This window comes from Myripristis murdjan, chromosome 4, assembly GCF_902150065.1.
Source record: "Myripristis murdjan chromosome 4, fMyrMur1.1, whole genome shotgun sequence".
NCBI lineage: Eukaryota > Metazoa > Chordata > Actinopteri > Holocentriformes > Holocentridae > Myripristis > Myripristis murdjan.
In genome coordinates, this window is record NC_043983.1 from 26,231,703 (window position 1) to 26,487,058 (window position 255,356).

Sequence of the window (255,356 nt, forward strand, 5' to 3'; positions counted from 1 at the left end):
CTCAGGGAGCAAGCATGCACTCAGGCATGGCTTGTGACACTGGTAGATGGAAGTGTGTGTGTGTGTGTGTGTGTGTGTGTGTGTGTGTGTGTGTGTGTGTGTGTGTGTGTGTGTGTGTGTGTGTGTGTATGTGTGTGCGAAAGTGTGTTGTATCTGTCCCCTCGTGGCCGCAGTGCAGCTTAGATGAACATGTGTGAAATGTGCAGACTGCCCCCATGATGGGAGATTTAGATCTCCCTGTGCAGCAGACCCCTGCTCCTGCTCCCCGCCTCTCCGACACCCCCCGTACCCCCTGACACCCCCCTCACCCAGCAGGAGCAGCGAGGAGGCCAGCCAGAACAATGCCAAGGCAATGGCTTAATTCGCCAGGCCAGATTTACAGCCCCTCCTGCCCAGCACCTGCTCACATTGTTTCCCAGGATTTGGCTTGAAAACTTTCCAGAACTGGTGACGAAAACTGGAATGCAGGCATCCATCCCGCCCCTGCACAGACACCCCCTATAGTTAAGGTTTTACTCTTTTTTTTATGTTTGGGAAATCTCTTGGGCTTAGATGAAGAAATCAACCAAGGAGAGTCTGACACTGTGAATACCCTCCTTGCGAGTGGGGCTTGGTGGGTTTACGGTCATGCTGTTGTGTGAACGCTGCGCAGTGGAGCTTAACCTGCCAACGTCTGCCGCGTGTGTCTGCGTGACTTGCAGCGCCAGTGATGTTTATGCTGTGCACAAGGTCGCTCAACTGCAAAACATTCTTTGCATCAGCTACCGCGGTAACAGCGAAGGTGAAGTGAGAGCGCAGCCGGTGTGAGTGCGTGTTGACTTGCGGAAGGCAGCGGCACATTCCTGAGCGGGCCTGCGAGAAAACGAGAGGCTCCACAGTGGAGAGGGGGCCTGCAAAACAGAATTTGCAGAGAGGTTTTGAGGAGGCGACGAGAGGAAAGCAGAGGCCCCTTTTGTCACCGTGGCCTTGATGGTGCCTCAGGGGCCATATGGACGCCTGCCTCGGTGCCCTGTCAGATCAGCCCCTTCTTTTCCCTCTCTCCTCTCCACCCCCTCTGCTTCGTGACAGGAGCGTCCACGTGAATGAGTCATGGAGAGAGTGAAGTCGACCGTGTGCTGTTTAATCTGTCAGACACCGTCCCATCTCACTTCTGTTGAGGGGGCCCAACACGAACACTCTCCCCCTCCACTACAGCCTCTCTCCACTTCTCTGGCAATCTCTTCTCCTCTGTAATTTAAATTCTCTCTCATCCACAAACTCAACGTCTTCACCCTGTCATCCCCCATCTCACCAGCTTTCAACCACTTCTGTTACTTATGTTTGATCAGTTTACTAAATCTTTGCCTCGTTGCCTGATGCATCTCGACCACAACTTGGCAACAGGCAGCTGCCCCCCTGTATTATGCAGTGGCCCTCCCTCCCTCTCTCACCTCAGCCTCTTTTCTGGCAGGATACCCACTGTCAGGGGTGACCTGAGATAGACCCGGCACTGAGCTGTCCTTATTTTGTCCCCATGAAGGAGCATGGCTAATGGGGAGTGCACAGAACCGGAGGGCTACTTCCTGCTGTATTGTAGTGATCTCCATTGGTAAATTTAAGATGACTACCACTGAATTTCAATGATCTTGTCTTGGGAATGAATGTTGTCTCAGGTGAGAACAGTGGGATTCAGTGCTTTGTAATTTTAATAAGGCTGCTGTTGGAATGCTAAGTGAAATGACATGAAACGACGGCTTTGGAAACACTGCATTTGAGTCTTGTTGTTGTTGCTATGCTTTTTTGCAGATATACAGGACATGAGGCTAATAAGGTCTAAAGTTGCCACGTTATTTAGTGACACCAAGAAGTAGAAGCAGCTTAACTGCTGCTTTGAGCTACAGTACCTCTCCTTTCTATTGTCACCATGTCTCCAGGGCTGTTTACCTCATGTACTGCTAAATACACCAGAAATTAGTCTTTTTATCATTTTATATTTGTATTCTGTGAATTTAGCAATATCTGACAATCTACAAGGACTAATGAAAGAGGTATCCCAACTTCAAAATACTCAACCAACAGGCTAAACCTTGATCTGATATGGATTATTATTTGGGATTTTGATCCTTATGCGCTAATGCAGGGATGTTTCAGAGAGTGCTCCTACAGTGCAGATCCATAGCGTTAATCAATAGCAGACAGCCATGGGACAATTAATATTTCATATGACAGATGAGCCATGATAAAAATCTTTATTTATACAGTAATTCTCGATGCTAAACACAGTTACAGAACAAAACAGATGAAAATAATCTTGAAATTAAGGAACCATGAAATGATTTCCTGCCCAGTTCAGACCCTTGAGGTATTCCAAAATGTATTTCATTACTTGGATCCTCGGGGAGTGGTGGTGAACAGGGGCGAATGGATGGCATTACACAGTAACGAGATCTCTGATGTGGTGATCAGAAAAATCCATTGGTGGTGCTGAGCCATTAGCCCAAGGACTATCTAAATGTCAATGGCAAAACCAAGTCCTCATATTATTAATTAGAGCGGCTTGTCTATGTTTGGTAAACTATTTTTATTAACACTTTACATATTTCACAAATAGCTAATGAAGATGAAAATTCTTCAAAGATTTACAATTATGACTGGTGAAAGACCAGACTAAACCATGGCACTGTGAAAATACAGGCTGGCATGTATTTGTGTTAAATCACAAAGTTTTGTTATATAGTTCAAGGAATCATATTTGACAAAAAATAACTGGTACTGTGTGAGATGTCAGAATTCTTTCATGTTGTCAGTCGCCGGCAGCAGGCCCATGCTCTTCAGAATGGACGTCTCCAGCTCCTGGTACTCCTGATATTCCTTCTGTTCCTCTTCGTTAAAATAGTCCAGGCTTTTCATCGGCTCCTGGGGACAAAACCAACAGCGGGGCGGGAGTCACACAGGGCCAGATAAAAAGAATTTTTTAGTCCTCATCACCAATCTGGCACTTCCAGATCATTGAAGCAGGGATGACATGGTAAGATCTGGATCACACAAAGTTAGAAATCCAAATTTTATGACTCTTTTAGGGCTATGTATGTTTCAGCCATTCACCAATGAATTTCGGTACCTTGACATCTCATCAGCCAACCACTAATGCAGACTACTAACTTTAAGTCAAGTGCTGATTTAAAGGATTTACATCATTAGTGAATTGTAAAATTGACTTATTTGAAGTAAAATGTCACAGAAGTGCTTAAACCCATTGAGACGCAGAGGCCGCAGAACAAGCTTGACTGCCTGAAAGGAATACGCCATATGTTTCATAATTCAGTGGATCAACAGCCAGTCTAAGCAAGTTTTACCAGACCAATTCTCCACTGAAGTGTGAAAACCGCGATCTTTAAGTTCTTTAAGTTCTTTACGTTTTTTAAGTTATCATTTGCTGGAAACGTATTGCTTGCTGAATAAAAGAACAAAGTTTCCTTCATTTTCAGAGAACATAATAGAGACCACATTTGGGCTCATCTTCACCACAGGTGCATTCTCTCTCAAGGACACTACACATTCACAGGATCTACATTTTCCTTGCAACAGGAATACATCTGCTTGAGAGCAAAATGTACAAATTAAACAATTGGATAACTTTTGCCATATAATTTCTTCTTACCCGGAGGAAATGTTTTTTTTTTTTTCAACATTCATGACAGTGCAGTTTCCCTTGCAATATGTCTCAGGGGCAATCAATTTGTGGACAAAGTGGTTTTCCTAAAGACAGTTTCCTGTAAAAATCACTTTTGATTTTCCCTTTAATGACAGCATAGCAGCACACACAAACACACACAAAGGCGTGCCCACACATTGACATGTACAAGAAAACAGTAATAATACAGTACCATTTATTTAAATTGTAGAGGTCCCTTGTCCTGGTCAAGTTTTTAAACTTACATTTAACTGGGGCATACATATCAGCTGACAAATAAAGGCTGGATATAAAATGTACCTCAAAAGATAGTCTGCAGTTTTAATTAAGAAAATGTGACATTTTCTGGTTCTTTGACTATTTCACCATAAGAGCATATGTGAGACAATTAAGTCATGTTGCCTGTTTGCAGAAACAATTACTATGTATGACTAAATGAAAAAATTAAAAAAAACAAAAAACAAATAACAGGTAAAAAATGTGAGGTTACTGCACCATAAAAGGCTGGTTGTGTCCCCAAGGTCTTGGCTCCTCTGAGATTAATCTAAGAATCTATGATCATCTAAGATTAAAGATAATAACGTGGAAGGTTACTCTCAGTTTGTTAAGAAGAGAATAACTCTTCATCAAAGTTATGAAAATGGTTGAGTAAATTCAGTGTTTCCTTGGCAACCAGGCTCATTATGAGAAACAAAAGAGCAAACAAATATTATTACATACAAAAAAAGGTTGTGTTGTACACTAAAAGAAACACATTAATTCACCAAACACTTGTGAAGAGCCACACATTATGTACAGAAATCTATTTCCACTCACTTTACACTTCAGTTCCCTTGTTTTGCCTGCTTCATTCTCCGGGAATTGTAGCACACCAACCTTCAGTGTAATTATAAAAGGCAGTGTAACAGTATATTTCTCAGCAGTTACCCTCCTCTGATAATACTAAAACATGAAAGTATAGGCGGATGAAGAGCTGGAGAGGTTTCAGAGCTTCCACTAAGAGATGTAGCTCCAGCAGTCGGCTCAAAGCCAACAAGCTGACAGACTGCCAGGCACTGGCTGTCAATAACCACACTCTACCCAGGATGCCCAGGATCAAATAACCATCTGAATGAATTAAACATGAGAGGGAGAGAGAGAGAGAGAAAGAGAGAGAGGGAGAGAGATGCCTTTTTCCAGCTTTTATGGTCTCATCTTTGCAGAACTAGTGTCATCAGTTTTAACTGGGTCGATAAAAACCATTTGCGAATCTCACTGTACCATTCAGAGGAGTGCTCGCCTTTACTAGGCTCTTAAAGTGGGGTTCGGGGCTCAGGATGTAGGGTCTCACTCGAGGGCACATAACAGCAGTTTCTGTTGTTGGAGAGGGCAGCTTATCTTGTCTAGATTTCCCTGTCCTGCCAGGGGATTTGAACCTGCAATCCCCAATTATAAACCCACCTTTCTGACTCTGCAGTTAGATAATATATGCTGACTAGAATCAGAATTCATGTCTCACCGATTTCTTCTTCAGTTCCATGGCCTCAGTGTCTTTCTTCTCTTCAGCCCATACATCTCTCCTCTTCGTAAAATACACCAGCCTGTCCACCTCAGTCTCCAAGTATATCCTTACCCTTAGTTTCTGCACACAGAGAAAGGACAAAGGTATTGGTTCGCAGTCTCAAGGTAAGATATATGCATAATTAAATAAGGTCAAGACTGACAACACAACAAAGTTTCTTTGATGACCTTGAGGAAGTGTGGATACCAGGGGACTAGCATGCCAGTATTAACTGCAAGAAAAAAAGTACTCAATATTGCAAAGGAGCTCCCATAGTGTAATTTATTTAGACAGCCAAACCAGTGATCCTTTGAGCGCACTTCACTACATCAGACTTGAACCACAGAGACAGTTTAAATAAAGAGCCCATCTACGTGTCTTACCAAATCACAAGATTGCTAATATCAGACAATGAATATATATACACATTAAATGCGATAAATGCAATGACTGAGCATTCAATATTGGGTAGTGTCGAGATGTATGATAAACACACCATCATTTTGCTTGGACTGGATGGACTAGAACTGTTTTAATCAAAACAGGAGTGGAGTACAAGCAGAAAGAGACTCTAACGCAAAACTTTAAGTGCTGCAAATGTGCTTGAGTGCTGGAGTAGTTTTTTAGCAGTAATAGTAGTTTTAGTAGTTCTAGTTTTAGTAGTATTAGTAGTTTTTACCCACAAATTATGACTATACCCTCCTCCTCAAGCTTAAGTGTATGTCAGTATGTTATTTCTTCTTTATGACAAAATATACAGAAAAAAAAAAAACATTATCTTCTTACTAAAGGTGATTTATGCATGGCATGGTTGGACTGCTTACTAGGGATGTATCCAAATCCAAATACTGTATTCAACCCATTGTTATTATTCGGATTTGAGGAGAAAAAAAAAAGTCAGCGTGCCGAGTCCTTATAGCCTCCAACTTTACATGGGCAGAAAGAGAGAGAGAGAGAGAGAGAGAGAGAGAGAGAGAGAGAGAGAGAGAGAGAGAGAGAGAGAGAGAGAGAGAGAGAGAGAGAGAGAGAGAAATCCAGCTGCCACATCAGACTTTTGTCTGGCAAGCCCCTGTATCTGATGCCTCCTCCTCCTCAATGTGAGAGTTTCCCTGAGTGACAGCAGGGAAAGGTGGCTCAAAGTTTGCTGGTGTGTGTATGTGTGTGTGTTTGTGTGTGTGACAGAGAGAGCCTGGCTATAACAAATTATGTTTTTAAAAAATGACAACCACTGACTGTTCAGGCACCCCTTCTCAGCTGCAGGGGTGGTGGTTGGGTTCAGGCAATTCATAAAACTTAGTTTAGTTAAAAAAAAAAGAGAATATGAGAGAGCGAGAGAGCGAGAGAGAGAGAGAGAGAGAGAGAGAGAGAGAGAGAGAGAGAGAGAGAGAGAGAGAGAGAGAGAGAGAGATAAAAAGTACTATATGAAGATGTGGAAATATATTTCATAAATAATTATATGCCAATATAAAATAAATATGAGGCTTTGAAACCACAACAATTGCACTGCTAGTGAATATTAGGTAAGAAAATACAACATTTGCCTGATTTAATGTGACTTCAGGTATAAACCACGCTCACTTCTGCCATCTGAATCCATATACAGAGACAGATAATTTTGTAGGTTGAAAAAATAGATACAGATAATGACGTTTCTGCTTACCTCATCAGAGGAGGGGCGGTAGAGCATCCGTGGGATTTCAAGAATGTGGAGCATTCCTTTGTCATCAGACACAGCCAAGAAGTGTTGTTTGGCTGTACGCATAAAATAAATAAATAAATAAAAGCAGTAAAAGAGTCTTACATTTCTGACATCAAACAAAAAAGGTCACATTTGCAGACTATGTCTGACCACCAGAAGAAGAATGGATAGAAATATACTTCCTCGTAGAAGTTTGCATAGTTAATATGGCTTCAGAGGAATTTTGATTCACTAGTACATCTTTCATCTTCAACTGACTGAGAAGGCAAGGATGAGTAATTTGAATGGAAGCAAAAAGTGCAAAACACAAAGACCACATTCATGTTTTAACATGATTCAATGATTTCACATGGCAGACTCCATGTGAAAGAGTAACTGATTGAGTGAGAAAGGAAGGGATTTGGTGGACCGTAGGAATCACAGGTCAGGGACAGCCCTACAAGCCTGGATAGTGAAGAATGGAGAAGGTACAGGTAAACAAGATGTATGGTGAAGATTTGCACTGGCACAATACAGCTTGAGTGTGGACTAAGTGAGCTGATTTAAGTGTCTATATGCTACACAATAACATGTCAGCATCATGTGATCATTTCATATCTGATGATTTGTATATGGGGCACAACAGCTGGGATGTTAAACACAAACAACACCTTTTGTTATTTGGATGAACTCACAGGAGAAAATCCAAGGTTTGATGCAGGTTATCTTGGTGGAGGTGATGTTGTGGATCTGTGAGGGATCGTGGGTCTTTTCCAGCAGGTCCCAAACTTCGATGTTTCCATTCGCCTTCCCAATGAAGAACACAGCTGGTCGGGATGGGGACCAACATCCCGCAGTGCACACCTGCGTGGAGGGTGGCGACTGAAAGATGGTACCATCCTGGATGTTTCAGGTCATAGGAGGCCAAGACATTTAAGAGGGAGTCAGTGTTGTGTGTTACCAGTTTCATCTTACTGTAAGCATTTCATGTTGTTCATCGCAACCAAATAAAACTGTGTGAAAGGCGTACAGTATATTAAGCTTTGTCTTGTGTATTTACAAGTTAGCAAGCCTTTTTACTCAGAGCTATATTTGAAGCAATGGGTGTTGTTACCATGACACCCTCCTTCCAGATGGCAAAGTTCCAGCCTCCCACTGTCAATATAACGTCTTTGAAGAAGGGTGATCGCTGCACCGTATTCACCCACCAGTCATGGACATTAAAACAATGGAGAGGCTTGGCACCTGAGTGACAAGAGACAGAAAGACAGAGGAAGAGTAAAGTGTTGTGTGATGTGTTTGATAGAAAGGTCATGTGAATAAGTCCCAGCCCAGAGGACGTCAACTGCACAAAGAAATCACTATGTTTACAGAAAACCGGTAAAATAAGTCAGAAAGAAAGGGAAAGAGAGACAGAAACAGAGAGAGAGAGAGAGAGAGAGAGACAGAGAGAGAGAGAGACAGAGAGAGAGGGAGACAGAGAGACAGAGGAATACTGTATGTATGTGTCTGTGCTTGTAAGCTTGTTGGTGCCGTGTCTATTTGCCAAGCTCCCCACTGTAATAACTTTGGCGTTGGCCAAATAAGTTTTCGGTTTATGGGGAGTATATACAGTGATTTAATTTCCTCTTAATGCTAATAGCTGGTTTTACTTCGTTATTCAGCAACTGAGAACTAAAGGGGCAATGTATAAGGGTAAGCAACTTCGACTAGCTTGCCAAACCAAGCTCACATAATGATGGTTATAAAATCAATTAAACTGAAAACTAAAAATAGAATTTAATAATTGTTGTGATAAATGTGTCAGTGGCAGCGCTAATTTGTCTCTAGGCTGTAGCATTTTCTACGGGCAACCTCAAACAATAAACAATCTACCTCTGTCTCTAATTGTACAGATGATATTCAACATTACAGGTATTGTCGGAGTCTCTTCAGACAATGTCCTAGGGTGAGGAAATTATCCAAGAAAAAAAAAAAAAGGATCATACAGACAAAAAGAACCCTTCTCTCATGGTTGAGTTTTAAGTTCATAAAGGTATCCATCCATCATGAAAAAAATAATGTTGGTCATCCTTGCTGGCAGAATTGGGATTGCCTGGAAAATTTACATTGACCCAAATTACTGTCCATGAGCCAGGCAACACTGATAATGGTGCACCAGAGAACTCACTGTGCAGCCGTCCAGAATCATTGTCCTTCTCCAATCTCCAGTCAGTGTAAACAATCTCCCCATCCTGTTAACAGTAAAAACATGGCAAACAGAAATTATGGAAAATGGTACAAAGGAAACATGCAATAAACCTGTACACCCTGGGTATTCCTCAGTCTTAAATAGACATGGTGATGCAGGTGTGTTGGTCTTGACTAGCTGCTTGCTCCATATGCTTCATATGTTCAAGAGAAAGACATTTCAGCTACGAAACTGTCAGCGTGGAGTATAGCACCATGCAAAAAAAAAAAAAAAAAAAAAACACCTTTAAATGATATTTCACTTTGGTACAACATGTATAGTTTTCAATTGAAATTCCAGTGTAAACCACAAAGCATTCAAATATGGTTTGAAACATGTCAGCAACCCAGTCCCAGTAATCAGCAATGGTACAACTTGCCAACTACACTTTTCTCTGCGGTGTCCTGAAAGTCATAATTGGACATACATACCACCTAAAGACTGACAGAAATATATATATTTTTTGTGGGTTCTGGCCTGATATTTTCCAAGATGTAATTTTGTCTGTTTTCAATTATCATTAACAGCAAGTCGAGAAACAGCTACATTGCTGATGGTGAAAAAGTTCTGCATGGGGTAGGTCATGAAGCTGGTGACTAACCTCTGACATCACTAACTAAAATGACACTAGGACGTGTGTGAACCTCAGTTACCTCGGTCCCTACAAAGAACTTGGTGTTGACATCGTCCAGAGATTTAAGTGTTTTGGCTGAGGGCACCTGGAGCTTGCTGTAGTCTGGGGTGACCTCTGCTCTATCCTCATGCAGGTGGGCTGCATCTGTCAGGGGACACATTGAGGGAGTGGGGGGGTGAGGAGAGGGCACAAGGTTAACACAATTTAACTTTTTCCACATTTAAAGGTGTGGTACATGACACCTTTTCAGTTGGTTGACACAGTTAGTCCTCACCAGCTGTGAGAACTGACAAATGAACCAAAAAATGTGTAGGATCAAAAAAAAAAAAAAAAGAAAAAAAGTGAACGATCTGGGGCTTGCACACGCTTGCTTTGAAAATCTGTTCAAACACCAGCAGTTATGTGACATTTACCCTAAACCACCTTCGGTATTTTTTAAATGGTTGAAAACAGTTGATCCTTTGCCTTCACAAATGACTATTTTGTGTGCTGCTTGTCAGATTTCATAATTAGACTAGACACTGTGTATCTTACCTGTAATGAGTGTTAAGACTCCTGAAGTGACTCAATCAGTCAATCAATATAAAGTGTATTTCATAAAAAGTAAAACACAAACCACTTCATCTCAAAAAAGTACCAAAATTCAAAATGAAAGGTACAAAAAGGAGTTTGGAAAACACTAATCAGTAAAGTAAGATACAAAGGAACTTTGAAAATATCTGAAGAAAATTAATGAAATGAGAAAAAAGCAGGAGCTGCAGTTGGCCCTGTAATCTGAGCATGAGCTGGGAGACAAGAGGAGAAGAGAGGAGGGGATGAAGGAGAGGAGGGGAAGTGTAGGGCAGAGGTGAATGAGTTGGCAAGATGGGAACACAGGAGAGTAAGGAAAAAGAGGGTGAGGGGTGTGGAGGGGAGGAGGACAGTGAGGGAGAGGAGTGGGAGGAGCAGGGTTGGTGGTGAGGGAAGTGGCCTTTCCCATCACAAAAGGCCAACTGTCTGTCAGGGACAGTACAGGACAATCTGTTCACACCCCCTTATCAGTGGGCTGTTCCCAACTACGTCCCACCCCGGCTCTGTTAGATTAGCTATTGAAGGTCAGCGTCACACACCTTCTATAGCCACTTTCCCCTGGACAAGATGAGTGTACAGATATGTGGCATTCAGAGAGAAGAAAGACTGACCATTTAGCACAGCAAAAGATGTGGATGTTGTCCCACTTTTTACATCCACCACTGCTGCTCAGCTGTTGCTCAATCCCCAAAAGGGGCTGCTTGGAAAATCTTGGTTTGGAAAATCTTGCGGTACCGTTGAAGGGTGGGGGACTGCTACAAAGGGTACTTCTGTAACTGTGATTGAATCCAGCGGTCTAAATCTAAAATGGAGCAAGGTACAAAAAGCTGAGTATGGAGTATGGTGGTGGAGGCAGACTTAGGGGGAGCAGTGTCAATCAATATGAGTAAAACATCTTAAATAGCACCAAAGTATTAATCACAAAGGGATTCATTAAAACCTAATAACAGACTGGCCTTAGGCTGCTGAAAAATGCAGCAGATTTATTGCCTTGGTAAGTGAGCGTATTAATTTGAGAACCGCCAGCAGCCAAAGATGTGTTTATGGAGGCAGACCTTCAGCCAAACAAAGACAGGTCTCTTCTTGACCAGCCGAGACACACAGGAACATCTTCTGGCCCTCAAGGAGCCCAAGCATCATATTGCAAAGAGCTGACAGTCAACAAGGCTAATGCTGTGCGACTATGAGGGCCTTGTCTGGGAGGTATCGCTTAATAAAGTGCTATGAAACTGGAGGAGAGAGGAGTGGGGCAGGAGGAGAGAAAGGGAGCCATGCCCCGCTGATCACTGTGCTCACCGATCCAAAGCAGTATCCAAGAATCCAATACCAAGGAGTACACACAAGATAAAAAAAAAAATACACATAATTCTGCATAATTCTGCACCCACACACATGCACACACTCACCCACACACACAAACGTGCACACATACACTTTCAAGAAGAATCAGAAAGGAGACACTGGTGTTTGAAATGCCGATTATGAGGAGTCTCGAGTCTCTTTGCTCACATCTCTGTTATCTCACTCCAGAGCGTTTTAACATAGAAGGACTGCAGAAGTATTCTGGCTTCTTCGCTGACCTGCATTCACAAACAATCAGCTTCCAACCTGTGTTGCTTTGGGGAGTAAAAGGGTATAGGGGAAGGATGTAGTGGTAGTGCAAAATAAAGACAGGGATAGGACTTTATACAATAAATAAAAATCTATGTGGAAAAAAACATCTGAATTCAGTTAATAAACCATGAAATGGTTTTATTCATGAAATAGTTCTTATTATAATGAAAATGATACATTACACTAAGTACTTCATAAATGATGTATATTAAATATACAATATACAATAAATGAAAATATACAATAATACACTGTCTGTCTTGAAATCATCACTGAAGAAGGGAATCGGGAGGGTGTAAAGAGTTTAGGGTTTGAAATGTAGAGGATGACCGGGACATAAATAAACAGTTAACAGAACGAGAGAGACATGTAACAGCCTAAAGGAATCAAGAGGGAGGGGGAGCAGTCAGAGACAGACAAACAAAAGCAGCCACAAGTAAAAAAAAAAAAAAAAAAAAAAAAAAAAAAAACGCACCTGTATTGCTACCTGTATGGCTGTCACAGATGTAGTCTTGCAGGCTAAACTTCAAAGGGCTGTATTCCCCATTGACATCAATCATTGGCAGGGAAACCTGACGCATGATGGAGAAGAACCATTTAACATCTAAAGAACTGATGAGAAACATTATTACTCAAGAAAATCACTGTCTGCCCTCTATCACTTGACTACAGTCAATCACTTGACTAACAAATGTAAAGAGGCGTAAAAACTGTAAGATGATCAGCAGCATTCACTGAGTCCCATTTGTCTGAAACAAAGTCTATGGATGTCTGCGGGTCTCGCTGGCTGTCAGATCTTGGCATATGCTCTAACAACTTGGCCATAACAACTAAATATGTTTCAAAGTCAAAAATACAGTACATACATACAGATGTACAAGAAAGAGATTAAATTAAGCTGCAAAACTGCATTCTTCCATTCCAAAAAAATTACACGTAACCAATAACATTGTTTAATTGCTCATTTTCAAATGCTCAGTACAGAAAAACATTACTTTTCTTTCTGAAATGTTTTTCTGGACATAGAAAGCTTGAGCTTATTCTCTCCACTTTACAATTCTCTCTTATTCTCTCCACATGAACAGGTGCAAGTGTTCATTTTGATAGATTTTTCAATGTCAAGTTTAACTTCACCATGGCAGTAGAAAGTGTTCTGCCATAGGTGGTGCATTCTGGTAGCACTGGTGGAGTTTACTATTGCTCAAATCTTTTTTTGTGATCAGTTTTATGGGTAATTAAACATGGTTATATGGGAGTTACAAATTAATAGATCAAAATTAAAGAACATAAATAAAGTTACCAATGTCCATAAATTAATCAGCAAAAAGAAAAATATTACTATCACTCAGCTCATGAACACAATGTTCATCCCATTTGCCGTCTACCACATATCATCCTAATATGACTCCAGCTTAGTTTTTCACCTAATTCATGGAGCACTTCTCTTGATAAAGTTATAAAGTTCTACAGTTCAAATCACATATTTCTTATTGTCCCCTCCATCCATCCTGCACCACCTTGAGCAGTGGTTTCCAGGAACGGTCCAAGTGACTGAAGGTGTCAGGGACACCGTAGGATTTCACGGGCTGCTTCTGATCCACATTCTGCTTCAGCTTTGTTGCAGGCTGGTTCACGGAAACCCGGATGTCCCAGAACATGACAGAGCTGCAGAGAGAGAGAGAGAGAGAGAGAGAGAGAGAGAGAGAGAGAGAGAGAGAGAGAGAGAGAGAGAGAGAGAGAGAGAGAGAGAGGAGGAGAGGAGAGAGAGAGGAGAGAGAGAGAGAGAGAGAGAGAGAGAGAGAGAGAGAGAGAGAGAGAGAGAGAGAGAGAGAGAGAGAGAGAGAGAGAGAGAGAGAGAAAGGAAGGGAGAAAGACTGTTAGAGATTCCAAAACAACACAGACTTTGACTTTCATTGTTCATTAATGACACATCTCATAACAGGGGAATCAATAATTAACAATCTTAAAGCTCCCACAACCTCATAGACCAGTAAACAGCAACAAAACAGAGCATAATATCTGCAGTGATAATGGCCCACATAAGTACAACTGATATTTAAATACAAACACTCAGACCCTCTCCCTGAGGATACAGCATTCCACAGGCCCCAAAACATTCAGAAATGTGACAGAGGGGAAGAGGGAGAGAAAGAGAGGACCTGGGGAGGGGACAGTAAAAGAGGGAAAGACAGATACAGGTGAACAGACAGAGGCAGAGGCAAAGACACAGTGACAAACCATAATACTCTGATTAGTAAAGGGACACATATAAACTAATAGGTATACTTGCACTTACTAAGTCAAAATGACCCATATATCAGCTCACATTAGCTATGAAATGTCAGTACTTTATTGTTCAATGGTTTTATTTATTTATTTTTTATAAACCCTACCAGTCAGGGGAGCAGGTGATGGCCTGAACACATGTTTTGTTTTTGTTCTCCACCGGTGTGCCCGTTTTGGTCACCTAAATAGAGAGTTACAAAATCAACACATGTTCACGTGACGTTTAGCACTGCCAAGAGAAGATAGTGGTGAACAAAGCCTCTGTGTAGATATATCGGAGCTTATGGGTTTCCCCTGGGGCAATTTGATGATTGCCTTGTTTTACTTAATCTGATGGCTGTCAGTGGTTTTCACAGCCACTTGATTTATTATTACAGTTGACTGTGTAGAGACAGGGGTCAAGCATCATTGGGAAACTCAGAGATATAATACCTTTATTGTTTTATCAAGCATACCGAGACATTTTAAAAACATCTGGTCGCATGCTGGTTGCCTGTTTTGGCGTGTAAGAAGTTATTAGTCTGCATGAGACCACAGTTCACTTACAGATATCTTTTAGCCTGTTAGCATTGCACAGTTACAACTGCACTTCTTTGGAAGTGATTATGGACCAAATTCTGTATAGTAAAACACCAATAAAAACTCAAAGCAAATGTTTAGTCTCATGTAAAATCTAAAAATATATGTTAGGCCACTATTATGACACAACAAAGGGACCCTACTATGATATGTCGATAGTGCTCAAGACTTGTTTTGTTGTTTGGATGTATTCTCAGTGATAGCAACATGTGTTTGTCTATCACAATGGTGGCAAAAACACCACTAAGCTGAAAAATATTACTATCATGATGATAGCAGTCATATTGTTTGTTTATAGCATATTAATTCAACATAGACCTCATTCTGTATATAATAAGCAGCTGTTAGGGAACATGTGCAGTCAGTGTCAGTGCTGTCCCAGTGGCCATTATGAATAGTGGTAATATTCATAGATGTCAGAGATGCCACTAATGCCTGAGCCCTAAAAATAAAACTCTTCTGGAGGCCATGACACACAGGGAATCATTTAAGCTGATGTAGTTGTGGAGTCAATTTTCCCCAAAGTCAGAAACAACTGTATTTTTTCATTGCAGTTTAGTCCTCTGATGCCCGCTGTTGTTCATATCGTCTCAATTTGTCTCAGGCTGTGCATTCCTGCTAAATGTTGTATGACCTATCGCTAAAGCCTTGAATAGTTGCCCATGCAGTCTCACCTTCACAACCTCCTCTCTTCTCTGACTACTCTACTATGCCTTGTGCTGCCTCACCTCCGGTTAGACCTAACTGTTTACTGTGAAGTGGCTTTTAAGCCTGAGTGGATTACAAACTCTGGAGTCATTATTCCAAAATTAGATGGAGAAATCATTAGGGTGATAAGGGATGTGACCCTTTTAGCTTAAGTGTTTTCCTATCAGTGTGTAACTTGGGTGTGAAGGCTTAAAAGCATCTGCTATGTGTTGAGTTACCCCTGGTATGTTGGACATTCTAGACAAGTGTTTACATAAGATATGTTTAAAAAATGAGCTCATGAAAACCTTAAAGAAAATTATGGTGGGAGTACTACTAAGTAGTCACACAAATACACCAATCCATTATCTTTTTATAAAGTAGATAGGCAAAGCTGAAAAACAAATGATAAACACTGTGGCAAGTCTGAGCTCTTATCATATGTGCTCCTCAAAGAAAAATATGTTGAGAGTGCCAGAGGTGCTAACATGCTAGGAATAACTCAGTCAGTGAGCAAACAGAATTCTGCCTATTTGGCCTCTCCACAGAGCTCAGGATTGAGGTTGTTAGCCCCTTCTAGCCCCTCTGCACCTCACTCTTCAACTCCTTTGTACCTCGAAGGTTTGCGGCAGCCATTGGACATCAGTAATTTGTGCTTTGTGGCCGCTGTCTACTGCAGAAACAGCACAGTAGCGCACCAGGGGGGTCTCATTCTCTCTGTTCTCCTCAAAGTCCTGATGGGAGGTCAGACACAAAGAGTACAGTACAGAAGGGTACAGCATGTATAGCAAACTCTGACAGTTAAATCCACATGGAAAGGCTTCCAGACAATGATAACCATTTATCCTGAAACAGTACAGCAGCTTTTTCACATATAGCAAGTAAAAATAAATATTTATATTACAACTAAAAACACCCAATGACTGGCTGCCAGACCATTAGTTTAACCTTGAAATTGGAACAGAACATATCACAAATTATTTCTTCAACAACCACATGACTGGTCCTGCCATTGCCACATGATGTGAAAAACCAAAGAGCAAAGTAGTGGTAGTAGCTTTACTATGCAATTATAGCACAACTACGGGATTACCTGCAGTTAGGGAAAAAAGCAAATCAACATTTTCAAAACTGTGTCCTGTCTCTGAAAGCCTACAGAGCTGCATGTGATAACAGTTTGCACTGCTTTTCATTAAAACTGCGATCACTGGCTTAAAATGTCTGCCTCACCATGCTGAGAGTGCTGCACGCTAGCTGTGGCTCTACATACATATTGTACTTGCTGGGATGTGCAGTGCACCTGCTCCTTGATTTATCATGTAAAGCGGTGGGAACAGAACACAAATCTACATGTGAGGACTTCAATTCCTCATTTATCTGATAAGCTAGCAACAGGTGCTGGCAGAGCGCACCTTTCACAGCACTCAACACTGAAATAATGGCTTTTAGCAGATACAACAACCACTGTTTGCACTGTAAACACGCAGAGAGCAGTTATCTGATTTTTCCTGTGTTATATGTGTGGGACAACCTATGGCAGGAGATGGTGGGCTTGTGCAACAGCTGGAGTGTGTAGGCTGATGCTGTTGACTCTGGAAAATGAAGGGTAAACAAGGCCAGAGAGAATGGAAACAAGGGGGGAGGGGGGCAGGGGGTAGAGCGGGGATGGGGACAGCTGTTCTGCTGTAGAGGTAATAAAGACACACAAAGCAAACGAGGGCTGCATGATGGGGGCATACAACAGGAGGATGTCAGCCAGGGTCAGGCTTTGTGGGACACAACTGTTTTTGTTACGGGGTGCCTGGATGTCTCAACGTGGGCTAAGAAGCGCTTCATCTACCACCTAACAAAGCAGATATTCCATGGAAAGATTAGTTTATTAGAGTATCAGGAAATTACAGTGACTGTTTACATGTAATACACCTGGCACCACATAGGTGGACTGTTGCACTTTGAAGTTTCAGTTAGATTGATTGAGGCATTTGTAAGAGGTCGACTGACACAAATTAGCTATAAAAATATATTAGTAGGCTGCTTATATACTCACTGGCTTGCAAATAGGGTCACGTAATGATACTCTGCAAAGTAGGAGAGAATTACTTGTGGCATTAGTAGGTTTGTGGAACCAGTTGTGACAGCTGTGGCTGGCTTGAAACGGACCATCAGGCCACTGCATTCCCATGTAATGAAAGGCTGAGGATGAGGAGAGTGAACAGCGAGCCAAGGAGCCAACATATTATCATCCATCCCTGTCATACAGTACCTTTGGAGAGTACGGTCTGTCCTTACAGTACATACGCAACATCCAGACCTCTTTAATAAACTGAGCAACCATGTTTGAAAGCAACGTTACATCATCACCGGTCAAAGAATTATAGTAACTGATTCCATATACAATACACCAACAATGATATGTCATGCACTGTTGTATCAACACTGTGCATGCCAAGCCATTTCAACAAAGGAGAGGATATTGGGTACTTACAAATGCATCACTGTTAGAGGTTTCCTTTCTAACACGGGGCATTGATCCTTGTAAATACTTGACGTGAGTGGAAATGTCCCATAACACGACCTGAGAAAACCACAACACAAAGTTAATTACATCAACATCTGAGTCTGGCACCAAACACGCTTCCTGCCACAGAAAGTACCCAGATCTATCTGTCCTAATATTGATAAAAGAAGAATGAGAACATCATCAAAAGAAGGGAGCTGCTGATAATATGAATAGGATGAGAAGAAGGCTTACTCGGTAAATGCTAGTTATTTTTCTTATCGGGCTCCCTTGAAATAAAAGCAAAGAGAAAGGAACGGAAACAGATTACAGAGAAAGTAGTATGGTATATCAGTGCTGAGAACTAGAGAGCACTGTAACACTGAGAAGCAGACATGCAGGCAGAAATACAGACAGAGTCAAAGTCAGCACCTGGCCATTCATGCAACCGCCAATGATAATATTTGGATCGGTGGGGCAGAACTCAAAGGCAAAAACGTCGTCTGGGCACTCCAGCAGCAACTGCAAACAACAGAGAAAACCCACATACCCGGGGCAGAGATATAACATTTCAAAGTGGAAACTTTTAAGTACTGGGTGCTTGCCATCCCAAGTATTTATTTATTCTAGCCTTTCCATACAGAGTTCAGCTTTTAATCCGCAAAACCAAGCACACACAGCATGATTCCATTTCACCAGGCATAAGGGGAAAAAGACTTGGGAGGACTGCATTACAGAGTGACCATTTTTCAAAGTCATGCTGAAATCTGCTGGAGTTGGTACAAAAACTGCAAAATACCTGTATAATGTCTCTCATTTCCTTTACTCAGTATCAACCACAATATTTATCATTGTCTCAGTAGACAGTGAAACTCAACCATGATACATGCACCATTGAGAGTGTGCGTCATGCACAACTCACATTACTTTTTGAGTGATCTAGCATTCCATTTTTACTGATTGAGTACCTCATTCAAATCAATAGAGCATCTCCAATTTTGCCAAAGCAAATAATGGTCTTGAATGACAGAACAAAGTAAATCCTTCAATCCTTTCTTATGAAAGCTTGTCTCAAAATGATCTGACGTGAGACAAGAGACAAAATTGCTTGTACGCTGTCAGTGAGGATTTAGAGAGAGAATGTGTGAAAGAGAGAGGGTGGTGGTTGTGAGGGGGGGCTTTTCTAAATTCATCTTCACAGAACTGGCATAAGCACTTTGATCTGTATTGATAAAAATCACTTGTGAGTTTCACTGTATACCATTCAGACGAGTGCTCACATGTGATAGTATACTAGAATTTTACCTGGGGTGTGCAGGCATCATGGAAACACCAGAAAAGAATCAGAGGGGGGTTGAGGAGGAACTTAGTGGACTGGTTGAACCGTTGCTCCAAGGACACATTCTCTGTCATGGCCACTGCTATCACACCTAATACATGCAATACAACAGAGCACAATGTTACAACAGCACAGAAGCAGCAAAACAGATCTCAGATGTAGCATGTCTGGAAAGCCCCTTTGACTCTTTTGAGTGGGAAACTGGTGGATCAGCTTTGATCCCTAGTCTGAATAAGCTGCGCTGATCACACGTTTTGGTGCTGGTATTTACATACTGGCTCGTACTGAAAGCCAACTCTATAAGGGTGATGAAAGCTTGGCAACTTTTTCAAGTAATGCAGATAGAAAATAATGCTTTCACAGTGGATGGGGATTTGAAATTTTGATACATGTAACAGAGGGATTACAAGGAGCGTAAGTATAACAACAAATACCTGTGATAATTATTGCAACATCATTTCAAGACTAAATCTTACCATAGACACTTTAAGCCATGACTAAGTTTAGATTAATATTTTTGCATTTGCACTCCACTCCACACATGTTGGTGAGCAGTAAACCACCAACCCATCTGCCCCAGGTATCTTTAGTAGAAAATACAATGCAAGAGCTCTCACTTTTAACAGATACGTGGTGATGTGATCCAGATAATAACATTTTTCAGAGATATTGGAGAGAAAACATCTATTGTACGTAAAATATGATCTCAAATTATTGGGTGTGTTAATTTCAGAATGTTTTTTAAGTAATGTTTTTGGTGTGAGACAAAGCTGCTACAAGTACAGACTGAGATTTTGCACCTTACCACTGATGGTGGGGTGCCAGTTGATGGAGCTGATTGTCTTATCTTTACTGTATTGCATGTCTGTGAAGGCCTGATACACCATCAGATTGTTGGCCCTCTCCCCAGTGTCAAACTCCTCAGCTCCTATACCCAGGGCCGTCCAGTTGTCTAAGAACACATCCATTATCTCATTCTGCTGGAGAGATTGCAATACCCTGCAATAAAATAACAGAAATTATTATTATACATTTTTTAATGTGTAACTTTTAGAACCATTTTTTTTTCTAAAGGTATGCTGACTTTCACCCCAGCTACTGTGCAAAGTTGTCCAATGTACATTACATTCTCCTTTCTTATCTCTAACCTAAACATAAAGGAATACAACAAAAAAGATATAGGACAGTGGGGGAGTGAGATTACAAAGTAAATATCATTGAAACCTCTGTTTTTTTGTTTGTTTGTTTGTTGTAATGCCCATAGTCTGTGCAGACAAGACACTTACACCATAACAACAGAAGCTATAGTGGGCGGGAAGGTGACTCATGTGGGTCAGTGTCCTTAAGTTCCTTGTGAATATCTTGATACAGCTCAAGCTTTAATAATAGATGAGTGAGAGTCCCTTCAGGCTGCTGCAGTAATGTATGAGTTTGGGTTGGCTTTCAGTCACCCCAAACATTAAAATATTCCCCCTAGGAAGGAGAGACGAGACTCCATCAATCACTGAAATGCTCCATTTTACCTGGGGGTCACAGAGTTGATGAAATTCTTCAGACTCCCTGACTGGACGAGGCTCTCTTTTTCTTCTTCACTAAACCCTCTTGGCTCATACTGCGTGCACATATTTTTTTGATTCTTCCTGTAAAATGGATGGAAAGCGCTCAGCATGAAGCATTAATGAGGGCGAATTAACTATGAAACATATGAAAAACAAAACAAAACAAAAAAAAAACATTAAACATTACAAAAAAAACAATATTATCATATGGTGAGCATGACTGTGTGAACACATTGCTACAGTATATGGCTATATGAATTGCATCTCTTAATTAGTACAAATGTATATAGACATGCACTGCAAAAAATGTCACTCCTAAGAGGGAAATTAGCTTAAAATCGTATTTTTTACAAACCCTTAAAGACCACTGGGTGGAACCCAGTTAATGCACTGGAACAAGTGAAATTATATCACCAGCTTTGGGTCAATTGGGTTTTAGAGAATGTGACAATAAAGCACATGTTAGTATACACAGGGATTTTTCCTTGTAGGTCTAAGAACAGACACCTCTCATGAGTCCTCATTTACAAGCATACCACTGTGTTTGAGCACTGGAGCTCTGGAGTTTGGGAATGGCCTGTATCCCGCAGTCCCTCTCCATCTGCTTGATGCTGAATCTGCTGTCTGAGTAAGAAGCACACTCCACGTCTCCATCCTTAGCATCTGCTGTATTCCAGTCGGAGAAACAGACCAGTGTCCCGAACTTCCTCCGCACCCTGGAGAGCTTGTATTTCAGCTTATGGGGAATGGAGAGAGAGAACAAAGTGGTAAAATGGTGGGAGGTGTGATGAATGGGGAAAAACTTAATTCATAAAGGACAGTGATTTACCTTATCTGTGAAATATTTTTTTAATATGTTCCAGTACCTTTTCTCTAGACTCTTTGACAGATTCCTCCTCTATATCCTGCTCACTGCCAAGAGATATCCATAGTTTTGGTTCTGGGGTCTTATAGACTTCACACTCACCAGATGTCTCAGTCTCAGAGCGCAGTGGGGGCTGAACATGGGAACAATGATCAGAACAGGAGAAGGAAATACAGTTGAGTGGAAACTGACTCAGACGTGATGATGAAGTTTTTGTGGTAATGGAAATCAGCAATATTGCTGACTAGCAAATGGGACAACTAGCAAATGGGAGAAAATTAATAGAGGTTAAAAAAAAAATTGTGTTATAAGGAGGAATTGCACACCGAAGGAATAAGGTCTGCCATAATTACTGGCAAAACTGTCCATCTGATTTGCCTGCATGAACTTTATTTCTACAAGGCCTTTTTTAGTATACATGATATTGTCAAGCCTCCAAAGGGCTACGTCTGCTTAAAGGGACATTATGCATGTTCAAAGAAGCATAGAGCTTCTAAACCCTGCACTGTCAAGAGCTGTACGACATGGCTTTACTTAAATCAGACTTTTTCACCTCATCTAATAGCCTCTTGAGCCGTCAAAATGCACAGTCAAACTAAATAATCATCTATTATTGTAAGTGATAAAATGCACCAACTTCCCTAAAAAGCTAAAAACCAAAGAAAAAATTATATTAAAAAAGTCACTCCTCAAGAAGTTTTGACCTCTCAGCATGACTGATGACAGATTTGAACTCACAAGAGCTGGTTATTAGGAACAATAGCGTAAAGTAAGTAAATAGTAAGTAGTAAGTAAAACTATCTTACATTGAGGATCTTCTCCTTGGCCTCTGGTGTCAGAACCAGGTAGAAGCCTTGGCCGTAGGTGAAATCCCTGTCAAAAACCAGTAAGATCTCTTCTTCTGGGTAATCCTATCAGCAGGAAAAACATCATAGGGTTAGATACAAATTAAAAAATGTTTTTTTTTTTTTTTTTAAATGTCTACCATTCACCTATTACATTTTTTAAAAATGTCAGCTTCATTATAATTCAATTTCTTTCTATATCAAAAATTATTGATAATTGTATGACATAATATCTTTAGATACATAGTGTATTGGATGCAGGGGACAACGAGGAGGCTTGGCACTTTGCGTTGTTGCAAGTAAGATGGTGGATGAAGGATTGAGGTTTGGATCAACAGCACGCAGATGTTATAGAGTTCAGAAATACTAGGGAAGACAAACAACCACCCACACATCTTGCAAGCCAGTATGCCTTGTCATAATCTCAAGATGGGCCGTAGCCAAGGCCGGGAGAAGTTTTCCCAGGATTCAGTGCAAAATATGACGTTTGGTTCTTAGTTGGGACTTATGAAAATACCTGCACGAGAATTGTTGAGCTTGTATACGTTCCTCTTGGTGCTTTGAAGACTACTATCAAAGTGTACAAGAAGCAGGTGGCTAAATTCATTAAAAAATATATAGAGTGGTCAGTGCCTATAGATCTAGATCAGAGTTAGAGGGTAATGAGATCCAACTGGATATGCTGTCTCTTACACCTTAAAATGGGGTCTGTGCATCATCAGAATGGCTAGGGGTTATTGTCTGAATGATGTGTGTGACAACAGATCAGCCTCACCAACACGATCTGCTTCACAGTGCTGAAATCTGAAACTGCAGCCCTTCTTTTCATGTCCTGTACGATGTCGTCTTTTCTCAGAAGCTTGTAGGGACTCTCCCCTGTGACATCCTCATCAGCGCGGCAACCAAATAGCTCCTGGGTGGCCGACGTCAGGACCAAGGGGAAGATATCATCAGGGTGACCTTGGTGGGATAGAAAGTATTCTTCTCTTTTTTGTTTACAGACTATTTAATTATATGGAGATAAACCAGACAGATCACAAGAACATACATGGTACACATCCCAGCCATGTAGGCCATAACGATGCCCAAGCTGATTTCTGGTTTTATTTGTTTTTAAGTTGAGCAGGCAATCCAACTTGTATTTTCACTTAATGTAAAAAGGAGCAAAGCCAAAAGGTACAGATAAATGGTGCAGGGTTCACATTAGAGAAACAGAGACATGGATGACAGACAAAAGGGACTACACCAAAGAAAGCAGAAAGGATGATACACTTACAAAAATACAAAGTCACAAAGTCACCCAACCACCGGACTGTGCTGTGAGTCCCTGTTTTTCTGATCAAACACACGCAAGGTCTCTGATCCTTCAACTGCCCCTCCCAGCAGGGTGGACCACCCTCCAATGTCTGAATTACAATCCTTATGAATAGCCTACTAGTTGCATCATCCAAATGCTTTAGGGGGAACCCAAAACAATTTTGCTACTCCATTGGCATGTGAGCTAAACCCAAGACATAAACTGCTCAGTATGGTCATCTGTCCAGTACTGGTACAATGTAAAACCACAGCACTGTACCACCACAACAAAGGTGCTCTTTTAATAAACAATCTATGAAGAATCCCTCATATCTAAGCACAGGCTCTGTCCAGTGCACACTTCAGTAAACAGGGCTTTGCATAATGATAGTTTTGATCGTACTTGCGGTCTCTCTCTTCAAAGTCTTTCCTCAAGGTTGCTGAGGGGACGCTGGGAATGCTCAAGTACAGCTTAAGTAACCACTTCCCAGCTGGGTGTGTCAACCTTTTCTACTCAGACCACTGAGGCCCCATGCCAAATCATTGTAGTGGAAACTCACACCATTCATTTCGTAGAGTAATGTGTCAACTATGGCACTTGTTTTCATGGGAAATATTTGCTTGAGAGATGAACAGAGGATGAAAAGAAATGCACCATGACCTTTTGGAATGCAGTCCAGACAGTATATTGCACTTCACTGAAGACATATGTTAGATTTGGTGGGCCTGTTTCTTCTTGCGTGCACTACTCAGGATATTTCCTGACCACACAATGCAGACATTTTATAGTTCCATCTATGTTACGGCAGAAAATATACAGTTTCAACTTTACTTAAGTCTGTTGTTACAAGTTAGCAGAGAACTCAGCAGCTGCTAAAAGTGATGAAATGGCTGAAATGGCCTGATGTCATAGGATTGTTGTCATTGTGTCACCTCGCCACCAAATGTTAAGTGTTAAGTTTAATTTAAGATCAAAAGTTAATGAAAACTGTGACGCCTGGAGATTTTAACATCCACCTCTGTTGCCTGTCCAGTGGTATTGCATCTGAATCTGTGAATCTTACTGATTCTTTTAATTTTGTTCAGTGTATTAGAGGACCTAGTCATTTACAGGGACAAGTCCTTGACTTAATATTGTTATTTGCACCCAGATTACTTTTGCATGCAAAGAGATGTGTGTATTTTAACATAAGGGTAATGAATTTACCTTGCTTCTTCTCCCAGCTAAATGCGACTGCCCACTCTTACATTTTTAATTTTGCCAGTGAATTCTCCAAGGACTTTTTGACTTTGTGAAGTTACAACTCTACTTCAGTGCCTCAGCTCAACACAGAAGAGCTTGTTAATCCTTTTGACGGCACTTGCTCGAGTACTGTTAACACTAATCCTTCTTTTAAGAAAAAAAACATATCATGCATATATCTGCTGCCATGGCTTGATAAAATCAGTCTTAGGAACAAGTGTAGGAAGAACTTTTGATATCTAAATATCAGAAAGTGAATGAGTGGGTTTTTTCTCTGTCTCTATTACAAAGAGCTGTAGAAACTCAAGGGTGATTTTCAGGGTTATTTATTCAGTTTGTTGTCCCCCTTTCATAGTCAATATAATGTAGCCTCTCCTGAGATGTGTGGAGAATTTTTAATGCTCTCCTTCCAAAAATGAGGATAGAGATTTCCCCAACTTACAGAGTGGTGTCACTAGTTGCAATTTTGCTGTGATGATTTGTTTTGAAGACATTTCCTCCCTGGTCCTGTGAGAAGCAGCGTCTCAGAAATCCTACCTAGTATTTTATTTAATATCAATAGCTCTCTGGCCATTTTTTTCTGTATTTTAAAATGGTTATGCCTCTTCTTAAGAGTTATTGACCAATTGTGCCCCGCTAACCACCACCCCATCTCCAAACAGTCCATGTTATCTAAGGTTCAAGAAATAGTTGGTTCAACCCTAATGATGCTCTTTATTGGTCAAACTAATATCTTTTAGAAATTGCAATTTGGTTTAAAGGACTTCATGGTGCGGGTGCTGCTCTCCACAGAGGGACCATTGACCTTGCAGAAACCGAATAACAATGAACTGAACAAATGCAATGTCCAATTTTAATTCCTTTGGATTTCAATGTGGCCTTCGATGCTGCAGGGAATACAATTTAATTAGAAACTGGACTTGGTCTGAGCAAAGTAGCTCTATGTTGGCTCTCCTGCTTTTCTGAAAGAATATTTTCACAATAGGAAACTCATCCTCAGTGGACCTACCTCTGCTCTGCAGACTTTAATCTTAGGTTTGGATATAATTTATACAAGGTTAAAAAATGTTCATTGTTATCCCAGAGAAAAAACGTATAATTACAATTACAATTCACATATACAATTCACCCACTATAAAACACGTCATTAGTCAAACCGCTCTTGTATGCATCCCTTTGACATACACTGTATGTCAAGGGGATTCAGAACCTTTTACAGCTAAATCACATTTATGGCAAATCCAACCCAGATAAACTGTTTCACTGTGAATTAGGTATTAATTTTTGAGCTTTGACAAGCAGTTTAAGAGATTTGTACAATCTTGTTTCTTTCGGTTTAGATAGATCTCCAAAATATGCAGTTTTTTTTCATCCTTTCACGCATTGGAGAAAAAAGTCATCCATGTTTTTATCTCTTCTCACTTGAAAAAATTGTACTTTCTATATTCCTGCCTTAATCAGAAATCCTGTCTTGCTTCCAGCTGAAACACATCTTTGAAAAATACAGTGTTGAGGATTCCAACAGGACCGACCAGATCGGCGTCAGATCATATCACCTAAATTTTAGCATCTCTACGTCAGAGGTCAGTGGGGGTAACTTTGCACTGATCTGTCTGAAACTCACATTTATATACACTTTCTGCATAATTTTTGATTTGTTTGTTGTGGCAGGTGTTTATATCAGTTGGCAGTCACAAAAAAGTAATATTGGAGATTGTCCAGGACTGCATTATGCTTGGACTGTTCTTTTTGGCCGTATAAACTCTTTGTATGTTGTGCGTATTTGTGTTTGTTCAGTTCACTTGAACAGAGTCTCAGCGCTCTGTAAATATGCTTGTGAAACAAAGATATTCTGATTCTAAAAACCCATCCATTAACACCATTACCACCAGCTTGCACAAGAGACAATGACCTAATCTGTGGTGAAAAGATACTCTGTTGGTTTGACCTGTATTTGACCAAAAGCATGTTTTCAGGGCTGGTGCGCTGAATATAAAGGAAACCTTGACAATGAGGACCCATGAATGAGTAATGGTACAGCTTACCTCCTGTCATGTGCATGTCTAAAGGCTATGCAACAGTACACCTAAGCTCACATCAGAAGAATGCATATAGTTTCCCCGTCCTCAAAGACAGCTCAGATGATTGGGCTATACCACGCTCATTACATCACCACTTCAGAGTATTACAGTGCTTATGATTTTGGATTCCTTTGGCTTCTTAAGCCAATCTGAATGAATGGTATGTAGCCCTCTTTATGAGGACCCAGCCCTATCAAAGAAATGGAGGTAATCAAATATACATGGAGCCATCAAGTTAAATTTTAGACTTTTTTATAATACCAGCTAGAATGAAAAATAAAACATATTTTGTAGTGGAAATCGATGCAAAAATGAAAACAACTACACACCTATGTTAACATAAAGAAAAAAAATCCCTAAACAGTTTCATTTAACTGTATTCAGCCACTTTTAAGACTTCCAGTTGCTTGAATCCAAATATATTAAGGCATGTTGATCTAGCTTCAGGACTTCAGGACAATGTTCTAACTTCACAAAGTACATTATAATCTTATCACTGTTTTCATTTCCAACCGAGGTCCTCCGTAAAACTGCTGCTTGTTACATGATGTGCAAAAATATCTTATTTGTAAGCAATGGATTTTCTAAAAATTAATACATGATATTACAAAAAAATATTGCTTGCTGTTTGTTTATGTTGTCAGTTGTTCACCTTACAGTGGTAAGAGGGTTCAGCCTGAGTGATTTCACATGGTTCCTATGTGTTACTAGCCCATTGCAGGCCTATTCAGAAAGCAATAATTCAGGTTCCTGCAGGTTTATTTAATTTCACAAGCATCAGCAGAAAAGTGGTATCAGTGGACAAGACCTCTACAGCAGTGGTCAAGAGTTTGGTGAATTTATTGTAGCCTATACAGTTTTATGTCATGGCAGGTCATGGGCCAAGGTGCATCCAATGTAGCTCTCAATTCTCAACATAATAGGCTCAAGACTTAACCTTCTGCCATGCTTCTCTCACTCCCCCCATCTTTTCTGACTGTCATTATTCCTATCATCTCTGCTCTACATGTAATCAAAGAATTCACATCATAATTACCGTAAGAGTAATCATCCTGATTTCTTCTTATGTAACTACTGCAATATTAGTGTTGAGAGAAAAAATTATGCCTACATTGTTAATGTGATTTGGCCTGTGTCTGATAAAATGACTGACTGTGGCCAGTATGGAACTTCCTGTGAATGACGATCAGATAAGAAGACTGAGACGTGCTGCAGGATGTTTTTTCCCCCTGCATCATCATTTAGAAAATAAACTATATGCACAAACATGACTCATACATTTTATTTTGCAGGATCTCATCACTTACCAGGGCCTGGAACACTTTCCGAATGTACGGGTGTGACACTCTTTTTGTCTAAGTGGGAATAAACAGTCATTTTCAGCATTTAAATAACAATGTCTCTTCATCTGAATCTTTAAAAGATAAAAATCCATGCAATAGCATATGTTAAACCTGTATTAGCATTCAAACACTCACCTTTACCTTTCCTCTTGCTGCCTGCACTGCTGACAGTGCTCTTGGGTGTCTTGGAGGACATCCCTGCTCCTTGTTGGCTTGACTGATACTGAGAGGCAGAAAAGGTGACTTAATTCAAATTTTGCAGACCAAGCACACTTTCCAATAGAAACAGCCCACTAAACATTTCAGGGTTATTTATCCACCCATTTCTATCCCTAGACCAAAACGTCTACAGACTTGATGTAAGGCTAAAACCACACACACACACACAAGTTTGTAGCAGTGCAGTGGCCCTTGCAGTGTACCATGAAAAACTATCACCAATGCATGTGGCTCCATCTTGTGGCATCTAACGTTAAGTGCCTATGATTGAACAGCAGTCCTTTTCCAGTACTACTGTTTACAAGGATGTGTAATGGAAAAGAAGACCATCATTTAGTGTATGTACTTATATTTCTTTTCTTTTGTTTGACGATGTTTGGTAGATAAATGGTGTTGGCCCTTTGTATAACGCCGTTATTATACATCGCTTCTACTATGCTAACCGTCATTTGCTGGTGTCATTAGACAATTTGATTCGCTAACGTTAACCTCGTAATAAACATACTTTACTAGCCGTTAACTTAGCATAGCGGAATTATAATTATATTTATAGCTACATCTTGTTTACGGGTTTTAGCCTATGGAGGTGATGCACCAGTCAGTTTCATCTAGGTTAAACTGCAGCTATTCTCATTTAAAAAGGACGACCTGGACAATGTGGAGTGTCTCAGTGGGTTCATTTCTGCTGCCAGCATTTCTGGAAATGCTGGCACTTTCTGTTATACTTTACAAAATTAGACGAAAAAGTCACTTTACCCGTGTTTTAACCGGTGATAGCTGAAGCTCCTGTCCTCTTGCGGCCTACTGTTTTCTCTCACCTCCGCTCAGTGAGACAAGTTTGGTTGCTATGGGTGACGGGGGGGCCGACATAATATTTGACCGACAGATTCAATAGCCAATCACGTCCCAGCGATGGAGTGACGTACCCCTCCGCAGAAAGTTACCTGTCCTGTTCACATACTGTTCTTTAAGACTTGAACGTGATGAAGGCACCCGCGTCAGGAGTTGCAGTGAAGCCTGAATTTAAAAAAACAAACCGAACTGTATGAGTAAATCCTGTATATCCAGCACTGCTGAATTTTAATCAAGAAGACGGCAGACATTTTTGGACCCAGCGAGGTGCAGCGCAGGTGTCAGCTGCACGCAATTACTCAAATTGATTAACCTGGTGTGCACATAGTGAGGTGAGTGTTTTGTCTTTGATTCCATTGATGGTTACTGTTGTGCTAATCGACTTGGGGAGCATTATCTAGATTTAACGCAATGGTCGACAATCATCCGGTTTCGAAATGCGAGATGCTGCTTATTATTCAGCAGTGCTCAGGTAGGAACACCTGACCTAGGCGGTTTTTTTTTGTTTTTTTTTTTAAATAAATAATTCCACCTCATTTTTAACGTGTTTACCAAAATAGATGGCACTGTTGGCAAAACAATGGAAGTGTAACTTTGAATAGTCTAGTTAGTGTAAGCAATGGATTATGCAGTAGCAGACATTACCTATTAAAGCTTCATGCTGCCTATCTTGTGACCAACGCCACAGTTTAATTCCATTGTTTTGTTTCCTGTCATGTGGTTAATCAAAGAAACAAAATGCGTAGATAGAACAACCAGACAACATTTGTGTCCTCGCAGCTTAATGTGTGGCAATAAACTGTAAGTCAGTCATGCAAGCTTGGTAGCTGATAAATATACAAAGGTAACCCCATTAGGGTTGGGCTGTTTTGAGCAAGTCGTTCAGGTGGATGAAATATTTTGATTTAACATGTTCAGTCCAGAAAGTCCTTTTGTACCAGAGTGCTCACACACACACACTTTCACACATTACAAACTAGTTTATAGTGTTTTGGTCCTCACATCCCACTTCAGCCTCATTGGCTTTATGCCATTTGCCAAAAGCCCATCACCACTGCTGTGTTTGTATATCACCACTTTTAGATATGGAGGAGTCCAGCGACTTGTATTCAGTGTATGAGGCAAACAGCCACCCTTCTTGGGGAGAGCATGAACAGCGGCACCAGGACGACCTGGACAAGGTGGAGTGCCTCAGGAGGAAAATCAAATATTATTTCATGAACCCCTGTGAGAAGTACCATGCTCGTGGCCGTATACCATGGAAACTCATGCTGCAGATCATCAAAATTGCCATTATAACTATCCAGGTAGTACACTCAGACATGTCATAGTAGTGTTTCTTTACTACCTTTATCTTTATTAAAAATGTCTCTCCTGTCATAGTTGGTGTCTTTCGGGCTGAGCAACCAGATGGTTGTCACCTTCAAGGAAGAAAACCTGATGACGTTTAAGCACCTTTTCCTGAAAGATTATGTTGATGGGGGTATGGACACGTATGCTCTGTACAGACAGGCAGACGTCTATGATCACATCAACTACATAATAGAACAGGTAACTTAATGGAAGCATTTTGTCTCTCTCTCTCTCTCTCTCTCTTTTTTTTTTTTTACTGCAAGGGACACCATGATTTTATTTCCTATAATTAAGTGGTGTCACAAGATGTTTTGGTGGTGTGATAAGGCAGCTTTTCCTTTTGATTTTGTGTTACTGTAAATCATTGATGAAGGTTTATTACTCATGTGCTCATAGGGTCCAAATAGCTTATAAAGCGTCTGTGTCATGAGACTTTGTTCTTGACATTGCAGTTTTGTGGATGACACCTGTGTAAGGATAGTAGTAAATGACAATTCCTTTAAACAATGTAAACGGTTTTAAACTTTTCTTTTCAGAGGGAACTTGCTAAGTTGCTGCATAGAATATGTTCTAAAATACCACCAAACTGCCTGTGTTTTGAACTGGTGTGATGGTGGTGATTTCAACTGTTCATTTCAACTGTTCATTTGTAGTATGGACATCTACGTAACATCACAGTGGGCAATCATGCATATGAGAAAAATGGCATCACTTACACCCCCATGTCATTGTGTCAAGAATACTACAGGAATGGTACCATTTATCCCGGAAATGAGACCCTTGAAATTGATGCCCAAGTGGAAACTGGTATGCAAAATGTTCTCAATAATATCTCTAAAATATACACTAAAATACTTAATTTTGCAAGACTTTTTACTTCTTTATTAATGTATTTAGTTATTTTTATTTGCCCGTTTCCAACAGACTGCCTTGAGATTGATCCCATGTACACCCAGTCATGGCAAGATATAGATAATTTTGAATTACATTTTAAAAGGTTAGTAAAGGTAGTCTTAAGGCTGGATCATGTTTGCTGTGGTACGTAAAAATTCCTGTCAACCCTGTCAAACTTCCACATTTCTGCTATGATTCCAGGTTGCTGCTTGTGAAGATCATGTTCACTCTCAAGGCTATAAATTTGCAGACAGTGAGACATCGGGAGCAGCCAGACTGCTACGACTTCACTGTCATAGTATGTCACCTGACTTTGTCTTTACAGCTGAGTACAGACTAGAAGATCTCATTATACTTTATGTTTCTCCAGCAGTGACGTGACACGGATCTGAGTGCTTATTGCTGGCTTGACAGGGACAGTGGTAACCAGTTGACACGGCCCCAAGTGGACTGTAAAAATTAAATGAGTCAGCTGTGTAAATGCTGTTTATCCCAGCACGTTGAGCTTGTCCAGTCAATCAAATTATGAAGTTGATCTGAGCACACAGTTATGAACAATGTGATCTAAGTGCTTTTACATTTAACAACCAGTGTGTTGCTGTGGAATTTGAAGAGCTTAATATTTCATTTTAGGGCTTGGCTAGTTGAATGCAACCTTTCTTCACATTGTCTGCCCCCACGTTTGAAAACTATTCTCTGATGTAACAGATCACTTTCAACAATGAAGTCCACAGTGGTAGGATCAAGGTTGACCTGGAAAACGATGTTGAGATCAATGAATGCAGAGATTGGAAAGTAACTGGAGCATGTAAGTCAAATGAGCTACTTTTAGACTAGGGAAGCTGTCAGTCTTGCACCACAGGTTTTGCAAGATTGGTGTTTATATGAGCTGCTGTCTCATTGTTGCATTGCATGGCCATTAAGTAATTACATTCCATCAAAATTTTGAAGATGTGCTTTTTCTAATGTGTATCATCTTTATTTCTCTGTGCCTTCAGCTCCCAAAAACATACACTTGACTCTGCTGTTTGACTGCCTCATCATAATAACATGCATCATCTCCCTCGCCCTGTGCACTCGCTCAGTGCTCACTGGGATACAGCTGCAGTTTGTAAGTTAACTTAATGACAGCTAAGTACCAAATGACAATGAAATAGCACTGCAACTAAAGCGGTATTTACATGCCTCCCCCTCTCCCTCCCCCTCCCCCACATAGGAGTACACACTCTACTGCAGGGATCACACTAGTAAAGAGGTTCCATGGTCGGACAAGTTGGAGTTTGTGAGCGGCTGGTATATCCTGATTATTGTCAGTGACACTCTGACCATCATTGGTTCAGTTCTCAAAATAGAGATCCAGACCAAGGTGATGTATTTATCACCTTGTAGATTATAAATTTATCCAGAATATTAGCTATAGTTCAAATTGCTGTGTGTATGTTCCTTCAGTCAGATATTTCAAACATACGATTTCATACTCTTTCTTTTAGGCCCTCACAAGCTATGATGTGTGCAGCATTTTCCTTGGCACGGGCACTATGTTCGTCTGGATTGGTGTCATCCGCTACATGGGATACTTCAAGAAATACAATGTAAGGCCGAGTCATGTCCATTTTTGTTTCAAATGACAAACTTGCATGCATGCCAGAAGTATTATTTGGTAAAACAAACTTGAACACAGTTCTCACTCATGATCCATGGAGCGTGTGAATAATTTTACCTTGATGTAAAATCTAAGTGTTACTTATTATAGTTATTTATTATCAAACAGAATGACTAGACTTCTAAATCACATCTGATTTATTGTATAGTACTGTGGAGGAGTAGATGCAGTCTTGTGTGTGGTCTCTAAATACTTCAGTTTGATCCTCAGCTTAGCCTGTGCTTAAATCATGTTTTCTTTGGGTATGCATGCTCAAGTCTCTTGCCATATTTTCTGTGGATTTTCCAGATTCTCATCTTGACACTGAGGGCAGCTTTCCCAAATGTTATCCGTTTCATCTGTTGTGCTGGAATCATATACCTGAGCTACTGTTTCTGTGGCTGGATTGTCCTTGGCCCATATCATGAAAAGGCAAGGAGCATTTACAAAATACAAAGAAACTTAGGCTGGATTTTCTCAGTGCCAAACATGTTTTAGACTCTAATCCAGTTGTTCAGTCCACTGTTCAGTTTTCACACATATTAAGCAGTATAAACAGTTCTGTTTTTGGTTCCAGTGTAGACCTGGCCTTACGTCATTATCAATAATAGCCTGGTGCAACCCTGATCTAACAAAGATGTGATCAAAATTATCTCGCCCCAAAAATTAAGGAGTACTGGGAGAATCTCAGAAGAAACAATCTCCATTGGAAAAAGTATTAGAAAGCCTGATATTTTAAAAGAGCACATGGTGTCTACGCCACTGATCTAACTTTTCTGCTCTTTTTTTTGTTTGTTTTTTTGTTTTAGTTCCGAACACTGAATACGGTGTCAGAGTGTCTGTTCTCACTCATCAACGGAGACGACATGTTCCCCACCTTCAAGAACATGGAGAAGAAAAGCAGGCTTGTGTGGATTTTCAGTAGGATCTACCTCTACACCTTCGTGTCACTCTTCATCTACATGATCCTCAGCCTCTTCATCACCCTCATTACAAACACCTATGACACCATCAAGGTTTTTGATCAAAATATTTCCCTCTGCAACTTCACTGCACAGCAGTTGTGACAGTGCAGACTAATGATATGCTCTGATTTGTCATTCAGCAACAGCAGCAGAGTGGAACCCCAACGTCAGAGCTGCAGAGATTCATATCGATGTGTCAAGATCTGCCAAACTCTGGGGTTTACAGGCTCCAGGAGAGCCGCAGCTGCTTCTTTGACTGTTTCTCATTTAGGTGAGATGAAATGCAGCCTACTGCAGTGGAAAGCAAGAGGCCAATGCAATTCCTCTGGTCATTGCTTTGATGTTTGGTTCCCTTATTCCTTGCTTTTGATATTAAGGCTTTGATATGTGGCTATTTTTCAGTCATTTTGCATACCTCCAGCATGCATAAAATAACCTGAGGATGCAAATGGAGTGAATGCTGTGTGGCGTAGGATGGTATTTAATCACCTCAGCTAGACACATTTCTAATGGAACCGAGACTAAGACTTTTTTTCCTTTTCAGATGGAAGAAGCTTCGAGAGACACTCACTTCAGAAGAATAGCATTATGAGACAGCTGCATAATGGATTCATAGCCTAAGCTCATCACTCTCGTTCCTAGTCCCCGGAGCCTCAGCCCTGCTGGTTAATTCTGTTTTACCAGGTTGTTGCTTTCACTAACCTTTTCGTCCAAACCTCCACCTGTCTTTGTTTAGGGAAAGCTGTAGTTATTAATATTGAAAATGTGTTTGAGGCATTGCATTCCGTGATTAAACTTGAAGTATTTTTACCCTTAAGTACCAAGCGATTTAAAAACTTGCTCAGTTGTTAAAGTTCTTGGATGTGCCATTTCACATCCTTTGCCTTGGAAACAGGAAAAAACAGAACCCCAGTAGACTTGTAGCCTGAATTACTCAGCATAGAGTAATATAAATCTTCTGAGAAAGTCTGAAGTTCTGCTATGAGAAGAACTTAGACAGGTAGTTCTGGTCTGAATGATGCACTGATGCTTTGTAAGTAACATTTATGATGATAAAAGACGCAAAAGATTTGATACTGAAACTTCATTGTTTACAAAACCACACCACTTGAATTCTAGGATGTAAATCCCATTATGCACTTTGTAAATTTCTGGTTAAATAAATGGAGTTGGAATTAAAAAATGCTGCTCTTTTGATTAAATGAGGTTTTATTTCCCCTCCAGTCAGGAGAAGTAGTAAATATAAAACCAACCATAAAACATTTCATTTTTTTCCCCCTCATGTCAGTTAGTCCCCTGTAAAACCTTGTCACAAAGATTAAAAGTCCCTTCATCAGCTCACTGCATTTATACATATAGGTTTGTTACAAACATATAATTAACAATGTAAAACAGGCATTCTTAAAAAAAAAAAAAAAAAGTCCAATATACAGAAGTAGAAAATGGCTACACCAATCACACCTGGTAAATTGGTGAGCTAGGGCCATTTTTCCTCATTTGGCCTTCTGTGATGGAGACATGGTGGGAGAGAGGGCTGAGCTGAATTAAAAAATGCAACACTTTTAGGAGTTTAAAATGATGGACTGAACAGACATTTCAATGCTACCTACTAAAGAACCACTCTCTCGTAACAAGCACATGCATGCTTAGATGTGAGTGAAGTCTCTTTTCACACATCACAAAGTTGAAAGCTATTTAGTTTGGCTTATACTCTTGGAATAGAGTATGCTTTGTGTCCAACCCTGTTAACCAAAATCCACAGCCTGGATGAGGAGCTTGATGCAAGCTTGCAGAGTAGACACCCAATGTCTCTGTTAGAAGCAGCAAGGAGGGGTGCCACAGGGAGACAAGTGGTTACGACGAAGAGGAGCCAAAAAAGAGATGAGTCTGCAAAACCCCAAAATTTCTTAAGATTGTATAAATGTCTTAAATGACAAGTATCATATCAAGTAATTCCATGGATCCTTCTAGCCTCCCCTGCAATCATGGCAGTTTTTTGATGGGGATGTGGCGTCACGTTATCACTTTGATCCCCCCAAAAAGGCAGGAAATACAAAATAATGATATGAAATATGATTTTCATATTTAATATGATGAAATATGAAAATCAAAATGGTCATGAGAACCTTATGAAAGCCCTTGTGATTCGGGTAACAAATGGATATCCTGAGACTATGAGAGAAATCCCACGGTGGTGTCAGTCTGGTTTGGACTGAGTGCAGCCAGGGGGCAGCTGGACTCTCTGTTCCTCCATCCTGTTGGCCTGGGAGCGCAGAATGAGGCTGAAGAAGTCCTCGTCTGGAACAGTAGGCCCCTTTGTTGGAGGAGATGGGGCAGCACACCTCTGGTCATTCAGCCTGGAGCCCTTAAACAAAATGGAGATAGACAGTACAGCTACATTAAGTCAGAGATACACTCATCGACAACAAAACATGTTGCAGTACAAGACAGCAATCACACACAAAACAAAACAACTTTTAGATGCATTTACACTGTTAAACTATTCATGATGATCAACATATTCAATTTACTTGTGTCTGTGAACATTCTGCCTTGTCTACTTCAGTTAGTGATTTCCTGTATTTCCAAGAATGACTTTCAACAACCCCCTAAGGACAAGCATGAACAGATGGGAACTAGGCAACAGCTGTGGGTTACACATGTAGGTGAAAAGAGCAATATCAGAACCAGAGGATTTTCTGTCAAAATACACACATTGTCCTGCTTCTTCAAAATTACAAATGCACTCAGAGATGCTACATTTGCACAGGTAGGCAGAGAAGATCAGGTACCAACTGATGACATCACTTGTTGACTTACTGTCTGCTGTAATGTGTTGTACAGCTCATATGTGCTGCGTATTCCTCTGTATCTGGTTTAACACTGATGATTGCATATAGCTGAAATGCATTCTTCACACTGCCTATGCATTAAAAAGACTAACTCCCTATGTTAAAGCTGGTCTTGTTTCGTCTTTTGATGACGCTAGATCTGTGCTACTTATGACAAACATTGTCCTTGACTTTTAACAGATTTAAAAAGAAACAACAAAATAAAAGATATGAAAGACCTGACCTGAACCTCAACAAACCTGCCAGAACTGTTTAAATTATCACTTTGAAATTTAAATACCACTGATTACAAAATGCTCGTCTGCCGTTTTGTGGCTGCATTACATTATGGGCTACTAAGGCTGCCCACACTGGGGAAACTGGTATCTCTGTCTCAAAAATGAATTTCACCCCATGTAATTGTTAGACATTGGTGCAAAACACTGAATCCATTAAGAAACCCAAGTTTGGTGTTTCTGAGGGCTGACTCTGACAGTTGATGTTTTTCCAGCAGTAATAAGGAGCACACACTTTTTTTGTCAATGTGTAGTGAAAGGTCCTTATAGATTGGTGCTGGACAACAAGCAAGATACCAGAGTCATTTTTCTTCGTTCTTACCTGGCATTTGACAAGCATGTCGAAGAAGACATCATCCCCCTCAGGGTGCTCAGCATTGGCCTCGAGATGGCTGTACAGGGAGGGTGTGCTTGCTGGATCTGTGCTGGAGATGGGGGCTGGGAGGAGATGACAGGCTCAGGTCAGGAAGAAAATAGTGACATAGTGAGAGACCAACAGTCGGCAGTACCTCCTATTTAATCACCTTTTGAGGGGGCCTGTTCTGTGCTGGAGGTGGAGGGTGTGTGAGGCGGGTCTGAGATGCTGAGTCGCAAGCCAGGAAAATGGCTGAGGCTGGCTCGCTGGTCGTTGAGCCGACGGGCCTGGGAGCTGGCCAGCAGCTCCAGGAAATGACCAGGATCCTGCAAGGGTGTCTCGCACTCCAAAATAGCTATAAGCAGAGACAACTATAATCAGTGGGCTATTTCTTCAAATTTTTATGTTTGACAGACATACAGGAGCATTTAAAAAAACTAGGATATCATGGAAAAGTTTGTTTTTTCCATAATTTAGCTCTAAAAGTGAGACTTTTGTATATTCTAGATTTATTACACATAAAGGTTGAGGATTTGCTTTTTGGCAAAAAGCAAAAATCCAGTATCTCCAATTATTAGAATATAGAATATAGACCAATCAAAAAGGATTTATAATACAAAAATGTCGACCTTCTGAAAAGTATGTTCCTTTACGCACTCAATACTCTGAACTCTGGCACCTCAGTTCGGACTGTGACAAACTAACGGTACCTGTACTTATCTATACTGTATGTAAAGTTTGTTATAAACAAACTGAGGTATTTCACTTCCTTTTAAACTGAAATCTAATACAAATACAGATGATTTGTGTACACATTTAAGGGCTCTATGTCAGGGCTATCTTTTATGAAAACAGCCAACTATTCCGCAACCAAAATAAATAATAAACCGGAGCAGCGACAACCTTGCTGAATTGCTTGTTTAACCTCAGATCTTTTAAAAGTTCCTTGAGGGAGGGAGATTGAACTATTACAGTCCAGACAAGCTGAAGGCCGCTCTCAAAGCAGCCTGGGCTTCCAAAACACCTCAGCAGAGGCACAGGCTGATAACCTCCATGCCATGCCGCACTGATGCAGTCATTCATGCAAGAGGAGCCTGGACCAAGTATTGAGTGCATAAATGAACATCCTTTTTTATTTATTTATTTATTTTTTTATTGGTTTTATGTAATATTCTGATGTTTTGAGATACTGGATTTTTGATTTTCATGAACTGTAAGCATCATCACAATTAAAACAGAAATTTGAATTAAAATTAAAACATGAACTTTTCTATGATATTCAAATTTTTTGAGATATACCTTTACATGGATAATTTGACAGAGGTTATGTGATTCAAGGGTTTTGTAGGTATGGAGAGCCTGCTATGAAGAAGTAAGTTCTAGTTTATTTATAATCATTAATCACTGTTTAGTCTCACAGGACTTCACAGGCCTATGGTTTATGGAAAACACAACCTAAACTAAACCCTCATGGTAATGGGAAAAAGAAAATTATCAGAGAGTCCCAAACCCTTATGACCTGCCAATAAAAACTGACTGCCTGACTTTCTTTGTGTGATGATTCAACATATATGACATATATCATGATAATGACATCTTATAAAACATTGTGATCGTGATCATGATAATGATAAAATGTTGTGGATAAAGGAGCACAGAAAGAGCTGCTGGTAATGGTACAGCATGCTTCTGCTGCTATGGTTCTAGTCTGATATTGGACATGATGAACCCTGCCTTTTACTCCTGAAACAAGTCCTTGTTCTTTCTTGTCCCTCATCACATACATGTACATAACATACTGAACACATATACTACTCCTTTTGTTTCAGAGGTTTTACAGTTACCCTCCTAAATAGCCATTTTGCAGCTCCTTTTCTAACATTTTTTTTTGAGGGGGAGGCTTATCCACAACATGATCACAAGAACTCTTGCGCCCAAAGCGAGAATAATGCCCGCATTTAATGATGCGTTAACAAGAGAGACACAACCCCACATTAGCCCGTTCAACAACCTCACAAGTCATTTAATAATGCTGTGCAAATTTATGGCATGTTTGCATAATTACGTTGTCGTTATATGAAATACTGAAATAATAAGTAGTGTATATGAAGGAAAGAAGAGTAAAGTGAGAAAAGGTGACGAGGCAAAGACAGGAAAACATGGTCTGGAGGAGATTAATAATAAAATGAGTATGATTATGGAAAAACTTGAGTAATCCTTCACACCACAAGTGACACAAATGATGAGGTATACAGCAAAATTGCCAGTGTTAATTTAATTACGGAACTGTTAAAAATTAAGACTGCTAGTGTCCACTTAATAATTATTAACACTTGAAAATTTGCTGTGAAAATACAGTTATTTAGGCAAGCACATGCTGAATTCACACCATTTGGGAATAGTGGAAACACTGGGCTGGATTTGAAAACTTGAAATGCTATATTTCATAACTTGCTGACAGTTATTGTCAGATGTAAGGATTTATCTTACACGTGTTTCACTATTAGCCGATGCAGTGCAATTTTGGTGGACATTCACAGGCAAAATTAATTGTATCATGATTTCTCCCTTGAGGGGCAGATTTTCAGAGTGAGAGACAGCTCATTTACTAACTCAGACTTTTCCACTTGCAATTACACCTTGAAGGGTAGTGAGAATGTTTCTTCCAAGTCAGGAAATTGTTTTTGCAATTACTGGCATGGTGTGAATGCAGGGGAAAACCAGGAAGGGAGGGCACAACTCACATTTCCTCTCAGCTACAGGTGGGGTAGAAGAGGGAGAGGATTGGTCAGGGAGATTGCTCGGGCTGTCCAATAGGGAGCACCTTTGGTCGTCCATTCTGTTGCCTTGGAAACGAGAGAGGAGGTCGAAAAAGCCATCCTCTCCCAGTGTGTCACGTGATCCTGACTACAGCGTAAAAACAAACACTTCAGTATTAGAGACTAATAATTATAATAGAATAATAATTATGTGTCGTGTCAGCTGGCCTTTTGGAATGTACAGTCATTTTCAAGCAGAAAAATAAACATCTTGGTTCCAATAATTCACACATTACCTCTAACGTTATACTGAAAATGATCCTGAAAGTTGGTTAAATGCACCTTAGCTGACACCGCTGGGTCTGGCTCAGGGGTCGAGGGCTCTTTGCTGCTCTCCTGCTGGCCTTTAGGGGGCGATTTGCTTTTCTGCTTCTTGCTTTTCAGACGGTGGAATAAGAAGAGCTTGGTGGAAGCCTTGATTGTGTTATCTTTGGAAGACCTGCTGAATACATCCTCCTCCCAGTCCTGTGTGTGTACAGATTCATTTTAGAGGAACAAGACTGATACACTCAGGTTATGACAGAAGTCTAAGCCTTTATGCATGTTTATGCTGTACCATAGCTTGAGTAAAAACTGTGGCAATGGAGTGCAGAATGTATGATGTTTTTTAACACATTGCCTCAAGTGGCTGCAATAACTGCCTTACCTCACCTCCAATGAAATATTGTGCCAACATCATCTAATTCACTAATGGATGTAATCTGTTTAGAAACTTTTTTTTTATGTTTTAGCATTCCCTATCTCAAAGTATCACAATAATATTTCAAGAATACATAATTCTCAACTCTCTCACTTCAACAGCTGCTGCTTCATATAAAAACAAAACAAGACAAAAGTTAAAAATCTCATCACAATCACAAGAGTTAAAACAATGCAACTAACCAGAAATGAGTTTAGGGCCTGCCTCAATAGTATTTAGGCAGACAGGTACTGAGTTATTCTCAGCTGTTTAACACAAAAAAAGGGCTACCATTCAACAAGCCAAGTGGCTATTGTAACCGAAATGCGAGCAATGAACAAGGCCTATTTTATTTTTGCCTGAAGAGAACAAATGGAGAAGGACAATTCAGAGTTTGTAATGTTGGCGAGGTGGTGGCATACGCAGGATAATACACTCCAAGATAAAAACATTTCTACTTTGTGAACTAATTTCATACATACTGAGTGTGGCTGTGTATGTCCAGTTGTATTTTTATCTGGCCTCGGCCTCAGCAGCTCCAAGTCTTCTGCGCTGCCTCTCCTCGCAGACGATTTGACACCTGAAGCAAAAGCACAAAATCCAACAGTGGGGCTGAATTCACAGCGATAGCCACAAATGAGGACACTGGGGTCTAGAGTTGGTCTTTTCTCTCTCTACAACTGAAAATTCTCAGAGCCAAAATTATAGCAGCTGCAAGCAGGGGGGCAGGGGATGCAGCTGTCCCAGCAGTGCTCCTTTATTGCGAGGACAATGAGTTACTTTCATGACACTTTGTGTAGGCTGTGTACAGTTAGAAACCTTTATTAAAAAGGAGATATTGTCTTCATAGTTTAATAGTCAATCAAAAGTGGATCTGACTGTGAAAGTGAGGGAGATGAGACACACTGCCACAAGGTAACAGCAGTCTGAAGTGGCTGAACTGCAAAAGGAGGGAACGCTGGTGAAATTGCATTTGTTAATGGAGCTTCACATCTTAACAGCCAAAAGTAGTCTGTTTAATAAATGTTAAATGAGCCTTCATTATGGCTTGTTTGGCTGCCCCTTAAAAGTCACTTGTGCCTCAGCTGAGGCATTCATCTGCCATTTGCACATGTTCACATATAATTTTACAAACATTTTGATTTCTTGATGAAAAAGTTGTGCATTTTTGGAGATTTATGTTTCATACTATTGTAAACTACCACATGAACTTTTGGATATCATTAACGACATGGCATTTTAATGAAACGTGAGACGTGCAGGCTACTGTAGCCTATATGTTATAACCATACTTTTTATCTTTCATTCATAATCCAAACATTTCAGTCTCCTGGATGAGTTCCATCCCTGTTAATAAAGTCGACATTGGAATTCAGTTTGGCTGCTATGGATAAAAATTCTAGACACTGAGAACCTTGGAAAGTGAAAAGACTGTCAAGTAACACACACACCCCCACACACACCCCCATGCACACAAAAACATACAAAGAAGCTAAATGAAAACAGACACATGTATTTTTATCCAAACCAATCTCATAACTGGTACAAAAGTCCAACTTGTGCAGCTCAAAAGAGAGTGCAATGCAAAAATGTCTTCCTTTCAGTCCACCCACTCCAATTCTCAGCACAGCTTCACAAAATATGGTGCTAATAGTTCAGCTCAATATGTACAACACTGTGAAAACATACATGAATACAACAATGGCAAGCAAATTCAGCTACATGTTATAATGAAAATACTTGCTAAAAATCCTCTGTTCAGGGTTTTTTTTTTTATTTCTGCAAATACAGCCCTGTTCAAAACACTAAAACCCTGCATTTGGGTAGCTCTTCAGGATGTGGCCAGCCAGGCAAAACTCCATATCTACTTTTAACATAATAATGGGGGAATTATGGTCACTGGAATTGAATGATAGTGTCCTTTTATCTATAGTTCAGATGGACTCAACTCATGCAAATCTATTGTAAACCTGCAGGAAATGGGCTTTAAAAAAAACATTTTTTTTTTTTCCTGGGGGAGGGCACTGACAAAAACTACATCACTGCATGTCCCATGGTGTATGTAATTGCACTGTGCTGAGGAGAGCAGATTTACCTGGGAGGATGCGGTAACCCTGGTGGCCTGCTGACAGAACGCAGCTGTTACTGTTGGTGTTGCATTGGCTGTTGAACTGGATGTTGGAGTTGGACTTGAGACCAACGACCAGCCGCAGGTCTGACAAGTTCATCCTGGCCGTCATCTCGCCGCTTTTGTCTTTAGTCTGGGCCGGATGCAAAAACACAGTCCATATAAAGGAAAACTCAATTAGGGTATATCACTCCAGTACAAAGAAATGTGACAGAAGTACAGAAAATGCTACTTTGTCAGCACTATTGGTAAGTGAGCCTTTACAATACACTGAAAGGCACTCAACCTCTCTGTGTGTAAATTATAAGAGTTCAACACGCATAATTCCATGTGATAGGAAATGTAATGTTTATATTATGAAATCACTGCTTTAATTAAGAATGCTGAATTTCGTTGTATGGCTTTAGCCCTTATGGCTTAAGTGTAGAGTTAAATCAGAGTAGACACAATTGCGTTCTCTGTACTAAATTAAAAATTTGATGTTTCTGACCACAGGTTATCCAGAAGCGATACTTAAAATTCAAGTATATTACAGAACACAACTTCACAGGAATCCAGGAATAGTTGGTCTTTTAAAATTAGCTGCCCTGAGGAGCCCATGTTGATGAATGTAACAGTGGATCGGGTTTTTTACCCTGACTACAAAGTAAAACTTTTTAACATTGTTCGTTTTATTCCCCTCTCCTTACTGTTCTGGGTTTTCTTTTTCCCCCCCATCATTATGCATAGTAAAATAAATTTAAATCAGTGACTACATGTTCTCTAAAAAAAAAAAAAAAAAATCTAAATCTTCAAAAACTGTGAAAACACTGCCAGTTCCCTGCTGTTACCAAGGTGACCACCAGATGGCAGTGTGACCAGATGGCTGATGCTGATTGTATTCTCCAAGGAGAGGAGGTAAACAGTAAACAATTACCTCTATGGCGATTTCCAGATGTTTCTCAGCAAAGTGCATAGCTTGCTCATGATTCCCCAGGGCAGTGTGGGCATTTCCTAGACTCCAGCATGCTCTGCCCTCACCAACCCTACAGCAAGACATGGAGGGAAAAAAGGCTGAGCACACTCCAGTTTGAATTATGCAAGAATGGGCAGGGCACACATTGTGGTGCACGGCCCACATATAAACAGTCAGCAGAGTTTGAATAAAATGCTCTGTATACATGAACTGGGATTTACTGCCACTGCTCCAAGTTGAATTCCAGAAGGAAGACGCCACTTTAATGTCATTTCCGTGCCACCCACACTCAAAATGCATGCATCCAGTGGGCTTCAGGAAGTAGTAAAAGCTTGTGACAAACGGCATTTATGGCAGATACCGGTCTTTGAGGTCCTGAGCGATGACCAGATGTTTGAGGTGGTAATCAATGGCTCTCTCATAGTCCTGCAGCAGCGTGTAGGTGTTCCCCAGACTGTAACAGGCCTGGGCTTCCACTGCCCTGTCCTTAAGCAGCCTGGCCAGCTGCAGAGTCCTCCTGGGGGCAAAACACAAAGAAAGGGAGAGGCGAGGCAGGTCAAAGAATGTCTAGAGTGGGTGCAGAAGAATGATAGTTATCTGGTCTTATGCTCTCTCCCTGTTGTTGCCTTTTTCTTAAGGTTTCTGTGTCTATAAAGTTCTGCAGTTTGGGGATTTAAAAGTTTTTGAATTTCATCTACTAATGCTCCAGGATTATAAAGACACCGTACCTCTATTTGGTTGTTGTATTATTCTAAATATAATGTAATTAACTGGATTGTGTTCAGTGCATGCTGTTTGTCTCATTTGTATCTATATCTTACTCTCTGCTGCTGGGATGACCCAATTTTATAATAGGGATCATTAAAGTTTCATCTAATATAGTGCATTTTAATTGATGGTTCATGGTTGTTTAATCATAAGTATATCATGATTGTAATATTGTTGCCCTGGCAAATTACTTCAGCTTATTACCACAGTCAGGGTAAAAAAAAAAGTGAATGGTTGTTGTTGACACATGATAGAATGAAAAACCAGAGGAACAACTTAATCCTATTTCAGTCATGTGAGAGGCCTTGCTCCTCAGGTTTACTCACTTGTAATGACCAGCTGCCAAGTCAAACTGGCCGAGGAATATGTGAGCATTGCCAAGGTTACAGTGGGCCCTCCTCTCAGCAGACTTATCCCCAAACTCTTTAGCGATGAGCAGGCGCTGCCAACCAGGACAAACAGGAGGGTGCACATTACAGGTCAAGATTAACACACAACATTTTGAGATGATCAAGATGGGGTACATAGCCTTTACAGACACAACAAAAGAGAGAAAATCTATTTGGATACAAAGCCATGGCCAAAAGACAAAAAAAAAAAAAAAAAACAAAACTAGAGAGTAAAATAGGTTAGTTATATTTGTGTTCATCTGTATGACCCAAAACTACCGCTGTATGAAAGCCCTTGAAAAATGAAGGGCTGAAAAGCTATTCGAAGCTGGCATTGTGTAATACACACTACAGGCATACTTGTGATTTTAAGTAGTAATGTGCTACAATACCTTTTCATGAGCAGCTACAGCACTTTGAAAGTCACCCAGTAGATAGTATGTGTTTCCAAGGTTACCATAGGTCCGGCCCTGGGCTGCCCGATCACCCAACTCCTTCACAAGGCCCAAGTTTGCCCTTTTTAACAAAAATAAATAGAAATATATTAATGTGCACATATAGTACATTATTTCACATTTTATTTACAAATGAACAAAACAAATAGTTGACATTTCTACACAACTAAGAGATTTGGTTTGTTTCCAGAGTGCTTTTTGAAGCCCTCGAGCCGAGCCCACACCAAACAACCAAAAGGTTCAGGGACCATCCTGTAACTTTTGTTTATATATATCAATGGAAAGAACATTTTCACACATCTAAGGCACAGTCAATACACCCCCCGACCGCCAGTCAAGGCTGAGCATAATGAAGGTTTTAGGATGAACCAGCTTTTTACTGAAAACCATTATTTCTTTGTTTCAAAATGTTACCTTCGGGCTGGATGAAGGAGGACACAAGACAGTTTGTGCATTCTCATTAAAAATTACTTTTTCATGGACTGAATTTCCAGAAGTTGAGGCTTCAAAGGTGTTTTTTAAAGAATATAAACATAGCAATTTTGCTAAAATGGCCGTCACACAATATCATGGCAACTCTGAGTACATAACGTTAAACTGACAATACATTACAGGCCTTTATCTGGAGAGATTTACAACACACAGGCAAGAAACAGTTCAGTGTCTTGCTCAAGGACACTTCAATAGGATACATACAGTAGAAATTAGCCTTTTCAGTTAAGGGATAGTTCAGAATTTTTTACATGAGGTTGTATGAGTTATAGTCCAATAGTGATTTGGTTGCGTGAATATAACCTTGAGCAGCCAGTCCTCTCGTGCCTAGGAAGGACAACAGCAGCAACTGCAAACAGGGTCAACAAACAAAAAACCTTTTAAACCACAACAAACACACAAAAAACTATTTCAGTTTCCACAACAACAGCATTTTTTTCTGCTTTACTCCCAGACAAATCCTTATGTCGGAACTATTTTTTATTGAAGAATGCTAGTATTATTACGCACTGAGGCCTGCGGTTGGCCTCTGCGGTAACATGACATGCAAACTGGCTCTAGTGTGTAGTAATACTACAACAACTTCAACAAATAAAGTAGTCTCAACATGAGAAGCGAATTGAACTTTATGTTATTATGTTATTAAAATTATTATATTGTGACTACAGAAACCATGTTTGTTGTGGTTTGTTGTGTTTATTATTGGAAAACTCGCTGCTTGAGATTACGTCCATGAAAAGATAGCACTATTTGTCCTGTGCCAACCTGTGCCATTTCCAGTGGCCATCATAATGGAGTCATCACCCTTTAACCAAACGAGCTATATGTTACGTTTAGAAATGTGGAAACAGTGCATCCAACTCACTCATAATATTGTGTAGCTTTCTTCAGGGCTATCCTGGCTTCCTCAGAGAACTCTCCTGGCTCTGCACCAACCCAGCAGATGCTCTTGCCCTTGGCATGGTAAACGTTCCCGTAATTATACAGCGCTCGAGCCTGCCCAACCTATAGCACGCACACCAGATTTTCACAGAAGGAAACCAGAGTGACCAGCATTGTAATTATGCACTTAAAATACACTGAAGATAGACCCTCCTCTTTGCATGTGGGCTGGCAAACTATTCTAGATGTTGGCAAGCTGATGCTCCACAGACATGGTGCGCACCAAAAACTATTCTGTGGCTGCAGAGGATGTTATGTGGTATGATCTAAAACAACTGCGCATCCATTTATTCTAATTTAGGTGTAAAAGCATCTAATTAAAAGCAAATACGCCTTTTAATCACTGACTGATCATTTAAACATAAAAAAAAAAAGTTTAATTAAATTGTGCCTTCTGTGGCATTACAGACAGAATGTTTTTTTTTTAACATTTTTTTTTTTAAATTTCAGATTGCTTTTTATGTCACAGTGAGATTCCAGACAACTTAAGAGCTTACTCGTGTTCTTTCTGAATGTCTAAGAACAGCCAAAACAGTAGGAGCATATGTGCAATTCTAGTCTGTGACCCATCAACAAAAAGTGAACTGGAAACTAAAACTCAAGACCATAGAAATGTTTAAGCTTCTGAAAAAGCCTCATATTAATCCGCAAGAATTCAGTGGCCTTCCCTTTTTCCTAATTCATGCAACAACTCACCTTATCATACATGGCTCTGGTGATTTCCAAGTGTCTTTGGCAGCAAACCACCGCTTCATCAAACCGACCTAAAAGCTTCAGTGTATTCCCAAGGTTACCGCTGGCTTTGGCTTCTCCGAGTTCATCTCCAATGGTTCTGAGGGAGAACAGCAGCAAACCAATAATGCATCTGAGGTAACGCCGCTGGTTTATGTTCGGGCATCATTTACAGGGATTCTACTTTGATGAAGCCCACAGCTACAAACTGTTGTGGGAAAACTCATGACGAGAAAATGGCAGTTTGGCATTTACTCAGTCTGCATGTTGGGAGCCGAATAACTCAAAATTTGAAGTGAAAACACTTTTCAGCTGAGAGTCAGCAAAAACTACAGCCTGCTTCATGGATAATACTCAGGGAAGTCATGAGGGAACTAGGGGAAACAGCCTGAAACCTATTTAGTGACAGTCACTTGACAGCACCATGACAACTACATAACAATGCAGCATGCATGTATGACAGAAATCACCTAAAATGAGATATCTGGGCTTCCAGATTTGGTGGGTTGGTAACTTCTGGCGATTTAACTATTTATGATTTTGACGTCGTGTCACTGTTTACCTGGTAAGTGTGAGGTCATGTTGATGGTACTCCAGGGCTTTCTCATACGCTTGCAGGTGGAAGTAGGCATTGCCCAGCTGGCTGTAGATGGCACTGAGAATTTGCAGATCTTCAGTTCCAACCTGGATGGCAGACTCAAAGAACGACACACCGGCGCGGTAGTCACCAACTTTGCACAGCCGCTCACCTTCCAGAGCCAGCTCCAGACATGACGCCTCCATCCTGCAGGAAAATAGGATCTGCATGAGCCCTGGAGAAAAGGAACTCCGTGTCCCAAAGACATGAAATTTATGTGTATCTTGGCAAAGAAGGGAAAATCCCTGTTTGTATTCAATCATGTCAAATTAGTTAAGAATTCGAGTGATAATAAGGGTCTTTCAAGCCAAAAAAACAAAAAACAAAAATAAACACTAAAATGCAGTCAAATATTATGATGTGGTTGTCACAAAACTGGCAAATAAAGGCAGAAAAATAAAAATAAAACTGTACAAACAATGAATGGACATTTATAGTGTTAAAAACACTGAATTAAATGAAACTAGGCTAATTTACAACGAAACGATAATTTTTCCAGGCTAGATATTTTAACATCAGGAGAAATTTGCATTTGCCACACTGAAGCTAAAGTCACATATAAAGGACCAATTCTATCAAACACTTTTACAACACAACCATATATTCCAGGATCAACAGTGCATAAAGCAGGAAAACAGGGTGACAGAATAAAATCAGTAATTTCAATACCAAGTACAATAGGGCCATGCACTGTGTGACTGAATCCACTGAATCCTAAGGCAATCTGCTTGTCAGCTAGATCATGTAAAAAATAAATAAATAAATAAATAAATCACTACAGGAGGGCATCTGCTCTAAAATTTCACTGTGAAAAGGATTTTAGCATGTTGGGAGAAGCCAAAAATTTGAAACAGAGACAGCAGGAAGAGAGATGTTCAAACCCAATGAAATAAGTAAGAAGACCTTCAAATCCAAAATGGAAAAACTCCAAAAACTCCAAAAATACCTTGGAATGAAAATGTGTACCTTAAGTTTAACCATGAACATAAAGTAAACTCAGACGTGTTTGTGGTAGAGACTAGTATCTTACAACTCCCACACCCTTCCCAAGAAATTTGTAACCACCCCCTTTTTTCCTTCTTCCAAACCTCACAAAAAAAAAATAAAAAAATAAAAAAAACAGAGCTCAGTGCCCTCAACACAGCTCACAAGTCAAAACAAAACCGACAACAACAGGCTCTTATCTGCTGAGTGAGGGAATCTATGGGATTACATCATAAGATTGTAAAACTAATCCAGCCGTGCCTCGGTCTCGGTTGGCTCCTTTCAAGGCACACAGTTCACATGTCTACAATGTTGGCACAGACGCTAAGCTGAATATCACCAGCAACATCGTGAGTGCGTGCAAGTTGTATGGGAATAGAGGTTTGTAGATGAAGTGTCAAGCAAAGCTAAAATTACTGGAGCACATTATGATGCATTTAAAACACACACAAAAACACAGCTGAAGCCAAGGCTTTGTGATAAGAGTTGCATGTTGCATGACATGACAAAGTATAGGAGGGTTTACATTATCTTGTAGCTGCACAAATACTGCCTAGAAATTAAACTGACAAGAATGATAATATGAAAAATGTGCTATAGGATTAATCAAAAAGCAGTATTCACAGCAGTATTCTACTGCTGTGTGGAAACTCTGCCCAATGACAGTGTAAGAGAAACCTTTCAGTGTATTCAAATCAAGATGAGTTTACATTTATTGATGCTGAAAAGACTGACTACATTCAGCTCAATTCATATCACAATCACAATAATTAAAAAAAAAAGAAGAAAACTGATTTTTAGGCAATAAACCACTAGTTAGTTTAATTCAGCATCTTTTAGTTTACAAGCTACTATCCCACAAGCAGGTGGCAAAGATATTACAAAAGGTAAATTTCTACTAGACATCAGGGACCTCCAGTAGTAATATTCAGGAGGTGGATATTTTTTTTAAATCAAAGCATCTCAAGTTTCTGTGTCAGAGTTTGCTTTCTTTAGCTCCATGTAATTCAAAATACTGAAATATGTGCCCTCTGTGTGTTGAAGCTATTCGCAGGACATGTTTTCCATGAAGATACAGGCCTACCATGCATTGTGAAGAGCACTGTAGTGGATCTGCACTGCACGCACTGGTATTAAGCCATTTAAAGACTTAATGAAATAAAGAAGAAAGACTGTTTCCTTTGTTTACATGCTGTCCTACATCCAAATGAGGACAGCTTGTTCACTCTTAATGCTGAAGTGACCATAAGTTAGGCAGAGATACACATACCTTCTGCGTCTTCCCATTCTGATGCACCATAGACAGTTTGACAAGATGGACATCTTAATCTTTCTGATCAGTCTCCGGAGCAAACGCAGCCTTTTCAGTAAAACACTCATCAGCTTCTCTACTCTGGCGTGCATACACATAACGCATGCAGCCACGGTGCCCCAGCTGCCTTAAAAACAAACAAAACAAAACAAAAACGACAAGCTTCCCCTGCATATGCTGCAGCAAAACAAAGGGTATGAACTGCTCTGTTCTCTCAACCAACCTCAGCAGTGTGGACCCGGGCACTGAGATCTTTTATTTAAGGCAAGTACAGCTTAACACCAGGTCGTTTCCAAGCAGAAATTGTTGATGAGAGAGTGGTCAGCTGGATTTAGCTCACGGTCGCATTTCTTATTACTGCAGCCCTCGGTAACCTGCATGTCTAAGCCACCTGATGTTGTGTGTCACTTCCAATTAGGCTAGAGAGTCAACAGTGATTACAGCCATTTTAAGTGGCTCAAGGGAATCCTAAGGCTATTTGAAACAACAATCCGTGAAATCATCATTCAGCAGCCGCCAGCATTAGTGGGTGGGCAGTGGGCACACTTTCATTGACCCCGAAAAATTATGCTCACTGTGTGAAATCAACTCTTCAACGAGATGTGCCAAATGAGTGAACCCTGTCTTGGTTTCCAATAATTATAATGATTTGGTGGGTCAAGTGCCACACGGATGCATTAGAAAAGGAAAGACAGAAATAAATCCACACCGGAGTACAATCCTTTCTCCAGAGCTTCAAGTCACTCAGCTGTGGCCAAGCTAGAGAAATCCACTTGTCTGAATTAACTAAGATGTCTGGCCCAAGGTGCCCTCCGAGGGAGGGAACAATATGTTGCAGCCAGTTACTGGGCTCACTACGAGCTATATGGGCCAGGTGGCATCAAAGCTGCCACTTCACTTGAACAGATGCCAACTTAAATGTTATCTGATCGGGTCAAAAGTTGAGAGGAAATTGCTCACATTCCAAGACCATATGGAGTTAGGTTTCAGGCAAGTTAACGACAGCTAATGAAGCCTTATTAAGACTGCTGATCAGACAGCTTCTCTCACTTGTGTAACAGGGATACAAAGAAAGCGGAGAAAAACAGCAAAGTTCAGTGCAAAGAGTCACCTCTACTGCAGTTATCCTAGAGCTCGTAGGGTGGTGGTGCCTTGCTCATGAACCATGGCAGTGAAAGTGACCACCAAAACATCATCCAGTTGTTAACTCTCAGCTGTAAGACATGTAACTGCTGGATCTACAAAATTCTGCTTATCAGACTGTGATGTTAATACAACTGAGCCTGTTACTATACTCAACAAAGACTGAGTGAATGCACAATTCATACTGGGGAAAAGCCCCTCCCAGTATGATGCTAAACTGAGTTCATCTGGCTTGCACAAGATTTCTGAGGGGTGATGAAATATATAAAATCTGTTTTCCAGCAAATAAATCAACACAAATTGCAAGGTTCGATTCAACCAAGATTTCAGTTAATTTCCTATCAAATAAGACAAAGACTCCCCTGGACCACAAGGAATTATAAAATTTTTCCTTAAAAAAAGTTGTGGGATACTGCAGATGATGGTGATTTGTCATACAACCACAAAACAAATATGTACATATATATATATATATATATATATATATATATATATATATATATATATATATATACACACACACACATATATATATATATATATATATATATATATACACACATATCAGATATGCCTTCTCGAGTTATCGATATCAGAGAAGAAAACAATCCTTTTTTGGTTGAGGTTTATTGCCGAAACAGGCTAAAATGTGAAAACACAGCCCGACAATCTGTTGAATATCCTTGTCATCATCAATGTTTCAGCAGTGCCATGAAATATTGATGACCAGGACAGTCCAGCCTCCAGACCTCCCACATTCATGCACCAGTCATCTGCCAGCCAATTAGGTATCACCTTACTGCCACAATAAAGTTCACATGGAGAACGCTACAAGTACTTATCCTTAGATAAGCATGCACACAATTTCATGTATATAAAAGCACGTATGGAAATATTTGCATAAATACCTTTCCATTGATATTTAAATGGCAACGATAATGTAATAATTTAGTGATACATGAACATTTGTTATTACCCGAGGGACCTCATTCTCTTTAGTATAACATTAAATTACACACAAGAAATAATATTTTAAAATAGGGTTAGGCGACAAAAGGAAATATCATGATAAATTTGACCAAATACCTCAATATGGATATTGTTATGATATTGTAGGGATGACTGTTGGTGTTTTGATAAGATATTCAAACACAAGAGATTTTTGATAAACAATCATTAGTAATGTGGATATGATGATCAAGCAGGTACAGCAGCAAGAACAGAATAATAAGTCCAGGAAATACCATCTCTTTACAGTGTTGCAGCCTTTAAAACCAGGACAAGACAACACTTCAAATCATGATATTACAAAATGTAAGCACCTAGGCGATATCTAGTCTCATATCAAGATATTGATGTGGTATCGGTGCATTATATTGCCCAGCCATACTTTACAGAAATAAAAAGTAGCTGCTACAAGTCATTTGGCATTAAGGAAAAACATATTGCTGTTGGAGTGAAAAAACAGCAGTTCATTTTTGGTTTGTTTTTCCCTCTTGAAAGCTGAAATGGTCCTTTGAGCTGAAAAGCTTTTATGTGCTCAGGCTCTGGGACTGATGACCAGCGCTGTATAGACTTTCAGGTGGACACTGGCAACACACACAGCCTACCTGTGGCGGACGTGCAGTGCATGTTCCCTGTCCCTGTCACAGTGCAGAGGAATGCTGCCATACATGACAGTGTGTAGTCAACCCAGCAGTCCTAATGAGACCTGAAGCCAAAGGACATGATGGATCCCTGCTAACTGCAAGGCTCAAAGGAATATGAGCTATATACATTTAAAAAAAAAAAAAAAAAAAAAAAAAGGTGGAGAGTAAGGAAATGCTAAATTCCGCTATGCAAGGTCTGCATCAGAGAACGAGAAAATCCAGCCTCCACACACACACACACACACAGATCTATCTATTGTTGCCCCTCCTCCTTATCTCGAAACTGGAGCTGGAAAGGCAAGGGCTCACTCTCGTGTTAACAACAGCAACACCTGTGACATTAACCAAAACAAACATTATCAAGTAACTCTGAGGGCATGGTGGATGCACACCAGTGCTTTATTTATTTATTTTTATTATTTACAAATTGCCAGTTCCCATATCTGGTGTATCTCCATTACACTCCTTAAAGCTGCAATATGCAACTTTCCTCACATTAGAATAACAATAAATAGAACATATTATACATGTTCATGCGTGTGTCTGTGACCCTGCCTAAATCCCCCAGTTGAGGCTTCCCTGTGATGTGTGACACATTCTGGGGGTGTAAACCTTTTATTGTTGGTGTATGACGTATTATCGTGGCCAGCAGCCAGCTGGATTGTGGCAATCAAGATGAGGCAAACAGCCACAACATCGGGGATCCACAGAAATAACAACAGTGGAGAGCAATAATAAGAAAAGAAAGAGGAGTGAAGCTAAACAAAGATCAGACGAGATCCATTCAAAAACACAGCATTTCTTTTCTAAGCTGGCACCATCTGAGGCAGACAAAAGGGCTGAGAGGCAGCGCAGTGCAGCCTCACACACTGCAGGACAGGCAGGCTAGTCAGCTGTGATATTTTCTACATAGCAAGCAAAGAGTGTTTGACTCTCCTACAAGCTGCATCAGAAAGCTCATCATGATAAATGACAAATATTAGCGCTAATCAGGAGTGCAGGACTTGAAATACACTTCAGTGCCTCAAATAAAAAAGCTGCATTTTAGCTTTTTTTTATATACTAATCTGTAAGGTAGGCTCTGTATATTACTATAAAATTGATCATAACTGCCTGCAAAAATGGGATAAATGACTAAACTTCATGGGTGTTACTCTGAAGATGATGGCCTACACAGTGCAATGAAATCACATTTTGGTTTCATCTCCTGTAACTGTGCAATACTGTGCAATATCTTGCCCAGAAACAGTGAATGACAAATTCAACAGAAACTGGGAGGATGTGACCATGAAAAGCCTTTACAGCACAGAAAGGGCATCAATATTGCCCTCTTCAGTTGCGTGCCATTCCCTGCTTGAATTAAAATTCACTGTCTCGTCTGTTAGCTCTGTTTTAAGTGTTGCTTGAGTTAAACTGTGAGGCGCTGGGGAGAAATGGTGAGGGATCGTTTTCCATTTGCAATGAAACAAATGCATTTAGATCTCTATGAGCCTACATCAAGGCCCTGCATTTGCATGGCAATGAGAAGCCTTTTCCCATGAAGAAGAGAGCTGGACAGGAACCAGGGGGCTGGGTTTGATATCCTGAAAGGTCCAGTGAACTGGGAAGGCTAAGGTTAGCAACTGGACAAACACACACTTGGTATGACCAGGGGACTCTTCTCAATGCTAACCACTGCACCCACAGGTGATGTGATTTTGACAGCAAGAGTCTCTGTTGTGTACCACAAGAGCATGAAATCCAGGGGGGAAAAAAAGCTGAAACATGACATGTTTTCACAAAAAGCAAGGCAGGCAACTCCAACAAAAATCAATACAAACTCCGGACTGTGACTTATCGCAAGTCTGTGGTATCATTTTCAAAGTTTTTTCGTGTGCTTCCAGTTTTTCAGTATGATGACACAATGTGCAGAAGTGACATATTATGAGAAAACTAAGCTGTCTTTCCTGGAAATGAGTCACAGTCTACATGTTAATACATGCTCCGTTTGACTGAAAATAAGACACTGGTCTAGGGAGGCTCTTCAGTTTGTTGATGTACTTCTTGCATGACAAAGTCAACATTTGCCTGATAGTACAATGTGAGAGTTAATAAAGCGGATATGTTTCCGTCTGGAAAAAAAAGAACAGTCTATCGAGGAATGGAAAGGGGGTACAACGGGACAGACATAAAAACTTTGGAAATAAAACTAACAAACTTACCTAAAAGTGAAGTAACCTCCGCGAATACACCATTGATGAAACTTCAACTGTGTAACTTATACTCAGCGACTCGGAGTGGTAAAAATGTCCCTTCCTATCCAGTTGTTTGAAATGTTACACAGCTGACCACCTGAGGGGAAACTTTGTTGCGTGTTGGGGAAGCAGAGGTTGGAGAAGCCACTCCTCATGTCGAAAATCTGCCTCCAATTAGGAATCCGTGGCTGCTGCCTTCACGTGTTGTCGGAAATAATGCCACTACGACTCAGAGCGCCCATGACTGACTCAACAACGTGGGAAAGAAACCGAGATGTGACGTTTAGGGAGTGACAGAAGGTAAACCGAGGTAATGCAACTTTTGGCACGTGATTCAAACACCAATTACACGTCTCATGTACAGTTTCTTCTCTTTATACCTGGATCCGCTTGTACCGCTTGTTTTCTAAAATGAAACAGACGACACCACATTAAACTGGTTGTAAACTTGTGTCTGATCAATATTTTATGAGAAAAATCACTTGAATGTGTGACAATTTTTTTTTTTTTTTGTTAGCTACTCCCAGACTAACCTGCTGAAAACTACGAGGAGCACCTGAAAGGACAAAGTGGTTTTTCCGAAAATTGTCAAGCCAGCCAGAGTGAACGAATTAGACTCCATGCTAAAAAAAAAAAAAAAAAAAAAAAAAAAAAAAAAAAAGTACCGTAAATAAAAAACGTTATTTACGAATATGTTATAACACTTTCTGAGTAATACAAAAACAAAATGAAAATAAATAATTTATAATGTTTCTAAAGAGCGGTGGTAGAAATTGGCCCACATAAAAACATTTTTCAAATGTATTTTTTCCACTGCATATATTCACATCAAATTTCCCAATGGAAGGTGCTGTACATGTATTATTAAAGCATCAGCATTGTCTGATTTTGTCTGATTTTTAATATTCATTTTTCCGTTGTAGTTTAAGTATCCCCTCTATAGGTCTGAATGTGAATTACACCCATGTTGTATAGAGTGATCCTCCCAGCTCTCACAGATGGTGATGACCAAAAAACTAAATTAAGATGGTGATGACCAAAAAACTACATTAAGAATATATACAATTAAAACTATTGAGTGTCACACATATTCTAAGCTACCAAAGGGGATATCAATGGCATCTTTTAGTGATTTAGTGACTTTTCTGTAAGGCCACTGTGTTTTTAGTTTTTGGATAAGTCTCTCAGTCCTGCTAACCAAGTGAAAGAATAACAACAAACATATTCAACCAGGTTTTCCATTCAAAGGATGACTTTTTTTTTTTTTCGTGCTAATAAATGTAAAGACTGGTTGATATTCTGAAGCCGCCAGCCACTGTGGCCGTTTTTCCTGGATTGTGGCCCAGCATTGATCAGAGCACTCACAGATGGGCTGGCTGGGCGAAGAGGCTATTTCTGAGAATGTGTTAAGGTATGCCATCAGGCCCAAGGGCTTGTTCAATCTGATTGTGTGCAGCTTATCAAACACCTCCAAGACATGGATCTCGGAGAGTGTACATTCTGCCTGTGTGCCTTTGCTCCATAGCCCAGAGGTAACTAAACTAAATTTAAACCGTGTTCATATCAGCCACTATTTGCTCTTGCCGAGGTCTACTACTCGCCCATAGCCCTAGATCTGGAAGACAAAGACAGAGGCGAGCAGAAAGAGGCAGAGAGATGAGCAAAAACTCCAACATGCATTAGTGTTTAGATAATGTAAGAGAACACTGCAACAAAACATTCGGCTCCCAAACAAAAGCTTTATTGTTCCATGTCACTTAAGAGATTGCAGTGGCAGCAGTAGTGGTGCTGTAGTAGTGTCATAATAGCAGCCATGAGCAAAACAAGTAGATGAATTAGTGTCAAATGTCTGAGAAAAAAAAAATACATGGGGAGTGCTAGGTTTGGCTAAATTTAAGCGTTCAAGTAGTTGAAGGGGAATTCAAACCAAGCTCTGCTCCAGTTGTTCAAACATTTCAGACCATTTTCAAACACATATTATGCCCAGGTTTAAGCTTTACTGCTGCAGTGGGAGCCCTATTATTGCAGTCGCTGGGAGATGGCATTCCTCTTATTAACAAAAATTATTAAAGGTCTGCATCTCTGGTATGAGGTGTGAGAGAACAGTAATTCAGCTGCACACCTTCCTCACTGAATGAATCAAACCTTAATGAATGAGCTGCTGAATAGCACCAGTTAAACAGTGGTGTACCGGGCTGGGCCGGGACACGAGCGGAAAGGGGAGGAGCCGCTGGGGAAATCAGAGAGGAAGATGGGTTGGTGCACAGGTGTGGCCTCCTGCAATGCCTGCCGTTTCTTGCGGTCTGGCTTCTGGTAGCGGAAGTTAAAGGGTGGACGTAGCGCCACAAGGCCAGCTATCTCCTCAGAGGACGAATCAAACCCAGGTGGTGGTGGCTGTTGCTGGTTAAGTACGCCCATGCCCTCCTCAGACTCACTGGAGGATGAGGTGAGAGGATGAGAGGGATTAACGAAGACAGAGGGGTCAAATGGGGCAGGATCAAAGGCTGTGGGGACAGCAGGTGGTGGGACCTCAGGTTGAACAGCAGGGGGCTGTGCGGGATCATTTCCTGGGTCAGGGATCACAGGTGGGAAGGTTGGGATTACAGGGTCTATCAGGTCGTGACCCTGAGGCTGTACTGGTCTGAGGATGTCGACATTCTGGAGAGGGAAAGACAAAATTACAGCAAAATGATACTTTACAAACACATTTCACTGGACGCCAACAGACGGCCAGTCACACTATATTAAATTACACAATGCAGCTCTGGGGAGACGGGAGAACACAATATAATTATAGTAGTGAATGTAATATGGCACAGGAAGCATGCAGTGTTAAATTGCACATAAACACTTGCACAAAACACATACAAACACAACCTGAGATGTGACAAAACGATCATATGGCCGGTGGCATTAATACATAAAATGAAATGGTATTTAAAAGGTCGCTTGATTGAAAACTGAGAAAAAAAAAATCACAAATAACAAAGCATTCATCAAATCAAGGTCAGGCAATAGGCTATCATATGGTGTAATGTTCTCACAGTGCAAATTCAATGACATTTTTCACTTACTTTGTTACAAATTTTCTTGCAGACTACATTCTTTTCTCTAACTCATATTTTTGAACGTTGTTTTCTTCAGTTCTTCTTTTCCATAGTTTTTTAACCATCTCACTGCTGTCATTATGCAGCAGCCACAATGTACAATGTACAATGAGTATTGCATTAAATGCACTGTACTGCATTGTTCACAGTTCACAGATTATGGCAGAAAAGGAAGGGAACATGTTCTGTGTAATAAATGTAATCATTTTGCGAGCCAAATGTCACACACACAACTGCGAGGATCCCCACAAGTCTCCTGTATTTCTTGTGTTTGTCACGGAAAGTGAACAGTACATAAGATTAATTCAAATGGCAATGAAAAAAAAAAACTGTGAAATCTGTAGGAATGCACAATTCTTTTCATCATTAATTGAACAGAATATTTATTCATTCATTCATTCATTTATTCATTTATTCCTTCATTTGTTTTCTTTCATTTTCTGCCTTCATGTTCAGTTTAGATGCATTGATTATTTTGTATATTGCCAGATACTGCTTGCATTTAAATATGGTTTACTCAAATTGGGGGCACAAAGAGGCAAGGCATTCTGTATGATTTTTGCTCTACCTGTAGCTTGAACATCTCACAGGACACCTGAACATCAGGATGGTAGTCCATGTCTCCATGCACAGATCCTGCACAGAAACCTGCAGTCTGAGAGAGAAAAAGATGAAAAAGTCAACTGAGCCCCATGAGGACACTGGGTCAGTACAGAAATCTAGACTTGGTATGGTGTGTGAGCCCTTTTTTTTTTTTTTTTTTAGAGAGGATAGCCCTGCAAGTTAAATATTAAAAGTATGAAATTCACACAAATGCAGTATTTTTATGTCTAATGTGATTTGTATAGTGTGTTGTCGTGTTGAGTTTGTGCTGGCTGTCTGGAGTCATGTCGTGTACCTCTGTGTCAGATTCAAGTGTCAGCCGTTGGCAGGTGCCTCTTTCTGTCAGTCCCTCGGGACACTCTTGGACTGTGTACTCCACAAAGCTGGCCTTCACTGGCACAACCTGAAAATACATGCATACACACAGAAATTGCACAAATACACAGACACACACTCATTCAGGCAAAGACAGAGAAATGGTATGTTGTTGTGCTGTAATGCCATTTAATGGCTATCATCTGGGTTTTTGAACTGGTATGAGATCCAAAATGGTGTTGCCTCAGGCGCAGTATCATATGCAAAGAGTAGCAATATAATGAGGCTGGGTCCTCGGGCGAGTGATTAAATTTCTCATTTGGTTCCCAAACAAATGCCTGGCCTGACAGTAAGGTCTAAAATGCTGCTAGTGATCGCTTGCAACCCCGCTAGACTGTCTTCTCATTATGGTTATTGTGAGGCAGTGTAATATGTAATGATCTGGCACACCGAACCACAAAGGTGTACTGTGCAGTGCAATCATGTATACCTCAAGAGTTTGCTCAAATGTATTTTCCAAACAAACATTCAGCACATTAAAATATAATGAAATTAGACCTGGAGCTTTGTTTTCCCTCTCTAAGTTAATGACCTCATATCTGCTGGTACCTGTGCTGAGGCTCTGGTGATCTTCTTCACTCCCAGTCCTGCCCCCAGCGTGGACTGTCTCCTGTAGGAGTCCAGTGTGATTCGAGCAGCATTCACGGCCACTTGGCTGTCTGCGGGCAGCAGCAGCGGACAGGTCGGACAGGTCTGCTGCAGCTTTTCTGGGGGATCTGCAGGGAGACACCAGAGTTTGGGGCATGACAATAAAAATGATTAAATAACTGTAATCTGTAATGATCAATTATCTGTAATGATTATGACTATCAACAGACCATTTTCAGATTATACTAGATTAGATACTAGATAGATTTACAGATAGCAAACACTGCAGACAGGCAAAATGCTAAGAAGTCCAGTGGCAGATAAAAATATATATTTGGCAATATGTATATGTGCATTTCTGTACTGGAGTGATGCATGCAAATGTATGTCATTTAATTAATTATTTTATAGGACCTATCTGCCAACGCTATTTTTCTTTGTTTTTTCCTCTCTTTCATAAATGTACATGCCTTACTTGCATCATGAGAAGATGAAAACTTGGTTATTAAAAAGAAAGGTCACGTGCAATACATAATGTGTCTCCATAATGTAATACAGTTTGGTAGGGTACTACTGTTATAATAGTGTGCATGAAACAAACAGCTTCTGGGGCACAGCAGTGCACACTCTGCATACAAGTGTTAATCTGTGTAACTGTGCATAATTAATAACATGAATGTTACCTGGGACTAGAGTGCAGTCGTAGCTGTACAGGTAGGTGTAACCCTCTGTTGTGTGGAGAATTGTGGTGTTGCAGTTGCCAGAGATTTGCTGGAAGTAACAAAATCATGAGTAAAATGGTGTGAAAAATAGAACAAAACCCTGACTGAAACAGCCATTTTACATAGATTTCACACATTTCTTTTGTGAGTACTCAATTTTATGTACTGGTAAAATGGTCATTGTGCCTCATTAAAGTTATCAGTTATGTTCATATGCACACAGTACATCATGGGTACATGGGTAAAAATTATATCTAAGTTAAAGTGTTGTTTGGGCTGTACAGTTTAGATGCATCTTCATATTGTGATCAAAATGACACTTTTAAGTGTTATTTAACAAAATATTTGCAATACCACTGTGGGTAATACATTTGTGCTGTAAAACATTTATGATATGCATTTACTTGCTTTGCTATCACAAACAATATTCAAGCTGTCAAATCTGAGCTTCTTATATTCATAATAAGATCTTATTGTTAAAGCATATGGCATTAACATATCAGCTTGTAAAGTAAATTAATCCAATCAGTGTGGGTGTGTGTGTGTGTGTGTGTGTGTGTGTGTGTGTGTGTGTGTGTGTGTATGCGTGTGTGTGTGTGTGTGAATGCTCCCTACTGTTTCCATGAATGGTCTGATGTCACAGCGTTTCCATGGTTTGGGGCTGCCTATTGGACACTTGGTCTCCAGCACATCTAGATCCAGGTAATACACGTTGCCTGCTGGGCCCTGACACACACATGACACACACACACACACACACACACACACAGTGAGAGGCCAAGGGGAGGAGATAGGTACAGATTTTCTAAAAGGGACAGTTCCTCATTTCAGGAATTAAAATTCTGAATTAATGGCAACACCATTGGAAATACCAGTGCAAATCCAAAAAAAAAAAAAAAAAAAAAAAAAGCAGACCCATTATCTGTTTTGTTTAGGCACATCTCTCGGAAACTTTTCAGAGTGTGCTCTGTATTATATCCAAAAAAATAATTTGTACAATATTGATTTCAGTGGTAGCATTGCCAACAAATGTTGACACTTTCTGCAGGTGTAATGGCAGCATTTTCAGTTTATGACAAGGTGAATTGAGCCTCTCACAGCTCTGAACTACCCCTCTGAAATGAGACGTGGGCTAGCATGGCCTTAAGGAGCTGACAGCAAGATGATGATAGAATCTGTTGTGTAACTTTTGTCCCTGTGGTCCTTAACTTAAATGACCGGAGCTTTAACAGTCACTCCGTTCTCGAAGGTGGATTTTGATTGGGCATATAGAGGGATAGCTTCTCCCTTCATGGCAGAAATGTATTACAATCTTCTGGCTAGATAGGAGATACTGATGGTAGTTACGTGCAATGCAAGTTAAACATATTATTGTTCGCTTTTGGCCATTTTTGGTTGCACGTACACAAAAAACACTGTAGTTTTCCATTTGTTATATCTTTGGTTTAGTCAAGTTGTTCCTAAAGTGGGGGTTGGGGACTAGCAGGGTTCCTCGAGAGGGTTTCAGGGGCCCTAAGCATATGAGACAAAATTTAATTTCATCATTATTTTCTTTCCGTAGAGTGAAACATGGCACAGTGTGAGGATGTAAGAGATGACTGCATGCTCTGATGCAACAGCAGAACAACAAAATTGTACAAAAGTCAACCCTATTGACATGAAAATGTTTAGATGTTTTAGCCTAGGCTGGTTTAGGGATCTTTATAGGGGTGTGTTGGGATATATATAACAAAAAGAGCGAGAAGAGAAAATAACCTTTACACCCCACATCCCTTGTGACACATGAGCAAATCTCACACTGACAGTATATTACGACAACCTTAGGCAGCTTATCCGAACAACCATTTGTCTCTGTACTGACCTGAGCATGCAGGTGGACATTTGCAATGCGGTTAAGGGCAAACTTATAGCCATCGGCCCGATCCTCATTGATGTAGGTGACAGCCAGACGAGAGAGCTTCTCCACGGCTTTGTCATTACAGGGAATAGGAGCAAGTTCAATGGGTGCCAACAATAACCCCTCGCCGTACACAGGCACAGTCTGAATGGATAGCAGGGATAATAGCAGTAATAACGTCCAGATGGATTTGTCCATGGTGGCAGAGGTTCAGACACGAGCTGAGATGTAACAGGCTTTAAGTGAAGTTTGTTCTCTTCTGTTTGCATTCAGTCCAGGCAGCGACTTTTGGAATCAAAACAGGACAGAGCTGTTGAAATGAAGCCAAGGACAAAGTTTATTTGATGGCAAAAGGCCTGCTCAGGGTATTTTTGAATGGATGTTTCAGTGATTCATTAACTGTACCTTTAGAAAATTGCTTGATTGAAAACCATAATTAATTAGATTTTTTTGGTATTGCTTTCTTTCATTTCTATGAATCCTGAGATCTGTTTACTCAACTCAGTTTCATATAGACAATTATTCTCAACACAAAAGGAATCCTGCTCAAAAGGTGTGTGTGTGTGTGTGTGTGTGTGTGTGTGTGTGTGTGTGTGTGTGTGTGTGTGTGTGTGTGTGTGTGTGTGTGTGGGTGGGAGGTTGTGTGGGTGGGAGGGTATGTGGGTGGGTGGGTGTGTGTACGTGTATGTGTGTTATGGGATAGAGGTGACAGTGGTAAAGAGTGAGATTTATTTTCTGCACTAGACAAAAAATCACCGCCTGTAGCAGAGTGAATAGGGGACAACAGGGTGGCTTTTCTGCTTCCCAGTAGGCAATTTGAGTGGGAATGAGGCAGGCCTTGCTATCCCCTCTTGTTAGCAAAATGACCAAAATGCATCCCTCTTGTTAACCTGCCACCTGAGGTTTGTGCAAGTTAGAATCTATAGCCCCGACCATGGCTCTGAAAATTCGGCAGCCTAACTGTGCTGTGTATTGATAAATCCATGGTGCTCGACATGGTGCTGATGTAGCAGAGGGATTTTCTCTGAGCCGTGCCCTTCTGTCAGTTTCGTCTTGGATCGATAATATTCCCTAAATAAAAGTATTGGGCCATCTAAACATTATACCCACAGGAGCTTTTATGACATTCCCATTCTAAATCCATAGGCATTAATATGGAGTTGGTCTCCACTTTGCAGCTAGAACAGCTTCCACTCCTCTGGGAAGGGTTTCTACAAGATTTTGAAGTGTGTCTGTGGGATTTTTTTTCCCATTCATGCAGAAGAACACTTGTGAGGTCACACACTGGTGTTGGACAAGAGGGCCTGGCTCGCAGTCTCCATTCTAGTTCATCCCAAAGGTGTTGGATGGGGTTGAGGTCAGGGCTCTGTGTGGGCCAGTCAAGTTCTTCCACACCAAACTCACACAACCATGCCTTTATGGAGCTTGCTTTGTGCACTGGGGCACAGTCATGCTGGAACAGAAAAGGACCTTCCCCAAACTGTTCCCACAAAGTTGGGAGCAGAGAATTGTCCAAAATATCTTGGTAAGCTGAAGCTTTAGGATTTCCTTTCACTGGAACTAAGGGGCCGAGGCCAACCCCAGAAAAACAAGCCCGTAGGGTTATCCCTCCTCCACCAAACTTTACAGCTGGCACAATGCAGTCAGGCAGGGAGTGTTCTCCTGGCATTCGCCAAACCCAAACTCATCCATCAGGCAGCCAAATGCTGACCAGAAGTGCGATTCGTCACTCCACAGAACACGTTTCCACTGCTCCAGAGTCCAGCGACGGCGTGCTTTACATCGCTCCATCCGACGTTTGCATATGGCTGCTCGGCCATGGAAGCCCATGCCATGAAGCTCTGGGCGCTCAGTTTTTGTGCTGATGTTAATGCCAGAGGAGGTTTGGAGCTCCGCAGTTATTCAGTCAGCAGAGCGTCGGCCACTTTTATGCATTATGCACCACAGCACTCGATGAACCTGTTCTGTAACTTTATGTGGTCTATCAGTTGGTGGCTGAGTTGCTGTGGCTCCCAAAAACTTCCACTTTTCAATAATACCACTTACAGTTGATCTTGGAATTTCTATAGGAGGGATTAAATGCCACAAACTGACTTGCTGCAGCAGTGGCATCCTATTACATTACTATTACAGTACCACACTCGAATTCAGTGAGCTCTACAAAATGACTCATTCTTTCACAAATGTTTGTAAAGGCAGACTGCATGGCTAGATGCTTGATTTTATACACCTGTGTCAATAGGACTGAATTAAACACCTGAATTCGATGATTAAGAGGTGTGTACTTTTGTCCATGTAGTGTACCATAAATACTCAATTCTATAATAAAATGTAGCCTATATACTCTGTAGAGTGTCACCTTCATGATCAAGGCTCCAAAGGATCATTGAGAAACACTGCTGCCTGTAGTAATCCTATAATTGTCCTCTAATATTTCTATGATCATTCTGTAGTGTCAGTGCTGCTGAAAATACAGCCCAGACCAAGCCACTTAAATAGTTTAGAGGAGACATAGTTTTACAGACAGATTTGAGCATTACTGAAACCAGTTTATGCAGCAATGTTAAGATCAAGAGGTAATGTGACATCTTGAGTGATGATTGGCGTGGTCTTCAGTCTTGTCAGGTTTCAGCTTGGCTAATGTTAGTAAGCTCTGTTTTGACTTCATTAACTTTTTTTTTTTTTTTTGCTGGATTGGAAATGGATTCATAGCCACTGGATGAAGACATAATCTGTAAATTGTTTCATGCTAATTTTTTGTTATGACACTGACGTTTACTGTCATAGCTGCTGGTTAGCTAGCCTTTTTTTTCTGTAATGCAACATCTGATAGCATTTCTCTGGTTGAGTGCCCCACTGGTCTATTCCACCCAACTCATTTATCCTCTATATGACTGAGGTTTGATTATTACATTATTTATAAAAATCCATGACCCCGACCATGGCTATAAAATCTCAGCATGTTGTTATTTGTAATTGCACATTTTTCTTTCCCTTCTGCCCTTCTGTACCCACACCATATACTTTGTACCCCCCCCCCCACCCCAACACACACACACACACACACACACACACACACACACACACACACACACACACACATATACATAAGATAGAGAGCCATATTTTCCTAAACTCCACCATCATTTACAAATATTTCCCATGAGTAACTATTTTTGTAGAGTGAAGTGAGTACGAGAAAAAAAAAAATCTTAATTCCTTTGCAAATTACTTTCTTTATTTCTGTTTGGTGACTGTTGTTGCTAGAGTACTCTACATGAGCTTTGGCAGAAAATACATAACATACCAGTAACGCCCATTTGAACTGAACTGAGAGATGCTATAATCCTAAGTGACTAATACTATGGAGATTGAGTAACTCATTCATACATGTGACAGGAGCTGTAACTTGGCTGCAGCTGCTTCCTTTAACCACATCATGACAATGTAGAGCAATCAGTCATCTGTCATTTGGTGGACATTCGGCGTTGCTGTGCTAATTACATTTCAACCAAACCTCTGAATTACACTGTAGATCATTCTTTGGCTGTAATTTGAGTATCTCACCACTAGGTGTCAATGTGTGTCTTGCCTGGTGGCAGAGTTTTACTGGAGGGATATCTGGTAATGCTGTGGTGTCCGTCTACTGCTCCGCCAGGCAGAACTGGGTTAATTATTTACTGGAATCCAATTAATTAATTTTAGCATTTCACTGCTGTTGTGTTGGAAGCCTCTAACTCTGATATCTGGCTTCTCTGTCATTATTTTACTGAAAACTCGCCTGGCCCTTCATCTCACTGAATACATTTCACAATGCCAGGGCCCATGAATATTATTCCAATTAGTTTAGACCAGTGTGTCGTTTAGAAAAATTCACAAGAATTGCAGATAAAAAAGGAGGTACAGGTTTTTTTTTTTTTTCATTTAACAGCCGTAGTGGGTTTAGCATTTGATATGGGTGGGGTTCACATTGTTGGAGCAAACAGGCTGGTTCTATTGTTCATGACATGATCAATCAGTCACCACGTCTGGGCAAAACAGGAGCTGAACGCATAGCTGGACACTGCCACGCACACACACACACACACACACACACACACACACACACACAGTTTCTACAATGTGAAATGGAATATGTGAACATTTTGGGAATCTTGTCTGTGGACACTGGAAGGAAATAAAAAGAAAAAGTGATTGTAAAACACAAGAGATCTTTCCTTGTAAGAACACAGTTTGACTTTTGAATAATTTGAGCAATCAAATGTAAGAAATAATGAAAGCTTCAATCATTTGGTTCTGTATGGAACATGTATGATTGCCTTTAAAGGCATTGAGGTCATTAACAACCAAGAAGCATCAATACCACAAAGCACCAAAAAGTTTCCCTCTATGATTAAGAGCCAAATAACAACAACTTTGGCAACTGTTGAGATCCTTTTGTTGTTAGTGTGTATTGCATTTTGTGGTGTTTTGGTTGGAAAGAAACAAGCGCACCTTGAATAGGTCAAATATCTGAAGTCATATAGTGGGAGTTTCTTTGTACTGATCTGTCCAAGGAGAATAATAAAATCCTTTTCAAATAGTCATTGAACCAAGGTCTGCTCCCAAAAAAACCAACAGAGACTGGAGGAGAGAGAGAGAGACACTCAGCAGAACAAATTCCACTAATATCAGAGGGAAAAAGATCTTCCTCAATGTGAAGTAAGTGTGTGTGTGTGTGTGTGTGTGTGTGTGTGTGTGTGTGTGTGTGTGTGTGTGTGTGTGTGCATGCATGTAAGTGTGGGCGGGGTGCGTTTGCAAGCGTTCGAGTGCATGTGCACCAGTGCGTGTGCGTGTTTGAACGTGCAAGTGTGCGCAATTGGGCGTGCAGAGCCATGCATGCATGTGTCAGTATTACCGGCAGCCAGTTGTGTTGCAGCAGAAAGCAGAAAGAGTCTGTGGGGGAGAGATAAGAACGGCAAGGCTGCTCCGAGGACTCGCTCTACCAGCACAACGCCAGACCCAAGTTAGACAGACCTCTTTTGATGTGAGCACAGAGTAATCTCCCCTTCTGCTTGCTATGGAAGATGCTGTGCCACAGCGATGCTCGGGTGATAGAAGGAGCTGGTGCCACTGGGGCTGCTGCTGTTCATTTCATTCGACGTTCTGAGGCACTAACACTAACACAGGCCAGGGAGTAGGGCTGCATGATATTGGAAAAAATTGACATCACAATATCTTTTTTTTTTCCGATACATATTTCGATATGAAAAAATTCAGGAGATTTCACCAGATACATGCAATGTGTCATTCATGTGCAGATATACAGTTAACAATCATAATTTCAGTCATTTGGGTGCCTTAAAATTCTCCTCTAACAAAACAAGCCTCCTCTTCTACCACACTTCAGTTCAGCCCCCTGTCACCCCTCTGAAAGTCAAGTTGACTCATCCACTTCTTGTTTCATGTATGTGATTCTGACGTCTTGAGTATGTTCACTGGCAGGTGACAAGCAGCCTCTGCATGTACAGCGATGAGTTAGCTATGTGCTCCGGTGAAGGATCAAGCGCACTTGATCAGTTTATCAAACAACCAAAACAGGCAGCACACATTTTCAGTTTGTAGTTGGCGATCAGTGGGCCTCCTTCAGTTGTTCAATAAACTGATCTCAAGGTCACCTTGTCACCACAGTGAACTGATCACTTTGCATGCAGTCTCTCTATCCAAGAATCCTTAAATTGGAGAAAATTACTCATGGAAAATGAAAACCTTACAAGTTTTCCTTTTGTATCAAGCAGCAAAAAAGTTGTGGCATGACCTGTTAGAGTAAATTTGCCTCACTTGGCATCGTGTGCAATGTGACTACTGCACAAGCATATATTGCAATGCCAATGCTGAAACAATATTATATCGTGCAGCCCTACCAGGGAAAGGATTGGATAAAATAGAAGAGAGCATTGCAAGGCTTATAGTGGCTTATATATTGGATGTGTGCATTTTTGGGGAACTGCCCATTGGTGTAAAAACCCATTATTCTTAAAACCCAACAGTTTGAAAAATTTCCCATTGAATCGAAAGCCCATTCGTCTGACTGCCCATTATCCCTAGAACAAACACCCATTATTCCGAAACTCTAGTCGTCCACAGGTTAAGTTTCCACAGGTTAAGGGGTGGATGCATTTCTCGACAGGGATGCAAAACTCAGCATAACACCTGCAGTCACTGAACTCCAACCACTCCAGAGTGTGTGTTTTCAGAGCAATAGGCCTTCAGAGCAACGGGCATTTGTTTTCAGGATAACGGGCCGTCAGACTAATGGGCCTTCGGTCCAATGGGACATTTTTCATACTATTTGGGTTTCAGAATAATTGGCTGTCGGACCAGTGGAATGGCACCCATTTTTGTCCTTAGATCCAACAAAAGGCACGAACACCTGACATTTTCAACCTGTGGAAGTCTGCGTAGTTTCCATAGACCAGTGTTTCTTTGAAGGGGGCTTGGTCCTTTTCCACTGCACGACAAAAAACAAGAACTAGCCCAAATGGGAACAATCAGGAGCAGACACTATAAGAGTAAAAGGCAACTGCAGCAATATATTTTTTATACCTTCTTGATGCTTTAAATTTCCTCAAGCTCCTGTTAAATCTTATCCTCTGATCAAGTGATTATGAGAGCTTGGACCTTGTCATGTTTTTTTGCCAATTGGCTTCTTCAAATATTTGACAGCTCTCCCTGTCTGTCGCTTCAGTGACGCACTAGTGTGGAACGAGTCAGTGATACACAGTGTAGTAGACCTGCCCCAAGGGTCCTGTTGGTTTCTGTGAGCCCTACATGTCGAGCAAGGACCAAAAAAAAAAAAAAAAAAAAGCTCCTGTTTTTTTTTTTTTTTTTTTTTTTTTTAATGTTGTGGTTTGGTGCTGTTGCAGTAGGGAAGGGCCTATAGTTTCTTTAGAGACTCACAAGAAATGTGCCCTGGCTTGATCGTGATGTAAGCTATTAGATAAATACAATAAAAAAGGTTTAGGACCGTTGCAGTGCAAAAGGGTCCAAAGGGGGAAAGGCTGCCCTTTGTAGAGGACCTGCCACTGTTCCTGAAAGAACATCATCAGTTGTTGCTTCAATGGAGAGTTTTAATGTGACACAGTGTTAATGCTATTTTGGAGAAATTCATTGGTTTCGGTGGAGTTTTAGTGTGAGATGGTGCTGCAGAGGAGTTCATTAGTATTGTTTTCAATGGAGAATTTTTATGTGACATGGTGTAACTGCTGCTTCGGAGACCTTTCCACCCTTCCAAAAAAACATTTCTTGGGGAAATACTGGCACAAGTTTCCACAGGTCTGACATGGCAGACCAGTGGGGAGGAAAATAATTGATTTCCTTAGTGCACTGCACATTTTAGACTAACAAGGGCAATGCCATTTCCCCTTGCTCCTTTTCTAATCACCTTCTGCTTATGGGGGTTTTTGTGTCACGGTCAGATTTTGAACACCGTGTCTTTTATCATTACTCTTTTCATCTCTCACCTACAGGTATTTCTTTGTGTGAATGACTAGCACTAAATTAAAGGATGACAGGGAGCTTTTTTTTTACCTCTTGTACATCATCCTCGCCCTCTCTCTTTCTCTCTTGCTCCCTGTGTCTCTCTCCATCAAATACACACCATGTTTTCCTTTTTACCTAGTCTTTCTCCCCTTTTCTCTCTCTCTTTTCACTGTTTATTAGTTGTCTTCTTTTTCAAGATGCAGCTAAGAGTTTCTTCTTATCTTATTGGTCACAGTCTGCTTGGAGAAGAGAGAAGAGGGATAGAGAGAAGGGTGGGAGAAAGATAGTAACCTCATTTAATTGGTTTCAAACTCGTTTTTTTTTCCCCCCTGGAAAATCTGTTTCCTTCACTGTTTTGGCCCAAATGTGGACACTGATGCTAAACCCATTAATTTTCACTGCGACTGGTCATGACCAAGAACAAAGCCCCAACCTCAGCCCGTGTTAGCAAAGCTTTCATTGTTGATTGGCATTCACTGCAGCAGTGGCCGCAAATACTTGCTATTTTATTGCATAAAGTTGGCTGACTTTCGATGGGTAATTTCCCTGTCATGTATTTGGCTTCTCTTATTACACCCCCAGAAAATGAGTGACAGCAGGCCACCCACAGTGAAGCATTAGTTGTAATATGAGGTATTCCATAGTCCCCACACCCCTGAAACTATGTCTGCATTCTGTTAACATGAAGGTAAGAGAAATATTATTCATCTTTTTTTTGCACAGTTCATTTGCATAACACTTTGCTGAGAATTGCATCTCCAAATGCAATATCTTACTCACCAAAAATAATTCTTCAAGGATGAACTGCAGCTTAATATTATTCTAAAGCTAACTAAATGGCTTCAACTATGGTATAATGTGATTTATTATTTTATGATACAGCCACTGCCAGCTACTATAGCTTACTGCCATAAATGAGGCATGATCATTCCCTTCATATGCATCACCTTAAAGCTGGATGAGGCAAGAATTTTGTACAAAAATGCACCTGTCATATCAGCCTGAATCATGAAGTGGGGCTCCAACAAGGGTTAGTGTCCTATGCCAAAAGTGGTAGATTTAACCTATTTTCCCAGTTGGATGGAATTCACACCTTTAAAAAGTAAGCATACTGTTGGTAAAAAAAAAAAAAAAAAAGAGTATTGTATATCCCTGAAATGACCTAAATGACACCTCCATCACACCTTGTGAATCTCTCCCTTATCTTGCTCAATGGTTTGCCCAATCAAAGGTGGCCTGTAGCATGGCTGCATGCGGTAATGAAATCCTTCAGCCTTCTTAATCTACCCCCCAATGCATAGTGTTGCTATGAAAAGCATTAATCCTATTCTGTTCACAGATTGAAGGTTTGACTTGATGTGACTTAATGGTGCAGCTGGAGGAAAGGGCATGGAGTCACCAAAATAAATAGGGTTCTTCCTCTATGTGCCATTAAAATGCACAGCAAATTTGAAAAGATTTGACTAAATGGTATTCAAGTAATTGTGTTCACTAGTTGGGATCTGCATTGGCGGTTGATGTGCTGGCAGTGGGTGTGAATCTATATTCTCCCTGACCTGTGTTGGAGATATAATCAAAAACAGTTATTGCTCAAATTTGTGCAGTTGAGCTTTAAGTTATTGTGATTTCTGATAAGCATGGCCTGGGAAAGTTTATGCCACTGAAGACAGAATTTTGCAAAACAGAGGCATGAGATTAACAGCCATCAAACGAGGCCATTAGCAAAGTCCATCACCCTGAATTCCAGAGAGAAAATACTCATATCATATGGTATCATAGAAGCCCAGAACTGGGATGATGATGCATACTATGAGAGATTGGCTCAGTCACTGAATGTGATTGAAGTGCCATGTGTGGAACCCCAAACTGCCTCTCATGATGCGTTGCCCACTCCTCGTTTTACCTCTTGGGTCCTCTCTAGGATGCATCTATTCAGTTGGACATGAATGGTAGATCAACCAGCCATACTTCCAGTCATACTTCAAGCGTGTGTATGTGTGTGGAATATATTTTGATTCTTGCGTAATATGTGTGAATATGGGTGTGTGACTGTGGGGTATTTGTATATTTCTTTGGGTGCGCGGACATGTTTTGCCTCTGTGTGTGTGTGTATGTGCATGTCCGCGTGTATCCGTGTGCTCCTCTCTGTGTGTGTTTGCGCATGTTTGTGTGTGTGAGGAAAGAGAAGGGTTAGGAAGAAGTCATAGAGTCAATCCATGACCTTGTCTAACCGACTGGGTATCAAACTCACGACAACTAAAACTTTTCCAGCCCTAAAGCCTATTTATACACCCATACAGGCCTCTTTGATGTCGGCACTTAAAAGCACCACTAACTCACCCTGGAGGAAGAGCCTGGCACAGCCAGGATGCTCTGGATCTCTCACGGTGTGTGTGTGTGTGTGTGTGTGTGTGTGTGTGTGTGTGTGTGTGTGTGCGCACGAGTGTGTATGCATGTGTGCATGTATGAATGTGTGGACCAGAGTGTTTTTGTGTGTGTGTGCTCACCATTTCGGTTTATGATGACTAACCATTTTTTAAATTTCAGATTTAGATTTAACATGACTTTACTCTTTTATATCCATCACATAAGGGAACATAACACATGAACAGTGTTTTCAAACAGGGACCAGGGGGGTTGGCGTCCTGGTGGCTCAATTTTGTTTCTGTCTACTGTCATTACAGTATAAATAACAAAAAAATAAAAATAAATAAAATAAAATATTTTAAAGAGTTACTAAACCCCAGACCACAATCTGTGTGAAGCATGACCTCTAATGGTGAAAACTAGTGTGCCTGGTCTTTGGTGGCAGGTGATTTCACCACCCAGATAGTACAACAAGTGGTGGCATCACTTGCCACCAAAGACCAGACATTCTACTTTTCACCACTAGAGATCAGGTTTCATACATATTTTGGTTTGGGGGTTTAGTCACACTTGAAAAAAAAAAAAAAATCATTAAACAGGGAATTATTATTATTTATTAATTATTATTTGATGTTGTAGTTTTTCTTATTCCACAGCTAACTAACCACTAACACCACTTGTTTTTAAGCTCCACTGTAACTGCAGCTGACAATTTTACCAACAGAAAAACGAAATTATACCCTAAAACAACAAAATAGCACCAGGAACATAATATAAATCGACAGCCCTTTTTAAAAAAATATTGTTTACTGCATTTTCCCTTTATGTTAGTTCTATTCAAATGAAATTAAAATTAAGCTTTTAACTGTTTTTGTGGTTTTTGTTTACGCTTACCCAACACAAGCCTAGCCTACTTTGTTTTATTCAGACTGCCTATACTCCATGGTCTAGGGATGTCCTTGGCAGCATGCCATTTCAATTATCTTACATTTTCACTTTTTCCAGAGTAATCTTTTAATCTTACCAAGACCGACCTCAGTTGTTCCCAACCCAGTCTTTGAAAATCACTTAACATTTTTCTCTCTTTTATGTCAATCAAGCGTCTACACTTTTTTCTGCTCTGCATTTCCATCCTGCTCTCCTGTGCCTGTAGTACAGCTGTACCAGCGGCTGCCTCACGCTGCAGAGTAATTATCAGTGACATTTTCATATAAATGTCTGTCTGTTTTGCAACTCTCTATCACAGATTTATATAACACAGTAGTGAGCTTTTACATATTCTGTTCTGAACACCCAGTATCTGGTTGGTCTTGTACTGGAAAAATCCAGTACACATGAAATAATGATTTTAAATTTTCAGTTTGGAATAAGTAAAAGAGGAATCTCTTTTTGTTCGCAGTTCGTGTTATGTTTGCATTCGAACTCATTTGAACAAGCAGCATGTTAATATAAACCCATTTGAACGATGTAAAGAAGCTGGACAAATGGCATTTTCCATGCAATGGTGTACAGAATGAATGTGAGGAGCAAATTATTTGGATATCTGTTGATTTTTTTATGATAAAACTGGTCACTGTTACAATGATTTACACACATTCTGATTTAAAAAGGAAGTTATGACCTTGTACATTGTTTTGTGTGTGTTTTTCTGAGGAACTACAGGTGATGACAACAGCGAGAAATTACAGTGCAGATTTTTCATACAAAAATGATAAGAATCCCATATGTTTAATATGCTGGTGTTTGTTAGCATCAGCGCTCTCAGACTACATCATATGGTTTGTTTTTCTGATTGAATGAGTTACTTAATGATGGACAGATGGCTGATCCAATCACCTGCTACATATTTTTCTGCCTCTTTTCCAAATGGTTTGAAGCCAACAATGCCCAGACTGTGTTTTTTGCCGCGAACAACAGAAAGTAAATCAGAGTATGGCTGTTCCAAGCTACATGTCAAGGTGACGTCACAATTCAAACTTCTTTGAGTGCATATTTCTTGTGTGTACGTAGAAAGTTTCTGACTTTATGAGTTTACAAGGAGCGTCTAAATGCACCATGAGCATGAGCAGCAATGGCCACGGTGCCTGAGCAGACAAGGAAAGGAGCACCACCCACAGAAATTCAAAGACGTCACAGCACACACACTGTGTGACTGACAAATGAAGCTCAAAGCTCAGGTTCTAGCAGGAAAACAATCCTTTTCACTTTTCTCTCTCTCTCTCTGCATTCTATGTATTTTGCCCCCAATTACTATCACCTACGGGTGTGAATCTTGGGCTTAACAGAAATTCAGCTGGATTCACAGTGCATGTTGTGATATGATGTACCAACAGTTTTTTGGCTTTGGAATGGTTCAAATAGAGTTTGTAAACCTGCACTTTTATGCCCTACAAATTTTACATCCATTAAATAAACAGGTGCAGTGGTGTAAGACCTATCTTTTATCTTACTATTATAATTGGAGAGTGGCATGCTCTGTTTGTTTGAATTTGACATTGTTACATTAATGCTGCAACCATCTTAAAATGAAAGCCTCGGGCTGCACCAGCAGAGTACAACACTGAAAATGAAAATGAGAGGCTGCACAAGGTAGGTTTGGACGGTGTCATTAGCGTTCCTGACCTTCATCCTCTTCTATTTGGTTTGGAAGACAGCCCATCCAGCTATCCCCATCTCATAGGGAGGTGTAGAACCAGTATGCAATCCACTGCAAAACAGATGCTTTTCACCTGTGGGCTATTTCAGAGAGTGAATTTATGATATTTAGAAGTTGAAGGTAATACCTCATGTGAACCACTTCTAGCATTTAATCCGGGATCAAGCAGTTCCACTGACGCAATGGCAGTGTTAAAAGTTAAAGAGGCTGATTCACATTTTACTCAGCCAGTCCTCATGAGCTGGTTGTTCCTCTGCAAGTCCCACCGTGCCACAACAGAACATGCATGTGATCGTGGAGTAACTTTTGTTTTTATTGACTGTTGGTGATCAATAGAGAATGTAATGGGAGAATATGTTTTTGGTTTCAGTTCTCTTGAAGATATCACGGGCAGGTGGTTGCCTTAGTCAAAGCTGTAAATTTATATCAACTTAAAAAAAAAAAGTCAGAATTATTTCTGAGTCATCGCACAGGAGCAGGAGGGTGAGGGGGTGTACGTCTGTGGCGGTTCTGTGTGTGTGTGTATGTGTGTGTGTGTGTGTTTGTGTAGCGGGAGATGGGATGGTGATATATAGTGGTGAAAGTTGATTGCAGTTCTTGCTGGTATTTATCATCTGATTATGAGCTGGAAGTCTTGAAATAATCCTGGCTTTTTAGCTTGGCTCTCTTCGTGGAATACCCACCTGTAGCGTCTGCGGTGCTCCAGGCTGTTCTTTAATTGCATTTGGTGGTGGTTTACATTAAACCCACCTAAAAACAGTAAAACAAATTCGTGTCTCTTCCTTTCCACATGTGCAACTTAAGTTCGCCTGCTTTTAAAGGGGATGGGCAGGGGTGGCAGGAAGAGGATCAAGGGGAAGGCCTGGCCTGAAAAGCAGAGTGTTGGTGAGTCAAGGCAAACAACAAAAAAATTGCCATTCACATTATTTTGTTTGATCACAACATTAGGTTTTTTTGTTTTTAAGAATCATGATGCAAAGCGTTTCAAATAGCCCAGCTCATATCAGGTCAATCGGCAGAATTTATAATCTATTCGTTTGATGCACTGAATGAGTCATTGCGAGTCTTCTGTCAGCCAGTAAACACTCTTTGTTGTCTTTTTGAACTTTCTGTCAGCTACTGATCTTTCTTGGTGGGTGGCATTTAAACTTGCCTGCCTTGTGTGTGTCCTTTTGATCAATTTTTGCGCCCCCTCGCCCCTCCACCGCTCCACCACCACCACCGTCAAGGCTCTCTGAATGGCTCCCGGGGGAGAATGCTGGGAGTCGCATTAATTTATAGAGTTTTAATGCCTAGAAATAATGACCTGCGATGGGGTCACTGCCAAAACTTGTGTCTTATATTGCGATGAACATCTGTCACTGATATTGTGCTGCAGTATATGTCTGTGTATCACCTTTTCTGTCTTCCCTGATTCAGTCATTTAATCATTCACTTCAGTCATTGAAGCAACCTCTGTGAAGTGCTGTGCAACAACAAAACAGCAATAACCACTTTGCGTGAAAGATAAAAAAAAAAAAAAAAAAAAAAAATTAAAATGAAAACTAATTTTAAGCTTTACACATTTTTTTTTGGTTACACTGTAATCTATACTGAGAGAAGCACGTAAAATGATTGAGAAATAACAGTCATAGAAGCAGCTTTACTTCATTCAAATTACGTCTTCTTCTTCTTCTTCTTCTTCTTCTACTGGTTTGATGCTTCTAGTTTGATGTTTGAATAAAAACAGTTGGATACAGCAAAATAAAAATTCAGGTCCCAGCACCACTCCCACCCAGTCTGCCTCTTTGTCTGTCTGCCTGTCACTCTGTCTCTCTGTGTCTGCCTGTCTGTTGCTCTGTTTGCTTGGCCGCCTCTGACCGACTATCTGCCTGATTGCCTCTCTCTCTCTCTCTCTCTCTCTCTCTCTCTCTCTCTCTCTCTCTCACTCACTCAGCCCATCAGATCAGTGTTGCTCTCAGCCAGGGAGAGGGGAGGTGTGAAAAGCTCATGCAGAGAGAGCAACCCAAGAAATGCCAGCCAAAGAATGACTGAAATAGGAAGAGTGTGTCAATGTGTATGTGTGTGTGCATGTGTGTGTCTCATTGTCTGTGTACATATGTGTGCGTGTTTGTGTGTGTGTGTGCGCGAGTGTGTGTTACACCCCAGTCCCCACTCTACAGCCTTCTGTCTGTCTGATTCTCTTCACTTGAATGGGAAAGAAGCTCAGCTTGACAGTATTATAATGAATGGCATGAAACATGAAATATCAAAACCCTGTTGTTTTAGTCAAAATGGAACTGCTATAAATATGCTGGCATATTCACGCATATGTATGCATTAAAATGCATAAAGGCATATGCCACACACACACACACAGACACGCACACATCCCTATGTCCATATATAGAGCACATTTATGTTCAGATGTAACAGCTACAGTGGCTGTTGAGGAGCTAAACATGAAATCCATTTTAAGATGCGCTTGCACACCTGCCATAAGTGGTTGTCCGGAGTCAAAAAGCACAAATGGCATGATGAACATGATGATGTAATTAGTATGTATTTCAACACTTAAATCATATATGTTTCAACACTGTGTAACCGAGGTGTAGGAGAGGAAATGGAGAGCTGATATCAGGCGTTAATGGATACGAAACACACACAGAGTTCACTGGGCCCTGAGAGGAACTGTTCAGCCACTTTATCATCCCTGAAAAGAAACGTGGTCTGTGGTATTAAGAGGGAATTCGTAACAGTGGCAGACGGAGATGGGTCACGGGCTGGTCAGGGGGGAGGGAGAGGCAGGGGCGACCGATGGGGTAAACAAGGTTCCTGAAATCCTAATTAACCCTCCCATCTAACATGTGTCTGTCCCAGCGGGAGGGATGAGCTTCTGGACTGGGCGACACACAGCCAATGCCCAGCCAAACTCCTAGAAATCAGCATTTTGAATACACTACACATTAACTGCCGGACCTAAATCTGAAGGTGAGAATATGAATTAAGACGTCCTATTGGATTTTAGGTTTAGCACTCCACTGAGAATCATTTTTGTTGAAGTGCAACCTTCTCTTCCAGCACATGAATTGAGATGTGATTGCACCAAACGAAACACACAGGCAAACTAGGAGGCTTTCAGTGTTTCTCCACTCATCAATCAAGTAGCCTATATTACATCCTCAGAATAATTCAGTGTTAATGAAGTGTGCTGCTTGGGAAGAGTCCATAAAAGACATTATATGGGCTCACTTTGTGAAAATGAACGTGCGTGTTTGTGAGTGCAGGACACTACTGTGCCTTGAAAAGAATAATCCCAGACATACAGTAGATTATCTGGATCTTATCTTTTTTTTCCTTTGTAAATATGTTGAAATTTAATTTTGCCACAGGTTTTCAAAGTTAATGCATAAAAATGGTTTTCACTGCAGGCTGGTTGATCCTTTGTTCTTAGGCCCTATCTGAAACGGCATTAAGATCTTCATTTAATCAATCAATTAATTAATTTTTACTTTTTAACATTACAAAACATTAACATACATGGTAACCTTATGTCTCTGTTACCAAGTTTTGTGATTAAAAAAAAAAATAAGATGAAAGTAGCAGAAAAAAATATATTTTTTTATTTGTTTGTAAGGTTTTTGTTGTACTTTGGTTGTATCTCAAAAAACAAAACAACAACAACAACAAAAACTCTTCTTGGAAGTTTTTGTTTTGTTTTTTTAAATCTGTGTGAGCTACATTCTTACAGTTACAATGTTTTATGAGTCAAATGAACTACACTTAGTTTAGTTTTGGATAACATTAAGACTGCATTACAATGTTTATTTTAATTTCACATTTTCTCTTGCAGCGGTGGTAATTTCCTTGCTGCAGTGGTGCACCGCTGCTACATAAATTCAGAGGAAAGCCTGAACACACACATTCCTACGTTCCTTCAACATAAAAAAGAAGAAAAATCTCCCTGTCCTTATGCATAATCTAATCTGAGCACATGTTCAGTCAGTAATATCTAAAATGTTGTATGAAATAAAATCACATTGAGAGAATATAGGGCCCTGGGAACACAGATATGCCCCCGAAGGAGTGCTGCATGTGTGCTGAAATCGAAAATATCCTACCAAAGTGAGATATTACTTTAATTTCCACCTAAAATCCACTTAAATAGCATCAAAGGAAAGACGACATTATGCAGTGATCATTTTTCTGCCAATTCTAACACTAACTGAGCATTACCATGTCTACATTCAGTAATGTATTCAAACCTGAGACAGTTTTGTAATGGCAGTGCCGTTACATCATCATTATACACTGGGGTGTCTTAAGCCCCTTATCCAAATTTCCACATTGACTACAGTGGCATGACACTGCGAACCTTGAACACTCTGCCTCCATCTAAAATTTGGCTTTGTGAAAGTCAGCAGAACCTGGTAATGCTAATCATGTTATAGCACCAAATACCAGAGCAGCAACAGACACTAAGCTAGAATTGGCTTACAGGAGGTAAATGACTTTATTTTATCAGTTTAACATACACTGGATTGCCAGATATATTGAAGCACATGCTTGATTGGAGGGAGGCATAATGGCCTCCACATGGCATGCCATCAAAGTGCTATATCAGGTGAAAATATTGGATTGCTATTTAATTCTCAGCATAGGAAAGAGCTCCAGCCATTGTCTTTTTTTTTTTTTTTTTTTTTGCATGTATAATTTTTCCTTGTATTATATTATTGAACTCGGTAGGTACCTCCCACTGTGGGTCCCTGCATAGCCAGTCCCCATGCTTTCACATCTGGCTAGCGCTTTGATGTGGCAGGTGTGCACACACACACACTGCTGCCACCGTGTTGGTGAATACGAAAGGGAGAGAGAGAAAGACAGAGAGAGAGAGAGGGAGAGAGAGAGGGGAAGGCCTGCAAGTTAAAAGAATATACACATTGTCGTTTTGGTGGTGAGGGACTGTTTTTGATACAGCATAATCAGATTTACATCTTAGGTTACAGAGGCTTTGATGAACAAAAGAATAAGCCCTATCTAACACCCACATGGTTGTCACGACTAAGTCACCAGGGATGGGAGATGACTTGGCTTGGTCTCACCACTCGTGTGTAAAAGACTTGATTTAATACGAATTCTCTTCCCAGTGGTACACCACAACTGTGTTTTATTTATTTATTTTTTTTAAAACTTGGGTTTCAGGCACACACACACACACACACACACACACACACACACACACACATTCACGAGTGTGACCTACAAAAGTGACTTGAAATGATGTGCAAGGGAGCAGAAGCCACAGGAAAATGTGTCAAAGGATACAAAGAGGGAAAAATGAAAAACACTGTCTCGTGTTACAGTTGTCTGGTGTCACTTTTCTGTGCACACTCACACATATCAGGAGGCTGCAAAGGTAGTACGTCTTTGTGTGTTTTTTGGGGGGATTGCAAGCCAAAATGTCTGACAACTGACTGGGCGAGACAACTGTTTTCCTCCTCTGGGGACCCACAAATGTGATCCTGACAAAATTGATCTTGCAAGCTAATATGTAGGTTTATCTAACAGCATGAATCTTGTTTTAATCCCTGTTTTATCTTACATTGCAGGGACTTGGAGTGGAGGGTTTGGCACAATAACAGGAGATAAACTTTTGATATCAACTTCTATGGAATAATTTGGAGGCCTGTTTTAATCCCCCTGTGACCCACCTTTAGGTCTTTAACACCCACTGGCTTAGAAAAGAGCTACTTCTAAAGATGTAAGGGATATAGGGTATCTTGCCCTCAACACACACACACACACACACACACACACACACACACACACAGAAACATCTATCCTAGTTTAAAAATAACAGCATTCTAATTAGTTTTCTTTTCTGCGTGTATTTGTGTGTGTGCATGTGTGTGTGTGTGTGTGTGTATGTGTGAGGGAGAGGGAGAGAGAGAGAGAGAGAGAGAGAGAGAGGGCAGGATGGGGCTGCAGCGACAGAGTAATTAAGAGAAAAAAGTCTTTGATCTTAATGAGGCTTTTCAACAGTCGTCAGGGAGTGAGGGGATGTGTGTTTGTGTGTGTGAGACTGCGCGTGTGTGCATATGTAGGCTATATGTGCGCGCGCGCGTGAGTGTGTGTCTTTAATAAAAAAATAAAAAATGAAAAAGCCTCACTCAAATGAAAAAAATAAACTTTGATTCTATGCAAAACGGCTAGAAAGTTTTCTGTGCCTTCTCTGGTGACTCTCTGCTCCTCGGTGGCCTCTAACACCGTCTTGCCCCTGCCAGCCAAGCCACTCAAACCTCTTTCTGTGGAAGTAACTACCAGGGAGGGAGATTAACACAATCTGAAATTGTATTGGCAAAACACTAAAACACTGCATTTTCATTTTAGCAAAAGATCATTACCTGAAGTGTATGATTCTTCGACTCTGTTAAAGTGGTGTAATTTTGTCCATGAAATAATTTTATGTAAATAGATGCCTGTTTTGCTGTGCTTCCGTCATGTGAAATCCCTGTATTTCAAACTGCTAGCTTTTCAGCAGCAAAGCAATACTAGGTTAGCTGTCATCTGCAAATATAAGCACATATGGACTCTTAACAATAAACTGAATGACATTATAACTTGCATCGTGTGTGTCCTGTTGGCAAGACTCACTAACTGAGATTTACGTGTGTGTTTCACCCGTGGGGAGTCACCCTGTTTGGGCGGTGTGGAAAAAAAAATGTAGCCAGGCAAGCAAGCAAGCAAGCATGCCACACACACACACACACACACACACACACACACAAATACAATAATATGCAATTATTTTCAAGTACCGTGAGTCAATTTGATAGTGCACTTGTCTATAGGGATTCCATGTCTGATGACTGACTGACCTGAATTTGGCTCTTGATGGCCATGACTTGCGTTAATGAAAGAATCTTCTGCTGCACAGGAGAAGATGCATTTAGATCATTAGATCATTAAAAAAAAAGAGTTAAATGCTATTCAGTTGAATGCAATTCTTTAAATTCTGTAGTTAAAGACAATACAACAAAATGAACTGGCTGCGCATAACACACTCTATGAGTTCAAATCGCAAAAGCCAATACTGCCTATGCTATACCTTACTAGAGTGATTCAGTGATTTATATAATCTGGAAAAAACATTATGAAAGTAAGAGATATTTTCTTCTTTTTTCTTTTTTTTTTCTTTTTTTTTTTTTTAGAATAAACAGAAGGACCACGTAGTTAAAATGACAAAAAGACAAAAAAGACAAACACAAAACTGTCACCTGCGGAAACTCAGACTTCAGCAAGAGAAAATCCAAGAAAAAAAAGTCACAGTCCCGCCCCCACCGTTTGATTGACAGGTGATCTGTGTGAAATGCAAGGCAGAAACACCACAACAGTGGCCACTTAAAGCCTTTGATGTCAGCAAAATAGAATAATTTTAAAAATGGAGCTTGCAAATTAGCACTTGATGCTTCTTGCTGGCCTTTCAGGAGTCATCTATTGTATTAATTATGTGCTATCATTCAATTTGTAGGAGTAGATGTTGTTACTTTGAAATGGTGGGTTTATCTCATCTTGCCAAAAGAAAACCCTCTTTCATTAGTTTCCTCTCAACTTTATGACTAATTGATTGGTCGATAATTTGAATGCTGAACAGCAGCAGCTGGAGTCCACTCCACTGAGCACTGAGAGCAATATAGCCGAACAAAACAAAAATGGCCTGCAATTGCTCAAGAGGGGGTGCTCCACTGAGAACGTTATTACAGACTCGGTGTTGTCAGCTAAATCAAAGTGGTTTCCAAGCTTTGATAAAAGAGTCTGTTGCCGACCAGGGTGGGAGTTTGACGCTGGGTTACGGAGATGAGAAGGGTCCGATGATGAGCTAAGATGCCTCTGTTTTCTGCCCTTGTTGCTGATGTTTGAAGCCAAATCATGGCTGAGCCAATGCTATCAAACAGAATAGAATCAGATTGTAGGGCAGAATAAAATTAAAACTGCCTTTAGAGCAGGTTTTCTTTTTTTTCTTTTTTTTGAAACCAGAGCTGAGATGATGAACTATGACTGCTCTGTCTTATGTTTTGTGTTTTGTGTCTCTGTTGTTTGAAGCCTGATGATTAGTGATGTGATGCTATCAAACAGAATAGTGTAAGAATGCCATCAAAAAGAATTAAATATGACTGTAGTGTAGCACAGAACGTAGCAGAACTAAAAGAATGATATAGAAACAAAGGACTACTGTGGAAGAGAGGAATCACCTATAACAGAATGCAATAGTACCATTGGCCTTCCCTTAAGCTGCTATGTCTCGCTTTATTATCAATCAATATATCCTCGCCAAGTCAATTTTGATACCTTGGGAGAATTACACACCATGGATGATCTGGTTGGCAGCCTCTATCTTACACCAGTTGTGACGGTAGAGCTGGTAATCCTCAAAATTAAGACCAGTATTTCCCAATAAACCACTGCCGCTTGACACAAAGAGGATTTTGATACCTCCTTTGATACTTCCTTTGATACTTGGAAGACTTGGTGTCACTTGTCACTCCTATGCTATCTCTTTTCCTTTATTGAAGATGTAATATTATAAAATAGAATATGAAAATATTATGGGTATTTTTTTCATCAGCTATTAAGGTGCCATTGAGAACAGACTCACTTGTGCTGGAAGAACTGCGCCCTCTTCATGTTTTGTTTTATAATATCTCTTTGTGCCGTAAAGCAATACAAATGACTTCTCACACACAATGTAAAGTGCATCGATCTTCTTACTGATGCTCTAAAATTAACATTTAAATGGCTACATACAGCTCGCCTGTAAGTACCACTCAATATCAGGTTAGCACTCAGGACCTTTAAAAGGGTAAATTTGTTGTCCACCCCTGTCAAAATGCCTTTGAGCAAGAAAATTAAGCCCAGGAGTGTTTCTCCTGGCTTAGCCTGCATTCTGACATATTAACAGCTATATTTATGTGCCTCAGGGGGATATGCTAAGTAAGGGTAATTCCTAATTACCTTGCATGTAATAAGGCTGTCTGATGCTCAAAAAAAGTTTTCCATGAACGGAATAATTTTCACCAAGCAAGAACTACTTAAACCCATTAAAATATTTTGTGAAATGGTTGGATGTCATTGGGCTAATGAACAAGTGTTTCCCACTTCTTGAAAACTTGACCTTTTTGAAAACACAGCCTTTTTTTCTTTTTCTGGGACACAGATGATAGGTGTTTCAGTCTAAATGGAGCATTTGGTCCAGACAGCCTCTGACAACCTCAGACAGTTTTCCCATTACTGAGATGGCATTTAGCATTTAGTCATTTTAACATTCAGTTCCACTCTCGGCTGCTGACTCAGAACACAGTCTGTACTGTGCTGCACCAGCTCAGCCCCAAACAGGCTGCAGAGTGGGACTTCACATGATCTGAAAATGCTAGCATAACAGTAAAACTTCACTAATAGACTATTAGGACTAAAAGAGCACTATGAGAAATGATGAAGACAGAATGACAGAAAGAGATTTCTGCTCAGTTGGTTTCTTCATTTGATGGTTCATTTGTTGTTACTTCAGTGTTTCTTTGGTTTGTTGCTCCTTTTAAGATGCTACTAAACTCTTTCCCTCAGCTTCACACACACACACACACACACACACACACACACACACACACACACACAGCCTTGTATTCATAAAAAAAAAATTCCATTACATTCCTTCCAAAATCTTGATTTCACACTGTGAGCAACACGATCAGCAAGTCACCAGAAGGCCATTCATTTCCTACAGAGCGAGAGTGACCAGGGAAACTCGGATGCAAGAACGGTCAACAAGCTTATCAGCTGAAAAGAAAAAAAAGAAAAAAAAAAACTGGCCATGCTTTAACTTTATTACAAACAAAGGTTGTTGTTGGGAAACTCTGCAAGGCAAAACAAACAAATCAAAACAAAGAGCTGCTAAAATCAAATCAACAATGAAATTGAACAACCGCATAAACATCTAACCAAACATGTTTGAAAAATGGTTTCAGGCATCGCTTGGGTCTTTTATAGTTTGTTTCTCTGTTTCTCTTTATCATTATTATTATTTTTTTTAATAATTAGCATTTAGTAGCTAGATAAACGAACTAATTAAAATGATGTAATGTAAATGTAATGATGCAACGAAGGTAAAAAATACACAGTTTTTCTTTTCAAAGCATATTCATTCATTGCACCATTCATTATGGTGGTGACTTCTCAGGTTTCTGATGATGTGAATTCAGGTTCAACCTTAGCATTACATATATAACCCACATTTGCCAGCTTAAGATGCCTCAGTTTTCAAATAAGAAATGCCAAAATGCCCTTACTTTGAAGGTTTTATTCAATACAAATGCATTTGGCCCTTAGGTGAATAGGAGGAATGCAGATGCACACACACCCACTGATGCTCACAAATGAAAACCACAAAAAGCCAAACAAATGTGCATTACCCTTCCAAATAAAAAATGTACACCAGTGGTTTCCAGCTATGTGCCATTTAAAGCTATGCACATAACGGATTTCATTCCAAACTAACACTGCAGCAGCTGATTTCACTGATTGGTTCCTGCTCTCAAGTGGAAGGTGTGTTACAGTAATCAGTGAAATCTCCTGGCATGAACAAACTATCCTCACCATCGTTCTGAGCTGTTTCTATCTCCTCACTTTAACATGTCTTGCTCAGGAAAGAGCTATTCCCCATCCCCTGTTGCTGCAACGCCTCCTCCCCCTCTGGTGTAATTATTTGGAAAATCCTGTGGTGCAAAACACAAGATGGTGGGACTTTTAAAATGACTGCAATGTTACCTGTACTGTACACCCCGCTGTTACACAATACAGTATCAGGAGATTATCCCCAGGCGTACAGTGAGTCCTTATCTTTACGTTGCAGTAAGGATTATTTTGCTTGATCTCTTGCAGGCACTGGTGGGAAAGAAGCCATAGTGATGTAATGAAAGCAGTGCCCGTCAAATTAAAAAGGATAAACCGGACACCCCCTGGTTCTGTATATTATGGTAATCTCTTCAAGTATACCTAAGATGGCTGTAGTAGTATTTGCAGTACATGTTTTCATGGTATTGAGCTTCATTTCTTCTGTGTACAGAGCATGCGGCTCAGTCTCTAAGTCAGCACAACTAGCACTGGATCCGTCAGACTAATAATCCTGCAGCCATGGCAATAGGAAGCCATTTTATAAACCAGCTAAATGACCATTCAGGAATGTGGAATTGAATTTGAATTCAAAGCATTCTGAACTAGTTCTAACCAATATGCATAACCTGCACAAGAGAGTTAATGAACAGCATTTGTAAAGTTTTGTGTGCCTCGGCATGTTTGTGTGTGTGTGTGTGTGTGTGTGTGTGTGTGTTTGTGTGTTTGTGTATGTCTGCATTGCACATAGGGATGCCCGACTCCCAATAGATGTCATTATTTTCCACTTGCGGGCTCTCATCTCAGCATGAGTGCAGAGGTATTTTTATTATTCTGTCTGTGGTTGGTTGTGTATGTGTATGTGCATGTGTGTGTCTGTGTATGTGCATGAACACATGGTTAGTTGGGTGGCATAGCATGTGCGGCAGTATGACTTGTGTGTTTATGTGTGTGTGTGTGCACACTGCTTCACAAAACTCGTGTCTCTCAAACAGTTGATTTTTCTCGACACTTCCTTGTGCTTTCTGGTGGCTGCAAAGTGGAGAAAATCTCATTACCACCTAAAATTTCTCCAACAAGGAAGCTACGGTGCATCAAGTGTCACAGTGTTGAGGTTCAAGTCACAGGCACAAATACAATCTTTCATCTCGTTCAGGAGCAAGCTTTTGAATTAGCTCAATCTGTGGCGAGGCTGTCTTATCAGGCTGGCAGGCGCAGGACTCATCGGTCGGAGAGTGGGATGGGATTCACCCTGAGACGAAAGTGATGACACGATCAATTATACAAGCAAATTCTGTGGAAAGCTTACAGAAAGTGGCAAAGAGTGGTGCTTTTTATGAATAACGGCAGCCAAGCATCAGCGTGTTGCTGAGCTGCAGTCAGCACCATGGACAGCACCCCGCGCACTGCAGCACACTCTCTGCTGCTGCCAGTTCAGCTCCCTTTGCCTCACCTCCCTTGAATAATGCGGTGCCCTATTTTCCACTTTTCATGGCTTTGCTTTCAAAAATACTACAGCTCAGGATAATAATTCTGCTGTTCATAGTATTTTGCAAACAAATGAATATTATTTACTGAATGAATTTGAAGGTTAAGTCCCTTTCAGGCTGAACACTTACAGTCCATGGCCTTGACTGGCAGAAAATAGAAGCTCATCGGACTCGATAAATATTCATTCATTGAACATCCTTTCCTTTGCCGGCTGATTTTAACACTTCACATCACATACAGCTGCAGATTTCAAATCTCAGTTGTAAATACGTGTATACCAGATGATTAGGCAAGGATAGGGTATCACCACTTGAATCAAGTAGAACAGGCCTTCCTATTCAAATCAACGTACCGGGACTGTGTAAGCGGTGGCCATTTTTATGTATACCATTGCCATGGTAACAGGCTAGCTTCCATATAAATTGGTTTATACGGGCTCTCTTAGGTGAGAGGCTTTGCAGCGGAGACCAAAACAGTGGAAATATTTCTTACACTTCTGTCGCAGTTTGTAGCACTTATACTAACTAAAAGGTGATTTGATTTTGCCAGCCAGCTCTGTTTGTTAGTTTGCAGACGCCAACTGGAGGAGCCAAAAGGAGAAGCACAGTCTTTGCTAATGTTATGCCAACCTCACCCGTCCTTAATGTCATATTTCAGTTGAGTATTGAGTTGAGTTTCTCTTGTAACATACCAGGACACACAGATTCAAATGTTCACGGTTGTTTTAGTAATTCCTGCATTCAGGCTACAACATATCTGCACAGTTCTTACCTAAGTGTGACACATCACTGTGAAAAAGAATAATAATGGCCATTTTATTCTGCACCAGCCAAATGACCACGGCAAAATGCAATAACTATTCCACTCCATTCAAATTCTGTGGGTATCACACATTTAACAATTCAGCTGAGTTTATCCTGCTGACTTCTCATACATCTCTGCTTTCTAAAGCAGATCTCTAAACTCATGGGAAGTTGCAACACAAGTTAAAGCAGCAATGAAGGCTCAACCTCACTGCACTGCAAACTCAGCTCTCATTGGCTGTTGGTGGTCTCCCTCTTACATATGTGATCCCCAAACACTGCAGGATTTATTCAGGAGTCAGTTCGGGTGGTTAAAGTTAAATCTGTAAACCCCACATGCTACAAGATAATCTATACATGGGTCATGAGCGTCAAACTCCATTTGCCAGAAGGGGCAAATCTGGTGTAAACCGGCCTGATAATCCTCCGGTGCGTCCCTAGACTTAGCTAGTCTACCTGTTCCCCCAGGTGAATCTCTGTTTTACCTTCTGTATCTGAAGCCTTTTGAAGACAAGGGAGCTTGAGAATTTATGCTAACAAGCCCCAAATTCCCCATCATACATACTGTGCTCACATCAAAAAAAAAAAAAAAAAAAAAAAAAAAAAAAAAATCTGTTTCTCTACTTTAAATCATTCACTTCAATTCAACCCAGTTCTCTTCAGTTCAGATCAGTTTATTTCTCCTCTCAAGGTATTTAATCTTTGTGGGAAGGTATGTGCGGAGCTTGTTCTGTTAATCCATCTGTTAAGCCCATCTGTAAGAATGAGTTTTCAGTGCGTCATATAGCTTTCCACATATCTATTTATTCTCCTCTGCAGAAACATAGACTGAGTTGAGTTGTACTGACTTGCACAATTCTTGTTTCAATTGTCTCAGGGCTCAAAAAGCCTTATTTCACCCGCCCATCTTCATATACATGATTCATCAGGAAAAAAAATAAAAATAAAAATGAGTCACCAGGAAAAAGAAACACATGGGGAAACTCCCTCTCTCTTTCTTCACCCCCTTACTTCACTCTCACACACTTTCTCTCCTTAACCCACTTCTCTCTCTCTTTGTGAAGACTGTGACCAATAAAGTAAGGAGTAACTCCCTGCAGCACTGAGCGAGGGAGAAACAGAAAGAGAGAGAGAGAGAGAGTGGGGTTGAGGGCAAAGAGATGGAGAGATGGTCGAAATAGAGTGGAGAACTGCTTACAAAGTGAGACAAAAGAGAGGGAGTGTGCGAGGCGGAAAGAGAGAGAGGGATAATGAGGATAGACAGAGCAGAATATTTCACAGCTAGAATATTTCACACTTCACATAATATTTCATTCTTACCGTCAGATTCCAGGGTTTGAGATTCAACCCAAGGCGGACAGATTGACAGACTATTTTTCATCAACCATGCTTTCCTCCCCAGCTCCTGCAACTGTAAACCTCTGACTAAATGACTGCTATAAATCCTCCACAAATCCACATATATTTCTGTCATATTTCTGGTGACAGCTGATTATTTCTGCAGTGGTTAATGTGTGTATTCACAACTGGAGTGTATTCATCTAAGTAATGTAATCAATTCAGTTAGAAATAGGAGCAGTATTGCTTGGCTGAGGGGAGTCATGTCTATATGGGTGTGTGTGTGTGTATGTGTGTGTGTGTGTGTATGTATGACTGTACATCAGTGTGTGTGCTGATTAGTGTTGGCTATTGTTTCAATTTCATTTATACTGATTCTGCTTACTGAATACGAGTCTTATTGATTCTTGGTTGCGATTCCAATATTTTACAGAGAGAAAAAAAGCACAGATATTTCAAGAACAAAAAATAGAGTGCCTCTATTCTTGGCAGATTTAAGCTATAATCAGTAAACTATCAACTGTGACAGGAGAGTTTATTTTTTCCCTTCAGTCATACGAATAAATATTACTCTTCTAAGCAATGATCAACAAACACAATTGCCAAAAATCAAGTTTATAGCCAAAAAAAAAAAAAAAAAAAAAAAAAAAAAATGTTTGAGAACAGGAATCTATAGAGGAGATGGCTAAAACGCCAGTGGCAAATGATAATACCCTCTTCACTGAAATAATTAATAGAAATGTGAGGTGATTATCATGATGAACTGGACCGCCTGCATGACCTTTAGCCTTTAGTCTCCCCTTGAGGTCAGAATGCCCCCTGAGTCCTCATTAGACTGTGGTGGAACAGCAGAATCAGGAAATAACCTTGTATCCATATAATAAGTGGTCTACTTCTCTAAGTGCATCTCAGTATTTCATCCATTACTCACCACTATCTAGGGGAGAAGTGGAAAGGCTCTCCAATGCAGCATGTTGACCTTGTGACACTATAACTCCCCACTAAAAAGGCTTAGTTTTTTTTTCAAAGATAGTAACTCCACCAGGCAGCTGGAACACTTGTAAGTACGGTGTTTAAATGTGCTTTAAACATTAATCACTGTCAAACTAATTATTCTACCTCTGGTTTGTTAGTGTAAACAAATGAGAGCCACGGTTGAGACAATTACTGGCCCCTATCTCTTGTCAGTGGTGTTGTTAATGCTGGTGTTTCTCCAAATTAAAGGGGGCTTGTTATGCTCATTTTCATTTCTATATTTTTATTCTGGGACACCACTAGATTAGCTTTGCACGATTCACAGTTCTAAAAAAATCCTTATTTACGTTGTACTATCCCTGTATGCAGCTGCTCAGTTCGTATTCTGTCTGAAACAAGACGTTTTAGCTCCTGTCGCCTCCTGAAAGCCCACTTTCTTCTTATTGGCCAACATGAGGAAGCCTGCCGAGGTACCTGTGGCCAATTTTTTTTTTTCCTAGGTGGGCAACGGAATTTTTCACATTTTGGGTGGTCATTTTGCCTTGTTGGTTATGGTTAGGGTTCAGGATAGGCTTCGGCATAAGTTGGTTTTGGCTAAAATTAGGGGAAGGCGGCATAGAGAAAGAGCGTCAAGAAAATTAAAATCTGAATCCAGGAGTGCTTATTTGTGCCCTAGAACTTAACCACTGTGAAACAATCAGAAAATATTGTGTATTTCTCTGATTCACTGCTTTGTTCTCACTACTGCTGCTCCCTCCCTTCAATCACTCTCTAGCTTGCTCGACCACCACTGCTCTCTCTCTCTCTCTCTCTCTCTCTCTCTCTCTCTCTATTAGCTTTACTGGGGGAGGTGGGCTAATGAAATACTTAGTGGAGCATTTCTGCTTTTACTGCTGTGTAAAAACTAACCCCAATTAATCCTAATCTAATTATCCTAATATTCTTTGTTTTGGGTCTTTTGATGGAAGTTGTTTTCAGCCCAAGTTCACCGCATAATTACGATCCAACTGTACGTAGAAAACAGCAAATCAAGGCCATCAAAAGATGTCCATAAGTCCACCAACTTGTCAGAGGGGTGACTCTTGCGGCGGCTTTAGGGGAGGTCATTTTCTGTGGCAGTAGGTTTATTATCTGTATATCTGGCTACAGTAGAACTATGGCTGATTAGCCTATCTACATATCTGTATGAACTGCAATTGCTTTGCAATTGGTGCCATTTTTTCAAATTTTGGTGAAACTAGTGGAAACTACATAAGACAAAGACGATTTTGGTGTTTCAACAATGCATAGATGGAGTCGATACGCTCATCTGTTTTTACCGAGACTTATTGCTGAGATGCTTTATCCCATCTGAACAGGCCAAATGCATTACAGAAGTCCGGCAATAATTATTACTTTGCAGACATTGTCCTGAAAACCTGTCCCATCTGAATAGGGCAGTAGATTTACATGCATCATTGCCTTTGGCTTGACCTATTGATTAAATGGCATGTAAACCTATGATGTACTTGTCTGATGTAAAGCTGTCAGAGCACTGACAGAACTCATGTGACAAGGGACCCAGGAATGGAAACCAGAATATTTATCTCAATTTAAATAAATAAATATTAAATAAATAAATAAATAAAATTCTGTGGTAAAACAGTCCAGCAGGTTTCTTGTGTAATCCGACCTCTTGACACAAACTGTAAAATGCAGCGTGGAGCCCAGTAGAGGCTGTCGGTCTTTTCAGTGATGGTCCTGTTTGTTTACAGTAATTACACTAATGCAAATGCATTAATGTGGTAAAATCCTACCTAATGGAGTGGAGTGCTGACACTGACCCTACAACGCTCTGTCAGTCTGTTCTGTGTCAGATCTTTAATTTGTGATAAAGTCTTGGAAAAAGCAGCCAGGACATGGTCACTGGGTTATTATAAGTCAGTTTGGGTGTCACACTTTTTTGGGAAACTTGTGCTCACTATGTTTTTTAAAGGGATGGTAAACTGAAATAGGTCATTTTTAATTCAGTTTTTTTTTTTTTTATTTTAGTCATCATTGTGTGTAGGAAGCATCATCACACCGCAAGAATCTGAAATGCTTTCTATGAAGACGTGGGCTTATCAGTTGATTTCTCAAGTCAAACCAGCGGCTTTGCTGGGACCTCAGTTTTTATGTTCCTGTTTGACCGATTCTTCAACAGCACCTGTTATCCTCCACTGAGTGATGCTGCATTCAGTTCAAAGTCGGAGGTCAGCATTTCCTTCATGGGAGCTGCCATTGTTGTGTGATGACAGACACCTGCTTCCCTATGATGTCAGGGTGGAGGGATTCGCCCCGAGTTTAATCGCAGGAACTCCGACTTTGAGTGGATTTCCATTGTTCTTCTTCTCGTAGGATGTCGGAACATCTTGACTTCTGGCTTGTCTGGGAGGCAGCATAACAGTAACTGATAGCTTGTTAGCATGGCACACAGATTTTGTCTTGTTCATGCACAAAATCCACTATTTAAGCAAGGATTATCTGATCAAGCTACCGTTATATCAGAAGAGGCGAGGGCAAGCAAAGTGCCTCAATTTAAAATGGAGCTTTAGCTTTAGCTGGCAATAGTGTCAAATTTCTATTTTTTTCCACATCAACTCTGCTGCTACAAACCTCCAAGCTGTGAATTTTCAACAAGTGACCTCTGCAGCAGTGTTGGCTATAAAAACATTTGCTAACATATTGTTGCTGTGCTATAAGACCCGTAGCTATTTCAGCTCCAACAAGCAGGATATTTTCACTTTGCTGGACAGTCGGATGAACCAGAGTCCAGATTGTAGCATTACCCTATGAGGGCCCATCGAGCCCTGCTAGAATGTATTATTGTAGAAGACACAGCCCCTAAAACTTTATTTTATTACAATTATTTACCTGTAAGAACTCCCAAAACCTGATAAAGAACTCCAAAATAATAGAAAATGGGTTTACCCTCGCTTTAAGCTAGACGTGAAGTGGTTGTTTTGCATCTGGCTTCTTTTCAGGCAGAAAGGAGCGCTCTCTGAAGTTGAGAAAAATGTAAGCTTTTTGAGGAGTGCACATAACAATGATCACCTTTTATATGAGCTGACTAATTACTGTCAAAGAAGAGCTGGGATTTCACACTCTGCAGGCAGCTGACAGGATCTTCTGTCTCTGAATGGCAGCTCAGCCAGGCTCTTCTTTGTCACGGTCAAACAAAACACACATCAGTGGAAACAAATGTTACAGTACACGCAACATATATGCATGTATTTGATGTTTCTCTATGTAACTGATGATTATTTTACAGTTTAAACAAAATGGCATGCCATCGCCAGCGGAATAAAGCATTTGAGCTTTGTCACTAAGACAAAGCATGTGGCAAGTTTCATGAGGATGCAATATTATATTGATTTCTTTGGACAACGATGTGATATTTGTTGATATCACAAAGTCTGCCATGATACGATTTCGATTTGATTCACTTCATGGCCCTCCAATGAGATGCATCCATTTCACACAATTATAGTTACACTGCTATTAACTCACAAAAAGCCACTAAAATATGATTCGAACATTTTTTATTTTGTGCTCTTCCAGATATTTTAAATGAAAAACAATTTACTCTTTTTAATTAAAATAAAAAATAGACTGTTGAAAAATGTATTATTGTTTTTAATAGGAAGATTAAAAACAGACCCTCTGTTCTTCACTATAAAGTCCTACATTTTTCATGTTTAAATGCAAATGTTCACAATTCACATCTATGCTTTATCACCTTGAATTTACAATACAACAAAATACGGGTATTTTATCTTGTAATGACATTGTTTGCAGATGGCATGTGTTTTTGTCTGTTGATCCATCTTTTTTTCTGAAATCAGAAATGTTTCCAAACTGCTGATTTATTCCTGAGAGGAGAGTAAATTTCCTCATTTTCTTCTTGGCTGCTGCATGACCCGCCTGGCGCTCACACGGTTTGATGGAAGGACGCGCGCTTGGATGGAAACGATCACACAGACGTGGCATGGGATTTTCAAAATAAAGATGTAACATTATCTTGAAAACGACATGGGCCGATGTTTTCACATTGCATCGATGATATTTGGTCATAGGTCATTTAATTGAATTGATTACACCCCCCCCCCCAGTGAGGATTAAAAAAAAATGTGGATCACTGTGTAGAGCATGTGTATTACAAGGGCTAAGCTACAGCACAGGTCCTTTTTTGCCCTCTCTGCCCCGACGTTCCTGTCTTTCTCCACTGTGACTGTCTGATAAAGCAGAAATGAAAGAGATTTCTCCACCAAATGTTTGTGAGGTAGTGCTTTTTCACACCATTTGTGCAGTCAGACACCAGCAAAGATTGCTCATGTTAGAATGTCAACTGAACTGTCCAGCGTCATAGAAACGATGTGTGAATTTTGTGAGAATTTTCTCTTTGCGGCTGTTTTTTTTGGAGACCCATGCAGACTGACCTGATCTAGTTAGGGCTGGCGCTGTGCATTGGTCATTCTTCTTTTCACTGACAGCCGCGGTTGCTCCAATCTTGCTCCACTGTGTGGCTCGGGAGACTTGTGCTTTCTCAGCACCTAATTTGTATAATATTTGGCATGTCACCATGGCTGTGGAATATAGGGTAACATTACAATGTGTAATTTGCAGGGCTCCAGAAGACTTGAGCATTAGGGGACCCACAATGCAAGAATCTGTGTCTCCACATCACTGGGCTGGGCTGGTTAGCATGGAGATTGGGTGCTGGAGGTTAAACGAGGAGAAGGCTTCCCTTTAGGGAGAGAACCACGCGTCTGCTCTGGCTGCTACCCATGTGAAATATTCACAAGGCCAGGGACTGTACTGGGACTGTGCTGCATAACGTGAAGACACAGACAGGGCATATAAAGAGACTTTGTTCAAACGAGGAAGAGGATAAAAAAAAAGGGGGGAGGAGGGTGGTAGAGTGTTTTTTTTTTTTTTTTTTCGAGACTGTTAACACGACTGTTACTGAAAAAGAAGCCAAACGATCCGAGGTCGCACAGAGGAATCTGTGAAAACTTGCTGAATGCCAGATGGTAGCAAAGAATCATCCAGTGGATTCCAGCACTGGTTGAACATGAACACCGTTAAGCATGTAATTAATTAATAATTTAGAACAAATTATAATTTGAAAGTAACCTTCTGAACCCCGCTGAGTGAGTCACTGTGAGCTCAGCACTTAAATTAACTCTAATATGATGCAATAGTCCTGCAACTGAAACACACTGAGAGAAAAATGTGCCGCATACCCTGCAAAAGTATGCATCTGTTGTGTTTTTTTTCCCGCTGTATTTTCTGAATTATATGGTGTGCACTTCAGTTTTATAGTATGTCTATAGGAAATCAGGGGCAGACACTGACTTATTTATGACATTGCAGCACAAAAACTGTCCCTCGAGTGGCTACAGTGTTGCTCACTTCAGTAAAACTGTGGTCTGTGTCTGGAAACAACCCAGAGAGCAGAACTGCTCCACAGTAAGATTACTCACATGCTGTTTCTTCACTGAGTTGGGAATAAAGATGGAGAGTCAAAGAGACATAAAGACAGAGGACAAGCAGGAGAGGAGAGGGGATGAAATGCAACAAAGGTTTCAGTGCACATTATTTCAGCTTCATCTCAAGATGAATCCAAGTCATATAACCCAAATATATATAAGCCAGGTTTTACATTTGTGTGTGTGTGTGTGTGTGTGTGTGTGTGTGTGTGTGTGTGTTACTCTTGACTTCTCTCTCACAAACTTCCAACAACACAAAAAAAAAAACATCTAACTGCTTTTAATATCTATTTTATCCTATGAAGGAAGTCTAGATACCTCCAGGGAAAAGCCTTTGACTTGAGAAGAAGTTTTCTGTGGTACGAGAAGAGATAGGGAGCAAATGAGGCAGGCTGATTGCTATTCTGAAACACAGCGTTGTGTGGAGAGGGAAAGCAGGCCAGCGCCGAGAGAAATCTATACGCTGACAAAAGGGAAAAGAGTGGAGGGTCAATAGAAGGTACAGAGAGAAATAAACCTACTGTCGAGATAGATGGAGAGATAGATAGATAGAAAGAGAGAGAGAGAGAGAGAAAGAGAGAGAGAGAGAGAGAGAGAGAGAGAGAGAGAGAGACATAGAGAGATGGATTATAGCTTCTTAGTGAATAGTTGACAGTAGTGCTATTAACATCAGCAGCTCTATTATTGGTGTCATTGGATTTGTGTTCTGCTCTCTTGGCCTCTCTTTCATACTCATGGACTCCCTCCTTTTATCTGACCCTCTCTCTCTCTCTCTCTCTCTCTCTCTCTCTCTCTCTCTCTCTCTCTCTCTCTCTCTCTCACACACACACACACACACATTGTCACAGTCCACAGTCCTCAGTGTTGCTGTGAAGCCCTGAGCCATGCCGTCTTTTCAAAGATGATTTAAAAAGAGATTAAAAGAGAGGGCCAGATTTCTCCACAGTCCCCCGTTGCCATGGCAATACAAAATTGAGTCCCCCCCACCCCCCTTTCTCTCTTTCTCTTTCTCTCTCTCTCTCTCTCTCCCTCTCTGCCTCTCCCTTTTTTTTTTTTTTTTTTGAGTCAAATCAACATGTAGGTGTGGTCCTGAGTACAGAGGGAGCCTAACTGCAGGGCGTGTGTGTGTGTGTGTGTGTGTGTGTGTGTGTGTGTGACATGCCTGTTATCTTGGCTTACTACTCTGCCAGCCCCTTGCCGTTGTTGTTGCTTTTGTGTGGTGACAGTGAGCAAGCCTGAATAAATCAAACCAGTGTGATCTCATGTCAGGGGCTTCCTCCACACACCACCGCCGCTGTACATCTGGAAACCCTGTATCTCCAAAACATCAGGAAAAAAAACAAAACAAAACAAAAAAAAAAACAGTTTAGGAATTCATTAAAATTTTGCAGTGTGGATGTGAAAGTGATCCTGCACATTAATGGGAGCTTATTTCTTAAACTGTGTCCCCTTCTTTGGTGCGAAGAGCTCCATGCTGTGATGTTTCTGCACTTCCTAAAGATCACTTGTCAGTCAGCGTGTCCAGCACCGCGGCGTCTTTGTCTTTGGATTTTCTGTTGATGAAGTTTGAGTTTCTGTGGGTGCCGCTTCAGGCAAAGACTCTTCATAACGATTGAATTGTGATAAAACAAAAAGCTAAAATTGGAAATGCAGGGATTTTCTCTGAGTGAAATGAGTAATGATGCTGGCACACAAAACTAAAATTTAGACATGAAACAGGATTTTAGAAAACAAAGGCAAAGACCACTGAGAAGAGAGTGAAGGGGAAATATTCTGCCTTCCACTTAAGCAGTGCATCCCAGGAAATATTTAAAGAAAGAAAGAAGGAAAGACGGAAACTTCTAGCAGAGACTTTCAAATCAAATGTTAAATCAAACTATTTAAACTGATGCGTATTGATTAGTTGTGTTTGTATACATGTGAGATATAGAGTAACAGAGAGATTTCAACATGCACCCATTTAGAAATTAAATGACAAAATTCTTCCCCTATACGAAATCAATAAGCAAAACAATGCTGCATCACTGTTCGTGCAGTGGATCTTAAACTAAATGCTCAACATTGACTTTGCAATTGATTAAATATCAGTTTGCTGACATTTAATCCTCCAGCGCATCGCACAGTGTCCAATATTTGGACAGTATCACTGTGTGCTTTTCCCTTTTGTTGCAGTCTTGGGTTTCATCCAGAATCTGTTTGGGATATACTTTCGAAAATATTCCAGAAGCAGGCCCAAGCCGTAAAACAAGATTAGACTGAACTACTTCCTACAAACACCACGAGACGGAGGGCGTCGTAGGAAAGCAACACAACCACTGATCCCTCTAGAAGAATCCTCGGCTAAATATAGACTTCAGAGGCTTCAGGGAAGAAAAGAACAATAGGATGCAGGAAACAGAGGGGGAGAGGAAGGTAAGGGGCGATAAGCTGGAGGAAGGAGAGAGGAGTAAATGTTGGAGAAGGAAAAAGGCCTGGAAACAGGGAAGAGAGGAAGGGAGAAGTGTGAAAATGCAGACGGAGCAGAGACACCCGGGTGATCAGAAGGTGATATTTTGACCTCTGACTCTGGACTCACACTTCAAGTTTTAGTTACAGTGCCAATTAAACACCCTGAACTTTGTAGATGCATATTTCGAAAGCCACGCTTATCTCGTCGTGACAAACACGTTTGTCTTTACTGATGATTTACTAGCATTGCAAAAGGGAAACCAAGGTTTAATTATGAAGTAGTATCTTAATTTGGGATGGACCTGCTACAGCTCCAGTGAAGCTTGAAAGCGAGCAGATAATTAGCATGGCATTGACCTGGGATACAGAGTTGTTTCCTCAGTCTTACCATGGAATCGACTTAAGGAACGACTTAAGGGGAAAATAAATAGCTGGGCATCAAAGTAACGTTTGACCCAAATTTCCCAAATGAAGGTGCTCAGAGCAAAGTCCTGGAAAACATGTTGGTTTCATCTGGATTTGTGAAACTGCATGAGCCTTGATGAATCTGGTCAAAACACAACCCTGTAATTTAGGTACAAAACAGAGAAAAGAAGCGCCGCTTGGTCCTCAGCTGTACAGGAGCTCTCTCGATGGATTATTAGATTCATGTAATGACTATTTCCTTCTATTAAATGTTTATTTCAGCTGTAAAAGGCAGGTCTCTTCCAATAAATGTAAAGCTTTGTAGGATGGGTGGGATTTTGTTGAAAGTTTGACCTGGAACAGCTTTCACCAAACCACCCACCTGAGACCCAGTGCCTAGTCCAACACCCACTGGAGTGATTGACTGTTTGGTAATGGATTTGGTAATTGATTGATTGATAAAGCAGATTGGGTGCATCATCCTGCCTCAAAGAGTTGTTAATCTTAAGATTATTTTGTCAGAGTTTTAATGCTCTATCTTAACAAATCTTTTTTTCCCCCCTTAATAAATAACTGCTCTACTTCTCTTAAAACAAGGTTGAAAATTATGCCAGTGTGATGAGATAATAACACTTGTTTCTAATACAGTTTGACTTGTTTCAGGATTTTTCTTGTAAAAAGTGTGTTTTAAAAATACGCAGATTAAGGCAGATCACACTAATACTACGTAAAAAAATCTGGAAACCAGCTGATTAATATTGGAAACACATGGAATTATGTCACCCTATTGTCAGATTTTTTTTTTCACTTATTTTATGAAAATCTTTGTCTCTTTGTGACGTGATTCTTGGGATTGTCACTGACCTTTAAAAAGCCCAGACCCTAATAGGCAACCAACCTCATCTCTTTTGTGTTTTGTCTCTTTTGCGCTGGCTTGGGGCTGTCATCATATCCCGGTGACGTGACGTGTGTGATTTAAGTGACATGTCGCTGCCTGGGTCACGTCTTCGCCGCTTGCAGTCCAAAAAGTCAGGAATGCCATAAACATCATCTTTTCACACAAGGTGCTGACTGCCTGCTGGGGTCAGGCCAGTGCTGTGCCACTCTGAGCAGAAATTTACAGCTCTGTTGTTGTTGTCTGTGGAATTTCCTTTCAACCTCCATAAAGAAATCTGCCGCTTGTAAACACACGGCGGCTTCACCAGCGCTCCCCTGCCTCCTCCACCATGGTTCAGCCTCCATATACAACAAGATACAACATGTTCACAAGGAAAGGTTTATGTCCTCGTGTGCATCTGTCATAAACAGTAGCTGTGCTCCCGTGTAGCAAGCACATATACTTCCAAATGTACTCAGAAGTGTGTGATTCCATTGCACTATCTACTTGAAATGACTTGAATTGCACCGATTCAACCTAACAGAGGCACTGTGCAGTCATTACAGGTGCAATTTTCATATTTAAACCTTCAAACTCATCATAAGCCTAAAGTATATCTGAAAACTTTGCAGCATGCAGTCTAGCTCTCCTTACAAATTATGCCGATTGACCTTAAGGGCCCAGTAGAGCCAAAAGGTCAAAATTCAAACCTGAAATAGGAAAAAGGTCCACACTCAAACATGATATCTGGTCTGATTTTGACAGAACTTGAAGGGATGATTTAAACTTGGAAGTATGATGCATCTTGTTACTGAATCATTCATAGCTGACAACTTGTTTACTTTTCTTGGGTAGAAGTTTATGTCTTGCAGATGAATCACAGCGTGGCTCATCTCAGAACAATCTCATGCGGTATCATTTATTTATTTATTTATTTATTTATTTTTACATAGGCCTACTCCTACTGCCTAGTTGTGGGTTTACAATGGCTGCATTTAAGAAAGTGACTTTAGGTTCAGATGCATTGCTCTTTGAGTAAAAAATGATTAAATGTAGCTCACAGAAATTGATTAATCTACAGATCATTGCAGTCTGGTTCGGGAAAGGTTTGCTAATTTGTTTCATTATTGAAACTGTTAAAGTTTGGGGGTTTTTAGTTGATTAGAGCTTGTATTCATAATCATATTGACAGCGAAGGGGAAAAAAAACAGCGTATTTTGATATATGGTGCCTATCAACTTTTTAGTGTGAAAATATGTTTAAAATACAAGGCACCTCACACCATTCCGTAAAAAGTAAAGATTTTAAAGACACTTTCACACCTGCCTTATTTGATGTGGCTGGCTTTGTTTCAGGAAGTTGAGAACATCACAAGCCGTCCTGTTCCAGATCAATCTTGGATTGATTTGTTTCCAGTGAGAAAGCAGGAAAATAGCCAGAAAATTGCACATATCCTGAAGTTAATTGCTTGATTTTTTGACATTTTCCTTTACTCTGGCTTTTTTTTTTTTTTTCAACCATTTGGTTTTTAATGTGTTGAAAATAACCAGTTAAATTTGTTGTGCCAGATGCATTGCACACTTGCATTAGTTAATCCTCAGTTACTTTAAACCAATTACCAAAATACCTTTGTGAAATTTTTTGTAGCATAAGCAAAAACAAGATCCTCTTGTTTGGACTCAGAGTTTGCAAATAAACATCTCATGATGACATTCCCAATAAAGTGTGTTTCTTATCAGTAAGCTATGGGAAGCTTCACAGAACCAATGACAATCACAGTTTCACTTTTGATTTAGCCCAGTAAAAACAGGGAAGCAACAATACATGGACTTGACTACAGACAACCTTGCATCTCATTTCGTGACAGAGCTCCTGAATGCAAGAGAAGACATGCAAAAATGGATTTTTTTCCGTTAATGACATTACCATGCTCAAAAAACCAAAACTAAAAAAAAAAAAACAGAGAGCCATCCTAAACATATTAGCAGTTGCTTTGAGCAACTGGCTCGCCCAGATTTTGCCTGCGCTAGTAAATGTGTAACCGAGGCTGCTCTCAGTGCACAAGCGAGCTCAGTGCAGATCTGTGAAAATCTCCCCGGTGCTGTGTCATATTTATTTAAGCAGCCTACTAGATAGAGATAGCTGCTGCTGACTGCTGCTTAATAATAGATAACCGTTCATTCCTAAAAAAAATCTCCTCGCTGTTCACCGTTTCCTGCAGACAGCTCAGGGAGAGAAAGAGAGAGAGAAAGAAGAAGATGAAGAGAGAGAAAGAGAGAGAGAGAGGGAGAGAGAGAGAGAGAGAGAGAGAGAGAGAGAGAGAGAGAGAGAGAGAGAGAGAGAGAGAGAGATACACGTCATCTCCAGGAATGTGGTCCGGAGAGCAAAATGCCTTACACCACTACAGCACCGTAGGAAGAGAGGGAGTCAATTATTTATCCAGACCAGATCCAGTGATGAGGTGGTGTGAGGATGACTCACTTTGTGTGACACACAAACAAACCAAGGTGTACACACGCGCACACACACACCACACACACACATACACACAATCTCCTGCTAGTCTCTTTTTTTTCTTCCCTTTCTGTTTGCTCTCTTTCTCTCTCTCTCTTTTGAAGCTGAGGATGAAGTCATGCTACCACGCCCGGTTGCTCTGCACCCTGCTAGCACGCCTGGCCAGGTTTTGGCATGTTAACTGCTGAAAGCCATTAACCCTTGATGCACAGGCTTTGGGGCTGCAGGCACGGTATCATCCATAAGAGATGACTTCCATTTGGCTGTTTTTCTTCTCTAAGGGCAACGAGATACAGGCAACGCCTTGAGCTCATGGAGGCGGGTGATTCTGCCTTCAGTAGAGATGGGGATTGACAACTGGGGCGCTGCAGCTATATAAGGAGAGGGAGTGTAGAAGTTTGAAGTTTTGAAGTACATGGATTCAATGTTTTCTCAGCGAATCTGCTCTTATTCCCTCATATCATGTCGGAGCTGGCTGGCTGTCGGGAGTTTTGACTTGCATTTTGAAATCAGACTTTCAGGGGAATAAACGGAGAATGTGCTTATTACCTCCCAGAAGCAGGCCACACGTCATTGTAATCAAATCCCATTCCCTGTCAGATAGCTAGTGTTAACGGGTTTATGTCAATTATACTCCTAACAAGTATTCATAGCACTCATTAGGCATTTGCAGTAGTTCTTTTGTTGGTAATCTGTTTCATATGGATAGATGGGATTTGCACTATTCTAAATAATACAGTGCAGCAGACTCCACAGGCTGAGAGGTAATGGGTTTCTTTCATTAGTGAATTTAGCTTAAATGGGATTCAATTTACCCCGCCCTTTGGGGTTTTTTTGCTAATGAGTTTGTGCTTTTGTCAACTTTTGTCAACTCAGCTATGTTGAAATGCTCTGAACGCTCAAATTGTCAAATTCTTACGCATAAGTAGTCTTTTGGTCCAAACTTTGCCTCTTATCAATGATGACGCGTTCGCAAAAAACTTATTTAAGAGAAAACAAAAAAGCAAAACTTACATCCGCTCATAAAAATGACTAATTTAATCTGGTATGACAATAAATGTTATTATTAACCTTAACCATACCATCACCTTTTCCTAACCTTAACCTTCACCTTTTCCTGAACCTAACCACGCCACGGTGATTATAACTGATATGTTTTGTGTGTTACAAAAATGTTTGAGGTCATAACCTGTGTTATCACTTTTGAGAATACATTTGCTCCCCTTAATTTACTGAATAATTTTATGTATATTAGGTACATCAAGCTAATAATATGAATATGAGCACTACATATGCAGCCATCCACAAGTTTATTCTGCTTATTCTGTATATTTATACCCAAGCTGATCCTCCGTACCCAATGATCGCCCAAGCTGATCAGTTTGATTGATTTGTCTTCTTTATTGACAAACAGTGCATCGTAATAGTAAGATTCAGAAAGTAACAGCTACAAACTCTCACACACTCACGATGTACAAACATTTTTACTGTACATTGAACAGCACACACACATTATATTACACGCCCACCCGCACATGCTCACACACTATATTACAGTATTATCATACATTACAGTGGGATGCTCTGACCATGTGAGCAATAACACCTTTTGACAGAATTGTAGGTAAACGGAGAAGGGCAGAGACTATAGCTGATCATTGCGCTGAAATTTCTTTCCTTTTTTTTTTCCAACAGAATCCTTACAGTACATACATACTGAACAGTGCGGCAAGCAAGATTCAAGAAAAAAAAAGAGCAAAAATTTAAATAAAAACCAGATATAACCTGTTCTATGTGTCCAGAGAGCGTGCGTAGGCTGTATTATTTCAGCTTGACAAAACAGAATGAGGAACTGCTTGCCCTAAGTCTTGGTGAAAGTTGCTGTGTATCAAACAGTCTGAGAGGCTGTTTTCATTTAGCACACAACTCAGTCAGTGATGGGAGGGTTTCTGCCATGCTGATAGCAGCTCAGCCTTTTGGAGTTGAGCAATCGCAGGTCAGTTTGCTGATAGCGCTCGTCTGTCTTCTTCACCCCCGGCTAAAAGTCCCACAGTCCACCTGACATTTATTTACCAAACGCTTAGAGCTAAGCATATTGGATAAAACAAAAGATCAGATCCACAGTCCGAATGAATAAGATTTGGACTGAGTGTACATTTACCTTTTTAGCTTCGGGACAAAAGTATTGTGTTCACCTCAAAACCTAGAACAAAACACTGTAGGATTTTTTTTTTTTTTTTTTTTTTTTTTTTTCCAGTGGGTCTTGGCAATATATCTGTAAGCCATATGCAAGTTGAAAATGTTTGGGAGAATAGTGTAGCTGAGAATAGAATGGACTACTTGACCCTGTTGCCTTTAAACCACCTTGTGTGAGTCAAATGAGAGTGGAAATGCAGACTAGAGAGACAGAGAGTTGTAGAGGGAGGTTGTGGGTATTAGGGGAAGCAATACAGAGGAGGGCTGAGTAGACTGGGAGAGAGAGGGAGAGAGAGAGAGAGAGAGAGAGAGAGAGAGAGAGAGTAATCTTTCCACTCCCAGCCTCATTTTTATTCCATCTAGCTTTGCTTCACTCTCCCATTTTCCCTTTCTCTTTCTCTCCTCTTGTGCTGTTATCCCTCCCTCCTCCTCTTGCCCCTTCTATTACCTATTCCCTTTCACTTTTCCCTCTTCATAACTCTCTACTCTTCTCCTCTCCTCTCATCTCGTACTTATCCGGTCTCACCTATCTATTACACCAGAGCGACAGTAGTGGAGTAAAACAGCCCTGCCAGACCGGCTTCAGGAAATAACAAGCAATCTAAGGAAAAATCCACCCTAAAACATTATAACACTGTTAAGAAAGCAGCTATCAGCGATGTACCTTGCACTTATAGGCTCATTTTGTGGTTTGGTGGTACATTTTTCTTATTCTCACAGTTTAACTGGCCAAAAGTAAACAATGTGGATTCATGTCAGGAAATTTGCAGCACAGTTATAATGGGCTCTGATAGCAGAAAATGTCTCAGCCTTCTAGAGAAGATCAACGGTTAACATCAGGTTTTGGTTTCAGTCCTGCAGAGTCAAAGACCAAAGACGTCTTTTAGAACACACCAATTTGCAGAAATATCAGTTTCTCCACAGACAGTAGCAGCAATAGAGCAGAGTGCATTGCAGCTGCAGACAGACATGTCTAAAGTAAAAGGCATGGCTGCAGCAGATGATATCCAAACAAGGCAAATTACCAAATTACATGTCCACCTTTAACTGAAAGCAATAAGTTCACACCTCTTCTCTGCCACTTGTCAAAAATCATTTTGGTAAATCTAGGAAATCACGAACTGAAGTAGAAGCAGATGAGGCAGGACATTTCACAAAATAACGCCAGGGATGCACTGAACATCACAGATCGGTAATTGGATTGGATTTCTCCATTTGGGGCTTTTGTGAAGGATAATCCACCCAAAAACAAGGAACAAAAGAAACCTTGTCTCTTTAAAAGTCACTTTGTCAGGAATTGATAGATATGGCAGACTTTGCTGCAGACATCAATTCATGATGTGGCATTTTAGAGCGGATTTTCAATAATTTGGTTTGAAGATGTCAGGATCATAAAACAAATACAGCAAAATCACACAAACTAAGGTGCAGCAACGGAGATTCACCAGCGATACAGTTTTTCAATGATCTTAGAAAGCAAATCTTTGAGAAAATTAACCTAAAAAAAAGCCTGATACCCCAAACACTCTCCACTGCCTACAAATTTAGTGTTGGGCTTTTTACCCCCAAATTATCATTTCAACTTAAGGTGTAACCAAATTTTTACCATGGATATCATCAGACTCTGCACTATGTCTGCCTACTGTTTCTCTCTTTTGTCTAGTTTTAGAGACTTGGTCATATGGACAAATATAGAACTGTCAAATATAAATGTGTTGTTGTTGTTTTTTTCTAGGGTGGATTTACCTTTTAATAAGCACTTCTAAGAGCTAACAGAGCGATTTGGAAAATTAAAAAATAAAAAACAAAAACACAAAGACTCTCTCCACAAACTCTTCAAGCACTTCATTATGGATTAATCTCTTAATACAGTGCATGATTTACCTCTAAAAGATCTTTTTTTTTTTTTTTTTCATGTGTCAGCGTGGACATTTCTGCACAAAAACTCACATCCACTTTGTTCCTGAGATATCCACTCTATTGGTGTATAATTGTGCTCAAACCAACACAAGTCGTAATATAAACACAAGACGAGTTGTAGTTAATGTTGCCTCTCAAAGACATCATTTATCCCTTCATCATCTTTTCACAAACACTGAAACAGTAACATCTGAAAGACTGGATATATGTGAAAGCTCATACTTAAACTTATTACCAGTAAAATGCCAGAAGAAAAAATGAGCCATACTTAGCTACACCGCATAGTTAGCTACAGATATTACATTATGTATTATGACACCTGTCTGCGCTGATAGATTTTTTATCCCTCTTGCATGTCATTTTAAAGATGGCGTGTAATATGAGCTTTTAGGCACACAAGTTGTCTCACTCTTTATTAAACCCCCAAGCCAACGCTGAAACAATTTCTCCAGAGGCATCTATTTACGAAGAATTATGCCTCCGAACCACTGACAAGGTCCCAGATGATCTCAATACTTCCTGATAAAATGTTCAATAATATTGTTGCCAGGCAACAAACGCAATTCTGGTCGCACTGGCAGAGCAGAGTTTTGGAGAAAAGTGAAAACCAAATAACTGGAGGTTTCAAATAGTTCCAGACCTCTGAATGTCACAACTTTCATAAATAGAGGGCTTTGGGCGCCCCACTTGTGGAAAGCAGCGGTGCGAGACAAACACAAACACAGCAGTTCTTTAGGACGCTTTAGAGTCATGCAGCGGTGAGACTTAAAAAACAAACAACTTAACATTGTCACTTCTGATACTGTGGGCATGATTCACAGCAGATGAGAAATAAAATCACTATCATAATGTCCAGCCAACCTCGCAAACTCTGATCCTTGGGGTGTGGGTGTACAAAACACGCATGACCAGAGGTTTGGACTGAAGGGAGTTTCAACCTGGCATTGTTTCCCAGTTGGTAATCTGCTCAACACTGAGATGAAAGAGACTTCCCACTGATTTTCAACCAGTGTGCCCTGGAGTGAGCTCAGGTGGGCCTTCTTGATATTTGGCTCCAGACTAAAACACCACACTAAAGTCATGGACATAATGCATCAGCTAGCAATTTCATTCTTGATCCCCAGCACTTTGTACTTTCCTTGTGAGATAACGCTATATTTTATTTGACATTTCTGGGAAATTAATCAGTGCTCCTGTGTTCCTTGCAACTCTGTGTTGTGTAAGTGAGGTCCAGCACTGAAAAGGTTGGTGTGCACATTTGTGAATGTGAATAGCTCACTGTCATTTCATTTGGACGCCGAAAAAAAAAAAAAAATACTATTAATCACTGATGTCAGTTGGGAATTGTGACTGTCACACCAGTCTCTGGAAAATGATGACAGATTTGGGGCCACTGCTGCAGAAATTGAATTGATAGAAAGGGCACTTCCTGGCATAGTGTGATGATCACCATCTGGATGGCAGACACACAATTTCGATGGTGTTGCCACAGAAATGAGATTTGTTTCATGTGTGGACAGTGCATGAGCATAGCACATTGGATTTTTGCTTTTCCTGTGCACTGTGTTAATGCTTGATTGGGAACCCGACATTTTGTGGCAGTCGGCTGAGGTTTTAGAGCCAAACCTTTTCTATCATTTGAGATTCTCTGGCCACTACAGTATGTTCACAACAGGGGTGTCTCAGCAACTGTAATTACCCAATACCTCTTGTGCAGTCTTTCCATCCCTTCAGCCATAATTACAAGCGTGCTAGCTGTACCGTTTCATGTGCCATGCACAGAGCTTGGCAGGTGACTGTGCTCCTGTCACTTTGCTATGGAGCTGTATGATACATTTCATTTCATTTTGTTGCTGCTCTCTGATCTGTAATTGATTGTATTGAGAAAGCAATCCTGCTGATTGTAAAACATCATGACTTCTGTTATCGATTCCCTCCGACTGAAGGACAGAGGATGTAAGCAGGCCAGGCTCTGCTGGTTCTCTGCATGGAAGAGTTAATCTTTTCATGGCTTCATGAAAAGTGCAAAAAAATTAAATTAAAAAACTTTTTTTTCTTTTTTTTCTTTCTTTCTTTCTTTTTTTTTTTTTTTTTACTGCAGTCCACAATACGTCAAAGTTTGTTCGAATGATGAGTCATCCAGCGGAAGATAATCATAAGAAACACAGAACTCACAAATACTCCAATGACAATTAATCGTTCTGTGCTGTTGGCAAAAATGGAAGCAAATGCACAAATGGGAAGTAAACATCCCATATCCTACTATATACAGGCTCTTCAATATGAAGACAAAGATTCAAAGTCCCGTTCATCTGTTGGCTTAGAGTGCCTCGGGTAGGCTCATCGCCTGGATTCAGAAAGTAGCTTTTTTTTTTTTTTTTTTTTTTTTTTTTTTTTTACCAACCCACACAAAAGCAATTGACAGGCTCATCAAGACATTCAGGTGAGTTCAAGGCCAACTTGGGGTCTTGACTTCTACATCGACAACCGCTCCATTAGAGACCGCTTGTCATTCTTTTGATTACGTTTGTGCCCATGTAGCTTGTCGTTCAGACACAAATTTCTCTTCACAGTAGTATGTGTAGGTGCTTTATCCCTTATATAAAAACCAGGACATTTCATTCAAGAATCAAATCACTAAGTCGGTAAAAGCAGGTGCTGTATTGTCCTGTAAGGAGATACAGTGGTTAGAAAGACAGCATTGCACCTGCACCTGTCTTATGAGCATATGTCTGTGATTGTCTGATTTAAAGTGTGTGCCATTTGCAAAACTGGTCTGTGTATCTGAATGAACAAAATGGTCCCTCGTAGTTCAGACTCTATATTGGACTTATTTATGCTTTCGATTCATGTCACAACTCACCTCTGCCATCCTTTTGCAGCGACCACTTTGCATCCCTCCCAGTGAGCATTTAGTTTGATTCATTTGGGGAAGCAAAATGGTGTGAGTGAATTCAGTTCAGTGAGGGACCCTTTGGGGCTGCTGTGGCCCAACAATCTCATTACAGAGGGATTAGAGCGCTTTCTCAAAATAAGTACAGTGGTTGAAATCCTGCTTGCCTACACTTTAAATTGCCCCACAGTCAATTTAAATTGTTACGCGTGTTGAAAAGATTTTGGAAGGTGACCGGTGTCAGAGTGGCCAGTCTACTCTTTCAAGGACTGTACAGTGGTCAGCATATTTCATATCAGTCCCCTCTATGGTTACACAGATTCAGTAGGAGACTGGTCATCAATGTGGTGTCGCATTGACTGGACACTGGTCAGGATTTTCTTCTGGTGTCCGGCCAGGGACACTCCGATCCTCTGTAGGTCTCTGGGGAAAAAAAAACAGACATATAAATTTGAACTCTCAGGTGATGACACAACGTAATGAAACTGCATTGCCATCACTCCCAACTAACTCTATTCAAGAACTGAATTTTTTTTATCTGAATTTAAATACAGTATGTGTCTGTATCCAACATATATACACATTGATTATATGACTTCCTATTTACATAACATCAATAAAGGAATTATTAAAGCTCTGACCTGTGGCATTTTAACACCAGAAAATCATTACCACAATAATATTGGCAGCTTCAAGCTTCTTTTACATAATGTATCACTGGGGTCGGATTTTACAGGAAATTCACTAAATTGCTTCAGAGCACAAAATGGAAAGAGGGTGCTTAGGGTGCTTCCAGTGGGAAAATACCCTTCCAACATGTTTACCCTCTTCAGTGATGTAAACAAACATCAAGGAGAGGGAGGAGGGGCAAATGGAAACATCAGTTTTGTTAAATGAATCATGATTGAGTCTTGTTTTGATCAATACTAGCACCACCAGTACCACTGGTGTGAGATAGTCAGCCATCTAAACCATCATCCCGTATGTTTATAGTAAATACACCAGGGCATCACAGTCAGTTTGATTATAGTAACATGTAACTGCTTTAACCATGAAGCAGGGGTGGGTGTAAGGAAGGCAGGAAGTTTGTTCAGAAAGACAGACACACAGAGCAACAGACCGTCAAAAAGCCAGCCTGCCAGTCGTCCCGCCAGACAGATGCCTTCTGGGCTGTGAGGCAGAGACAGACACAAAGACGGGGAGTCAGACAGGTAGACTTACTCTGCAGTGAGCTGGGTGACAAGGGGCAGAGAAGTGAACCCTGATCCCAGGAAGGAGTCTCGGTACTGAGTCATCTTGAGCGCAGCCAGCCAGTCCTCCACGGAGCTCACTCTGCTCAGGTCGGGAGCCCCGCGGTCTAACAAGGGATGATGATGGGAGGGACTGTCGAGAGTACGTGGGTAGGGATCAGAGAAGGGTGAGAGGAAAGCATTATGTCGCTGAAAAGGAAAAGGGATAATACCGTGTAGGTGTATGTGCTTTGTGCATGTAAACGAGCGAGACTTATGTAACTCCCCTCACCCAGGAGCCATATTGTTGGTGCCAGCCTTGAGAGATGCAGGGTTGCGTATCATCTTGTCCAGCATGCTGACTATATCGGGGAACTTTGGCCGGGCGTTCCTGTCTTTCTGCCAGCAGTCCAGCATCAGCTGGTGTAACACAACTGGGCAGTCCATGGGAGCTGGCAGCCTGAAGTCCTGCTCTATGGCATTTATCACCTGGGAGACAGAGATAAAGAGCAAGGAAGGAGGGAGAATGAGCGGCAGAGACAGACAGCCAGGGTTACAAACGGACAATACAGTGACATATTTTTGATTCAGAATACTTTAATACCTCCAGGGAGAGTAAAAATGACGCGCTGAAAACAGCACACAATATGTTATAAGAAATAAGAGAGCAGAAAAAAGAAAAAAAAAAAAGAAAGGAAATACACCAGCCAACTTCACACACTGGCAGCTCCAAATGACAGCAAGACGCAACCGTTTGAAAACGTCAACAAACAGAAATCATGTTAACGTGTCACATTGGCGGCAGTAAACTGCGCGCAGCATGCTCATGTTTACCAACTCGGCCGCTCTGTGATGCCTTATACCAAAGGATGCAGAAGAGACGAGAGAGGCAAAAGATCAAGCGCGCAGCGTTCCCTGGACAGAGCACTCAGTCATTACTGTTTAGGAGACAGTTTTTAATGTGTTTTCATGTGTCCCTTTCTGTGGTTGGAAAAGTGTCCATACCCAACACCAGAATTTCATTTATGCAAATAAGATGGGAAACTGTTTAAATCTGATAAAAAATTGGTGTACTCTTTTTTTTTTTTTTTTTTACACAAAAACTTAGCTTAGTGTAGCTCTAAAGATCTTTATTTCAAACCACAAGGTGTGAATAATGATGAGCCGAGGATGAGCTGAGAAGATTCAAATTTCATCTGAGAACTGCATCCTTTCATGACATAGTGGGCAATTATACATCGAGATATTCATCGCTGAGCCGCAGTGAAGTCTTCAGTATTACCTTTGGCTATGCACTTCTGATGTCAAGGTGGGTAATTTCACACTGTTTTCACTCAAAGCAGCGTTTGATTTCATTATGTCAGTGCAGGTATTGAGAATGGTAAAGACGGTTTTAAAGTTCCCGTTCGGTGAAAAGTTTCTACTTTCAACACATCCTCAGTTCTTTGTTTTAGACTTTATACTGCAGAGAGGTTGTGCTAAATATGTCAGCATACTTTTGACTATAGACTTTAATTATCCTGAACAGTTTTGCACATCATAGAATCCAACAGTCCTTTGACTGAACGAGTAACAAGCTGCCTTGCTGCCGTACCAAAATAACAAGAATACTGAAAATCCTGTAGGTACTTTAATTACTTTTGCTCACCATGCAACAGATGAGTGCGTAGACATTTTTTAATGACCTCTCCTATTAAGGATGGTTATAATTCTTGAAGCTCACATTAATGCTCACATGGCTCTGCAGGCTAAGATGTACCATATTTATTGCATCTTAAGTTAATATCGATCTTTCTGCCTTTGTCATGTTGTGCTCACTTTTTGCTATTTTTTTTTTCCTGTGACACTCCTCTGCACAGCCTCTGCAAGAGGAGGCATGCCATGAAATATCTTGAAACAACACTTCAACATGTTTTTTCAGTGATTCACATAAATTTAAAGTTGAGAGACTACGCTCCTGTACCTGTAAGCATTAGCTACTGTAAAAGTGAGCCAAGGGAACGTGGTGCTTCTAGTAAGTGCAGCGCCAGGGATTTGCCGGCTCGCCAGGTGAACTCTACTTGACCCCGGCACACTTCGCAGGCTTTGTGCCGCATAAATTCTCTCTAAGCACTGTCAATCAAAATAGCAGCAAGTGTAGTGAAACATCACACGTCTCTTTCATGATTAATTCATGTTGAACACAGCACCTGTGGTGGCTCCTCTGACAATTCACTGCTCCATGCTCTTTCAAAGTGCATGTGTGTTGAAAGTCTGCATATGCTGATGCTGATGCACATATGTGTGCGTGCGTGTGTGAGTGTGTGTGTCCCTTCCCTTCATTCACGTCTGCATGCATGTGTGAGGTTTAGTGGTCCATAGTTGTGTGTGTGTGTGTGTGTGTGTGTGTGTGTATGTGCACGTGTGAGCTTGAGTGTGAGGTTCATGCATAGTTAATGCCCCAGCAGACCCTCGTTAGCTATAGTAGGTTCCACACACACTTTCTCCATCATTATATGCCGACTGTGCCATTATAACACAGTCCCTATCATTATACTGGCTCTCCGTCATTACTGATATATACTGCTGGGTGCTGCTGGGTGCATTGCTCTGTATTGCTGCATTGCTCAGCGGTGGGGAGATAGGACACGGTGAGGTGTAAAAAAAAAAAAAAAAAAAAAAAAAATAGGCCAGGAAGAGGAGGGAAAGAGACGAAAAGAATAGAGAGGTTGTTTGAGTTGATTTATGCCATGGGCTGGATGAGTACTTGATTCAAAACTATTGTGATTAGTATCCTGCAAGAAAACACGGGCGCCCCAACACTGAGCTAGCTGAGCCATTTTTGTGTTGATATGTGCCATATTTAACCTTTTTTGGCAAACCTGCAATGTTGACGCCGTGACTCAAGTTGAATAACGTTAGCTGAATCAGCTGGCAGCGTCTGTCGCTTGGCTGACTGGCCTGTATGAAAATAGTGTGGGCAGAATTTTTTTTTTTTTTTCATTATTATTTTCAGAGGAAGTTTTTCCCTAAATTAAGTATCTTGTGGAGGGTGGCTGCCTTTTGCGGAGAGCATTAAAAGCCCTTTAACACACACCTCGCTGTAGATTACCCCTCACTTATACCATGGTATGGGTGAACGCTTGTTTCTGATTGGCTGGAGGTTGTGCATTAAAACTGTGCGATGCTCACGTAGCCAAGTTAAATTACCACTGGAAATTCATATTACTAGCCATAAAATTTCAAAACCAACCTACGCAACCACAGCAACAAAGTGGACCTGCGTATCTGTCGTTACTGCAATGCACAGTAGGCTGGCTGTATATGGCCTGTGGAAACTATGGGGCGATGGGATGGGGTTGGGTGAGCTGTGAGAGGGGGAAAAAAAAAGGAGGAGAGGAAGGTAAAAGAGAGAGAGAAGAATGTGGAAAAAAGGAGAAAGGTTGTTAAGTTGATGTAGATTGCAGACAGTGAAAATGTCCTGTGCATGCAAAATAGGAGAACAGCGTTTTGCTTTTTTTTTTTTTTTATTAGTCGTGGTGAAAATGTGTGCATGCGTAGTATTGTCAGGAATCTCTAATTTACACTGCGGTCGATTAACACCTCATCAATGGGGCAAGTCAATCCAATACAGGGTCCCCACCCCTCCCCCTCCACTTCCCCAGCAGCCTTTGTCCCAAGTCAGTGAGAGCAGAGGCGAGGTAATCATGACTGAAAGGAGCAGAGCTGTGGCCTGAAAGGAGTTCAGCCACTGCAGCAGACCCCGGCGTTCAGCGTTTCCTGACAAAATGCTCATTAAGCTAATTTACCAGGTGATGAACACAAGCCACTGAGCAGAGTTTTGGCTAATACTCCTTAGCAACAAAATCTATTTCCAAGTAGTAAACTCTGACACACTGGAGGCTTTTATAATTACCAGACTCCTCAGTGTCAGAGCTTTTGGATATATGGTTTTAAAGAGGTAGACTTGGGATTTGGAGCCTCGCCGCTTTGAAGCAGGATTTAGTGGCAAAACTAACTCTAATCTGTGTATCACATTGCCTCTCTGAATAGAAAAACAGAAATAGAAATGTCTTCAATCCAATCTTCTGGTTCCTCTTTAGATTTAAACAGGAAAATTGAATACTAAAGCTCAAAAAATGGCTTAAAGAGGTGTTTTTTGAGTTACATTGAACACAAAAACAGTGCAGAATTATCCACGTTTTTTTGAAAACCATTTTTCAAGACATCAATCAAATTTCACAGGGATGAATATGATCTCAAGCCTCTCCTAATTTCAGCTGGCATGCTGTTGATGCCAACACAAAGACAAAAAAAACAAAACAAAAAAAACACTATAAATAAAATCGTTGCTAAATATTTAAAAACACTTTAAAACCATTGATCAGAATGTGAAGGTAATTGGACGAAAGTGGTACAGAGAAAATAAAATCCCCAAAGAAGAAAACAAAATCAAATGCCTTTTTGGTCTGATATTTTTTTCCTCTTCATTTTTCCAGCAAACATACAGCCAAGAACATCTAAACATTTCTGACACTTAAATTCATTTGCTGATGTGTTTTCTTAGACATGCAGAAACCCTGCTGTGAGAGAGAGCAAAGGAAGCAAACCCTCCCACCCACCCACACACACACACACACACGCACACACTCACATACGTACACACACACACATGCACACATACTGCATAAAAAAAATCTGGGTTTAAGCACACAAACTTCCACATGCACAGACATCAAAGAGGCAGACAGACAGACAAAAAGACAGACAGACACACACACACATACACACACACACACACACACACACACAAGGTGACGTACATCTTGGTTACTCATGTCCCAGTAAGGCCTCTCTCCGTATGACATCACCTCCCAGGTGACGATCCCGTAACTCCAGACATCTGAAGCCGACGTGAACTTCCTGTAGGCGATCGCCTCGGGAGCCGTCCACCGCACGGGGATCTTACCCCCCTGAGAGAGAGAGACAGAGAGACAGAGAGAGAGAGAGAGAACAAAGGAAGACGGATAAGAGATCGAAATGGATTAAAAAGTTGAAAGAAAGAAAGATTTATTACTTTGTACTTGATAGCCTGTCCCACACACGGTTATCATGCCGCACTAAACAGAGGCCATAGGGGGGCCATATATCTGCCACAGTACGTCATAAACATAAAGGTGAGGACTGAATAATAATGTGATGTTCATTACAGTATGGAGATGAGGAATGTGTGTGTCGTGCCTGCACATGTGTACTCTTGGCAGCATACGCTCAGTGTATGCTCAAATATCCTGTGTACACACGCTGTTATTTAATGGATCAGTTTGTTTTGTATCAGTGCGCGTTGAATGTTTGAGCACGTTGTTTATCGAAATCACCACAGCAACCGGAGTGCAGTTTGCCCTTGCGGCTGACTGACATTTTGATGGGTATGATTTTTTATTTTTCTAGGCCACTGAACGCAGCATCGGTGTGTGCTGCTGCTCTTCCCACATTTATGTCTTACATTCATGTGTGCCTGTTCGGGCCGGGTGGTGTATCAGTGTTGTGATATGAAGACCATGACCTCATTAAGACTAAAGCTTGACACACGTCCCCGAGCCCGGCGGGACCCGACAGGTTCAGTTCAGTTTGGGCTTAATCTCTGACCTAATTGCTTGGATCAGGTGGGCCTCAGGCTGAACGTCACACACACACAATGCCTATATTCATTCATTTATCAGCTTAGTGAACGAATGAGCAGTACAGTTTGCTTGATATAAGGTGAGTTACTGAGATAGCACACAGGCGTCGGCTTGACGTAGGCTGTAGATCAGGGGTCATCAGCTGCTTTTGTCCAAGGGCCATAATTTTTCTAAGCAGGGGGGGTCCGACTTTCAAATAACCAAATTTAAATTTATTTAGGCGTAATTAGCCTACTACTGTTATTGTTATGAGTCACTGCTATTGTACATGTAAAAAAATAAAATAAAATGTTAAATGAGAACATGTGGGGAAAAAGCGCTCAATGAGAGCTGTGAGTTTGTCCCCATGCTTGCATCAAGAATTTTTATTTTTTTTAAAAATTTATTCAGAAAAGAAGGGAATTTGTTTCAACTTCACCTGCCCTTGACAGCTGCTGTTCAGCGCACAGCCAGTGAAGTGCGTGCAGCTTTGTGAGTGAGGTAGGCCTGACTCCGGCATCAGCATGTGTAGGCTAATTAATAATAAGCTGACAGGTGGATTGAAAACAAATTTGGGGTTGGTAAATCATTTCTAATAAATTTATTGCCATCCCAGTTGTTTTTGGTGTTGCGTCAAAATAGGAAGAAAATAAAAGACTTTTTTTCTCCTCTTTTCAATTTTCTGAATGTATTAATATTTTGTGGGCCTGATGGGAAGCTTTGTTGGGTTGGATGCATCCTGTGGGTCACCAGTTGACAATCACTGCTGCCGATCAACAATCACAATCAGCTGCAAGTGGGAAAAAAAGCATTTTGCCTTCATAGGTCAGATGTAGTCATTCCATCACAATTTTCCTATGGCAGCCCGAGTTTAAATGCACGGTATCCAGGCTACCAGACCAATGTAAAATGATTGTTTGACTATCTTGTGAATGGTGTCCATCTGTGAAGAGCAGTCCAAGCAGTCAGTCAGTCCAAACAAGCCAGCTTGTTTTTCACATTTCCTTTCTTTGCAATCATTTTCTCTTTATGTTTGACCCGGTGCAGCACTCCCATTTTTTTTTTTTTACTCTTGGCATCCAGGCCACACTGGGATGATGCAGGGACTGTATCAGAAACAGATACACTACATGGGTCCACCAATGAGAGTACTGAATAGAGTCGACATCAGTGCAATCTAACCATAACATCGGGTAGATACAATGACGATCTGTGTGTATCAACATAATAATCCTCTTGGTTTGGAGCATCTTTTGGCCCGTCCAGGGTTTCTACACCCATTTGCCATTTAAATTCTTAAGACTTGTTTTTAACATTCGCTTTGGGTGATCCAATCACAAGTGGACAGCTCTGAGCACAGCTGTGGATGGATTCAATGTGTCTTGGAGATTCACTGTCATTCGATCACTTAGGCGAGGGGGAGGTGGAGATGGTCAAGGACGCATTTGTCCACATTGTATTCGCAGTGTGGACGTAATGTGTCCCAGTGTGTCTCATTGCAAGATCGCCTGGTCGCTGTGTGGAAGGCGGGAGCGTTTTTGACTGCTGGCATGAAATTCAACTGAATTAAATTTGTTTTTGTGGTGAGATAGCAGCGTCCTCGTCAGGTAATCCAAAGAGGAGACTGTTTCGTTACTGGGCCGGGGGGATAAAGAATATGACGGGTGGGGAATTTTGTGAACGTAATGACGGCATGTGATACTGATGGAGTTGGATTACACATGCAGAGGAATCAAAGAAAGAAAAGAAAGGCAAGAATTAACACTGACAGGTCTGAGGTTGATCACAGATTTGATCACCGACAATGTCAGGTGTGAACAGTGATCTGTCTCGACTGTCTTTTTGTCGAGACAAGCCTGAACAGGGTGTATATGTTGTCTGGGACTTTGGAAACTGTAATATTGTGATATGGCATAAGTGCTGTCTTTCCCTGGTTTTAAAGCCTGCATTATCGGAAAGCAACGCAATTTTGTGACGTTAGGAGCCTGTTGTAGCTGTTATTATTTGCCTCCAACTGCTTGGTCATCATATCCTGTTTACTAATGACTGTTTATCGAAAATCCCTTGTGTGTAAGTATGTTATAACAGCAGCAACAGCCAATATAAATGTTGAGCTATTCAGTCAAAGATGTAGTTATTTAGTTCCCATGGCCCAGCCCTAATGTGCATGTGGCTTTGTATTAGTGTAGTGTAGTGTATAACAGTGTATTAGTGTTAGTGTATGTGTGTGTGTGGGTGTGTGTGTCCTTACCAATGAGCTGGTATACGTAGGGTCAGAGGTGTCTTCCTCCAGATATCGTGACAAGCCGAAGTCAGACACCTTGCACACCAAGTTACTGTTGACCAAGATGTTTCGAGCTGCCAGGTCTCGGTGGACATAACTCATCTCTGCCAGGTACCTAACATCGACAGGATTTATTCTGTGAGCCTGTGTGTGTGTGTCTGTCTGTGTCTGTGTGTGTGTGTGTGTTATCTCAGCCAGCTATACCTACGTTAAAAAGGAAATGGGATTTAGTGTGCGAGTTTGTTTGTGTGTTATCTCTGCCAGCTACCTTTGATAAAACACGAATGGGATTTAGTGTGTATGCATGTGTATATAAGTGTGTGTGTGTTATCTCTGCTAGCTACCTGCAATAACAGGAATGGGATTTAGGGTGTGTGTGTGTATGTGTGTGCAGTGTTTCAGGCTGCCAAGTCATTGTGGAAGTAACTCAATCTACAATAAATACCTCGGATTACAGAACTATGGGTTTTAGTTTTGTGTGTGTGTGTGTGTGTGTGTGTGTGTGTGTGTGTGTGTGTGTGCATAGGCAACATATCTTGAGCTGCCAAGTCTGATTGAGTATAGAGCATTACACATAAGATGAATATCTGAAATCACCACAATATTTCAAACACTACGGGAGGGAATGAGTATAGAAATCGTTATATAGAAATCTCACTGAAAGATCTTGCAGAGATTCTCGTTTATCTTGTTGATTATGTGAATTTCAGCAGGAATGTGTGTGTGTGTGTGTGTGTGTGTGTGTGTGTGTGTGCATACCTCATTCCGGATGCAATGCCCCTCAGCATACCAACAAGTTGGATGACAGGGAACTGCCCATCATTTTGCTGCAAAACCATGAAATGTGAAAGAATTACTTTTCGTTTCTCCTTTTCAGTGTTGCACAGATATTATGGCATTATGAGTCAGACCATGAACATGAATACACATTCATCACATTTCTTTAAACTCATCATGCTGCACATTGTTGTGCAGTTAACGTTTTTTTTATACCTGCTCTGTGCAATTTCAGAACTTATTAACAATCATTTTTTTTGGCATTTCTGCTTTATTTGATAGAGACAGTGGAGAGAGATGGCACAGACGGGAGAGAGAGAGAGAGAGAGAGAGAGAGAGGGAGGGAGGGGATGCCTCTCCTATTAACAATATTGAAACCAAATAGCCCTTTTCTCCTCTTCTCCAATATTTGTTGCTAAAATCCATGCCAGACTCAGGCGCCTCCGACTCCTTCCCCTACTGTTTGAAAAAAGTGCTCTCCTCCTCTCATTACTGAAAATTCACAACAGAGATGTGTCATACTCTGATAACCACACCCATCCCAGGTGAGCAAACAATTCATCCCCCTCAACTGACTTTATATTGTGTGAAGGTGCCTCCTTGTCTTCTGACGGCCATCACATCAAACGTACCCATCAAATTGTTTCACATGGCATGGCTGGACGGCTGGATGAATCTGATGGGTGCGTTTATCGTGACGACTGTCGAAAGCCAAGGAGGCACCTATACACAGTCACACAGCACAAAGTCAGTGGAGAGGGATGAAGAGAGAGGGCGGGACTTAAATGTGCTCTCTCTCTGTGAAGAAATCCACGGGGTGAGTGAACGCAACAAGTGAGGAAAGTGGTGGCGCGAAGCCACGTTCTGGGAACATAAAAGATGACACGATAAAAAAAAAAAAAAAAGAGAGACAGAGCATGCCACGATTTGATTGGATTAGCTTAGCTAATAGCCTGCAGACACAGAGCTCAGTGAAGTTTGTCCTAGGCTGGCGTCTGTGCTGCCATGATGTGTCTTTTGAGGGGAAAGGGAGAAGTGGCTTCACAAAGAGGTAACAGGCAAACAAACTTGTTGCTGCTCTTGATACTGCTCATCTAGTGGTCATGAAAAATGAACAAAGAGCTGTGTGAACGGCTTAAATCATGCCATTGCTTGAATATGAGCGCTGGCAACAGTCAGTGCAGCTCTTCATTTCCTGAAGTGAACATCAGACATCAACGGAGCCGATATACTCTGAGGAGAGCAGCGTGGTTATGAAACATGTTGACTTTACTGCAAAGCTTCACTGTTTTACTCTGAGACTGCTGGACCAGACTGACTGTCTCTTATAAATATCAGTATCATCCCCACTGACAAGGCTACAGTCTAAGGTGTGTGTGTCTGTGTGAGTGTGTGTGCGTGTCTTATAATTCGCAGTGCGCATCCAACCATGCCTTTGATGCCTCTCTAGCCTAATCCTCTGCAGGCGAAACCTTCTTCTAGGTACACACAAACACACACACACATAGACACGCACACATACACGCTGATCCTCCGGGTCTTGTGCCTGCAAGATGGTCACGCTAGGACAGCAACACCAGTGGGATCGATCACTCTGTTTGTGTATCTCTGTGTATGTGTGTGTGCGTGTGTGTGTGTGTGTGTGCGTGCATGCGTATGAGTCAGCGGAGGATTTCTGAGTCAAAAGGGGTCACGCTGTGAGAACTGAACATCAAAGAGTTTCTCTTTCTGTTTTTAGAGCCGGGTAGAAAGGAGGGCAGGATCAAAGAGACAGATAGACTGACAGTCAGACAGACAGGTTGGCAGGACAAGGAGACAAGAGCACAGGAAGGGAGAGGAGAGGAGAAAACAGAGAAGGAGCAGGTTTGTGTTTCTTGCTTTGTCTTTGTTAGTATCTTCTTCTCAGCCTCGCCATTCTTCCCTGCCTGTCTCTTTCTCTCTGTGTGTATTTATGCCAGTTTATGTGTTTGAACTGTGCCTACATCTGTGTTCATAAGCGTAGGCGTGTACGCACTGTCTTTCATGTGCTCGCGTGTGAGTACATCTCCTGCTCGTATAGTACATGTGTTCCTTTGTCCGTATATGTAAGTGCAAACTAGGATTAGACCGATACATAAAAAAAAAAAAAAAAATCAGACATTGGTTAGCACTGTGCACCAGCAGTATGATGTAGATGTGTCAGTCAGTATAAAACCTGCCTCAGGAGATGTTAACTCACCCAAAACCATTTAATTAGTTTTAGTGGAGAGTTTTATTGTCTCATAATAGTCCAAACGATGTTTCAGAGGCTTTTCCACCCAACCATGTACAAAGTTCTGGGGGAAACACCTTAATACCTGCAATTTCTGGCATTAAAACAGAGATACTAGGCCAGGCATTAAATGTCAGCTATCAGCAGCTTCATCATGCCTTCCAGTGCTTGTCAGAAACATTCGTGAGTTGATAGCACATGAGCAAGTTGTGACATCTCAGGATTGCAAAAATGGCTGCTGCAGAAGTTCTGCTCTTCTTTGTGCTTTTCAAGATTTGATCTTTGCGGTTGTATAAAACCCAGTGAAGAAAAAAAAAAAAAAACACCCAGCTAACCCTGTCCATGCCTGGTGCTTTCATGTTGGTATGATTGCCCAATTTCCAATCAGAGCACTTGAACACCAATCAGTCCCATGTCAGATCACTCCACAGACATTTTTGTTGGTATCAAACTTCATGTCTCTTGCGTCTACCCCACAATTCTTTATTTAAATGAACACAAAACAAACACAAAAGTCTCTTCAACCTGTAGTTGACAGGCTATTCTTTATCAATTTTTTTATATCAGTTCTTTTGGACAAAGCACAAATTGGCATGGAGCTGGTGAAGTGCATCAGCAGGCTGCTACAACAATCTGCATGTGTGTCAGTTTGTGTGTGTGTGTGTGTGTTTGTGTGTGCATGCAGTGTGTGGTATTCCTTATTTATTGTTATTTACCCTGAGAAATGAGTCAAGCGCTCCGTTCTCCATGAACTCTGTGATGATCATGGTGGGCCGGCTCTTGGTGACCACGCCCTCCAGCCTGATGATGTTGGGTTGGTCAAACTGGCCCATGATTGACGCCTCGGACAGGAAGTCCCTCCTCTGTCTCTCTGAGTAGCCCACCTTCAGGGTCTTGATGGCCACAGCGATCTCCTTTTTCCCCATGGGCTTCAGGCGGCCCTTGTACACCTCCCCAAACTCACCTGAGAAAACAGATCGATAACATCTTTGTCACATTAACTATTTATATTATATTAACAGGTTTGCTGTGACTGAAAGCAAACAACAGATACAAGATAAACCCTGAAAGATCTTCAGAGTATGTGCCTCAGCATGATAAAGTTGTGTATTACTTTAGAGGGTTCAATAAATTACTGCATTTTAATCAAATTTCTACTGTTAAAATAGGTCAATAAACATGAAATAAAATAAATGTATAAATAATCATATATTGCATGAGAGGTGAAAATAAATTACTGCATTTTAATCAGATTTTCTGCTGTCAAATGGGTCAATAAACATAAAATATAAAACACATGCAGCATAACTAGTGTGTTACATAAGAGGGGTCAATAAATTATTGCACCTTAATCAGTTTTTCTGCTGTCAAATGGGTCAATAAATATAAAATATAAAACATATACAGCATGACTAGTGTATTACATAGGAAGGGTCAATAAATTAATGTATTTTAATCAGATTTTCTGCTGTGAAGTTATGTTTGTGCCATTTGGCCCTCAGTTCTTTACAAAACATTTATAATCTTTCAATCGAGCGAGAAAGAGCACGTTGCTCTGCGCAGCAGATAACTTGGAGAGCTGTTTCACTGGCAGACGAGTGTTAAACACATAAACACACTCTCACTCCCGGGAGCTGCCCTTTGCTACCGCAGTCTCATACTGACGGCCACAGAGCAGCTCCACTGGAGCAGTTTGGGGTCGAGGGTCTTGCTCAAGGGCACTTTGATGGGAGTTTCAGCGGGCTGAAAGAGGAACAAAAATTGAATTCCCTCAGCAGTGCCTGTCAGCGGTGAAGAAAAGGCTGCCTAGCAGTCGTGGCACAGAAGATAACGTTGACACTGCCGTTTTTGCTCAGTTACTCGGCTTTGCACATCACACCGTGGCTGTCGTCTCATGGTTTAAAAGGAAGACAACCAGGTGCAAAGGTGGTGGAAAAGAGTCCTGAAACAGAAGGCTCGTGGGCTCAGTCCCTGCTCACGCTTTCATTTGTTTGGAAATTCAAGATTGTAACTCTAGACCAGCGCCCTATAACCTTTATTTACCGAGCGCTTAGTGAGGCCGTGATCAGATGGGACATGTTTTTCTCTGGCCCAAAAATCAAAGTGCAGCTGTGAGCATCACTAATCACAGAGGCAGCAAAGAGAGTTACACCATCCTTTCTGCTCTGCAACTGCCTAATTAGCCTTACCTAGCTAAACTATCTATTCAGCAATAAAAATAACAATGCATAAAAAAGATAGTGGCTGCTCTGCTTGTGTTTGAAGAGAAAAAAGGAAAAAAAAAATGGAGGACGTAACGAAAATTAACAGCACTCATCAAAAACTGCAAGAAGATACTTCTTTCCAGGTGCTCCTCGATTTTTTTGTCATCTGACTTTGATATAAAGCACAACTTGGCTAAAGCAGAGACATGCTCAATGTAGAGAACCCTAAACACACGCACAACGTCCAAAATGTGAGACACATACTTTTGCAGGAGACGCTCGCCTGCTGCGATCAAACCACCAAAACTACTGAAATAAAAATGTGCAAGCCCATTCACATAAAAGCATCCTTTGTGATCACAGCCTTACTCTGTTTTGATGTGTAAACTATGATAAATAAATTCCTCAGGTGTAAATTTCTGCTCTCCTGATATGTGTGGATGAGAACAATTCGGGAGACACTAATTTTGGTTGGTGCCATGCTGACAGAAATTGTGTTTTGTTACCTCGTCACGAAAACATCCTCTTTTTTTGACTGCATTCAATGCACAGAACATGAGTTTCCTTCCACTGTTGGAGACGCAAATGTCTTTTGTCAAAATAAACGTCCCCCGATGGTGCTTGGGGACATGCAAAATTGAATGTCACTTCAAAATAAAAGTTCTCGTCCCGGAGATGAAAATCGGTTTGTGAATAATGGATGAGTGACGGGAATTGGATGACAGGCTGTGTCGTCCTTTCTCACTCTGATCTCTGCTCCACATCTCACTGCTCATTAAAAACTATCTACTGTCACTGCTGAAAACCAAGGGAGAGGGAGGGAGAGAGAGAGAGAGAGAGAGAGACAGAGACAGGGAAAAAGAAAAGGATAGACATAGGGAGTTGGTGAGAGGAGAAAGGCGGGATGGAGAGGGTGGAGGGCAGATGAAGGAATGAAAAGAAAGGGGAGGCGGAACTGAGAAGGGAAAGATAATAAGGAGGAGGAGGATGATAGTGGTGGAAGGAGGGCTGGATGGATGGATGAAGGGGAGAGGGGTGAAAAAAAGGGATGAAAATAGTGGTTTTCTTAAGGAAGGGGGGCAAGATCTGATGACACGTCACTTCCTTACTCAAGGAGAGAGAGATAGAATCACAGTGCACGGCGAAAAATATCCGTCGCACCAAACTCTTCAGTCTAATATTCCATCTTAAAGTTTCTTAAAGGGACTAACAAGCCACATTTTCTCATTGTTTTTTTGTTTTTTTTGTCATCACCGAGTTTAACACCACAAAAACTGTGAGAATCTGAAGTCCTTTCTATGCAGAGAGACGCCTATCCGCAGGTTTCTCCTGAGTCTAACAATCGGTTTTGCTGGGGATTAAAAATGCAAGAGTGGACGCAATCCAATCAGCATACTGTTTTTATTCTTGTGTGTTATTCTCCATTTGACTGGCAGACTTGAGCTGTACCTGCTGTTCCCGGCTAGGCTCACTGAGCGGCGGTGAGGCACAGCAGCTCACCAGCCGGCAGGCCAATTTTGTGTTATTCCTGGATATAAAACCACCATTTTACTGAGGATTACTTTACCAATTTACATCAAAAGAGGCGAGGGCTAGTATTTTGCTTTCAACTGTATTCAGTGGTTTCATCAGGGCGGCTGTGTGTTTCCTCCACCCAGGCGTTTCACCTTTTGATGCAGGACATTTTCAGGCCCTTCCCGTTGGGGCTGCGAGTTGAACACGTCCCTACTTTAGCCGCATCGCACTAAACGTTGGCAGCGCCTGGAGCAACATGCATTTTCCCAGTGAGCAAAAGATAAGTTGAACTATATCCCTGCATTACATTACCCGGCTTCCCCTCAGGGATCAATAAAGTATTTCTAATTCGGATGCTCCCGTCTAGGCGATCAACAAGAGTGATTGTCTATTTTACTCTTGTCCGTTTTGATTTTCAGGAACACTTTTCCTGTTATCTAGGTATATTACGTGTTCATAGCAAGCTCTGTGTTTGAAGGCAACACTTACAAGTGGGCTTTGCATTTGAGCAGAAAAATCAAATCAAATGTTTGAAAAACAAAAACATTTTGTGTGATCACATCCGAAAGTTTGATTTTATTACAGTTATCAAATTTTAGGACCTCTCAGATCTTGATGGATTATGAAGATAGGAGTCAAAAGTCAGTTAAATAAGACAATGTGTATTTTTAACTGGGTTAACCAAGTAAGTGAAAACTTCTGTCACTAGGGAGAGATTATTTAACTTTTTTCCTGTGTTAGTCAACTTGTTTCAGGAATTTTCTCAAGTCAAGTGACAAAGTCTTGACACGGTGGAGAAGCACATTTTCTGTCACAGTCCGTCACGTGTGGAAAATGTGTGGCATCTTACCTCTTTCCACTGCTACATGCTTACACTTGTTTTAATGAAAAACAGGACAGGACTCAGTGACTTGTTAAGGTGGACATATTTTTCACAGTGCGATTAAGAGCTGGAGTTGGGCAAAGAGGGAAAGCGAGGGATGTAATCACAGAGGGAGAAGAGGAAGAGGAAGAAGAAGCAGAGAGAGCAAGTGAGAGAGAATGAGTGAGGTGCGATGTTTTTCATTATCTCCTTGGGGTGCTTTTTTTTTTCTTTTATCTCTCCTCCACAATCTGTTGTTTTGTTTTTTCCCCCCTTGGTTCTTTGTTTTAGCGTTTCTCTATACGCAAACAAACTCTAAAACTCTGGAGGGGCAGAATCAGAGGGAGAGGCAAAGGTAGACGGAGGGAGGGAAGAATCAAAGAGAGAGTGGAAGAGGAAATCACACTGAGAAAGAGAAAGGTATAGAATCAGAGAGAGAGAGGGAGAGAGAGAGAAAGGAGGACTGGGGATAAATTCTCACTCTCTTTTGCAGCAGAATGGGAGAGATCCCACCATTTAAAGGCTCAGGATCCGGTATCTCATATCACCCAGGCTCATATTTTCCCCTCCCTCCCCCGTTGCTCCCCCTTCCCCTCATCCCTCCTCTGTCACCTCTGGCCGAGGTGAGAAACCTTCCCCCCGAGGAAAATAACGAGAGAAACGGAGGGATTACAGAAAGCCTCTCAGAGTGGCTCAACAGACTAAAGCCCAAACCACATACTAACAGCGGTGAAGGTTTGAATCTGGTTCGTGACCTTTTCTCCCACAGAGCTCCATATCCATTTGGATTTGATTAGTTTTGGACCCAAAAAAGGAAAAAAAAAAAAAAAAAAAAAAAAAAAAACCCACAAAGAAGTATATATGTTAAAAAATATCCATACACATGCACACTGGAAAAAAAACAAAAAAACTCCATCTTAACAAGGCATTTAGTCTCACATTAAGACTAAAAAATGAAAAATGAAATAATCCAACTTGTTTCCAGTGCAGTTCCACTTGCTTCAGGATTTTTTTTCCTGGAATAAGTGTAAATATGTTAAAACAAGGTAGAATAAGGCAGCTCAGCCCACTAGGATCAAGAAAATTACACATGATTTAACACAATTCTGGGATTTTCTCATCCCAGTAGCAGATTTTTACATTTGTGTTAAGGAAAATGAGATTTAACATTAATGTTGAGACTTGATGGCTTGCTAAGATGGAGGTTTTTTGGCAGTGCATATCTGTACTGAGCTGATAAAACGCTGCTGTTTCTAATGTGGCTGAGAACCGAAGACAAATGCAGCATAACAGGCACCAGTAGATCATTAGAAACATCACAGCACTGCACAAGGAATGCAGCTGTTGCACATGAGATAGAGCAATTATGTCTCATGAAAAATAAACGGTGAACAAGCAAATAAATATACACATTAGCTTCCATGTGTCTGTGATTGATTGGACAAAACATTTTCACAGGCCACTGCATAGTTTCATTACACAGGGATCAGTGGTAACACGAGGCATTTTATCTTAGCTGCTGAAAAGTTGCATTATGGAGATAAAAGTTTTTTTTTCATCAGTCATCTGAAATGTAAAAATTCTGCCCCCGAAAAAATTTCAGAGGAGGCTCTCGAGACTCCATTTTATGTCCAACTTTCTCCATTTCCCAAACATCACACAGCATTTTTACAGCGAGCGCGCAGATAGCCAAAGAGAATGCATGAAGTCAGTTTTAATTTATTCCTGTGAAAGTTTTCGCCATGAATAAAACATTCCCTCGACTTCAAAGAAAAAAAATAAAGCAAAATAATAAATTGGCTTTGCGTGTTTCCAAATCTGTTTCATTGACACAAAAGTCTGGCGCAGATTCAGTTACTGTGGAGTACCTTCTGTTTTCAGTGACGTGTCAGTCTCAATAAAGACCCCACAATTCACTTTTCCAACTTAATAGTTGCAGTCAATATAGAGTAGGTATGATTTAAGAACTGTGGGTAGTGTAAAATTGAAAAGACTCCTATATCACAGGTATAGTTTTTATTATTATTGCTAAAACCCCTGCAGCTCTTGCTAGAATAGAACTGATGCACATAAATATTTCTTGAAAAAATTAAATTTTTAAGGTGAGTTCATGGATGATTTCACCTTTAACAGTTTGCAGAAGAAAAAAAGACAGAGAGGAAGAGGAAGCTTAGAGCCAAGACTGAAGATGGAGAAAGTCAAAACCCCTACCTGCTCCAATCACCTCCTCTATTTTGACACAGGAAGGGTCGATTTCCTTGGCAAACTCGCGCACGGCCTCATTGGGGTCCTCATAGGTGAAGGGGTCGATGTAGATCTTGACCCCCGGTGAACTGTGACCCTCGGACAGGCTTGGAAAGGTCACAGTGGGGGCGGGGCTACTGAACATGTCCGGTCTCAGCGTCACCTCTGAAAAGAACGTGAGAAAGAGAGGAAGTGACAGAATGAATACCCACCTTGGGAAGTTATTTAGTCACATTTTCAGCCTTAGGGTGCTTTCACGTAATATTTTTGAGGAGCCCATAGTGTACCATAGTCTATTTAAAATGACACACTGCATCCAACAGGGTTCACTTTATATATGCTGTAACTGCAAATGGATATTTTGATATTAACATTGTGCAGGGTAGATGGCAGCAGCACATCTAATGTCCAGGTCACACTGTCTACCTGAACAGTGAGTGTGCACTTTCATTTCGGCGCCCATATTAACAGATAGGAGCGGCCTGCATGAGCGGTGCGGTGCGGCTCAGGTGCGGCTCGAGCCTCGCTGAGGTGGCATGTCAGCTAGAGTTTCAGCCTGGAGCCTATTTTCTCTGCGTGAGGCGCACGGTTCTCAGCAAAAATAGCCGCTGACACATTTCACTAATATCCATATCTGTAGAATATGTCACAGACATGAAAGAATCTAATTTTCACAAACTATTTTTGCAACTGCATGGAGAACGTGGAGGCTACGCCTGTGTAGGTTTCAGGGATGCTGAACACGCCTGTCTTGGTCCTGTGTTGCTACAACCTTCTGTTGGCCGTTATCAAAAGCAAACTCAATGTAGAAAGACAGGGCTGTCAGTGGCAGTGCTGCAGCAGCAGCACAGCTGTCTGCGTGGACGCTGCACGTGTGCAAGCTGCAGCAATTAAGCGACACAGCCGTCATGCACAGGTAAAGGTAACCAGTCTGGCACGGGCACAAGACTGCCGAAAATATCCTGCAGGAACGAATAGCCTAAAGCCAAATAAGTTTGAAATGTCATTTCAGTCTGCTCACACCCAAAACATACTGGATGTGGTGTGTTTTTTTCATATTTGTCTATATTTTGTTTATTTTCAATCTAGCACCTAGATCTAAGCTTTTTGATGTGCATGCTTTCTGTTCATTTGTAAGTTTTAATCTTACAAAAGCAAAATTGAGCTCTGTTGTCACTGATTCTGCTTCAGTGGACTGTACAGAGCTGGTAAGAGATTCATAGAAATTCAAGCCTCCAATGTGGCATGCACTTATATGCTATGTGGCAAATAAATAAACACCACTGGAGAAGTGATGCAGTGTACATAGGAAAGATGGGGAACTTGTTGACAGCAACGCAACACTAAAGCAGCTATCAAGCTTAAAAGCATCCTGCATTAAACCCTGAAATGCACTGTCGTAATGATGTAATTCCCTTTCTTTGGTTTGGGCTTTACTGAAATGTATTCACACCACAGCTGGGCTGCACCACCGTTTGATTTAAAGCAAGAAGTGAGACTCCTGGTTTTTGGCAAACATTTCTGGAAGTTTTAGTGTGAATTAGAGTCCAGTTGGAATATTCACATCTGTCAAAATACACAGAACCCTGAAAAACAGACAGACAGAAAGTCCAGACCAAACACTGAAGGTGTGAAGGCTGCCTCCAAGTTGTTGTTTTTCTTCAAGTAAGTGGAAAAACACAAAAGTGCATCATCCCACTAGTTTTGAATGCACTTGTTTCACAAATTCTTGTGAACATGTATAAATATGTAGAAAAAAATACAGCCGGTCAGCCCATTGTATCAAGAAAATGACACAACAAATTAATTAGAAATGCAAATAAGTGGGATTATCTCTTATCTTTTTCACTCGTTTTAAGAAAAACTAACTTTAAAAACTGACTATGAGACCAAATAACTTGTTGAGAATGAGATTTTTTTTTGCTGTGTATGAACAGGCCCTGTCTCTCTTTTTTATTTTTATTTTTTCATTTTTTTGGAAGGTAGGTCTGATTGATGGATGCTGTGAGAGCAGCAGCAGTGTCAGTAGTGTTCATACCTCCTCCATTGTTGTACTGCTGCAGTTTATCACCGTACACACTTTCCTTCAGCTGCCTTCTCCTGTGCACAGATAGAGATTATGAGAGGACAGGGAGGCAAATAAACAGACAGAGATAGTCCAAAAGATAGGCACATAAAAAACAAGTCAGTCAGTATTTTTCACTTTAGCTCCATTCGTACGTTTGAAAATCTTTGAAATGTCACAAAGACTAAAATGCAAATTAGTTGCATTCCTGTCAGATTGGACAGAATCAAATAAAAAGGCTTCCTGAACATAAAAAAAAGCTTTTCTTTTCAAGAATTCATTAGCATTGGGCCGGTTGTTATTGTTGCTTAGTGTCAGCTAATGTTTCATGCTTTCATCTGAGGATGAAACAAAATAAATTCACTGGGTGATGTTTTAATTTGCCAACCAGTGTTCATACAAGTCCAATAGGCACCTCACACTGCACACGGAGAGACAGCAGCTTTGACATTTCTGGGAGGTCGCAGATGACATTTCAGAATATCCAGATCCATTTTTCAACTGTTGTGAAATCAAACTGAACTATTTGTTGGGCCAATCATCATTATTTAATTGAAAAAAATGTGCTTGTATCGCTGGTATTTTCTCTTTGCGGAAAAAAAAAACAAACTATTTTTGCTTCAGGCGCTTGAACTTTTATATTGAAGACACTGAATTTTTCAATTTTTTCAGCTTCTCCAAAGTGAAACATTGAAAAGAGTCTTGCAAAAAATACATAAATGGAAACCAAGCTCATGTATTCATTTGCATGCGTAAAGAGCAGCTCTGAGGCAAATATACTCACATGAAATTTGCAGCTGAAAGTATTGAGTTTCTATCCAGAGCAAATTACAATGATCAGTGCCTTGCTCAAGGACAGGATATTATGGTTACAGAAGGTCTCTCTAACCAGTAAGGTACTCATGACATGCATGCATACAGTTGAAGTGTGTGTGTGTGTGTGTGTGTGTGTTACCTGGTGCAGATGATGGCGATGGCCACCAATGAAACGATACACACTCCACCCACTAAAGAGCCTGCTATCAGGGAAAGCTGCTGTCCCAGTTCAGACTTATACTCATCTGGAGAAAATACACACACACACACACACACACAAATTTGATTTCATTTTCAAGACTCTCTCACACATACACAAACATTCAATTAAGCAATTCTGCATGGAAAGTTTTATACCTGACAGCTTTTCTCTCACTCTCACAGAAATAGAGAGCAGTATCATTTACAGGACTATCTCCCACACGCGTGCAAGTAACTACACACACATGCATGCACGCACACACACACACACACACACACACACAAACAAATGAACTCGCACAAAGTAGGGCAGAATTTAATCACTTGCCTGCCAGAGTTTCTCCCTCACTCACTCTCTCATGTTCCCTCCTTCTCTCAGTTTTCCACTCTCTCCTTTCCTCTCTTTCCGCTCAACCATCAACACAAACAAAACCCCAAACCCACCCGACTCCTCCCACACACCCTCTTACCGTCAGTGAGGGTTTGGAAGAGCATGTCTTTGCTGTAGGCTCCATAGCCGGCCACGGTGCGGGCCCTGACCTGGACCACGTAGCCCGTCCCAGGCCTCAGCCCCTCCAGAACCACACTGGGGGTCTCACTCTGCACCATCGAACTGTTCAACACCGACGACTGGGACTAGAGAGAGAGAGAGAGAGAGAGAGAGAGGTTTCAACACTACCCCAAGATAGACCATAATTCTTCCTCAACCACAGACAGCAGAGACAGAGACTAAATTGACTCGGTTTGGGCCTTGGGCTGCAAAAGATTCATTCCGAGTTTCAATCCGAAATGAGATCTTTTAAAAATGTGACACCTACTCATGGGCGTGTAATAAACGCCGGTGTGGAAGTAAAACAAGGTAACAATAAACATGTCACTCCCCTCCGAATGATAGAGCCACTCTCTGTGCCAATCAATCATAGATATATAAACCATTTCTCCGGTAATTGTTACATCCCCCGTGGACCTACTAGTGTAGTTTTAAAAATGCTGGAGAGATGCAGGAGGATGCATCACTTTCCTAAATATCATAAAAATCTAATAGCAGATGTCCAGGTGTGTGATGCATGCATGACCAGATGAATGAAAGAACAAAGCATCGCCCTCTATACGCCAGTCAGTGCATTTTCATCGCCTTGATTTCATAAATCATGTATGAATTTGTAACCTTTAAAGCAACAGTTCATGAAGAATACAAATAAAGATATTGTCACACTAACCCCTCGAGCAGTCTGTCCAGACAGTGTGATTTGGTGTCTGCTCTCGGCCCAGTGCACTGGGCTGGATGGGCATTAGTTTGTGGAGCTCAGCCCATTAAAAGTTTACATGTGAAAAACTCGACAGAAACAGCTCTTCCCCAAAAACAGTGACATGGATATGCACCATATTCCACAGCAGGCAAACTGTATCTATCCACCCCAAATTCATACTCATTAGGGAGGGGAAGATTGCTGGCGGACTGGAGAAGTTTGCCAAATCACACAGAAACAATCTGGGCGAATAGACTGAATGAGGGGTAAGTGAGAACGTATCTCTCTTTTTCATTATTATTCTTATTTTAATAACTATTCCTGATGATTTCAGCTTTACAGAACTGAATCAGTTAGCAGCTTTAACAATCCCTATTGAATAAGGATACCGCCTTGCGCGCTCAGTATGGCTGCTTTCTCCACTGTTTTTATCACTTCCTTTTTTCAACCCTGGATCTCCCTTTCCATGTCACACCTCTCCTCCCCCGTCGCTCCCTCCAACCCTCTCCTCCATCACTTTCTTCCAATCTCTCCGCTCTAAATCCCCTAACCTCTTTCATATCCCTCTATCTGTCCTTACTTCCTAACCCCCATACCTTCCATCCCTCCTTTCCTCCGTCCTCTCTGTCCTCTCCATCCTCTCCATCCTACAGATAATTAGGTGTTAATGTAGTGAATTAGATATGGTCCAGAGAGACAGGTTTACCTTACAAACTCGCCGTATTTGGCATTCTCTCTTCCCCATCACCTCCTGTGGTGAATTAGGTACGATGAGGAGAGACGGGCCTATCTTATAAACCCAAGGCGGCCACCTTTTACCTCGCTATCCCTCCTCCTCCTTCTTTTCCCTGCCTCCTCTCCTCCCTCTCTTTCAGATAACGCAGTTTTAATGTGGCGAAACAGATAGATCCAGAGAGAAAGATATATATGGGGTGGTCGCATCGGATGAAAGGAGGGGGGAGGGAATCGCAGTGGAAGGATGGAGGAGGTGAGAGGGTTGAGGACAGAGGGAGAAAGAGAGGTTAGGCGGGAAAGACAGAGACAGAACAAAGGCAGGGATGGACGACAGGAGAGACAAATGGAGGGGGAAAAGAGGAAGGACTCTACTAGCACAAAAAGAGTGAATGAGCCAGAGAGCATTGAGACTGAGTTATTAGTATGACTATTAGTAGAAGTAAAAGAAGCAGGAGGAGTAGAGCTAACAGTAGTAACAGCATTAACAACAATAGCAGTGGTAACAGCGATAATTGAAATAGTAATTCATTGTAGTGATCATAGCAGTAGGTGCAGTAATAATAGCGGCAGCAGCTGTTGAAGTGGTATCTGGATCAGTGGCAGTTGTGGCATTAATATTATTATCAGTGAATAGGCTTGGAGTGATGTATTACAGCCCAGCATTATTGTTACAATCCTTTTTTTTTTTTTTTTTTTTGGCTGGTTCTGAAATTAATTTACATGACCTTGTTGTCATGTCACTTAATGCAACTGTTAGATTAGCATCAGAGTAAAACTAGCCTGACCTTTTGTTTGCAAAACCGTAAATAATGTTGAGATTTAACCTGTTTTAGATCTAAATTTGTATGATTATTATTAATTATGATTCTTATGAAAAATGCATACTGGTATTTATATTGGCCATTGTGGGTGGTAATATATCAGATACTAGTATTAGCCTCAAAATGCATCCCTAATAATAATTATGATTATTACCATTAAATTTGTTATTGTTATTGTTATTGTTATTGTTATTGTTATTGTTAGTGGTAGCAATAGTAGTAGTGTGACTTTATTAATAGCATTAGTATAATAAGTACATACTGGATGTGAATGTACTGAACACATGAAATAAAATCACCAGTAGTGCTATTATTGTAAAAGAACTCGCAATAATATAAACTATAAACTTGTTATGACAGTTTGGTATGGCAATCGCCTAATTAAAAAAAAAAAAGCTGTACGTCTATTGCTCTTTATCATGCTCATTTCTCTGTTACTATAGCTTCACATTTTTAACATCACTGGAGTCTCTAGTTTCATTCCGCGTACTGTTGATACCAACAAAGCCACGCTCGGCTGATCCCACCACGACATTTCTCGCTGGACGGCTGCCAGACTGAGGCTGACCGAGTTTAAAGAGTTAAAGCTGGGACAGAGACGAGGGAGACGGTTATATCTGGGAAGTGTAGGGCGGGGTAGAGGGAGGTGGGGAGTGGTTTGGAGGTGTGGAAGGGGGCTCTGCGCTCGCCCTAGCGAAGGGGTTAGGGGGCAGCCCATCTGGGAAGGTCTGGTAGCGAGAGATAAGTAGGGGGGAAAATCCTGTCTCTCTCTGCCATATCTAATTCACTACATTAAAACCTCATTATCTATAGAATGGAGAGGAGGAGAGGAGGGAGGGAGGGCGGGATGGATGGACAAGTAGATGGATGGAGGGAGGGAGGAAACGAAGGAGGAGAGATGAGAAAGGTCCAAAAGGAGGTAGCTCCCTGGTAAGGAAAACCTGTCCGCTCTCTTCAGGCTTATCAAACCGCTCCCCGAGGACTCCTTCACTCCAAGCTACGAGCTAAAATTAGTCGTTTTTTTTGCGGTTGGCTCGCCTACAGTGTAAATGAGTTTTGCCGTCCTAAGATGTGTACGAAGTAAAAGAACAGACTGTCAGCTTTTGATTCCTCGTCTTAATTGGCTTACATGTTAAATAATGTTAAAGCAAAGGCACCAGCAAATAAGGCCAACTTTAACTCGCTGCCCTGATTCTGGCTGTGTGAGGGTTTTATCTGTGAATTTGTCAGGAGACTCAGTCACTGCTTCCCTCAGCTAGTGCAGCACTCCTCATTCTCTCCTAGTCTACACACCATAATTGCTCTCAAAAAAAAAAAAAAAAAAAAAAAAAAATCTCTATCCTTCATTCTTATTCTTTTTCTTTCCCAAACACTCATTTCCATTCTTTCTTGTATGATCATTATTCTACAGCTACAGAAATATTGCAAAGGAACCATGGCCCTAATCCATGGAACACCACAAGACTCACTGTGAAATCAAACAGTAAAAATAAAAATAAGTGGTTGGAAAACCTTGAAGGAAATGTTGAATTAATGAATGCTGAGTTATGAAACTGAACTGCTGCTTGCCTTTTTTTTTTTTTTTTCTTTTTTGGCAATGCAGCATTACAAGACGTGCAAGTATTCTTCACTAAGGCCTGATTATGCATCACTTCAGGGTGGGGTGCCATTGAAATTTTATTTCTGTGTGCTATTTTACCATCCAAATTGAAATTCGCATGGGCAATGTAGCACAACACAATGGATTTCAACCAGTGTATTTACAATGTCAATTCTCATTTGCAGCTGAACATTTTTGCTGGTAAATTTCAAAATGAGTCAGTCAAACTGATTATTTCCATTATTTCCGTTGTTGCAGTCTATACTATCACATATCTAAAACTCAAGGAACAATTACTTACTGAATATCTGGCCCGGGAGAAACTACAAACCCCAACATGCACTGCAACATCCTGTGCTATCGATACCACAAAACACCTGTGTGCCCCCCCACCGCCCCTCCCCCTTCCCCCCTCCCCATCCCCTCTCCTCCTGACGAGCTCATCAGCAGCCCAGATCGCCTCCATTAAGGCAGTAATTACCTAGTTTGTTTGTTTGCACGCCAGGCAAAAGCACCGTCAAAACAAAAAACTGGAGAACAGGTGCTTTCAAGACGGTGAGAGGTGGGTTTGCGTAATCACAAGTCAACCTGCCTGTATTCTGAACTTGTGAGATACTTTTAGTCTTATCTCTAGTTGGACTTGAGTGCCAGTGATGTGCATGTATGAAGACATGCAGGCATATCACTGGAGATTTCTCTTCAGCAAAATATCAGTAATGTGGATATTTTTGATTCCATGTTACAAAACTATTAGTCATTTAAAAGGCTTCAGGGTTGGCTTGCAGATGCAATACGTTATGCCAAAAAAAGAGAAATAATGCAGTGGGGTCATTTCATGTCATTTTCCACTCTGTAATCAGTTTGGTTTTAAATAAACTTGTTTTGTTTCATAGAAAGAAACCTTTAGGGAGGAAATATGGGCATGAATCATTATTTTTACACGGATGTATTTTGATCGAATGAATGACCATTTTGGGTCAAAGGCATTCAGTGAATATAGGCTCTGTTTGGCCCTTGAACTGGCTGTAATTTTTTTAACACGGCCTCTTTAGTGCCTGAGTTTGAGACCTCTGCAGTATAGATGATGAGTAAAAAGTGTCTCTGGTGAAACAGGGGGATTTTATGTACTGTGTCTTTATGTCACATTTTATGTAACTGATATATGTGGAGGACATTTCAGTGTCATGAGGTTTGTAATGACATGATGACACAGATTTGTCTTTGTAAGCGTTGTATATCTAGATGCAATAAAGATTGTCTTTACTAAGAAATTTGCCAAAGCAAATATCAACGTTAGCCTCATGAAGAAGTAAAAAGTTTTATTTTTTTAAGTACTGTATCATGACTAACAAAATTTTAAAAAATCAGACATATTTTGATCACTTGCTGACACCTCTACCATTTTACTGTGTGTATTGCTGTGTGAATAGGCACACAAGTATTTTAATGTAGTCGGCTCAAAGATGCTGGAGAGTGGTGACTGCTGCTTCTCATACACTCGACATGCTGATTAATTAAGGAGGACTGGGGGCAGAGACCCGCTCGGATAATGCTTAGATTTGTTTTTCCTCTAATGCATTTGCATTCTCAAAATCAGCTCCACTGCTTGTGCGAGATGTTTGTTGAGGGGGTCAGTGCATTTATAATCTTCTCAAATATTACAGCACTTCCTGGTGAGTCAGAATTGACCATTGGACTATAATGGATTTTCCATAAGGGCTATAATAATAATAGCACTTGATTCTTTTTGTTGTTGTTTTTTTTTTTTTGCAACATTTGATATCTTCTGTCAGTTCCAACAGGCATTAACTTTTAATAAGACATTTATGCAACATGTACATTAACAGCTGGCCACAGTGGGTTAATGGCAAGCTTTACCACATTTGATCAACTATAAAATAAAAGGTTTAACAATTTGTCTACAAAGGCTGGGAATGTTTCTTTCAACATGTAATGAAATACACTGAGAGGCCCCCTTCCAATAAACTGTAGAGACCTCATTTCGTAAACTGTAGTGGAAAATGATAGAAGCAAAACTTGGTGAGGCTTGGGTTCAAGGTTCAAAGCTCAGGTTTATTGGGTTTCAGTGACCTCTGTGTTCTTTAGAGAGAGGAGTCTGTATAGTCTCCTAAAAAGACCTTTACCTTTCTTATCATGCCACATACATGCACAGTAGATAACTTTAAGAGCCTATAAATTGTAATCAACGTGGTTATAAAAAAAAATCTCATCCTCCCATACTCTATGTTGGAGTGCAAAGCTACTAGTGGCAGTTTTATATCTAATAATTAATGCTGGTGTTGGCATTTATACTAGTATTTGTATATATAGTGCCTACTACACCACCACTGTTACGAACAGTAGCAAAAACATCAACAAAAAATATACACATACATACACACACACACCCCTGTGCTGCATGATAAAATCTGAGTCTTATATAGTCCTACTATATGAAACTATGATTTTGTTGTGCAAAGTGGAATCTGCGAAACGTGAAGCCTCTGGTGTCATGGTCTCTTGGCCTGCGGCTGACTGTTCTCATCAAAGAGAATAGATAAGAAAAAGAGTCGACAGGAGTCATGAGCTTTGGAAGTTTGTAGTTCTGTTTGCACTTCAGAGTTTCTTTCTGAGAGTTATGGAAGCATCAACTCACTGATATGGTGGAAAGAAGAAATGGGCTGAAGAAATGTGCGCCGAGACTAGCAATATTTGTCAAAAACTAAATTTATCAGTTTTGTAAACTAGATAAGAACAAGCCAGGCAATCGGAAAGTGGGCTGTAAATGAGAAGGCATGTTCGTCTTCGCTGGTGTGTGCCTAACACAATCCTCTTGTAGGTGCCTTTGCTATGCTTTTTTGTTTATGATCCATCTGCAATGCAAGCCTCTCTGCAGCTGTTGTCAGCCTCAGAAATGATGAGAATATTCCTTTGTGTAACTTTTGGGTAATAGATATATTTTTTAGCTTAATAGAAGTGATTTGACCTTTGTAAGAAAACAGAATGCAACTTACATTTTCAGGTGTATTGTTTTTTTGTTTTTTGTTTTTTCATTGGGCAAATACGCAGTAAAAGCAAGATAAGCAGCCATGGTTTTTCCTCTCTTTCAGTTTTTTGTATTTTTGTTGGTAGAGAGACAGCCTTTGATAGAAGAAGCAATCAGGTCCTGCAGGTTTCACCTCCTGAATCAAGGTAGAGGGAGGATTGGCTCCCTGAGGCAGGCAGCATGGAGTCTGATCCTCTTTATGCAGCCTGGTTTGATCATACAGCTCAGGCAGTGGAGTGTTTGGTGCCTCGGTCTACTGGACCAGACAGGTTAGGACCTTGTCCACTACAGCTGCAGGCTTGATTGCCTCCGCCAACCAAGGATCTCCTCAGCCTCTTGGAGCAGACTGGCAGGAGCTTTGATTTCAACAGCGTCCATTGTCAGGTCAATTGGTGCCTAAGTCTCCTTGTCTTTGTGTGATTCGGCTGCCATCTGTCAAACCGCACCGTAATTGGTCCACAGGGTGGGAAGCAGTCAATCACAAATCTAGAAATATCTGATGAAAGAGTGCTGAAGCACTCCTCAGCTAGTACTTCTTTCTTCAAGTCCAGGAAGTACAGCACCAGTTTAGAATCAACTCAAACTGTTGGTTTCCATTTACAAGAACTGAGTGGCCCGTCCAGCAGGGAGCAATCAGGCACAAACTCAGAGACACTGGATAAGGGGATAGAGGATAATTCCCACCATGAAATTATGTATAAGGAGGTATTTTTTTTGACAAATTTTGCTCCATATAGACTCAATACTTCAACGTGCACATTACAGCATGATGGAGCAAACACCAATTTCCATCAAGCAGTTGCAGGAGTTGCAGGAGTTCATTGTCTCTTAATTGTCTATTAATTGTCAGTGTCTATTAATTGATTTGTCATTGCCGTTCTTAGCTTGAGAACCACAATGGCAATAAGTCCTTTGCGTTTCACTGTTTTTTTTTATCCTCTACAAGTTTTTAAGTGTTCCTGAAGATGTTTTTCTTACACAGGCTTTTGTCAAATAAATCTATCATGTAACTACGTACTTCCTTGTCGAACAGATACATCTATTTCAAGTACTACTTCAACCTTCAGTGTGTGGGCCACGATACCAAAATGTTCTTAGTCATAAGAGATGGTTGTGGGTCTATTTCTGTGGGAGCAAAGATTCGATCCTCCATATCCAAAAAAACTTTTCAAGCTGAGGAGCAACAGCCCACAGGTCCACAGGTACAGCTGAAGCCTACATCCACTGTAGACCGAGAAGATGGAAAAACAACGACTTACAGTCAGACTCAACAACCAATTCAGTGATATTCAGTGTAAAAGTACTGCTTTTCCCCAAGGACCTTTGCAAATGTGCAAACAGCACATGAGTACCCATCGCCATCAAGAGCATTGAACTGAATAAGTAATTGAATCTGAGCTGTTAAAAACAAGACAAGGTTCATCAAGAAAACAACTGAGACTGCTGATATGGAGTTTAATCATGGCTATGGTTATATGCAAATGAAACAGCAATAAAACCTGTAATTTCATCTTGTGTTTTATTAGCCTGGAGTTGAAACCTTTAATCAGTAAAGGTACAAATAGATCTGGGGCAGTAACAGTCTTTCGGCTAATTTATCTAAGAAGAAAAGAAAACTAAATTTGCTTTCTCTGAAAGTCCTCCCTCTACCGTAACTGTTTTTTTTTTTTTTTAATTCTCACAAGCTGCTGTTTTGTCAAGCTGTTAAAGTGAAGATTGGCCCACAATGAGAATTTTGCATCTGTATCTGAATTCTGCTCTGTTATCTGGTCTGAAACCTGAGTTTTATGACCTCTCCTCACAGTCTCCAGCAGGCGATGCGAAGTGCAGTTGCTATGACAGTGTGCAGAGAAAGCTTTGTGACTATAAAACCAAAATAATTTTTTATAAAGTCCAATATAGCAAAGATGTGGCTCATTTTAAATGACGGTTGGTTGCTGATTTGCAAGAGCAATACACAAACAGTTGATCTAATTAGCTCTTCTGAAGCCCATAGAGCCCAGTTCCTCAACGGTTTTCCATAATGGGGAATCTCACAATAATTAATCAGTCTAACTTCATTAAACTCAATATAACAATATACCTTTACAATTTTGTTGATCAGATGTGGTCTTATAGTTTGACATGAACACACAGGAGGTAGCCATTGATGTGTAAATATGTAACTGTGTAAATGTTTACATTTCCATAGGATTTCTATTAAAAAGCAAATGTCTATAGGAATACCAGGAATATCACTGTAAACACTTTTACTGTGCATGCTTTATTTATTCATCATGGCTCTACGATCAGTACTGACTTATCAGTACGAATGTCACAAGAACTGATACTTCACTATCAACTCGAAGCCAATAGTCCAAAAATGCAATCGTACCCAACTTGAAATATTTATTTAGATTTAGCCTTTACCGGGCCAACTTATTGTTTATTTAAATATTTGAAGGCTACATGCCACTGGTCTTTTTTATACTGTAAAATAGCTGTTTGTCTAATTGTGCATAAGCCTATATTCTGTGCAATCTAAAAAGCTGTTATTTAAGCACAGCTGAATTACTGTTTGTTTTAAATTCTTGAAGGCCTGAATACTTGAAAGCTCAACAGATTTTAATAAAGGAGTGTATGTTGAAGTAAATGGGATTGTTTCTTTTCTTTTCTTTGATGTATTGAAATGGGTATCAAGAATTGTGGACATTCACTGTTACAAGTATCGACTACTGAAATCCTGGTATCGTGACAACCCCACTCATCAGGTGCATAATATTGTACAGATGACATATTATATGAACGCAGCCCATTTGCAGACAGCAGAGCTGAATTTGAGAATGAAAAATGCATTAGAGGAAAAACAAATCTAAGTGCTATCCTGACAGGTCTGTGCCTGCAGCCATCCTTAATTAATTAGTATGTCAGGTCTATGAGGAGCAGCAGTCACCACACTCCAGCCTCTTTGAACCAACCAGCCATGATGTTTTTCTCCAGACAGCACTATGGATCTTAACAGGAAGTAACAGAAACAACAACAGAACAAAAGAAATATCACAAAAAATGTCTGAAAGCAGCTGGTAATTCCTAATTCCTGGTGGTGTGGTGTAACTGTTTTGTGTTTTGAGTTTCGTGAGTGGTGGGCGTGCCCGGCTTTTATTTGTTATGAGCCAAAATCGTTGAAAAGAAGCGAGCTAGCTGGCTCTTCAAAATAATTGACTTGATAATGGATGACTTTGATTTAGCTGATATTGATTCCCCCCGACAGTGACCATAACAACAAAAAGCCCATGTACACACACACACATACACAAACACACACACACACACACACACACACACACACACATATACATCATCCCAGCTTACCTTGTCATAGTACCGTATCTCGTAGTCTAGGATAATGCCGTTGGGCTGTTCGGGCGGTGGCCATGACAACGAGAAACTGCGGCTTGTTGAGCTCACTTGGTGCATTATGGGAATCACTGAAGGAGCTGTTAAAATACACACACATACATGTACACACACACATACACACACACAATCAATCAGGCATTTAAAAGGCTTTTTTAGCATGCGTAACCACCATAAATGTAGAAGAAATACGGTGCATAATGTGAAGACATATTGCAGGGACTCTTTAAAGTTCACACCCACAGGAGAAGTGCATTTTCCTACCCAAAAACCCAGGCTCGTGAAAACAAATTATTACCCTTGTCATAAATGGGGAAACACCAGTTAGCTCTGCAATGCATTTTGACCCATAATTTAAGAAACCTGGAGCTATTGGTTACAATACATTTCATGCTTTTACCTCTGGGATCTTTTTATGAGATGATTTTCATTGCATTTCTGCTTCAGTGGATAGTGAACAGTGGAGAAAGAAAGGAATGAAGACAAAGAAATTCATACTCCAGATCACAATGAGAAGTGTCAAGCTGAGATAAGTTACATTAGGATCGGGCTTTTTTAAAGAGAAAATTAGTGCTTTTCTTAAAACACCGTTAATTTTTGTTTATATTAATGACTTTATCATAATCAAGTTGTAATCCATTACAGTATATTATAAGTGGATGGTACATATCTTACACAGCTGAGTCATCGGGACACCATGGGACTGCTATAATCCCTGCTAAAGGCTGTAATAAGCATTGTGGCTAATGAGCCAAATGCCTCCCCCGTTTTTCTTCATTTGGTAACATGATGCAGCTGTCACCTGAAGAAGCTCACAGCTCTTTTGATTCTTGCGACATGAATTGATATTTTACATGCCTCTCTGTATGCTGAGTAAGTTTCATAACCTGAGGTCCCATGAAATACACTCAAAACCCGTTGCATAATTTAAAACACCCACTGCAGCCAACCCGAAAATAAATCTGTTTTTCCTAACTACTGAGAGATTTCGGGAATAAGGGGTTTGCATCCGGCAGCAGTCGTGAACGTGCTCGGAAAGCGGCGGGCTGACAATGAATCATGTTTTGATTAGGAATGAGCCTGGTTGCCGTAGATGAGGTAAATGATGTGTTTGCCATCAGAGCGAAGCGGCTTTTAAATCTAAATTGGGGTAGCAGTGGAAGTATCACTTGTGTCTGTCTCTATAAAGTATTGATGGAGCAGTAACTCAGCTCACTTTATAGTCTGTAAGAATTACACTGTCAGAGACTGAGAGAGGGGGACAGAGAGAGAGAGAGAGAGAGAGAGAGAGAGAGAGCAGAGGGCCAAGTGAGGGGATAAAGGGGAGAAGAAAAGAATAGAGAGAGAGAGAAACAGAGAGAGAGTGAGAGAGAGAGAGAGAGAGAGAGAGAGAGAGAGAGAGAGAGAGAGAGAGAGAGAGAGAGAGGGAGATGACAAGCTTATAACATGTTTTATGAATTAAAAGGGCTGTAGCTCAATTTCCTTTATCCCCCCAGCCATCCCTCCCTCGCTTAATCCACTGTGCCCCAGGGTATGCTTACACACACACACACACACACACACACACACACACACACACACACACACACACACACACGCGCGTGCATCGTCTGTGCTCCCCACTCACCAGCCTGATTGGTTGTAATGTTGATTGACAGTTGCTGGGCGGGGTAAGGGCTCTTGTTGGAAACCCCGTTCACTGCCTGCAGAACGTGAAGGGTAATAGTCAATAATTCCATCTTACAGACAATACCACGGATGGTTATCGCAATCATCCACAACAATGAAATGTTTTGCTCCTCAGAGTGTCGATGTACATGAGAGGCCAACGGGAGGTAATGCAACTTTCAAATCTCATCGTCTTCCTCACAAAAAAAAAAAAAAAAAAAAATGAAGAAAGAAATTTACAGCTTCAGAGAACATTTTAAGGCCACCTTATGAGCTGTCACATGCTGTCTGTCATTCCATCACGAGCTCAGTTAATCATTTTGAGAGTGGAAAAATGTCCCCAGTCTAAGATGCCAAATCATGAACAAAGACGTGGTAATTAAACAGCGAGGCTAGCTCGACGGGGCGCACCATACTCCCATTCCAGATTGGGTTGTTTTTTTCTTCATCTGTCCCTTTTCATTTCGTTTTTCATTTGTGGCGTATAATGATGTTTGCATCTCACAGTCAAAATACCCTTATCCTCACAAATGTGTTTCTGAGTAATACCAAGAATTCAGCTCCTTGTTTAGTAACTTTCTTCAGCAATTTTCTTCAGTAACTTCAGATACTCAAAGTGGAGGAAGGAATCCCTTAACCCCTTCAACCTTTTCCCTTGAATTTACCATTAGACAGCTTCAAAATTAGAGGAAAAAAAAAAACATTTTGTTACATACTGTGCAATATTATCAAATGCATATTCTGTATCTGCTGGTTGCAATGCTTCACTGAAGATACAACACACTAATACTGAGTGAAATAATCAAAGCCAAGATGCTTTTGTTTTATGGTTGCACCACTTCATCAAATAGAAAATATCTAGCTGTCTTGTGCATAATTTTATACACATTTCCCTGTAATTCAGCATGAAATATTTGGTATCTTTGGATATCACCTTTAATAAAATAAAGTTCTGTGGGTTTGACCAAAGCTCAGCCATGCAGCAGTGACAAACTCACCCATGGGCGCGGCAGAGTTGAAGAGTTTTTACTGAAAAGACGTAGGGCCATGTTATTTATATCGAGCTAAGCTTAGAGGAGAGCTTGTTCCCAAGTATTGCAACAGATTAATTTATGAGGAGTGTCAGTGGTGTAAAGGATAAAGGGATGAGCTAGTGACCAGAAGAGAGAGGTTTTGAATTCCTGGTCTGGCCGGACGGGAAAGTGAAAAAGTAACACTATCCTACCGCTCAACAATTACCACCGAGATGGGCCTGAGTGAGGCACTCAATCGTGATGGTGAAGAGGGCAGCACATCTGACTATGGATCAGATAACTCGAGGATGGACTCCTTGCTGGGTCAGCTATTACAGGCCGCAGGATGGCCGAGTGGTTTGAGAGAGCTAAAACTGCACTTTCTGGGATAAAAACCTCTATTTTGCCAAGCACCTGGCCAGCTGAAGTGCCCTTGAGCATCAGACTGAATCCCTACCAGCTCCAGATTTCTGACCTCCTTGTGGTTGCAATGATCAATGTACCACCATCATTATTAGGCTAACTGTTTAGTGGTCAGCACTGTGGTTGTACAGGGCAGCTGGCAGAAAAAAAGAGAAAAAAAGTTTAAAAAAAAAAAAAAAAAAATCTTGTGGCATCTCTTGGAGGCAACATGCGCCTAACCTCAAAAAAAAAAAAAAAAAAAAAAAAAAAAGTAAGCAGCACAATTGCCTTGTATTGCAGCTTAAACCACATTTGACAGTACAAACTTATTGCTACAATTTGTTTTGAAGTGCGTAATGCAACAGTTAATTCCACTGGGGAGCAACTTTGTAACACAACTGGTAATGTTTCCATGTAAGGTATGAGGCGAAGAAGTTATTTTTAAAAGTAAATTTCCTCAACACTGTGAAACGGTGCTGACAAACAACACAGTTCCCTGTTTGAATAAAGATAAAAAAAAAAAAAAAAAGGCTCCCGTGTTCCCATGGCTAACCTGTATTTCAAAGGTGTACGGCGTGTGGGCCCACAGCTTGCTGATCTTCACCCTCGTCACCTTTAACCCCTGTCGGCCTGGAGCAAACACCACGCTGTCGTCGCAGGGCTGACACGCCCGGCGCTCGCTGCTGTGACAACGCCGGCACAGGACGTTGTAGGCCAGGTCGTCACGGTGGCCGGTGTCGCGTGGCGGGTGCCACTCCAGCACCACTGAGGTCTGATTGACAACCGAGACCACATTACGAGGAGCTGAAGGGACGCCTAAAGAGAAAGAGAGATGGAGATGGACAGAAAGAGACGTGAAGTCGAGAGAGGATGGACACTGAAAAACACCTGTTTTACTTCAAAATGTCTTCTGTCACACAGAACCGTCACCACAGTGCCGCGAGCATTGAGACGCAAATTCAGGTCAGTCAGTCCAGGTGAAGCCATCAGACTTCACTTGAGTTACAGCACTTGAGAAAATCCCTTCCTATAAGTCATGCTGGTTGTTCAGTGAGCAGCGTCTGGTGAAAAACTGAAGTAAAATTTGCATCATTTTGAAAATTACATTTGAACTATAAATCTAGCTGTGCCTTTTTATTCTCATAATCCTCTTATATTCAGATAAAATTGACATTGTACATCAGGATTTGCACGCATGGACTGCCACCTGTCCTCTGGCTTACATGTAGGTGAATCTTTTCATAATAAACACAAAACAGACAACACACACTCATTTTATGACTCAGCACGTAGTTGTATAAGTAGTCCTGTATGTATCTCCCACGCCGTAATGTCATGTTGCTGCGGTTTTTGAATCAAACAGCCAAGCAGCTTACTTTTTGGATTGTCTGTGTTATTAGTATCCATTGTGGACCACAGCTGACATAATTGGTTTAATTAAATCTATCTTGTGCAATCGTATGAGGTCAAATGTACATGAATCGCTTTCATCGTGCATTCATCAAGTTCAATTTTGAACTTGATGAAGGCAGCCGATGAAGTTCTGCAGCCAGAGAGATGAGATCATGTTTAAGTAAACTTTATCCTTATATCCTTATCCTTAAACATGTGTAATGTGACAGAACACCATACAGAATCAGTTTTTGTTTGTTTGTTTTAGTCTTAAATGAAAGATAGAAGTAAAAATCCTTCAATTTTACTATCAAGCTTTAAAAAAAAAAGAAAAAAAAAATTCGTCCTGTTTTGTTTTTTTATTTGAAATCACTCAACTTAAAGAGAGCTCAGCAGAATGTTTTTAAATTGTGCGATGACGTGTGGTTGGTGAAAGGTTGCCGTTTCAGTAGGCAGGGCTTATTATTTGTTCGGCTGCACTTTTGAGAAACGCTGTACCTGCAGAAATGAGGGTTGCTGTGACGCTCAGCTTCTTGGACACACACACGGGGAAACTGCAGCTGCGTAAGGCGGATGATGTGGGGCCATCGCAGTCACGAATCAGTGCAACTCAAACAATTAACACTATTACAGCTCCACAGGGTCTAAATACTTGTAATACTACTGCAATTCTCAACATGATATTCTTTCTTCTCTCTGCTTTATTTGCCAGCATTATGCTCTCCTCCCTGTTCCAGTTTGATTTTCTCTTACTCTCCATTCTGTCCAGTACCTCAGACAAGAAATGACTATTTATGTGGTCTATATGCTTCATGCCATTACAAATTTCACATGTTAATTACAAACTGCTGCAGATATTCAGAGCTAACTAAATAAATCACTGTGTAACCTCATTTTTTAAAAATTATTATTTATAGTTTCATGTGAATTGGACAATACAGGGGTCTTTGCTTATTAATTTATAGGTTTAGCCATAAGAAATTTTAGTACTTGGTTAAAATTAACAGTATAGACAAAATTGCCATAGCAGTTTGGTTGGTCTTCCCTGACCTTCTTGTAATTGATCATGTTATGTCAATCTTTTGTTGGTGCTAGCTTCAATTAGCCTGAAAATGATTCCTGCACTTCACCGTAGGTAGGAGTGTCCTTTCTTGATAAATACTTCTTAATCTTCATTTTCATTTAAGAATATCTTTGCTCCTACTGTAAGTTTTCTCTCTAGAGCTTTATTAAAAGTATTTCTCAGAACTTTGATAAATACGGACCCAGATGTCTGGGCAATCAGAATAATAATCTAGTATTTAAATTTCATCAGAGATCAAACAGCAGTAATGCTGTTTGTGTCCCTTGGGAAACACTTGGCGTTCAAAGCTGCACCACGCGAGATTTGTATGTAAAAATACACGTCTTATCAGCTGAAATCACAAAGTGGGCTGTGACAGAGAAGAACGTCCCATCTCCCTCTACCTGAGAAGCTGTCAATTTGCACTGTTTGCCTAAATTAAATTCTGGTGTTGGGTTTGCACACTGGCAGGCAATCTTCTTCAAATACGATGCAATAAATTGAAATTTAAGAGTAAAACGTTTTTACAAAGTGTCTCCTAAACAGCAGCGAGTGAGCAATCTGTCCAGAGAAAGCTGGACTCCCCAACGATGGCTGAACTTGCTCACAGTTTCCACCTCAGCAGACATACAGGAGAAGAAATTTAGGTCAGAGAAGTGCATGTTTTATAATATCTGGGTCTTTAAAGTTTTTCAGAATTCAAGCAGGTACCTCACGCTGCCTTTTGGGGCTGCCAACATGCAAAGCCAGTGGTTTTCAGACTTTGGATTTGGGTTTCAGCCAACTCTGTCTTTAATATTGGAAAGAAGGTGTGTTATCAGCTCACCAGACAGAGAAAAACTATCTGTCTGTTTGTCTGCTTGCCTTCCTTGCTGTCAGTCAGCTCTGCCTCTTTCTGTCAACTCGTCGCCTTCAGTCTGCCGAGAAACACCGGGTTTCCAAGTGTCTTAATGCGACAAGAGCTTTCACAAGGTCAAATGTAGTGGGTGCCCTTGTCCTTGACTGTTGACACACTTTCACAAACACACACACACACACACTGTCCAATTGTTATGCTGAGAAAAGAGCTATGGAGGCAAAACTGAAATCCAATCTTGGCCAATGTAAAATCACAATATAAGAACAAAAATTATGTGATGGCCTTGTGAATAAGAAAACACACACACACACACACACACACACACACATTGCAGTGTTGACAGGATAAATGTCAGTAGGTGGTGGAAAATCTAAGCATCAACATACATTCATAGTGACAGGGACCAAGCAGAAACTATGAATTCATCTAAATACAGGAATGTTCACTTAATCGCATGCGCGCACACACACACACACACACACACACACACACACACACACGCGTTCACAGAAAACATGCAAACACTTCACATGCATGATGAGAAAAATCCCATTTTTAGTAATTGTGCCTTTTCACTGCCATGACTACCAGTGCAGAAACATTGAGTGAGACAGTCAGCGCTGCACAGCCAGACTCTGTTTTCACTGCTTTATAACTTAATACTGTTTCACTGACTAGCACAGTATCATGATGACCCCCCCCTCCCTCCTCACACACACGCACACAGCACACACATATCCTTCACACAGATGCAACCCAAGAGGCATGCTGAGGGAATGATTTTCTGTCAGGCAGGCATCCACACAGCGCGTGTTCAATCTTCCATTTCACTGATCTTAGGTTAGAGTTTATACAAAATATAAATAAACTGAAAACACTTCATATACTGAAGTTCTATCCCACAGTTTCACAGAGTTTTTCCACCATTGTATTTCACTGCTGTCATATAGAAAGCTCAAATTTTTTTCAAGATTTTTTTTTTCTTTTTTCTTTTCTATGTCCTTGGATTGAAAGTCACACAGGTCTTTGCAGTACTGTGTATTCTGGTTAGGTTTCATAACTCTGCATCCCATGACACCCCTTTACTGGGAAGTTGAGTTTTCATCCATCAGCATCAATTTAGATCATTTCGAGAGCGTGGTGCTGTAGTGGAGGAGAGTCAGATGGTTTTGTGTGCTACTTCTGGTGCCAAAATGTTCCATCAACACTGCAGAGAAATCATTTTTTAACTCCTGCATCGGAGACTTTCTCATTAATGCACGGCAATAAATTAGCTGAATTGTCACCATTGCAACAGTTGCGTGACGGATTTATCATTTGGTCCACACTGAGATGTTTTCCCTTCCCAACCTAGTGCACTGGTATGTTAGGAGTTAAAAGCAACACAGTAAAGAAAAAAAAAAAAGAAATTTGTCAAGAGGGCTTAAAAAGTGTAGTATCATTGGTCACTGTCACAACGCATTTGATAGTGTTTAGAGAAAACCCTACAGTCCTTGAGTTACCTTCTTTGTATTTCCTTGGAAGAGCCTCGCAAGCTCCATTCATGAATATAAAACAGGGTAGTCTTGACCCACCTATGAATGAACCAGAGTTTATTTAGCCCAAAAAACCCCTTGCTGTTTAATCCAGGTCACCAAGATGCACACACATACACACACACACACACCCACACACACACACACCCACACACGCACACACACACACACACACACACACACACACACACGCACGCACACACACACGCACGCGCACACAGGTTCTCTGAGACTTGCTAAAAGAGACAGTCCAAAGTGATTCATGTCTCAACCTACTTACACCATCTCTCTGTGGAGCTGAGAGACAGCGTTTTTCAAACTCTGTGCCTCGTCTTGCATAGAGATATAGTGTCTTCTAAACAAGAAACATGCATTCCTTTCACTGGCAAGTTTCCCTGAATGTGGCATTGCTGTTGCTTTCTGCTCCTCAGCACAGCAATTTCACTGCATAATCAACCACAATGAGGATATAACTGACACACTGATATATTAGTTTGACTTTATATTGGCTTTCTAATTAAATATTGAATATCTGGCAATATTATCCAGCCGTATGATGGAGTTGATGCTGTGTGTTTGATTACCTATTTGTTTTCTAACTGGTCAGTACTATCTGGGAATCTACAGACAGCCCTTGGCCTGAATCAACTGTAATGCGACGTTTTGATCAGATTCCACCCAAACATGCATGCATATGTTATTGTCAGAGCCCTGGAAGCCAATACTGACACCTGTCGGCCTGGCTCCCTGACATGTAAGATATGAAAGATACCCAACACCAAAAAGTAAGCAAAAATGATTCATTCTTCCTCAGTGTCACTCTGCAGTCCTTTGTCATTCATTACAGTTTTCCATCTTGAGAAAACAGCACCAATACTACCATTTTTCTGCCAAAGTTGGTATGATATAGATAGATAGATAGATAGATAGATAGATAGATAGATAGATAGATACTATAATATACATCAGACTGGCTGGTAATATATCTTATCGAGGGTTTCAGTGGAGAGTTTTAGTGTATGATGACCTGAATGCTGTTTCAGTGGCTTTTCCACCCAGCCAGGAATTCTGTGGAGAAACTCAATCGTGGTCATTTTCGAGAATATTGTGGAATAAAAATAGTCACATTTAAGCATCCTGAATGTCGGCTCAAAATAATGGCTATCTGCGACAATCTCCCTGCCTTCTTAAAACCCACATCAGTCGCACCCTAGGTATAATCACTCTACCTACTACCTGCAGTCACCCTTGGCTGCACTACTGAAAGATTTATTGAATGTGTGTTTGTGTGTGTATGAGGGGGAGAGAGAGAGAGAGCGAGCGACCAACTCACTGGTGCAGACGTCCTCTGGTTTGTCCATGTCGCCACGGTAATAGCCATTACGACAACCGCAGAGGATGGCGGCCTCGATGGTGGACCGGCTGTTGAGCGGGCACTGCTGGCATAATCCTGCCCCCTGCAAGGACTTGAAGGTGCCCTGAGGACAAGCTGCAGAGACAGAGGGAGAAAAACAACCATAATAACAATACCAGAGAACGAATTGCAAAAGATAAGCTGTAAATTTCATACCCCACTTCCAACCTTATGGCTCCGTCTTTGCTGTTACTGCGCTGCTCCTCCTCGCTTGTGTAACCTTGTTTCTGTGTCTTTTCTTAGTCTTGACTGTGAAGCACTTGGTAAACTCTATTCTGGAAAAGTGCTACACTAATAAGGTTATTATTAGTACGATGAAGTTTACTGTCTGAGCGCAGAGGGGGATTTGCTGAGAATAGCAGCACATTATCTTATTCGGAAGTGAAAACACTGCTGTGTGATGAAGCTCATTTGGGTTGGGTGCAAAAACTCAAAGTCTCCCATTCATTATCCATGGAGCATCTCTTGCTTTTAAATCCTAACATGACAGATTAAAGCCTCAATTCTCTGGTTTCTGGATCTGGGTCAGAGTTTTTCCTGCTAACAAATATTAACTGGATTATCTTAGGCCACAGGAATAATAAATATGAATTCTACTGAAACTTGAATGATGTTTCCCTGTCGTCAACATTTATTTATCCTGGGAACAATCATGCTGAGCGAACACGTTTGTTTTTCAACTCTGCTCGGCTCACATTCATGTTCAGGTATATTCAGACATTCACACATTCAAGTATAGTCACGTCTCTACATGAAAGACAGGACTGGCTGAAACATAAATCCACAGCCTGAAACCACTGGCTTTGCATGTTGGCAGCCCAATGAAACTATATGTCCACATATAGTCCCATGTTCATGTTCACATAGAAGATACAGAGCTTTATCCAACATTTAGTTCCAGTGGAGCAACCTGGTTGGACAAGAGGCAGTCCAGGAGTGTTGATATACAGTATAACAGCACTATAATAATAACAACCATTAATTGCATTGACGACCAGGATCTACAATGTACAACAACTTATAACAACTTGTGAATGGTGGTCAGAGGATGATCTGCAGGAGGAAAGAAGGATACTGGCGGATGCTTCCCTCATTTTTTGCCCCCACTGTTGACTGGTGGTTGTGGTTGTGGTGTTGGTTACGACTGTGGTTAAGATGAGATGTTTCAAGGGCAGTTTTCAGGGTAATAAAGCACCATGAGCAGATATTATGGTGGAAACCTCCAGGCAAGCTGGCTTGCAGTCAGAAAACTTTTTATGTTCAATTTAGTTGTTTTGTTTTGTTTTTTCTGATGGAACTATTTGTGTTGGCAGAGCTGAAAAAATGATTAAATAAGTAAAGCAGAAGTCTTATTATGGTTATTTTATGAGTGGAATTGTTTATAGAACTATTGTATAAAAGCAATATCACAATTAAGGTCATGCTGTTATACTGAATATCAGCACGGCTGTGATTATCTTTTGCCTACAGCCGAATCACAGCCATGCTGATAAACAGCCCTCCCTGTCGTGTGATATTGCTTAAGTGGGCGCTGTCTCAAACACAAAGAAGCTCTCTATTTAGATGGCATTTCTAGGTAGTAAGAAGTTCTTAGCCTTTATAGATGTGTCTCATTCAGCTTGGACATCAGTTTAAGGTACCTATTTTAAAGGTACCTATTTTTAAAGGAAGCATACAGCAGTTTCTGAGGAGGACAAAGGAAATTACACAACCTGGGAATATCAACTAAGAAGTAGAATAACAAAGTCTCTTCAACACCCATTTAGACTGTCATGGTTCTGCTTTTTTGGACTTCTGCTGAACTTCTCGGTCACTTGTGTTTCCCCTGAGGGCTGCGCTACAAAGCAAGTTCAACAGAGCCAGGCTTTCTTTGTGTGAGCTGGCTCGACAAAACCTGAAGCCCCAAGTCGAGATAACTGGCATCACAACGGTGGTTATCAACCGGCTTTGTGAAGACTGGCTTTCTTCTCTGAGCTCCGAGCACGTTCACATTAAAAGGGGCGTTTGGGGCGTCATTTGACTCTTCTTCTCTTCCTGAGTGAAGGAGGCACTCACAAACTATTGGTATGGAGTGCTATGAGGAGTACAAAGAATTATTAGTAGAAAAAGCAATACCGTGGCTGCAAATAAGGCCTCGTGCAAGGTATCATGCAAATTCCTAAGTTATCTTCCAGATTATCTCTATTAATTCAACATTACACTCAAGAATTGCATTCAGGGCTCACACTATCCTATAATGAAGGATACGCGTCAATATCAAGTGAAATAAATGTAACTGATATAATATTAGGCCTATGTCTGATAGACTTTGATGTTTAGCAGGTTATGTTTGCGGCATACGTTACCATGGTGACAAAGCCGGGTCAAAAGAGAGTCACCTTCGTGACATGGCAAACTCTGACTTTAGCCTCAACACACCTCGCTAACCCCTTAATCTCGCTTTGCAGTGCAGCTCTCAGGTGTGTCCAGTTTTCCAGTCAGTTCAGTTTGTTTTTAAGTCTTACTTTCAGTTCAGTTCTTTGTCAGTTCCTTTGTCAATTATGTTCCCTGTCTTTTGCTCTTTGGGTTTCAAGCCTGCCAGTAACCCGAGTCTGGCAATAAAAAGTTTTTTTTTTTTTTTTTTTTTAACTTCAGTTCCTGCCAGTTTGCTCTTGTGTTTGGGTCCACCTGCCTGAATCACAAGTGACATAGACGGATGGCAGGTGGAAATCATTGCTAGACTGAATTTTCCCTGGTACAAACTTATGGTCGTGAAAAATAACACACATCTGACATTTTCAATGCATTTTATGTGAAAACTGTTAATACTTGATCACATTAATTCATTGCAATCCACTCAGTTCTTTTGTTGAATTTACTTTTACCAATCAGATGTGTTTTGACAGTGATATTGGTGTTTCTACTTAATCTACGCGAGGCACACACAGGGGGAATGAAGGCAATGTGGTGCTGTAGAGGGGGATTTAAAAATGACTACCATGCAGGACCATGTGTGTTGGAGACAGCATGGAGACGATATGAATCAATTGTGCTAGATTCTCTTCAAAATATGACACCAGTTCCATTTGTTTACACAGGAATATAAGAAATTATATCCTCTTCTGCAATGGTAGTTGCTCTTTACCAGCAGTTTCCATTCAGTGACCCTTAACTGAAAAACGTGAGATTGCAACAGCCGTTTGCATCGTGTTACAAATTTTCAGCTGTGCATTCTTCTACGCAAGTGCTTGCATTGCCCTCTGCGTTGGCGTAAGCATTCATTGCATAGATAGATATACCAGGCCTTACATTTAGGTCACTATCTCTAAGGAAGCTCGCATTACATTATGTTACAGAGCCCATGGACAGTGGTGACTCTGCTGCTAATGTTTTCTTGGCAAGTAAATCCATGTGACCACTTGGACAAAAAAATTAACATTTGTAAATTGGAAACTTCCTCACAAATGAGACACACCTCTAGTCATTTACTGCCGGCCACTGAGCAGCTCCACTGATGCGGCCCGATGTGAAATGCCTTGCTCAATGGCATCTTGATGGTAGTTTTTATAGAAGCGAGAGCATTCGTTATTCAGTTTACCCACATTTTCCCAGCTGGTGCCAGGGATTCAACCAAAGCTCCAATCTGTGCCGAAGCACCGCCGCTCACCAAAGCAGTACACTTTTCTACAAATGTATTTATTCTCTTGAAGGCACTTTTCCACCCTCAAATTCACTGAGTGACTGGCAGCAAGGCTTGGCAGTAAACATGAGTTTTCCGTCTAGTTTCAGGCTGTAAAAGTTGAGGCGGTCACGTTTGTGAACGGTGGAGTAAAACTGCCTGTTCTTTGAGTTACACATACTTATAAAGAGCCACTGTGAAAATACTTCCAATACATACGCAGCATTGCCAAATAAAATCTGAATTCTAGACAGTGAGGATAAAAGAGGCAGTTTAGGGGAAGAGAGGGATGAGAGAAGAGAACGAAGACAGAACCGAAGGCTCTACCAAAAGGCTGAGTAGGACAAAATGGAGTCCTTTGATGTTACTTTTTATTCAGTCCTGTTTTGTTATTTCTCAGCACTGCTTTGTTGTCCCTTGTACTTCTTTATTGTTAAGCAGCTTCAATGAATGTTCACTTTATCTGTGAGTCGCTGTGGATAAGAGCAGTGGCAAAATGCCTAAAATGTAAATGTAATGTAGATTTATGGTGTTGTAAGGTAGAGGAGGGGGGGTGATTGCATAAGTAGGCTTTTAAGGAGGCGCCACCATACAAAAGTGAGTCAACGTTAACATGAACTAAATGAAAGAAGCGAACAAGACAAAGCGCCAACAGCATAAGAGCCTTACTATGTCGCTTCATCAAATGTTTAATGCAGGGTCAGGATGATTATGTATGAGAAAGAAAAAGAGAGGTAGAAAACAAGAAAGAGAGAAAGAACGACAGAGGGGAGGGTAGAGATGAAGGGCAGGAAAAAACACTGTGAAACTATCTCTTCTTCCCTCACATTAACGTTGTGCCTCTGCAATCTATTTGGTTCGCTCTCCTTAACTCTCACTTTGTTATTTCTTATCTTTCGCCGCTGCTTTTCTTCTAATGTGGTTTAAAATGGAGGTCTCTGTTCTTTGTGCTCATGTTTTTAATGTGCATTACATTTTAGATAAGCCATAGGCACAAAAGAAGAAAGAAAAAAAAAACTTTTAACTCACTGTCCCCATTCTGGTGCTTTTGATCTCGGATAAGAGCCGCACCAGCCAATTTTGCACGTTGGCGGCCCCAAATGGCAGCGAGCGGTAACTGAGCACCTCATTACCCAGAAACTGTACGTCATTTATGTGTAACCGTGCACACCACTGACCTGAGCCCCCTCTTGGTGTGAGGTGGCTCTGAGTCCCGCTTTCTCTTCTCTGTACGAGACACTTGCGTATTTCACTCAAGTTTCAATTCATCGCTTGCTGCATGCAAACAGGTTTTTCCATGCCAGTGTGCACGGTTCTGCACCCAGAACTGTGTCAGTCTGAACAAATAGGGGGAATCTCCACTGTCCCAATTAGGAGTATATGGGACGCTCCTCTCCGTTGCAGCAGTGCTTTGTGATTTAGGCTCCTAAGACGGGTGTGTGTTTTCACATAAAAAAAAAAAAAAAAAAAAAAATCGTACCTCGTGCAGCTTTGAAGCTGCCTCGACACCGGACACATGACTTCAAAGGTAATACTCTTGATGCTTTCTCACGGATTTAAATTACATTCGGCTACTACTTTGCCGGTGTTTCCCCCCCCTCTTCTCCCTGTTTGTCAGCCTCTTTCTCTCTCTGTCCCCTCTTTCTGTCTCAGTCTGTGTCACTCTCTTCCTCTCTCTCTATCGCTCTCTATATCCCTGACAATATAATTCCAGACAGGCACCTCTCTTTGATGTCGTGCCTCTTCAAAAGTGTCATGGCTTGACAGTGTGTGTGTGTGTGTGTGTGTGTGTATGTGTGAGAGTGAACGAGCGAGAGAGAGAGAGAGGGTGTGTGTGTGTGTGTGTGTGTGAGCATGAGTGGGTTTGCGAAGGTTCATGCGCTCGTGTGAGACTGTGTCCTGAATAGGCCGATAGACATCTGGCTTGTCAAGGTCATTTATTCAACAACCTTGCTCGTACACATGGGGCGTGTCACCATGGCAACAAGTCTTGCTCTCTCTCTCTGTCTCTCTATTAGTCATTTCTCTATACCCCTCTCTATAGTTTCCTATCCACACCTCTCTCTCTCTCTCTCTCTCTCTCTCTCTCTCTCTCTCTCTCTTTCTCTTGCTCTGCTTCAAATCTCCTCTCCTGTCAGCTGTCAAAGTATTTCAACACGCCGTCCCTCACAAATAATACAGTCACCCCTTTGGGCTAATCAGGAACAATAACAATCCATTAGAGAGTATGTAGCAGGGATAGAGCAATATTTGGCCTTTTATTAAAAAAAGATCAGGCGCTGTCATCTCCCTCTCATGTGACTGACATAATCCACTTTGTTTGATTACACATTTCCTCTAAAGCTGAGAAATATTGGAAACACTGATTATGGAAAACCCCGAAACGATTCTGATATGATTCCTCAATTTGATTCCACACAGGTATACGTGTCAAAGTCTCCCTTTTCTACCATCCTGCTGCCATTTTTGGTCATTTCCCCCATTAATCTCCTGTTCTCCAATCCAATGGGTGTTCCTGTGTGAAATTTATGTTTCCGGAGAAGCCTGAGAGACAGCCTAATCTCCTTAACACATTGGGCTTAAGTTTTCTCGCGCTAATATGGCAGCCCACGCCGAACGTTGTCCTCAGTAATGACTCAGCATTAACTGGTGGGTCCGCACTGAAAATAGATGCGACAGGTTGTACATTCGAGATGCTGGATATTTTTATTTGTATTTATTTTTAACATTTTTTATGCGCTTGTTGGTATTAGGTGGCTACCACTGACGCATGGTAAAAATTTCAGTCACACACACACAATCACTCTTTTTGTACTTGATAGGAAGTGTATGTCTTGTGGTGTAACTTGAGATGTTGAATTTTTTTTTTTATTATTATTATTTCTGGTTTTGGACATTTTGTAATAGGCACATGTTTTTCTTTAAAAGCTCATTAAAACCATGTTAATGACACATTATTGGAAATTTTAAAATATTTCCTTTCATTTTTATTTTATCACAGCTTAATGCTGACAGGTATGCATCAGTGCATCAGTACTGCAGCACGCAGCGGTAGTTTTGATGCTTTTGTGTGTGCATTACACCTCTGTGAAGTTTTGAAAAAAAATTCCAGAGGAAACACTGAATCCTGATAATCATTTGGAATGAAAATGGCAAATTCAGAGACCAAATATTAGTTATCTGAAGCTTCAGAATAAAAAACCCCACTAGTATCATTATCAGTGTTCAAAATCTCATATCAGTCATATAATAGTATGAAGTATACGTGGCAGAGCTGTATTTCATTCTGCTTAGGCTGTGTAACTTGTTTGGCATTGATGGGTTGAACAAAAATGAAAATGCCTTCGAGGAAAAACAAGAAATTCAAATGGCATAAAATCCTATACGGATATTGAATAAATCAGTGAAAAAGTGGGAGAAAATTATGTGAGAGACAGAGTAAGTGATAGAGACAGGAAAACAGAAAAACGGAGAGAGAGAGAGAGAGAGAGAGAGATTGAGAGAGAGAGAGAGAGAGAGAGAGAGAACCAGATTATTTTTGATTCCCTCTCTGCCTTTTGCCAGCTGTGCAGAGCTGCGCAGCTACCACAAGGATGATAATTGTCTAAACTTGGCTTATAGGCTTACTGATCAATTATTAAAAAAAAAAAAAACCTTGCATGGCAGAAATGTCTGTGTGTGTGTGTGTGTGTGTGTGTGTGTGAGAGAGAGAGAGAGAGAGAGAGAGAGAGAGTGTTTATATGTGAGTGTGTGTGGTGGTGAAAGGGTGAAGCAATTTGAAAATTTCAAGAGAGGAGTAGGGGTTCACAGCAGGGGTAGTTTTCTGTTTGTGTTGTGTGTGTGTGTGTGTGTGTGTGTGTGTGTGTGAGCGAGTGAGAGAGAGAGAGAGAGAGAGAGAGAGAGAGAGAGAGAGAGAATTTGCAATAGCAGTGCTAACAGCCATGGCCTGGTATTTTTGAAGTGAGGGTCTACTTGATATTTGTTTACCCATGTGCACGCACACACACACACACACACACACACACACACACACACACACACACATACATACATGCACGCACACACAACACTTTGATGTTAAGCCAGTTTTGCCTGATGGTTTGTACAATATGCACAGCTTGTTTGGTGCAAAATAAACACCTTCTCTGTAGTCTGACACACACACACATGCACGCACACACACACACACACACTCATGCATGCACGCACACACACAGCCATCTGCTCTAATAGTCCAGTTTCCTGCCAAGTTGTTATCAGCTGATTGGCAGATGAGAGCACCAAAGACGTGCCAGCTTAGCAAAGACAGACAGGACAGACAGGCCCGCTCTCACAGAACTTTTGAGCGCCGGAGCAGCGAAAGTTCAAGAGGCAGTCGTATATGGAGGAGCTATCTATAGTACCAGTCAAGTCACGACGTCTCAGTCTGTGCTTGGTCTCTTCCAGTCTGCTCCATCCGTCATTTGCAATCCAAGAAAGTCCCAACTAGCAGCACCTCTCACTGCTTATTCGTCTCACAAAACATCTTCTGCTTACTAATGACACAGCGGAGGAGTCAGTCCTACCTAAGCTAGCTGTCTCTCTCTCTCTCTGTGTTTGTGTGTGTGTGTGTGTGTGTGAGTGAGTGAGAGAGAGAACGAGAGAGAGAGAGGGAGAGGGAGAGTGCATGTGGGTGGATGTGAATAAGTGAAGATGCATGTGTACAAACGGGTAAAAGTATGCATGTGTGTGCATGAATGCGAATCCTGCCATCCCACCAGCGACAGAGACAAAACAGAGTCAAATATTTGTCGGTTTATTCTCGATGCCACCAAAGACAACCTCGATATGCGGTTTGTCCAATTCAAGGCAGAGGGCTGGGGAATTAATCTTTAAATTTCACTGCAATTCCCCCTGCAGTCTCAGTCAACAGTAATCCAAGGGCTGGGCGATGTGGACAAAATCACACATCACAACATCTTTGACTGATACTGGCATTGTGGCAAAACTGTAAGAATAACCAAGATATTTAAACACAACAGATTTTTAATCAACAATCACATGACCAAGCACATATAGGCAAATAACAGAACGGCTAGAGACTAATTAGTTCATAAAATTACATCTCATTACCATAATCCAGCCTTTAAAACCAGAAAAAGACTGAAAATGAATCAGACCACCACAATCCCAGATGATACAGTATCTAATCTCATATCACAATATCGATAACATCAACATTTCACTCACCCCTAATTAATACTGTCAGGCTTCATCACTGTGTCTCATTTAATGTAAATCATATGTAGCTTGCCTTCTATCCACAGCTATCTATGTTATGACAAAATATGTTTTATTCTGTGCAGAAAAGAGACAATAGTTATGTTTCCATTAAAAAAAAAAGTGCAAACAAATAATTAAATGCTGCAGAAAATTAAGTTTTTCCATAACATCTGTTTAAGCATTTACCCATAGCCAATTGGATGGGTGAAAAAAGATGATATATTCTACTCATCATCTGACCATTGCATCTGGCCAAGAGGCATTTTTGCATTTGTACTTTGAAATGTTTATAAATCATTGCATCGTGTTTCTGTTTCCCATCTATTATCACCATTCTGTTCTGTATGTGGCAAAGCAGTGTCTTAATTTCTTCATCTGTTCTCCTGCACCTGTTGACCCCACCGTCATCCGCCATACCAGCCGACTCTGTCTGAGGTCATGTGATTAAATACCATGCGCATGTCGTCTTTTCATTCAGCAAATGGATTTCAAGCCCAGATGACCGCATTTCATTCTATCAAAAGTTTTTTTTTCCAGCTCGAGGGCTTAATGTACAAACTTTTAGCCACATTTTTAGAATTTTATTTGACATTTTCTGTTTCCATCGAGCACTTCTTACACAGCCAAATGCATATACAAAAGGGTTAATTGGAAGCCAGTTAGTCTATTATATATATAGACATACATATATATGTTGGCAGGGTGGTAGAAAAGGGAGCTATATGTGTGTATCTGTCTCAGAGCAGACAGAAAATATTCATCAGTCTCCTCCATTCTCTTTATCTACTTCATCTCTCTCAGACTGTTTTTTTTTACCTTTCTGTCCTTGGTCTGTCCTCCTCTTGCCTTTCTTCCCCGTCCATCTCCCTAGAGACCCTTCCTTCTCTCCTTCCTTCTTCCTTCCTTCCTTTCTCTCTCTCTTTCTTTCTTTCTGTCTTTCTTTCTTGCAGCTTTCTCTCTCTGATAGCTCATAACTAATCTGGCTGGAACACGCTAAACTAATTAACATGGGCTGAAGCGAACTCACTTATCATTTAACCACATGAACATATATCACACGCACACATGCAAATACATGTTCACACACACACCACACACACATAATGGATGAGATTCTCCAGGGACACCAAGAAATGATTGGGCACTGAGAGGAAATGGGGAAGGAGGGCAGCGAAAAAGGAGAGAAAAAGAGGGAGAGATATATGGAACACTGGAGGAAGACGAGTTATTTCTGTGCCACGTTCACCCCACCGCTTCTGCTAATATTAACACACAGAATATGGTTGGGCTTCACCCTTGGGCGAAAATACATCTAAAAATGTACACATACATATAATTACCTAGCCAGGACAACCAGAAATGAGGCACTTAACTCTGGTGAAACTTCATTACAGTGTTATAAGTCTTTTTTTTTTTTTTTTTTTTCTTAATTCAATCCAGTTTCAGTCATTGGCTTAAAGCAGACACTCAAGGAAATGTGTCTAAGGGCTCTTTTCCACAGTGCCGAGCCTTTTGGCACTTCTTCGGCACTTTAAAAACAGGATCTTTGGATTTTCCATCGGGCAGGTTCTAGTTCCAGTGTCAGCTGATTTTCTGGTGGCTGCTCGACATGCTGGACTAACAGGAACCAAAAGGAACCAGCAGGATCCTGAGAGCGGGACTACGGCTGTTTATCGCTGTCTGGTTACACACTTGTGTGTCACTGAGGCAACTGACAGTGAGTAGCTGTAATGTTAAAATTCATACTGAAGGAGAAGCAATTGCCAAATGTAGAAAAACATTACGAGGTGCAAGCTCTCATTGACATTTGGTCAGGGGATGAGATTCAATGGGAGTTTGAGGGAATGAAATGAAACAAGAAAGCGATATTTCTGTATTGAGCATGTCAAAAATAAAGCTGCATACATTTTAAAAACACATGCAGTGTGTTTTTAAGTGCCTTTTTTGTCATCACTACAACTGTTGCTGCTGAAGTTGATTAACAACCAAATGAGCCTTCTCTAGCACCAGTTCCTGTTTGCTGGTTCTTGTTCAGGAACAGCAGCAACAGGAGCCAGTGACTGCATCTGGCAAAATATGAAACACTAATTGTAAATATGAAACAGTGATTACACTGTATGCTTGCTGGTGCTTTTTGTTTTCGTTTTGCTAAATTTGTATTTGTATTGATTTCTTTGTTCTTAGATATTCATATGGCTTGTTACTGCTTGTTTTCTTGTCGCATTCCAGCTGACATTTTGCCTGCTAATAGCATGGCTTCTATCGCTGTTTCCTGCTGGGATATTGATTTGTTGTCATGTTGGCTGGTTAGCTTTTGTTGGTCAAATTCAAACAAATTGACAACATGTCACCATCACAAATGCACAGCAGCACTACACAGGATCTGTACTTTCTTGTTTTGGTTTTCTTTGTTGCTGACATTACAATAACACAGCATCATTCACGCATGGGCTTACCTCGGCACACGTTCCCATTATCTGGTTCATAACCCGCCTTGCAGCTACAGCTGCCAATGGGCACCATCCACTCTCCGTCTCCGTTACAGTAGAGCTTTATTGGCACGTCCACTTCCTCAGCATTTGAGATGCAACTTCCTCTGGCGATAACTAATGATGTAGACTCTGCCCCGGTCAGCGTCTGCAAAGAATCAAGATCAAAAACAATCGTGTTTCCTTTGAAAAGCCTTCAAATGGAATTCATACGCTGAGATCTTGCATAGCAAGTCTGTCCCAAAGCTGGAGAAAAGAGAGAAAATACACTTGATGAATTAAAAAAAAAATACTGGAGCTGCTACATTGTCAGTGAATGGCATCTGACAAAGGGAATATGTAGAGAGTCTCTGGGTCAAGTGTTAACTATCAAATAAAGTTCATTTGGATATAAAACCTCTGTGAAATCAATAATTTGTTGTAGTAAACAATCATTTTAATTGTCCTCTATAGTCACTAGTCTGTTTTGTCTAGGCATGACCCTGAGCCCTAGCTCTCTTGGATTTAAGTTTTGCGAGCCACTTGATATAAAATTGATTTTGATTTGTGCCTCTTGGTGGCACTTTTCATTCAAATGTCATTTTTCATGTAGTACTACACACAACAACACAGTATTAAAAATACACATTTTACAAATATCATGCAACTGACACCAAGAACTAACCTGTATCTACCTTCTACATGACTCCTCATCTATTCAATGAATATGCGACAGCTCTTAAAAAACAGTAGCAGTTATTATGGATATTATGGATATGGATAGGATCATGTATGTAAAATGTTAACTGTGAGATTTTTGTAAATGTAGAGTTACTAAAGGCAAGGCAAATCTGTACCTTCCTACTTGAACTTGAACACACTCAACAGTGAGGTGATGAATGTACAGTACACCTTTCTCAAGGTACATGTGATACAAAAGTACATCTCTTGGTTAATTTGAGTGGAAAATGGCAACCACAGGCAATCACTGACCCCCTTTTTGCCTGGCAAAAAGGGGTTAACACACACACACATTGTGTGTGTTGTCTTGTGTGTGTGCACTGAAGACACACTTTGATGGCAGGTACAAATGTAGTCCAGTTAAATCATATCCAGACAAAATCCAGATATGAGGTGCATATTAAGGCCAGGCATGAAGGAGTTTTCAGGCCTATTTATAGCCCATACCTCTGGGAAAAAGGCAAAGTTCTGCACCACGCTGGGGCATTTCTTGTAGAAAACTCTAACAGCCAGAAGGGACATGCAGGCACCCAAGTCCTGGAAAGCCAGATGGAACCCTCTGCCTCGGGACAGCGGCCCAAAACTGCGAACCTCTGTGTTCACCTTCATTAGCCTCCCCCCAAAATCAACCTGGGAGAAACTCTCATCTGCTGCAATGGTGTCCACCTGATAGAAAGAGAGAGAGAGAGAGAGAGAGAGAGAGAGAGGAAAACTGGGTAAGAAAAAATAACACTTAAGAAAGACCACACTGACTGCTAGCCTCCACTGTCCTTGTTCTGTATAAAATATATAGTCCCAATCCTCAGTGCTGATCGGCCAAGTTTAAAGCCACTGTAAAACGCTGGATAAACACACACCTGTGACCACAGTACAGTTCATTTACATATTAATGTGCTAACTTACAATCATAACAGTACTGCAACTATATTGCTTAGTGGGAGAACTGCATTTTACGATTAGAGCATGGTGATGTTGTGAGTCGGTGAACAGAAAACACAGACATTTTTCTGTTGAACAGGACACATGTGTGACCACTTTGCAAAATTCTGACTTATATTTATTTTCTTGTTATAATATTTAACAAGACCATATTTAATAAAATATGCACACATTTGAATAACTAAAAAGAGTAACTAAATAATTGATCGTTTGCGGAGTCATTTGTAGAATGTGGGTCTTATTTTGATTAATTATTTACAAAATACTATGTCTGTGGTAAAAATATCTTGATTTTGGGGGATTTTCTTTCATGTACGACGTATACCCCGTAAAACAAGTAGGACTGATTTTTTTTATTTCTTTTTTCCAAAGTAGGATGTCAAATTTTCTGTCTATATCTACAAGTTGAGTCGATAAAAGAGGGGTTTTCATGCCTCACTGGAAACATTTGGCTAAAAAGTCATCTTTTCAGCCCTCATCCCATCAGAAAGGGAGCATTGTTAGCTCAGCTCTCAACCCTTCTCTCTCTGCCATCACCCTTTTCTCTCTATCCCTCTCTCTGTCTGGTCCAGTTATCCATCTGTCTGTCTCTGTCTTTACGTTCAGAAGAGGGGCTGCTGGCCCAGATTCTGCTCCTTTAGGCCCATCTGACACCATTTCACCTGCCTGACTGCTCCATCGGTTTTCCTGTCCCTCTGTCTATCTCTCCATCTGTGTTGGTCCAAATGCGTGGCTATTTTTACATATTTGTTTTTCTTCATGATATTCCCACGTTACATATGCATATATATGGTATATATGCAGTGTATTGATGTTTGTTACAACTGTTTTTCATACTGCACAGTTCCCATTTTTGTAGCTGTAATTACTGCTAGTCCACTACTGCTATTGTACATGTACTGCAAATTTTAAGTCATTATTTGTGTACTTTGTGCATGTACTTTCATCTGTGCATTTCTGTATGTACTTATACATTTCGCCCATTTGCTTCTTTTATACTGACATTCATTTTTCCCTTCTGTGTGTTAGATTGCTGGTTGCTGCTATAACTTTCCAATTTCTCCACCTTTATTATCAAGACTTTATTTAATCTTCATCTTTGCTGTGTATCTGTCTGCCAACTTATCTGTCCATTCTGCTGTCTACCCTTCTGTTTGTCTGCACCTTTATTTATCCATCTGTCCCATTTTTCAGAAAGGGCTGTCATCCAGTCTAAATGGGCATTCACTCTACAAGAGTCCCTCTCAGGGGTTTCTCTTTTTCTTGCCTGGGTTTTATATATTTAATCATTATTTGTGCAGGCCAATAGCTCTCCAAGATGACACCAGCTGTGGTTGCAAGGAGATTTGAGGCTAAACTGCAAAAACTCTATTCACAGCCTCTGTCGAGTACTACAGAGGCTACAGAGGATTTTTTGGTTCTTTGTTTCACAGAGGCTTTTCAATGTATGTATACAATAAGGTCTATGGTTAACACAAGCCAAAGAGAATTTGATGTTTTGTTCCATGGCATAAACTACACACATTAACCTCTCAAACACAAGTTTCAAAGCTGTTATGTGCAAACAAGTTGCTGTGCTGTTCACATCATCACATCAAAAAGGTTAACTCTGCAGAACTTGAATGGAAAAGGAGAAGTCATGGAACTGTTTGCTATGGCCGTTTGGCTATATCAGAATAAAATGGCGATTGTGGCTAGTTGACCCGTGTGACAACACATGTTAGTTAGGCAAGAAAGGGTATCACACTAGCTTGAGAACTGAGAGGACATGTTGTGCTGTGGCTGCTTGCAGTAATCAATGTTAATAATTACCACCAACTGGTCCAACAATCCTGAATTCCCCTCCTGCAGCAATGCAACACAGAGGACGTACAAGACATCCCTCCATCCTCCAATGCTTGTTTGGTCGCTGCTGCCAAACCTCTCACCTCACCCAGTCAGCAACTTGCTCCAAGTCAATTTATAAGGGGGTTAGCCCAGGAGCATATCTATGTTCCCAGGGTCCTAAGTTCCTAAGGTCCTATGTTCACAGGGTTCTTTGTTCCCAGGGTCCTAAGTTCCCAAGGTCCTAAGTTCCCAGGGTCCTAGGTTCCAAGGGTCCTATGTTCCCAGGGTCCTTTGTTCCCAGGGTCCTAAGTTCCCCAACTCAATATTCTGTTAACGCACATCAACCCTAACCCCGACCCTAAACCCCTGAATAAAAAACTGAGGAACATCTAATTTAGGTTCCCATTATGTGCTGCACAGAGCTGGTGAACATAGGACCCTGGGAACAGAGGACCCACTGTCATGCTCCCATTATGTGCCATACAAATCTGGAGAACATATGACCTTAGAAGCACTGGACCCTGGGAGCATAGTCCATAGTTAGCCCAGTACAAGAGCCACAGTTCTTTGTAATGGCAATGACACATAAAAATGTCACCATCCTGCTGTGTTGATTGAATGGGAAAATCTGCTCTATTCCAATTGAGGTTCTGTGTTTAACTCACACTCTTGCTCTTCCTGTGCTCTGCTCCTTAAATGTATTGTGTTCATTCACACTTCTATCAACATTTTCCACAGAGTGTTTATGAATTTTTAGTTGTTGTTGTTTTTTTTTTTTTTTTTCTAGTTTCTAGCAGAGACAGCAAGATATTTGAACAAAAGCTACCATGAGGGAGGATGGTGGTGGGATGATGTTTGTTCACTTGTTGTTTTCTCCCAGCATTTACTTTCTGCCTTCCTCCTCTCCCTTCTGTGTGTGGCTCCCTAAAAGTGTATTGGTTTGTGGAGATTGTTGTGATTAAGAAAATGTGTAAGTATCATAAGCCTTTGTAAGTGACAGAGCTAATTTTCTTCAAAAACCCCTTTGGGAAAATTCCACTCTAAATCTCCTGAGGCAACCCAAAGTCAAAGTAACTTCCGGGGTGCCCAACAAAAACACACCATTCTCTGGGTTCCCATTCATTACCTTGAGAAAGGGGGCATTGGCCCAGTACTCCACCCCTTTGACACCCTCTGACACGGCCCTGTCGGTCTCCAGGTAGTACAGGTTGAACGTCTCCTTGCAGGATCCCAGGACGCTGGGGATGGAGGCGCAGTCCCGCACGGTGAAGCGGATCTCCACGTAGACGCGCTGCGCCGCCCGCCTGTCGATGTAGGTGGTGAGGAGCCAGTTGTTCTGGCTAGGCTCAAACACGTTGCACACTTGGTATGTCCGGATGGTGTTGAGGTTCTCATCGTAGCCGCTCACCTCCTCCCACTGGGGGAGATGTGGGTCGAGAAGAAAGGAGGAAGAATAGAGGAAGAGAGGAGGTGAAGCTAAAATGATTAATGGGTTTACCGAGTCCTGACACAAATTAAACTTTCTCTCTCCCTCCCTCTCATTCTGTCTCTCTCTCTCTCTCTTCCTTCCTCTGTGCTCCCCTCCCTCACTTGCTCCATTTCTCCGCTCTACCTTGTTCTGTGCTGCACAGGGACGACCATTCATCACAATTAGAGCCCCTCGCCTCAGACACACACACTCACACACACACACACACACACACACACACACACAGACAGTAGTCCATCTTTTATTAGGGCAACCTTTTCAAATTCCACATATTCTAAGAACATGAGTAGCGAAACCACATTACCCATATTCTATTCCATTCTATTCTATTCTATTCTATTCTATTCTATTCTATTCTATTCTAATGTGTATTGGTGTATTGTGTTCTGCTACTCCCCTGATCTATTGGACTCTCATTGTATTCTGCATCAATAGCGGTTAATTGGTGTCACCTTGCCGCTGTAATTAAGAATTTGACAGACTCGTTAATGGAGCACTGTAAAGTGTACTCAAACTGCCTTCCCCAAGGGTGCACACACATACGCACAACAGCACACACACACGCACGCACGCACGCACGCACGTACGCACACATACACACACACACACACACACACACACGCACACACACCTTTGCACATTGTTCTTACCCCATTGGCAGGGAATGATATCCAGCCAAGCTCAGCTGTCGCTGTCCTTGTATCCATCACTGTCTCTGTCAGAAAGAGAGAGAGAGAGAGGGAGAGGTGAAAGGCGTGAGCAGCAGGAAGAGGACAGGTAGGAGTTTAATTCATGGTCCGCTCATAAGTCAGCTTTTAATACAGCAAAGCGATGCATGTCAGTCATATTAAAAATCCCACATTACATCCATTCCTCAATATTCCCCTCACACCCTTTCCATTAACCCTCTCTTTAATAAATTAGACAAGCGACCACGACTGGAAAAAAGGTTTGCAGATGTGGAACTACAAGGCAACTGCAGTATAAAAACCAAGAATGCTCACTGGCACAACAACAACAAAGGGAACTGTGGTAGCTATGCTGAACTGAGACGCTGATTAAGATACAACCTCTGTGTGAGATGCTGACAAAGAACGTCACAAAGCTAAGCGCGCCATCTGAGATAGCAACAAAGGTGGGCCAGAGCTTAAGCAGTTATGTGACAATTCAAAAACAGAGCTACGTGACGGGCCCAGATAGCAAGCTTATACTGCAAAATATGTCTCTTAAAATCACAGATCCTTTTGTGTTAATGGTGAAATATTGTAAGCAGCCCTGAGGACTATTTTCAGCATCTTGCCCTTATGGATGGATTAGATGTTAATTTTGTCTGTGTATGTTGCTGCCTCTCAATTTAGGTGGTGCAGAAGGAAACGATCAAAAATTAAGGATGGGAAGCTTTTCATACAAGACAGATATTTTTTTTTTCCATATTATAAAAATAACACGATGCAGATAGTATACTGTAGTTGACACTTCACTCAGGCAACCATCTTCACTACAAATGCTTCAAAATAACCCCTTGTTAGTGCATGTCCTTTAGCACCTTTTGTCCTGTAACTATGGAGCAGGAATGTGTGTGCCTCACGCTTTTCCCTAGAAGAGAAAGCTGACTTTTAAAGCGATTTCTGATTGCCACTGACACCTGAATTAGGTATTTTAATTAATGCAGGCTTAAAATATATCATTTTCATGAATTGTCTCAAGTGACAATTCTCATCTAAGCCTGTTTTTTTTTTTTTTTTTTTTTTTTTTGGTTATTTCTGTTGCTTTGAAACCACAATCATGATATAAAGACTACACAAATCCAATCAGCCGTCAGGGCCCTAGACGTCCACTCATCACTTCGGCTAGTGTAGCTAAACTGTTTGCGAAGCTAATTCATGGTGATCTTAGCGATATCCTCTGTTTGTGAGGATGACATGACAAGCTGTTGGAGGAGCGAAAATCATTATAAGCCAGGACATGAGCAGGAATCTACTTGTTTTGAGTGTTGAGGTGAGCAGCCAAAACAGTAGGTCTATCTGATTTGTCTGTGCAAATTTCATGGCACTCAAAGGTGTATATAGTCATTTATATAGTGATAAAAAAAGAACTCTTTACAAATAGTACTCTTTAAACACTTAATATTCGAGACCATTGAAATATTTGAAACAACCTTAATGAGTGCAGGTTTATCCTCACATCATCTAGCTCTTGAGTTTTGGTATATTCCTATTTTCTCATTGGACTTCACTCCCAAAACTTTCCTACTTTATAGCTGTCGGAGGAAATACACTTCCTCTACACCTTTGTCAGGCAGGACAAAGATTGTTTTAGACTTTTTTTTTAGGGCAATTTAAATTGGTCAGTTTTATCCTAAACAGTCAGCGGAACTGGAAAATTCAATCTGATCTGAAGCACACTGTTTGGTAAACAATAGGCCACTGGAAAAAAAAAATGCTTCAAAATTGCTTCACATTGCCAAAAAAATTTTGCTTTCCACTATTTTGAACCCCTATGTGTTTAATCTGTGTGAGAGGATGCCTCTACCAGAATAATATACCTTTAACATGCTACTTGTGGCTGCACTGGGCAAAGCGAACTGTGGCACACTGCAGCGAGCGGGCAGACAGGTACGGCCGAACAGACACAAGTGAGCTGGCACTCTGACTACACAGACCCTAACGCTGAGCCCTTTGTAATAAAACATGGTGAGAAGATTCAGCGACATCACACCGTGAGGCGGCCGCAGGCAAACAACCCCCCTTGATACTTGACATGCTCTCATCCTCCTGCACTCTTTCATTCTGTCGCCCTGTCTCTCATTATCTGCTCTCCTCCTCCTCACATCCCCCACCTTCATCCTGTCGTCGCTCTACCTCCCTGTCTTTTATCCTCTCCACCTTGGGTGCTTCTTTTTGTCAGCGAGTGAGCCTAATTACAGCAGAACCCAGTTTTTCAGACCTCCCTTGGGAATGAAGGTCGTTTGGGAAAATGAAATGCTTGTCACGCGAAAATGTGGTAGGCTATCAAAATCTTGGACCAAAGCTCATTCAAACTGTGACAATAGTCACTATCTAATTTGCAGCTTGAATGCTTTCGCATGTTGTCAACAAAGATTTCAAAACCCGATGCATAATAGAATATAGACCTAGTTTATTTTTTACCTTGCATGTTTTGAGAGCTCGTAAATCTTTGAAGTATGCATATTTTAAAAAAAATAGCCCACCAATATTTAGCAATGAGGGACTATATTATTGCACCTATCATATCTTGCTCAAAGCTTGAGCATTATGACCAAATGCTGAGTAAATAATTTGAATGTAAACAGTGCCATTTGGTGTCCAGTCTGTTGAGGAGGGAGACCCACATTCACCCAAACATCATCAGTGGGCATTACTTGTGATTAAAAAATGGAATCTAATAGGAATAAAACCAGCCATGTAGTTGCTGGTATATGGTGGGCTTATTAGAGTGGATCTACTCATCAGTCTAATTAGCAGCACGCAGCACACACTTCTCTGTGCATAATAGGGTACACTCACCGATCAGCCTAATTACCTTTGACATATTGGAGACTGTGATCACAGTGTGCCCACCTCCTCCTCAGAGGTGCACCTCCTCAATGAAACAGTACACGGCTGAACAAAACTAAAACCATTTTATGGCATAGGAAACAGCAGGTAAATCCATTCCATCTTGTTGCAGTCAAAGAGGCTGTTATAGCCTTTTTTGTGGTACCCAAGACAGAAATAAAGGTATTTCCATCACAGATGCTGATTTAGTAGCAACTTTACAATTTCTATGCCTCCCTCTCTCACCCTCACTCTCTCTCTCTCTCCTTCTCTCGGGTGTGTGTGTGTGTGCGAGTGTGTAATATATGTACATGTGGTCAAATGATAAGTGAGGTCGGCTCATCCTATGCTAATTAGCCTAGCGTGTTCTAACCAGATTAGTCTATTGCTCACAGACTGCAAATTAATCCTGACCTCTATGTGTGTGCGTGTGGGTGTACTGTATGTGTGTATGTGTGTGCTCCTCTGAAAGAAAGAAAGCCAAGAGGAATGGAAGACACCAAAAATTACCCCCACATACACACACACACACTCACACACACAACAAAGACACAAATACACCCACTAAACACACGCTAAAAGCCCTCCTGGAGGGAGGGACGTCATACCCCCTGCAGAGACAGTTGTTGACCAATCAGGCACTGAAGTGGAATGACACAACATCACGGAAGGCCAACACAGTTAACAACACACACAACAAGACACAGATGCGTACACACACACACACACACACACACACAAACAAACCAGCACTGTCAGGACTCACGCAGAGTAGCCTTTCCTTAAATCCAATGTCACATGCCCACTTTAGTAAAACACCCCAACTTTTTACTTATTTAGACAATTATGATGCAAGGCCAGCTGCTCTGAAAATCTCTACAACATTACTCCTCTCTTTCATCAAACACTGGAAAGCCTTTACAAATGCACACAATACTGCTGTAACCCTTACGTGAGCACCTACAGAGAAAGCTGGCTTGAATATAAGAGAGAAGGGTTATGTGAGAGCCGGTATGACATTGGCGTTATCAAGTTTTACTTCCACCAGAAAGACCTCTCGAAAGCTCAGCAGTATACTGTGATGTCCCAGAATCACCCCTGTCTGCACACTTTCAGTTCCCCTCAGCTACACTTAGACTTACCCACGGCCCGAAACATCTCGGCTCGCCCAATAATTTCCTCATTCAACATCAATCTGAACTACTGCCTAATGGGCCCACCCTGTTGTCTTGAAACAGTCTGCTCAGCAGTCCCAAAAACACATTGGATCAGCAAAAAATACTGTAGACTTAACTATGCAACCACAATAGACTTACTTCAGGAGTTGTGGATGTTTTGGACAATCTCAATTCTGCTACTATAGCAGTGCCATCATATGATAAATTAAGACCCCTATCTTGGTTATGAGAATGGGTTTTCACACTGCAGGCCCCAGTACATATCCCTGTTTTACAGCCTGGTGTAAGCCACTAACTCACTGTTACTGGTGCTGGTAACTTAACTCACTGTAGTGGATGCAGGGTGTACAACAGCTTTCCAGCCTCTCTGTTCATCCTCAGTGCATCTAAGCTTCTTACTCTGATAAACATCATCCCTTGGCACAGTGAGTTTTAAGTCAACTGAGAGTTGGATCACAGCACATGTCAGGATGGTGCTAACTACCTCTGGAAGGATTGTACGTTGTAAGGGATAATCTGCAGCCAGCTGGTCATTGTCATAAAATACATCCCGACAGGGTGATCTTGTATCGCCCTGATGGAGCTGGCCGACTATTATCCCACATGGTTAGTTATGAAATAAAGGAATATGCACGATATTAATTTTGAATCAATTTAATTAGCCTTCAACACTACAATAAAATGAACAGTCCATAGATTTGATCCGTGTCCATAGCAACTACATGTGGATGGCTGGACGCATTAAAATTTCAGCTGTTAGCCTATTACACGGCACATTTACTCAGTGTCACTATATTGTGATGTACTCTACGATAATAGAGTGTCTTTTTTGTTTATGTGCTGTTCATATGTTATGTTCCCATGTGATTTAATTTGATATATCCGTGTTGTAAAGACCTTTTGGCTCCAGTAGGTGTCACTGTTAGCAAGCTTGCTTAACTGCTTAGCGTTAATAGATTGGACTTTCCGTGCAGTGTTACATTACAGGGGCGGGCAAACCCTCCTCTAACATCCAATCCAACCCTTCCCAACACATGCTACACAATAAAATGGATAAGATTTAGGTTAAAGAAGGCGGGGCTGCGTGTCGATCGGCAGAGTTTGACATCCAACGCATCCTGTATCCAGATCACTTGAGGTGATATAGCCTTATTCATAGCAACAATTATTTGTCTGAAATATTGGACTGCAGAGAGTTTTCACTAATCAGTCAGGTTGTAATAAGGCAAATTTGATGCAGGTGTTTTTTCTCCTTCCATGCAAAGAATCAATATCTATTTACTTTCATTTGCGTCTAACCAGGGGCTTTGGCACTCAGTGTCAGTTTTTGTGAAAGGCCAATTTGGCAGCCTAACAGAATATGTTAGGCTAACCTGTGCTGGTTGAGAAGTTCAGGTGATAGCAGCAAATAAGAACTTGCTCCAATGATTAATCTTATCCAAGATGATTTCATAACCGACAATTATATTCCCTTACACTTTCATATTTCATCCTGTCTGCCTGCCCAGCTTGAGAAACTACTTTGACAGATCTTACTACTGCTTCTTCTTGGCAATACATTTGCCTTGTTCCCATTTTATACTTGTAATAGCGGTGCTGCTGATCAATACAGGTTTGTTTGAACAAAGACCACCTATGTTGCCCTATAAAATACCGCTATGTCAAAATACCAGTCGAGGTTTCTTTAGGGCATCGGACTTGTCTTTTCCTGTTACAGTAATGGCTGCCAAATTACGAGTTGCACTGTTGTGTCAGTGTCAGGTGGCGTCAACTAGACCGCTGAACTCCACCATTATGCCAAAGAGACATAATTCAAGAAACTCAAACCCCCAGGCACAAAGATATATTTGAATAGACTTATCAACCATTGAAAAACAATAGCTGTCGGCACAATATCCACGTAAGCCATATCATCACGGTAATGCATAATGCTGTTACAGGCAAGAATGGACTTGAAGTCTCCTGCATATTTGGAATAGCCTTCTATTAGCATTGAAGCAATTAATCCAATGATAAGCATCCAAATTAGGTTTAGGCATAATTACAGCAGAGAGATAATACAGCTTGGGTTCTGCCTGATACAACATAAATAAACTGTTATGGGATAATTCAAAGGAACTTTATTTTTGAATAACAGGCTGATGTTTCACATCACATCCAAGACTGGTTGTTTTTGTATCTTTTTAATTGAAGTTACTGCCTGTAGAACTTTGAAAAAATCTTGTCCCTTTGTGGTAATAATTTACAACACCCTCCCACCTTCATCGACCCCTCTGCAGACAGCAGAGAGAAGACATGTATACAGAAGAGGTGATGCAAAATTAATATTGGAATGAAGCTGTGCAAGGAGGTGAGTTTTTTTTTTTTTCTCCTACGGCAGAGGATATGTTTATCAAGAGCCAGATTGAGGTGAGTAAGTCTGTCAGTCATAATGAGTGCTGCTTGCCTGGTGTTAGGCAAGCTACTGCTTTGCTTATTGCATAAGCAAATGTATTTGTTGGGAATTTATAAAGTTTGCAATGTTTGTCCCTCCAACGCCAGAGCGAGGTGCTGCTGTTAACGGGGACACATGCGTTCAAAACCATGCATGGCGCAATTGCTAACTATACTCAAAGATACTGAACAGCTAAAGCAAGATGATTAATTTTGCCACTAATGGTAAGAAAATGGAATAGACTTCCCAGTCTCCTAAGTGGGCGTGGTCCTCCCCATCCTCCCTCCTCTTGCCTAGCAAAAGCTAGGAGCACCAGCAGCCAGCTCGTACAAATTCACATTTCTCCTGATTTGTTTCTTTTAAAAATGGTCAGCGACCATGGGCCATAATAATCAACAGACTCGGGACCTGCTGCTTGTCTCCTGAGGTGTCAGGGGTGCCAGGGTTGAACCACGTGACCCAAATACAGGATATGAAGTTGAGGAATCTTGTTTCTCCATGGCAGCCTCACTTCAGTCCTCCATTTAATGATGTGGCAGTGAGATCTGTGCTGCATGTGGAAATGCTAAGACACATAACTCTTTTGACCAGCGTCAATGTGATATTTTAACACTTAACAGTTAGCATTAAGTTGTCAGGCATCTTGTGAATCTTCTCCTTCAAGGTCCGACCCCCAAAACTTGCGACATCCCTGTAAAGCTTAGGTTGTTTCCTTGAAGGCACATCTGGAAATTTCATGATAGCCTGCAGTTTGGAAGATGCAGCTCTAAATAATGTCCGCTACTGAGGAAATAAATGCACTGGCTGGGTCCCAGAGGATCCTGGTGAATCAGTTCCATTATACAAGACTGATTATTCAAGACTGTAATAACCTCAACTTCAGCAATAAATAATGCTGCACACCCAGTTAGGTGTTGTGGGCCTGGAGAGCAACTGTTTTTGTGCATGTATATGTTCATTTATAATATAATATCTGCTACAATTGATTTTTTTTCCATGAGCACGGAACGATTGATTTTTAGTGGTTTATCGGCACTCCTAACGGATTTGTTTACAGTTCTGCTACAATAGTGCAGGGATCCTATAGCTGTACTTTTCTAAACCTGGAGTACTGCTAAACTTTTTCTGTAAATGACTTTAGTTTGTAACAAAATTTGTTTAAATTCATATTTTGTGTGAAATATTTAATATCTCAGGGAAGCAGCCGTGCAATAAGCAGGGTAATGTACAGCAAGCTGGTCATTATTGCAAAATAACCCTGACAGGAGAATCAAGACCCCGATGCAAAGTGGCTAATTATTCTGCGATAATCACCAGCTTGCTTTAGATTATCCCTTACACAGAATCTGAATGTGTTAACAACATCAGCTGCCCTGCAACAATGAGCTTTTACTCACACAGTCATTTTTCACACTTCCATCACACCTACCCAACATGCCACAAACAACAGCTGACATGAAACATCTACTGGGTTACCTAACGGGCAACGCGACGTGATGGAGTGACGGCAGACAGGCAGCGCCGACGGAGCCGTGTGGACACAGATGTAAAGACACGGATCCACAGGGGAGCGCACGCAAGACGTTTCCAGGCCAAGTGTGTCCACAAACCCATGTGGTCTCATAGCAACGGCAGCATCTTTATGATCAAACGGTAAAAATGTTATAGAAATGAGGAAGTGTAAGCAATGCCTTGAGGTATCAGGTTGTTTTTTCCTGGTTGTTGATTTGTTGTTGTTGTTGTTGTTGTTGTTGTGAATGGAAGCAGGGAGAGGCACAGGGCTGGCGTGCTCAAAAGAACAACCGAGCTGTCACACATGAGCACTTATCTGTGCCACCATTTCTTATTGAATTAGCATCCTACGCACACACAAACAGACAAACACACATGTATACACACACCCACACCATCCCACACAGCCTGGCACATACACACACACACACACACACACACACACAGTTCATTGTTACCAAACAGTCAGTACTCCCTCTGTTTTCTCTGTCTTTCTCTCCTCTGTCATCTCTGTCCTCACACTTTGTGGTCTCTGTTTCTTTCTGGGGTTTTTTTTGTTTTTTCAATCTCTCTCTCTCTCTCTCTCTCTCTCTCAATCATTTTTTGATTTCATCTCTCGTCTCATTCCCCCTCTTGGATCCTGCATTACAGTTGTTGTTTTTTTTTTTTTCTCGACTGCACTGCTTCCACACTACAGCTGGGCCTTTCACTGTTACTAAACACCACAAACCATAACGCCATCTACCAAAAGACTGGCCCATATAAACTCTATTCCCCTGTTTTAAAACATGTAGCAGATTTGTTGAACTTTTCACAAAAAAAAAAAAAAAAAAAAAAAAATACTCTACACACACACACACACACACACACACACACATCCCTTCATTTCACGGCAGCACCATGTGCTCATTTAGAAAGCACAGACAGTCGATATCATTAACTCAAGGCATCCCAGTTATCACACGTTTCCTGCAGGTGGAAACAAAATTGTTCACACACCTGTCAGAATCTCAGGGTGGATCTGCTGGCTTTCCTCGAAGGTCTGTGGAGATCGTCTACATGTACATCAACTCAACCAGCCAGCAGAACCGGAGGAGCCACAATATGCTGTCTGGTTCGCAACTTGTTCACTAACAACCCAACAAGTATACAGGAGCCAGTTGTTGGGGATCAGCTAGTAATTAAATTCCAAAATGTCATCAAATTACAGTTACTAATCAAAAATGTTGGTGATTACAAAGGGATTCCTTTCAAATATATTATTTTTGTTAAAAAGCTTATATGTAGATAGGGGTGTGCAATATATATAATCTATGAAAATATCTTAATTGCTGTTTTAATGATGTGCGAAATGACAAACTTGAGGAAAAACCAAACCATGCCTTGAGAGCTCACACACATTCACTGCATATGATCAAGCCAGGTAGGACAGACCACTGCCCATGTGCCTTGAGAACACATGCAGTCTTCTTGCATCACAACAAGCAAAACCAAGAAGAAGAAAACGAAGACGAAGAAAACGAAGACGTAAGACGAAAACGAAGAGAAGACGTTGTTAGATTGTCATTGTTAGGCGTGGATCTTCCTGGTGGTTTGGCTTCGAAAAGACAGACGTTGCAACAAAAAAAAAAAAAAAAAAAAAAAAAAAAGACGCCGATCCGCAGACCGTGTCGGAAAGCGTTGGCCTTTAAAGACAGCTCCACAACTAACTTGTTCCACTGTCTGCGAATGAACCACCGCACAGAATATGAAGAATATGAAACGTTTAAGGAGTCAGCAGTCGACCAGCTGAGGTAACGGAGAAACAAAAACACACTCGGCAAAGTTTGGTAGAGTCATTCAGCAAAAGAGCGAGAACGGCAACAGATGGCAAGAAATAACAAACGCTGTCATCAGTACAATGCAGAGGTGCCAGTTCTGGTGCCAGTTCCTGCCTAGCCGGAAATATTTCAGTCATACAGTTCTGCCTAAATTGTATGATTCATGTTGCCAAACTCTGGAGTAGGCTATATCCTGTAGAGGGTTTCATATTTTGCCACAACGGATTTGATAATATCATCCAGAGCATCTGATATACTATTAACATGAATGAGCTAGTACAAGACTTTAATAAACACATTTTTGACCGTGTTGGAAAGTCTACGATCAAAACCTTTTACAGCCGCGTTCGCCTCCTCCAGGCCGTGGAGGAGGTGCATGGATATTACAGCTGAGGCCTCCAGGGGTGGATATGGTGAGGTTTTTTTTTCTTTTGTTTTCCCTGCTGTCTGTGATATTGATGAGAGTCTCTGGCCTGACCTGGCCCAGAACGCTGACGCAGAATAAATCCGATTTCTTTCTTTATGCACACATGTTTTTTGTGTGTTTTCATGAGTTCACAGTAATATCGGTGAGTAATTATTTTTTGGCGTTCTCTACGGTCTTTGTCAGTTGCATTTTTCACTGTAGCAGTACATTTACATTTCAGTTTGTTGTACTACAGCAAAAAAAATGAAAATGTATACATGTATTGTGGCTTTATACTGCGTTCACCATGTAAAGAAGTTCGGGGGGAAGCGCCCTCACCTGTATGAGATCAATTCAATATTCCGTGGTGTGTGTGTGTGTATGTGTATGTGTGTGTTATGGATTTAGAAGGAGGATTACATGGTTTTGAGTGGACAGTTTGGTTTTGACATGGAAGTCTCAAGTTTGTGAAGTTTTGCATTTGCGTCTTTACAGTTTTGGGAAATAATTTCACAATTTCAAGGAATGTCTCTTAGCAATCAAGAAAAACTGCGAGAACTGTGACCTAGAAAATTTGAGGTGTCAGCAATTCACTTGATGAAACAGGACAGGCTTGTCACTGCTGGAACAAATAACACATCAGTGTTTCCTGCAGAAACCTTGTATCTCTCACAGGTCACCTTTTTCAGGAGCTGATATGATAATGAAATGTCCACTTTCCAATGTTTCCTGTGCATTTTTGACAAATTATAATACACGATCCATCATTTGTCTTGATCCCAGCTCATGACGCATGGGACTGTGGGAAGACAATTCCAGCTCTTATTTGCAAACAAACAAACAAACAAACGAACAAACAGAGAGAAAGACAAATGTAAACAGAGAAATATTAGTGCAGAATGGCTTTAATATTGGGTTTCTTTTGAATATAATAGGTCGGTCAGTTGTTGTCACTGCAATATATTGTGCCGCACGGATTCCACTATAAAAATGATTAAGAGTTTGTAATTTTACAGAAAAGGGCAGACTCGGTCTTTTAAAAAGCAGACAAAATATATTGTATTTTATGAAACAGGGTATGGTTGTCACTATAAAATCGGGTAATTTATTGTACTTTACCAGAAAAAGGGTATCTTGTCACAGGGGAGGGTTGTGACTATAAATACAACTACAACATATTGACTTTTGGGACAATAAGATGGGCAACTCACTGTAAAAAAAAAAATTATAATAAAATGAAATAAAATAGTATTTTCTTTTCAACGACAGGAAAAGCACAGTAATAAAAAAAAAAAAAGGCATGTCGCTTTATTATTTTTAGAATGCAGCCCTGACGAAGCCTGTCTCTCTCTCTCTCTCTCTGGATGAAAACTAACATGAAAGTGCCATCTCCTCTCACCACAAAAAAGACATCCGCACACATGTGCTCACACACACACACACACACACACACACACACACACACACACACACACACAGAGAGAGAGAGAGAGAGACACACACGCACACACACACACGAGCGCTGTGTGAAGCAGCCAGTCTGTCACTCTGGCAGAGCGCTTTGTGACAAACACGGGGAAACGGCCTCTAACTGACATGTTTTCTTGAAAGGAGGGAGAGAAGCGCAGACACCGCGTTCTAGACATCGTCACATGTTTGATCACTTGTTAGCTTAAAATGCTCAAAGAAATAATAGAGGGGTAATTCGGGGGGCAAAATTAGCAGGGACAAGGGGGGAAAGCGTACCTTTTGTGGGCACAAATAAAAGAATAGATGGCTACTGTAGAATTTATGGCGAATTGGATGGAAAACAATTTGTCCTCCCTCGTTAAATATAAATCAATCACAGATCGAGGCTGAACCCAGTGGGAGATAACATGCAGGGGATGAGGGAGAATGGCATCCACCTTGTTAGCAATGCCATGCCGTCGAATCCCTTTGTTCACCTCACATTCTGGGGAAAACAGGGAAGGGGGGACTTGTTTTCTGATGTTAACCATGAACAAAGTGCCTTCCATGTGCAGGAAGACGTTAGCAGGGTGTGACTTGATATGTGCCGATGTTACATCGACATACATGCATACTGAAAGCTATGTTCGGCTTGTACCGCTTTGAGCGTGTGTCTGGAGGCTGTGACTGTATGAAGTCGAGGTGAGAGACACAACAGGTGGAGGGCCAATCACGGTGAAGAAGAACGGGGCTTCTTTGGCAACGCTCAAGATTGTTGTTTGATTTAAACATGCAACTCTTTCAACTTCCTCTTCTTTAACAGGTGAAATGGAAATGAGACATTTTACTATAACAGTGATAGCTGTGCTATGCAGATAAAAAAAAAAAGTAGGCTATTGAAACACTGGCAGAATTTGGTATTTTTCTTTATTTCAGCTAAACTGGTCCTCATAAAAAAAAAAGCCTTCAAAGGCATCAAGAGCGCAATATAATAACAGAATATTGTGACAGCACAGTAATTATTAGAAGCAGAGTATCAGGTAATAAACACTACAATAAATGAGGGTTTGAATTTGTTAAGGAGCAGTTGTATCTTTCAATAGAAACAGAAACAGAATAGAATGCCTTTATTATCATTGCACTGCTGTACAATGGGATTTGTGTGTCTCCTGAGCGGTACATACAATAAAACACACATAAGCAGCATTCATTAAACACACACACACACATGCATTGCAAAAGCCTAAAAACACCATAAATAAATAATAAGAGAGCAGAGCTGCTGTGTATGTGTGCACCGCCATCTTGACTCCAGGAGATGATCATAACTTAAATGTAATTTTGTGATGTTTAGCTGAAAATTAGATGGCAAGAAGCTTAATCTCTGCTACTAAAGGGCTTGTAGTCTGCTTGTAATGCAATTTAAGTGTCACCAGACTTTTTTTTTTTTTTTTTTTTGCTGTTGTTTGTTGGACATGGTTTAACATAGTGATACCTCTGGTAAACTGTCAGTGAGCCGCTGATTTTAACTGTCACAATAGTCCTACTTTTCACTGCAAAGTCACAAAAGTACTTAGCAAAATTCAGCGGGGCTTTAAGAGTATCAAGAGATTTCTTATGTTTTCACTGTGCATGTCTCTAAGCTGCCAGTCAGAAGTGAAAGATGAGTGAGACATAAAATCAGAAGAGGCAGAACTCGACTTTAAACTGCGCACTACACATTAGAGCATTACAGCCCCAAGCTCAGCATTTAAGCCCCAAGCTGCAACATCAAAGCTCTAATCCCCAACATTGTGCCAAATCAATCTTTGAATAAATATACTTCCATTTTTGATTTGTTTTGCGTTTGGACATGTAAATTGACAATGATTTGCCAACCCAGAGGAGTCTATCTGAGTCAGACAGGAAGTCAAAATCACTTCAGATGAGACTCACGATCAGAAAAATGCCTGATGAGATGGAGTTCAATAACCGTGTAAAACTCAGAAATAAAATAACATGAGACAGAGTGTCTCAGTATGTTCAAACTATCTCAGTGACAAGCCTGTCCTGTTCATAAATAATACACCTGCAGGGGCTTTACAGCTTCTTAGCTACATAAAAATGACTTCAGAAAGAAATGTTCTCACCAACAAATAAGTCCCAAAAATGGAGTTTCTGAATAATCCACCATTACCACAGACAGCAGCAGGATGACAGATCGAGCTGAGCCTCCAAGTGAAATGATGGGAATTTTACTCACTGTGAACTGAGTTTCTTAAAGCTGCACTGAGCCATTTCTGACCAACAGAGGGTGTTGAGAGCTCAAACTCCATTTCTAAACTCACAGAAACCGAGCACAAGTATCCCCGACTGCAGACCGGGGCTGTTCTCAATGTGGGCGGAGTCAAACGTTTGACTCCACCCACCCCGAACACCTCTCTTCACCTTTCCACTAACCTCTTTGTTTCATATGGTAGGCCATAACATTATCATGTAGCAGAAACTTGTGGTGTTCAGAACAGAGGTGATAAGATATGATAAGATATTCCTTTATTAGTCCCATGGTGGGGAAATTTTAACATGTCACTCGTCAACAAAATGTCAAACCCTGTCGCTGTTAATGCTTACCGCACAAAGTTCATATAAGTTAGCTTATGTGAACAATGTGAATTCACAAAACTAAGTTTCCGTAATTGCATCGTGTGAGTTATGGCAATGGTAGCTATACTACTGTTATTACATCTAATATTAGATGTGGACATGTATCTAATTACTGTGCTTATTATTCATATTTTGCATAATGCAGCTGAATTTACCTTGAAGTATTTCAGCTATCTTCACTTTCAATTTGAAAATGTGATGAAGCTACAGACTTTCAGCTGCAAGACAAGCTGCTTTGAATGAACTTTTTCTGTGGCTGCAGTGCTGACTGCAGCTCCAGAGGCACATGTGCAGCTGAACTGAACTTTGGAGTTATTTGCAGAACGTGCAGTTTCAGAGACACTTTGAATGAAGCTGAAGAGGTGGAATTGAATACATTGAATTAATTGAATACACTGGAATTTGACAACAAAGAGAGAAAAGAGGTGGAAAACAGCACAGGGTGAATCGCTACATGCCGTGTTTAAAATACCCTTGAAGTCCTCCTCCAGTCATTTATTAAGCCCCTAAAAAATAATCTCTATTCATCAATACAGCATATTTTCCATGAAAAAAACAACAACAAAAAAAAACAATCCATTGTTCCTTAGAACGGTTGAAATGTAAATATGTGCAGATCTATGAAAATGCATATAGGGATTGGTTGTTGGATTTGTGACGCACTAAATCTAGACATTTTTGGGGACATAAACATGAGAAAAACACTAGTAAATGTTAGAGATGGCTGCATAAGAGTACAATCACATGTAATTAATGCATTTTTAGAATGAAAGGGACAGAGCTCTCGCACATATTATGTTTTTTTTTTTTTATAATATATTTGTTTATTCTGTGTAGATGTTGAGTCTTGGCTCTGGTGATGTTTTCCTGTGATGATGCTATTAAGCATTATTTTGCCAGTGGACTTTCTCATGCTTGGCATAATAAAGGTTGTCTAATCATCTAATTTGTATTCTATTAACAGAGACCATTAGTCACAGATCTGTTTATCACATGCCACCATGTCTCTCTTCTTCTCATCTCCCCGGAGAAAGTTAGAGAAAAGACAGAAAGAGAGCGAAACAGAGAAGAGAGCAATATCTGTTGACCACATGCCACCACGGTCCCCGTCTCCCCTGACAGTCTCAATCTATCCGTTTGTCAATCTGTTGACAGATGTTCTGCTGAAACCAGCCTGGAAGCCATCCGCTCACTCAGCAGGAAGCCGTATGCTAACTTTGAATGCAGCATGGCTAATAGACACATGCTAGCTCAGTGTGCAGCCTGGTCATGTCAGCATGGAGCCGTATGCTCGCAGACACACTGCAGTTCACAGTGTGAGGGTGGCGTGGAGCGGCCACTGGCACCATCCCAAAAAGGAGCCTTACACTATTGCAGGGTGTACGGCACCGTGCTGTGGGAAGGGACTCAGATGCATGTATGAGATATAGTACTTCATGAAATAATCTTGCATATTTTTTTTATAGAAATAAATATCCCTTCTGCTAATTTGTGTCACCAACAAGGCAGTCGTGATTCGGCTGGGGTCCAGAGACTTGTCGAATAGTGGCTACCCTATTAATATCTAATAGCATTTTGGCCTGAAATGTCCATCCCTACCAGTGATTTCTGGTAAGTGCAGAGCAGAAACACCATAGCAATGAGCAGTCAGCACCATTGGTGAAGGCCAAGTATTAAATTTTTACAAAGGAGCACACAGATTATTCCTTTATAAGAATAATAATCTGTAACATGTGAATGCAGTGGGCTATGGGCTGTCATGTTTACATCTTACATCCACATATAGTGGGCATATAGGCATTGTGGAGTCAATAGGCTTCGATGAGTGGAGAATAAGGGATGGAAAAGATCTTTTTTTGGCCCAGGTGTTGCCTGTAAGGTAAAGTTACGTCCCAGGCTGTGCTTATGGCTAGGGTTAAAGTTAGGGTTAAGGTTAGGAAGTGCTGTCTTACATGCAGCTTTCAAGGCATAAAAATACCCTGAACATATGGGACTTGAAAACCAGACTGGCTGTCCTAATCCCCACCCTATAACATAACTGTAGCTATTAACAAATTTCTTGATTGTACCTTATGGAACAACTCCAAATAAATAGGATATGTTGTGTTCAAAATGGTGCAATGGCTTTTCTTTCATTGCTGCATCAACTGCTTTCATTTGGTCTATTTTGCATACCCAGACTTATCAAAGTGAATGTTAAATTTCACTGTAAAACTGATGCAGAGATCTGTTGTAGCATCAAATACAAGCAAAGAATATACTTGAACAACTCTACAGAATTGGTTTTTTTTCTCATTTTAGAAGCCCATCGGACTTGTGTCACAGAGGTGAACGTATCAGATTCAGACGGGGGGTGTAAATCCAGGCTGGGTGGCAGCATCAAGACAGAGTTCATCAAAATGTCACCTGTGTCGTGAGCTGCCCAAGCTATTTTCTGAGTCGGCTATGGCGCTTATGTAAATCCAGCACGCAAGCTAAGGTAAACCAAGCATGGCTAAACTATGTCAGCTATGTGTGAGATAAGTTTGGCCTGGGAACGGAGTTTTAGGTTTGGTAACCCCTCTGCTCTGAGACGTGGAAACCTGAGGAGAGACAGTTGTGGAGGGGGAGGGAGAAAGGAAAGGAGATGAAAAGAGCGATGGAGGATAGGGAACAGAGACGAGAAGAGAATATAGAAAATATTCAGGTTGAATGTTGGGACACGTTTTACCTTCAAGTAAAGTTTCCTCAAAGACACAGAAAAGACAGAGAGTGAACTTTATGTGCACATTTGTTAGTATATTCCTTGACAAATAGCAGCCACCCTCTTTATCTTGTTTTTTCCGTCTCTTGGTTTCGCTTGCTCCATTTTCGCCTCAATCACACTCTCTCCCTCTGAACATCAGCAACGCTCTCCGTGTCACTTTGATGGGCGTAGCACTCATCATCTGTGCCTTGAAGATCATGTGTGTGTGTATGTGTGCATGTGCATCTGTGTGTGTGTGTGTGTGTGTGTGTAAGTTTGCCTCAGTGCGTGTGAGGGTCATGGAAGTCAAGTGACGGTGATGGTGCCTAGTCAGCCGCATTGCTCCACTTCAGTGCTTTCAGACACACACACACACACATACATACACACAGACACACACACAGTTTGACATCCTGTCACAGTGATGTGCCCGTTCTCCTCATGGATCTACCCTCAGGACTGCAACACAACAGCTGCATCCCGCTCTACTTTCCCTCTCTGATCCTCTGCCTCTGCCCTTCCTGCTTCTCTCTCTCTCTCAGCTCTCTTTTTCTCTCTGTGTGCACAGCAGTGGCATGGAGCCCTGTTTTTCAACTTTTTCAATATATGTTGGCTACTGGAGAAATTCATGTTTTTTACTGTTTGCCATTGCATTGCCAGGTCTCTGCAATATAAGATAGGCTGCCTGAACCACTGTCGGGGAAAAAGAATATATGAAGAGTTCATTTGTAAAAACAGATAAAAGCCATCCTAAAAATGAATACACCTTTTTCACTGATATTGCTTGGAGTACACACACACACATATATATATATACACACACACAAAGCATGATTTAGGATAAACATTATGCCAGGCTAAATAAATATATAAAAAATTGAAATAAATATAAAGTAAATTTTAATAAAATTCAAAAAAGTTTGAAAAGGTTTAATAAATTCAAATGGAGATATCTGTTTTTGCAAATGAACTCTTCATAAATATATTTTTTTTTTTTAAAAAAAAAGGTGATATTTCATTGAAAATAAACAGAAACAAACAGAACATAAAGCATAAAAGTATATAGTGTTGCTTGGGTTGAATCTTTAATACTTACACGTGTGATGGCCCTGTGATCAACCAATCAGTTTGTGTAGCCACTCCCATAGATTTGACCATAGGCGGAGTTTGCGGGGGGGCAGGGGGGGCATTGCCCCCCCTAGCGTCTGAAATGTGTCACTACATTGAGTCAAAAATAGGTCCAATATTTTTTTTTTCCTGTATACATATCTATAAACATTTAAGCAATGCAATAAAATAAGATTATTTTCAGAAATAAATATGAATTACATTATGTTTGGTATTGTAATAAATAAAATAATATTAAAAAAATGTTTGCCCCCCCCAGCGCAAATTTCAAACTCCGCCTATGGATTTGACGCAAAGTTGAAATTCTTGGGCAGACACATGACACTTATGTAGAAACAATTTTTCCTGCTAAATATGCATCAAATGGTGTCAGTTTGGAATTTCCCTTTGTGGGATTAATAAAGTGTAACTTACTTACTTAACTTTGCATGCAGACACGCTATGTTAATCAAAATGTACAATGCACTGTGGCATATAAGGATAGGGACCAGCATATAACATAAAAGCCAAACTCATGTCTGGCAACCAACTGGTCATTGTCTGTTCACATGGATACTGAATGAAAAACAAAAACAAATTTAAGATAGATAAAAATAAATAAATGATACAGTGCTATAGTCACTTGGGTATGGTCTATATGTCCAAAGAAGAATGGACAGTGTATCCTATATGCCAAAACAAAGAGAAAGTTATTCTATGTGAATCGCAGCAGCCTAGGACAGATGAAGCTGAAACCAATTCCCGTCTTTTATCAATCGAATGTGGCCTGTGCCGTATCTTCATGCAAGCATAGTGGAAAACTCATAGCTCTCATTTAATTAGGTTTTTGTTTTCTTTTGTTTGCCTGACAAACAATTAAAAAGGCTTTTCTTCTTGCAAGCATTTTCAAACAATCAGGAATAATAACCAATAACTGAATAATAGCGTAAAAAAACAGTTAAGTTTGATCAATATTTCCTGCCAATCAGGACTGCAATTAGGATTCTGTAATTGCAGATTTTTTGTACAGATCACTCCTCAGTGAACTGCCTCCTTGGTGAAGGCCGGCACTCTGAGAGTATTTTCTTGTTAAGTATCTAGTTATTATTATGGATTTCCCATGTTTCTTAGGAGTCTTCACACTGATATAGGCTACTAAAATAGCTTTCATTTGATAGGAATGTGAAAATACTCAACAATAATAGGCTAATTAGGCCTACATAAATATCCATTTTGTTATTTGAAAGTCCTGGCCCCACAGTGTCTGCTTAGAAAAATTCTAGCCCTTGGACAAAAGCAGCTGGTGACCCCGAGTGTACATACACAGAGAAATGGATGTTTAGGGATTTAAGGCCAGTACCCAAATGAAAAATTCATTTTCTCTGAGACAAGAAATGTGCTTCTGCACTTAAAGCTGAAATCCTTTCCACACTTTTTCACTTCTTGGCGATGAACTACAGCAAAGCCGGGGGACCATCTAGTCTCGAGCAAAGTCTAAATGTCATTGACCAGCCAGGTAATGTAAACGTAAATGCCATTTTTACTGAAGTGTTGAAATTTGAAAGTAAAATAGCGTGAGGTGATATAAATATGTTGATGAGACAGTAGGTTCACAGTAACAACTGCAATAGTGCATTTTTCACTCAAGTTGTATAAAGCTTATTTTCTATAGTTTAAAAAAAATGCACTTTGGCTTCAAATGTTCAAGGAGATCAGAGGTTTAAACCATAGTTAACATATGCTTGCTTGTAATCTTGTGAATTTGAAACTTGGCTTGCAACCTATAGCATATTGTATACCATCTCCCACTGTCTCCTATCTTTTTTCTCTTTCCTTCCCCTACAGTGCTATCTAATAAAGTGGAATACCTTACAGTTATAATCTTTTAAAAGCTATTATTGCTTTTTTAATATACAGATACAACAGACCCACAGCTAATTTGGTGCACGGATATATAGCTGAAGATACCAGGTTCTACTATTCATGCCCAGAGGAGGGATACTCTCTATACCTGTGTACACTCACTTCTTCACAGCTATTTAATTCAAATTCCACAGCAGTAAGAAATTACCAGTCTGCTTTACAAAGCTTTAACAGCCAATCAAATACTGAGCGCTTGTTAAAACGACTCCTAGTGGGAGGGACCTGACACTTACTGACTACGAGGTCCATATATCACACTCTGCAGGCCTGACCATTTCACCAGCTCAATTCTCTCTCTCTCTCTTTATGTCTCATTTTTCAGCTTTTCTCTTTCTCCTCTCCCTTCCCTCGCTTTCTCCATCTTCCTCGCTATCTCTCAGGAGCTTTGCAATAATAACTACTGTCATGCAGAGTCAAAGTAAAGCTGTCCCTGCTGCTTCCCTGTCTGCCTCAGCTCCTACGCTCTGTCCTGGTTTCCTTTTGCCCTGTCCTGTTGGAAACTAGCAGTGAGAGCGAGAGAGCAGCAGCAGCATGTCAGAAAACCAGAACTGTGGGTTATGGTGATACATTCACAGTTCAAGCTTGTGACATTTTGCCAGACGAGAAGTGTGCTTTGATTCTCGCGGTGCACGTGTCAGACCTGAGCGATATTCATTCTTCTTGCAGCAGTCAGTTTCTTTTTGTTGTTGAGCTGAACCACTGAACCCCCCCGACTGCCAGAGCAGAGCAGCTTAGTGTTTGACAGTACAAGCCTCTGATTCTAAAAGGCAGGTATGGATGTAACTGAGTGAGTATGAAGCCAAGCATCACTGGAAAAGAGCAAGTGTGCCAGGTCAGTGTAGCGTGAGTTGATAAAGGTTGAAATGACGGAGGAACAGAAGAATAAGCGATTTCACAGGGCAGTGCAGGTGGAGTACTACAAGAGTGCACTGATGTTCTTATATATGATGCTCTTACAAGCCATATATATGTGTGTGTGTGTGTGTGTGTGTGTGTATGTGTATGTGTATATGTATATATAGATAGATATAGATATATAGATACAGATATGTAGATACATACACACACACATACCCACGCATATATTCATGTTTGTTTCATGTTTGTCATGTTTCACGTTTGTTGTCCAAAAACAAAAACATCACAACACTTGGTCCTTGTAAGTATCTGCACGTCAAAAGAAAATGCTTGCTGGACTTGTGTGTCCCTCATCATTCATGCCTGGATGGGCACTGATGTCTCTGACATTTAAGGTCTGTCTCATTGACAAAAATGTTATTTAGGTAGATTTTTTTGCTGGTAGGAAGAACAGAACATATCCTAATTAGGCTCCTTGATTTGACAAAATCTTTAGGAAACATCAAGTGGTTCTTACACAGCATAATATATCTCCTAAGACCAAACGATGACCTGAAAACTGTTAACTTGTCCAGCACAGCTGCTACTCAACATCAGGCAGCCACCTGTAAGGTAAATAACATTAAGTTAGGTTACAAGAGGTCTGATTACAGTGGCAACTGGGGTGTGGAGTTCTATGTTAGTCATGTGCCTTTATGGGGTTGTTTTATGTATTATGACTCCCATCAGACTTCTAGATAAAATCTACCCACAAGCACTGTGATTCATCAGAAAATCTGAAAAACAGCATTTGACATGACAGCAGGGAAAGCCCTCAACCAATCCCCAACCAAACCCTTATCATGTGGGTGTATCCTGCCCAGAACTGCAGTGGGATTCTTAATGATGTAAATCTAAATTTATGTATGTCCTTCATTTATGAGCGTCCTTTTGGACAAAACAGGTTCCTAATGCATGCCTAAATAGACACTATAGGTGACAGGAAGCCTCTCTGCAAATGAAACAGACCCTTAGCCTCTCTGAAACTAAAACAACACATTAAAATCAGTACTGCTGAAATACTTTCAGGCCCAGACCACCTTTACAAGGTTAGCGGAAAACTCTGATGTGCGTTGTCGCACGCATTATGTCCCCTTCCTTTCTTTTCCTCCAGGAGTGACACAGCCCGTAATATCTAGCCCGGCTATCTGTGAGGCCATATGCCCACAGCAGGAGCCCTGAAGAGGCTGGCAGAGGGCCCGCTCTAAACCAGCAAATAAATAATGGGCCATTATGTTCAATCATATGCTGAGCTATAAAGGTCTAAAGCCCAGAGTAGCACCCCAGAGTAGTGCAGTATAGAACAGAACAGAATAGAATAGAATAGAAAAGAACAGAAGGGTTGAATTATAGTGCCAACTAGCAAAATATTGGCTGTCAAACTAACTGACTAGTAAATTAACTGCTTATTTAGCTGCCTGGCAGAGTTGGTTCACTTTGCCTTAAAAAAAAAGCAGCCAGAATAACAACATAAAGGTGACCCATGTTTATCTGCAAACCTCGAGATGAAGGAGATGAAATTTAATCAAAACATGAAACATGCTTCCACACTCAATCCGGAGCAATTTTCTGATCGTTTTCTTCTCTCACCATGCCAGGTAGAGAAGCCAGTTAACAGGCCTGAGGTCCAGATAAATGAGGGTCTGTTTTATCGGCTTGGTCTACCAAAAGAACTGACAGAATGAGATTATTTTGCTTTTGCCTGAAACAAAAGGGTAATTGATGCTATCGCTAGCCTTGCATGTTGAAAAAGTGAATCAATACAGAAGACAGAACAACTCAAGGAGCATGGCATTGGCTTCTGTCTAACACAGTGGCGTATTGATGTGACTCTTTGAGCTGCAAATTAGCTGAACTGACAGAATAATGGACGCAGGAGAAAGGAAAAGGGGAATTTGAGGTGAAAACAAAAGATTCTTTCTTTCCTTTTATGCCCACCAGTGCTCTGTTCTCTAAATGCTATCAATTATGGTTTCATATCAGGGAAATATAATCTATTTTGTCTGGTTTGTTATGCAAATAACCTGAGGAGGTTGGGTGGCGAAATGTTTTATAAAGCTCAAGCATCCTGTTTCTTGCTGCAGCTTAAATCAATTTAAAGCTTTATTCAACATGACGGTAATGGCAGCGGTGGAGTAGAAATAATGATCGCAGGTAATGGGGGTGGTTTAGATAATTATTTACTTTTGCCGGTTTCTCAATGAGCAGTTTGTGTGAGTTAGAAACGTAAAATCTTTTCCAAAGCAGGACTTCTACATGTGTCCTGTTAAAGCTCTTTCAGAGGTCATGAAACTGGTGTAGATTTGTTAACTCATCCATGTGAAGTTCAAGGTTTTACACTGTAGACAACAGCACTGATTTAAATTTCTATTTCTTCGCTACATTTTAGGATCAAATCCGAGCTTAAAGGATTTCTGTTTTCTATATAAAAAAGGTGGACCAGCTTGGATTTGTACCTTTGTAGCCTCCACACTGCACCACTTATGGCAAACTGCTGTCTTAATGCATTTCTAGACTCCCTTAGTTGCTCATTTGTAATGATTCCTACAATCCTGTTTGAGGTGTCTACAAATCCCAAAAGAAATCTTAACAAGCTCAGATTTTCAATTTGCAGCTCAGGTGCGAAGCTTCATAGTTATGGTTACAGAACTTCCTTTTAATAATTAGATTTTGCTCAGTAAACAACACACATGATTTTCTAAAGCGCCGTAAACCGTGACAGTGAAGTTTGATAGCCCCTGGGTATAGAGGAGTGAAGTGTCTCATGTCAGATTGACTGATGTGAAATTGCCTCTTGATGCCCATGATAGCGTCGAGGGAAAAACAGCATCAAAACCCATGAGACAAAGTCCCTCAGCAAAAAGTAAATATTCTTGCAAGTTTCAAGTACCTTACGCGGAAAACCAAATATATTCTGAAACAATTTCACTGCTGTGTGGTAATAAATATTTAATACTGAGGGGAGGCCCTGAGGAAAAATAGACTGGGAAACACTGGAGTAGCAGCCTCAGGACTGGTGGGAAGGATCTTTTTCCAAGCTCCTGCTTTTCTCCAGTTCAACTATCTGTCTGTCACATTGATAACCTGTCATCGCATGAATATAGAAACCACATCTTTAATACATGAGCTGACAGAGCACGACACAGGGTGTGTGCACTGTATGTATGTGTGTGTGTGTAAGTGGGTGTGGTGGTGTTAGGTGTGAGTATGTGTAATGTGTCATCTGCATATCTCTTTGCAGAAAGTGAGATAGGTTTCCCCGAGGAGATTGTTGGCTCATCATTTGTTACACACACATGCACGCACACACATACACACACACAAACACATATACAAAATCGCAAATCACAGCTCGTCATGTCAACATCAGCATCTAAAACAGGCAGCATGGATCTGCGATTTAACCTTCAGCATTCTAGCAACATGACAGATGGGGCATTGTGTGTACGGGTGGAGCCTCCAAGGAAAATAACCAAAATAGTTTGTGGATAGAAAATATTGTGTTTTTTTTTTTTTTTTTTTTTTTTTTTTTTACCTACAGCTCTGTCCACTACCAAACACAGGATTTCCAACTCCCACTACTATGTCTTGCATGGAAAAGTAAAAAAAAAAAAAAAAAAAATTAACTTGACCCTGCCACTGATAACAGACACAAATCAGCAATTTCAGTGACAGAGCCTGATCCTGACTGGGACTGTCCAGCCCTCACAAGCCTTGTGAGTGGGATATGTAACATCTCAACCCGACAATATCCGCTAGGTCAGGATTTGCACTGACTTTTAAAATAACAGGGTCAAATGCGAGATTGTACTGTGCTGCATTTTGCACTATCTGAGTAGGTGTAACTCAGGGGACTTAAAGGTCATGGTACATTCCCAGCAGTTTGAGGAAATGCAGATGGTAGCTGAAGCTAGAACCAGAATGATGGCACCCCTCAACTTTTCCATAATGTTTTTGTCCCATTTGTCTCAAATCTGGACATGCTGCCTGAATTCATTGCCTCAAAAAGTTTCTGATGTGCACCATCCACTTGGCCAAGACAAAAGATTTTAACTGAGCAACCTACTCGTTCCATCTACGCCAACTCCTGAAGCAGTATGTGGCCAGGAAGTGGAACCAAAGCAGACAGAAAAATAAGAGGAAGAGAAAAAGATGTACAGACAGACGCTGTGATAAAGAGACAGAGACTGAGACAGGGAAGGTAGAGAGAAAAAAGAGAAGTGCAAAAGTGTGTACAAGCGGTTGTGTCAGCAGTGGGTCTATTTTACAGTGATGGACTCAGATCATGAAACAGCTTATATGCCAGTTCATTAGGCAGCTACTTAGCATGAAAAGGCCACCGTGACCACAAAACAACCAAACAACCCACCTCACTCTCACTCTCTCTCCTCTCTCTCTCTGTATCTCTGACTATCTTTCTCTCTGTCTTTACCTCTCACCTCCTACCTCTCTATCTCTCACACCACACCCACACACAGCATACCACTCTATCAAAATAGTTTTGACCCCTAACACGTTTACATGTCCCGTAATGAGCTTGACTCACTGCGGCGCCTGTCATTACGTGCACCATTGAAACACAGCGGTAGGCTAATCTATTGCTCCAATATGGGGCAGGAGGAGAGGCAGCAGGAGGTGCAGCAGAAGGAGAGATAGGAGATGCAGCAGGAAGAACAGCAGCGGGGAGTGACAGGGGATGAAGCCAGAGGGGGAAGTGGTGAGGATATGGCGAGAGGAGCAGCAGGGCGAAGCTTGATGCACAAAGTCAACAGGAACATCAGAGCGGCAGGAGAAGCAGCATGAGGAGCTGCAGGTAATTCTTGAGGGGCTGCCGGAGGAGCAGTAGATGATGCTTAATAAGGAGCGTTAAGAGGAGCAGTAGGCGGTGCTTGAGGAGCAGCAAGAGCAGCAGTAGGTAATTCTTGAGGAGGAACAGCAGAAGAAGCAGCTGATGAAGCATAAGGAGAAACAGCTCTAGGGGCAATGGATGAAGCTTGAGGTGTGGTAGAAAAAAGCTTTATGCGATTCTTAAGGAGGAGCAGCGGATGATGCTTAAGGAGAAGCAATGAGAGGACCAGTAGGTGGAGCTTGAGGAGCAGCAAGAAGAGCAGAAGTTGATTCTTGAGGAGGAGGATTGATTTTTGAGGAGCAGCTGAAGAATCAGTAGATGAGACCTGAGGAGGAGCATGCTTGAGGAGTGGCAGGAGAAGCAAAAAGGGATTAAGGAGGAGCAGCAGAAGAAGCAGGAGATGAAGTCTGAAGAGGAGCAGTAGATGACTGAGGAGCAGCAGTGGAAGGAGATATAGGTGATGCTTTAAGAAGAGCAGGTGGTGATTCTTGAGGAGCATCAGGATGCTGGAGGAGCAGTACATGATGTTTGAGGAGGAGGAGGAGGAGTGATGTTTGAGAAGAAGCGGGAGCAGAGATAAGTTATGCTTGAGGAAGAGCAGTGGATGATGCCTGAGGAGGCTTATTGATGTTTGAGTAGTAGCGGCTGGAGGATCAAGAAGAAGGAGTGGCACAAGAAGTTGTAGGTTATTGGATAAGCAGCGCTGGGAGCAGCGGGGGATGCGGCAGGAGGAACAGCAGGGACGGTCAGGCATGCTGGAGGAGGAATTGGTAAAAGCAGCAGGGGGAGCGGCAGGAGCTGCAGCAGCATGGGCGATAAGGGACGCGGCAGGTAGGAGGAGCAGCGGAGGACGCCCTCACCCCGAGTGGGAGTGGCAGGTGAAGCGGCAGGAGGAGCGGTACTAAGTGATGCTTGAGGAGGAGCAGCAGTAGGGAGGCGGCAGGGGAATGACAGGGCACCTGTGAGCTATAATTATGACTCACTTTGAGCTCCTTGGGTGAATGACAGCCTGCATGTTAATCGAGCTACAACTCCACACTTAGGACAGGAGCGCCACAAAGGAGCTATGATCAATTTTGAAGCATAGAACTACAGTTCCCTCGTATTACAGAAATATTATAGTGATACCACAGGAGAGTAAAAATCATATTATAAAGCAGGACAAGATCCCTATAAAGTCACTGTTTATAATAAATAAAAATCCGCCTCTGTAGTAATAACGTAAGAGATTAAAAAAACACTGACATAAAGCTACATGTAGCCTACGTTCACTCTTTTTGATCTTTTTGAAACTGTAAGTATCAGTAAGAGGATAATAGTTGTGTTGCTATCAGTAGATTTTAGTGTCCTATCATAAATGCGATTCTACATGAAGCAAAAACCAATGTTTTAGTGAGCCGGTAATTACATTTTTCAATGAGAATCTCAGTGGAAACAGACCGAGCCCCGATGACCGCCATTTCTATTTATGGGGGTCTATATCCTGTGCTGCTGTGTTTGGGTCCAAATCAAACAGAAATCGGGTTACCAGCCCACATACGTGCAAGAGAGAGAGAGAGAGAGAAAGAGAGAGAGAGAGAGAGAGAGAGAGAGAGAGAGAGAGAGACTAAATCGCATTTAAGTGCGCTAAAAAGCACACAAAAGCAAAAAGCTTTAAAGTTACTTAAATTCTCTGTAATATTTCATAATTTCTAGGTATGCCAGTGTCCGACCTGCTTTAAGACTACACATTGGCATTCCAGCACAGTCCAAAATCCCCTTACTGTGACTAAGGTATATCCTAATAAAGCTTTATGTTAAAGACAAATCATTACTTGCGGGAAAAAAAAACCTATAGTAATCCTGTAATAAAAATTAAAAGCATGCCAAAGCAATGCCACAGCAAAACTAAAAGTCGCTACTACATTATCAAAGAAACATTGATGAATACCAAAGGCAGCCCACATAACCTCCATGAACTCTCTCCTGAGTGCCACAGAGACACTGTAAGTCGCTGTAGGCATATTTTTTTAGTTGACAGCACACTCCTGTAGGACAGAATTTATCTTATCCACGCATCGTCCTGTTTTCCCCATCCTCCTACTTTGAGCTGACACAGTTGCTGTGGCCCTGCACACATTCATTCATGCATTCACTGCATCAGCTGCACGTTGAAAAAATGCTTCCTTTGCCCACTTACCTTCCACTGCATACACCGTAGTAATCACACACAGAAGCACCGCAAGCCAAGTGGCCGGCATGGCCAAATTTACTCCCCGCCTCTCCTCTCCCATTATCCAGCTAAGGAAAAAAAATCCCACAGAAACACGCTGTATTCCACTGGTTAAAAGTCACATCTCAATCCTCAGAAAAAAACTGCACCGGTCGACTCAGTGGGGACTGAGGCGTAAGGCGGAGAGACTGCTGTGGGATATGAGAGAGAGAGAGAGAGAGAGAGAGAGAGAGAGAGAGAGAGAGAGAGAGAGACCCAAACCGTGTTGTCTCCGCTCATCCTCTCCTCTCTCACACCTTTTTGTCCAATCAGGAGAGAGTATGGCGGATCCTAAACCAATCACCCATTCCTTTCCACCTGACCCAAACAGAATGCCCAATGGTCAGGTCTCACCCGCCCCGCATGGCGGCTACATGTGGAGAAAGCGACACCCAGCGGCGTAAAGGTAGCACAGCAATTAAGGTAATACCAGGTCAATAATAAAGTGATACTGATCCCGCTGGGGAAATTGTGTTTTTTGCGCTTGTGTCAGCCGAAGTGTGGGTTAGATCAGCTCCCTGAGGATGGTGGGGGTTTGGTGTCTTGTTCATGGACACCTCTGCAGGATGCCACGCTTCAAACTGTGGTCCATCTAACAGGTGAAATAGATGGGAAATCAATGACCAAGTGGCATAAATCAAAGTAATCTGAAGTTAGGTAGTCTGATGCCTGATTCACAAGCTGTGGCACATCTCCAATTTTTCCTGTTGGGGAAAATCACAAACAAGATTTTATGTCTGCAGGTGAAGCAACAGGTAGTAGGATGAGCCTTTTGCTCAGGTCAGGTAAGATGTGATGAAGCTTCATGAGGATCAGATCCCAACCATTTCTGGATTTTGGGGTTTAAACCAATATCAATATATTTAGATATATTAAAAAATATATCTAAATATATCAAAGCATCTACATTTGTAGAAAGGAATCATTACATTTGGTAATCAGGGCCACAGCCATATCCTGCTCTGGCAGTTTTTATCTGTACATTGTTAATCCGGGTTAAATAAATAAAGAAATAGTCCAATAAGAATATGATCAAATATTTGCAGTACAGGTATGTACTGGAGGCTTGCCGTTGTAGAACAAACTTCTTAACACAATCCGCCCATCTGCTCAGCCGTGATATGCCAACTCTCTGCTGTACAAAGTAGGCCTATTGTAAACAATGGAGTTTGCTGGACAAACTGCTTAATCATTGGGCTTCTTTTTAAATAAGATCAAGTGCTTATTAGTGCAATATGAACTTCCCTTTTTGGCATATTGCTCAACATATATGTCAGTACTGATGAAACTGCTATGAGCCAGTACTGATCAGTAAAAGTGGCCAGCAGATATGTCAGCCGGACTCTAATGGAGTTTAAATTATTCAGTAGCCCAACTGAATTTGCTAACTATGACCGCTTCAGAGGTCTAAGCTTGACTTTTCTGACCTAAGCAAACACTTAAAATGCCTGTTAAAGATTAATACGTATTTGTTTTTGTCAGTGACCCATACAGTTCAATCAGTAATGTACCCAAAAACCAGACACCAAAGAATTTAGCACCTTTATATTTAAAATCAAGATAGCCTCACAGCTTAGTGCTCTGGTGTGTGACTTTGGGAAGCAGCTGAAACATGTTAGCCCATATTGATTTTGGCCAGTCCTTGCCCATGTGAGTGACTTTAATGAACTAAATTAAGAGGCATTCCCCCTCAACTCAAGCAAGTAATACACAGTAATGAGCATTCATTGAGCATTTCAGCGTGGCATAAGATTTTCAGCTTCCGGTCACAGCTACAGCAGCATCATTACAGTTGCAATGGCTTTGAAGAGCAACCAACTACTCTGCCTGTTCTACGCACCCAGAAAAAATAAAAAGTGATGCCTCTTCAGAGAATTTGCTCTGTTACTGAAAAAAGCAAAGCTGGTCTTTAGTCAGCATCCCTTTGCTGATATATTTCGACCACTGGTGGCCTCGGATCAAATCACACTCGAGTGTGTCCTGTCTCTTCTGTACCTCTGACTCTCTCTTACACTGCCTCTATAAAGGGAAAATGCTGCTCAACAAAAAAGGAAAGTACAGATCACCGCTGTGACATTTCATTATCTAACACAGATATTCCCAGTGCATTCCCTCAGCATTGTATTTCACCTGGAGTTGACACACGTTTTATAACACTACAGCATATTCCACTACAACAATCACCTTTATTCAGCTGCTACAGCATCCTGTACACAATGACCAGTATCTTAAGAGTTGTCTTTGTGTGTGTGTTGGTGAAAGACAAGGGAGAGAAAGAGAGAGAAGAGAGCTTATCTTAAGGCCAGCTTTCAGAAACATTTAAGACGGTTTACAAAAACAGCCACGTTTACAAAAAAAGAAACACATTAGCACTGAGTGTCTTCTGTAAACCATGAGTGGCGACCCAGAATCGATTGCAGGACCCCTGGCTGCTACGGAAACAGTACAAGTATATTTCAACTAGTCTGTGTCTAAGGTTGAGGTTACCTTTCTTAAATATGTGCTGTAAAGCCCAAGGAAACCTTTGCTTGGAGGTCATTTTCAACTCAAAATGGGATCAAAATGTCTTTTGGCAGAGTGGTCAGGATGGAGGTTGGGATAGGAAGGTTTTTTTTTTTTTTTCGTGCCATATCTGTATACAGTTTCAACAAATTCAATTAAAATCCTATCTAGGCATGAGGCCCATGCTGGACTACTAAAATTTCCAACCCTGTTAAAAACAAATCATATTCAGTCCTTAACACGTATTGCCAGCCACTATCATGACCACTATATTTCGACACAAGACTCATTGTAGGAAAGCCACGTGATGTGGAAAGGGTTCGGCCGTTCTGGGAGGGTCCACTCCCTCACATGCACTTTTGTAGTTGTTGAGAATGAAATGTGAGCCCTGTAGACTGGAACAATAAAGACATTTCCATGGATCAAAAATAGAAAGCGCTAACGTGCAGTGAACTCTTTATGTGCTTTTGTGCGCGTGTGTTCGCATGTGTGTGTATGTGCGCCTCTTCTCCTCAATTTCAGTCTGTTGTATCAGATTTTAAACATCAGCATCAGGAAAATAAATCATTCATAAACGTCAAAACCCCCTGACTGGTGCAGTACTGTCACACCCCCACACACACACACATACACACATATACACACATACATTCACACACATGCATGCACACTGTGTTGTCCCGTTTCCCTCGGCAGGGCCAAATGAGGCTCATCAAAGCCAAGGCCTGTTACAAAGATGTAGATGTTTATTTATAACTTTAGTGCAGCTGGCAAGCCGTCTCTCTTGGCAATAAGAGCAAAATTATCCTTGATTTGAGTTTGTAGGTGGATATGGTATCTATTTCCTCGCCCTATTTGGCTCTGCAGTGGTAATAAGGCTAGCAGAGTGTCCTTACTAGCCCTGATTGGCCTGTTATTTGGAAATCAGGCAAGTGGGAAAGTCCCGACTAGCCCTGATTGGCCCTGTAGTGGAAAGCAGGCTTTTTCTGATAAGCCAAAGAAGAGTTATGAGGTACAGATGAGGAAAGCGACAGGAACAGTGACAGAGATGTTTGGTCAGGGTCTCATTGATAAAGTACAAGGTTGATGGGCTCATGGATAGATGCCTGTGTACGCAGAGGAAAGGTCATCAAAGAGACTTTGCTCTGAGTAGGACAGAAAGGCCTTGATAGCTTGTTAATCCAACAATAATAAAACCAAACTATCCATGGTAAAATCCGTTGCTACAATCGGAGAAACAGTTTAATACATGAAATGTGTGATTAAATACACTGATGGACAAAAAATCAGCTTGGTCAGCTTGTTTAGGGAGTGTGTGGCCCCGGTGTGGGTGTAATTCAGGCCTCCCATATGTCCCAGTTGATGTGCAGGCTGAAATAGAGGCATAACAAGTAAATTATATATCACCAGGTAAAAGTATATGTTGCCAATATCCTGCAAAAACCTTGTATCTACAAAAAGTCTCAACTTTCCAGGAATTAAAAAAAACTTTTTTTTGCAGTTATGCTCATGCATTTTTAACATTTTGCCATGTATTTTCAAAACCTGGCTTGGTCATCAGAAATGTTCAATGCACAGAAGACAAAATTACAGTAAAAAAAAAAAAAAAAGAAAGAAAAAAAGAAAGAAAGAAACAATAATAAAACCCAAATCTCCAAACTGGACATTTAAGATTTTTGCAAGGACACCGATGTATAAGAAGTGCTTTGGTTTGACCTACTGTACATCATCCAATAAATCAGATGTCTTACTTCTAAAAGAGTCCGTAACAATCAGTGAGTTTCACAGGTGTGCGTTCAACAAGGACTCCATTCTGACTGTGTTATGATACGTTGTTCTGTGTGGAGATTTTCGAATAAATCCAACCAAAAAAAAAAAAAAAAAAAAAAGACTTCTTTGACAACAGTGACAGGGGGAAATTTGCAGTGTTTTGTAGTCTTCATACCACGTAAAATTGTATGATTTATGAAAATCACTAGTCTGTGCTTGTTTGTAAGTGCTTTCATTAAAGTTTGTATTCTGTTACAAGGGTGATGATTTGTTAAAAAAAGCGGTGATATTTTCTACTATTTTCCATAAAATTCCAAACCCCTGCTAGGGCTGTCGCAAATTTCTAGAGGAACAGAATGTACTCATTTCTCAGCAATGTTTCACATATTTTCTATTTTGCATGAATCTTGTATCTTGTATGTATCATGTATGCCAACACGATACATACACGATAGACAAAACATCTGGACGATTATAGTGAATTATGGGGTATTCATCGCTTACATAGCATCATATATTAATGGCACAGTACCACGCCAAACTTTTACCTAATGTACAGACACATTTACAACTTACATTATGTTTGTTAAGTTAGACGGCGTTGGCTTGTTGCCTTGTTGAACGCACCACAGATCGGCACTAAAACTTTTCTCAGAGAGCTCTCATACAGCTATCACTGCCACAGTCAGCTGGCATGGGTGCAGCACTGCCCCCTTGTGACTGGTCACTGTAGCTGAATGGACCTGACAGGACGTCAGTGAATCACTATCATCAACATCACCATGATCATCTTCATCATTAACAATCATTATATATCTTCTTCTTCTTTGTCTTCTTCTTCTTCTTCTTCTTCTTCCTCCACTCCTTCTCCTCCCAGCATCTTCGTCTCATGAATCCACAGTAACCAAAGACCAGCTAAACGTACTGAGTCACACCCAAACAATGACATATTAAAACCAAGTAAACAAAACAAACAAACAAACAAAAAGAATATCGTCTGTGTCCATTTTTGCTCCTCTTGGTCAAAAGAAAAATAGTCAATTCATTCATTTCCTCAATGTCTTTTTTCCTTTTTTTTTTTTTTTTTGGCAAAGTTACCTTCCTATCTTACCCTCCCAAATCCCCTTTTGTCCTTCCCATGGTTCAGCCCTACTCCGGACCGCAGAAGTCTGATTGAAGGCGGCGGCTGTCCATCATCGCTGGAGCAGCATCGCAGCCAATGGGAGCAGGAGTAAGAGGCTGCACAGGCGAGTTTGGGACGTGGCTGCAGCTCGGACTCTGCTGTCTGGCTGGTAGGCGTGCAACCCTGGTCTGCTCCGAGGACACAGGCCGCTCGCGCACATCCCACTTCCTGACCCGCTGATGTCATCACCTGAGGAGAGGCGATGGGAGGGAGAGGATTAGACTGAGCTCAGCTGGGGAATTTCCAACCCAACACAAAAAGCAAGACAACACAGGAACAGTCTTATATGAAAGAGCTTGAAACAGTGCAGTGAAAATGGTGTTGCCTTCAAGTCCTCCTCATAAGCCCCTCCTGTGATCCATTTTACGCTTTATGAATGGAAACAATGTTTTAATTAAGTTACTAGTCAGTATTTGGCAGGAAATAGTCCTCTAGACTTGGAGATCCTTGGAAAATCAGACGTCCGCCTTCAGCTTCTCCACTCTGCCGGATGATTTATGTGCACTGAACTAGTAAATTCAATATGCCTGACAGCATATGAAGACACTATTTTCACTGCATTTACACTCCCTGCCAATTCAGTCTTCCTAGCACTATCCCCTCATAATCACAAGACCCCACTTGTCAACACTGTTTTAAAGTGAGAAATGAAGGTACAAAATACCAGTGTTTATGAGTACTGCATGCATGTGTGAGAGTGCAGTTTTGTCAAGAGTGAGAATGATTAACAAGGCTTGAATAAAAAGGTGTCTGGCATTGCGTGAACATCACAAAACACGTTTAACATTAAATTAACCCAAAAAGAGACCCACTTGCGTCCTGGAAGTCCACGTCGTTGCCATCCAGTGCATTTTTCAGCCTGCTGCTCATGATTTTGAGCTGCATGATCTGTTGCCGGATAGTCATGTCAGGCTTGGTGATGTCGAGCTCCACCTCTGGATTGTTGATCTGATTGGCCAAGCCATCGCCCATCACCTCTGGAAGATACCTGAGTGGGTGAGAGGAAGAAGGGGGGAGGCACCATGGTTAGATAACTTCAATTTAAATTCTGAGGCTAGAAGAGGTTAGGGTCAGGAAAAAAAAATACATTTCATTGTTAGAAAGCAACTTTTTTTTCGTGGTTTGATAATGGTTCTCGACAGCTACTTTTCCTGGCTGGGGCCTTGAACTCAATTCCTTGATACTTCCAACCATTCTTTAAATTGCTTGGCACTATCAGACACGGTTACAGTTTTTAAACTGTACAGTAAGCTAAACAGTAAACGGTACAGCAAATTTTGCGGAGCTCTGCACGATTTTGTAAATTAGACGTCGCATTTTCTGCTGACAGCACCTAGACAGTAGATAGACTGTAAATGTACAGTGATACAGTACACACACACACACACACACACACACACACACACACACACACAAACAGACTTTATCCACATTCACCCACATATATGCATACAAACATACTTCTACATGTATTGATGTACTGCAGAGCTGCAGGTTTATAATAGGAGCTGTCACATTTCAGTATTTGAGCTTTACATCACTCAGTCTCTCTCTTCACACAGACACACACACACACACACACGAATGCGTACACACACATACACACACTGATGCACACACCCCAATGTGTGCTGAATGCTGGGATTTGATTTAAGCTCTTGAAGCTGTCTGAAATTTTAAATAATTGTCCGTTTCAACTTCCATCGTCTGGATTTATTACAGTTGTAATTTATGTGGTGATGTGTGTGAGTTTGCAGAAAGCCCAATAGATGTCGCTACAGAGTCGTGTTTCAAACAGTTCACCACTCTTGCACACATGCAGGCACACACACACACACACACACGCACGCACTTAGATTTCCTTCATCCATCACACAGTCAGCTATCCATTTATATTTCATGACTTTTGACTGTCACATATTTTTGAGTGTTCTGCTCAGGATAAATCTCATTGCTCAGCCATAAGCCAATCACTTATACTGAGATAGGATAGAAGGTGTGTGTAATGGTGTGTGTGTGTGTGTGTGTCTGTGAGTGGAGTGACGTATACATATAAATATATCAACATGGCATCAAATTGTTCTGTAATCCATTTACACATGGATGAGAGGTGGGTGAAGAGGTGTGTCTGCACGTGTGTGTGTGTATGTTTGTGCATCTGTGTGTGTGTGTGTGTGTGTGTGCCTTGAAGGATGTGTATTTCAACATGGCATCAAATTGCTCTATAATCCATTTTCCTGGGGGAGGATGGAGGAGGTGGTGTGGTTAGGAGTTTAAAAGGTTGGTTGTGTGACAGTAATGCGTGGCAGATTGCTGTGGCTGTACTTTAGTGTCTGCTTTAAACCTTTTGACCCCCCTCCCTCCTGGCGTTAACATGCACCCTGCGTGAGAGGATTGTAATCAGATAGAGCAAAAATGCATAAAATCCAGGTGACACTTTGAAGATCCAATCACCCAAATACCTCTGAGGTAGTCAGAGAGAAGCATTTGGTCACATTAACAACAAAGTGCAAATGCAATGCATTGCTGCTACACATTAAAAACATCAAAATAAATGACATTAAAGGAACAGTTCACTCACAGTGAAAAAAAAAAAAGAAATGGGGCTTTTTACTGAATGATGAGCAGAGTAGAATGCAACTTTCTGCCATCATGAAACACTACAACTTGGAAACTCTGGTATCATCAGTATTTCCCAATTTCCCACTTGTAATTTTGAGTGCGACAGTGCGCCACTAACTCATAAATATGGCAAGTGCAACATGCATTATACAGCATGCACTTGACAGCACCATATGCCTGCAGGTCTCAGACATGAAAGGACCTCTTGTAACGGCAGGCCGCCGCTGCTTGCTCACTTGGCTTTGGTCATGCCGTTCCAGCATTTGTCCTGCTTGGTGCCACTTTGTGCGAGTTTGTTGCAAAGTGCCACAGGAACCTGGATCCAGTAATGCTGCATCTCCCTCAGCTTACTGGTGAGATCCGACACCTGAGGGGAGAGACAGGAGGTGGTGTTTTGATCGGCATAGTGTTCTCTGTGCTTTTGTCTCTATTACATTTTTTTCCTCCATATTATGTGCATAACACAAATGCTCATCTCTTTCTTCCTTCTTTACACACACGCCACCACACACCAGAAGTTCCAGCCTAACTCCAGCGGTGGGGGAGGGTCGGTGGTCTGTGGTGGCAGTCAGGGAGTTGCTCCGCTTCTTTTGCTCTTGAAGGGCTGGAGTTCCTGTCCCTGTCTCACCTGGAGTCCCGCACGTCTGGTACACCTACAGAATAAGAATGCACACACACACACACACGTATGTACACACCACACTGAATGCTATGGATTTGATTTTCATACTTCAAGGTGGAAGTCTTCTCTCATTCTCAATACCATGACCTACTGACGGCAAAATGTCTCTTTTCACATTTGTGAGTGCTGAAAAACTCCACTAGATGTCAGCATGGAGACGAGTTTCAAACTAGTGATACTATATGCTCTTACAGATTTCTGAACACAAAAGCCAGTTGCCTATGATCCTAACTAGAGTCTGTTGCCTATAGCTTCAGCAGCACTTTTGAGGATGCAGCTATTTTTGTGATGGGAGTATTTTCTTTCCCATTTTGCTCTGTCACTAAGAGAAAAAAAAACATCAACAGGTGCACACAGAACTGACTCCATTTGTAAAAGTTTTTGTAGATTGTGCTGGCTGAGCTCTAAAATAAATGTCAGAGTGCAGCACAGCGTTCAGCTCCGTCTCAGGTTTCTAGATCATTACCTTCCATCCGCAGGTGGATGGGAAGGTCAGCTCACTTTCTGGGGTTAATGTTTAACACCCAGATCAAACAGTTAGAGGCTGGTTTGAGCAAATGGTACCTTGAGCCAGTATCTAAGTATCCAATAGGAAAATACTGAAAATTGGACACATTTTTATCAAAATATAATACAGTCTGACTGGGATTGTGAATGACCCCTTTAAGATTTTATTGGACAGACCTGTAGGACTGGTAGAATCATTTGCAGATGCAAAAAATGTAAAAAAAAAAAAAAAAAAATGTCTGTACAATCTAAAACTCTCCACGACCTTTGGCTGAATTTTTGAATACTCATACAAATCCTGTTGACCTTTTCAGGAGCAGATGGGCTCTGAATTGCAATCCACCGTGAGAATATGCAGTGTTTTGAAATCAATCCCTCAGGGATAATACTTGCTCCCATTAATAATTCTGTATGATTTCACCAGAGCATTCCTTAAGGATTTTGACTTGGGAGTGAACATGAACATTTAAGCCTTTATGTGCTAAAGGTTAGGAGCAACGGACTGGGCATGTGGTTAAGAGGTTGAGTTTAAAAAAAAAAAAAAAACCTACAGGAGCTGGTTGCACATATGTGTTTTTGCTGTGACCTTGTATCTGAAGGTTGAACGGCGCTACAGCTGCAATGCTCTTTCACCAACAAGGTGTTCTTGAGCATGGCACCGAACTTCCAAATGCCAGGGATTCTGACCTCTGGGCTCACATGCATCTGAGCAGGGTTTTATTTATTTAACAGCAATATGAAACGTGACAAACTGAAATTTCTTACCTTTGCAGTGAAAGCGTCCATGTTGTCCTGCAGGTAGCGTACAGCCTCAAAGATGCGAACGGGGATGGAGGAGAGAACCACATCTACACTGGGCTCTGCGCCGAAACTAGCCACCACCTGCAGCATGACGTCTGAGAGGAGAGGAGAGGAGAGGAGAGGAGAAGATTTAAATAGTTTATTACTGCCCAGCTCTACATGCACATGGAAAATTAAAAGCAGCTGTAATGTGATTAAGATAGGCATAATCCAAGAACAAGCGAAGCCCTCTCAGCTGTTCTAACGTCACTTTAAAGCACAACATCAAGTGGCTTATTGCCTTCGGAAAATGTAAGTATTCATTCAATTGTTTACTTTTAATCAAATATAATTGAATGTCGCTCTCCCACAAAACAATGATGTTCCTGAATAGTAGCTAAGCAACGTGGCTACTTTTGGTCAGCAAGCGTTCACTGGAGTGCATTCATCTGGTGTTTTAGACTGGCTTGGAACAAAACTCAGTCATTTGAAGATAATCTGCTATCTGTTTTATCGCTCATGCTGTGATCAGACCTAGATTGAGATTCTGATAGTGTACAAATGTCTGTGCGATTCTGCCTGTCTGTGGTCTTCTTGTGCCATGTCGAAAACTTTGAAAATTGCACCCAAAGACGGTTGTAGCTTTCCACTTGCACATGCGCTTTAATCATGGCTTATTCATGGAACACACGATATCATAAAATAAATGCCCAGGTTACCTCTGATGTTGTCTCGCTTGCCTAACTTTTCTGCAGGAAAAAGGTTCGGCACAACCTCATTATCTCATTACTTGAGAACTGTTGTGGGTTGTTTGTTTTGTATTTGTTAAACCATTCAGAATAATCAGGGGCGAAGATAAAATCGCATGGTGCATTGTAAAAAAATGCTCCAGGGGAAATGTTTTTATTCAACTTTTTTTTTTTTTTTTTTTGCAATTAAGTTGAGGCCGATGGCTGTTTTTGCTTTTGATCACCAGCAGCACAGATAAATCACCACAAAAGAAAACTCTGCCAAATAAAGTAGAAGTATGAAGCAAAGAAAAAAAAAACATGGCTTATTTGTTTAATAAATAAACAAATAAATTGGTATTATGAGTAGATAAATATTCAAGTTTGGCATTGTAAGCATTAGCGGTGTAACGGCTCAATAAACCCACGGTTTGTATTGTCGTTTTTGGGGTTTGTTTTGTACATCAGGGAGAAAAAAAAAACACTACCATTTCCAATGTTCTCTGTATTTTTTCTTAATTGCAGATATAATCTTTTTTTTTCCATTCACAGATTTGAACTAACAATATAAAATCAACAAATATTCTTTCACCGGCAAAAGTCTACTCAGACTACTTGCAGATACAACGTGTATTCATTAATTCATCAGATAAAGTGTGTGGTTATACAGTGGCAGTATTTCTAACACTGCACTTTGTTGAGTGTTGTGTATCGAACAGTTTGGTTTGGTATCACATTGGACAGTTTGTTTTCTTTCTTTTTTGTTTGTTTGTTTTTGTTTTTGTTTTTTGGGTTTGGTTTTACACCCCTAGCTGCTAGAGTGTTGGCCTTACAAAGATGGCGTTGGGAGGAGGGTCAAGTGTTTGAGGTCAGCTGGAGAAGCTGTAATGTTACCGATGTGGTTGAACAAACACTAGTTATGTCGTCCCTCTGCTGCATGAGCCTCACCTATGAGGGTCTGCCACTCGGCGTCCAGGTCGGCTTGGTTGGCCAGGCAGCCTTTCATGACGTTGGAGCAATAGTTGGGGCAGGGCTTGACCGAGGCCAGGCCGCGGCAGTGCGGGCAGTAAATCAGCTTCATCAGGGCCTTCACACACTCGGGGCTCAGAGGAACCTGAGGGGCAGCAAAGCAGTGAGCATCAGCGCCCCGCAGAAACACTTTACATTTCCTACGGGAGCAGGCTTGACTGACATTTCCATTTATTTGGGATCTGTCTCGTTTTCAAGGAGGTGTTCCTAGTTCGGAGCGCTCCTTGTTAGGAACCCTCTTGTCCCAAAGGTTACATGAATTTTGACAACGGAAACAAGGAAATGTCACATGACTACCACAGGATTCAATGCAGCGCGGCGTTGTCGGTTTCCGTGGTGATCGAGCCTCTCACGAAAGTGTGTGTGTGCCAGGTAGTGTCCGTGAAGATTAGCAGCTCTGCTAACATAACTTCCATTCTGACAAACTTAAATTAAAACAAAAGCTACAACATCAAGTCAAGTCAAATGTACTCTTGTCCACCATTAAAATAACCAGAGTTAAGGGTTTCAAGGAACAACTTGATGTTTACTTAAAATTTTGGCAAATTAAGGAACTTGAAAACATTACCTCACCAGGAAACCACCTTGCAAATGAGTCGTGTGTATTCACATTGTTGGAATTTAGCGGACACTCTTATCTAGATTGGCTTATAATGAGCATGATAGTATAATAATCGTCATAATAATCGTCAATACATACAGTTTATCAGCAGTATTTCATGCGAGCCAAAATAACAAAGAGGAACAAGAGGTAACGGAGACGAGATGTTTTTATATGGGTGTGACTGAGAGTTGTGACCGTTGTAGCAGCAGCTTAATTAGTTCAAATATTATTATAAAACCAAGCAGACACACAGACAAAAAACAGATACACACACACACACAGTCACTTTGGACACAATACAACACTGCGCACGTGGAACTAAAGTAATTGCATTTGAGCTGGAAGCATCATCACAGGCATAATTTGACAGCGACATTGTCATCCCTTTAAAATGGGGCATTGTTTTGATGACAGAGCCTCATGCTTCATTTGTGATGATCTTTGTGTTTTTAATTTTCAGGGTGGAGACAATTTTCTCTGGCAGTTAGGGTGTGACAGCCACAGATCAGTCATATCTGCTTTCCTGGGATTCAGCCCAGCAGGCCTTAGTCTCTCTCTCTCTCTGTGTGTCTCTCTCTCTCTCTCTCACACACACACACACACACACACACACGCACACACACACACACACAGAATATCTGACACACACACACAGGCATGTTCCTTTCCTCTGTCTCTTAATCTCAATCACACCTACACACCTGGTCTCTCTCTCTCTCTCTCTCTCTCTCTCTCTCTCCCTCTCTCTCTCTCTCTCTCTCTCTCTCTTTCTTTCTCCCTCTCTCTCTCTCCCTCTCTCCCAGTCAAACACACACACACACAAACACAAACACACACATATAACACAAACACACTCACCTGTGATACCCTCTTGACCACGTCTGAGCTCACTAACAGCCCCTGGACAAACGACCTGGCCATGACGAAAGCCCTGATCACCTTCCCCTTCAGGTCGCGCGGGATGTCCCCGAATGGCCGCAGCGTCTCCTGTTGCTTAGCAACACACTCCAGGTAGTCCTCTGATAGGCTCACCTGCCAGACAGGGCCAGGACAAACAATATAGAGGATGTATGTGATAATGTATCCTTTGTTCTTAAAATATTCTCTTGAGGAACACTTTAACAAATGATCAGGCTCCGTAATGGGTTTGTGTAAAGGGGCGATAATTAATAGCTGTCTCGTTGTTTCAACAAAAACAGTATTTGTGTGTTTGCTTGTTTGAAAACAATGAACTGAAGTAATTAAAGTAATGAAATTCAGGTCACTCTACTTCGTCCTCATTCTTCTTCCTCATTAATCTTCTTCCTCATTATTACAGAGATCAATAACCTTTTTTTTTATTGGCTTCAATGACACCATTAAAAACTCTTAATCCTAATCCTTTAAACCACCAACGCTGGCACATTTGCTGCTGTTTCTATTGATGTAATCCTGTTTTCTTGAAAACAAATTATAGTGTTTATATCACATAACTTAAATAAATAAAAGTCACATGACTGTCTTCGGGAAAAGACACAGCAAACAGCAATCAGATATACTTTCGTCTCAAAACAAAAAGAAGGACGCCCTGAGGAAGACCCAGTGTGGGTTGAAACCGGTCAGCATTTTCCTGACCTCCTTTGTGTGATTTTAACTTTGATATGTCCTAACCAATACAGGTGTTTTAACTACATCCTTGGCTTGATGTGAGTGTGCCTGAAGTAAGCTCAGGGGCTCCTCTTCTCACACTTTGGCCTCGGTTTTGAATAATTCACTGTGTTTTCCCTCAGTTCTGAGAAGTTTCACCAGCAGCTACACTTTACCTCTGCAGGAGTGGAGCTCTTGAAAGCGCGCTCCAGGAGGCGGGACCAAAACTCCGATAGAGTCTCGTCGATGTTGAGGGCAGAGCCGCGGTAGTAGCGTCTCAGGTCGGCGAAGAGATCACTGTAGAGACGGGTGTTCTGGGAGTACAGGGGGCCGAGGGGGGAGAGCACCTCCTGGAGGCTTTGCTCCGAGCGACTGTGGAGGTCTGTGAAATAGGCTGGAGGGGGGGGGGGGGGGGGGGGGGGGGGGGGGGTGGGGGGGGGGGGGGGGGGGGGGAGAAAGACAGTGGAAGAAGTAGGAAGTGGAAGAAAGAGAGGAATGAAATGAGAGCGTGTGAGTGACAGAGAGACACTGACACAAAGATGCAGACGTGAGCGGGGTCTCCATCCAGGTTTTATTTTTGTTTGCTTGTTTGTTTTTTTTGGCAAATTCTGATGCACTGGGCTAGAAAGGCAGAATGAAAATTTGAGAGACAATCTGATAAATGTCTGCGGATGTACTGCAGGTTTGATCTGGCCATGTTAAATATCTTCCAGGGCCTGCCAGCAAATTCCCACTGTGTTTATATGGCATTAGCTGATGCATTGGACTACTGCTTTTAGCATTTCTTTATGTTCACCTTAAGATGAAAGTACACTGCAAAACAACAACAACAACATCTTGACAAGTCATTTAGTCTCATATTCAGTCTTAAAATCGTATTTTTTAATAAAAACAAGGTAAAAAATCTGCCACTAGGATGAGATAACCCACTTATTTTCAATGTTAATCAACTGGTTTACAGAACACTCTTTAATTAAGTGTCATTTTCTTGATCCTTGCGGGTTGGTCTGCCTCATTCTGCCTTATTTCAACACATTTATACTTTTTTTCACAGAAAAAAATCCGCAAGCAAGTGAAAATGCATTGAAAACAAGTGGGATTATCTTGTCCCACTGGCAGATTTTTCCTCACTGTATTTAAGGAAAACATGATTCTAACACTGAATGCGAGATGAAATGACTTGTTATGAAACAAAGAATTTTTTTGCAGCGAATGAATTAGAGCCAACATCCGCTAAAGACACTCAAGAACGACTCGCTTCACACTTAATTCTTGCAAGTGTCTTCATAAAGATTATTCATTCTCTTTAACCCAGCTGATGGAAATGCACCCACATAATACGCATTTTGTTCCGAGGGTCTGTTTGAAATGCGCCTGCCACCTACAGCCAGATGGATACAAAGCGATAGAGAGGTCAAAGAGAGAGAGTGAGGGAGTCAGTGAGCCGTCGCTGCAGTGGATCGGTCTGGGCTTTTCCTCCGTGCTTCAAAGGCGATGGCTCAGTGCCAGCCGGTGCTAACCACAACCAGATGGACAGCTACATTACTGCTACTGCTACTGAGAGGGCCTGCTGGCTGCAGCCTAATAATACGGCCCTGCTCCTCCTCCTCCTCCTGCACTCCTTCCTCCACCTTCACCTCCTCCTGGCTCGCTTTCTTTCTGTCTTTCTTTCCTGTTTATTTTGACGGTTTGCTTCTACTTACCAAACATGTCACATTTCTGTCTCTTACTGCACTGTCTGTCACCCTGTTGTTTGTTTGATTCCTCCTCCTCTCTCTCTCTCTTTCTCTCTCCTTCTTTCTCTCCCTCTCTCTCTCTCTCTCTCTCTCTCTCTCTGTGATGTGCAGTGATCTGCAGACTCGGCTCCTCAGTGGGTCAACTGCTCATTAGCTGAACCAGCCACTGCCCCAGGGGACACCCCTGTGTGTGTGTGTGTGTGTGTGTGTGTGTGTGTGTGTGTGTGCGTGCCTGTGCGTGTGCGTGCCCATGCAAGATCAGGGGATCGGCTTATCACGTTTCATTGTGTCTGGCTGACTCCGTTCTCATTATAACACTCAGTCAGGGGTCGCCTTGATGCGTGGGACACACACACTAACACACACACTCACACACACACACACACACACACACACACACACACACACACACACACACACACATGCGCGTGTGCACACACACACACACACACACACACACACACACACACACACTACTGAAGCTGCAGTATTGAGTGCTGAGCACAGTCAGAGCTTGTAAGCAACATACAAATGTCACACCTACAGGCAGTCTCTGTGTTCGATGCAGAACCTACAGTATTGCTCACTCTGCACACACACACACACACACACACACACACACACACACACACACACACACACACACACACACACACACACACACACATTACCACACCTGTAAATACTGACACTATTCATTGCCTTTCACACATCCTAACCTCAACCCTTTAACCCCATCTAAATCTAATTCTAATTTTAATCTTATCCCCAAAACCAAGTCTTATCATTTGATTCTCTTTATAGAGAGACAAGAACACACACACACACACACACACATACATCGTACTTACAGTCGAAGTTCCTGTGCAGAGTGTTGATGGCAGCCTGCAGCGACCTGCCAGCCTCTCTGATCAGAGCCTCGGTCTCTCTGGCGCTCAAGCCAGCCAGGCCCTCCTCCATGCTGCTGGTGCAGCAGGTGGGACCTTGTGGGCACATCCTCAGGTGTTCACCTGGCAGACAGACAGGACAGCCATAAATTAATATGATAATAATCTACTGTGTCTTCATCCACTCGTCTCATTGCCACCTGACACCAAATTAAACGATCTCAGGGCTGTGTAAAAGCGAGTAGGCTCATTTAGATTTTGCTGTGAATGCTGTGAATGCTGTGAACACGATCTCATTCTTCAGTCTTTTTAAGGTGCAAAACGTTACGGCTAGGTGAAATATCAATTTTGTCATTAATCACAATATTGATTTCAATAATCCGAGATGGATCCTCTATGCCTTTTTTCAGTGCATGTATGAAGATTTTTGTATCTTATTTATAGCGCATCTCCTGTACAAGTGTATGAGCCAGAAGCCTCCCTCTGAAGTCAGCACCTAAAGGCGGATGTCTTGATGCTTTTTGGATCTAAGCATCATGATAGTAAAGAGGGGCTGAACAAAAGTAAAGATGTATGTAAGCACCAAACCGGCATTGTAGGTGAAATGTCCTTAACTGAACTGATATGAAATCAAATCAAACTGAAATCGGGCTTGAATCAAGTCAGGAAATCGCTAACAAATCAAACAAAATGTGTATGTGTAAATCCATTTTGAAAACTTAAAAGAACAGCGAAGTTAGCATGAGCAGCGATAGCAAGCATGGCTGAACAGATTAAAAAGAAACTCACCCTGCGTTCCAATACCCATACTACCATACTATTTAGTAGGGAAAAAAAGAATTAGTATGTCCCAATACATACTAAACTACATACTTTGTAAGGGCAGCTGCAGTACATACTAAAAGTAAAAAGTATAAGTATGCGATTTGGAACGCAGGGTCAAACTCCATCGAGAGAAAATCCAAAGGAAACGATGCCACGGTTCCGCCTACACGGTTTGATTGACAGGTGGTTCTCCGGGATGAGCAGCGCACCACAGCCACGAGCGATTAGCAGCAAATGTGCCAGCAAATGAAAAGAACAAAAGCAAGGATGCAGAGGATTACCACTTTAAGTTGCATGTATCAACAAGGAAATGCTATTTATATTTTTTCCTAACCTCGAGCCGCTAACTAACTAATCCCTCACCTCTGCATGCCCAACATAAAACCCCGTTTTAATCCTGACAGCACGGAGCTCTGACCTTCACCACAGAATGTACAAGAAGGCCAAGACAATTCTTTCATGTTGTTTTTCTTATTTTTATGGAGGACTTTCAGACCCATGAGACGAAGTAAAAATATGGATCACACACACACACACATGCACACATGCTCACAGACACACACACACACACACACACACACACACCACTCCTGAGGCATCGTGTCTGTTATAAGGGACTGATGCTGCAGACTGCTTTCTAGGCTGTCTGGCTCTATGTGTGTGTGTGTGTGTGTGTGTGTGTGTGTGTGTATGCGTGGGTGTCTACATGCATGTGCATGTCTGGGAAGGTTAAGGGTGAGTAAGTGCCCCACGGCTGTGTGCATCACCACTCCTTTTCTTAACAGGTCCTGTGTGTGTGTGTGTGTGTGTGTGTGTGTGTGTGTGCGTGTGCGTGTGTTTGCATGTGTGTGTGCGTGTGCATGTGCATGTGCATGTGCATGTGTGTGCATGTGCATGTGCATGTGTGTGTGTGTGTGTGCATGTGTGTGCATGTGTGTGTGTGTGTGTGTGTGTGTGTGTGTGTTCTGTCTATCTGTCCACCAGGCTAAGTGGAGCAGAAGAGAAGACGCCCTCATCATCATCGCCCCATGAATCTTTCATTGGCATTGGCTGGTGTGTGTGTGTGTGTGTGTGTGTGTGTGTGTGTGAGTGAGTGAAAGAAGGAGAGAGAGAGAGGTGGCTGTATTGCAACACTGAAACATTATATTTTTTTACAAAGCCTGCCCATTGTTTACTGAGCAGTATCATCTTAATTAAATAAAGAAAAGGCTCCATTGTTGGGAACGTTTCATCATCTACATCCTCACACCTTACCTGGGAAATTTCTCACAACTCCCACAGCCCGTTTCTTTTATTCAGGAAGGACTTCTTCATCTACTCCGTCTTTGACAACCCATCTCCACCTCCTTTTTTCTTCTGTGTTTACTATTGAGAATATATGCTCTTTTTTGTCTCAATTTCCAATCTGCTCATGGATTGAAGATGCCAACTACATCGTGTTTATGTGTCTGAGTCTTGTTTTTAGCTTGCAAGACCACAAATGTACCACAGGAGAATCTGCACTTGCTTGATGGTACTCTGAAATCGTACTAGAAAGGGGGAAAGAGAAGGAGTGTTTAGACAAAAAGTGGCTGAGCTGGGATTTGAAATTGCACATTCAGGTCTGATTTTTGACCTTTCTGTTGTTTTGCCTCCGTCCTTCCTTCCCCAAACATCCACTTTTGCAGCAGGAGACAAAATACGTTAACAATTCCAAGTGTGAAAGTGCAAAGTATTCAAGATGTTGGCGACTCTGCGGATGCAGACAATGAGCTGTATTTTTGATGTTACAGTAAATAATACATTTCAGGTGACAGAGAGATTAAATTCTAAATTCAAGTGTAAACATCTGAACTACAATCATGAAATTATCCTGCATTATGGTGACAGCCTTCCTTCACTCCGAGCCCCTTGGCAAAGACAAAAACGTCAAATCCCAGGAGTCCTGGTTGATTTTGCAGGGGACACTGAAGGATTTTTCTTTTCTTGTCTTTTCTTTCCTAGCTGCTGCTGTGATCATTGGAGCATGCAGGTACTTTTCTCATGCTTTCAGAAGCCTAACATCTCTATCTCTTCCCCTGTCCTCTAATCATATTCTCACTTTGAAGCAGCACTTGGCTTCCTAGAGGGCGAGATCCTGCAATTCCCAGGTGCTGACATGCCTAGTGACAGCCTGCAGAGTGAGTATGAGTGAGAGGAAGAGAGAGATGTGATAGGAGGGCAAGGCAAAGAATGAGGAGAGCGAGACACAAGAGGAGGAAGAAGAGGCAGGAGGAGGAGGAGGAGGAGGAGGAGGAGGAGGAGGAAGAAGAGGAGGAGTCACATCAGCCACTGGAATCTAATAAGAAATGTCTTAAGATATTTAAAAATGCCTTCGCCCAGTATCTCTTAAGACATCTCAAAGCTGCACTAGAGAGACTTCAATATAGAAACATAAATCAAACATGGGGCTGTAGTAGTGGACATTATCTCATCCTCACTCACTGAGGGGCTGTTAATCACCCTGTTTGCCAAATTAATCTATTCTTATTTTAGTTTTATTTTAGTTTTGAGAATGATCACAGTCAGGAAATCTTGTTGCACATGGTGAACTAAAATGTATAATTTTCATTAAAATGATCCTTTACTGGGATCAGTGCGTGTAGGGTGCATCATGAAACTGGGAGTGATTTGCATGCAGAGAGAAGCCTATCAGCTGATTTCTCCTGAGTCCAACCAGAGGGAATTAGAAGATACCTTCATATGTAAGAGTGGAGCAATTAAATTAAATGTCCTTGTTTTTTGTTCATCCTGCCCCTGCTTGATTGACTCTTCAAATGCACATGTTTTCATCAACTAGGCTTCACCATCAGTAGTAACTGTTACTGTTCGCTTGCTAGCACAGAAAGTCGACGTGCTGTTCCAACTCCGTAGTTTTACTGAGGATTACTTTACTAACTTGATGTTCGATCAGAAGAGAAACAGTTCTAATATGTCGATTTAGCAAGCAAACGCATCAGTCGTGAACTTTATCACATCAATGCTCCTACGAGATAGAACTCAAAAACAATACTGAATAAGAAAATCCATATATCCATACCCTTTTGGAGTGAGGTACAACTGTGTAGCACTGGGAGGGACATGGAAATCTGAGTGTGCTGAGGCAGAACAAACATGCAAGGAGAAAAGCACTAAATCCCATTGCATGCAAAATGAATATATTCCCACCAACCACGGAGTATTTGCAAAAGGAAATAGCGACGGTATCATGTTGCCACTTGTGTGTCACTTTGAAAGTTGTGAAGCTGCAGGATTTATATGATGGGAGGGGCTGACGGGAGGATTGTTAAAAATTCTTAGATGGTATTATTAGGTTGAGTTTTATGTAAGCTCACTGGTATGCTATAAAGTAACCACTAAAAAAACAGGAAGTGATGGTAATGGGGACTTTGGGATAAAAATACAAGAAAATAAAAAAGGTTGCAAATGTTTATACCATTTAGTCTAAAATAGGTGGAGAGGAGAGGAGAGATGGGAGGCAGCTGAGAGGTTTCAGTCAACCTCTGTTAAATTCTCTATTTGATCAGGTCACTTTTCTGAAAGTCTGAAAGTCTGAGGCTCAGAGGGCTCCGGAGTGGGGCAGAAGAAGAGGACAAGCTTCAGCTGGGATTTTACTTCAGGTCAACAGAGATGCATGTGGCCCCAGATGGCAGGACCCTCAATCACTACGTCATGTTCTAGCATTTTGCTATTGGTTTGCTTACCAACCTACAGGCTGAGGGAGTTTACCACAGTGGCACATGCTTCACTACATTCCTGGGTTGCTAGGTAATGGAAGCAGGGCATCCTGCTATAAAAGCTTAATTTACTGGGAGAGACAAAAATGAGAACGGTGGCGTCATATGTGCACATGCAAACAAACTCGCAAACATGCTCATACACGCAACCGCACAGTGGAGAGGGACAGTGGGCCAAATGTAGTACAGAACCCCTGAGGGATGTTTGACACTAAGTGCCTTGCTCAAGGGCCCGTCGACTGGAAGTAGAATGCCTGCAGGCGACCATCTGCACATAGCAGGGGAGTAAGTAAAAATGGTGGAATCCCCTTTTTAATCAAAGCCTTGAAGCAATGCAGAGCTTTTAAGTGCTCTGCAGGGGAAAGAGAGGATAAACAAAGAGAATGAAAGAGGGGAGAGGAGAGGAAGAGGAAGGAAAGGAAAGGAAAGGAAAGGAAAGGAAAGGAAAGGAAAGGAAAGGAAAGGACTTTGGGTCAAAAGCACACCCATTTCTATAGGTGATCTGTTTGCTCACACTCTGTTTGCCCTTGGGGCTCAGCAGTTTATTCCACTCCCCAGGGACACACACACACACACACACACACATACACACACACACGCATGCACAGCAGTGATAAGATAAATTCCTTCTGGCCTACGAGCAAGCGGCGTGATAGAAATGGTCCCCCTTTCTTTCCTCAAATATGATTTTCATGGCATTTTTTATGATATGAAGTGGTCTGCAGTGGAGATAAAAAGGAAGGACAGAGGGGAAAAAAAACTTGGATTCAAACTCACAACTTTGTGAGAATGTGTTGCGGTTTGACCCACCGAGAGAGCAAGGTTTCCCTCTGGCTCTTTATCCTCTGGCTGCTCGCTCTTAGTTGAGTTATCAACTATGTGTTAACACCATTTGCGACCTATTATGCCGTTTGAAACCAAATGCAAAAGCATCACTTCCCAACTCCAGGATTACAACCTGTGATCCCGCTGAGAGCCTGCAGCTCTATAAAGGGAGCCTCAGCACCAGAGTGAGCACCTGAGAAAGTATTACCTCTTTGTACACCATGGCTGAACATACATAGTGGGCTTTTCTGAAATATCTGGGACCAAAAGATTCCCAAAAGACCCTTCTGCCTTCCACACAGGGCCATAGACTAAAACAAGTGAAAAGAGTTAGGAACAGGGGCAGCAAGAAACATGGAGAACATGGTTTTTGTATGATTATTTATCCATAGTGACCCAGCTTCAGTGGTGTTCTGCTTCACATTCATCCAGTCAAGACCAAGACCGAAAGGGGGGCAAGACTGAGGCAAAACTGAGACAAGAACAACACAAATTCAACTCAAAACCACGATTCTGGATATGCATTGCAACTTAAAATTCAATAAGGTTTAACATGCACAACAGCTATATCCAAATGTTTTAGTTTAACTTTCACAACTGAGATAAATAATGAAATCAAACATACAAGAAAAAAAATCCCCTCATTAAATCATTTCATTTTGACATCAATATAATGCATTAATTAGAAGTTGTTTTTTTCCTGGAAAATATTTCTCTCACTCACAGCTTTCATTAGACGGCTAACACCCCTAGATCAATGGTCAAGTTACTCGATCCTGAAAAACAGAGTTTATCAGTGATATTTCGTCTGTGTTTCTGTCTAGTCGCTCTGTAGAGGAGGTTGGGTTTGGTGTTGACCCACATTTTGGATCAGTTGGATCGTCTGTCTGGTCTCATCTGGTCTCAGGAAGAAATGTCAAGTCTTTAATGTTTGAGATCAAGTCAATCCTGAGAAAAAAAATGCATCTAAACACATTTTATGTTCATGACCACACCCAGTGCTATGCGGTCTGATGCTGTAGCACTCAAGACCTTCAGACACTCCGCTGCATTAAGATTTTTTGTTTTTATGGAATGAACCATAAAGCAAACATCACTAAGTTTTCATCCTCTCCCTCAGAATGTCAACAGTCATGTCTGAATGTGTTATTATTAGCATCCGCCCATGACCACAATGGAAATGTTTTAATTAATACTTTCTTGACATCATACGAAAATGAATGTTTTTATTATGTATCATATATATATTTTACTTGATTATCCAAAATAAAACCAAAATCAAATCAGGCCTTGGACCTGCAAAGTGCAAACACAGTTTTGTGTTTGATGGCTGCTGAGAGAGGACAATTTCACGTCCCACATTTAACCAGACAGTACAGGGATTCAAACCAGCAACCTTCCAGTCTGGCTTTCGTAATCTCCAATTATAAAGGTGTTTCTTCACTATGTCATGCTTTATGCTAACCGTCATGTGGATAATTCTTTCCCACCTTTTTATTTCGTATTACATCACTGCTCCAGACTGCCGCTGCCCCGACAAACTGCTTAGCTGCAGCAAAGTGTTGCATTATAAAAATAATAACAAGGTTCTGCTGCAGGGTCTCCTGTACTTGATTATCGTCGACTGTTTCCCAGATGTTTGAAACTTGTTGCTGGTTTTGTCTGCCTACTTATAACATCTAACACTGGTAGCCATGGCGACCACATCAGGACAACACTGCCAAGCCATTCATTTCCTTTCTGCGGCAAAAAACTGCTGTCTCTCCCTCTCTCTCTCATTTCTCTCCGTCTCCCTTTTTCCCAACATTCCTTGCGGTAGCCCAAACATACCTGAGCCCGTCCCGACAGGAGCTCCAGCCCCAGCAGGTGTGCCAGCCAGCCAACCAGGCAGACAGGTAGTCGGCACCACGCCGCAGGCTGACAGGAAGCCGTCCAGCCAGGCAGCAAAGCAAAGGGCTGAAAAACCTCAGTAACGCAGGAAGTGCGGTTCTGGACACCTCACAGTTTCTGCCCCGCTGCTGCAGGGAACTATGGGTATTGAGCTAAAACTGATCTGAGCTGCACTTAACTGGGTTGGACTGAGCGCGACTGAACTGAAACTCCAATAAAACCCCTGTCAACAACCTGGGAAGACATTTGTTTCGACCACACCCAGTTTTAATTAGTCACAGGTTGTTGTTGGTAACAGGAGTTTTTTTCGACAGCTGACAGCAGCGGACTGTCTTGTTAACTTTGTGAACAGAACACCTTCCATCTCCTGAATGCTGTTCATCCATAATTTTCATGGTACCGTGTTGTTGGCTGCTCACTCATCTGCTTGGCTTCTGGCTTTAGACAGATAATTAATATTTTCTCTCTGATAAGATGCATTTTTAATGCTCATGGGAGGATTTTTAGTGTTAGACAAGCTGTTATATCTGTTACGTGACATGACAGGCAGATTAATTAGTTTTGATCAAGGGTTTATTGGACACTGAAATTTATTTCAGAAAATATGACACATTTCCCAGCCCATAAAAGAGAGAGGCTGTTATATGAGGCTTCACATGATTGGATATTTAATGCTAAGTGGCACTCAAGTGTGGTGGACTGATCAGCACTGAGCTCATATTAGCTTTGCTGAGCCAAACTGGCTGGACAGAACCAAACTGAGCAGAGCTGCCCTAATCAACCTAAAGATCTATTCAAATTTAATTAGTTCTACTGGGAAGAACCTATAATTGTAATTATCACCAACGGCACCTGTGATTTTAATCCACTATGAATCTTACATATAGCCTACAGTATGTGCAATTTTTACAAGTCTATGAGGTAAAACGTCAGAAGAGGTAGGCTGTTGCCCTGCAAGACTTCTCAGCAAACCTTGGGATCGTGTGATTTTAGCAATAGAGTTTAAACTAAAGGAACAGCTCTCCAAAAAAGTCCTACTTATCCTTAGTGTAATATATCCAATATCCATCCATCTCATTGCTGTGTAATTTGGAGAGGTTTCCAGTCTGTCTCCCTTCACCCCAATACAAGTATTTCCTGGGGGATGCTGGAAAACTCTAATTCATGCTAATTGAGATAGATACAGTTGCCGGTGTGAAATCTGATAGTTTGATCTCCACAGACAAAAGCCTCACTGTGTTGGGGTGCGAGGAGACAGGGAAGATCGTGGCAGACTGGAAACCTCGCCAAATCACACATTCACTATTCACGATGGATAGACTCATAACTGGGCAAATGTTTTTTTTATTTTTTTACTATTATTTTTTTTTTTAATTTTGGGTGAACAACATCTTTGCATTTAGGCATTACATCGTTGATGGCTTGTTTGCTGTCATGTAGCACTGCAGAGACTGTAGCACAGGGGATTTTTATTTTTTGCCTCAGTGTAATCATCAGCCATCAACACATTTTTTATTGATGGGAACCGGCGGGTGACCTCTCTCCACACCATGTGGCTGTGTACCATCAACTCAGACTGTTGCTGAAAATGAGCCTCTGTCATCCACTGTTGAGTTTTATGAGCTTTATTTTTGGCAACCATGTTAATTTGAGTTTGAATGTGAAGATCATCATAGTTTGTATCCAGGCTACATGCTGTGATTTGAGCAAAACATCCTTTATACTGTATGAATAGTTTACTGGATTTACACACAGTGCTTGGCCTTGAATGGGCAGGATCAGGGTCACCAGACAAATAATTAAGAAGATCAGACCATTGTATGTCAGCACATACAATGCACACACGCATATACACACACACAAACACATTCACACAGAATCAGGGAGATATTTAAATAATACCCAGACTGTGGGTTAGGCTATATGGAAAATGCACACAGGAGAATCTCTCACACTCTCGCACACACACTAACACCCTCATACCTCACACACACCGCGTCTTTTGATGTGTGCTACATAGCTGTTAACACATGCAGTAGCAGCTCCTCCAAGCTCTGTCAGTGGCTGTGAGCTGCCACAGCTGAAATAAATGAGCATTATAATTCAGCCCCAGTGTTGTGAACCACGACGCAAGCCGGAAAACAGCCAGACCTTTCAATTAACACCTCATGACAAAGTTTCTAAAATGAATGTTTGAGAACTACTTCAAGCTTTGCTCAAGTGGTTTCGTGTTGTTGTTTTGGTGCCTGTTTCATTAATTGTAAATAATTAAAGAAGAAACAGGTAAGCTTTCAGAGCAGGGGAAAATATGAGACGGATTGTTTTACACTAGGAAAGCAGGTGATATTTCCGATTTTTGAGACTGTTCAAGCATCTCTCAGGTTAAATGTGGTGTATAAATTCAATTACAGCGGTAGGCACTGTAGAAGCGCTCCATCACACAGCTACAGTAAACTGCACTGGTGCTGCAGCAGCTGTTGCAGCCTATTCTTTTTCACGGGTTGTGCAGCACAGCGGAGCTGAATCAGCATACTGTAAAGCAAACTTGAGACTCTCAAATGACTAGTTGCCAGTTGCCAGACCGCTCCTCGCACCTTCTGGCAGCTGACAAAGGAGGAAAAATAGGACTTTTGCATACAACTTCTCTATGGAGTGGAGCAGCAGTTTTTGCCCATGAAACCTAATCAATTACTCATGAACCAAAAATGAAAGTAATTAGTTATTAAACAGTCATTACTGTCTGATGGGTTTCCTTGTGGCATTTTAAAGCACTTATAAGCTTTAAAGTTTAAAAACTCAGTTTGGCCATGTCTCGGTTGAGAGAAAACCCATGTCACATCATCACATATGAGTAATGTGGCTTTGATAATAATATATTTGTTCCCTTCATCACATAGTTTCAAAACCACCACTTTATAATACTGATACTGTATATTGTATTTAATTTTGTGAAGTAATGTAGATGTGTCGTATTGACTTGTGAGTACAGAATGAGACAAATTCACTGGGTAATATTGTGTGTGATAAGTTTCAGATATGAAAAATGATAGCTCTACATAATATTGTGCAATATGTTTCTGATGTTGTCATGGCATTCAGGCACAACTAGACTTTCTATTTTCCTGCTTCTCTTTCTGATTGTGTTCTAGTCTTTCATCTCTGCCTCCCTCTAGTATCTTTTCATCCCTCCATGTCTTTTTCCACTCCTCTGTCTATCCCCATGTCTCTGACTTTGTTCCTCCATCCCTCCACCCGTAACCTCTCCCTCCACCTCTTCCTCCACTGCTGCCTCGTTCCCTCTCTCCCCTTCTTTTTTTCCCTTCCTCCTTTCCCGCTGAGATGAAAGCTTGTCATAGGAAGTGACCTCGCTCTGTGTCACCGTGGTAACAGTCTGCCTCATTGTAACTGAAGTGACCTCTGCCCCTTAAAGCCGTAAAGACGAAAAGACTCATGCACACAGTACAGTGCGGATATAAACATCACGCTCAGAATACAGTGCATACATGCTGCTACAAAGCAAAAAGCACACACATGCATACAGTTAAAGCATTATAAATGAAATCACACTGCACATAAAAATGAACAAACAGTGTAACACACACACAGAGAGAGACTCACACACACACACGCCCTGCGTCTGTCTCAGCTATGCCATCCCACACCACATCAAAGCGGCTCGTTGCTGAGCAGTAAAAGTGGCGGAGTGGTTTGAATTTATTCCCTTAAGTCAGACGTTTATTCGCTGCTTCCCTTTCTTAATGAGCGCCTTACAATAACCCTGTCACTTACTGCGGCAAATTACTGCTACCTAAATGAGGGGCCGATGGTGCGGTGGTGTGTGCGTCCATGTTTGTGTGTGTGTTTCCATCTCGCGGTCTCTCCTCACCGTTAAAGGGCACCTGCATGTGATTTAAATGTTCCACATGGCCTTCCTCCCAAAGTACACTTCTACCTTTTACTACCCACCAAGAAGCGAGGGAGGGAGAGGAGGACAAAGCGATAGAGCTGTAATGATGAAAGAGGAGAGGGAGATGGAGGGATGAGAAAGTAATAAAATGGTAATGAAACAAGGAGAGGAGGTGGTGGGAGGGGAGAGAGGGAGGAGACAGAATATTCATGGGAGACAAAAGAAGGAGGGAGAACACGGGTAAACGAGAGCTAGGAGACAGTGATCAAGCGGCAGCGAGTGTTTAATAAATGCCTCGCCCACTGTATCTATTTTCTTTGAGATTTTGTGCAGGGGTGTTGTTTCAGCAAAAGCCAATGTGACTGGATGTCACAGAAATACTCAGTGGTGATAGGATTTGAAAAATATGAACTTCCCTGAAACAAAAAAGCAGAGAGAGAGAAAAAAAAAACAATATCTACATGTTAAAGGCCAAATAAAGGGCAGTCTCAATCAGAAACCGCCTCTAAATGAATTCTTTTTGTGGTTTCCATGGATGCAGTTTTCTTTTTTTTATATAATTTGCAGTCAATCAACTGATGTGTTATTAGGTAGGCTCATTTTTATACTTACTGATTGAAATAAACAATTTGTGAGCAATAGTTTTGTGCAAAAGGAATTAAAGGCAGGTGTCATAGATGCAGGTCACAAATATAGGCCGGTTGGATTCAATGATTGAAGTAAATAAAAGCCTGAGCTATTAATTGAAGTTTTAAGGTATTTAGTGCATGATTCAGTCTTTGACCAGCCAGAAGAACCTACTCTGCTGCTGAAAACTGTGTCAACAGACATGTACAGCTCTCGCTCACATTCAAAATGAGAGAGCAGTGAAAACAGTTTCATCGTGTCCATTTTTTACGCACAGAGAGCGGAGGTCTAATTATAATTATTCATTTGTTTTGACTTCACAGAAAAATAAAGAAATGCATTGAATTGCATGGGAACTCTTGTAGGTGACAAGGGTTGTTAAAACATTAAAACACAGCAAAACAATAGATCTGACCATGCATACATTTTTGAATTAAATTTTGAATTGAATTACTTATCTAAAGCAGTTGGGACAAATTCTTCCTCTCACAGACATAAGCTTGAATGAGTGCATAATATGTGCATATTGTGTATATAAGCCTGATTCCAAAATATGGCAGCTGACGCCTATGATTTTGTGATTTTTTTTTTTTTTTTTTTTTTTTTGGCATAACACTTTACCACAAATGACTGCACAATTAATTAACCACTGTGGTTTTATAATCGATAATCACACCTCGTCATCGGATAAAAAAATATGCCGCACTGCAGTTTTTGGCTCACTACAGACAGCAGTCTATTCAAAATGCTGGTAATCACGATAATTATTGCCTCGCAGTTGCTTAACTCACAGTTTACAGCAGCGCTTGCAATTTTATGGCAAGCACAGAATACCGTGTAAAAGTCTCTCCGAATTCCTTTAGAGAAACATGGACTTGGCAAGCACTTTTGATGGCAAAAATTAGAGACACACAGAATCAAAGGAATGCAGTCACACTTGCAGTACCGAGGAGGCCAAATTATTCTCAAAACCATCACGTTTTGGCACATGGCCTTCGTCATGGTTCCTGGGTTTCAGCGGGTCGGGTGAAGAATAAATTGTCCTCCTCAGCGCAGCAAGTGTGACTGGATACCTCTGACTCTCAGTTTTCCTGCACTTTCCATGCACCTTGTAAGAGGGTGAAGTTGTGCCAGAATACCAACTGAAAAATTAGAGAAACAGCAGAATTGTGACTGAGACTGACAGAAAATGAAATAAAGCCAGAGACAGCTAGGGAAAGAGAAAGAGAAAGAAAAAGAAAGAGAGAGAGGGGGGAGGGTAGCGGGAAAACAGAATTTTGGGTGGAACATTCCTAGTTTTATAACATTACCAGTCTAAAAATACACCACCACTCCTTGGTCCAGCTCTGTCTGCTGCCCAGGGTGTGTGTGTATGTGTGTGTCTGTGTGTGTGCGTTCACAAGGCACCAACATCAGTGTATAATACTATAATTCTATGTCATTTCTGGGAGTAGTTAAAGGCTCTTAAACTAACTACTAGTTTTACTCCCCTTCACTCAGCCTTTAAAAGAGCACAACACGTGCCAACTGGCCTGTGCCATGCAGGGGAGGGGAGATTGTGTGTGTGTGTGTGCGTGTGCGTGTGTGTGTGGGCTGATGGTGAGGTGAGGGCCAAGGGTCATGTCAGCTATCCTTGGCCAGCGGGTAAAAGCAATTTTTTATGGTTTATTATAAACAGGATTTAGAGCTGCCCCGCGACAACTCAAAAGTTAATTGCGTATCCTGAGTAATTTCCGCATATGCAAACACACCACATGGCAGCGAGGGTCAATGAGACGTCAGTGAGGACAGAGACGCAGAATGAGTGAGAGTGTTTGTGATAAAACCAAAGTGGCAAGGTCAGTGCATAAACTGCCATGCTGACAGTGGAGCACTTCGAACACAGAGATTAACTAACCGGGATTAGTGAGAGATTAGACATCAGCCCCTAATCCTGCAGCACTGTGTTGGTGGTGGTGATTTGGGCAGGGGAGGGGGGGTTAACAGGGGCAGAACAGGCAGATTGTCCATCTCTGTTCTTTCTCAGCGGGGCGACATCAAATCCCTCTGGACAGGGGGGCGGGAGGGGGGGACATTAGGTCGCACCCGAAGGTCAGTGATTTTCAGGTCAGGTCAGCGATGTCATAACAACACAGAAACTGAATGAATGTGGCATCAAATGTTGGGTCAGAGCAGCTATAAGAGCAGCTGAATTAACTTTGATTCAAATGTCAAAGGAGCCAAGCAGAGTTTATGTGAATGGAAGCTGATTGGATGCCTAATTTGAAGTTTGGCTCAAGCCACCTCTACTTCCGCCTCTACTTCATGATTTGTTGCACCACAGCCACTGCCAATATTTGAGTCAGATGGTCTTAAATCAAGACACTTCAAACATAATCAAATTTAATCCACTATTCTATACTATATCGACACTCAGTAACACATTCAGATCATATTAAACTTACTATAACAGCAAACTAACGACTGCACTTACTAGTTATGTTATGCGACCAGTTAGTCACCACACCTTGCCCTATTTTCAAAACCCTATTGTTTAAAAACTATTGTGATTAATTTCCAGCGATTAACTTTGGCATTTTAACACAAATACTGAGCTACTTGAGCCATCTTTGTGTTGATATGTTCTGTGTTTAATCCATTTTGAGAAGCCCACAGTGTCTATAATACTGTGACACAAGTTGAATAATCTTAACTAAAGCAGCTGGTGTGTCTCTCTGTTACAGCTGTTAGTCTGAAATGGAGTCATGTTCCATTTATTCTGTATATTGGGTCACCTCATTGTGCATTATATGGCATTATATAACACACACATACACTGAGCTTAACGGTAGCAAAGCCAAACAACATGTTGTTAATGTGCACAGTAATTATCAATATCATCACCACAACTCACATGCAGTTGTAAGACTTCCCAGCTGCATTTTGTAAAATGATTACAAATTACTGTCAAGATGCCGCTGGGCAAGGCACTAAAACTACTGTGCTGGAGTTGTTGCACAGAGTGTGCTAGATTTCCAAAACTCAGAGGGACATGCTGGTGTAACACCATCGTTGGGCCCATATGAAGTCCTCGAAATGTTATTGGCTGGGATTCAGCCAAGGAGCCGTTTTTATTCAGTTCATCACCTCTATCAAACAAACTGCCCCGTCACTCCCACCGGCAAACTACCTAATAAAGCAGAACTGCCATAAAATAACAATAAAAAATATCATGAAAAAGCTGCTGAGTGGGGACTCTACAAGGCAGGCAGGGCGGCACAGAGCAGGCGCTGCTGGGCTAACATTACAGCTTGGCGCACACACACACACACACACACACACTGAAACACAGAAACGCACAACAGGCATGCGTACAGTTAGGGCTTTCACGGCAAGATATCTAATTATAGGCCTCTCTGTCTGAGCCTCAACACACACACGCACACACACACACTGAGGGAGAGAGAGGTCTCTCTTCAACCAGCTGCATTTGTTCTCAAGTTCTTCATTAACCCACCATACTCATGAAATCCTGAGACTTAAGATCAGATCTTAATCTGATCTTAAGTCTCAGATCTTAAAAGGTCAGGTCTTAACTGGCAGTTTTGTGCGTCTGAGTGTGTTTGTGTCTACCTGCCATCCATCTCCCGCACATTTTGAACTTCAAATGAAAACAGAGTTAAAATGATGTTATCTGATGCATATTTGGGGTGTTTATATGCGCCACGTACCCACCCAACTTTGTATCATGTCTATCTGAGGACGCGCCCTCTGACTGTTTGACCACTGGGCAATATCAGTGTACAGAAATTATTGACCCACACATCAACGTTTAAAAGCTTCAGTGTATGCAAATTTAAGCGAACAACAAAATCTTAGTAAATGCACAAAGCAGTAAACTTTACAGCCATTTGCTCTTTTCTTGAAACAGTGTGCAAGTGAATCCAGGTGATCCTTTATTGATTTGACCGGTTAAATCCACTTTAATTATGAAGGGGAGACAGAGATGAAGGACGCGGCAGGGGATAAAGAGGGATTTGAATTTCTAACGCTTGTTGTAATTATGTTATGGAGTGTATAAAACCGACATAACGGTACAATGCCCGAGTTTTGTACTTCTACAATGCCGGAGTTTTGTACCGCAGGTTCTCCCTCGGCTTCTGCTCGCTCCATTTACTTACAATGGATCAAAGATGATCAGCTTCCTCAGATGCTTTTGGTAACTGGAGCCATGTTTGGTGTGTTCATTCAGCATAACTCCTCGTCACACAGGACGACAGAGTCACCTGCTTAGACCACCCAGAGCCACTCAATGAGATCTGCCTCTGATAATGCTCTCTAGTGGTGATCCTATCAGTGCTGCATGTGTGTGTGTGTGTGTGTGTGTGTGTGCATGTGTGTGTGTGACTGCAACCTCTCCGTAAGGACACTGTGACTTACAGATTAGCAGGAAGTACAACAGAACACTGAATGACTTTATTTTCTTCATCATTCCAGATATTTTGATGTAAATATTTGTAAACTCAGTGTAGATGAGGGTAAGGTAGAGGTACATGGACCGAATGTTACTTTAAACTTTTATTATGCTGGATCGACAGACACCGCAAGGACGTGGGTATTTATGAAAAGGCTGCTTTATGTCTCAGTTAGTAGGGAGGAAAAAAAACACCCAGGAAAAAGTCCACACAAGTGTTTTTCGAAAATGTCCTTATAAACCCGAGAATGCAAGATCATCACAGTTACATGTCCTTGAGCTAAGAAGCTGACGAGTGACTGGAGTGGTTTGTTGGTGTCTTTGCGTTACAAATGAAAGTATAAAGAACATTTTTTAAAAGTGCTAAAATGTCAAATGTCACCTCTGTGTGGAAACTGAATTCCACACCTGCCCAGTTGAATGGCACATTTACAGAAATGTTTATTAATGGACACAGTCTCTGTAACTTTTAACTGTATAAATGAATAAATAAATACATCTGGATGACACAAATAAGTACATTTGGGTGAGTTGTCCATATGGACAGACAAGACTGTAGAACGTTGTGCTGTGTGAGATGTAAGACCTCTAAGAGCAGGTGCAAGAAGCAAAGTCACTTTGTCACTGTCTCTGGAGACAATTTTCCAAAAGTCTTTAGCAATCAAAAATGCTGTTTGCATTGTCAAAAGCTGTGTTAAGATAAATAAATAAATGAATAAAAAAATGTCTCCATGTGGACATTGGCTAATTTGAGGATTTAATATCTGGATTTGTATATTCAAAGAAATTCCACCTGTGGAGAACAAATCATGGCTGTGGGGTGAAAACCTTGTGACCCCAGCTTTGGTGATTTTTCATGCTTAAACTTTAAGGATTACACTCTCTTCTTCTCCTTCCCATAAACCCCAGTGGTGAAACAAGGCAGTTTTTGCAAATACCAACATTTGTATCCTAGCAATTTGTTCTCATAACAACCATAACCTGATCAGAGGAAACAGAGGAGTGCAGAGGAGTGCAGAGGTTCAGCAGCGACGTGGTTCACTAGTTAAGCCAGCGAAATGGAAAGCAGAGCGCTGTAATGCCTCACTGTATACTCTCTATGGATAACCTGTGGAGAAGACTGCACTCTTGTCATGCCCTGTGATTAGAAACCACAATGCATGATGGTTAATATGCAGAGCTGTCAGCTGAAACGTGCGTGGAGTGAAATCCCCCTTCTAAGTGCTAAGCCGACACATCTCCTCCACTCTGCTGTCGGCTCTATTCACTGTCAGAAAAAGGCATTAAAATACTTAAACTTTAGTTTAAGTGCAGTTTGAGGGCATGTGAGTATATTAAAAGTCATCATACATCCCTGCGCTGACTTCTGACTTAAAACTTAAGAAACTACATGTACTGCTATCCATTATTGCATGAATACAGAGATACTTTTGAAGTATTAGTGATGTGATCAGAGCATTTCCATGTCAATTAATATGTCAAATATTTATTCAAACTCTGTAAAGTTTCAAAAATGAAAAAGTCTCATCAAAAGTTCAGAAGAGATGTCTTCAAATCACTTAGTCTGACCAGCAGCCCCCCAAAAAACAAAGTATTAATATTAAAATTACATGAATGAAAAGTAATCTTGGTGAAGCTGTTATCATCAGACATTTCGCATTTTTACTTTTGACTGAAATAATTAAACAGTTAATCACTGTTATAATCAATTAATATGATGTCGATTAATATGAATCGATTAATTTACCATTTCAGCACTAGATATGGCATTGCCATTGTTAGAGCACCACAACTCCTGGCATATTAATAACATGACAACATATTATATCAGGATGTTATCATAATGCACTCACACTAAGAGTTAAAATTTAACAAAAACTTTTACAACGGACACCTTCAAGTGCCAGTTACAGCCTTTTCACTACTTGCACTTGACTTCATTAAAGCGAAAACTTCACCCAAAAAAGATATATTTCATATCATATGTGGTGTTTCAGTGTGCTGACTGAAGCACCTTCTGTAGCCAATGGGTGATTAAGACTCCCTGTAATCTTTAGATGTGTAAGACTCCCAGCCAATGAACAAGCCAGAGGTGGATCCAGACACACACACAGGTGCTCACACATGCAGCATTTTCCGGAAATGCTTCATTATCTCTGCCAGGGAGAGGAAACCTCCAGCAATTAGTTTTATTTTTGCTGCTGCTGGTCTTTCCATCCATCTGTCAGCAGGATAACCGGCGGATTTACACAAATCTGATGATTTGTAAAGTGATTAACTTTTCCAGCCAACTGGTCTCATGGGGGCATGGTAGTGGGCGGCGATTACAACAAACAGGGTTATAGTTTCCTAAAACTTGAAGGAAACATCATAAAACCTGGCATGGAGGTTGGTAATAGGTCAAAGTAGCACTGACCAAATTTCCCTGCTGATTGGCCAAAATGGGTGTGACCTATAACAACAACACAGACTAAAGGGGCGTGTCTTAGCTTGAAAAAGACCACCATTTCCAGCTATGATCTTGGTGGAGGTCTGCCCTCAACTGAGTGCCTTGTTGTTTAGCAAATGTTTTAGCAAGTGTACGTTGGTTTGAGATGTGCTGAACATAAAAATAGAGGGTCAAGACTTTGGTTATGTTGCACGAAGAGTTTGGGAATCTGAAACAGATGTGCTCATATCCTTTTTGCTGCTGTTTGTCGAAGTCACTGATGAAGTCCACTCTCACAGAAACGCCAACAGGTTTGGGAACTTTTGTTTTCTGTGTGGCATGCATTAAATATGTTTTTGTTGTTGTTGTTGCTGTTGTTGTTGGACATTCCAGACAACTCAGGGTGAGTAAATGATAGGCCTATAAAATATATAGCCTTTGGTGGAACGATTCCTTTAACATATCAATAATAAATGGATGAACATATCAGGGTATTAGATTGCTCAGTGTAGAACCTGAGCCTAACTAAAGAAACAGCTCAGTAGCCGGTACACCAATTTTCAGGTTCAGACACACGCACACACACACACACAAACACAAACAGACGCATACACACAGTCTATAGGATTGACTCCACAGAGCATGTATATGAGCCTTGACTCATAAAACAGGCTCGCTAGCCACCACCAAGTAAACCACATGAGACAAACAACTCATCTTTTCATTTGGAAAACAGATGGATGGTTGGTTCTCAGAGAGCAGCGGAAGATGAAAGGAAGGGTGGGAGGAGGAGGAGAGACAGTAAAAATAGCGCCTGATAGGAAGAAAGAAGGAAACATGGGAGGGGAAGAGGGAGCAAAGAGAAGAGGTGTCAATGAAAACAGAAGGAGAGAGAGAGAGAGGGGAGGGATAATAAAGGAGAGGGATAGAACAGGAGCGTGGAAGATAGGGCTTGGCATCGAAAAACGATACTGGTTTGTACCGTATTGATTTTTGACATACATATTGATTTTAAGACATTGAACCAGTTTTCCATTCTTTTTTTTTTCCTTTTTTCCTAAACTCTTATTTGTTCACCTACCTGCCCTCAGTTATACATGATTATCATAAGAATACGTGACTGTTTAGCCCCTCTATTGTCATGTCACTACAACTCTGACATTTGCATTCATTACTAAGAACAGCTTATACATTGCTGATGGAGGATTTTCCCTGCTATTATTATTCCACAGTCTCTCAGACTTCAGAGCTTCAGCTAGAGGGCCCAGGGGCAAATGCAAGCATATTAAAGTCACGATGTTACATTTATTGACACTGCAGCTGCAACACTGCAAGGATTTCTGCAACAAAAATTTCAAGTTACAGTATCTTCTGGTTTGCAGGGACATGAGCGCTTGCCAGAAAATAAGTTACTCTGCTCTCTACAGGATTAAGTAATTCATTCAACAACAAGAAATTATAGCGGAGAAATCAAATATGAAGCACTGACGCCGATGTCAGGGCATTCAAAAGCATTCGCAGCGATACCCAGTCCTTGTCCACGTAGTGAGGCTGAAGGAGAGATGAGAGCAGAGCGACAGGACAGAATCTCCTCCCTTTCTCTCCTCACATCATCTCCCTCCTCCTCCTCCTCCTCCTCTCGCCTCTCTCGTCGCTGCATCAGACATCATGAAACATTCACAGCTCTGCTTTTAACAGATCGTGCCTACACCACCCCACCAACACCACACACACACACACACACACACACACACTTTCTCTTGCTTTCTCTTTCTCCCTCTCTTTCTCTCTCTCTCTTTCTCCCTCCCTCTCCACTCACGGATCTGAGCCTGTCAGGGAAAACAATGCAGAGATGGAAGAGAAAATAAGACCGAGAACTGCAGGGAGAAGAAGAAGGGGGGGAGGGGTGTAAAAGTGACAGGTAGAGGAGAGTGTGCATGTGTGTGTGCATGTGTGTGTGTGCGTGAGTGTGCGTCTGCGTCCTTGTGTGTGAATTGGGTATTCTGCGATCCACTCTTGCCGTGTGCGTGAACGCTTGAGTGAGCATGTGATGTGTGACAGATAACGGACAGTATCGATTTCCTTCATGCGTGCACACTCACACACACACACACACACACACACACACACACATGCATGCACATGTGCAAACACAAAAACACATTCACACTGGTCATGTGACCAAAGAGCACAATCTAACCGCACAAAAGCAGTTTGACCAATTCTCCCGTCTGCTTGGAAAAATCTATCTTTCCAGGCAGGAAAAGACAAGAGGCTTTTCTAGGTCTAAATGTATGGGCGCTCCCTAGTCGACTCAGCCTTGGTGGTAAGTTATTGACAGGTAACCTAATCTCTAATGTATCCTAATCTGGAGGTAATCTAACCTCAAACATGGTGTATTGTGTTTAATCCTGACACACAACCTCCGCATTCTCGTCTTGCAACAAGCAACAAAACAGCAGAAGAGATTAACATGTTACAGGCTATATAATTCAATACAGGTCTGCTATTAAGAGAGAAGACCATGTAGGCTCTCTCTCTTTCTCCGTGTGTGTGTGTGTATGTGTGTGTGTGTGTGAGAGAGAAAAAGAGAGCATGTGTGTGTGTGTCATATGATCACATGGGTGTGTGCTGCTCTACACAGACAATACATGTGTGAATGAAACTAAGTGTCCTCCCTGGAGAAGGTGTTGGCTTTCAGTGACTTTTAAACACACACAACACACACACACACACCACACACACACACACCACATACACACACCATAGGACAAGCTAGGCTTTAACTATTGACCAGGTAAATGGTACAATGAGTGTGAGTTAAACCCTCGCAGGCACAAAGACAGACAGGCAGACGGCAGGAAAGAGAACTTCCATTCACGCCGTGTTAAATCCACAGGACAAAAGCTGTGAGCGGTGAGAACAGGGATTTCAGCTTCTTCTTGTAATGTTACACAGCGTACTTTTGAATTTTGATTTTTACCATATCCTCTTATACAAACACAAAAGTCTCACACCCTCAAAAAAAAATGTCCCATTTGCACCTGGCTTTCACACATCTTGTAGTATGACTAGAACAGACGTACTGCAGCTATATTACATTTACACCTGGCTTTAAAATGCAACGCCTACACACACTAGAATCTCTTGCTCCCTAAAAAAATTAATTCATCGCATCATCTTCAACCATGATTTTGGGTACCTTGGTTGAATCTGTGCGCCGATGTTTATTTCCATTTAGCTCCTTCACTGCAAAAAAGTCTCCATCAAGCTATATTTTCTCATATTCAGAGTTAAAATCTTGTTTTTCTTAAAACAAGTGAAAAAAATCGGACAGCGGGATGAGATAATTCCACTTGTTTCGCTTTTTTTCAGGAATATTTCTGGGAAAAAGAATAAACATGTTGAAACGTGGCAGAATTTAAAGCATATTAGCCCCCCAAGATCAAGGAAATTCTGTAAACAAGTTGATTAGTATTGGAAATAAATGGGATTATCTCATTCCACTGGCGGATTTTAAGACAGAATATGAGATTTATGACTGCGGATGTTTTTGCAGTGCATGTGTGGGCTGGAGACTCACTGCTTTTAAACTTTGTTGTCATGTTACTTCCCATTCAGAGCTGGAAATTCCCAGCTGGTGGGTAGAAATTACAGCCAGTGGTCCAGCTTTGAAAAAATAACAGTTAAGAAACGTGGGAGCCTGTGATATTTGATGATGCCAGTGTGAATTAGTGCTCTCCATGCATGGTAATTGTTCATCAATCCTATTTGGCAGTGTTAACTAGCCTGAAAGAATAACATCGAGGCTCGCTTTGTCTCAAACTTGGCCATTTTTTTCTCACTTTCAATGTTTTTGTGTCGACATCCTGGCCTGTAGCACCTATTAATGTGACCACAGATAGATGATGAATGGTTTCATTTGCGAAATGTCCCCCAGATTAATGAATGACCTGGTCTGATGACTCCTGTGAGGACCACTTGCAGATACAGCCATCCATATGATACTGTCATACATACTGTGCAGAGCATGAAGTATTTTGTATGATAGCCCACTCTGTCTTTATTGTGCAGTGCAGATAATTGCCAAGCAGCTCATGGTTGGCAACAGCTGGGCTTTGTCCCGCATCATTAAGACAATGTTTGTCCCTGCACACATGAGCCTGCACACTGAGGAAAAACAGAGAGCTGGAGCGTCTGTTCATCTATTTTCTTTAACGCACTGAAAATTAGTGAAAATAGAAAAATTTGTGAAATTAAGTAAGCCTGAATGTCAGTCTTATTGCTTTTGTTGGTAATACTGTGTGTCATTTTTTCCTCCTACAAACATTTTCCGCAGGTTTTATTCACACACCAAAATAGTTAACCTACTTTTGTGTGTAATGTGTACGCTTGACTATTCATCCCACAAATGTTTTGATGGCATTAAGCTCATGTAGTGTTGACAATCAAACTTAAGAGCATAATTGCAACCACAGTGAATAATGAGTTCATTTTCCTGTGTTTTTTTTACATCAGAGAAACTACAGCCAAGCGTATTTCTCTTTACTTTACTTTACTTTACTTGATTTTACTTACTTAAACAGAGGAAAGGAACCCAGTTTACAAATAACTTTTGGCTTATCTGATTTTAGTAACAAAAATAAATAAATAAATTAAGCATAGATGGCGATTTAAAGAATGCAATGGCAAATACCTTTGTCTAGAAATCATTATGCTTACATGCGATTCACTTTCATTCAACTCAAAATTATATGAAAAACCAAATTTCTGAGATAGCATGACACTAGTATGTGCCCCGCCAACTAAAGCATGAAAGTAGGCCCTTCCAAAATACAACTGAACATTTGTAATCAAACACACATATTCAGGAAACCTTCATATGGATAAAAGGCAGCCGGAGTAAGCATGTCTATGACGTTACATGAAACATTGGAAAGGAACAAGGAAACAGGCAAAACCCTTTTTCAGCATAACTACAGCACTGAAAAATGGTGGATTCTGAATTGTAACATAATAATAACAAAAAAAAAAAAAAAAACACCTCTCCAAATGCTGAACAGCCAGTTTTACCCAAAGCTCTCACCAAAACTGTTGCTTATATACATATATATATATATATTTGTTTGTTTGTTTGTTTGTTTATACTGTCTAGCCCTGAACAGTGCTACTCTCTGCCTGCATCCTAATTTCAGGCCTCTCAGCTGAGGAAAACAGTTTTTCCATCTGAACATAGCCCCTATTGAATGGATTAGAATAAGGCACGGAGAAGGGAAGTTTTGTTCCTTGGCATGTAAACTCACAAATTTGTCAGACTTAACAATACTAAAATGCTTGTCACTTATCCACTTCAAGAGCCGTTTCATGTAAAGGCATTTATGAAATCCCCCTGGCTATAGATTACCACTGAGAAACAAAGGAATTTGATAAGGGAGAGTGCACTCTGGAAAATGGGCTTAACACCCACCATGGCCAGAGCGTATTTCAAGGATTATGTGATATGAAATTCAGTGTAGGATCTGCAATGTATGCTGCCATGTTGACGATGATTGATAAGTGCACCTCTGAAAATTTTGGGGTTGAGTCTCCTACTTGGAATACTGATTCCAAGATCTGCTGCACTGGCATTTTCCCAAGTAGGATGATCCAAGTTTCTGACACGGCGTTAATGTGGAATAATGCAGCTCTGATCACCTCTGGAGGTGGATGTTCAGATTTTCAGTGTTTATTTAAGAGCTGGTTTTTATTTTTTCCCTGCACATTACAGTCGAGCTACCCAGATTGCATATTAATGCCAGATGGAAAGGGGGTCCCAGGTGTATGCAACTGCAAGGGCACAGGGGTTATATTAAAACTTCACCCAAAAGGGATTTATTATGCATCATGTACTCACCTTGACTAGCTTTGAATGTCTGACAAAACAAGAGCCTTTTTTTAGCGACAGTCCATGTGGGAAGTGAAAGAGGCAGAAATATCATCTGGACCTAAAACACCTGTAATAAGCATCGATGTTTGTGTATTATGTGAAGAACTGTTTATCTTGTGTAATAAAAGAAATGGAAATAGAAGCAGTTTCTGGCTTGTTTCCGGCTAAACCCAAAAACTTGGCCCTCACTCCGAGAGGCTAAAATCGTCGTCAGATGTTGGCCAGTGGGCTCTGAGATTGGTTTCGCCTTGCATGAAGAGTTTGAGCGTTTGAAATGGTTTTATATCCTCTTTGGTGTTGTTTGTCAAAGTTGTCAGTCACCGCCATGCCATCAGAAGTTGTTTCAGTTTTCGCAGCCTCACCTCTCTATGAGGCATGCAACTGAAACTGCTGGACATTCAAGACAATTTGGGGAAACCACATACACAGCTTTGTGGTGAAATATTCCTTTAGGGCATATAGTCAGGAGTCGCTTGGAACATGCACAGCTCCAGCATTATGTCCATTGACACTTAAAACAAGAGTGTGCGCTAGCTATCACAGGAATCAAGCCTTTGGCCTACTATTCCCATGATACCTTCGTTAATGACCTGCAGAATGAGACCCAAAATGGGACATGAAGCTTTTTTTCTGGTGCGTCTCTGCGTGACAGGACTACAGAAGAGCCTGACTCCCTGGGTGAAGAGGCTAAATTTACCAACCTTGGGTCCACAGATGAAAAAGATTGAAGTGTCCCTTTTCTGTGGAAAACTGCAGTCACCATCTTTCTGTTCCTGTCTGGTTGTCAGTTTTAATGAGTTCTGGGATAGGAGAGCTCTTGCTCAAATAACTAGAGCAGATCAAGGTCCAAGTGAGTGAAGCGTTGTGTTTTTCATCTGTCAATAAAAGATGAGTTTTTAATGGAAAGGGAGGGAGAGTGTCTTGGCTGGTGGCTTTCGCGGCTGTCCATGAAACAGCGGGCTGCAGCGAAGACCTTGAGTGACTCACTTTCTCTGTTTCTGTCACCCAATCTCCCCCTCTCTCTCTCTCTGCCTCTCTTTCTCTCCCTGTCTGTTTCTGTCTTTCGCTTTGACTGCCTCTGTTCTCTATCTGTTTGCTCGTCTCACACTCAGTCAGACACACACACACACCCACACACACACCTACGCACATACACTGCAAACAGCATTAAATAACTCATCTGCCCTTGTGTGAGCCATGTCATTGAGACATCATGAAACGACCTTCAAGTCACACACACAAATCACATTCACATCTCAGCCTCGCCTCTCTCTGTCATCTCCCACTTGAGAAGCCGCTCTTTTCTGTCTGTCTTGAGTGGAATAAGGAAAAGCAAAAGACAAAGGGACAAATGACTGCCTTCATCTCAGTTGCACATTTCCATCAATGAACGCACACAACTAGAAAGACCAAATAACCAAGACTTTAATCTGGGATATTTTCCTGACTAACTGTCTCTCTACCTGATTGATTACCTGGCTAACTGGGTAATTGATTGATTGATTAAATGTATGGATGATTGCCTGGCTGGAGGGCTAACTGAATGTCTGACTGACTGTCTGACAGAGTGTACCTGCAGGGGGTCAAAGAAGTAGAATAGAATAGAACAGAACAGAATTTTTCATTGCAAACTGGGAAAATGTCCTACAAAGCTCTTCTTGATTCAATAAATCTCATAAACCTAATTGCTACAGCAGTCTATGCTGTAAGCTTGGTAACCAATGGCTGGTGATATTTTGCTCCAGGCAAGCCTGCATTATTAGTTTATGCAAATGTTAAAACAGCCCCCCCTCCAACACACACACACACCTACATACACAGACACATTTAGACATAAGCCTCACACCTGCAGTCCACAGCACAGGAGACAATGAAAAATACCCCAGACCAGGCTAGTGTAGTGTGGGCAAAGCCACACATACTGCTCTTTAAGGCAGAGCCGCACATGATGGGTTATAAAGAAGAAGACAAAATACATTTTCTGTGTATTAAAAGCTGCTCACACCTGCAGCACAGACTTCGGCAAACAACGATAAATGCCCCAGAAGAGACTATAATAGCTCTGTAAGACACATGGCTTACTCCCACCTGCAGTCCTGCCCTCAGCAGACAATGAAATGCCCCGGAAAAGGCTATAACCGAGATCTACAGGATAGCACAGGCTGGGAAACCCGCTCCTGAACTGAATTTGGGCACGCTGCTCAGTGAATGGATGAGGCAACATGAGCGCTCACAGGGTGAACAGGCAAGAGTGTTGCAAAATAAAAAAAATATATATAGCCTAAACAAAGAAAATAGCTATGCACAGCCGCGTCCAGAACATGGAGGAAACAATGAAACGAGGTTAACTCTCACTGAGGTCCAGGTTTATCTAGCATAGATCATTTACTCAGGACTGCAAGCCAAGCACCAAACACTGATCTATGATTTTAACCCGAGCACTATTGCAAGCAGGGTTGCTTTCTTATAATGCAATCCATTTTCAAGGGATATTGCGATGCAAAATGTTACGAACAAAGTAAAAGTGTCAATATGAATATTGTAGGAATTTAAAACATGGTAAATGAAAAATACAGAGCATACAGTATGATAAACTCGCCATCGACAAGATGTAAGATACTATGGGAATATTAGTGATGTTGAGCAAGTCAACTAATTTATTATTTATTTTGTTTATTTATTCCAGTACAAAATTATGCGTAGTTTTAAGTGTAATGGTTCTATTTATAATGTTTCATTTTTTTATTATTATTATTATCATTTATCCCACCCCCCACCTCTACTCACCGGGGATTTCGGTCTGAGGAACACCGCCCAGAGTGAATCCTTTCCCGGTGTAGAACTGCCGCAGGTCGGCGCAGCTCTTCTCCGCTCCGTCCGCCGGACCCGGGACCGAAGAGAGGCACAGCAACACAGAGAGAACCACGGCGAGAAGATGCATCTTTGAGCCTCACTGTTAGTCCTTGTCCACAACGCAAAAGTCAAAAGTCAGAAAAATACCTAAGATTTTGCCTGATGCGAATGAATCAAACTGAAGTTCTTTGTGGTTCTTTTTGGGGATCCTGAAAATATACTGACTGTTTCTTCTTTGGTGTTAAGAGTGTTGTCTCTCTGTCAGAGGAGCACTGCCCGAGTCAGAGTGCCAGCAGCCTGTTAGGTGACAGACAGGAGAGAGAGAGAAGGAGGCGCCCACAGCGGTCAGTCCCGTGTATCTCTGCGGGGGGAGAGAGCTGCGACGGCCGGCTCGAGGTGGCAGGAACCCCCCGCTCCTCGGTGCTGCTGGCTCTTGGAGCGACGGAGCCGCAGGGATGCCGGAGACAAAAGAGAGAGAGAGAGAGAGAGAGAGAGAGAGAGAGAGAGAGAGAGAGAGAGAGAGAGAGAGAGAGAGAGAGAGCAGGTGTCGCTCAGTCAAAGCCGGTGGCAATCCACGCTCCGACTAGTCCGCAGGTCCATGATTATGGAAATCAACCGGTTTAAAAGCGGCACAAAAGAGGGGAAAAAGATCCGCTATTTTAAATGAGGTTTCACAGAGGAGAGGAGCTGACAGGTAAACCCCCCTCTCTCTTGGCTCGGGACAATAGTCGTTGTGGGACACTGGACGGAGTGTGTGTGTGTGTGTGTATGTGTGGGGTGGAGAGTATTGATGCTCTGCTCTGCTCTGCTCTCTCTCTCTCTCTCTCTCTCTCTCTCTCTCTCTCTCTCTCTCTCTCTCTCTCTGTGTGTGTGTGTGTGTGTGTGTGTGTGTGTGTGTGTGTGTGTGTGTGTGTGTGTGTGTGTGTGTGTGTGTGCGTGTGTGCGTGTGTGTTCTGCTGCAAGTCCAAGGGCGAGGCAGCGCCACCTGCAGTCTCTCCATTCAACAGTATCACACCGCCTAGGATGAATGGATCTTGCAAGAGGGTCTCCATCAACATGAATAGTGCTTACGCTGTAAAATGCTTGTCAGCTGAAGCTTGAACTTAGATCAGCCAAACAACAACAAGCAGGTGAACTGAACTGCTGATGAACTGGTGGGATTAGACATATTCCCATCCCTGGGCCACAAAACACCCAACATCTTCCTGACTTTCTTGGACACTCTCTCTCTTTTGATACACAAAACATTCAGCAACATTAAAATGTCATTCTGGTACAGTAAGTACTCAGTGTCCGTGACAAAATAGGATAAAACTTATATTTGGATACAAGGAACAAACAACCTCAAATAAACTTTGGATTTTGGTGCTGTGGACTACTCACTGACACAAATATTATTTAGAAACATGAGTTAAATGTCTTGGGTGAGTTACAGCATTGTGCAGGTGAACAACGTTGTCACGCTGGACCATATGAGCTGTGAAGTGAAATGCAACTGGAGCTTCGAGAATAGAAACTTGATCAAATCACTTGAGGAAAAAAATGTTAATATCAGGTTCACTTCATTCGCAGGACAGTGAACACAATAAGAGGATGTGTAAGCCACTCTCACCACTGCACTGTGACAACAAGACCTGCAGTGTGAAAACTTGTATCATATCACAACAACAGACACACCAGTGCTACAGAGTGTGAAACCTTAAGTAGCACCCTTTATTTACACCGAACAGGCTAGTGAAGGCTTGGACCATTAGTTTGGGGTCATTCTTCTTCTTCCTCTGCTTCATAACCAAAAAAAAAAAAAAAAAAAAAAAAAAATGAAATGAGATGTATATTTCTGATATGTTACTCAGGGTTTTTGGAACTGAATGTTAATCTTGGGTGAAGTCTCTGACATACAATACTTCATTTTAGCCTGCCACTGGGCTTAAATGGTGTATTGGTACATCCCTAATCACAGTTAAACACAAAAACCTTCTTCCTTAGTGCAAAATCTGGTCACATGGGTGTTCATAGCCTGATGATGGTCCTTGAAAATGAAAGTGTTTGCCAACTCAAGAGGCAGGTTGAGCCTTTGAAAAGTCACGCCTTTCTGTTGGTTTGACAGAGTGATTTCAGCTTTTATTCTTTTCTTTTGTATTTCTATTCTGCCCTACTATAGCCTACTCTGTGCTACTCTGGTAATTCTGACGACACTCGCTCAGTTTAACATGATATAAATCAGTTGATACCAGCTTGTACATTCGCTCACAGAGTGTAGATAATAGGCCTGTAGCCTTGGAGCAGTGGCTGAATCGCTCACCAAGGCCACTTTAACAGCTCGCCGTGAGAATAAGATTCACTTTACTGCTCCTTTACAGAGTCAATGGGAGCTTGTCTTTTGCAAACAAACATGGGGGAGAAAATATGTCTTGCCACCGAAAGCAATTTGTCTCTCTGCACACAACCCTGGCACGCACACACACAAACACGTCGTCCGTGTTCACATTATGCATTTCTGCAGGGGAGTCAGTGAGCTCAGTGCTGGAAGGGATTCAGTGCCCTCAAGCTCACACTGGCAGCGTGGCTGGACGTGACAGATGAGCAGATGTCACACACTCTGCAATCTCTTGCCCGCATTCCCACATCCTTCCCAGCAGCGGTTCTGGGTCCAAAGGGTGGCCTGGGGTGGTCACTGGCCACTGACATCTGATTGGCCACACAGAGTGCCACCTCAGAAATCATGATTGTTATGATTGGCCAGCGGATTCTGCAAGTTGTGTAGGGGAGTTTGACACCACAAAGGATTTGACTGTCCCCCAGTTACTTGTGAAGAGAATTTTGGATTATATCTGTGTAGGAAAAGTTGAATCAGATAAATAAATAAGACAGTAAGTGAGTTTAAGTGACAATAAGAATTATTTTATCAGAACCTGTGATGGATAAAAAACACAGTTCAGGGTTGGAGCATAAAAACCATGGTGGGAACTCCACTGGATGGATGATCAAGAGACAATCATGTGCTTGAAATCTGTGCTTAAAATAAGATAAGATATTCCTTTATTAGTCCCACAGTGGGGAAATTTCCAGCATTACAGCAGCAAAGTGGATAGCAAAATATGAATCATAATAAATAAATAGCAACAAGCTATATAAACACTATAAGCAAGGAATATAGTACAATTTAAACAACGAAATTACACAATATTGTTAACTGATTGTGAATAAAAAATTGCTACATTGAAAAGTATGTTGATTGTAAATGTTAGAGCCTGGAATAAATCCGGCAAACCATGCACATGCACATTTATACATTGCAGAAACATAGGTTACGTTTGATCTATACAACTGTGTTGATATCACAGTCACTGAGTGTTTTATATACTGTATATACTGTATATACACCTATTCACATATTTAATGGACATTGCTTCGGAATGATGGTTAAGATGTGAGAAGGACACACGAGGAAAAGAACCGAATGAGAGATGAGAGTCACCCACAGCATGGCGGTCCTGTATTCCTATATCAGTTCAGCTTATAAGGTATATTGTTGCCTTAAAGGATAAAAAGTAACCTCAAAGGATTTACTTTTTATCCTTAAGGCCAACAAGTAAGGAAAACACAGATGACTACACCAGAATTCTTCTTTATGTGAGTCTAAAAGATGCTGCCAGTGCAGTCTTGGGTCCTCATGTCTGTATCATCTCTCTCTATCTTTTTTAAGAATCTCTCTATTTGGATTATCTGCATCTAAATGTCAGCATTATTTGTGGGTTTCTGTGGTTGCATTTGCATAGGCAGGCAAGCTGTTTCCTGTCTGTCTGTCTTTCTTCTCAGAGTCACTTTGAGGTGATTTCCTGTCTCTGCAGCACATAAAGACTCATTATTTTGCAAATCCTTCCGTGGCATTCATGTAAATAATGTGCATCACTTTTTTTGTGGCGGCAATTTGGTTCGCTTTGGTTGAGTGTGCTTCTGCTATTGCCATCTGTGTTTATCTGCCTTCCTGTCTGCATGTCTCTGTCTTTCCTTGTCTGTCTACACCTCTGCTTGTGTTTCAGACTCATCTTCACCACAAGATCACACTGAGGAGAGTAATAGGATTGAATGTGAGCTGTGTGAGCTCTCTGAGGCAGCACAGGCCTAGGTCATGCTCAAGACTGGCAACAGGTTAAAGTGTAATGATACCAGGAGGCTAAAAAAAGGACTAACGAATGAGTCTCTCTACAGTCATTCTTGAGTCTTGCTAACAGTTTGCTCCTCAGGAAGCCTCATCGCTCGGTGACACCGAAAACCGGCTTGGTGGTTTCCTGGTTGGCGTAGAGCAACTCGGAGATGCAACTCCTGCTCTGAATAAGGAGAGCCAGTCTAAGGTAGAATAGTGCATGCTGGGGTTAAGGTTAATCATGCTCAGGTTAAGACCACATAAAGCAGTTAAATCCACCTCAGCAGGAGAGGGAAAGAAAGAGTAATTTCTGGCTATCTACCAACAATCTGATCTGAGGGAGAAAAGGGAGGAGAGAGAAAAAAGTGATGGAAAAACAATCAGAGACAGGGAGATATGGCGATAGAACAAGGCCGGGGCAATACTCTTTCACATTATCCTGCACACACACACACACACAAACACAAACACATACACAGACAAACACACACGTAGTTTAAGGCCATGTACAGTGTTAATCCTGCCAGTGATTTATTGCCTCGGCAGGCTCAGTTTGGATTAGAGTGTTAAAAAGAGGCTGGCACACACCAGCCACCTCAGTGATAGAGATACAGAGGGAGAGACTGTCGCATGCCAGGAAACACAAAGAGAAAGAGAGAGAGAGAGAGAGAGAGAGAGAGAGAGAGAGAGAGAGAGAGAAGGGTAATGTGTCAAATGCCAGCTTTCATAACCCATACACATACTGCACCTGTCTCCATATGCAGTAAAAGAATCTGCCTGTCTGGAAATTGACTTACATGACCAGCTCTGAGACTAGCAGCTTTTACGAATTTTCATTCAAACATCAAGAAACAAGAGCAAATATAACAGAAACAGTGATAAAGCCCAGCAAGCATTTACTGGATGGCAACATGCAGCAGGTGGCCGGGATCAATGTCAGGCCAAAAGAACATCTAATTTTCGCAGTGTGATATTATCCACCGTAAAAATTCAGATTAACCTCTTCAACTTTGCCGCTCCCATGGGCGGTTTTTGTTAATGCTGCACGACTGAGTTTTGTTCAAACCAAAAGTACTTTATGCTGAATTACACCTAGTAAATTTGGAGAAGCACACACACGATGAGGTGCAGACTTGTGGAGGAGGTGCGTGTAATATAATGCACAGGACATCAGAATAGGATGTAACAGCACAGCCATAAAAAAAAAAAAAAAATGGCATCTTGGGATTGAATATTCCCTGAATGTAAGTGTAATGTGGCTCCAAAGATGCACTGCAAACAGCAGAAACAGAATATTATAGGTGACCATATGGCAAAAAATGTTTTTCTATCATACTTTGATGCTGCCTAAGGATAAATGTAAAAGAAAGGGGAGTTTAAAGGGTTACAGCTTGTAAGAAAGACATTTAGAGTCCCAATTTTGTAAAATAATGCAGGGAGCACGTGTGTACGACTATAGACATGTCATCTCAACTTTCATTTTAGCACTATATTTCCACAGGTATTCAGCGTTGGTGTGAGTTGTCACACTAACATCTGTTCAACTTCAAAATTTCTAATTGTCAGATGGGTAGCCGCCATGAAAACCCACCTGGCTCCTTCACAATTTCCTTCGACCTTGCGATCTTCACCTCAGACCTCAGACCCGCCTGTTATTACTGCTGCCATTCATGCTTTCTGTCACTCTAGCTTCCTTCCAACAGTGAGTATCTGTTCAGACTACAACCCGCCAGTCCTTTGCCCCTGTGTGTGATATGAGGCTACACACTCAATCACACCAGCTCAGAAGAGCACTGATGAATTAATCACAACATTGCACTGGTCTCAGCACCTTGGCCATGTTTTTGAACTGTGGTCTACTCACTCGGCCTTACACTCTCCAGCCTACACACTGTAAATATAGCTCACAAGTTGTGGTACTTTCCATCGATACCAATTTTCCATCTCTTATTTACGCTTTGTTACCTCACTCCCTTCGCCATACACACTTGAACACACACAGAAAGCTCCGGTATAATGCTGATACATCATGAGGCTCTGTGTTTCCAAGTGCATGCCTTTTATGCACCAGAGCATGAAGATGTCAGGGGGGAAAAATAATGAAAGACAAAGCTGTTTAGCTTGCTGAAACCTGTGTAAAATCAACCTGTATGGGTGTGACTAACGTGTGTGTGTGTCTTTGAGCTGCAGTGAATTATTCCTCTGTCTCTGTAAAAACCATTGAATTCTAGAAGGCCGAATGACGGACATTTGCTTTTCAGCACATTTTTAAACCAATGGCATGTTAAGCTCATATGTCAGTCATTCTCCAATTGAACCAAAAAAAAAAAAAAAAAAAAAAAAAAGAGAAACATCTGTAGATGCATTACGGCCTGTGTGTTTCTGTGTATCACACACCCCGACATTCACACACACACCCACACACAATAATTCCGTTTCCATGGTATTGTTTGTGTTTTGAGAGATAAATGATAGATTACCAGCCACATGATCAATCATAGAGATGATGAAACCAGGTCTCTTTATAATACCTCACCTGCCACCAGCAGTCCAAACCATCTGTCACTCAAGATAAGATCACTGAGCTGTGGCCAATGAACATTGACATAATGGCATGGGAGTGAATGACTGGCTGGCATCCAGAGCGACATGGACCTGTTTCAACCTGAACGCAATGTTAGGCTCACACTGTAGGCCAAAGTCAGTTACTGTAAACGTGAAGGAACAGACAGGAGAGAGGAGCACAAGCAGAGAGGGCGACTCTGACGCCACAGTTGCAGAAACATACAGAAACTAGCTTTGGTCTAAATTGGTCTATGGATCAAAATCCTGGAATATCAGTCAAGGAATGTAGCAGCAACCTTCCCGAGGCACTGGCACCGCGTTGTCCTGGGAATTGTGTCGATCCGAAATCATCTCAGATAAACCTAGAAACAGAACATTCAGCGGGGCCGTTTCACGATATGTTAGGCATACAACCAAAGAAAATAGACAGAGTACACCTTTCTATATGCAAAAATATAAAACATACAAAAATTATACCTCTCCATAGACCTCGGATGTTTCCCATAAGTGATATCAGTATGGTTTATAGGCAAAGGTAGTTCTTGCCACCACATAAGCCTCCATATTCCACTTTACTATAGCTGATGTGTGAAGTCGATGTTGTACAAGAGCAGCCAGAGACAGCAACCTCCACAACCCTGCACAACCCCCTGCGTCAGCATAACACACCGAGCTGCATCTTTCTGCAATGCTTTATCCCTGAGCTATTGACCAAAATGTGAATTTTGACCTTTTGACCTTGACCTTTGACTTAGATACTCCAAATTTTCAGTCTTTGCCAGTCCCTCCATGAAATTATAAATCCCTTCATTAGATTTTTTTCAGTTATCTCGCTAATACATAAACAAACAAATATGAAATAATATGAAAATATGAAAAATAGCCTCACATCAAAACAATAGCTTTCACCCAGCAGTTTTCCAAGCTCAGTGTAAAGAAGGAGAAGGCCTACAAAATAAGCTCTCTAGGAAAAACCTGCAATAGATGTGACAGTTTGAATGATAGTTTATCATTAATTGCAGGGTTTTAAATTCAGGATTTTGCAGTGGCTGTAATATTATTGGGTCAAATGATTGCTGGAGAGTTTGGGATAATCTTAGTGTATTGAGATGATTTAGGTGACACAGTAGTGCTGTTCTCCCCCTCATCAACTACTGTTAATGTGACCATCAGCAAGACACTTCAGCCCAAATTACCTCAGCAGAGCTTCACTCCTTCTGGCCTCAGGACTGTGGATGTACCAGGCAGCCACCCTCTTTCGCGAAAAAATCCCTGTAACTGCAGACTGTGGCAGCTACAGTAACTGAGAATGTGAGGTTGTCCAGCTCTCAGAGTTAAACAGCTGCTAAACACCCAGCTCAAAATTAGAGCAGAGCCCACCTTCTTCCTTTTAGTCCCTGTCGGCAAGTGTCATCTTCCAGGCACAGAAATAAGGAGAGAACTTTGTTTGCTGTTGTGGCTGATTGAGCCTTATCGATAACATGCAGCGCTGAAAGCTGCACTTGCCCCCAGTGACAGCGAGCGTACCTGCAAATACCCAGAAATCGTGTAGCGTGACATCAGTGAACTGCACAGTATGCAGCAAGGCTCGTGTTTACCAGCCCTGTTTGTGCTTTATTTCAAAGGGTACCAAAGGGATGTGAGAGGCACAAATCTAAGGTTGACGAGTCCAGTTATATTTGGAGGGATCTGCTCACTACTGTTTAGGGCACAGCTTCACTTTTAAGTTTCGATTCATCACTCCCATGCCGAACAACAGAGTTTCATTTGGGCCAAGAAGACAAATTTACAGCGTCTCAGGTTTGAGGGATGGGACACGCTTTGCTCTTGCAGCCCCTCTTTGTGGTTTACGCTGATGGGTGTGTTTTTACATAAAACTCATGCCTCATGTGTACTTTCAACTGATGTGGGCTATAAGGCATATAAGACTGTCAGTCACGCTGCCTTATAAATCAGCGATAAACCCTGCTGTGTTGTATCCATTCTACCAAGGTAGGCAGGTGTGAATTTCCCAGTGACATTTCACGGCTGATCTTTATCACCATGAGGCTGTCAATAACGCCGTGCCAAGGGGCATAAAGCGATGTATTGCTTGAAACAGCTGTAAATCACACTGAGCTGTATCAAGTACAGAATCAGTGATGTGTTATAATGTACGTCTGCACGTCACCTCACACCTGCAACCACAACACGGTTAGGGTAATAAATATGACTTCAGTGACACAAATAATTCTTGGATATGAATATTACCGGACAACCTAATCGCTACCCAAGCTCTGATTTCATTAGCTTTGGCACACAGGCAGGATATTATTCAATAGAGCGAGATCACCGGCTTGTTGCAACAGCGCTCTCCCTCGCCTGTCTCCTTTAGTCTCTCATCCCTTTGACCTCCACTCCCTTTTCCTCTGTTTTCTTGTTCATCCACTTCAGCTGTCCCTCCTTTTACATCTCATTTATTCTCATCCCTCAGTCTTCCTCTCCCTTTGTCCTCTCTTTCTCGCTCCCTCTCTCTTCTCTCGCCCCATGGTGATTTGCATTCAATGATGTCTTTATTTCCCATCACCCCCTGGCAGTTTCCCGTGCCAACCAGCCAATCCATGCCAACTTCATGACCGTGCCAATCCAATCACAGTAATCCCTCAAAGGGCCAGAGGCCAAAGAGCTGCGGCTGCGTTCCCAGCCTTCCTCTATATATATCCAAGCCCTGGCTGTTTAAGACCATTTCATCGATCCAGAAGTGGTGGATTGCTGTTTAAGATGCACTGATAAACATAAATAACAAAAACACATGTTTCTGGAGTAAAAACCTGCACCTTGTGTTATAATGAACAGGAAAAATTCATTAAAACTTCATTTGGACATGATGTGCATGAATATACCCGTAGGTCAAAGAAATTCTATATTGTGTCTTTAAAGAAAAATGATGATGGCCAGCTACGTCTACAGCTCAAAATAAAGCTATAGCTCCGATAACACCACTTTGATTGATGGGAAATTCGCTGCACACACTCAGGAAGCCTTGTTCTATTTGCCTCTAGGACCATCATTATATGCTGTAGCGAATTTCTGCGATTTTGAATGTCTTCTTTTCAAAGAATTTCAAAGTTTTCTGACCAAAGGCATTTTCATTTTGTGATGTATAAATATGGAGGCCCGAGAAGACAGATATGCAAAGCCTAGTAGACAGACTAAAAACTTTATACTATATTCATAACACTATGTACATGCAATATATACATTATTTATATCATATATTTATATCATAAAAGGGAGATGAGAGCATTCCTATAGTATTTTAGAGAAAGTATGTTTTCTACTTGCTTGAATGTAATTGATTAATGCCTCATTAAACTGAATGTGAAAAGTAAAGCATATATCTGAAAAATAACTTTAATTACTGGGGCTTCCTTAGTTGGAGGTGAAACTTGTGACTTATGACAGAACACAGTATCAGGAGACACGGTTACATGTTTATTAAAGTTGCACATGAGATTCATTGTTTTAGTTTATATTAGCATTGTGTGTGGTTTGCACACACTTCAGACAAACATGTAAATCCAGGAGATGAACCAAAATATTGGTTGCCTGTGGTGCTTTCAGACCCGACTCAATCTTGTACTTCTCCATTGTGTGCTTCAAAAATGACATGATAATTAGAGCTGGCAAACAAAGTGTGTTGTTCAAATTGGATGAAGCACATTTAATTTTTTTTTTTTTTTTTATCACAAACACACACACACACACACACACACACACACACACACACACACACCGGAGTTCAATGGGCTGCATCACCTATGCTGGGAGCCAAGGTGGATTCCCTTAATATTCCAAACAGAGAGTCATTTCTGAGCTACAAAACACACTGTTTGACCTCATATACAAATATGCACTAATAATGAAACCACATACCCTCCACTGAATAAAACAGTGATCTCACCCATTCGCCTTGAGACCCACAGAAACAAACAGATGGCTGTTAGCGGCTCCCAAAAGAAGGTGACGGCCCTCAGAAAGGTGACTTATGGCACAAAGTGATCATTTTTATCTTCACTTTTCAGACGATTTAATTTGATTAATTATTCAAGGCAGCTTCAGGCTGTAACGATTAATTGTTTCACAAGATAAGAGCAATTTACACAAAGACTATAAGAATATAATATATTTGAATAATAGATTTTCCTTCTCTCTCTCTTTTTTTTTTTTTTTTTTTTCATTATTCAAAACACCCCTAATATCACGTTGTTCTCCCTCAGGCTGCCCCACTCCTCAGGCCCACAGAAATAAAGGTGTGTCTGCCTTATTAATATGCAGCTGTGTATGTGTGTGTGTGTGTGTGTATGTGTGGATTCAGGTCAGATGGGAAGAACGGCGGAAGATGGAAGGGCTGGCTAACAGCCAAAATAATTAATCTCATTTGGGTATAACATTTAAATATCAATCAAATAATAGCACATTTGTGTGAGTGATGTTTTTATAAAAACTCCCCTGCCAGCTAATGTGGCATCTGGGCTCGCTGCCCAGATAACTCATAGACTTAAGCTCTTAATGTTTTCTTTTTTTCCATTTATTTGTCTGATCCATCAGTTACGTTCTGGCTCAGATGCTAAAAGTTGTATAGGTGCATTAATAAGAGAAAGCCTCCCCTTGTGATTTTTCAGCACTAACACTGCAGGACAAACCAACTCATCAACCAACTTTTAGCTGTGATTTGTCATGAATCCACTTTTGAATTAGGTTAGTCAGTGTTACACTTTCACTGTTGCTGTCAGGCACAGGATCGGTCAGTGTGAGACTCACACCAGGAGGAAGTCACAGTGCTATAACTATTATTAAAAACATATTTTGAAACTGGCTTACCCTGCATATTTATTGCTCACTCTCCATTTCCTTTTTGTCTTCACTGGATACTGACATGAACTAACAGCGCATGTATGACACTCATTCACCAGATTAGTTTAAAATCCCCAAACTAGGCAGGAGACCACAGTTTTAATGATGATGTTTCAATTTGCACATTGTATTTCACTCACTTGGAGACCAGCCAGCAGCTCTAGAAAACATTTTGTTCTACAGTGGTTTTTAGTTTGAACGCTGCACTTCCACTGTGAAGACTGCTGCTACCGAGTCCCACAATGAGTTATGTTTGGGCAGTGGGTTGTTTGTGGCTCTAAAATACTGTCACATCAAGTCTTTTCTTGTATCCAGTATTTTTTTAAATTGTTTGTAATGTTCTTATTTTTATCAAAACCTCCTGGTTGGGGAAGGTTGTGGTGGCTTGCAAGCAGATTTGAAATTTAAAAAATGTGGACAGCCTGCACCAGCGGGCAGCTACATGGGTTCCTGTAATGTTTTCATGGCTTTGTGAACCCTGTGTATCTTGAAACAAAAACATGAAGTGTTCTTTATTCGTTCTACCCGGAATTAGCTCAAACACAGTGTTGATACAAACACAGAGACTGCATAAAGTATTACATGCCTGGAAATGACAAACTACCAGACAACAGAGCCCCATGGGAGGCTAGTTTTCTGACTTTGAGTCATTTTTTATGTGGCAATTTATATACTGAGACACTCTTATGCATGTAATGCTGTCAGAGCTGTCTGGATACTTCATGCAGAAATGAGAGCGCTGCATTGGCCCTGGCCTTGAAAACATGTACAGGGCCGCTGGCTGAACTATCACTCCCTGCTGCGTGAACATCTGCCATTGGTCTAAAATATCACATGATTGGTTGTTTCCCCTCGTGAAAAAAGCTTTTTCATTTCCTTTTCCAGTTGATTGCTTTTGTTTAGATCTTTGCAGTAACGCCTCTTTAATCTTTATGCGATGCTTCTGGAGTGGAACTGGAGTGTCGGTAAACAAATGAGCCCAAGCCGCGGCGACATACACACAGATGTATATGGTGACATGATCAACTGCGGCGGTGTCTCAGGCAAGTTTGCCCTCACTTTAAGTACACTGCTACCTTAAAAGAACAGTTCACCCAAAATACAAAAAGAGATACTTCCCCACTTGCCCCTAGTGCAATCTATCCATCCAGATTGTTCCTGAGATTTGGAGAGCTTTCCAGTTTGTGAAAAATTCAACAGCAACAGATCTCTCCAAAAACAGTGACACGGATATGTTCCATTATCCACAGCCCTCGAGGGCAAAGAGTTTTGTTGGGAGCTATTTCCTGCTGAAAAGCATGGTATCTATCCAGCCTCCAAACAAAACTATCACACAGAAATGATCTGGATGAACAGACTCCACTATGGGCGCTTTTCTATTACACAGTATCTGCTCTGCTCACCTCAGCTTTACTCACGTTTGGTACCAGTGACTTTCCTGAATTATATTTGACATTGCAGTTTGTACAATCTCACAGTGAAGCCCCTTATAACACCCGTGGGAATATTGAGTAGTTTTTCTTGCCTTCTCTACCAGAGCCTCACATTAGTGTTTTATTAAAAAAACAACAACAAGACCAACTGGAAATGGCTGCTTCACATGAACCGTATTAGTGTAACTAAGAGATTCGCTGATAAAAAAAAATATATTTTTTACATACATTAACAGTTATGACACAAGTTTTGAGAGTTTTGCCTTTTGTATTGCCTGGTTGTATGCAGGATTCAACACCAGCGGGGCTTCACTGTTCACTTTTTCTCTGCAGTGTTTCACATCATATTTTAATATCTGCTCAGCTGCTTGAAACCTCAACGGAGGTGGTTCAAAACACAATATCCAGTATAAGACAGTAACCCAAAGTTTTGCCCAATGGAAAACCAAAAAACGCGGGTAGAGCTGAGGCGAGTAGAGGAGATACCATGCAACGGAAAAGGGGCCCATGTGTATGAGGATGAAATCTTTTGTATTTTGGGTGGACTATTCCTTTAAGAGTGCAAGCCTTCTGATTACACAATAGCTGCTGTGGATTTCAGTGTCTGTGGGTGAGGGAAA

At 41.2% G+C, this 255,356-nt stretch overlaps 6 protein-coding genes across 10 annotated transcripts; 1 reads left to right on the plus strand and 5 right to left on the minus strand.

The window, feature by feature from the left end:
* Positions 1–2,218: 2,218 nt before the first annotated feature.
* dnai3 (dynein axonemal intermediate chain 3) lies at positions 2,219–29,772 on the minus strand. The gene is made up of 23 exons (XM_030049200.1): positions 29,535–29,772; positions 28,695–28,782; positions 28,524–28,571; positions 23,372–23,556; positions 22,558–22,662; positions 21,753–21,884; positions 21,423–21,622; positions 20,851–20,967; positions 20,133–20,326; positions 19,294–19,418; positions 18,421–18,510; positions 17,977–18,066; positions 16,106–16,225; positions 14,333–14,406; positions 13,457–13,604; positions 12,415–12,511; positions 9,775–9,899; positions 9,062–9,125; positions 8,006–8,136; positions 7,587–7,791; positions 6,874–6,965; positions 5,172–5,294; positions 2,219–2,895 (listed from the first exon to the last, which is right to left on the minus strand). The coding sequence occupies exons 2-23, from the start codon at positions 28,753–28,755 to the stop codon at positions 2,764–2,766; spliced, it is 2,658 nt and encodes an 885-aa protein (XP_029905060.1). The 5' UTR covers positions 28,756–28,782; positions 29,535–29,772; the 3' UTR covers positions 2,219–2,763.
* Positions 29,773–29,813: 41 nt separating this feature from the next.
* mcoln3b (mucolipin TRP cation channel 3b) lies at positions 29,814–35,379 on the plus strand. 2 transcript variants are annotated; one of them, XM_030049206.1, is made up of 14 exons: positions 29,814–29,962; positions 30,714–30,937; positions 31,014–31,181; positions 31,637–31,790; positions 31,908–31,980; positions 32,079–32,175; positions 32,586–32,685; positions 32,876–32,988; positions 33,094–33,243; positions 33,368–33,469; positions 33,829–33,951; positions 34,329–34,535; positions 34,625–34,755; positions 35,029–35,379. In XM_030049206.1, the coding sequence occupies exons 2-14, from the start codon at positions 30,716–30,718 to the stop codon at positions 35,066–35,068; spliced, it is 1,680 nt and encodes a 559-aa protein (XP_029905066.1). In that variant the 5' UTR covers positions 29,814–29,962; positions 30,714–30,715; the 3' UTR covers positions 35,069–35,379. The 2 variants fall into 2 exon arrangements, with proteins under 2 accessions (XP_029905066.1, XP_029905065.1); XM_030049205.1 differs by lacking the exon at positions 29,814–29,962 and adding an exon at positions 29,969–30,102.
* Positions 35,380–35,675: 296 nt separating this feature from the next.
* On the minus strand, positions 35,676–56,448 carry LOC115357631 (G-protein-signaling modulator 2-like). Of its 4 annotated transcripts, XM_030049202.1 has the most exons (16): positions 51,217–51,633; positions 48,888–49,109; positions 48,290–48,425; positions 47,517–47,656; positions 46,097–46,220; positions 45,642–45,757; positions 44,909–45,064; positions 44,509–44,617; positions 43,560–43,725; positions 41,947–42,044; positions 41,068–41,250; positions 40,711–40,873; positions 38,136–38,321; positions 37,934–38,049; positions 36,671–36,849; positions 35,676–36,619 (listed from the first exon to the last, which is right to left on the minus strand). In XM_030049202.1, the coding sequence occupies exons 1-15, from the start codon at positions 51,354–51,356 to the stop codon at positions 36,682–36,684; spliced, it is 2,223 nt and encodes a 740-aa protein (XP_029905062.1). In that variant the 5' UTR covers positions 51,357–51,633; the 3' UTR covers positions 35,676–36,619; positions 36,671–36,681. The 4 variants fall into 4 exon arrangements, with proteins under 4 accessions (XP_029905062.1, XP_029905063.1, XP_029905064.1 ...); XM_030049203.1 differs by lacking the exon at positions 51,217–51,633 and adding an exon at positions 56,252–56,448 and having other exon boundaries at positions 35,676–36,849; XM_030049204.1 differs by having other exon boundaries at positions 35,676–36,849; positions 51,482–51,633.
* A 2,011-nt stretch (positions 56,449–58,459) lies between these two features.
* LOC115358261 (alpha-2-HS-glycoprotein) lies at positions 58,460–63,774 on the minus strand. The gene is made up of 7 exons (XM_030050154.1): positions 63,541–63,774; positions 62,295–62,405; positions 61,641–61,728; positions 60,919–61,085; positions 60,290–60,397; positions 59,960–60,046; positions 58,460–58,942 (listed from the first exon to the last, which is right to left on the minus strand). Exons 1-7 carry the CDS (start codon positions 63,772–63,774, stop codon positions 58,460–58,462), a joined length of 1,278 nt encoding a protein of 425 aa, XP_029906014.1.
* A 45,547-nt stretch (positions 63,775–109,321) lies between these two features.
* LOC115357642 (ephrin type-B receptor 1-like) lies at positions 109,322–197,555 on the minus strand. The gene is made up of 20 exons (XM_030049217.1): positions 197,479–197,555; positions 169,450–169,514; positions 168,437–168,727; positions 164,992–165,210; positions 163,792–163,972; positions 152,335–152,490; positions 146,706–146,968; positions 144,697–144,772; positions 143,025–143,149; positions 132,692–132,857; positions 132,160–132,265; positions 131,178–131,239; positions 129,107–129,304; positions 123,031–123,278; positions 120,046–120,113; positions 119,254–119,401; positions 116,163–116,312; positions 111,653–111,849; positions 111,353–111,514; positions 109,322–110,554 (listed from the first exon to the last, which is right to left on the minus strand). The coding sequence occupies exons 1-20, from the start codon at positions 197,537–197,539 to the stop codon at positions 110,443–110,445; spliced, it is 3,054 nt and encodes a 1,017-aa protein (XP_029905077.1). The 5' UTR covers positions 197,540–197,555; the 3' UTR covers positions 109,322–110,442.
* Positions 197,556–201,717: 4,162 nt separating this feature from the next.
* gpc1a (glypican 1a) lies at positions 201,718–241,960 on the minus strand. The gene is made up of 10 exons (XM_030049681.1): positions 241,630–241,960; positions 214,171–214,329; positions 211,760–211,977; positions 210,816–210,989; positions 209,273–209,438; positions 207,582–207,712; positions 206,140–206,280; positions 205,864–205,994; positions 203,818–203,993; positions 201,718–203,194 (listed from the first exon to the last, which is right to left on the minus strand). Exons 1-10 carry the CDS (start codon positions 241,781–241,783, stop codon positions 203,016–203,018), a joined length of 1,629 nt encoding a protein of 542 aa, XP_029905541.1. The 5' UTR covers positions 241,784–241,960; the 3' UTR covers positions 201,718–203,015.
* Positions 241,961–255,356: the final 13,396 nt, after the last annotated feature.

Coding starts and splice junctions, on each gene's coding strand:
- LOC115357642 (XM_030049217.1), bottom strand. CDS start 197,539: ATGCCGGCCACTTGGCTTGCGGTGCTTCTGTGTGTGATTACTACGGTG. Junction 163,973..164,991: donor ACTTTGCCTTTTTCCCAGAG/GTATGGGCTATA, acceptor GATTCTTTGCAG/ACGCTGACCGGGGCAGAGTC. Junction 132,858..143,024: donor AGATACGGTACTATGACAAG/GTAAGCTGGGAT, acceptor CTCTCTCTCTAG/TCCCAGTCGTCGGTGTTGAA.
- LOC115358261 (XM_030050154.1), bottom strand. CDS start 63,774: ATGGACAAATCCATCTGGACGTTATTACTGCTATTATCCCTGCTATCC. Junction 61,729..62,294: donor TCAGACCATTCATGGAAACA/GTAGGGAGCATT, acceptor TGTTACTTCCAG/CAAATCTCTGGCAACTGCAA. Junction 60,047..60,289: donor CACTTGAATCTGACACAGAG/GTACACGACATG, acceptor TTTCTCTCTCAG/ACTGCAGGTTTCTGTGCAGG.
- mcoln3b (XM_030049205.1), top strand. CDS start 30,042: ATGGTCGACAATCATCCGGTTTCGAAATGCGAGATGCTGCTTATTATT. Junction 30,938..31,013: donor TTGCCATTATAACTATCCAG/GTAGTACACTCA, acceptor CTCCTGTCATAG/TTGGTGTCTTTCGGGCTGAG. Junction 32,989..33,093: donor CTGGGATACAGCTGCAGTTT/GTAAGTTAACTT, acceptor TCCCCCACATAG/GAGTACACACTCTACTGCAG.
- gpc1a (XM_030049681.1), bottom strand. CDS start 241,783: ATGCATCTTCTCGCCGTGGTTCTCTCTGTGTTGCTGTGCCTCTCTTCG. Junction 210,990..211,759: donor AGAGCTCCACTCCTGCAGAG/GTAAAGTGTAGC, acceptor CCTGTCTGGCAG/GTGAGCCTATCAGAGGACTA. Junction 205,995..206,139: donor GAGTTAGGCTGGAACTTCTG/GTGTGTGGTGGC, acceptor CTCTCCCCTCAG/GTGTCGGATCTCACCAGTAA.
- LOC115357631 (XM_030049202.1), bottom strand. CDS start 51,356: ATGTGTATGCACGCCAGAGTAGAGAAGCTGATGAGTGTTTTACTGAAA. Junction 48,426..48,887: donor CATGACCTCACACTTACCAG/GTAAACAGTGAC, acceptor GTTCTCCCTCAG/AACCATTGGAGATGAACTCG. Junction 46,221..47,516: donor AAAGCTACACAATATTATGA/GTGAGTTGGATG, acceptor TTTGTTAAAAAG/GGCAAACTTGGGCCTTGTGA.
- dnai3 (XM_030049200.1), bottom strand. CDS start 28,755: ATGTCCTCCAAGACACCCAAGAGCACTGTCAGCAGTGCAGGCAGCAAG. Junction 20,968..21,422: donor TCCAGTGCTCAAACACAGTG/GTATGCTTGTAA, acceptor TCCATTTTACAG/GAAGAATCAAAAAAATATGT. Junction 12,512..13,456: donor CCTGGAAACCACTGCTCAAG/GTGGTGCAGGAT, acceptor ATCATGCGTCAG/GTTTCCCTGCCAATGATTGA.